The sequence below is a fragment of the Armigeres subalbatus genome, chromosome 2 (genome assembly GCF_024139115.2).
Source record: "Armigeres subalbatus isolate Guangzhou_Male chromosome 2, GZ_Asu_2, whole genome shotgun sequence".
Taxonomy (NCBI): Eukaryota; Metazoa; Arthropoda; class Insecta; order Diptera; family Culicidae; genus Armigeres; species Armigeres subalbatus.
Window position 1 is genome coordinate 344,866,453 of NC_085140.1, and position 288,358 is coordinate 345,154,810.

A 288,358-nucleotide genomic window follows, 5' to 3' on the forward strand; every position below is an offset into this window, starting at 1 on the left:
CCAAAGTTTTTCAACGGTGAAATTCTGACTATCTGCTTAATGATTAAGTCGTATTCAAATGTTGACACAACCAATGTTTAGACAGAATTTGCGAACACACAACTAATTAACATAGAAACAAAAATTAGGAAATACTACGATTTTATTAAGCTCGACATCTTCTCTCTCGGTTCCACACGACTCAGGAACTTGTCAGCAAACAACATCTGACAATGCCCCCGGTTCTGTATTTATTGTATAAAAATGCCTCCCCACTAAACGAACACGTTTTTATTGATGTCACCTAGCAGGCTATCTAGAATCTCAATTATTTAGATGTTGTATTCATGTATAAATCTTAACCGACATTAAAAACGAATTGTTATCCTTATTGATTGATCATGCGCCAACCAGTGGCGTCCAAAATCTTAGATACGGAATTTTCGGGGCTCGACAGCTCGGCAAAAATTCAAATTGGAACTTACCTCGCATAACTTAGTTTCAGTTTATCAACGAGACCTTTTTGGGGGCGAATCCAGTTCAAACATGGGCTGATCGGCTGGAAAAAAAGTTGTCGCATTATTATTTCTTTTAATTTTATTCTGTTTTGTATTTACAATTTATTGCACAAATTTTAAAAATTAAATAGAAAACTGTCTCTTTTGATAATATTTGCCAAATTTTGCATAACTGTGTTTAAAAAAGGCATACACACACAGATAATTCAATACCCAAGACTGCAAAAAGAGTAACGTTTCAAATTAACCGTTCTGTGGTAAATTCATACTCCAAACACAGTCATAAAATAATGCACACCGACTCTTAGGCTGAAAAAAAAACTAATAATTGAAAAATACTGATATGTTTTTTACTTACTCTCTCACGATGTCGAATCTAACATTTGAAACTTCCTCAGTTGTAATACGATTTATTATAGATAATAGATACTAGTCAGCTCAACACACATCTGATTTGTTATGAATTAATGTTTTTATTTTTACATTACAATCCTTCAGCCAACGTTGTGTAAATGTAAATCTTTGTACTCGTTTGAGTTGTAAATATTTGTGTAGGAATATGTCTTATCTTTCGAAAATGTAAAAACTATCCTCAAGTTGTTGTTTTTAATTGTTAGTTTATCGAGCCAGAATAAAAATTTTATAATATTTTATCATCTTGACAGATGTAGTATATTGTTATTGCCTTTGAGCCTTAAGTGTTACTTTTTTGCTTTTACTGAAGATTCTTTCCCAAACAGGGTAAAGGGCAGTCTTTCCAACTGTTTATAGAAATGATTAAAAAGCTTAGCTTTGTGCTCACTTTCTTTAGAATATTAACTAAATTTTATCGAAACTATACACTTCTACGACATTGTCATGGGGGGTAACAATGGGTGTATTTTTCCCATTGTCACCCGCGATGGTGGTACTTTTAACTCAGTCTCACATGATCTTTGCTGATTAGTCATGAACGGTAAATTTGTAAAAACTTTTCAAAAGAAAATTTACAACAACTTACACATGAAATAAACGAATACTCTGACTTTAAAACACATAATCAGGAAGCATCTGAACCAGGAACAAATTACTAACTCGATATATAGTAGAATAAAGCTTAGTGAAGAACTTTACATAACTATTGGAACATAGATTTAAGTAGGTACTGTTCAGCAAAATACAACAAAATATACACCCAAGCGAATATACTTATTAGTTAAATGACACAAGTGAACTGACAATGCTAATAATCCCAGTGTAATGTGAACACAAGTGCCACAATGGCAAACCTATCGATATTTGCTAGCATAAATGAGTAAAATTGAAACGCAACATACAAATTATCTTAACCAACGTAAATACTGTGTTAAATGGAAGTTGTTCATGAATATGTACCGTAATGAAATATGTATCAATAAATGGCTTTAAAATATGTACATTGAATGCGTTTTTCTTCCGATGACAATCACTATTACTAATACTTATTGGAACATCACTGAAAGTACTAAAAGCGAAAGTTATGTGGAGAAGATCTACGTGCGATAACTGATCAGTTATAACAAAATTGATACAGCTTTAAAGAGATTCCTATTTTTTCCGTTCTGGGCACCAATAGTTGCAGAAGTGTTTTTATAGTTGTGGTCCAATCCAATTTTTCGCGAGCGGTAATTGCCGCCAGCTTCCTGCGGGTTAGTCTCTGATTTGATGTTTGTGGAGGTCAACTGCACACACCGTTCGAGCATTTTGTCAAGATCTAGGGTACAATAAGCAGAACAATTTAGAAATAGACCTATGGTGTATTCAACAACAACAAAATATGACTTTCTCTACAACTTTAACCAACAAAGTAAATTTTAAAAATCATGATACAATATTATATGGTGGATTAATCACAAAACAGATACATCCAAAACATCAAGAATATTGAATGGAATCACTTTGCTGTACAACCTATGATTCTAAAATGCTTCTTTATACGCCAAACTAATTCCTTGAAAGGAAACAGTGTGCATAGTGGACGGATGTCGCAGATCGGTTGAATATACTAAGGTAAAACGTCCTATCGTTGTGATATGCCCTTATGTTGCGGTAGTGTTATAATAGTCCATTCTAGATATAATAGCATCGAAAACAAACGCGGATCTACTAAAAACTCTTCTAATTAACCACTAGAACATCTTTTGTTAGGCGAAATTCCATTCAACACCTAGAACGAAATTCCATTCAAAATGATAAAAAATAAAAATTTTCGTTGAAAAATGCGTCTTTTGAGTCTATTATTGCGGTAGTGCTGAAGCCCTATTGTTGTGGAATCGCTCGTCATAATAAAATACACTGGCGATACCGCAACAATAGGACTGACCTTCAGAAAATATCGCAGCGATATGCAACTACGTTTTATATTATTGCGGTTATTGTGATAAAAACAAAACAACATAAGTTAAGCATAATTGACGTAATATTTACGTAACTAAAAGTAAAAGAGCACCCTATTCGACTACTACAAAGTAAAATTATATAAACAGTTCATTTTAAAAGAATTTTTGAAATCAGTTTTGGTTTGACGCGGTTCTTAACTCCTTCATAATCAGTCGTTTTACCCGACCTGCTACCATTATAAATAGTTCAATACGCATGGCTTTATTTATTGCGATTTACAGTTTGAATACAGTCACTTTTGGAATTATAATCAGCACGCGAACAAATGGCACCTGAAACTACGAGTTTTCTGGGTGATGAATTGTTTTCGATTTTTGTTGTTGTAATAACAGAGCCTACTCTGAATTAATGGCCAAAGCGCTTACTGTCAAGTATATAAATAATTTAACATAAATTATTTATATTAATTACATTAAACCTCCTTCAATTTTTTTGATTTCTCCTGAGGTGGACGGATTTCGGTGCTGTACGGTTTTCGGTCCCTCACGGTCATTTGTTTTTATATGCGGCTTACCCACCTTTGAAAACAGTTATCAGTTTTCGCCGCATGACGCACACGCTCATGAATAAATTAGGTTCTTTCGAGTTTTCTGGTGATTTTCACGATCAAATATTATACTCACCTATACTCACTAGTGAACACCCGAGTGAAAAAGACACAAATAGTGAAAAGTCGGAGAAAATTTGTGGTAAAACGGCTGAAAACGGTCAAAACGGTTTTTAGTGCTCCGAGTGCTTCTAGCTACCGATAAAACAAGCCGGCGTTGTCCAGCCGTACGGTCGATTTTATTAAACTTTTCAATTAATTGGTTGCGGTACGCCTATAGGGAGTTTTTTCGGAATAAAATGGATAGGCGAATAGTTTTGATAAATCCGAAAATTATTAGAAATTCAAAATCAACGAGTGACATCAGGAATAAATTGCAGTGCGGTCCGTAAGTGTTTGTGCACAGTGTGGTACAGCATTTTGTGAACACTTGGCTGAAAATATCTTTTTGCTTTTCTCGTACAACAAAGTTGTATCCAAAAGACTATCATTTCACTCCAAAAACGAACTTTTTATAGAAGCCTCGGAGACCCTTAGTGTTATATACCAATCGACTCAGCTCGACGAACATGTCTGTCTGTCCGTTTGTATGTATGTGTGTGTATGTGTGTGCACAAAAGCTAAGTAAAACATTAGACAACTTTTCATATAGTAATCCTTAACCGATTTTCTCGCAACAAGTTGCATTCGAAAGGTGGTAAGGGCTTGTAAATTTGAATTTTGTGACGATCGGCTGTTGCGTTCAAAAATTATTAAGAAAATTGTTTATTGAACCCTTGATTGAACCATATAAGGTTGGTATCTTGGCTAAATGCGAGAAAGGCAGTATCACTTTTCGGTGAATTAGGTTGGGTTTTTTACAGTATTTTGAGATTTTGGGGTAGGTAACGGGAGACCGTAACCAACTATTTGGTATTATTGTAGTGAAAAAGGGTAACCGCTAGTAGCGGTGGCCTGGGAGGGTCTGTACGGCGTAGATTGCTGGTGTTCATATACTATTTTTATTATCAGACTAAGGCCGGAGTGGCCTGTGCTGCACATAAAAGACTTCTCCATTCAGCTCGGTCCGTGGCTGCACTTCGCCAACCACGCAGTCTGCGGAGGGTCCGCAAATCGTCCTCCACCTGATCGATCCACCTTGCCCGCTGTGCACCTCGCCTTCTTGTTCCCGTCGGATCGTTGTCGAGAACCATTTTCACCGGATTACTGTCCGACATTCTGACTACGTGCCCGGCCCACCGCAGTCTTCCGATTTTCGCGGTGTGAACGATGGATGGTTCTCCCAACAGCTGATGCAACTCGTGGTTCATTCGCCTCCTCCACGTACCGTCCGCCATCTGCACCCCATCATAGATGGTACGCAACACTTTCCTTTCAAAAACTGCCAGTGCGCGTTGGTCCTCCACGAGCATCGTCCAGGTCTCGTGTCCGTAGAGAACTACCGGTCTTATAAGTGTTTTGTAGATAGTCAGTTTGGTACGGCGGAGAACTCTATTCGATCGGGGCGTCTTGCGGAGTCCAAAGTACGTACGATTTCCAGCCACTACACTGAGGATACTGGTCGTAATACTATCATACGATTCTCTTTTGAAATTTCGCCACAAGAAAATGTATTGATTTTCATACGATTCACTAATGGAATGCATTTCATACGACAATCTTATGAAAAATTTCAAGTTCTTTAAAAAAAAGTGTAACCTGGTTTCGAACCACGGACGTCGTGATTAGGACACACGCCTCATTAGGACACACATTAGGACATCACACCACACGTCCACCGACGCTTCGAGGAATCGTCTTGTTGGATATCCAATAAAAAGATAGATTTGATCGAAATATGATCTTAAGATTTTCATAGTTCAATTCTTATGAAACATTCTCATAAGCTTTGTCGTATGAAAATCTTAGGATCAGTATCCTCAGTGTATGCGCCTCCGAATTTCTCTGCTGGTATCGTTATCGGCGGTCACCAGTGAGCCCAAGTACACGAATTCTTCAACCAACTCGATTTCGTCACCACCGATAGAAACTCGTGGTGGGTGGCTTACATTGACCTCTCTTGAGCCTCTTCCTATCATGTACTTCGTCTTCGACGTGTTGATGACTAGTCCAATCCGTTTAGCTTCGCTTTTCAGTCTGATGTAGGCTTTCTCCATCCTCTCAAAGTTTTACGTGCCATGATATCAATGTCGTCAGCGAAACCAAATAACTGGACGGACTTCGTGAAAATCGTACCACTCGTGTCAATCCCTGCCCTTCGTATTACTCCCTCCAAAGCGATGTTGAATAGCAGACACGAAAGACCATCACCTTGCCGTAACCCTCTACGCGTTTCGAAGGGACTCGAGAATGCCCCTGAAACTCGAACTACGCACATCACCCGATCCATCGTCGCCTTGATCAACCGTATCAGTTTATCCGGAAATCCGTTTTCGTGCATTAGCTGCCATAGCTGGTCCCGATCGATTGTATCATATGCGGCTTTGAAGTCAATAAATAGATAATGTGTGGGCACGTTGTATTCACGGCATTTCTGCAATACCTGACGTATGCCGAACACCTGGTCTGTGGTAGAGCGTTCACCCATAAATCCCGCCCTGCACGAACTCTCTTGCAATTGGTGTTAGTCGGCGGCATAAAATTTAAGAGAGTACCTTGTAGGCGCCGTTCAGCAATGTGATTGCGCGGTAGTTGCTACAATCCAGCTTATCGCCCTTTTTGTAGATGGGACACACGACACCTTCCACCTTCCACCTTCCACCACTCCTGCGGTAGAACCTCATCCTCCCAAACCTTGGTAATTACCCAATGAAGCGCTCTAGCCAGTGCCTCACCACCATGTTTAAACAGCTCTCATGGTAGTTGGTCAACTCCAGATTCGGAGCCGGAAGTTTTTCGAGTTTTTGACCCCCTCCCTCCCCCTCGTAACAAAATATAACACTTTTCGCCCCCTTCCTCCCTCATATAAGAGCACCTCCACGGGAGTCCCCATCTGGGTCCCTATCGCTATTTCCGGGCCCCTAATAGGGACCTACTTTTACACCGGAGGTATCTAAACGGGAATGTAAAATAAGAACGCAACTCAAAATTAGCCGTGAGTTTCCAAATTTAGCGCTCCATACTGGGTTGCTAAATTTCCATACAGGGTTGCTATTTTCTGAAACGTCACTTTGGTATTGATAAAAAATTGCAGAAAATCTGTTTTTCTTTTTCAGAATAATTTCGACGTAAACTAAAAAACAATGGAAATATTCTTTTTTTTTAAACTACATAGTGCCCCAGTTCAACTCCGCGAAGAAATAATTACAGTAATGGATCAGCTATAATGAGGAACGATGCGCACCGGCGCCCGCTAGAGCCCGAAATATTCATGGATTTTCCGCGAAAGAAAATTCCACTGTTTTATTTTGTTATTATAGGGAACTGTTCCGATCTCAATCTCACTGTACATATATCCATCACATCGCTAAACAAAGAAATACGGCACCAAATTCGTCGCTTCTTTTTGTCAACATGCGTGCTCATTGCTGAAAAAAATCACAAAAATAATAAACAAACCAAATACCTTTCCATTTCTTTGTTTTTGATGGGATGGAAATAGGAGCTATGAGATGAAGTGGCGAACCGTTCCTAGTTATTCCAAGGGAAGGTCTTCCAGGAATGCCTCAGAAGGTTCTTTTAGTAATTGTTCAGTATGTTCTTCAAGTAGTTCCTTCAGCAAAGCTCCCGAAAATTTATCCCTCCGGTCGTTTTTTTTTTTTAAATAATTTGTTTTGGAAATTCATCTTGGATCCCTCCGGGAGCTCCCCAGCAATCTTTGTGTTTTTTTAAGAATCTTTAGCAATTCTCCCAGAATAGTTTTAGGATTTCTTACAGATTCTCCCGGGATTTTTATTATTGGAAATGCCCTATAATTTTTTTGTGGTTTAATTTGAAAACTCTCCGGATTCTTTCGGATGTTGTTACAAATATTTTTCTCCGAGAAATTCTCCAGAGAAAAAACGAACAGTGGGTAATGTCTGTGACATAACCGCTAAGTGGACGTAGGACTTCCCAAGCAACCAGAAGTTCGGATAAGAAGGGCTATTTTGGCTTAATCAGCTCTCATTTTAAGTAATTTTTTGTATGTACCGGAACTTTAAGTGAACTTTAAAGTTCCGTTAAGGATGCTTGGAACTTGATGTGAACCATAATGAACCAATTAGTTCGGTTAAGAGTAAATTTAAGTAAAATCTGAACTTCTGGTTGCTTGGGTTGACTTGACCATGCCTTTAAGATACATAATATGTCCAAATTTCTCACATCAACTATTTTGGATAAATAATCGGCGTTGCATACCATTCCTTGGCAAAATCTTCTCATCAAACCGACACAGAAATCAAATCTACCTCGAACAAGAATTATCAAAAAATTCAGGAAGTATCTGTCCGGTCACGAAATATTAGCCTCGACAGTGGCAACCTTCCCACTGAAGGACTGCCTGAAATAAACCACAAGTTGGCTCAGCAGGGGATGTAGACTGTATCTCAGCCCTTCCACTGAAGAGCCTTCTAATCCGTGCGATAGCGACTGAAGGAGAACATTATTTTTAACTCTTAGAGCCTTGAAAAAGGCTGTTTGCTTCGGCTAAGTGCAAAAAGTAAGAAAACGATCTTTTCAAATAACCGCGAATTTCTAGTGATGGTATAAAAAAGACTGAATGCTCTGCGATGATGGTTTGTTTTTGAGGGATATTAACTCAGGCGGTAAATGCTCTGCGAGCGAATGCACTTTTCTTTTATACCTTATTTTGAATCTTCTCTGCTTCTCAATTGGTGGACCAATCAGCTAGTGTCTTGTATCCCGCTTCTTTGTCAGCCAAAGCGTCATCATCATCAACGCGTTCGAGAAGGGCTTCTTCTTTTTTACGCTTGTTGCTCGCTGCTGGCGTCTATTTCTTAACGGGACTTTTCGCTAGATACAGGCCAATAAGCCGGGCAAGCGAGCTTAGAATTGCAGTTCAGGTGGGAAGTACGTGTTCTTTTCTGAGACAACATTGTTAGTAGTACAAGGAAGGAAACACCCGGACATGGGATTTCGGGTGATAAGATTTAGAATTGGTAACATGGGACGATCATTCAGTCACGTTCGCTTTGTGTGCGGTCAGTATCAAACAATGTTTATCTACATATTTTTTTATCAATGCCAAAAAATCCAACATTTGATGAAAAATCGATTGACAGTTTATTAATGTATGAGCTGTTATCGGTGTTTTTTTTTATCCAAATAAGGGCCGTACACATATTACGTAAGCACTTATGGGGGGAGGGTCTGTCGTTTTCTTACGCACCATATAAATTAAAAATCATTTACATGAAAAAAATCTTACATGGGGGGAGGGGGAGTCGAAAAGCCCAGAAAAAATGCTTACGTAATATGTGTACGACCCCTAAGATTATATGAGAGATTTGGACATCTTATGAATCTTTAAAGGCATGGTCAAGCGAAGTCCTTCGTCCACTTCGCGGTTAAATCAGAAAAATTATCCACTGTTAGTTTTGACGCTATTTATGAAAATCACGCATAAAATTTTATCACTAGAATATTGGATTTGGCACCCAAGTACAATTTCTATCCCGAAGGGTATTGAAATCATTGATATTGATCTCTATTATTGGCTCTCTGAAGAACCGTTTGTTTTTTGGACATACATGCTGCATCACGTGGCTTTGCTTCAGCCTGTCTCGGCTCAGCACCGATGCCGGCCGATCTCGGCTCGACTCTGCTCCTGCTGCCGGTATCTGCTCAGCATTGCTGCTTTGTCGGGTCTGTAGGGTGGACTGCTGATGTACTGGCTAGGTTTCGGCTGATGATGGTCGATTCGATGGTGTCGAGCCGAAAAAGCAGTCGGTGCAGACTTCATTCCCTGCTAAAAGGTGTGAGTGCTGTTCAATCGATGATGCGATTGCTTCGCTTGTCCCGGTCAGAATGAAAGGAAAAAATCGCGTTGCGCTATTTTATGGCTTCTCGGCAGACCTAGCGGCTGCTCATTCGCTGGTGTCTGCACCAATCAGAACGTGGTAATGGAATGATGCAAGAATTATGCGGTACCCATATTTATAGGTTCCCTTGATCTCAATGTTTTTCATTGAAAACAGTTTCATGCCTATTGAAACAAGTTTTTCGGGTCTTATCAAGCATGGACATGGAAGGCATACTTGAAATCTGTCGATTGAGGGGCTTACCGCAGAAATTTTCTTTCTCTGAAGCATGTGGGTTTTGATATTTATTGAACACTGTTAGAATAGGAACGCACATGATTAAAACCAAGGATATCAAGAATGCAGCTCCGGAGACGAGCCAGCTTAGGGCTGAAAGTCTCCTTAATAAAGACAAAAAAAAAAGAATGCAGCTGGTAAAAACCAAAATAGTAAAAAGCTAGTTAAAACCAAAATGCAATATTCGCTTGGTGTTTTGACGCTAACTGTCCCGCTATGTGGTTGATTTCGGTACATAATGACTTACACCAAAACTATAGACAAATCATTTTTAAATTGGACTGTTTATGTGGTTGAAGTGGTTGCGCTAAAATGCAATTGCTAAGAATGAAAACTCTCTAAGTTGCTTCTATTAACTTTGGCTTGTTTTGAAAAATCTAATCATAAAATAAAATACGTCGTTCCATAAATACAGTCAAACCTCCATGAGTCGATGTTCTAATACTCGATATCGACTCATGGAAGCAAATTATGCCATACTAAAAACATATTTCTGGGTTACTGTGATGGTCCCTTCAAACAGCTTTCCAATGATTTTCTATTCCACTCCTCAATATTTCCATGAGTCGATGGTCCCTTCAATATCGAGTCATGGAGGTTTGACTGTAATTTAATCTTTAGAAATCGTGAATATTCATCGCGACAAAAATGCCTCTAAATTTAGCAACAATTATTCGAACTTGTAGTCGTGTAGGATTCCCAAAAAATACATCAAAATAGCCTGCACTGATAAAAAGTAAAAACTACAAAACCTAGCATGGGACAATTATGCGTAGTATGGTAGTGACGAGGAAAGGATACGTATTCATCGTCTTGATTAAGACATATTAGCAAATACTTCAGTCAGTGATTAAAAAAACCTTTAAAATATTTTTGTTTCGCGTCATGGTAGTAACCAACCCCAACCCCCACCGTTTAGTGTAATAAATTATAACGCAAGGTGAATCTCTCCCCTCCCCCCAAAAGCGTTACGTAATTTGTGAACAGACCCTTACTTTCTTAAAAACATAAGAGAGCAGATGCGTGATTTGGTCGAAAGAACATTCAAGATTACCTTTGTATTGGTCCTATCCCATTGCCTTATCTATGGCAATGAGAAGACGGACACGCTAGCAAGGTGGACGCACAGGAAGGTGAAGTTTATGGATAGACACTTCAAAATTGGCAAATGAATTGGTCACACAATGAACTTGGACGGTGGCTATTTTCCATAGTTCCTAAAGTTTCTGCGCGAGCGTGGTTCAGAGGTGCAGACAGAGGTGAGGCTTATGTCCAATTAATTGTCCTCATTAAATGCACATCTCTATAGACTTTTCTTTCTCAGTCTTTTTCTTGTCTTTGTCTTATTGTTCCGTGTACCACTAATCTATGGCCATCCGGAAGATGCTCCCTGATGAACTGAATCATACGAACCATAAAACCATAGTTGGAATCCCTTAAGCAGAGGCGCTGTGCATCGATTGTTTCGAAAAAGGCATCATCACCGCTAGTGGAATTATATGGGTTTTCAACAATAGAAATCAAAAACTTTGAAACAAGAAATATGGATCAACAAAGAAAATAATATAACCTATCACACAATAATTATTATAGGTAGGAGCTTCATTTTTTTGTTATTATAGGGAAATGTTCCGATCTCCATCTCACTGTACATATATCCATCTCATCGCAAAACAAAGTAATACGGCACCTAATTCGTCGCTTCTTTATGTCAACATGCGTGCTCACTGCTAAAAAAAATCACAAAAATAATAAACAAACCAAATTCCTTTCCATTGCTTTGTTTTTGATGGGATGGAAATAGGAGCTATGAGATGAAGTGGCAAACCGTTCCCCTATTTGTTTTGAGTGCGGCCAATTGCTGTGAGTTCAAAAATTTATGTTGATTTTATTTTTCAAATTTTGGCGAAAATAAATGCAAATTCATCCGAAGGTCATATAATTCAGCAGCAAATTTAGTCAAGAATAAGATACCTAACCAATAAGTACTTGTAATAACAGAAAATAATAATTTATTTATTTCTCGAAAATGGTTATACTCATCAATGTTACCCCCAATGGATCACGGTATCCCATAAGTCTATAATTCATCAATGTAAAATTAGCAATCAAACATTCGCAATTTAATTTCGAAGCCGGCATAAAAATCAAAATCAAATAATTCGCTGGTGTTGTATTTTTGAACAAAGCTCGACGATAGGATAAGTCCTGAACAAAAAGTCGAGTAAGAAATGTTTGGTGTGCAAGCAATCCAGAATAACAAGCGACGAACACTCTCCCACTCTCAGTTGCTCAAACCACCCTTCAAGCGAGCCGCGTAGCTGAGCGCTGCGATATCTTCGGAGTGGGTGGCGAATGGGGTTGTATCGCCTGCATCAGCATAAACATCATCGCTGCTTTCCGCACGCTTTCCACCTGCTCGCACAGTGGGCTAGGCAACGCGGCATGTTATCCGTATGCTTTGCAAGCATGGTTATTTTGGCTGGGAGTGGGTGGTTTGTTTCCGTCGTTATGGTTGGTTTCGTGCCATCCTGGGCGAGGGATATTTGCAATATGGTTGCCATGTTGGTAGCGTGCCGTTCTATGTATGGGGTTGGATGGCAGATTATGCGCCGTCGCACAAGGAATCGATACCGTTCCAGGGAAAGAGGAGCGAAAGACGCACTGGCGGCTTGTTGGTCCTTTCTTGAGGAATGGAAAGTCCTGTAACAGTAGTGGTGCGTTTGATTCCGTAGGTCGGGCGCAAGCTGTGCTGAACCCAGGTTCGACTTTTCCGAATCGTCATTTATATCAGAACCAGTGTGCGGGCGACTCCGTGGTCCTCCATATTTGCGTTTTGATATAACATCATAAAGTTTTGTGGCTTTTGAGCCCTTTTTCGAAGTGGTTTCGCCGTGCAAATCGAAACTGTATCTTAGAGCGATCGCTTTTCGCGTAAATAGTGTGGAATTGTGATTGGAGGATTGTCTATTTATGGAACAAAAATCGGACTTCTATATCCTTCAGCAAATGGAAAATCTTTGACAGTGCAGTGAAAAATCGTCCACCCCAGAAGAATAATAACAATTTAGGCTCATTCAAAATAGCAGAAGCAGCAGCCAAGTGGATGATTCATACTGTGGAATGACCCTGAGGATAAATTGATTCGAAGAGCCAAGCGTTTGGGTTTGAAAATTTTCGAATAATAGGCATCCATTCATACCACGAATCGAGGGCACTTCTGGGGACAAAGTTGAAAAGAAAATCGGAAAGTGCGTGCTCCAATAGCAGCACCTCGATCCCAATCGGCGATGGTTGTGTGAGTGTATGTTCCTTATCTCATTGAGTCTTGTTGTGGAAAACTAGGATTACAGTAGCAGTGTGTGCGTGTTTAGTTGCTTGGAGGAAAATTGTGTTCAGCAATTTGCAGCCCACCACCCATTGTGTCCCTGTTTCTGGTCGTTCGCTGTCCAGAAATCTTGATAGCTTTGGGATTTCTATTACTCGCGGGAAAAACTGTTGGCATCGGGCGGAAGGAAGTAAGACACTAACATTTTCTTTTTTAGTTTTCCGCCTCTCATCCTTAGAGGACATCAAACTTCTAGTGTTGTAAGTGAAAAGTGAATAGCCGAAGAAGCTGGCGGATGTTTCAATTATTGAGGAAATTTGCTCCCGAAAGGGATCGCGTTGTGGCATAGATGAAAATTGAGGGTGGTGAGAAGAAGTCAATGTGACAAATACATTAAACAGGAGGTAGATAGTAAGAGCAAGTGCGCACGAAAAAGGATACGTACGTATGCAGCGTGAAAAAAGTTGTCGATTTTTCGTATAGTTACATAAAATTCAGTGGGAAAGGAATATAGGAGAGCAATCCTCTGGGGAAACGTGTATCGTGTTGATTGCATTTTTGTTCGACGTGGTGTGATAAATTATTCATCGCAAAATTCCCTCATCCTCGGCAGTGCTTTTGGTTGCAGAGTTGAGGTTGGCAAAGATGGGTACCGTACTAAGTTTCAGTCCCCGGGAGCGTCGACCCATTTATTCGACGCATCATCACAGCGCTGGAACGCTATCGTCGTCCAATTCGGCAGACTTTCCTCTCAATAACTACTCGTACGAGCAGTTGAACAACGTCAAAAACCGAGAGAACACCAAACCGCCTAATCTGATACAAGCGGTTCCGAACAATAGTAGTATTAACAACAATAATCTCAACATCGGTACCAAGGACGACGGCAAGAACAACAATACAAATAATGCTGGAACACTGATGCTTCTCCAGCAGAATCACCCATCCAACATTAATGGAAACGCCAACATCAACAGCATCAACAACAACATTAACAGCAACAACAATAGTAACAGCATACAGGAACGCAACAACAATAATAATTCTAGTAATACCGACAGTGCTCGCATACTCTCGGAGAAGAATGCTCTCGAAAAGAATCTCAAGAAGCATTCCCTGTTCATCAACGCCCTCTCGTGGAAGCGACTGGCAGCCTCTCATGGCAAGAAAAAGCTGGACAACCAGAAGAACAAGTCGGCCAACCTGGGGTCGGCCACGTTCCGCACTCCGTTAACGGACACCATCCATCCCATGGTGGATAAAAACAAGAACCTCCAGCAGTCGCAATCCTTCACGCAGCCCATCTCCCAGCAGTTGCAGGTTCCGAACCAGCAACCCGCCGCCATTCAACTGCAACAGCAGCAACACTCCCATCCGCAACAAACGGTATACTTTACCCCCGGAGGTCCGAAGGCTCTGCTAGCCCTCGATCTGGTGCGGGCCAACAATACCAATCCGCTATCGCAGCCGGACAAGCTGGCACCAAAGTTGCCACTGCAGTTGCCCTTGCCGCTTCAACCGATCCTCAGCCAACAGCAAGCGGCAGCGGCGGCGGCCGTTGCCCAACAGCAGCAGAGTCAACTGTCGCAGCAGTTGCACCATGCCGGACATGGGCCGCGGAAAACCGTCATTCAGGTGAGTATTAGATTTTAATTTGGCTGTTGAAACTATTTGGAAGATGTGGTAATATCAATGAATGAATAATCCAAAGTTAGAGATCTAATCATCTTCAAAAAACATAATTAAAAAAAACGTTCGAAATCCGTAACTTAAACGGTGCAATGAAAACGTAAAAAAATCATAAAACCTTCAATCAAATTGATTAATTATTATTGAGCGTCTTAGAGGAAATGTTAAAGAGTTAAAAGGCTTCACTATTCTATTTAATTCCATGTAATCACTTTGTTTCAACAGATAGTTTTGTTATCAATAACAAACAATATCAACAATTTGTTATCATCATGTTATCGTATTTCGTTCGTATCACTCCAGGACAACATTTGAATAGTGGCACGAAGCTAGATCCGGCCAAAGAATCGTAGGGCTGCCGTGTTGCTTCAATAGAAGAAGCAGATGTCTCTGTAGACATTTCTCCTTGATGTAGATCTCTCCGTTTACAGTCCCGGTGCACTTTGTTTGCCATATGCGCAGATTGTTTGCCAAATCATGTATTTCTTGGTAAACTTGAAAAGTTACTGTTTCCTTACTTCCTCCGGAATATCAAACTTGTGCTGGACGCTGAAGAACAGTGGCCGCCCGAAGTCGCCTTGGCATAAGTTTCACTTTGGTTGTACAGGGCTGTTATTGCGCATCTCGACTCGAAACTAGGGATCCTATATTAAGAGATGTGCGAATACTTTTCCAGACGATTTAGCAACGCTGGTACTTTTGTAAACAATTGCTGCCAGCACTTGCCGTGGGGCAAAATGTTGGAGCTCGAACATGATTTTGCGTATAATGGCATTTTCAGATTTCGTTATCTAACGTCCAACAGAGCATTATCACTAAAATAAAAGTGCAATACAAATGAACAAAGTACCATTCATAAACTAGACTACTTCAACTTTCCAATGTAAAACAAATTGTTCATTCGACAAAACTTTTCGTAAAATCTTTTTCATTACAATCACAATACCTTTCAATCCGCAATAATAACGATGTTCATTTGGCTCAGATTCTGACAGCTATCAATGCTCGATTGGCTCAAGATGGCCGCTTTCGCATATCTCTGAATGTAGGATCCCTACTCGAAACGAGCAAACCATGCAAACTCTCATATGAAAGAGCTTTCGAAAGGAGATGCGCAATAGGACCCCAGTTCCCGGGACTGTGTTTTCCCATCGTATTTTGCCGTTCGTCACGGTTTGGAGCCTTCTGCGCTTTGTTCGTATGCAGTCCCTCCCGATCCTTTCTGGCTTTCTGAACAAAAAACTTTGATAGATCCAAGTTTTTGACCACATCTCTGACCGAAGCATTGGAATTCCACTTAAACGCTTTCACGACACGCTTGTGATCCTGAACACTAATAGAACATCCATTCCGATCGCATTTCTCTTTCCGTTCGATGCTCAGAGTTTCGTCGTAACGTTTAATCACACGATTTACCGTTGACTGCACGATTCCGAGTTGTTTTCAACGTTGCTTCTCGGGTGACGCCATTTTTTCCAATTTTCAAAAAACTAACAGCGATAAAAATACAGGGTAAACAATATACTGTTTTTAAACAAATTTCGAACAGAAAATACCCAATGGGTAATTTTCTACAGCGTTTTTTTCGTTATGCAGTTTTATGTTGGACACTCTTTATTGCCATTTTTAAAGGGATTTCCGGAGCGTGAAAATCTGCCAGCAATATCGATCGATTCCCATTTTTATAATTTCATTGAACGAATGCAAATTTAATAAGAAATACCTCCTTCTCATTGAGCGTAGCAAAATTCTAAGCTTCTATTCCTAAGTAATTAGTGCAAAGTTCCAAGGAAAGATAATATATCGTGCCTATTCGATCTTCAATTTTAGTACAAACACAAACACAGTACACCCGATTTTGTTTTTACACGGATTTTTTTTACACGGCCGTGTAAAAAAAAATCCCATACAATTTTTTTGCAAAGTTGCTCCATTTTGCATGATTCGTCGAGAAACCATAAAACTTTTTTAACACGGAATTTCAAATTTTGTAAAAAAAAAAGAATCGGCTATAATTATACGGACTAAGTGATTGGCCACATGGCCCTTCGTTTTTGAAATGAATATTTTTTGATTTTTTTTTTCTATTTTAAGTTTAAGATGAAAATCGTACATTGTAGCCAAGTCAAGACTTCATTTGTTTAAAATGACTTAGGACTAAATTTGATAACCTATTTACATATTTACACTACAATTTGATATCCTAATTTGTTATAAGCACCTTAATGGCTGCCTGGTCCGAAGGTAAGCAACGAACACTAAACCTTTCCTTACACTCACGAAAGTGTAGTGTTCTAATACCGGTCAGACGGTGGACCTCAGCATTTTCTGAGCAGGAAAATATAGGAAACAAAACAGAATACTGAAAAAAAATCCTTATTGTCAAAATACACCAAAGGTTCTTCAGCTCAAGTTTTCATTCTATCTAAAACAAAGAAATAAAAAATCAACCTACCTCGTTTATGGTTGCAAACGATAGTGCATCGGTCAAGAATACATGAACTGATGTTATATAAATTCTGATAATTTACTATGCGATAAAAATGATATTTTTTTTCTTTAAGACATTTTAAGATATGTTTTGGGCTGACCAACTTATGTTGCTGAAAAGGCAATATTTCAGAACGAATGAACCATTAGAGTAAAATCAGCAGTGATTCAAAATGTTCGGGGCTGTCTGTTTGAATATGAATCTGAAACATTAATTTTCCCAGCAGTTGTTCTAGTTTCATTTACCAGTCAACTGTCATAAAATTAAAGCTGGTAGAATGCTCAGTTCTATTTTCTGCAGATTTGAACCATGAATGAATTACTAGATTCAAATATTTTTCAATTGTTCTGGTGTATGAACGCGTTATTTTATCTACGGGTCAATCCACTTTGCAATTACGGCTCTTTTCTTGGCATTATGTTGCGATTTCATTTAATTGAAAATTTGATAAAACCGGAATGGAGCACTGCTGATGCTGGGGAAACCAGCTAGTTTATTCTATTTTGCTACACATTAAAACTAGAATAGCGGTTGAAAATTTGGAATGAAACTGAATCACTAATGATTTTACAAAACTGTACGTCAAACAAGACCGAAAATGTCAAGGAAGCATTTTCCATCTATTTTTAAATTTAAAATTAAACAATGTTCCTTTCGACTTGTGAGTAGGAACAATCTGAAGCGTTCAGGATGATTAGCTTCATCGTTCCCTGAAAGAAAATCGAATATCGATTCTTCATTTTAGGACCCAATTGGCGTGTTTCTCATTTCTATGAGATACTAAGATACAAAATTAGTAACAGTAGTGGATTAAAATGTAATCAATAGGATCGTGCAAAATGGAGAATAGACGCACTTCATACTTCATAAACCTCAACTTCGGCAAAAAAAACCGTTTTTTGCTGATTATCAGCAAAATAGTTTCCGAACCTCCAGCAACAGAAACGTCACTTTTACTGAATTCTCAGCAAAAAAAAACAAGTTTGTTGAGACTCGGCGGTGCCCAACTTGGGATAATAAACGAAAAATGCTGAGATCTCGGTGAAGTTTGGAAATCGCTCATATATGAATTAAAGAAGGTGAAAGAAGCTTCCATAAATTCTTGTGTAGTGTATTTTTTCACTTTCCATTCCATCCCAAACGTCGGTAACCTTATTTCCTTTGCTTACTGACGATCAGGGCAAAAAAAACATTTTGTATTCAGTGATTGAAGATAAGGATCTAACTTCCTAGAGAACAGTTTAGGGTGGTTTAGGTTTACGTTTGACAGACCTTTTGAAGGACATGTCCTTCTTTCTTATGCATTGTCCTCCCTACCTTCTTTCATCCAAAAAAATGTCCTCCTTCTGATAAAATAAACTTTTGTAGCAAATATATTTATTATAACCCAACCAGAGATTGCAACATTTCATTGCAATCTCGCATTAGTTTCGCGTACAGTTGTAAACGGCAGGCCCTTGCATTAGGTCTCCGGTCACGAGAAAATAAGAACTGGTTATGTGTTAGTGTCTACATTGAATCTAATTTTACACTCCCCCATCGAGGAGTGAAATGCTGTACACTTCGACAACCTCAGCAACCATAAAAAAAAAATCGGTCAAAGACGGGAATTGAACCCGGACCCTCCACACTTAGCACATCTAGACCGACGTGCTAACCATCTGGACTATTTACCAGAAGAAGAACGAAGCAACCAAAGGCAATCATAATCCACGTTTCATGCTATGCGGATGTGACAAGTGAAAGGGTAACAGGGATAGCATTGAGTGATACGAGTGGAATAAGCACCATTCATATCCAGCTTTCCACGTTAGCCATAATGGCGGCTGCCATAAAGAATTCTGACAGTAACTGCTTCCGACGCTGAACTGCATGCGACGCTTGTAGTAGTAGCCTAGCAACCATTCCACATTGTTTATTTATTCTTACGAAAATGGTAACGAAAAGAAAAAATCTGGAAGAACAATTTCGTAACAAGCATTTTTGAATAAGAGGCTGTTTATTATATCAATAATAATTTAATCTTTCTTTATTATAGGTCGACGTAATTTTCCCTGATAACTTTGCGCTGTCTGGCTGAAACAAGCAATGTTAAGCTTCAATATAAGATGAATGAAACACAATTTTCAAATCTATCTGCTCTGCATAAGAAAATCGCAACGATACTAAAGGAAAAACACTGTGGTTAAAATTAGTTTCAGTAGTATAAGTGTTTCGGTTTGAATAACACGGAGATATGCACCCCGCTGTACATTGTGCTTGTAACCCATACGATATGATTCTTGGTTAAAAGACTCCTAAAAGAGGTTTTTCAAGTACACCAAATTAAATAATGTTTTACAGATTAGTGATACATTCTAGCGCACATCGCATAAGCATGAAAAGTATTCGTGTAAGAGAAATAAATTTGCAATCGATTTAACAATTCGTAGGTGTTTTACTTTACATCTTATTTTTTTTAAATAAAGATTTTTATAAAATGCCTGGTTAGTCATATTTGTCACCTATGCATAGCGTTTCTCTGCTAACTTATGGTCACCATTTTTGTGCTTATGAAAAGTCATCAATGCTAAGCTTAGCTTACAGCACCCGTGGAGTACATAATACCAAGGAATTGATGCAGATAACTGTGCCGCACGTTCTGCCCCTCCATAGCGCATGTTGAGATCCGCTTTCCGAGTCTGATTTTCGGAGAAAGCAACTTGCATTTATTACCTCTCGTAAACGCAGATCAGCGTAGATCCATGTTGTAAAATATAGCTGAAAATATACTGCTGGGTGCATATGTCCGTGTTACTTAAACCGGAGTACCTCAGCCATATTCTTATCCGACTACTGAAACTAATATAAATCACCACACTGTGCTGTACCATTAGTACCTGAGACGTTAGTACCATTGCGTATTAGTTTTCTTTGTGCAGATAGGACATTCCAGTCAAATTGTGCAGTGGAGAATTACGTCTAGCTGAAATACAGAAATAATGAATGTTTTGATCATATCTGAAAATAGTTTTTAATTAAGAAATGCTTGTTACGAATTTTTCCAGATTTTTACGTTTCGTGACAATTTTTTAGGGAATTAATAAACAATGTGAAATGGTTACTTAGCTACAACAAGCATCGGAAGCAGGTCAGCGTCGGAAGCAGTTACTGTCAGATTTCTTTATGGCAGCCGCCATTATGGCGAACGTGGAAAGCTGGATTTGTATCCTTTTCCGTTATCAAGCTAAATGTAATCGGAAAGATTGAGTGGGTGAACATTATATTGCTGTACACGATTCACTTGTTCTAGGAGGAGCCAACGAGATCCAAACGAATGTATTCATCGGAACCAAATAAATCGACTTAATGAAATGAGCTTAGGGTGACCATATGAAAATTTTCCAAAGGAGGACAATTCCTTCAAATCGTGCCAAAAAGGAGGACATTTGGTTGAAAAAGGAGGACATGTGAAAGAAATTACCAAACCGAAAATTTCCTGTATTTGATATTAAATTTACTGATTTTTCGGGGCGTCAAGTGAAATACGACATACAAATTTATTTTAAAAAAAGAAAGAACGAACTCACCATCTTTATAGTGAGATTCTATTAAACAAGCTTCAACCTATCTGAATAAAATATACATAAATGTTTGGTGTATCAATATGCTGGGCATTTATTTTTGGCAGCAATGCACAGAATTTTAGCAAGAAAATCTGAGATATTATTTTCCGAATGACTTAACCATCGCATACATCGCAACGTTGAGCAATAAACAACTGATTGTATATTACTTAAGACACCCAAGAGACCAGCGGTGATTATTCCTTGAATACCAACAAGTTCATGGCATGCGAATGCACCTGATGCACAGCGTACACCATGACCACGATGCTTTCATTTCTAGACCAACATTTGAAAAGGGCGTAACAGCCAAAATTTATTCCTTCTGATTCTTCGTCTACATATATAGCTATATATGTGGACAAAGAATCAGAAAGAATAAATTTTGGCTGTTACGCCCTTTTCAAATGTTGGTCTAGAATTGTTGTTCGTAGAAATTCAAAAATGTTTTCAGGCTGTATACAACTATGGAGATTTTCATGGCGATTTTGAAGATTTGCGGGGTATTATAAATAAATTTTGGAACTTTATGTTTGATTACAGAACATCGTTGACTATGGAATATATTTTTGCATCCATCTTTGCAATGGGGTTATAAGTTTGAGTCCCATGTTTCCTCCAACACATTTTATCAAGCTCTTTTAGTGGAATGTCTTTACCTGTTATGGGACCGTTGCGGTGGAATTAAATGGAATAGTATTTAACTCGACTTATGACAGGTGACCATTTTTAGATTTATTTCGACTTATTTTGAAGACACGTACCATGTGATCGAAATAAGATTCAATCATTCAATGTATGCTTTCTCGCAGCACACCTTGAGAAGCATTTGAATCATTTTATTCATGGCCCATTATTCGCAATTTCGTGAAATTATCAAACTATTATTTCAAAACATTTCAAAACATCTTCTAATACACTCATCTAATGTTTGGTATATTAACATTGATTTGGAAAGGGTTCCAAGTAGGAAAGGAATCAAACGCAAGTGTATATTTACAACCGTATTTTTTACTTGCGAATGGATCTTTGTTGTAATATTTTCTTCAGCGATAACAAGAAAAAACTCTCCAGAAATAAATGTCTAGCATTGTTAATTGTTTCCTCAAAATGTACAAAAAGGAGGACATTTCAGCGCAAAAGGAGGACATCCGATTTTTATCGAAAAAGGAGGACATGTCCTCCTTTAGGATACCATATGGTCACCCTAAATGAGCTGTATTAACAAGTCAAGACAAAATTTTCAAAACGACTTATCTGCTTTTGTAAACAAAGGATCAATCGTCGATTTGACGAATCTGATAGCTCTCCCACGCAAACCAACACTATTGCTACGTTTAGACAAGGCAAGTGAATTGAGCAAGTCGCTTGAATCGAACGCGAACTGAACGTGTAAACACCTTAATTCAATTCACTTGAACGAAAAGAAAGTTGAACATGTTCAACTTTTGGCAAGTCAATTGAATTCAACTGAGTTGTTCAATTCACTTGCCCTGTCAAAACGTAGCATTAATAGGTAGCTGAAGGTTTCTGCTATCTGTTGGCGGTGCTGGTTTGCATGGAGGTGCTATCATATTCGTCAAATCGACGTTTTAATCTTTGTTTACAAAAGCAGATAAGTCGTTTTGAAAATTTTGTCTTGAAGTATGACATTCTCTGATCGGTTTGAATGCGAGATTTGATACAAAATGCTCAATACAAAAAATGTCACACAGCATTGTTTTGGGTATACAAGTCAACGGATTGCTCAGTTGTAAACTAAACTAGGTAAATATTTCACGAAAGCAAGAACGCAGAAAAAAATTGAAAAGAAATATGTTTCAGGTGATTTGGAAATCCGCAGAATTTAGTGAAGTTTGGCACTGCTGATTTTGTTATTTCACTTCGAATTGGTAAGTTCCAAACAATTCGTCAGAAAGAAATTCTTTCAACAAAATGAAACAACATTCAATTTGATCAATTGACCTTTCCCATCAAAATGTTTTATTCGCTCAAACGATTCTTTATTTTACTGTCGGCGTAGCACCGAACTTTCTTCCGAAGTTTTATCTGTCAATTTAATTGATGCGTTGTTTAGCGCATATTTAGCCGAATCCAGCGCACTACTTCCGAAGTTGTTTCTTTGTTCCGGATAGACAATATTTAAGGTTAACTTCTCCAAAGAACCCATATTTTCGACGCATCTAAGTATTTTTGCCTTTCTCGTACAACTTAGTTGTACCGAAAGGCTATCATTTCACTCAAAATCGAACTTTTGATAGAAGTCCCGGAGACCCATAGTGTTATATACCATTCGACTCAGCTCGATGAGCTGAACAAATGTCTGTCTGTCCGTGTGTCCGTGTGTGTGTGTATGTGTGTGCGTGTGTGTGCACAAAATGCCATAAAAACATTAGCCAAATTCTCACATAGAAACTCTTAACCGATTTTCTTGCAACAAGTTGCATACGACAGATACTAAAACGCTGTTGATCACTATTGAATTTCATAATAATTGCAAATTGCAAAAAATAGATAATATTAAAATAGTGATGAGACATAGTCACATAGAACAATAATGTGTTATGAAAAATGCCTTGCATCTATGAATATTTTATCCGTGGCTTCCCATTAAGAGTTTCATCGTACTATAAAGATGCTCGTGTTGCACGCATTTAGGCGTAAGTATGCTCTTCGTTCAGTTTCATAGTACTATGAAATTGTCCGAAAGTCAAAATTCGAACATAGGAAATTCGAGAAACTTTTGGCAGCGCCATCTGTCGTCTACTAGTGTAAATTTTCTATCATAACATTAGACGGTGTAACTGTTTTGCCTTTCTTGTACATCATCGAGGTGTAAGCGTAAAGGCTAAATTTATTACCTTTTGCGCGAGAAAGGCATGGCGCCACCGCTAGGTGGATTAATCTGGGTTTTAAATTTAAAACAAATAGTCAAAAAAGTGCTGTTTTTCAAGATTTGCCTAATGCAACGTACACACCAGTCAAGCAGTTCGACGAACATTGACTCCACCCTCAAGAAAACGTTTCGGTTGCTGCTTTGTTTGAACGTGTGTGAAGTTGTTCGAACAACATTTTGACAGTTGGCGGCTCGGTTGGAAAAAATTAAAACGGTTTGATTTTGGTTTGAGTTGTCGGGGGTGGAGTCAAGGTTCGCCGAACATGTTTGAGCATTTGTAGTGAAGTTGCACAAACCCCCATATATTTGTTGATGGTTGGTGCTCAAGTTGGCGCTTCGGTCGTTCGTGTGTGATATTGTTGGTCGAATAAATTGATTGTTCGTGTCGCTGTTGATAAAACTTGATGGATGTTTGAATAAACGAGAGGTGGAGTCAATGTTGGTCAAACTGCTTGACCGTGTGTACGTTCCATAACATTTACCAGCTTTTGAACGAACATTGGGTTAATCTTTCAGGTCAGTTCAAACGTTCAGCACTTTTTCGGTTTTTGTTTTCGATTTTTAAAATAGTTTCTTTGGGAAAGTTGACCTTAAATAACCAAAAGAATTAATTGAGACCAGTACTGAGATTTTCATTTTCATTGAGAGTAGCCACGCGATATTTACATTTTATTCTCTCCCGCTTTCATAGAAAATATAAACAATGGAATTCCGCTACATTTTCACGGATTTTTACTTCATGAAAGCGCATCAAACTATTGAAAACAAGCTGTTTCTTCTTCAATAACGTTACTTCTAACTCGAAATCCAGGAACAATTTAATCATTTTATCGACTAGTCATCGTTATTTGCACAGATCTATTAAAACTATTCAGAAATTTAGATTTCAAAACAAAGCAATATTCCCATCATGACTGCTTGTAATGTGACAGTTGACCGGGAACCCGCTACATTTTCATTTGGTCTCTTGAAAATAAAAATGCAACTGTTTTCGTTTTCACATGACGATCACGAAAACTACCAGTACTGATTGAGACAATAGAAATGTTTGACGGGGAAGGTCAATTACCTTTTAGGTTGTCAATAATTGAACATCGGAATGGTTCCGACATGTTGCCATTTCTGAATTGACCTTTTCCAAACCTTTGTAGTATTGTTAAAGTAACAACAATGTAGTGCATTGTAGCGCTATGCATAATTCAACTTTAACCCTAGGTTGGCACCCAGCCAATTGGATTTCTCAGAAAGCTGCGAAGGAATGAAAACCCCCTTCCCCAACTTCATCTAAACAGTTTTTTTATTAATTTATTTATTGAAGGGAATTTTTTAACTATAATTATGTTCATTACAAGCCTAATAATTAGTTTAGTTATCAGTAAGCAAAACGATCGCAGTTTTGGTTTACTGCTAATGGGTGGCAAACAAGTATTTTTTCAAATAAAACATGCCTTCTGCATTCGTCGGCAGGAGACAGTTGAACGATGATTCCATACAGTTCGACTGGAAGATGCCACGGTGTCAGCTGAAAATGATTTTTTGACTCCTTCAAGACCTGTTCAAGACTAAAACTAATTTATTTACGTATTATATCAAAACATTTTCATTTCCAACAACACTGGTTGCAATATTTTCAGGCGTTTCTCAACATTTGCTAGCCATATTTCATGCATTTTTACCTTTCTCAATAAACACAATTTAAATCGATAACAAAACATGAAAATCTGCTGCACGTGTCAACCGACCTGAAGAATTGCCTTGATGTAGCTTTAAAACCGGGCGAATGTTAGGCCTGGAAAACAGCACTTTAACGATTTTTGTTTACATTTTTTTAAATAGGGTTTCTTCCCGATTAGGAATGCATAACAAACTTAAAACTCAATTCTATCAATTGTTGTTGTTTAAAACAACGTGTGTTATAATTAGATAATTCGATAAAAATGTGCCTTCGGCCAGTTTTATTTCATATCAAAATTATAACAACATTAGTTATGAATATTTTCACAAAATAATTGCCTACATTTTATGTAGACATTGTAAAAAATCGGAGGTAATCACCTTCACCTAACTTCGCGAGTATTTTGCACTCGCTATTTCTCGTTCCGGGGGCTAGGCTCAGAAGATTTCCATCAGATAGATGATTGATGAGAAGCCAAAGCCGTGATAGAGTGAAAAACGCCAGAGGAGCCAGAGTCAACAATATACTCTGCCTCATTTTCATTTATTTAGTTTACATCTAAATAGATAACACTGAATCAACAATTTGACGCCACAATACACGGTTCGAGGCCGCATCTCTCCATCCTCGGATACGCCCCACGCTCACCAAGTCGTTTTGCACCTGGTCTGCCCATCTCGCTCGCTGCGCTCCACGCCGTCTCGTACCTGCCGGATCGGAAGCGAACACCATCTTTGCAGGGTTGCTTTCCGGCATTCTTGCAACATGTCCTGCCCATCGTACCCTTCCGGATACTGGGTTCGCCGTAGAGTTGGGCGAGCTCGTGGTTCATTCTTCGCCGCCACACACCGTCTTCTTGCACACCGCCAAAGATGGTCCTAAGCACCCGTCTCTCGAATACTCTGAGTGCTTGCAAGTCCTCCTCGAGCATTGTCCATGTTTCATGTCCGTAGAGGACAACCGGTCTTATAAGCGTCTTGTACATGACACATTTGGTGCGGTGGCGAATTCTTTTCGACCGCAGTTTCTTCTGGAGCCCGTAGTAGGCCCGACTTCCACAGATGATGCGCCTTCGTATTTCACGACTAACGTTGTTGTCAGCCGTTAGCAAGGATCCGAGGTAGACGAATTCCTCGACCACCTCGAAGGTATCCCCGTCTATCGTAACACTGCTTCCCAGGCGGGCCCTGTCGCGCTCGGTTCCGCCCACAAGCATGTACTTTGTCTTTGACGCATTCACCACCAGTCTAACTTTTGTTGCTTCACGTTTCAGGCGGGTGTACAGTTCTGCCACCTTTGCAAATGTTCGGCCGACAATGTCCATGTCATCCGCGAAGCAAATAAATTGACTGGATCTGTTGAAAATCGTACCCCGGGTGTTACACCCGGCTCTCCGCATGACACCTTCTAGCGCAATGTTGAACAACAGGCACGAAAGTCCTTACCTTGTCTTAGTCCCCGGCGCGATTCGAACGAACTGGAGTGTTCGCCCGAAATCTTCACACAGTTTTGCACACCATCCACCGTTGCTTTGATCAGTCTGGTAAGCTTCCCAGGGAAGCTGTTCTCGTCCATAATTTTCCATAGCTCTACGCGGTCTATACTGTCGTATGCCGCCTTGATGCGTTGGGATCTGGTATTCACGGCATTTTTGAAGGATTTGCCGTACAGTAAAGATCTGGTCCGTTGTCGAGCGGCCGTCAACGAAACCGGCTTGATAACTTCCCACGAACTCGTTCCCTAATGGTGACAGACGACGGAAGATGATCTGGGATATCACTTTGTAGGCGGCATTAAGGATGGTGATCGCTCGAAAGATCTCACACTCCAGTTTGTCGCCTTTCTTGTAGTTGGGGCATATAACCCCTTCCTTCCACTGCTCCGGTAGCTGTTCGGTTTCCCAGATTCTGACTATCAGTTTGTGCAGGCAAGTGGCCAGCTTTTCCGGGGCCATCTTGATGAGCTTAGCTCCGATACCATCCTTACCAGCTGCTTTATTGATCTTTAGCTGTTGAATGGCATCCTTAACTTCCCTCAAGGTGGGGGCTGGTTGGCTTCCATCGTCCGCTGAACTGACGTAGTCATCTCCTCCGCTGCCTTGACTTTCACTGCCTGTACTCTCAGCGCCATTCAGATGTTCCTCGTAGTGCTGCTTCCATCCTACATAAACGAAGCATCAAATCGAACAAAGCCCCAGGGGTCTGGAACACCGTAACTTTTCCGGTCGACTGGATGCAGGGTGTCTTATTGAAAGTACCCATAAATGGTGACTTGACTTTATTCGATAACTGGCATGACATTATGTTGCTATGTACCGTTCTTAAAGAGACCCTCCGGTTTTGGAGCCGGAAGATCCTATGTGTACCATACTGTCACTCTCCGTATCATTCTGGAGCAGATCAACGGAGTCCAACAGTCCCTTTTATTTGGCTTTCATTGATTACGAAAAAGCTACGAAACCTTCTCAATCGCGAAAATAGATGTGGTGCCGCAATGGAGTTGCTGAAAAATCATCAGCCTTATCGAGGCACAGTACGAGACCTTCTCATGTAGGGTGTTGCACAACAAGGTCTTGGCCGACCCCATCAAATTTGTTGTCATGGCTTGTTATGATTCGGAACAGTTTTTGCCTTTCTTTTATCATTGTTCATTATCTATTGAGAGCGATTTCTGCAAATCCTGGTAAACAAGCATTAAACTGGAATCCAGCTGGACATCGAAATTTACTTGGCCACAGATTAAGGCGAAGGCTGGATATCGCCCAGGATGGAGATGTTTCAAGTCGACCCTTTGCACAACTTGGGGTGCACAGAACTCATAAGTATGTAAAAGCATACGAAGAACCGTTCTCTGGTCAGCTTAAACGGTCATACAGCTGCGGTGTTCACTAAACGTTCACGGATAACTCTAGGAGGCAAGTGATTGATTTTGAAGGTAATCTTCTTAGATGGCTTTCTCACGTCAGAGCCAAAGCTCTGGGGATTTGATGTTTCAGATTTTTTCTCATAAGCTTAAGAAGATAAATAGTTCACCGGGCTGTGTTTAGAAGTGACCACTTCCCTAACTGTTCCGGATCTTTCGAAAACACTCTTGGCACAATTGACCGTTTTGGCGTCTCGTAGAATATTGGCCTTCAATATATTGATTGATATGACATATAAGATCAATACAATTCAGGGATACCTTATATTTTTGATGTTTATTTGATATTTTATCGTCTTTCTTTCATCTCATACTTTTTTTCATATTTTTTTTTCTCTATTTTCGATTATCTTTAGTATTCATTTCATTACTCACACGCTATGTATGCATTAGTAGCACAGCTCGCTTTCGTATATATAAATCCCGACATTCGTGTCCTACCATAATTACTGCCTAGTTCCAAATTTAGGAAAAGTATCAGCAAACACCCTTCAAGACAGTTTATATGCCGCCGTCTATCTAAATGTCTGCCGGCAAGTCAGGACCGAGGCAATAAAGCCGTCATTTATTGCCGCATTGTTCATTTACCCACATCGGGTGACTCCTCACTCAGCTTGTTCGCTGGTTCTATGTCCTCACTTGTAGAACTCTTAGGACTTGTCACTATTTTCTGTACAGTTGACATGTATAGCAACTACCAAGTTCCATTGATCATGATTCGGAACCGTTTTCGGCTTCTCTGTTCGCATTTGTTCAGACGAGAAGCCAAATCAGGGCCAATAACAAAGTTATGACGGTGTGTCAATATAGCCTCGAGATTGGCCCCGGCTGGCTGGAAGACATCCTTCAACGGCTGTGATTGCCTTCGATAGTCTCGTCATGGCACCCGAACGTTCTGAGGAGGAATAAATCAAATCACTAACTGGGGGAAGGTTTCCCATTTTCCACAAACCCAAAACACCTTTCAAGGATTCAGGACGGTAATGGTTGATGGATGGCGCAAGGCCGGGGTGAAGTAATTTTGATTTCGAGAGTTGTTAGAACGTGTTTCGGCAGAGCGGTGGGAACAACTACTGCGCAGGTGTTTATTTTTCTACTTGTTTCCAATCCTTCGAAGACGACAACAAATCACATGCAAATCATATCACTTGGTAGGAAGATGGAAACATTTGCGTTGGCGTATCAACCGATGGTGCCACTAGAGGCTTGATGTATCGATCTTTCGTTCAGTCTATGCTTGATTTGTTTTTATGTGTAGGAGCCCTTTTTCGACGGAAAATATCCATGATATTAAAAGTTCCAATAGGCATTTCGTTATTGATAATATTATTTAGAAATGATCCAATATACTAATTAAGGTTATTCTTAAAATATATTAATTTAGAACAAAGGAAAGCTTGTGAGTGATTTCTTAATTGGACAAAAATTGGTTTAAAAAATCAATCATTTTATCACTTACAATTTGGGAAAATGAATTCAATTTTTAAATAGAATTATTCTTACCGCACTCTGGAAATAAATCATAATTTTATTGTTGTTTTCCAAGAAACTCTAAATGACAGTGGAAGAGAATAAGATTCATTCCATTTAAAAGTAATACGTTTATAATCAGACAATGAAATTTCTCCATCACATTTTGAACGCTTTCTTTGGTGTATGTTATTTCACTTTTTTTTTTTACTGGATGTTAAATTATTTTCCCTCTTATATCTAGTTGTTGAATTTCCATAATCTAAACGAATTGTGTTTCCATCTAACTAAACCGAACCTCTATCGATTCCGCAGCACACTGATTCTAGCCAATAAATTTTCGCACTAATCCTCTTTCGTGGTCGGCTCCTGCACATAGAAGCCTCACTAATTGAATCCATAAATACCAAACTCACTCCAGGACTAATACCCGCCGACTCCGGTCGATCGCTTCAAATAGCCCAATCGAATATTCGCTTTTGAGTTTCCGGCAGTTTGTCGCGTTACATTGCACATGACCGGACTCTGTTGACGGACAGTGCAGCAAAACGTGTTTAGACTGGCAAGCAGCCAACGGCCAAGGTCCTATACCTTCGGCAGTGCACGTGAAACAACAGCAAAAAAAAAACAAACGACGACGATGCCACCACATCACGGCTCTCACATCCTTGCTCATATGACTGTGTATTAATTACTGTGACTAGCGGTCACCATCCGGCCTGGGATGGCGATATGACATCGGTTGTAGGTGCGACGCAATAGGACATGTGCTGTGAGAAAATAGAGGTTCCAGTGCCGTGAACAAAGAGCTCACCAAAAGCTGGTAATACCACGCTAGATGTTTCGGTTGTGCTATCTAATTAATATTTGGCTGTCACGTGGCGGAACGAACAACGTAGTGCCACTTGATGTAATTCGATTTTTTCCTGCATGTGCTATTGGAAAAAGAAAAATGAGCTACAAGAGTTGGACAATGCATCAATTGTTATCAGGAAATTAATTTTTCTTGGATGCGCATGCAAAACAAGCGACAAAATAGAACCAACGACAAAGCTTTGTTTTTGTCGGAGATAATAACGACAAAAATCCGAAAAAAAAATGGCAGCAACAAAAAAGAAAACAATCTTGTAGGTAACTTTTCTCCCCGCTATTTTGCAAAATCTTTACAGTAAATTTCGGTTTTATGCTCTCATAAGTTCTGCTTTCATTGAAATATCCGAGAATCTAACTATGATTACAAAATTAGCATCGTATTCTCGGAAATATCAACGCATAGCAGGTAAATGCTTCTTGTGTTTGGGTTCTTATAAAGGCTTGTTGGGAGGTACGTTTGTCAGTAACAAACTGTTGACGACAAAGGCCTGTTAGGCGTTGCTCGAATATTGATTCCCTGATTGTAATTATGCAATAGATTATGCCATTTTTGCTAGATAGCTACTGGTAAGAAAGGATTTATTTTGTTCAATCGTTAACAGAACAGGGGCTACAAAATGGTGAGTTGACATCCGGGAAGGAGCGCCTTACACAGCTCTGGTCCTGACAAGTTCCGATTCTTACAATTCCACGGGTCTTCCGATGCCAATTGACCGCCAACTAAGGGTTGCGTACTTGCTGGCAGAGCATACAATATTCACTTTCATGAAGCACATTCACTTCGACTTTTGACATTCGTGTTTTGATTATTCAAAACATAGAATGACTTACTCAGTTTACTTCTTCATAAATCCATTCAATTGATTACCACTGAGTATGGTAACTGCGCGCGAAAAAAAAAACAAAGTTAGCCTTGTTGATATTGACATTTGGCGCTGAAAATGCCCTTCAATTGAAAGTCGGGATAGGTCGGGATTAGATCTATGTGTATTTATTTAAATCGTCAAACATGTGTACAGTTTTACGCTTATTTAATAATTTGTGACATTCAAATAAATATCACAAATTCAAAAATTGACGGTGCAGAGGTGAATATGAATATGTTTAGAAGTGAAGTGACAAAGAAGGCCGATGGGCTTCATAAAAAATAATCGAATATTTACAGCTCTGCTTGCTGGTAATGTAGCCTGGACACTGTTGTCCTTCTGACATCAGCCAGAGTGAAAGGGTGCCTAATGTGGGGTCTGCCTAGGATGTGGTGGGGTTCGACAGTGGACTCTAGTAAACTTGTATAAAAAGCTGCATGTGTCCGCAAGCAGGCCCTAACAAAGCGACCGTGTGCCGCTCAAAGCACACTAGCCTAATCCTGATGTTGGGTGGGACTTTAAACAAATTTGACCCGACTGATGTAGCGTTTGTTTACCAAAAAGATGCGGTTCCAAGAGCGTCTGTTATGGCATCCAGCGGCTGAGTATGAAATGGTATTCCCCGGAAGCTATACCTGAGATGGAAGCCTCATCCCGGTGGATAGGGAACCTTAGGCAAACAACCTACTGTTCCCGAAACATCAATTCTTTCGAGAATCCGATAATGAAAGAATACGGACTGATATTACGGCAACGAAGCGCGAAACAATGGACACGAATAGGAACATGAAACGTTTTAACCCTAGCCCAGCAGGGTAAATTGACACAACTTGCCAATGAGGCACGCCGCATTAAGCTTGAGATCCTGGGACTGACTGAAGTCCGTTGGCCAAACTTTGGAGAACACAGAATGCCATCGGGACAAGTTCTGTTATACTTACGAGGTGAACACGCTCCCCGGCATCGCGAAGATGGCTTCCTACTAAGCGCCCAGGCACAATCTGCGCTTATGAAGTGGGAACCTATCAGAGAAAGGATAATCGTTGCCAGATTTAGAACACGGGTCCGAAACCTTACTATAATCCAATGTTATGCGCCAACCGATGCTGCCGATCTGCAAGACAAAGAGAACTTCTACAGCCAACTTAATGCCGTCGTAGATAAAATTCCAATGGGTTATATCAAGATCTGTTTGGGCGACTTCAATGTGAAGATCGGATCCGACAACTCGAACCATGAGGCCATTATAGGACGCCATGATATCGGAGAAATGAGCGAAAACGGAGAGCTGTTCGCAGAATTCTGTGGTAATAATGACATGGTGATCGGGGGATCGCTCTTCCCTCATCAACCGGTTCACAAGGTCGCGTGGGTCTCCCGTGACGGCTTTACAGAAATCAAATCAACAACATCTGCATCAGCCAAAAATGGAAACGGAGCCTTCTTGATGTACGGAATAAACGTAGTGCCGATTTCGCGTCTGATCATCCTCCTCATCGGCGAAATACGCCTGCGCATTGGACGGATTCGTCGGCAGGAGGAGAGAGTTGGAGGACGACGGTTCAACACACGCTGACTGGAAGATGCCACGGTGAAACGGTCCTGTGTAGAAGAACTGAAGACGCGTGTTGCATATATTCCGGAAGGTGGCAGCGTGGAAGAGCATTTAACCGCCTTCAAGAATGCCTTCACCGCCACCAGCGAGAATAATCTGGACGAACTGCACACTCACAGAAAACAATGGATCACCGATGAGTCCTGGAGGAAGATAGAGGAGCGAAGAGAAACCACAGTCGCGATAGAGCGATCAAAAACCAGAGGAGCCAAAGCCTTAGCACGTCAATGATACTCGGCTCTGAAGAAGGAAGTAAAACGCTCATGTCGACCGGACAAGCGAGCTTGGTGGAATATCTGGCTGACGAAGGAGAGAGAGCCGGGAACATTCGCCTCCTCTACGATATCTCACGACGCTTAAGCGTGGCGAAAATGAATGCAACGATGCCTTGAAAGACGCGAATGATCAGTTATTGACCGACCCAGCTGACCAGCTGAAACGCTGGTTCGAGCACTTCGAACAAGAACACTGAAGACGACCTTACTGTTGAGGTCGAAATACGTATCTGTCAAGGTACAATTAAGTGGTGGAATTAAAATGGAATGTACAAACTCGTCTTATGATAAGTGACTTCGAACAAGTTTTTCAAGTGCCAGCCAGGCATGATCTGCCTAGGATCCGACGTTCATTTCATTTATTTAGTTAACATCTAAACAGATAACACTGAATCAACAATTTGACGCCACAATACACGGTTCGAGGCCGCATCTCTCCATCCTCGGATACGCCCCACGCTCGCCAAGTCGTTCTGCACCTGGTCTGCCCATCTCGCTCGCTGCGCTCCACGCCGTCTCGTACCTGCCGGATCGGAAGCGAACACCATCTTTGCAGGGTTGCTGTCCGGTATTCTTGCAACATGTCCTGCCCATCGTACCCTTCCGGCTTTAGCTACCTTCTGGATACTGGGTTCGCCGTAGAGTTGGGCGAGCTCATGGTTCATTCTTCGCCGCCACACACCGTCTTCTTGCACACCGCCAAAGATGGTCCTAAGCACCCGTCTCTCGAATACTCCGAGTGCTTGCAAGTCCTCCTCGAGCATTGTCCATGTTTCATGTCCGTAGAGGACAACCGGTCTTATTAGCGTCTTGTACATGACACATTTGGTGCGGTGGCGAATCTTTTTTGACCGGATCCGACGTATAACACGCGTCAATACCGAAGCTCCATCACTGCTAGAGATTCAAATAGCCATCCAAAGCATGAAATCGAATAAAGCCTCAGAAGTCGATCGCATATCAGCCGAGATGCTCAAAGCTAACCCCATGACATCCGCTCAATTACTGCATCGTTCATTTCGTAATATTTGGGACACCGCAACTTTCCCGGTCGACTTCCCAAAACGGGTGACCTGACTGCACACCTGACATGCGATAACTGGCGAGACATTATATTGATGTGTACCGTTCTCAAAGTTCTATGCAAAGTTATCCTAGCCCGGATTCAGGAGAAGATCGATGCGACTCTCTGGCGGCAGCAGGCTGAACTACGTGCCGAAAGATTCTGTGTGGACCATATTGTCACGCTCCGTATCAATCTGGAGCAGGTCAACGAATTCCAAGAGTCCCTTTACTTGGTATACATTGACTATGAAAAAGCTTTCGACCGTCTCAATCACGAGAATATATGGGGCGCCCTGAGACGCAAGGGGGTTCCTGAGAATATCATCGGCCCCTTCTAGGCACAGTACGAGGCCTTCTCGTGTAGAGTGCTGCACAATGTGGTCTTTTCCGACCCGATCCGGGTCGTAGCTGGTGTGAGGCAAGGATGTATTCTATCACCGTTACTGTTCCTCATCGTAATCGACGAGATTCTGGTAAGTGCGACTGACCGTGAACTAAACCGCGGGCTGCTATGGCAGCCTATAACCAAGGAGCACCTAAACGACTTCGAATTGGCTGATAACGTTGCACTCCTCGCGCAACGGCGCTCTGATATGCAGAGTAGGCTCAAGACCTTGCCGAGCACTCCACTTCGGCTGATTTAGTCATCAACGTCAACAAAACCAAATCGTTGGATGTTAACACGGTGACCCCTTCCAGTTTCACAGTAGCTGGGCAACCAGTGGAGAATGTTGAAAGCTTCCAATATCTTGGTAGCCAAATGGCGTCAGACGGCGGTACCAAGATCGACATAGGCGCACGGATCAAGAAAGCAAGGGCTACCTTTGCGAGTTTAAGAAATATCTGGAAAAACAGACAAATAAGTGAACGCACCAAAATCCGAATTTTTTACTCTAACGTGAAATCTGTGCTGTTATACGAAACATGGTGTGTATCAGTGGAGAACGCTCAACGGCTGCAGGTGTTCATTAACAGATGCCTGCGGTATATAATTTGGGCCTGGTGGCCTCACAACTGTTGTCACCAGAGGCCGATAACAATAAAGAAATAAAAGAAGTCGACCGAAATCTAACCTGGCAACAGGTTAAAACGATAGCTGGACAACGCTCAGGATGGAGATCTTTCAAGTCGGCCCTTTGCACCACCGGAGGTGTACAGGACCCATAAATCATAAATAAATAAACAGGACAATTTAACGAGCTTGATCTGTTCTCCGGACGTGGACTTATGTAAATGCCTTTAACTCTTAGATAGGTATATTTAATTATTTTTTCATCATCATTTATCAGTAAATAGGGCCTTATTCTTTCCATTCATAGAATACCCGTGATCAAAAATAGAACCATTTCTCAAACTGGCACCGGCCCAATATGCTCCATTGACAACACCTGCCATCCGTTGTCATGTCACACTACCACAAAACAATTCAAAAGTTGAAGAAGCACACTACCGGCATGGCTCCAACAGACCGCACTCCAATCGATTTATTGCTATTGTTATTTATTCTCCGGGCCCGATTATTGCTCCTAGCACTACGCCCGTCCATACGAGAGCCCCATCACGCGAGCAACATTCAGCATTTTTATTGGGATTTTATTATTATTCATGTATGCATATATGCCGAAGCCGCCAGCCAACACACCGTTGCCCACATTTCCGATACATCGATCATCGAAGCACATTTTCAGAGCGACGACATTCGAGCTGGCACTGTTCCTGTCACGTCGTAGAGCTTGATTGCAAGTGAGATCCTTATAAAGCTGAACCGAGAGCTTTTCCACTTTTCCGACCCAACACGAGTTTCGTACCTGGGAGAGAAGGGCACAATATGCAACCCAAAGGCACTACAAACATGTTTCATTTTGATTTCTGCAGTTTTCGTTACCGGAATTCAATGGAATACGACAAGTGATTACATTATTCTAATCTAAGGAGCGTTTTGAACCATTTCCCTCCACCTATAAGCACGCGAAGCAAGTGGCACTTACCCATCCGGTATGGGCACCACGGCCACGACCACCTACCTCGGCGTCATCGCAATCAACGAATGCAGTCCAGATCCAGACCAACAAGCAGAGCTCACCGTCAGGCGTCAACCAAGCGGTGCTGCGGTGGTCGTATCCTTGGCTACCAAGTTTTATTTTGAAATTCCTCCACACTCGCCGCTTCACTTGGCAGGATTTTGGTTGCAATCCGCTTGTCTGTGAAAATGGAAGCCAATGCAATGAGTCATCACCGCATAGGAACCATCGCACTATAGTCTATCGGCATTAGAGTGGTACAAAAATCGATTATACTAAAAACAGTTGAATCGTTTCCGATCGTCCCAGGAAATTTAACTAATCTGGATGGGGAAAAAAATGTTCTGCCGGTTTGTCCTAATCTTAATCGAATAACATTTGTGACTAGATTCTCTAAGGTTCTCATAAGAAGATTGTTAAGGATGCAAATGTAGAATTTAAGTCCCCTTTTGATTCTAATAGCGAAATGACGTTTATTCATTTTTTAACAGTTTTCATTATGGCTAAGTAAAGCTGAAACGATCTTTTGAATGTTCGAAATATAAATGTTGATTTATATTTTATTTTAACATTTATGGTACAAGAAAGACAAAACTGGCTTTCGATAAACTAGTGATCTGAAATGGTGCACCTGCCATTATAGTGATTCAAATCGACAGAGGACAAACCAGAAGGTAAGTCAAAGTCCACGTGGGACCAATAAAACGTTAAATCTATTTAGACACTTGTTTTCTTCGGAATGCTCAAGCTCAAAGCTTTTGCAATTGTAAAGAACGGCACATTGTCGTCCTGGGGTGGCATATTCGGGAATAAAGAATTCAGAAAGCCACTGACTGGTGAAGCGATACGAAAAATTTGGGTCACCAGAGAAGGACTTTCGAATGCCGAACGGGGGGACATGAGAGAAAGGAATAATCGTTTGCCGGGAGTGTAAATCATTGAATTGGGTTGGGAAACCCGTTAGTATGTAGTTGATAGAATGACAAGGTATTTTTTGTCACAATGAAGGATTTCACGAATTTGTGCTTCAAACAACTGGTACATTTTAATTAATCCGAAGGGAAAACCAAACTCTGAAGGTATGTTTTTTTATTTTGGATATTTATTGTGTTTATCAATCAACCAAAATTGTTTGATTAGTTTATATTACTGAAATACGACCAAAATTATTCAAATTAACCAAATTAGCTTGAATTGTGCTGCTATGGTTGGCGAAATCCTCTATTTATTGGTTTCGCTATTATCTACTTTCTTGTAAATCAAGGTGTATCATATATACTGTTGTATTTATTTGTCTAATTTTCAGATAACTTTTCACCTGTCTCATATATTTAAAGGCTAAATCGCCTCAAGTACTGTCGTAATGACAAATATTTGTCAAGCCAGCCTGATATCCATGTTGATTTCTGATCGGTTTGATAAAGTCTGGATAAACTTGACAAATATTTGTCACTAGCAGACCCGACAAACATTGTTTCACCTAAAATTGATTTATTCTCTGAGTATTTCTCGAGTTATGCAGAAATTTCAGTTTCATGGGAGCTCCCTTTTCCACCCTTTCAGTTCAACGAATTGAGGTGTTGTTTATTTGTGTGAGTATGTGTTTTTTTATAGAAGGATGAAGGCAAATCTACCAATAGACAACTCAGGATGCGGGGATGGTAAAAGGCCGACCCACTAAACCCACCCAAGTAACAGAAGGTTGCATGGGTTACTCTCTCTTCTTATGCTCTGATCCCCCGGAACTACCTTCCAGTATTACTTCTGGAGGATAAGCAGTACTAAGCGTACTCCTTCCAAAACGGCACGTCTGAGCCCTTTGGCTCCTGTTTGAACTTCCTGAGAGAACTTCCGGTTCAATGGTGCCCCGACGACCCGAAGCCGGTGAATTCGTGCGTCACGGTCTAGTCAGCTGGTCCCCTGCGGTGCGGTGGGCCTATCATACTCCGATTACCTACTTTCGATGCCCTTGAGCCATTCAGCTCCCACCACCTTATTCGTTGAGCCATTTAGCTCCCGCCTCGGTCGCGATCGCGAACGACTCGGATAGTCCCCGATTACCTACTTTCGATGCCCTTGAGCCATTCAGCTCCCACCACCTTATTCGTTGAGCCATTTAGCTCCCGCCTCGGTCGCGATCGCGAACGACTCGGATAGTCCCCGACGGCGGATCTAATCTCCCATCTTATCCGTACTTTTGGTTGCTTGGATTCTGTTTGGCCCTTTGCAAGCCCACGACTTGTGTCCCACTTCGAAGCAGCGGAAGCACTTATCGACTACCGGTGGTTGGTAGAGGTTGACTGGACATACTGACCAGCCAACTTTCAGCTTACCTATCACCATGTTGGCGTCGGTGGCCGGTAACCTCACCGTGGCAATCTGCGTCCCTTCCGATCCTCTTTGCATGCGGATAGATGCCTTTGCCACCACTACTCCACCTTGGTCCTTGTTGACCGAAGTGATCTCCTCCGATGTGGTGACCTCATCAAGCTGCTTACATATGGAGGGTCACTTCGTCATGTAGAGCATTCACATCTATTTTCTCACCTAGGACCTCCTGGCCTAGTGCTCCATATGAGGTACCGCTTGCCTGTGTGCCCTTTCTTAAGATAAGGACCATCTCGCTTTCTTTCGTCCTCTTTATGCTGCGAACCCCTTTACCGAGGTCCACCAGTTTCTCGGCACTGCCCATCGCCTTAAGCACATCGGCGCTCGCTTGTCTGTCCTTTTTTCGGCCGCTCTGTCACTGAGTGGAAAATCTAACGCCTCATGTACCATGGTTGGGGTACTATTAAAGGAGGAAGAAGCAGACTGTGTGCTCTTCTCCGCTTTGTCACAGTCTTCCAGTCTAGCTGCAAGCATTTCCTGTTCCTGCTTTGCAACAAGAGCCTGACGATATAACCGAATTTACACCGTTACCATTATTTACACAATCCCTCACAGTAACCTGGAGAGGGGAAAACAAGCCCTTGAACATAGTCCTTGCTGACCCCTATGTTAAATCAATTAGTATTATTCAAGATATTCCTTACTTCCGGGTCGGGTTCGGGTTTGGAAAATTAGAACAATGTTGGGTTCGGGTCGGGTACGAGTTAAAAAATAAAGTATTGAATATTTTTTATTCGTTTTTGGTAATTTTAAGGCTTGTTCGTTGTTTGGGCATGGTACCCTTTTAGGTGAGAAATATAAATTATCTAGTTTGAGTTTTCCGCCAAAAAACTAGTTCGGGCCCAGGGTTTAAGACTGCAAAAATTCTCTGGTACGGGTCGGGTTCGAGTTTGGTAAGAATTTTCATTCCGGGTTCGGGTCGGGTCCGGGATTGAAAGGAATTTCTAAATCGGGTTCGGGTTAACAAAATGTAAAACCCGACCATCTCTATTCCGAATCCGATGCCATTGGTTTTCATTGCTAAAACTAATGTACGATTTGATCCCGGTAAACGTTACCGTTTCGTTTTTGTCAACTGTTCATTATCATCATCATCACTAAAATCATTACTCCTAACTCGAGCTTTATTTCTGGCCCCGTAACCTTTCCGTTGTCTTTTCAAAGAGAAAGAAATAACGACGTAAGTGGAGACTAATATTGGACACTCATATTGATGACTACCATTACCGACAACAAAGTTATGTTTAGTTTTCTCTTCGCCCATCTCCGACCGGAATACTCCGGATAGTTTATTCCGCATCACCATTCACGTGTTGAAACATTCCTTTGTGAACATTTTATTTTTCTTGACGTATACACCATGAGCGACAGGGAACTTTTCTCAACTAATTTAAATATGATTCACTCCCCGAGCAACTTTCGGTCGTGTTGCTGCTAGTTCATAGTGTGTGAACTAAAACTTTTTTAAGATTGTCGTCCCGTTTTTGGAGGTTTTGGAGAGAGTTAAATACGTACCTATACCTACCATTATGCTGTTACCTTGCACTACTTCTGTTCCACTGAGCATCCCATTCACTGCCAACAGGCAACTTTTGAGGCAAGGTCTTTTGCTTTAATTAGATGAGCGCTGGCTCTGTGGTTTCGTCTAAGTGGTTGATGTTAAGTGGATAGTATGTAGCATAAAATAGTGCAGCTCTTGTGCCACGACAGCATCATCGTCGTTATTGTTTGAGGAAAACTTTTTCTTTTGTCTGTGCCATTGCAGCAACTTGTCATGATGTCACGTTTGCCACTTGTCGTATAGCAAATTGATTTGCATGTGAATTAGCAGGAAACGGAATCTGCGACGAATTGAAATAGGGTATCTGTTCCTATATCAATAACAATAAGGCAATGCGCATATAAAATGCATTGATTTCTTACCCAATAATCAAGAAACATGAGAATAATTATGCTCGGCTCACGTCATTTTTAATTGAAAACAATTTGGTAACTTCAAAAATTATTATCACATTTTAGAAGAATTTAGCTGAAAAACATCATCACCGCCATGCACCTATTTCAATAACATTCAAGAATAGTTAAACCTATGCCTGTACCTATATCAATAATACTGTTTCCAACATAAAATACGCACACTATTACTTGTGTGTATACGTAACGATATGACTGCAGTGATGCCGAATTCTACAATGTTTTGTATTTGAGTTGAAATATAATTACGAAATTGCAGTCTTTGTTGTAGTTTTTCAACTTATCAGTTAAATTTTATGTTTGTCGTAGATTATCTTTTCGTTATGCCTTATTTTACAAACATAAGAGTTGAATTTCAGTAAAAGTTTATTCAAGCATTTTTGAAATAAAAATCTAGGTCGGCAACCCTTGAGAGTACTGCAAGGCATGTAAACAGTTTGGAATACGGGCAAGGATAATTTAGACGTTGTTCGAAATAAACCTATATCAAACTATAGGAAATCGCGTTGGTTTTCAAATATAATTATATGTATAGTGAAAATGTGATGTGCTTTATGTGTTGTGAAGTGAATTTTGAAAGGATACACTTGTGTGAGCTTGAAATTTAGTGGAAAACAACGGCGTGAAAACGGACGAATCTGCTAGTAGCAATCGAGCAGTGCATCAAACCAACAGTTCAGAGGTAGGAAAATGAAAATAAAAGTGCATAATAATTTTATCTTTTAATAATTTGATTCTTGTGCATTAAAACATTGCTTTAAGAAAATCTTGAGTAATATTTGAAACATTCAAGAATGTGTTCCATCCATTATTGTGTACATACGATGTAAGAAATTGTAATTAAATTGATTTTTTATTTGGTTTATCGACGGTTGGGATTAATATACGGGCTGTTATTAATATGGGAACAGATAACCTACTCACCTTGCAATAGGATTTGGAAAATCCATATTTGAAAATTATCAACAGAAGAAACGAAACATTTATAAACTTTGTGTGTTTATATTATTGCATATTATTGTTAAAAAATATTAACTATCAATATTATTATTATTCGGTATAACGCCTTTTCCGATTCCATATTTACAATCACCGACCTTTTTCATATCGCAATCCCGTCACTTCCGACTTTTTGAAAATACAAAATCCGTGGACAATACCAACTTCAAATTGATACAAATTACTCCGAAATAAGGGAAGATCCATTAATTACGTAACGCAAAAATTGGTCATTTTCAAACCCCCCCCCCCCTATGTCACACTTTTTGTATGAAACATCTGAAAATTTTGTATGGACCGTCACACTGCGCTCAACCCCCCCTCTCCCCTCTAAGCGTTACGTAATTTGTGGACGCTCCCTAATTGAGAGAATTTTGATGATGATTTAATCGAACTAAAATTTTGCATTGCTGTACGAGAGCGGTAAACATTAGATGCACATACAAAATTCATTCCAGATATACTCGTACTGGATACCAAACGCCCGGATGATAAACTGAAATTCCCAGATCGCGAATTCTAAGCTCCAGCCATCCTTAAACATTGTAATCTCAACCTCGAGTCACCACGAGTACGTTGGCTTATGTCCCTTTTGTTACTAAATTCGTAATAAGATTATATCGATTGAGCATATAACAAAGAACCGTGGATCCTTCTTCTTCTTCTTATTGGCATTACATCCCCACACTGGGACAGAGCCGCCTCGCAGCTTAGTGTTCATTAATCACTTCCACAGTTATTAACTGCGAGGTTTCTAAGCCAAGTTACCATTTTTGCATTCGTATATCATGAGGCTAACACGATGATACTTTTATTCCCAGGGAAGTCGAGACAATTTCCAATCCGAAAATTTCCTAGACCGGCACCGGGAATCGAACCCAGCCACCCTCAGCATGGTTTTGCTTTGTAGCCGCGCGTCTTACCGCACGGCTAAGGAGGGCCCGTGGATCGTGGATCCGTAAAGTGTTATACACGCCTGAGCCTACCAGATAAACGAACTTGAAAAACAAACTTGATATTTCTCAAGGAATAAATACATTTTGTTAAATCATCGTTCCTAAATAGTTTTATATTAGTATAAGCCTATTTTAAACACATTCTCCTATATCAATCTTTGTTTCTTAATCTGACGCTGTATGGCTGCAAAAAAACTGATAGCTCTCAACGTTTCAAATTATCTGCACATTTACCCATTAGGTTTTGCATGTTCAATACCACTTGCTACTGTTTGGGCAGGTAGTCAAGCTTTCTCCGTCCATAAAAGCACCGTTTAGCCAAAAGAGCACACCAGCTAATTTTAAATCGTCAACGTGTATCACTACGCTCACGTGTTGGTTCATGATGATCTACCATGATGTCGTCGGTTGTAGCATTTGCAATATTTATAATGTTTATATACTTTAACCTTTCTTTCTTCCCAATCCAAATTGCATTTTGGATTTTTTTCGTTGCTATAGATTAGATTATTTGAAGAGTGAGAAAATGCCGATTATAAACTAGTTATTGAACTATGCCGTAGGGTTATAGTTGTTGCAACTCATTCTCGAAGAGAGATGCGTATTGAGCATAAAACACTATGCGAGGGTTGACACATATTGCCTAGTGCCTTTTCCGCTTAGAAATCTATCACATTAAGTCGTATATCCTCCGGGAAGAAGAACCGCACATTAAGAGTGCACTGTCGACGTCTGGTGACACGTGCTGATGGGAACCGCGTGCGTACAGCATATTGTGTCACCGTATATCGTTCCTTTTACCCGGAAACAACGGATGTGCAATGTGCATCCTTTCCTTCGTGCCAGGAAAGACATTTCTTGTATATATAGTACTTGTTTTACAAGACAAGTTTTATTACATTCCCTTCAGCAACTTATACGTTGTCATCTTTGAATTCACGTGTGTGCACTTTCTTTGGAATGAGGTTCGTGATGAACTTTGTGAACTGTATCCGTATATTCAGTATGCCTTGCATAATGTTTGGTAAGTTTTGACATTGTTTTTAATTAATTGTGTGCTAACTGGAAATGTGTTGATAAAATAGCTGGAGTCTGGGATTAAAGGTAACTGGAAGAAGTTTATCAATTATTTGAACACAAAGAATTGCGAGTGTCCTTTCTAATGACTTTCATCATTTAGTGCTAGTCCACGAAAAATCGCGATAGTGCAACCTGCTCATAAAACCCTAATATTTTTTATCAATCCAAAATAATCGATGTCGTGTTGCACGAATATTTCATGATGTAAGTCGTCAGCAAAACGAGGTAAATATGTATCTTCTTATTGATTTTGTTAAGTAGCATTTGTTGTGAAATATCTACTGTAAAGTAAAGACAGAGAGGAATAATTAGCAGTTTCAACATTACCATTACCATTATCGATCATAAAACATAGTTATCATGTTCATTTCTCAAATGAGAATGTCCGGCGGGTAACGATTGCACGGTAACAAAGACGATATGCGTCAGCGTCAGGTGAATTTCTAATCTAACGATCTCCTCCTTCTTGGAATGCCGGCATACTCAACTTTATGAACTCACCCACGCTATTCGGTGTTTTGCGTCTCATGCGCTCCAAGGTATTGCTGCAAACCTAACCACCGCCTTCTGGCTCAACACGTGTAACACAACTCAACACCAGACCAAGGGGGGAAGTGATTTGAAAAATGAGTTCCTTTTTCAAAGCGCACCGTGACTCTTTCCGTTCATTCATGGAAGCAGTTGCTGACACGAGGGGGCTCATTCCACCGTCCGCAATTTAGGGAATGTGGGAGGTGGGTGACACATCCTTTGCCATTACATCGGTACCTTACCAGAGAGAACGATGATGAGGAAGCGTGTCTCGGTTCATTTCACACAACAAGTCATTACGGTGCGCAGCAGTACAGTGCACCCTCTGCCATTTCCCGCCACATTTTAGAACGAGCTGAGGACTAACGAGAGGGGATCAACGTGGAAAACCAGACAGTATTGTTTTGGACTCATTTATTGTTTGTTTGGGCGTCTGGTTGTGTAAAATTGCGACATCGCCGGATGGATAGACTTTTGATTTATGCTTCACTTGCTGGCACTAGAGAAAGGCTTGAGCCGTGCCGCCGCCAGGCATGGCAAGATCTCTGGCGTCAGACTATGTTTACTTGTTGATAACCCTTTTGAGAAGCATCTTGATGTGGTATGTTTAGGTCTTTTGACTGTCTTCTTCTTGACTTATGGTTATACGGTTCTTCTGCAACCCTTAAAATATTTAACATTCAAATAGTTCATAAACATTTTTATGTCATTACTTGGTGCCTTGTGTACCACACACATTGCGGTAAGCACAATGATGCGCTTATTCCAAAGGAGTCAAAAATTTTAACCACTCGATTCCAAAACGGACCGGAAATAAAACAGCTTAGTATTTCTGGAATAGCAATCTAACGTCTTTGTTCGCACGTACGCTCTTTTGACCCGATGATATTTCTTACACGGAATCTTCATATCACAACATCTAACGATTTCTAAACTTATGGTCCATCTGTTGTTTCTGTTATGCGTTGCGTATTATTTTGATAATCATAGAACTCATATTAAACTTATAAAATATTAACAGCTATTAAACCGAGTTACTAAAATGTCATACTGAATTAACTTCAATTTGAAAGCTACTCGTTAGACACAAAAGTATTCAAAAAGTTAAGTTCTCACACTAAATCTTTTAACATTCCAATGAATAAACCAAGTGGCAATTTACTATTGACGATCATGTTAAGGACTCTCGAAGCACATTAAACGTTTTATTTCTCAATTTCACTTTCAAGAATTGAAACAAAAAAACAGTACACTGAGAATAACCATAAAAAAGTCCCTCTAGAATTCAAACAATAATCTCTCCAAATCCAGAATTTGAAAAAGGGAAACTCACAAATTCCCATAGAAATATTTTGTTATCTTCTTATTTTTTGGTATTATAACTCCCAGATTACCGCCTTGAAGCCAGTGCTGTGAGATGTAATCTGCATGATGTTTACAAAATTGTCCGAAACTTTTCTTAGAAGCCTAATACATTTCATAATAATTGATGAAATTTAGCAACAAAATCCCGCAAGTAATCCCTTACGTAAAGATTCCAAAGGGAATCCTGGCAGGATTCCAAAGGGAATCCCGCCAGGATTTCAAAGGGAATCCCACCATGATTTCAAAGGGAATCCTGCCAATATTCCAAAGGGAATCCTGCCAGGATTCCAAAGGGAATCCCGCCAGGATTCCAAAGGGAATCCCGCCAGGATTCAAAAAGGAATCCCGCCAGGATTCAAAAAGGAATCCCACCAGGATTCCGAAGGGAATCCCGTCAGGATTCCGAAGGGAATCCCGTCAGGATTCCGAAGGGAATCCCGTCAGGATTACGAAGGGAATCCCGTCAGGATTCCGAAAGGAATCCCGTCAGGATTCCGAAGGGAAACCCGTCAGGATTCCGAAGGAATCCGTCAGGATTCGAAGAGAATCCGTCAGGATTCGAAGGGAATCCGTCAGGATTCGAAGGGAATCCGTCAGGATTCCGAAGGGAATCCCGTCAGGATTCGAAGGAATCCCGTCAGGATTCCGAAGGAATCCGTCAGGATTCCGAAGGAATCCCGTCAGGATTCGAAGGAATCCCGTCAGGATTCGAAGGAATCCCGTCAGATTCGAAGGGAATCCCGTCAGGATTCCGAAGGAATCCCGTCAGGATTCCGAAGGAATCCCGTCAGGATTCGAAGGAATCCGTCAGGATTCGAAGGAATCCCGTCAGGATTCCGAAGGAATCCCGTCAGGATTCGAAGGAATCCCGTCAGGATTCGAAGGGAATCCGTCAGGATTCGAAGGAATCCGTCAGATTCCGAAGGAATCCCGTCAGGATTCGAAGGAATCCGTCAGGATTCCGAAGGAATCCCGTCAGGATTCGAAGGAATCCGTCAGGATTCGAAGGGAATCCCGTCAGGATTCCGAAGGAATCCCGTCAGGATTCCGAAGGAATCCGTCAGGATTCGAAGGAATCCGTCAGGATTCCGAAGGAATCCCGTCAGGATTCGAAGGGAATCCGTCAGGATTCGAAGGAATCCGTCAGGATTCCGAAGGAATCCCGTCAGGATTCGAAGGAATCCCGTCAGATTCGAAGGAATCCGTCAGGATTCCGAAGGGAATCCCGTCAGGATTCCGAAGGAATCCCGTCAGGATTCGAAGGAATCCGTCAGGATTCGAAGGAATCCGTCAGGATTCGAAGGGAATCCGTCAGATTCGAAGGGAATCCCGTCAGGATTCCAAAGGAATCCCGTCAGGATTCGAAGGAATCCCGTCAGATTCCGAAGGAATCCCGTCAGATTCCGAAGGGAATCCGTCAGGATTCGAAGGGAATCCGTCAGGATTCCGAAGGGAATCCCGTCAGGATTCCGAAGGGAATCCCGTCAGGATTCCGAAGGGAATCCCGTCAGGATTCCGAAGGGAATCCCGTCAGGATTCCGAAGGGAATCCCGTCAGGATTCCAAAGGGAATCCCGTCAGGATTCCGAAGGGAATCCCGTCAGGATTCCGAAGGGAATCCCGTCAGGATTCCGAAGGGAATCCCGCCAGGATTCCTAAGGGAATCCCGCCAGGATTCCAAAGGGAATCCCGCCAGGATTCCAAAGGGAATCCCGCCAGGATTCCAAAGGGAATCCCACCAGGATTCCAAAGGGAATCCCGCCAGGATTCCAAAGGGAATCCCGCCAGGATTCCAAAGGGAATCCCGCCAGGATTCCAAAGGGAATCCCGCCAGGATTCCAAAGGGAATCCCGCCAGGATTCCAAAGGGAATCCCGCCAGGATTCCAAAGGGAATCCCGCCAGGATTCCAAAGGGAATCCCGCCAGGATTCCGAAGGGAATCCCGCCAGGATTCCAAAGGGAATCCGACCAGGATTCCAAAGGGAATCCCACCAGGATTCCAAAGGGAATCCGACCAGGATTCCAAAGGGAATCCGACCAGGATTCCAAAGGGAATCCCACCAGGATTCCAAAAGGAATCCCGCCAGGATTATTGAGTTTTGAGGTTCATGTTTATCATCCGATCAGTTTCCACGACTAATTGCTAAAGGTTTTAATTTGAAGAGGTGATCTGTCGTTCTCTAAATCATTAACAGTCATTTTTTAATGTATAATGCTGTGTATGAATGTGTCATAATTCAACAGAAACTATAAAAGCATTGAAAGATGGTAATGAAAAGATTTTAAATAATGTATTACACTTTCATTTAAATGTCGAGAAAATGAGTTCCACTTCCATATGAAAAACTTTATTGATTCAAGCAGGCAATCACCCGTGTCACTATATTTATCAATGACAATGTGACTTTATCACAATGCTATATCGGGACCCACGGGCCACCCTCTCGAGACACCGGTCGGTTGGCTACCATGCTTTCCCAATGCTGAGAGTGGTGGTACGGTGCGACTATGTGGTGGACTTAGACTACCGATTATGCCCACCTTCCTATGTTTTGAATAAATACACGTTGGGGGCAACGATTTTACCATCTCCCTCGCAGCAGCAGGGGATTTCCTTTCCCACTTGCGTCGGCCGACCGACGACGACGGACGGTAACGACGGGCGAGCGTTTAAATTGGATTTATTGATTTTCCACAACCAAGGCATTGACTTGCGGCTGGATTGGACGGTTCCTGCATGGTACTTTTAACATAGTTCGATATAATGTTGTGATTTTCTTCTTCCTGTGGGACTTAAATGCTCACACATAGCAGAGAACTCAGCCTAATGAACCAGAAGTTCAAGGTGATTTAACTTTGCTTTTGCAAAAAGGAAAACTTTATTTATGACCGGAGAAGCTGTTGGAAATCTAAAAGTGTGGCTCGATGATTATCCTTGATATTGCGTCATTTGAAGAAAATGGTAACCGAATGACGCTTCTTCGTCTGGAAAATTATTTTCGTAGATTCATTAGCAGATTTATTTTTAATGCCTTCATTAATGGAGCGATTCTCTAGAGAACATCGTTTGTCACTCGAAAGGGAGTCTAATTTTGATACCATTGTAACCCCCAGGCAGTGCATAATTTTACAAAACAGTAAAGTGCAATCAACATTCTCACCCTCTTTGGAGGCGATTTCTTCCGATTCCGCTTCAACCTGCCATCAGCCATCCTAAAATTGTGACACCCTTCGCTCAGGGCTAAATGTTGTACGCGCCGCCGTTCGTCCATCCTTCGACGCACTTCGTCCGCTTTTCCATCCGGGTAGCTTGTCACACTTTTCCAAATGTAACGCAATTTTCCCTTCAACTGACTATAATTACTTCTAGCACCCCCAATGCTAGGCAAATGATCCTGTGCCGACGGAGGGTGTGAGGAATTGTACCATTCCGTTACACATCGTGAATGGAACCGAACGCGTTGCCATGAACGTTGGAAGAGTTGTAGACGAAATTATTTACTCGTCCTTGCTTCAATCAGTGGTGACTAAAATTAGACTGAGTAAACCTTGTAGAAGGAATTGATTTTGGTACAAGGACTACTTCCTAGTAACATTGTGAGATTGGTAAACAAATTATTATTAACAGTGTTCATTGCCACCGCTAGGTATTTTTTTAAACCAGGTATTGAGAGAATAGAATTTCAGAACAGACTTATGCCAAATATACTCTATTAATATAATGTATTTGCTTATGCTTTGATGTTTTTATATCTCGAAAAGAGGGAGTGCGATACCAATCTCATCTATCGGTTACGAAGAAAATTTTTATTTTTTCGAAGTTTTAAGCGAAAGCCAGAGATCTACTATGACTTTGTGAGATGAAGACTAGAACCTGGAGTATTTGTTGGTATTGAATTTTGATTTGATTTCCAAATCAATCTCTTCCCGTTTTTGTAATTCCATCTAAGAGATTCTAAGATATTCTCATCAATTCCCATGATATAGACAAAAGCTGGTCTGCAAAATTGATTATGAAAACTGTGTCCTCTGTAATCTTCTTTAGCTATTTTCAGAATGAACCTATACATGTAGTGGATTCCGTCGTTATAATAAATGACCACAAGCCCAAACATTCATCTCTAACGAAGTCCCTTTGTACCATATACTACCATTTTCAACTGTATTCCCTGGAATAACTACTTTGTATTCATGAAGACATAATCAGCTTCGGCCACGTTGTCAACCAACGGCTGTCCGTCCGAGTTTGAGCACTTTGTGCGAAGTGGAATTTCCGCTTTCCCTTCCCCTTTGATTTGCTCTATATTTAGCACCAAAGTAGCTACAATCAGATAGGTACATGGCGAGACACAGATAGCTTAATAGAAAAACTACCCTGCTCGGAAGTTTTTCCCCAGTTGCTACTTCAACAAGAGCTAAAAATTAAATTTACAGTTTTGCGATACAACTATTGTCGCAGTCGCGCTGAACGACAGAGGGCGAACAGGGAACAAAACGAGTTGCCCATCTCAACAAACATCCTTTCAGAATAGTTGCTCCCCGAAGCTGCACGCCGACCTCCACATCTTCGCAGTGCTTCGAGGGTGATGCACCACAGAAAGGAAAAAATCCTTTCAGCAAGCTTTTCATTCCAACTTGTACCAGCAAGAAACCGTTTCAGTGGAATACAGAGAGGACCAGTGCATAATTGCTAAGCAGACCGTAAATCTTTTCCATTTTATACGTCTTCATGCAAGGCGCTCGCCTATATCAAAAGCCCCGTACTCTACATGGGTTATAGGGCTGCAACGAGGCCGAACGATCAGATGGGGGAGACGGTGACAAGGTAAGGCCTTATAATTATTTCCTCCTTGTAAAGGGTATCGTCGTATGTCGGCAGTGCCTTTTCCGGCTATTGGTGGCTATGACAATATCTGGACAGTGTTTTTCAAACAATGGGACACTGCTGGTTCCTGATGTTTTGTCTTGCTTCGAATGGTAGATATAGAAATCAATTGATTGTGCAGTATTAGGAAAGTCATACTCACGTCTAGCACATAGAGCAATAATGAAATAATAAATCAAGTACAACTTTTTAAAACGACTTATGAGATTTCGTAAACAAAGATTCAGACGTCAATTTGTCGAATCTGAAAATTCCGGAATTCCGGAACCTGTTCCGTGGCCATCGCATAACCAGTTTCACCCTAGCAAGAAACTATGGTGTTTTCTAAGTTACTTATGAGATTCTGAGAAATTTGATGTGTCGGAAAACCAATATATTCCGTGATTCTATGTTGGCCTTTTATACCGGATATTCCGGATTTCCGGAACCTGTTCGGTGGTCATCCGGAGGCCAATTTATGTCTATTTGGCTATTGTTGTCAATTATTCACATTGACCATTAATTAATTATACTAAAACACCTGTTGTGACGTTAAAAATTTCAAAATATTGAAACTTTGCTCAAAAAGCGACTCATGCCACACTTCAAAACTCCCCCACTAAAAAAGAGAGGGTCATGCTGAACATTTTACCAATCTACTTTCTGAAACTACTATTCCCCTTGATCACAGTTGATACCGCTTGCATTTTAGTTGAAAATTGACCGAGAACGAGCTGTTTTAAGTTGTCAAGAATCGTCCCGGCAGTTTGAGGGTTAACAACTCTCTATCTGCGTATACACCGGACAGATGAGGATATATAAATGAGTATCCAACTAGATAAAAAACAAAATCTATGCATTCGTTTTATGGTTTTGAGCTCAATACCATAAAACCATGCTGATAAGACAACATGAAGTATGCTTCAGTATAATAACATAATTCTTAAGTAAATAAGGATTTTAACAGAATTTTAATTCAAACACAAAACAATCCCACAATTTCTATATTTTTATATACCTACTGTGATATAAAACTAAACTGATATAAAATTAGGAGGCCCATACTTCACGATGAATGGGGTATTACTTTATCGCCAATGGTATATAAACAGAAATTCGGCAATAACTCTATTGGTCGCAAAGAAGTTATTTGACTTTGAAAAAATGAAATCAGAATTGCGTACATAATGTAAAACCAATGCAATAAAAATTCCGCGGAAAATAAAAAAAAATCGTTTCGTTTCGATGTCTCGGAAGTAAATTTATATTTCGTTTCGTTTTTTTTTTTAACTAATTTTATTTGCTAATTATCTAATACATGCATTCATCTCTTAGACAAGGTGTTCCGTGTTTTCTTAACACTATCATCCTTATTTGCTATGTTACTTTTTAGTTATTATTAATACATTTCAATTGCCTCTGGCAGTTAGAATTTTTCCTCTGGTTGACTTGAACCATGAAGGAATTACAATGTTTTAACTTAAACTAAACATAACCTAATTTATACTAAGGGTACAAGGAGCTAATCGTTGCAATAGAAGATTGCAACGATTTTTGTCTAAAATTGGAAATTATTTTGTTGGACATTTGTTGCAATGTCTTAATATTAGAAATTCTATGAAGTTCATTGGTAAGGTACACCGGGGCACGTTGAAATGCGGGGTAAGTTAAAACGGAAGCTGTAATTTAGATCTGAAATGACCGAATGTCCTGATTATTTTTTTCAACAAACTACTCTCCTAAACGCACCTTCTGACTGCCATTCCCGGAAGATTGCAGCTACTAGAAGCAATCCCTGCCATTGTTTATTTTTCGCCCTTTGCAAAATCCAAACCAACTTTTTGACGTGCCAATGAAACAGGTCTCAAAATTAAGTTTTTTGAATTTTTTTCATCAAAATTGCATGGTAGGCATTCATTCAATATTGAATAAGCATAATGATTATAAAAAATCGATGGAAGACCCGTTTTTATTTTTGGAATATGGTCGTTTGAAATTGCTCTGAATTTTTAACCTATCGGGGCAAATAGAAATGCGTGCTGCGGGGCAAGTTGAAACAACGATTCAAAACGTCACCCTCGCAATCAAAAGTAATTTTTTTCCAGAATTCAACATGGTCGGTAAATACATTCGGAGAACATAAATTTATAAAAAGGTCCAAGCTTCTGAAAATCCCGTGAATGCAACCCTCCTACAATCTTTACTAAAAAATAGGATGAAAAGGGGTCATGATTCAACTGCATGGTCTAGTTTTGAGATTCTTAATCTACTTCTCCTCGTAGTGAAAAGTGTTCCCTAAAAATTACGTTTGTGACTTTGTTATATACTGACCTTATTTGCATAAGAGTCCCATGTCAGTTTTCTTTTATAAAGCCTGTCCACGTTAAATTTCGGACTCTTAGATAATGTTCAATTGATTTATTGCCATTTCATCAATTTGGACGATAGCTAAAACATGTTGAAGGCAGCACGTATAGCGAAGAGATGGAGCTGTCATGAAAATGGATCGTCTCAGTGGTTTTTAAATTTTTTTCCAAAATCCCGCTTTGAGATGGGTGTCCGAAATTTATCGCGGACAGGCTTTATTTGTGAAATAAATTAAAAAACCGAAAATAAAAAAAATCCGATTTGATCACATGTCCTTTTTTATCACCCAAAATTCACAAGGGGGTGATAAAATCGGGATATTACTGTATTCTTTATCTGTATATAGGGGTCGTACACTTATTACGTAAGCAATTTTTCTGGGATTTTCGACCCCCTTCTCCCCATGTAAGATTTTTTTCATACAAATGATTTTTTATTTATATGGTGCGTAAGAGAACGACAGACCCCCCTCCCCCCATAATGCTATTGAGTTCATCAAAGCAAGAATCACCAACACTAATGTCACTGTGTACAATGTTTAAAATAAAAGTGGGTGGTAATCTAGTTGCAGCAAAAACATCACAAACACTTCGAGAGGAATACAGCGGAATCACGCACACTTCTATTTATTTGGAGAACTCAATGGGAAAATTGAATGGACCATATTAAATTGTGTGGGTGTAAAAGCGTATCAAAATCTGGAATGTGACTTTCACGAGAGTAAATATCAAGATGAGAAAACACAATTGGGATTTGATTTCTAAATTTCTAGAACAAAGCCTACTATTTTATAAGTTTTCCTGAAACAGGAGACAATTTTGAGCTAATTTTTGAAAGAAAATCAAAACCGTCAAATATTTACATGGGACTCTTATGCGAATACTGGCAGTATAGTCACCTTTACAACCTCGTGCATCTTAAGTCTCACTGAGTACATATATTTTGTTTTTAATTCGGCAAAATAAGGTTATGTCTGTATAGAGCGCAGTGTTTCAACTTGCCCCGATATGTGGGGCAAGTTGAAACAATGCATATAAAAAATGATTTCAGTATACACAAGATTTATAAAAAAGTTTGGTAAGTTTGCTAATTTTTTATGCATAATCTTTGGCCCGAACTAGCAAACACCGCAAACGGATTCAAAATTTATTAAAAGGTGATTTTTTTACAGCACTTCAAAGTTCAACTTTGAAAAAAACGTTTCAACTTGCCCCGGTGTACCTTACTATATTTCGTTTCGTTTTGTTTCGAATCAACATAGATATTTCAAATATCGTTTCGTTTCGTTTTGTTGAAAAAAAAAGTGTAATCGCATACCCTTATAAATTACCCAACTTTTCGGTCGTGTCTTGTACATACAAATTCTGATTTTTTTTTCATTGAAAAATCGTGTTGTGATCTATAAATGGTTGAGAACCCTTTCCAAAACGGGAAGAACCGCACCATACGAACAGGGAGAAAATGTGGATGGGTTAGCGAAGATTGTCAATACTTTGGACCGCTCAAACAATAGAATGCGGAGCTAGAGCTTTGGCGACAATGCCATGAAAAACATCTACATATAGGGACACAGCAGGTATTTCCGTCCATCGTCATAGGGGCTAAAACCATCGAAAGGAACGTCCTTTAGCTAGAACTCCACTATAGCAGAACGTATCTCCTGAGCTTACGATCTGATACGGATGAGTTTGTCAAAAAAGTTTCTCTTTTATTGGTTTTCGAGACTATGACGAAAAGACGAAAATACCTGCCTGAACCCTACGTACCAAAACGGATGATAGTTCAAAATGCGTTCGTTAGTTGTAAACCGTTTAGCATCCCGGGCAGAAGCCATGAGCAGAATAACAAAACATGATATGGACTTGATTGATATAAGAGATAAAAGAACAGGCAACAATATCAAAAATTTTGCTCCGAAATATCATTTAAATATCAAGATTTGCTATGGATAAGAACAAACTAATGGCACATGATATTGATCACTTATATAATCCATTATATCAAAAATAAACTATATTTGCTGCAATCCTCGCAATCAACTAATGGCAATTAATATCAACTTTCACATTGATTCAGCATAAATCGCTCAAGAAATGAGAGATTCATCTGATGCCATCACCCTGGCACAGAAAATAAATTTTGATGAGGTTGGGATGAAATAAGACGGTAAGGGATTACTTTTTTTTGTTGTTCCCGTGCATCAGAAAAGCTTCCACGGTGTTAGATGCGAGCAGCAAAGAACTATGTTGTGAATAACATACAATGGAAATCCCCATAATCTTGTTCGTTTTCGTCAAAGATAAATGTGGTCAACCAAGCTCATTTGTATTCAGTTGAACTTTGGTGACGATATATTATTTTTTTTTGTCTGGTAAGTTTTTGTGGGATATTAGTTGTAAAGGGTGAATCAATTTAGCAGATCGAGAACATTTTTCTACAAAATTTAGAGTGGCATCAGTCATTAGAAATAATCCAACAGATAATTAATTAATTTGTAGCGTATTTCACTAAGAACCTCAGAGCATTCCGATATATCATTTCATGTCAATAAAAAAAATACTAACATTATGTTCCTCTTTATTTTCAGGTAAAACGACAAACAATACACGCACACATTGATTACCGGATTATGCGTGGTGGTTGAAATAAGCGCTTCCAATTACAATACATACTGAGTAATTATTCGCGGATTCGTAAGTACCATTCAAACAAAATGTTCGACATAACTCTATATTTAAATAAGCAAACCAACTGTTTGTTGAAGACCATTTGAATTGTATTGTCAGTATTTTATTGAAAGCAGTTCCATATCTTCGAGACTCCAGGAGGACTAGAATTTTTGTCATATTCTATTGTGGTAGACAACAAAATACAACAAAATGAGGTAAAATTAATTTTGACTCAATGACAGCTCACGATCACAGAAGTCGAATAAGGACTGTCTGTTTGTTAAAATTTTTAAATTTTTGATACGGAGTTCCTGAATTTTCTTCGATTCCATTACAGAGATATTGAACGCTTTATAAAGAATACAAATTTCCTTGTGAATGCTAGCATTCATGTAATGTTTACTTAATCAAAAGTTTTTTTTTTTCAGTTTTAGAAATGTAAAGTCTGTAATGTCACCATGCGTCTCCATCTGCTTGTATGTGTTTTTCATGGATGCGCATGCGAAACAAGCGATAAAAGAGTACCAAAGACAAATCTTTGTTTCTGTCGGAGATAATAATGACAAATAGGCTGGATGTACCAGTTGTGGCTATAGCACCAGTTGTCGCACTAGTGCTTTATATGTCAAATGGCCAATCAAATCACCACAAACCAAGTTCATATCGATAAAGCATATTCATATGAACCGGTGACAGCGAAAGTGGTACATAAACCATTTTTGTCAATTTTGATTTTTTTACGCCAACGGCTTCTATTTGCAAAGATCTAGTAAGGGAATAACGAAAAAGTGATTTTTGGCAACTAAATCTGGAGATATGCACATTTTATTTTCTGGTATATATCACAATGGCTATTTCGTTGCTAGAAAAAGTGGTACATGTACAGTTCCACCCACTAAAATCAGCTTATTGAAAAGAAAATTCGGCAACATGACTGTTTTCGCAACAGATTTTATTCCTATTTTGAATTTCAAGATAGTTTACTGCCGTTTAGAATGATTTTAAAAATGTACATGTACCACTTTTACTGTCAACGATTTTCGGTTTCTGTTTCATTTTGTTCCCATTAATAGTGGTACATGTGCAATTTGTTCCAATAAACTTGAAATTTGTCAAGAAACTTCGCTTATTTTTCACTAGAATCTTTAGGCACATCAGTCATAACATGTTGGTACAGTTAAGTTGCAGAAAATTGCAAATATGAATTTATTATTCGATGTTTTTGGGAAAATGCGTCCCCTGAAAAATTTACTCAATGTAACATGTACCACTTTCGCTGGCATATTATGATACGATAAAACCTTTGATCTCCTCCAAAACAAGCAAAGCATAATTGTAAGAATTGATTTTGCTTAATTTTTGACGTTGTCGTTGTTTTTGCACTAGTTGTCGCACTAGGGGTCCCTATTTGGCCAGTCCCATAAGAAAACAATGGGATTTGCCAAATAAGGAACCAAAATTAAGAATAGTGCCACAACTGGTGCATGCGTTCCTATTATGGATTAATCAATTTTGAGGATAATAACAAATTTTATTGTGGTTTGCACAGCTGTTCTAAGGAGCAGAAAGTAAAACCTTTCGTTTAATATATAAAGTCGACCCGCATGCCTTTCACTTATTTTTAAAAAAATAGTTGTTCTTATGTATGGCGACAATTGGTACACCCACCCTATCCGAAAAAAAATTAGGCAACAAAAAAGAAAACAATTTTGTTGCTAACTTTTCCTTTAGTTATTTTCCATTATTTCTACAGCGAATTTCGGTTTTATGTTATCGTTGAGTCTGGTTTTATGGGAATATTCAATAATCGAACTCGAAAATAGCATCGTAATAGACTACGAGAAGTCTTGGGAATATCAGAGCAAATAATTCTTGTCATATAAAGGTTCTTATAAAGACAAAGGATATATTGTTGGGCGTTGCTCGATCATTGATCAATTAACATTTTTAAGAACCCTACGTAAACTTAGGACCCCGTCAATTTCTATGGACACCCTGACATTTTTGTTTGTTTTTGACCAGCTTCATTGTTTTCTCCTGAAAGTGTTCTCTTGTAGTTAACAACAACCGTCACATCACTGTTTTCAGATGTTTCTGCATACATTTTTCCATACGAGTTTCTTCTTCTTCTTCTTATTGGCATTACATCCCCACACTGGGAAAGAGCCGCCTCGCAGCTTAGTGTTCATTAAGCGCTTCCACAGTTATTAACTGCGAGGTTTCTAAGCCAAGTTACCATTTTTGCATTTGTATATCATGAGGCTAACATGAAGATACTTTTATGCCCAGGGAAGTCGAGACAATTTCCAATCCGAAAATTGCCTAGACCGGCACCGGGAATCGAACCCAGCCACCCTCAGCATGGCATTGCTTTGTAGCTGCGCGTCTTACCGCACGGCTAAGGAGGGCCCCTCCATACGAGTTTAGCACCGCCCAAACGTTGACCGATTTGGCTGAAATTTTTACCAGAGCACCAGGGCAAATGAAACCGAATAAGAGGATGGTCCATCAAAATATTTGATAAAAAGTTTTTATCATACTAATTTGAGTCACCTCAATTTTCATACATATAGAGGAAGATTCGAAAATGATTACGATAAGCCACATGGGAGGTGCGGGTTTTATGGCTGAATCACGTGGTTTTTATATTTGGAATGTTCTCGACAAGTTCTTGACAAATAATGTTTAATACATGGGGTGGGGGTGCAACCAAATCACACCAAGCGCCAACGAAAAATAACCCATTTTTCTGCTCAAACTTTCGTTTAGCAGATTTAGATTTAGTTAGTCGCAAATCGTACCGCCTCAATCCAACAACTGAGGATACCCTACTGCAAATGTACGCTTAAATTGATGTGAAACTATTTTTGTTGTCCTTGTACGAACAAAATATCACAAGTCAGTCGAAAAGTCGCTTGGTCCGGTTTGGCTGAACCCCGACCATGTGTAAATACACATAATTGAATCACCAATGGCAAACAATCGAGATTCTATGAGAATATTGGTATTAGGTGTATAGGTGTTCGAAAATCATCGGCGACGGCGTTTGTTGTAGTTTTGCTCTGCGGCGCGGCAGCAGCGTTTTCGGCGTCACGTCGGAAGCAAATTTAACAGGAGGTTGCATGAATCGGAAGGTTGATTTTGTTCGGTTCTCTAACTATCACCGGGAATATTTTATAAATCTTCCTGAAATACGCATAGAGATTTCCCCGAAAAATGTAATGAAATTTATCAAATTTTTAAAATTCTTCTCTATCGAATTTTTTTTACCTTTTGCAAAAAAAAAACACTTGGCCACGTTTGAACTTCCAAAGTTTTTTTTTATTTTCAACTGAAATAATTTTGTATTCTCAAAGCATTTTATCGAATTCCCCATGGAAACATCTCCGGGATACTATTGTAAATCTCTTTGAAAAATTCTTCGAAATTTTGAATGATTTTTTTTCGGACTTTTCGAAGGAAATTTCTAATTTCTGAGAAACTTCAGCTCTGAACAAGAAATCTTCTAAATCTCCAAGAGAATTTCTAATGTTTACGTGAAAAGTTTATTGATTTTCTAAATATGTTCTATCGAATTAAGTAAATTTTCATGGGAACTCCTTCTCAATATCTTTGTAAATTCCTCATTGTGGGCTTCGTGGCCGTGGTTAGCGACGTCAATCGTCTAGACGCATGTGCTAGGGAGTGTGGGTTCAATTCCCGCCCCGGTAAGGAGGAAACTGTTCGTGATCGAAAAATTCTCCACTGGTCCACTGGGTGTTATGTGTCCTGTCAGTTGTCTCTAGGTGTTAAGTGTTTAGTCTGTAAGACCTCTGGTCGAAGACAGTGTTTCTGTATTTTATAATTGTTCTTTTATAATAATTATAAAACACTCTTTAAAATTTTTTTGAGCTTTTCTAGGAAATTGTTCCGAATCAATTTCATCAGATATTCAATTATGAAATTGAGACTGCTATATGAAGTGCATTTCTCGAACTACAAGAGATACAAAAGCAATCTGTGAGAATTTGGAGATAATACTGGATCACCGAATCCTGAATCATCAAATATAGGATGAAAGCTCGGGAAATCTTTTGCCAAAAAGTATACGGATATCATGAACAATCAACATAAATCTAATACGGCCTTCTGAGGAAATTCATTTTCAAGATTCATTCACTCCACATAATTTGAATCACTTCTAGTTTTACTGTAAGTGCAGTACCTACAAAACTCCTACATACTTGTACTAGCGTGAAAGGTTATGTGATGCAGGATGCCCAAAACTGTGGGTGGGGCTTCGTGGCGCACACCCCTAGTCAGGAGCTCAGTTCAGGCAAAAGTTTAAAGCTTATACAATTCTTAGATTCCGTGTAAAATTCTTAGATTGGAAAACACAACAAAAAATATGAGGTCAAAACATAAGTCAAGAGTTAAAGAGTCAAACCCCTTTCGAACATTTTTTGCCTTTCTCGTTCAACAAAGTTGTACCGAAAGTATGTGCCGAAAGGGTATATAATTGAACCGTTTGTTTGAGAAACTGCATATGTAACATTTTTGGCCAAAATGAGATTTTTATATATTCTGAATCCTCGTCCAAAAATACGTATTCTGGCAAAAAATACGAAAAAAATTTTTTTGTTCAGGAATGTATGAAATTTTTTTCGTTTGTTTGAGAAACTGCATATGTCCACGTACTTTGAAGAGCAATTGTGGAGTACTGCTAACATTTTTTGCACTTAACATGCCCTAGGGTGTTGAGTTTTGCCAAAAACTATTGATCTGTATCGAAGAAATCGAAAGCTTCACTGCAAGTTTGCTAAAAAACAGTTTTTAATTTTAATTATTGCAAAAAGAACTTTTAAAAGAAGGCCCGGAGACCCATAGTGTTATTTACCGATCGACTCAGCTCGACGAACTGAAGTGATGTCTGTATGTGTACAAATTTTGTAGACACACTTTTTGAAATTTAGCCTTATACAAATTACTCGCATTCAACGGGGAATGTGGTCCCATTGTTTGCTATTGAAAATTGGACCGATCGGACATTGCATTTCAGAATTATTAAAAAAAATCATTGGAAAAAAAATTACAAAAACAAAAAAAATGTGACAATACATTTTAATCAATGCAAAACATGCAAAATAATCGAAAAAATATGATCTATTCCCCTAAAGAGCTTTTTTGACCTTTCTAATGTGATTTTTTCAATATATTTTATAATGCACGAGAAAGGCATCATCACTGCTAGGTGGAATAATCTAGGTTTTTTCCATGAATCCGACGTTATTTCTTTAACAAATTCAAATCGTATAAACCGAATTAGTCCCTAGAAAATCGAAACAGCAAAACATAGCACATAAACTTGTCATAAGACGAGTTTATACAAGTCGAGACAAGTACAAGACAATGAAGACGGCCTTACTGTTGAGGTTGAATTAAGTATCTGTCAAAGGTACTTCGATGAAATGTACTTCCAGGGTGCAGCAGCCGTAAAAGTGTAGACAATAACCTTTCGTGCACCATATTTGGTCGGGGTTCTGCCAAATCACACCAAGCGCCAATGAAAATTTCCATTTTTTCCCTAAAGTTTTCGTGTAACAGATTCAATTAATCACAAATCGCATCGGACATCGTTCAACACCATAACTGAGGATATCGTACAACAAATGTACGCATGATTTGATATAGAATAATTTCCGTTTTCCTTTTGCGAAATAAATATCACAAGTCAATCAAAAAGCCGCTTTGTGCGGTTTGGCTGAACCCCGACCATTTACGGTACACGTCACTGAGTGGCGATACCGGCGTTTCTATTTGTGTTGTTAAACCTGCCACTCTATGTTTTGAAATTTTTACAATTTTCACCATGACCTAATGGAAGAATGGTAGTTGGAGTCGATCAAATGTATGGAAAAATCAGGTGTTTCGCAAATTTATGGAAAATGGGGGTGTTTTAGAAGAAAGTAGTTATAAGGAATGAAGTATGAGGTGGAAAGATAATCTCATGCACTTAGTTTGCACTGATTAGTAGTTTTATAGTGATGAAATTCCGATTTTACTACCACTGAATAAACGCTTTACACGTTTTGACGGCTACCTTATTGTACAAACTCGTCTTATGACAAGTAAAGACATTCCACTAAAAGCTCAAAATAATTTTCTTATCATAACCATAAAGCTCAAATTCCGAATATATAAGATTTTCAAAAGAAATCTTAATTCCGAATTCAACACTAGAACTTTCATTCGAATCTAGTACACAGGATATTATACCCGAAAAATCGATTGCAATTAACGATTTAGCATTATATAGGAGAATTGTTCCGTTTTCCATCTCACTGAACATATATTCATCGCAGAACAAAGAAATGCAGCACCAATCTCGTCGCTTCTTTTTGCTATCATACGTGCTCACTGGTGAAAAAAATCACAAAAATAAGAAACAAACCAAATTCCTTTTCATTGCTTTGTTTTTGATGGGATGGAAATAGGAGCTATGGGATGAAGTGCCGAATCGTTCCCCTACATAACAATGGACTAAACAATTTGTTGACATCAAAACTGTGGTGTTTATTTTGATAATAGTCAAACGGGATTCTCCTGGAAATCTTTTCGCCTTCGATGGTTCAGCACATGGTGACTGACAACTAATTGCCCCGACTACATTAATATTATTAATTCGATTATTAGTATCAGGCCTACTTCGATGGTTTCAAAGCCATGGAACATTTGCTTATATAATAAACGGCAAGTGCTATCTCACTGCCACACATTCCCCCCTTTCTCAGATTTTTTCGTAATGAAAGAATGTTTATCATTACACTTTCCCGATATCTTGAAAATGACTGTGTTCAAAGATCCGTTTTCTGATCAGTCGCTTGTTGAATTTGAGTATCTCGAGCCCTATCAATTTCTATTATTAGTTATTGAAAAGATTCATGGAGCGGGATAGTAGAAACATAAGTACTAGAACGCTAGTGGCGCTGTAGTCATTTAAATTATTTTGCCAAATTATGCTTCAACAAGCTTCAATTGGCCATAATGTATGCATCATGTTGTAGTGCATGTTTGGTTTTATAATCAACATGGGTTTGACAGTAAGTAGTACCGGTACTTTGGCTGCCAGGTCAAAGTAACCTAGATGTTAGTTTCGCGAACGGGAACGACATTAGCAACCTTCTTCTTCTTCTTCTTCTTCTTCTTATTGGCATTACATCCCCACACTGGGACAGAGCCGCCTCGCAGCTTAGTGTTCATTAAGCACTTCCACAGTTATTAACTGCGAGGTTTCTAAGCCAGGTTACCATTTTTGCATTCGTATTATCATGAGGCTAGCACGATGATACTTGTATGCCCAGGGAAGTCGAGACAATTTCCAATCCGAAAATTGTCTAGACCGGCACCGGGAATCGAACCCAGCCACCCTCAGCATGGTCTTGCTTTGTAGCCGCGCGTCTTACCGCACGGCTAAGGAGAGCCCCTTAGCAACCTTATACTTTTGAATCAACTAGTGGGATCGTGCTGAATCCATCTTAAACTTTTTCAATATCTTCAGATGCCACTTTTTTACAAATCAAATATAAGTATTTTATGCGAACACCACTCGCGTTCATTACAAAAATTAGCAACACTTAGTCGCACTGAGTAGGGTAAATCACTACTTGGGCCTATGGACCCGATTCCCGGCTCACTGCACAGAAAACTAAGGATTTATACTTTTTGGAAGTCGTAGGTTTATGATTGATAATTTAAAAAAAGTCTCCCATTTAATTCGCACAATACTCAATATTTTTCAACCATTTCTTTCACTCCTAATTGGTCCAATTATAGAAAATAAAAATGTAGATTCCGAACATTCGCTCGCCGTTGCTACACCACTGAGCCGGAGTGAATCTTTCCACTATTACAAAACGGTATTTTCATATAAACACCTACCTGAAAATCGTCACAGTTCTCGATACAATCATTGCTTGAAGCTGTTAATCACCACATAATAATTCTAAACTCACGCACTTTAATCTTTTCTATTTGTCCGTTTCAGTAGAACTAATATAAACATATTAGAATACATTTAGAAATGTAACCTCGAACCGAACAAAAATTGACCTCGGCCTATAAATTTCTAGCCGCACCGTCCTGCCAAAAGGCCAGGAGTCTTTTTTAGTATGAAAAAAATCCTTCATCGTAATAGGAAAACTATCTAATACGTTGACGCTATCATGTTATTTATAATTCTCTCGATTTTAAAAAGTGAAAAAATATAGCTTTTAAGCGTTTGGAAGTAATTTGGATGAGTGAATATATCTTTTGAACCAAATAAAAATTATTATAAATAATACCACCTGGCATCATGTCGGCGTTGAACGTGCATAATTTTGTTTACGTCGCATTTTCTATGCAGTATTACACGGTCTACAAAATTCTAAAAAAGTTGCTTCCTGACATAAATATCAATTAAATAATGCAGTCGTATGCATGTTAGGCCGGGAATGGGATAAGAAACTACTTTATGCGAGCACCACTCGCGCAAATTACTCTTTCTCAGTGCGTTAAATAGAGTAGGCCATAAAATTGTGTACACTAAGTTCAGAAGGGTGACTCCTCTGTAATTGGCACACTCTAGTCTGTGCCCTTTCTTATAGATTGGGCACATGAGGCCATCCTACCAGCCGGCAGGCAGTTCTTCATCCTCCCATCTAGATAATGTGGTGGATCGATTGATGCACTTGCTCACTCCCGTGTTTGAGAAGCTCGACCTGGATCTCGTCCTTCCCAGCAGCTTTACTGTTTTCAGCTCGTTTAGAGCTCTATTTACCTCCTTGATACACCTTAATTTTCACCGTTCAACAAATCTTCGAAGGGATCCTTCCACCTGGCTGCCACCATAGTCTTGTCTGTCAGCAAATTCCCCTCTTGGTCATTGCACACGGCGGGCACTGGCACAGTCATATGCCGAGCGCCATTGACAGCTGCGTAAAACTTCCGCATATCGTTTCAATCCATGTTCTCCTGCGCTAAAGCTATCACCCTCTCTTCATGCTGCATTTGTTCTGCGTTGGATTCGTTCATTGTTTGCCCTTGCTACACCGCACCACTCTCTATTGCACCGGGTACGAGCCGCGAGGGAAGTGTCACTATTCGCAAAAAGAAGATTCTTTAAGAAATAGTTTAAAAAATGATCATTTCTCAGAACAACTTTCCCAAAATCTGCTACATTCACACATGACAACTCATGAAAAAAATTAGATAGCCGTAGTGAAGTCGAACTATATTTTGTTTTAACTTGAAAAAATCAGAAACGAACTCTTACCCCACAACTACTCTAATCCCTCCATACTTTTTCACTTGAAACAACATTGTTGCAAAAACAAAAATCGAGGATTCCATGAATAGAGCGTTGAATCATAATCCAATGAATAATCCAATAGAGCGTTGAATTATGGAGTTGATCTTTAGAATCGTCGAAAAAATATGTCGAATATTCAAAAGTAATATTAAATTGATTAAGTTGCCGTAGTTGTCGTATCTCTGAATAATGTTAGCCATTTACACTCTCGAATTTCTGTTGATATTGATTTTCGATGGTCAATGGAGCTCAGCATTCGAGATCCAGTTGTGAGGGCCATCATACCCGAATTACAAAACGTAGACATCACATTACATTAAATCGTTTCCATAAGCACAACTGATTCCTCATGACAAATAAACGTTATTTCAACGTAGGCCACATCATCGTCATATATGCCAACGCTTCAATTGCTTCCGCTTCGGATTTCGATTAACAAATTCATATCCCGATGCTCACTTCATCAGATATATTCTCATCATCACCCTCATTTATTCACAACGACTCTCACCATCTGGCAGGGATTCCATTTGTGTACATTCGAATGATGTCGAATAAAAATCCGAGAATATGGATTATTAATTCCTACGAAAATACATAATATGTATGCCTTAAATGAATGAATGCCGAAAAAGAAGAATTGTTTTCGAAAGCAAGTCACGTTCCAGTGAAAGCAATGTTTTCTATACAGTGGTAGGGATATTTTATGAGAATTCCTGAAGGAATGAGATTTACTTATTTAGCAATAGGTATGATTCGGATCATCTTGTATGAAACAGAACTGCGGAATAGATTCGATAATCCAACACTTTGTTTTCGATTCCACTCGTCGTAGGTCTCGAGAGATAAGTAAACTGGAACGTGGTGAAAGACACTAAAATTGAACGCTTCGAGATCGCATCCACTCTATTGAGCAGGTGGCTTATGCTGGGGAAAATGTCTCTTCGCTTTGGCTGGCTTCCTCGCACAATCAGTCACAAAAGTTTCAAAGATAATCTATCGGTTTCATCTATCGATCCAATTCGCAATTCCGACTTTGTGGTTCGTAAATGCCAGTCGGAACAAATCCCTTCGTTTATATCTGCCATCGATTTGTTGGATACTGAATCCTCCGCGCCAATGTCTGCAAACACGAAGCCCAACTTGATTCATATCCCGGTGTGAACGTGAGAACACTACCATTAACATAACACAGCAACAATTTGAATTGCTTGTAACATGTGAATAGTGTAGAAAAAGCGAAGGAATACCTATACAAAGCTTTTCCGGAAGCTTTTTGTAGTCTTTTTATCGTATTCCGTAATTCGTTAGCAAGGCGGTAAAATTGGACAGAATGAACCTATACGCATTATGTCACGTTTTTACAGCTGCTTTATTTTGTTCGAGCTGAAACCTAAACCGAAACTATGCTCACAACGCATTATTTTACGACAGATTTCTGTAACATATAAAAGGTTTTCGGAGATATGTGATCATGCCGAACGTTTAACCCAACAACTTAACTACCAAATTAAGTAGAATCGAAAAAAAAATAACACAAGTATCGCCAAAATCCCGTTCTCGTTGGCTGTCACCTCCATCTAATTGGTTTGAAAGCCTCTATCTCTAGGCGCCCAAGGCAATAACGATTGAAGATTCGCTTTAATCCACAAAGTGGATTTTCCACGAATGATTATACCGGAGTACGCAAATTGAACATCCGGGCTGACCGGTTATCCATCCATTAGTAAAACACTTCGGGCATTCCGGTCGTTCTCTGTCAAAGAGGCGTATACGCTATTTCTCTTATTTTTGGGCAAACGAAAGCCTATAAGTTTTACTCAGCATTGAAATTTAAAATATTGAATATCGGGTAGATTTGCACGATTTGTCGTTTACGTCACTTTAACCAAATACGGCAGGAAAGTGATGGTGCAAAAATGAAAATGCTAAGCTCTGCCACGAGCAGGAAAGCTTTCGTCAACTTATTTTTTTTTCGTTTCGTTCTAAAAGCGACACATTGTATTCAACACTGAGTCTATGAGGTGACATGGCGTTGCAAAAAAAAATAGTCGAGTGAGAATTCATGTTCGTGTCACATTTTTTTGATGACAGATTTTTCTAATGAGTCTTTTTTGCTTTGCTTTAGTTGTGATAAATTTACACCACCACAGAATAAATTATATCATGCGCTAATCTGAGTGTTTTTGGTCTTTCAATTTATCGCATTATATTTTGATTGGAAAAGAAGATTGACATTTCAATCGGATCTTCTGTTCAGCGTAGCAAAGCTTTATGGTGGTTAATTGCCCCCACAGGCAGGAGCCAGTGAACAGCATCGGCCAACAGCCTACCACCACTGACTGGCTGAGGAGCGTAGGTGCATTGCTGTAGGTGTGCTTTCGGACGTAGATTTGATGTAGGTTCACATTCTGCACACTAAGTGGGAGCATTAGCTTTCTAACTCCCGTGTAATATTTGTGGCCAAAAGACGACTTATGATTTTTCGAAGAAATTTACCCCGTGTCAAAACAAATTCCTCTTAGGTAGGGAAACTTTTCCATTTTCTATCTTTACTTTTTATAATTATAGGCATTATACATGCCCCACACCGCAGCTTAGTGTTCATTTAGTGAGGATAACTTTTGATACTTTTATGCCCAGGGAAGTCGAGAGAATTTTCAAAATCGAACCCAGTCACCTTCAACATGGGCTTGCTTTGTAACCTCACCCCAAGTTTTCGAACGCCTTTCTTGTAAAGCTAATTCCGTAGGGTCCCCGGGTTGTGACCGATGTGGCCAGATTGAATCCGAGTAGTCAAGGAAACCTAAAAATAACATTCCCATCATTGCATTTGAAAATCATGAAGTTCGAAATGTCGCACGACCTATTTTGAATCAATTTAGAAAATGACTATTCCGTAGGTCCCCGGATTGTGGTCGATGTGTCCAGATTGAATCCGAGTGGGCCAGGTACTCTTAAAATATCATTCCCATCATTGCAACGTCTAAGGGATATTGGACAAAATGGGACACTGAAGGGACCCTGCAAAAAAGGAATAGCCTTTTGATATGCCAACAATAGTCTTCAAGGATCTTAGTACATTGTTCTTAAATGAAAATTGATTTGATGTTATACTTTTGAAAATATTTTTAAATTATAGGAGGCATCAGACAAAAACAGACACTAAACATATTCCCAGTGAATTGTTCGAGGATAACACTATTTCATCGTCCTGAATTCCATAACTGACAGTAACTCATTTGATGATCTCCTCGAATCTTAAATGTGTATCATCTGAAGCATTTTATAGGGGTATTAGACAAAATGAGACACTTATCCGTGTTCAAAAACATATGGGAGGCCTATTTTGATATTTCCATAACACAAGTCAAGGTTTTCCCTGTCTTTTCGATTGATGTGGACATAAAGGGTGGTACGGTCGAAATTTGGTCAATATCAACTTGATGTATTTCTTTCAATTTTGCATTTAAAAAACCTGAACACCCCTCATTTTGAAGGTGTGTGTGTGTAGAATGTTGCTCCTATTTTGATTTTGGAATTCACTCTTTAGTTGTCAAAATGCCGTCCAAGCAAGAAGAGCAGCGTATCAAAATTATGCACGCGCATCGCGAAAATCCGAGCTACTCGCACGCAAAGTTGGCAAAATCGCTAAAAGTTGTAGTTTCCGGGACAGGAATTTTATACGGCAAAGAGAAGGGGAAAGGTAGCAGATATTTTCAAGCACATGAAACTGTCAAAGTTCGCAAAGAAATATCTGGTTTGGCAAGCCATCTGTACCTGTGGCTTGAAAAGCAGCATTTTCATAGCTTCCGGGACTGTCAACCAAGAAATTTACGTGAAAGAGTGTTTGAATAAACGTCTGCTGCCTTTCCTGAAGAAACACGGTTGTTCCGTACTGTTTTGGCATTTTGCCATTACGGTAAAAAGGCCATGGAGTGGTACGCCGCCAACAACGTGCAGGGTGTTCCCAAGGACAAGAACCCTCCCAACACGCCAGAGCTCCGCCTAATTGAGAAGTACTGGGCTATTGTCAAGCGGAACCTAAAGAAGACTAAAAAAACGGCTAAGGACGAGCAGCAGTTCAAGGCAAACTGGCTTTCTGCGGTGAAGAAGGTGGACAAGGTGGCTGTACAAAATCTGATGGCAGGGGTCAAGCGTAAGGCCCGGCAATTCGGATTTGGAAAAGCGGAAGCCTAACTGAATATTTTTCCAGAATTTTATACTAATTGAATTTGAAAATAAATTGAATTTGATTTTTTAAATAAACGATTTCACCGATTTACACGCGTTTTCCCTTGACCAAATTTTGACCGTATCACCCTTTATGCATTAGCAAAATCATCTATTTGTAGGGGAAATTGGACAAAATAGGACACTTCCAGTATTCTAACGGCAAAGGGGTCGGCACCATCAGATTCTTTGGATTTTTGTGATTTTTTTAAGGTAATCTCCAGATTTGTACATACCGTGGTTGAATTGCGTCCGTTTTTTGGCTCGAATTTGCACACTGTGCATTGCTTTGTGAAATCATGAAGTTTGAGGTGTCGCGCGACCTATTTTGAATCGATTTAGAAAATGGCCATTCCGTGGGCCCCGGATTGTGACCGATTTGACCAGATTGAATCCAAGTAGGCCAGGAACCCTAAAAATATCATTCCCATCATTGCATTGTTAAATCATTGTTAAATCAAGTTTGAAATGTCGCACGACCTATTTTGATTCCATTTAGAAAATGGCCATTCCGTGGGTCCCCGGATTGTGACCGATTTGACCGGATTGAATCCGAGTAAGCCAGGAACCCCAAAAATATTATTCCCATCATTGCATTGAAAAATCACGAAGCTTGAAGTGTCGAAAGTCCTATTTTATCAATTTAAAAAATGGCCATTTCGTAGGTCCACGGATTATGACCGATGAGATTGAATCCGAGTGGGCCAAGAACTTCAAAAATATCCTTCCCATCATTACTTTGCGAAAACATGAAGTTTGAGGTGTCGCACGACCTGTTTTGACTTAAATTTGTAAATGGCTACTTATTCCGGGGACAACTGAACAGACCCTAACGGAATCTGGAATAATTTGCGGAACAGCTTTCCGACAGTTGACCGTCGGACCCCGGTTCGATTGTTTCAATCTTCTCGCAATATCTACAACGTTACCGAAAAGTGAATTTGAATGCAAGCAATGCTAGTAACGCATACAATGGCGCCATCTGGTTGCGGAATAGAGGTAATAAACTAAAAAGGACGATTGTCGCTGCGGTTCCCTTTGTTATCGTTCCCAAACATGTTGGGTACATAACTGTCAAAACGTACTGATTTTTCCTTCGTTGACATTTAGTGCCCTATCCTCGCCAGCAAAAGATGTTTCGCCAGTGACGATAGTGACAATCCTCTATTGGTTGCGGTCACTACCAATCATTGACGTTAAAACATAATAAGAAAAATGTTTTTTTTCTTGTTGGTATATGAAAGCAACCACTGAACATGTTCGTCGGCGATATATTTGTACTAGTCGACCCGGCAGACGTTGTCCTGCATAGTAGGCGAAAATGTGTGTTGTGAACAACCCATGCGAAGTTTCCATACGATGCTTTATTTTAGTTTTTCACGATTACTCAACTTTACAATTGATTTTCGACTACGAAAATATCATATAAACCCGTCGGAAACTATAACGAATGTAGCTGCTGAAGGAATGAATAAAATCCATCCTGCCGTTTATGCGGATACGAACACAGACCATTTCATTTTTATATATATAGAAGATATTTCATTTTAATTCAAACTACTTATTTTATAAATTTATATGCCACATCATATCACTAAATTTACTAAATAATTTGTTCAGTAGGCATATATTTATAAAAATATTGTAACTCTTTGTCCTGGTTATACTTGATGACCTTAAATCATTTTCTTTTGCCATTATCAGCTTTTTGAAGTTTTGAGTTTGAGACAAGTTTGGAACGCTGATCATTTTTCTTAGTTTGTTGTAATTATTTATTATAAAAAGAAAAAGTCAACCAATTTTCTATTTATTTTTAAAATAATAACTTCCCAACAATTAAGTCAATATTTCATCGCCTACATGAACACTTCTTAAGTGTTTTATATTGAATTATCGATCAAAAAGATATTAGAAGATTTTTTTGTGTAAGTTATACTTAATAGCACAGCTATCTCCATCAATGCTTTTACTAATTTTAACATAAAGTGTCCAGATGTCTCGGATTGTACAGGACAGTCCCGGATTCAGCCTGCTTGACCCGAATTGCCCGGAAAATGTCCCGCATTCCCATGGGAATGTCCATTCATGTGCACATGATGAATCTGTAAATTCTGGATAAGCTATGGAATTCGTAAGAAATTGGATTAAAAAAATGGCCCAGATCCGAAAAACCAGAAGAAAAAAGAAATCTTGGACACTCTAGAGGATATACTGAACTTGGAGAATGGAGATTTAAATAATTTTGAGAATCTAGGCCATTTCCGTATATGTACTGAAAAATCAACAAAAGTTGAAATAATTTATCAAACTCTGAATAACGCAGAAATCTAAGGAATCTGAAGTATTTGATTACCCGAGAGGGTTTAAATAATTGTTCGATTTTTGAAATTAATTTGTTTGATTTGCGAAGTTAAACGTGTCTGAATATGTTCTGTAAAGCTTAGATCCTGACAATGATCCAATCGAAGCTCTAGAACAGGGCTGCCCAACGTACGGCCCTTAGCTCCATTTTTTGTGGCTCGTGGCGTTTGAGAAAAAAATACCTCATAACCGGTCCGAGAAGCTGGCTCGAGAAGCTCATTCTTTTTATTTAGCAATAAATGCTAGGTTATTACTAATTAAGGTAAATCCCGTTGGAATCAAATTTGAAAACTACTTAGCACTTTCAGGGGCACATAACTCCAAAAACAAACTACAAGCAAAACCGAAAAACCGATGAAACTACTGAATGTTTAAAACAAAGCACAGGTAGCTGTCTTAATAAGAGAAATTGATGATCATCTTCAAATTACAGAGGAAATAGGAATTAGCGACTTACTTACTTACTTATGGATCCTGTACACCTCCGGTGGTGCAAAGGTCCGACTTGAAAGATCTCCATGCTGAGCGTTGCCCGGCTATCGCTTTCACCTGTTGCCAGGTTAGATTTCGGTCGATTTCTTTTATTTATTTATTGAGGCTTCGCCGTCATGAGCCTCTGGGTCTGCCTCTGCTGCGATGTCCCGCTGGGTTCCAGTCCAATGCTTGTTTACAGATTTCGTTTCCGCCCCTACGTAGAGTGTGGCCGACCCAGCCCCACACAGCAAATAATTTTGAAAATTCAACGACGTGTAAAATTGCAGCTTATCCCATCAAACGAATTAACATTTGATATTATATTAAATTTGATTGAATTTTACAAGCAAGCACCGTTTACATTTATTTCGATTTAAAAGAATAGTCAGATCGATTGAATGTTACGTTTATTTGCATGCTCCAAATATGTGCATGAAAACACATTCAAAATCACAACATATTTTTATCTGTGCACTTCCGATCCTGAATTTCTGTTGCTATCGGCCTCTGGTGACAACGACGATGGAGCTCGTTGTATGAGATCCAGTTGTGAGGCTACCAGGCCCGAATTATATACCGCAGGCATCTGTTAATGAAAACCTGCAGCCGTTGAGTGTTCTCCACTGATACACACCATGTTTCGCTAGCGTATAACAGCACAGATTTCACGTTAGAGTTGAAAATTCGTATTTTGGTGCGTTCACTTATCTGCCTGTTTTTCCAGATATTTCTTAAATTCGCAAAGGCAGCCCTTGATCCGTACGAATATGTTGATCTTGGTGCCGCCGTCTGACGCCATTTGGCTACCAAGATATTGGAAGCTTTCAGCATTATCCACTGGTTGCCCGGCTACCGTGAAACTGGAAGTCACCGTGTTTACATCCAACGATTTGGTTTTGTTGACGTTGATGACTAAACCTGCCGAAGAGGAGCGCTCGTCAAGGTCGTTGAGCTTACTCTGCATATCAGAGCGCCGTTGCGCGAGGAGTGCAACATCTTCCGCCAATTCGAAGTCATTTAGGTGCTCCATGGTTATAGGCTGCCATAACAGCCCGCGGTTTGGTTCACGGTCAATCGCATCTACCAGAATCTCGTCGATTACGATGAGGAACAGTAACGGTGATAGAATACATCCTTACCTCACACCAGCTACGACCTGGATAGGGTCGGACAAGACCCCATTGTGCAGCACTCTACACGAGAAGGCCTCGTACTGTGCCTCGATGAGGCCGATGATTTTCTCAGGAACTCCCTTGCTTCTCAGGGCGCCCCACATATTCTCGTGATTGAGACGGTCGAAAGCTTTTTCGTAGTCAATGAATACCAAGTAAAGGGACTCTTGGAATTCGTTGACCTGCTCCAAAATGATGCGGAGCGTGACAATGTGGTCCACACAGGATCTTCCGGCACGGAATCCGGCTTGCTGCCGCCGGAGAGTCGCATCGATCTTCTCCTGAATCCGGGCTAGGATAATTTTGCACAGAACTTTGAGAACGGTACACAGCAACATAATGCCTCGCCAGTTATCGCATACAGTCAGGTCACCCTTTTTGGGCACCTTCACTAAGATACCTTGCATCCAGTCGACCGGGAAAGTTGCGGTGTCCCAGATATTACGAAATAAACGATGCAGTAGTTGTGCGGATGTCATGGGGTCAACTTTGAGCATCTCGGCTGATATGCGATCGACCCCTGGGGCTTTATTCGATTTCATGCTTTGGATGGCTGTTTGAAACTCTAGCAGTGATGGAGCTTCGGTATTGACGCGTGTTATATGTCGGATCCTAGGCAGATCATGCCGAGGTGGTGATGGCCTGGCTGGCACTTGAAAAAGTTGTTCGAAGTGCTCGAACCAGCGTTTCAGCTGGTCAGTTGGGTCGGTCAATAACTGATCATTCGCGTCTTTCACAGGCATCGTTGCATTCATCTTCGCCCCGCTTAAGCGTCGTGAGATATCGTAGAGGAGGCGAATGTCCCTGGTTGCGGCGGCTCTCTCTCCTTCGTCAGCCAGAGAGTCTGCCCACGCTCGCTTGTCCCGTCGACATGAGCGTTTTACTTCCTTCTCAAGAGCCGCGTATCGTTGACAGGCTAAGACTCTGGCTCCTTTGGATTTCGATCGCTCTATCGCGGCTTTGGCTTCTCTTCGCTCCTCTATCTTCCTCCAGGTCTCATCGGTGATCCATTGTTTTCTCTGGGTGCGCAGTTCGCCCAGATTGTTCTCGCTGGTGGCGATGAAGGCATTCTTGATGGCGGTCCATTGGTCTTCCACGCTGCCACCTTCCGGAATATCTGCAGCACGCGTCTCCAGTTCTTCAACGAAGGACCGTTTCACCGTGGCATCTTCCAGTCGGCGTGTGTTGAATCGTCCTCCAACTCTTTCCTCCTGCCAACGAATCCGCGCAATGCGCAGGCGTATTTCGCCGATGAGGAGGTGATGATCAGACGCGATATCGGCACTACGTTTATTCCGTACATCAAGAAGGCTCCGTTTCTATTTTCGGCTGATGCAGATGTGGTCGATTTGACTTATTAGCGACTACCTCTGGTATAAACCTGAGGAAAGCTGTTCAGACCTGTATGAAAGAGCTTGAACTCCTCTTTGAAAACTTAAGGCCTTAAACTAATGGAGCTCCAGCAATGACGGGAAAGAACACGGGCGTTGTGACACTTGAAGATTAAAGCAATTTGTTTATTTGTTAATCGATTGGTATTCAGCCACAAAAGTTAATTTGTGATATTTCTCAGTAAAAATGTAATTTTTTACCATCTATGTGCAAAAATGATTAATATTCGTGACGCTCGTTATTGAGAAAATCAACTTCACCTAGACGAGGAAACTTAACTAATTCCTAATTATGTTGGGGGAAATGGAAGCAGAATACGGAGATTTGCTGTGTGATAATGCGACGTTCGTAGTCTAACCCGGGGTACCTTGCTTGAGAGATTTTATTCTCTGTGGAACTAGAGTTATTGCCGGGAAGAACCGCTCCACTGCAATACAACCTTGCTTCGCAACAACGCTGTGCGCTTGTAACGGGTTAAGTTTTACTTGCAGTGCTCCCAGTAGCATTAACAGAACACTCACTTAGCACCAATAACCCAACATTTAATTGAAGATTATATTCAACGTCAGGGACACTTTCGGTATCCCACATTTTCTTCGAAAGAAAAACATCATTTTTACAAAATAAAGCAAAACCAATGCCCAGCTGCATGATCCTGAATGGGTGAGCCTTTACAGTAGATGTCCCCAACCTTATTAATGGCTTGATATGTTCAAGGCTGCAGGGATCAAGAAGTCGAACTTTCATTTTTTTATTCTTTATTACCGAGACTTTCAGCCCGAGGCTGGTTCGTCTCGTGACAAGTCGAACTTTTATTATCCAAAATGCAAATAATTGAAACAATTTGGCATAATTGCTGGTCGGAAACTGATACATTTCTCATATTCTGGTAGAAAAAAAGTCGATACCTTTCAACAGATATTTTCAAGCTCATTCGGTAATTTTTGAGAACACAGTTCCTCAACACCTTTTACTGATGTGAATAATGTACTTGGAATGTTCCAAATGGAGATAATTGACCTCCAATGCAGCAACGTGCTCGAATCTAAATTTCAGAAAGACACATCTTTCGTAGATATTTGCTCTCTCCATAAGTACATATCTGTGTAAACAACTGTTTATCAAGAATGAAATCAGTAAAAAGTAATAATTGTTGGCTTGCGAAATTCGATCACCGATTGTGAAATCAATATGCGTCGAGTATGTATTCCATGTACTGTTACGTAAAAAGAAAAGGAAAATAAGCACATAAAAAGGTTGTTCGTACGCAATCAAATCGTGTTTAGTTTTTTCATAAACAATTCTAGCCATTGTGTAAAACTAAATGTCATTCTGGAAAAAAATGTATTTTACTTTGGTCATTTTGAAAATGTTTAAAAAATATGTCCCGAATATTTTCTGGCCCACCAGTAAGTGGCCATTCTGAAAATCAACCCGTGGTTGGGCAGGCCTGCTCTAGAATCTAGGGATATCAAAAAATGTGAGAAATCCTTTTGGAGTATCCTTAAATCTGCAAAGATCTACAAATCTACAAAGTCAGCAAAACGTGATTGTTCAGACTGAACACTTACATATTTTGTAAGACAACGGACAATGCCTGGTAGACTAGTGAAGAATATTTTGCATATCGAAGAGTTTCCACGATTGGAACGGGAATCGAACCCTCACCTCATAACAACACAATACACGCAGACGGCCACTGATAGCACAGCCACATTTCAAAAATATTTGAAAATTCCAAAGATTATATTATGATATTTGTTTATATCGAGTTTATATGTAAATGAGTAGTAATACTGTTGTTGTAGATTGAGGGGAGATCTATTTTCGTTTTAAGAAATTTAGGCGTTTTTATAGGGATTTTTTTGGCGTACATAAGGATTTTGCGTTTTTTTGTCAATCCCAATAATCATAAGAAAGCTGTACATATTGGTAAAATAATTTTTAAACGACAAATTTACTTTGTTAACATTTTTACAGCTAGTATTGTTTCTTTACATCAATCGAAAATTCACCAAGTGTGTTTGAACAACAATAAAAAAGTTTTAAATTAATCAGCAAAAGGTCGGATTTCAACGAAGTATGTATTTACATATTAATAATATATTTACAGGTCATGTGAACATGGAAAATGATTTTTTATTATTTTGTTAGAAAAATCTATTTGTAACGCAGATAATACGATAGTAACGCAGCGAAAGGTAAAAAATATGTGTGTCATCCTGCTGCTGTACGCGTACAACATGGTACGTGTATCACTGTACAGAAATCATATGTCTGTCTATAGTATTTGATAAATAACTTCCACTGTATCCATGATCAGAAGACTGACGAATAATACATTTGAGCATTGCCATGAATTAAACAAAGCTTTGTCACGTAGCTCGTCAAAGCACAGCTATCTCCATTATCCTTCGACGCATACGAATCTATGCACTCAACCGTCTTCTGGACGTACGCATCTTCATTCTCATCCTGTCCGAACTGCACGTACGCCCTATCCAGTAGAAACCCATGCTCGTCGTACCATAAATCAGCATGCAACAGTACACACCGCACCAAGCAGGAACTTTGCTGTGTGCCATTTCCAGAGTAATCTTTCAGTATTTCACTGCACTCGGATTTAAATTGGAGCAATTCCCTGGCCGTTTGGGGCACATACTGAGGCGTTACGGCCAAATTCCCGTACTGATGGTAGTAGCAACAGAACGATTCGTACGCCATCGAAACAACATCTTTCTTAGCCACTTTCTGCAAGGCCCGCTTCAGGCACTGGGTCGTTCGATTCACGTACCCCACGTCGTCGGCATCCGGCAGGAAGAAGTTTTTAATTACGGCCGGCTGCAGCCCGCTATAGTCATCCCAGAAGCGCAGCACCAGTCCGATGCACCGAATCAGTAGTTTGGTTTCGTGGTCTCGCGGGTACTCGTTGGCATCCACGTACTCCGACCAGCGACTGCTGCTGATGTTGAGGTGCTGGAGACACTCGCGCTGAGCTTGCTGAAAACTTTTCTCCAAGCAAAACGCGGGAGTTGCTTTGGCGATTAGAAACAGAAGCGTGGCGAAAGCTGTGATTGACTTCATCGTGTTTCGGTTCTGGCTATGATTTGCGGTGGAATCATTCGTCATCTAACTTATATGCAGTTGGCGGGTTCTGGGTACGTGATTCGGATCACTTATCGTCAAGATCATCAAACTGATAATGTTTGGACTTGAGACACGATGTTTGTCTAGAATCAAATTTGACTCGTAACTAGCATGCTAGAATCAAATGCTAACTTATGGCTCAGACAGAAGCATTCCTATATGAGAATCAAACATAAAATAAATCAGTTTTACTGAAAATATTAAAAAATATTTGTCTTAACGTGTGGTAAGCATATGGTAAAAGAAAAACAATAACTGAAGATGTTATATGTTTGCGCAAGATGCTTCGAAATATTTTATCGAAGTTACCTGACGTGAGGGAGTCGCTCCATACCACGTATACGTTAACACCACAAACTCGCGGAATTTTCTGAAATATTTATTCTTCAATCTTTGATTTTTAAAAGCTTAAATTGAAACTGTGTACGCGCGGTGAGTTAACAATCTATATGTAGGTACCGTTGTTCTGAAACTATAATTCAAAAATGTTTCATATTAATAATATTTATTTCTAATATTTTCCATGACACTTTATTCCATTCGCAATAAGTACATGATCCTTCTGCTTCACGAAAAGTGTATGCTGAAATCGACCAAATTTCTCCAACATCGTATGCTAACTCGAACCCAGTTGTCTTCAGCATTGTCCGCTGTGTAATCTTGCAACTTATCATTGAGCTGCGAAAGGCCTAAACGGGTGTAGCTAGAGAATAGTGGGCCACAGTTTGTGGCTTCATGGAATACAAGAACATGTACGAACGCCTAGCAAAACTCTTACTAGCAATGATATTCTCTGCAGTTGTGCTCCGGTTTATCTTCCATTATCATGCAAAGCGGGTCGCTTATGGTAAGCTTCAGCCCCACAGATTTCAAACTAGAACATCATTCCCGGCACAACTGTTCCTCTCTGGTAGATTGTGTAAGGGAATGTAAACAACAAAATCGGACGGTTTGCGACTACCTCAACCATCCCCTGCAAATAAATAACAACCTCGACCGACAGCTAGGGTTGCATTGCTGCATCAGTCTAAAAATATCCTTTAATGCAATCCTTGACACGATGTACGTATGCATATTTTCACTGCGCATCGGCAACGAAAAGCAGCAACCAAGCCGAGTCGAACGGGTTTATCCTGAAGAAACATTACATATAAATGCAACCGAACGTGGTCTGGTTGATGGTACGTGGTATGCTCTGTCTACACGATGATGCTCGTCTGGAACGTTATCGAAATATGTGAGGAGGTAACTCAAGTAAGCGACAATCAATCTGATATGAAGCACATGCGTTGTAAGTTTCAGTCCCGACTAAAAGTCCCATAAAAAAGAAGCTGACGTTTCACCGCATTCTTGTACATGACTCCAGTGGATGCCATTCCAGTTGCGGATTTCCAAGTACGCTTCCCCATAGGTTCCATGTAGGTATATTTTACATGCATTTTGAAAGTCGCACTCTCGCGTTGTGTTGTTGAGCTCAATGCATTCTTTCGAGGCGAAAAATGTTACCGGTTCCTTGCGTTTCGTAGCAACAAACGGAAAGCGTTACCAGCGTTGATGAATTACTTCGAAAACTCTGACCGGAGAAGCCCACCACCCACACCAACCCAGCAACGATAGCAATTACGTCATGTCTAGAACAACATAAAGAACGTATTCGTTCGTTCGTACGTACGGTGAATGCTAATTATTTACTACTTCCAACTCCCAGCATCGTGTACAAGCCAGGCAAGGCGTAAATCACGAACCCATTCCGTTCACGCAATTAGTCTTACGGCAGCTAAATACACGGTCGACTTCATGTCGCTACCATGAAGTGAACCATTTCGTTTCGTCTCTTCTCCGGTGGGTAAGTGGTTCCGCTTTTTTAAGCAATTTAGTCAGACTCGAGTCACCGACGACACAGCCAGCATGAAGGGAACCGAACGGCTGGATTCGTTGCTGATTCGGAGTGGAATTTCCGTTTCATCGTTGTGAAGTGAGATGCATTTGTGCTGCTCAGCTCAAGTGCCGGAGAGCAGACATTTGCATTTGGGAAATAGACATTCTAACGTTTTGCGAAACACTTTCACTAAGGATTGTAAAAATAAAAACTTCATTACCTAGGTAATAGCGCACAAAGTCGAAAATAGTAATAGGAAAATTTGAAATTTTGAGAAGCTTTCACTACTGATGAATTCGTATTATGCGTACTAAATGGATTGTGTAAAAGTCTCGAAGACAAGTGAACCGTTTGTTTGAGAAGGTGTATATTCTGGCAAAAAAAATTAACAGCACTCACTTTGAAGAGTAATTATGGAGTACTGCTAGCAGCTTCCGAACTGGAAGTGTCCCAGGGGGTTGAGTTTTGCCTAAAACTATTGATCTGTATCGAAGAATTCGATAAAACCGGGGCCAATTTGTTCAAAAACAGTTTTTTTGTAAAATGAATATATGCAGTTTCTCAAACAAATGATTTTTTTGTACGAAGGTGTGACTGACGACGCATCTTTGCATCTTGAAAGGAGGCTTCCGAGCCTCTTGAAAGGAGGCTTCCGAGCCTCTTGAAAGGAGGCTTCCGAGCCTCTTGAAAGGAGGCTTCCGAGCCTCTTGAAAGGAGGCTTCCGAGCCTCTTGAAAGGAGGCTTCCGAGCCTCTTGAAAGGAGGCTTCCGAGCCTCTTGAAAGGAGGCTTCCGTGCTTCTTGAAAGGAGGCTTCCGAGCCTCTTGAAAGGAGGCTTCTGAGCCTCTTGAAAGGAGGCTTCTGAGCCTCTTGAAAGGAGGCTTCTGAGCCTCTTGAAAGGAGGCTTCTGAGCCTCTTGAAAGGAGGCTTCTGAGCCTCTTGAAAGGAGGCTTCTGAGCCTCTTGAAAGGAGGCTTCTGAGCCTCTTGAAAGGAGGCTTGAGGCCTCTTGAAAGGAGGCTGAGCCTCTTGAAAGGAGGCTTGAGCCTCTTGAAAGGAGGCTTCTGAGCCTCTTGAAAGGAGGCTGAGCCTCTTGAAAGGAGGCTTCCTGAGCCTCTTGAAAGGAGGCTTCTGAGCCTCTTGAAAGGAGGCTGAGCCTCTTGAAAGGAGGCCTGAGCCTCTTGAAAGGAGGCTTCTGAGCCTCTTGAAAGGAGGCTTCTGAGGCCTCTTGAAAGGAGGCTTCTGAGCCTCTTGAAAGGAGGCTTCCTGAGCCTCTTGAAAGGAGGCTTCTGAGCCTCTTGAAAGGAGGCCTGAGCTCTTGAAAGGAGGCCTGAGCCTCTTGAAAGGAGGCTTCTGAGCCTTCTTGAAAGGAGGCTCTGAGCCTCTTGAAAGGAGGCTTCTGAGCCTCTTGAAAGGAGGCTTCGGAGCCTCTTGAAAGGAGGCTTCCGAGCCTCTTGAAAGGAGGCTTCCGAGCCTCTTGAAAGGAGGCTTCCGAGCCTCTTGAAAGGAGGCTTCCGAGCCTCTTGAAAGGAGGCTTCCGAGCCTCTTGAAAGGAGGCTTCCGAGCCTCTTCCCAGTCAACACAAAATCGTATATGATGCAACATAAGATGCCAAAGTGGAGTCGATATACGTACATATTGCATGGGGAAGTACCTATATGGCCTCCACTTTAGCATCTTATGTGACATCATATACGATTTTGTGTTGATTGGGTTGAAAGGAGGCTTCCGAGCCTCTTGAAAGGAGGATTCCAAGCTTCTTGAAAGAAAAATTCAAGGATGAATAATAATAATTAATTTTAAAATGAAAAAAAAATCTAAAAACGCCTTGAATTTGTTAAAGAAAGTTTTGAAAACCGTTAAAATTTTTTGAAAATTTGATCGTTGCCCCCTCAATTTATTACTTTCGGGAAAAATAATCCGAGGAGGGGCATATTTTTTTTAAATATTTGTATAGGATTTATTTAATTTTTACTTTAAATATAGAACGCACAGATGAGAAATGGAATTTTTGAAAGAATTCTTGAAGGAAATCGTGACGTAATTCTCAAAGAAATTTGTGGAGAAATCTAGGCATTTTAAAGGAAATTTCATAGAACATTCCATCGCAATTTACAATGTTGTGAAAACTCATACGTGAATATGTACATTATGTGGAAGATATTGATTTGAAAAATGTATTGGAGGTAACCAATTTCCCTTTGATGGGACTCGAACCTACGACCCTCGGTACGCTAAACTGGTGCTTTAACCAACTAAGCTACGAAGGACCTCTGTCGGCCTTCGCAGCCTAGCGGCTACTGAATGAGCTTGAAATTCCCAAATTGGACTGAAAAATAAGAAGTGCATCATATTAAACTGATTCCATGTTGAATCAATGAAAGTTCAATAAATAAAATGCGAAAATGTTGAAAACGTTCACTGTCAAAAATTGACGTTGGAAACAGTAAATGTCAAAAATATTTATAGTAACTGCCATTATGACGAGCGTGTATACATAGGACATTGTGCCTATGAATCTCTTCTTTTTGGATTTTCATAAAAGTCAGGATATAACAAGACAAGAAATTTTGGCGGTTAGTGGTCTTATTGTTATCTAATTTCTATGCATTGAGAAAAGTTAGAGATGTGTCGTGTAATTTCCTGTAATCTTGGTTGTGGATGAGCGCCAAAATATGCACTAAACTTTTGAGTGAATCTACAAAATTGATGTTGAAACAATCTTTCATCGCTGCTCCCATGCGTCTTGAAACAAAGCTACTGAGCTTTTTGGGAAAAAAAAGCCTTCATGTCTCTTAAATGGAGGTTTCTTAACTTTTAGATTTTAGCTCGAAAGCATATGCTTAACATCTTATTCAACATTTTGTCTTAATCAAGTAGATTCCATTGAACATTTTATTAAATTTGTTGAAAATCCTTTTTTTTTCTTTTTTTTCCTACAGTTGGGGAGGTCAGGATTCAAAACTCTTTGTTTACTAATAGTAATGCATATTATGTATAAGAATTTTTTTTTTTTTTAAATTATCGGAACTTTATTTACTATGTCTGAAACTCATTCCACGTCGAGCATCCGTGCGAGACGGTTGTAAGTCCGCGTACGGTCTGCTTCTCATTCGGTTTTTTCCTGAAGTACAGGTAGTGGTCTTTTTTTCCGAAAGTGTTTTGAAGCATAGTGCTTGAGTGGAAGTGGTGCTTAGCTGTAGCAGTTAAGTAGCCATTTCGTTGGTTTTGCAACTACGCAAAACTTTGCAGTTTATTCGGCGTCCATCGCAGGCGCAGGCATCATCGTCCCACGCCGACAGTCATCATCCATCGTGCGTCTCCACCAACACAGACGCCGCCGTCCTGCCACCATCCATCCACCCAGTTGCAGTGTTGGGTGCGGCGAGAACACCAACAATAGCGTGGTTCGCTTCGACCGCACCACCGGCGAGTGTCCATCGAGCTAGTGTGTGCTGCCAGAACTGTTAGCCGGCAACACAGCAGTGTGAACGCAAGTATTTAATTGAGCTCCCTCTCATTGTTCCCCTCTCTTCTCCATCTTATTGGAATAGTTTTTTTTCTTTCTTTTTTGCTCGTCTTCCCCTCTGTCCCAAATCATTATTTTGTTTGTGTGTGCGTGTTTTTTTTTTCTGCCCTTGTGATAATTGTTTAGTTTTAAAAGAGATTGTGCCTCGCAGCGGCGCATTTCGTGTCCGCAATGCGCGAAGGCGAAGTTGGCGGGGGTACTTCGTATTCCATGTCAGATGTTTCGTTGCATTCGGGTGTTCCAAACCAAAACGAAATGGACACCAGCAACGCTAAAATTTCCTCTACGAGCCCCCGTCCCAAGGTCTACCCTCACGACTCTAGTGGGCCGTATGTTGTTTTCTTTCGACCCAAAGGCAAACGTTTGAATATCAGCCAGATTAGCAAAGATCTGGAAAAGCGATTTTCTTCTGTCACGACCATTGACATGGTTGGGTCCAGTAAACTCCGTGTCACGGTCAGTGATCGCAAACAGGCCAACGAGATTGTCACCTGTGAGCTTTTCACTCTCGAATATAGGGTGTATTTACCGTCAGCAGTGTGTGAGATCGCGGGGTGGTGACGGAGGAAGTATGACATGCGACGATTTGAAACAAGGTTTCGGTCGTTTCAAGAACGTTTCTTTGCCTCCTGTTGCGATACTGGATTGCAAACAAATGTATTCGGTGTCGCAGGAGGGAGAGAAGCGGAGTTATTCCCCGTCTGACTCTTTCTGCGTCACTTTTTCCGGGTCCGCACTACATGACTACGTAGTGATTGGCAAACTTCGTCTACCAGTTCGGCTGTATGTACCGAAGGTGATGAATTGTGTTAATTGCAAGCAGCTGGGCCACACCGCTCAGTACTGTTGCAATAAACCTCGCTGTGCATCATGCGGAGAGAAGCATGTGGAGGGAGCGTGCAAGACGGCACCGAAATGTGTCTATTGTAACGAAAGCCCTCCACATGCTCTTGAAGCTTGCCCAACGTACATACAGCAGCGAATCCACCAGAAGCGGTCTCTTCAGCAACGTTCTCGGCGAAGTTACGCCGAAATGTTGAGGAAGGCCGCTCCTCCACTCGTTTCTGACACCATCTACTCGTCTCTTCCTTTGGACGATCAAGGTAGCTCTGACTCCGAGGTTGGAAATGGGGTTCCCTTTGTTTTCAATGGCTCAACGAGGAAGAGAATAAAACAGAGCCAGCGACCCTCGAAAAAGCCTAGAAAACAGCCTCAAAGTGAGCCCCAATCCAACATGGTCAAATTCAAAGCGGGAGGAAATACTCAAAAACGATCAACTTTTGTGGTTTCACATCGGGATGATCGAGAGTTTCCACCGCTTCCGGGAACATCTAAAATCCCAGATACCCCATTTTTTGCGATTTCTCAGCCAGAAAGAGAGCATACAGAGCGAGCAGAAGAACTCCCGAGCGCTCCAATGTTCACACTTTCTGGCATCGTGGAGCTCATCCTCAACTTCTTTGATGCTTCCGACCCCGTGAAGAACATGGTCAAAACTGTTCTTCCTATTCTGACTCCTCTCCTGAAGCAGCTGGCTTCGAAACTGCCCCTCCTCGAGTCATTTGTATCCTTCGATGGCTAACTTAGTCAATAAGGGTAACAAGATTTCGATTCTACAGTGGAACTGTCGAAGTATTCTTCCAAAATTAGATATTTTTAAATTTTTAGTTAACAAATTACAATGCGATGCTTTTGCTTTATGTGAAACATGGCTAACACCAGATGTGAACCTTCATTTTCCTGATTTCAACATAATCCGCCGCGATCGGGCAAATCGATATGGAGGAGTGCTTTAAGGATCAAAAACAGCACTCCTTCTATAGAGTCGATCTTGCGCCGATGTCTGGCACCGAAGCTGTCGCATGTCAGGTGACTATTCGAGGAAAAGACCTCAGTATCGCCTCGATATATCTTCCTCCAAACACCGCGATATCTCGAAGAGATCTCTCGCACATCTGCTCGGTTATGCCCGAGCCACGGTTGCTCCTGGGAGATTTTAACTCCCACGGAACAGGCTGGGGGGAACTGTACGACGACAACCGTTCATCAATGATATACGACCTCTGCGACGACTTCAATATGTCAATTTTGAATACAGGAGAAGTTACACGAGTGGCAAGCAAGAGATAGCCGTCTAGATCTTTCCATTTGTTCGAGCTCATTATCGTTGGACTGTACTTGGAAGGTGGTCCAAGATCCCCATGGTAGTGATCATTTGCCGATCGAAGTTTCGATTTCCAATGGACACAAGCAATCTGCTTCCATCGATCTTTCATATGACCTCACGAAGCACATCGATTGGGGCAAATATGCGGACGCCATCAGCGATGGCATACAGTCGATAGAAGCACTTCCCCGCGGGAAGAGTACAAGTTTCTATCGCAGTTGATTCTTGAAAGCGCTCTTCAGGCACAACGTCGGCCGGTGCCAGGAGCTTCGGTTCGTAGGAAACCCTACAGTCCGTGGTGGGACATCGAGTGTACGCAACTTTATCGCGAGAAATCCGCCGCGTTCAAAGAATTTCGAAACACGGGGCGATCGTTCTTCACAAACGATACACCGCGCTCGAAATCCAGTTCAAGAAACTGGTCAAAGTGAAGAAGCGCGAATATTGGCGCACTTTTGTTGAAGGTTTATCGCGCGAGACTTCAATGAAAACTCTGTGGACCGTCGGGAGAAGAATGCGCAACGCGTCGTCCGTAAACGAAGATCGTGAAAGCTCGTCGCGGTGGATACTTGACTTCGCAAAGAAAGTTTGTCCGGATTCGGTACCGGTGAGGCAAGAGCTACGTGATGCTTTTGCAGACAGGGATGATATGGATCGTCCCTTTTCGATGATTGAATTCTCACTTGCTCTCCTTTCATGTAACAATTCCGCTCCAGGGATGGATAGAATCAGGTTCAATTTGCTCAAAAACCTCCCAGACGTCCCAAAGAGGCGCTTATTTAGCTTATTCAATCAGTTACTGGAGTGCAATATTGTTCCGGATGATTGGAGGCAAGTGAGGGTGAAAGCCATCCAGAAGCATGGAATACCCGCGTTGGATTGTAATTGTAATTGTAATTCGTATCACCTCATCGCGATACTATCGTGTCTTCGGAAGCTGTTAAAAAAGATGATTCTCTTTCGGCTAGACAAATGGGTTGAATCGAATAGTTTGTTGTCAGATACACAATTTGGTTTCCGCAGGGCAAGGGAACGAACGACTGTCTTGCGTTGCTTTCTTCAGAAATTCAGCTTACATTCGCTAAAAAGAGCAAATGGGCTCAGTGTTTTGGACATTAAGGGGCTTTTGATTCAGTTTGCGTCGATGTCTTATCTGACAAACTCCACGAGTGTGGACTTTCACCAATTTTGAACAACTATTTGTACAATTTGTTGTCAGAGAAGCGTATGAGTTTTTCTCATGGTGACTCGGCAACTTCACGAATTAGCTACATGGGTCTCCCCAGGGCTCATGTTTGAGCCCCTTGCTTTGCATTTTTAAGGTCAGAGACATTGACGAATGTCTCATGCCAAATTGCTCATTGAGACAGCTTGCAGATGATTGTGTTGTATCCGTTTCGGGGCCAACATCGGTTGATCTGCAAGGACCGTTGCAAGATACTCTGGACAATTTGTCCACTTGGGCTACGAAGCTGGGTATCGAATTCTCTCCGGAGAAAACTGAGATGGTTGTCTTTTCAAAAAAACATAAGCCGGCAAAGTTCCCGCTCCAACTGATGGGTAAGACAATCACTCATAGGATATCTTCTAAATACCTCGGGGTCTGGTTCGACTCGTAATGTACCTTCAGGAAGCACATTGTGTATCTGACACAAAATGCCAGAAACGGATCAACTTCATGCGATCAATAACCGGAACATGGTGGGGAGCGCATCCCGAAGATCTTATGACGTTGTATAGAACAACCATTTTGTCGGTCCTCGAATACGGTAGTTTCTGCTTCCAGTCCGCGGCTAAAACACACATGCTGAAGCTTCAAAGGATTCAGTACCGCTGTCTCCGTATCGCGTTAGGATGTATGAATTCGACACATACAATGAGCTTGGAAGTACTTGCGGGAGTACTGCCACTAACAGATCGTTTCGCGGAATTATCGCTCCGGTTCCTCATCCGCTGTGAGGTTCTCAATCCATTGGTCATTGATAACTTCGAGAAGCTGCTCGAACAAAACCCTCAATCTCGATTCATGAGTATTTACCACTGGTACATAACGCTGGAGGTAAGCCCTTCTTCGGTAGATACCAATCGTGCTAACTTCTTAGACTCTTACAGTTCCTCTGTTACTTTTGATCTGTCCATGAAGCAGGAGGTTCATGGAATACCAGACTTTCTGTGTGCGGAGGTCATACCTCCATTATTTGCAAGCAAATACGGGCACGCCAGTGAGGAGAGAAGCTTTTTACAGACGGGTCAAAAATTGATGACTCCACTGGTTTCGGTGTTTTCAACGTTTTCATAGCGCCTACTTTAAGCTCAAAGAGCCTTGTTCCGTGTATACTGCTGAGCTAGCAGCTATACACTATTCACTCGAGCAAATCGCATCCCTACCTCCTGACCACTTTTTCATCTTCACCGACAGTCTAAGTTCCTTGGAGGCTGTTCGGTCAATGAAACCGGTTAAGCACTCAGCGTATCTTCTAAATGGGATACGGAAAGCTTTGAGTGCCTTATCACAACGGTCTTACACAATCACCATGGCTTGGGTCCCTTCTCATTGCTCGATCCCGGGAAATGAGAAAGCGGACTCTTTGGCTAAGGTGGGCGCTATGGAAGGTGATATTTACGATCGGAAAATCACCTTCGATGAATTTTCAACATTAGTTCGTCAGGAAACCTTGAACAGCTGGCAACAGAAATGGACAAATGGGGAGTTGGGTAGATGGCTGTATTCAATTCGCCCGCAGGTGTCGAAGCGTCCATGGTTCAAAAATTGAATATGGGACGAGACTTCATTCGAACCATGTGTCGTCTAATGTCCAATCACTACACTCTAAATGCACATCTTTTCAGAGTGGGGCTCTCGGAAGGAAATCTCTGTGTTTGCGGCGAGGATTATCAGGACATCGATCATGTCGTGTGGGCGTGCGAGGAGCATCGTGGCCCCAGATCTGCGCTAACTGAACATCTCCGGGTCCGAGGAAAACAACCAAAGCCTATTAGGGAAGTGTTGTCGGGCCTTGATCTCGAGTACATGTCCCTGGTCCACCAATTTTGAAAGTTGCTGATGTAAAACTGTAATCATTGTCTGCCCATTCCCTTGTCTGTCGTACCCCATATCGAATGTCTTCCTCTTGTTGTACATTTCCATGTCTGTCGTTAATCCCTTCCGTATGTCTTCCTCTCGTCGTTGTCTCCCAAAAAAGTTTGTTTGTCCCGTTACAGATGTAAAAATGCGAGGAATGTCAACTTTGTGAACATCAGCATAGTAATTACTTAAGCACCCTAAAATCCTTTCCTTTCCTACTGTATTATTGTATTCCCTAACCTCGACTAAACCGCGAGTCTTTCGGTTCCCCAAAACTAACACTATGTATAAGAATCAAGAAATGTATTATTTAACTTGATTTCGGCTCCGTAACGCTTCACGGCAAATGAGCCTTCCAAATAAACGAAAGATAAAAAAAAAAAAATGTCTGAAACTCAATTTGTGCAATTGCACAACTTGCGGATAATTTAGTTCGGACAATGTATTGGAGGGTAACCACTTCCTTCAGTGGGGTTTGAACCCACGAAGGCACGAAACCAGTACGCTAGACAGGTGCTTTCCCTATAAGCTTCTAAGGACCTTCATCGTCCTCCGCAGTTTAGAAGGCTACTGATGGATTCAAATTTTCAACACCAGGCACATAGCCGAACTTTCGCAATCTATTTTTAAAACCAACTCTTTTACACGCATTGTTTTGTGCAACTTACGTGAACCTTAAATAGAAGCACTACGATGGCTTGAAGTCAATTTAGTGGAAAACAATCGGATTTTGTAATTTTTTTGACATTGAAAATCAGGATGAAAAAATCTCTATTTAAAAGTATGCGGGTGAAATGGACATAGTGTGTGGGTAAAACGGACATGTTATGGAATTAAGCTTGAAACAGTGAATTTAGTTGATGAATTGTATGCATAGGCTAAGCATCTCTAAAATGGGCCTCTGGAAATAAAAAGGATGGATAATAATTGATATATTACTTACAATGATTTTACTAAATAAAAGCATGTTACATCAATAAAAATCACTTAAAAATACGTTTTACGTTTTATCGTTACATGAGAGGGGGGGGGGGTTACTTGCGGTTTAGCTGCTGTGTGGTGGTCTGGATGGCCGGATTGATGGCCTTTAACGTCGACGAGCGGTTGATCAGGCCGCCCATCGGATCGCGTTATGATTCGTCATTGCGTCTTGAGCACACCGGCTTTGGCCGGAGGATTGGATGGAAGATGGCGTCGTTGATGACAACCGTCGATTGGATTAAACCGGCTCTGGCCGGCAGATGGTTGCAAATGGCGTAGTCGTTGACACCGAACGAGGGCCTGGGTTGGAGTGCACTCAGGCTTCTTCTTGCTGTGTCTGGTTCATTGCGCGTCCGGAAGTTCCGGCAATAGTATTCTGCCAAAGAAAGGCCTCAAACAAAAGAAAAAGGCCCGCTGGACCTAACCACAACAAATTAGACCCCTTGTGACGTCCTTTCACTCAGCCTCTATCTTTTTTACATTTTCACAAATCATTTATCTTTTTCTTGTTGGTATTTCTGTTTGTTTTGTTTGTTCACTTGTTTTTTTTTGTTGGGGTTTAATTAGTTTTTTCCAACAAAGCCCTCCAATTTCCGCAATCCCAAAGTGTACCCCAATATTGAAAAGACAGACGTAGTCCTACGTCAAAAGGGGTTGGGTGTAAGCGCATCCTGCCTTTCTGTTTCCAGCGGAAGAAACGTTAAAGCCCTTGAGTTGACTATCCCTTGCGCTTCGATTAACAACGTCATTCGGGTTTCTGGTAGTTATTATAGACGAGCAGGTGATTTTTATGGGTCTGACGAGTCTCTCCTACGACCCTTCCATGGGGGGGGGGAGCCGATAGTGGATTGAATATCCAATTGGTAGCTGCGTAGGTGAAGACTGTGTACAACTGATGATTCATATCCTGGATTTTCTGCTGCCCCTCCCGTTTGGCGCTGGTGTAGTACGGTTGGTCACCGTGTCTCCCATGCTGGGATCAGGTGGATGAAACGCCAACGCAAAAGTGCACATCGAAAATGGCTGTTAGTCCCAAGCAAACATCTGTTGGATCTCGGTTTAACCCGTTTCGGTCTGAGCTAGAAATCAAAATTGAAATAACCCGTGTGGGCTCATTTTATGTCCGAATGCCATGAAATTTTCAGAAAGAAGCGTCGGCTTTTTTTTTTTTATTTTAATTTTGATTTGATCATGGTATTAATCCAGTCGGATTTATCAAAGGGGGTCCTGGGTCAGGTTCAGTCAAAAACGGTTTTTTATAACCATTGAAAAATGAGCGAAAGTGCCCAGAATGATAATGCAAACATGCTAAATCATTATTGACCAGTATCAGAAGTCAGCTTTGGCACAATTGGATCACCAGAACATCGTTCCGCGTGTTTTGGGAACCCTGTCCCCTAGGATAAAGTGGACACTTTTCTATTGGTGTAAAACCCAGTCTTGCGACATATCAAACTACATGATTTTAAAAGACGAGCCCAATAGATGAGTGTTTTTGGACACAGTGATCATATCCGAAAGTGTTCTCGGGAACCTGGTTCCCTCAGAGAAGTGGACAAATTTTGGTTAACTCTGAAACTTATCTTGGGACATATCAAACTTCATGATTTTGAAAGAAAAGCTCAATAGATGATTTTTTTAGATTTTTTGGACAATTTGGTCACATCAGGAAGTGTTCCCGGGAACCTGACTCCCTCAGGAAAGTGGGCAAATTTCGGTTAGCTCCGAAACCTATCTTGCGACATATCAAACTTCATGATTTTGAAAATCAAACTTAATAGATGATTTTTGAATACATTGGTCACGACTGGGAGTGTTACCAGGTATCGTGTTCACTCAGGGGAGTGGAAAAAATTAGTTTTGCTCCGCAACCCATCTTGCGACACATCAAATTTTAGAAATAAAGCTCAGCTAATCTGGTCGTAATGGTAGTAACTACTAAGCTCAAGCTCGAGCTAGTTTAAATTTCTTGTTGCTCATTTCTAGGCATCTCCACGTCAGAGCTTTTTTGCTGTTTTATTTTTCAAACATTTTCAACTTAATATGTGGTGCTAAAATTAAAAAGCTTCCTAGAAAAATATATAAATAAAAAGAGATAACGTTCAATAGGAAAGGTCTACTGTATTGGATGTGTCTCCAAATTCAAATCAATCAACTTCTGCCTTTATTTCAATGTCGTTCGAATCTCCGTCCTCTAGAAGATGAGATGCCATAATATCAATATACAGCGACACAATAAACAAACCAAACTGGGGAGAAAAGACCGTTCTAGCAACTGTTTGAAACCTCCATCAATGGCTAAAAGGATGTCCTTGAATCGATCCGCTCAGAATGTGTTTCCTGCTAATCCGCGCGGTCGGTCCCATCACCAATGAATAAACGATAAATCAAAAGATGATTGCTTTATAACAAAAACATGAATGGTGATGGTGACGTAACGTGGCACCAGTGAGCGGGAAGTAGAGTGGCGCGTCGCGGAAATCCGGCTCTGTTTTACGAGAAGACATGAAACGTGATGTAGGTGATCACGTGGCTCCTCTGTTGGCTTGGGAAAAACAAACCCATTCTAACGGTTTTGAAAAATTCGCACAGTTCTTCCTGCGAACACTTCAAGGGTTGCGTGCCGTTAGTCCAGGGTATTGTAAATCATTTTGATGCTTCAATTCTGATACCACCCCACTTTATTCGAATAATAGAAGTGTTGATCAGAATTGAATGGAATGGAAACATAATTCGATTACATACCCTCGACAGAAGTAGAGACGACAAAACTAGATCCCATTTAATACATAATACTGTACGACTTCGATTGCCTACTGAGGAACAATCGTAAATTAAAATCATCTTAAATCGAAGATGTTGTAAGCGATTCAATTAAACATTTCCATTTCCTAGAAAATTTTGTTTTCTAATCTCTTCAAAAGCAACTAATCTCTTAGAAAAAGCCGCTTCGCAAAACCCCTTTTTCCTGGGTGACAAGACAAAGAGCAAAAAGCACGCTTCATTCTGTTTGAGCCACGTTTGTTTTCGGGCGTTGTCCCGTCTCTATGCTCAGCAGAAAAATGATTAATTCGCCCTAGACCAACCGTCTGGTTAGTGCCATAAATTTTGTCGGAAAGCTCATATATTTCATTGCCCACCTCTAGATGTCGGATGGTGAGAAACAGAAGGAAACCTCATCTTCGTTTAGAAAAGTTCTCCCTGGTCGTGGTGTGGATTGTTTTCGGAACCACCGGAAATCGTGATTTGATATATGGAGGGTGCCACTCTAGTTGAGTATAGCTCGACCAGATTGGTGATGAATTTGAACATGTGGAAATATTCACATTAAATTGAAATTAAGAAAATTAACCATATTTTTTGTGTGTCTTTATTAGGGAGATTTTCAGCCCGAGGCTGGCTCGTCTCCGAAATTAACCATATTCATGTGGATGTTTATAAAAGATTTTTAAAGAGTGTACTGTTTACCCACTATAAGAAACACATGAGCAGTGGTGGTGACATTTAATGAATTAATGCAAGCCCATGTAAGAACGAAATTGAGTTTGAAAACTAAAAAAAAACTTCTTCCAAATCTTACATTACAATATTCTTTTGAACCAATAAAGATTTTGTGATTATCGAAAGTCAAGTTAATCATTTTCATTGGCATCCCGACTGGATTAATATTTAAAAAGGCATACAAACCTTTAAAAATACATTTATACATTTTTAAATCAAAATATCCATCAAACCGCTCGAAAATAAACTTCTAATCCTCTTCCGAAATCCGACAGCTACAATCCAAATCATTCTTCAACACAAACATCGTTTACTTTACACATTGCGCTTGGACCTGTGCTGATTTTCGAGGAAAACTTCTAACCACCAAATCCCGGTGCATAAAGCAGATAATACCGCCATAAAACCGCACCTTCAACCCATTTATGTCGCCATCATTCAGCCTTAGAAAGCCGAAGAGACAACAACAACATCAAACCCTAGTTGCGTTGGTTTGCCAGGGTATCTGCTCCAAATGGATTTCCATAACAAGCGCTATCAGCCGGGGACGCATAGACTGGAGGCTCAACCGAATCTCTGTTGCTGATAATAGGGCAGCTGCTGCAGGACAACGCACACCATCCCTGGGAACATGCCTATTAGCTTGCGATAAGCTCGACTCTACTGCGCCACATCTTATGCGGGTTGGTTGACATTGGCATGATGTTTTCTTCAAAGCTGATGTGCTGGTGATATGGGGAGAGGCTGGGAGTGACTTTGGGTGGTTTATGTCACATTCAGTGACGTCGCTAAAGATAAGGCAAACTATCTCAAATCAGCCCCGGTATGAAGCGTTAATTTTCATGTCCCTGGGGAGGGTGATTAATTTTCCATCGCTTTCAACCATCTGAATGTGTGGCAAGGTGGTTAGAAAGATAAATTCCGTTGTTGCTAGTGATTTCCATTCCTAATTAAGGCAGTTTGATTGAGTAGGTATCATATTTTCTTGATGACGGCAGCAGGTGATGTTGGTTCAAAAACTTCCACCGAAGACCCGAAGATAAATTACGTAAATTGATCTTTCCCACCGCCATTGATTACTAAAATTTTCCATACCGTTTTATGTTCCTTTCCAGGCCTCTACGTCAGAGCTGCTAAAGTGTCTGGGAATGTTCCTTCACGACCGGTGCCGAAAGTTGCGAGATTTCCAAGCAGGTGACGCCGTGATGTGGCTGCGGGCAGTCGATCGGAGTTTACTGCTTCAAGGGTGGCAGGTGAGTGCAATTAGATTGAACTTGGATAAGTGGAGTTTCATAGACAGATAGCAAAGTATGTGAATTTACCTGAAAACTGATGATGTTTTTAGTTGATCTAATAATAGTATTTTAAAGTTGTTCATGTCCAGTTTGGCAGCCCAACTCCGTTCTGCAATAATGTTCCATGCTATGGAAAATGTATTATTCAAATACAGTTTATGTTTTAAAACAAATTGAAAGAAACTAACGTCACACGTCTTGTACCTTTAGGTTCAATTCCGGATTTTTCCTCGTGTTAGGTTGTTTTCATGTGTAAAAGTGTTAAATGAAAGATTCTCAGTTTACTCATTCTAACTCTTTACACAATGTAACAGCTGATCCTGTTCGTGCAGTTATGGGTAGAGCTTACAATGCTCTAGAAAATCAATTTGGCATTAAATCAGAATAATGTCAACAATATTTTCAGTTTATCTTTGGTTAGCATTCTTATTCAATACACAATACACTGCAGTCATGCAGTCATAGAGCTTATAATTCGGAGATTAAATTTACCTCTATATTAATGTGACCAGCAAGCGTCGAAACGCTGGACGCCTATCTGTATTACGTCACTGGCTTGGAAATTTACATGAAAGAAGTACATTCCGCATAGATTTTGGGCCAAAAAATATTTAAAAATGTTTGTCAGAGCGTTTAAATCAATATAACTTTAGAAAATGAAGTTGAAAATTGCAGCGTCCCGCGAAACGAGGGACGTCTGGACACATTACTCTGTATGATCCACCCGGATCAAACGTCCTCTCAGAGACGTACCAACCCACTCGGAGACTGCGCCATTGTCGAGTTTCCCTTCTTATTTTCTCACTAGTTTCTATTAATTTTCGTCACTAAACTGAATGCGTTGCTTCCAACGCTGATTGAAGTGCGCAAGAGGATCATTTTCTCCACTCTTGGCTCGATTGTGTATCATATTTTGCTCTCCCGACGGGTTTCTACAACCTGAAGCATCGAGAATATTCGCGAACCACAGGTTAAAAGTAAATTACACATCGCACGAATAGTTTTCGCTAGAGGCCTTTATAAGAGAAATGCGGATAGAAAATGTTTTCAATCTTCTTCCTCAAAAAAAAAACAATACATGAAAAGGAAGAAATGGTTCATCCAGGTAAAACTTACATACCGCCATTTAATGTGTTCACATCACATGACAATAGAATTCAATAAACAAAGCAATTGCTTTTCATAATCTGTCATTGATTTGCATATATTATTGATAATAAATGTAAAATGCATTCAAAATGTGTTCATTCATAAATGGTATTATATCGAATTTAGCCGTTTTCAGTATTTGAGCCGAAGTTTTGGCTGCTTGACAAATCTCTTGCTCGATTGGCTGCTGTGTTTTGACTACGGACCCTACATATAGGATCCCTAGTTTTGACTGTTCAATTGACGGCACATGTCAATTTGCTTTTCTCTTATGAAGGCCTCTAGTTTTCCCTACTTCGTTGAGCACTCACCACGTTGGATATCCGACCTCGCTAAAAAAAAGTCTGCCCAGATTCCATTCCAGTCTAGCGAATGCTTTGGTTCACCTCATCTGACAGCAATGGTGTAATGCTTCAGCCCTTTTAGATAGTTGAACCCTCACTCGCTCTTCTTCCATGTAACAGTTCTGCTCCGAAGATGGATTTAATCAGGTTCAATTTCCTGAAAAACCTCCCAGACATCACGAAGATTTGCTTAATATTGAACTTATTCAACCAATTCTTGGAAACGAATTATTATTCCGAATAGTTGAAGTGAGATGCGAGTAATAACCATTCAAAAGCCTAGAGCCTAGATCACCCACGTCCGATTGAAGAGGATACTTCTCCTTCGGCTTGACGGAAGGGCAGAGTCTAATGGTTTGTTGTCGGATACACAGTTTGGTGTCCGAAGAGGCAAATGAACGAACAACTACCATGCGTAGCTTATTTCAGAAACTCATCTTTCCTTCTCTCAAAAAGAGCAATTGGGCTCTGAGTTTTTGAACATTAAAGGGGCTTTTGATTCGGCCTGCGTCGATGTTTTGTCCGACAAATCTTGTCTGTAGATGATTTGTACGTAAGAGCATTTTCGCCAATTTTGAACAGCTATTTGTACAAAGCATAGGAATTTTATCATCGTGACTTGACAACTTCATGAATTAGCTACAGGGGTTTCTCCAGGGCTCATATTTTAGCATGTATCTTTACAATTTTTATCGCTGATGATCAGCAAAGACCATTGCAAGATAATCTTGGCAATTTGTTTACTTGGGCCTTGAAGCTGTGTTCTCCGGAGTCCGAAGAAAACTGAGATGGATGTCTTTTAAAAAAAGGCTAGGACGGCGAATGTCTTCGGCTGGTATTAGAATATCATCAATGAAGACGATCAGCCATGACAGATCCGCAAATACTGTACTGCCCTACACGCTTAAAGTAAATTACACATCGCATGAATAATTTTCACACATGACGACGATGACACGAGAGAATAGCAATCTGTGTGAAAATTATGTGTAAGACATGCACAGTCGCTGTGTAATGTCTTTTATTATTTTAATATGTGTAAGAAACTTTGCTTCGAACTGTCAAGTCCATTTTGACTGCCATGATGGCGGTTGCGTCCGGCATGCACCGCAACGAAAATGACTTTTTCTGTGGATTTTCGTTATGTTTCGATACGATACAACTAAAATGTGACTATAAACATCGCACTTTAGTTTGGTCATATCGAAACAAATGGAAATGTTGCGATAGTTTTCAATTTACATGAAAAAATATAATTGAGGTTAGGTCCGTTTTCCGACCGCTCTCTCACTGTGTGAAATGAACTCATCGGAAATCGTTCACCGTCAATTACACTAAAATGAGTAACATGGCAGTTACTCATAATATGTGTTGTTCCAGGTTAGGCCCGTTTTGTGTGAACGAAACACAAAATTGTGTGAATGACTTTAAGCGTGTAGTATTCACCAACTCTCTGAGAACGCTACTGACATTTCATTACTCAAGTTTGGGTTATGCGAAATCTTCGGAGTCGCCCTAGATTTCACATTCATGTTTAACTTGATCGCAGCCGTATAAAATCAACCTGGTTTTACTCAGCACTCTGAGGATCAACCATGCCATCTTTTTTATTGTGACATAAAAATTCCAGTTTCAATAGTTGCAACAGCTTGTTGTTATGAGTTTTCGTCTTCTTTTTCTGGTACAGTAATTTCCTTCAAATTTCTCTTGACCATCGACGCCATTTATAGAAACGACTCTATGCGTTGGCGGTTGACATAAGAATAATTATGAATTCAAGAAAAAAAATTCAAAACGACTTATCTGTTTTTGTAAACAAAGATTCAAACGACGATTTGGCGAATCTGATAGCTTTCCCGCGTAAACTAACACCATCAACAGGTAGGTGAATGGTGATGGCGTTGGTCGTCGTATGTATCTTTGTTTGTTTACAAAAGCAGATAAGCCGTTTTGAAAATGTTGTCTTGAATTAGACACAATTGAATAATATATATCGACTACTAAGCTCCTGCAGTTGATGAAACGGCCTTTGATTTTCACCTTGCGTCAATTGAGTGCCAATTGAGTATAAGATTGCTAATGGCGCTTCAAATCTTGTGATCAACATGTTTTGTTCAAGACGATACTTTTTGTGTCAGATATGCATGTTTTTCATCACAGTAGCTCAATTTTCATATTTTCAAGTTGCAAACCAGAAAGATAAATTAGGCATTCAAGGTACCGACCAAAACCTTATGCAAATTCTGATTTTTTCTGATTTTTCTGAAACTGTTATGTCTGTTTGTCTGTGCTTCTACTGTGCCACCCAAGTTAACGCGTAGGTGCATCTTGCTCAGCACTATAAAGCCAATTCCCATGTCGTTGGTAGTTCCACGGCTTCAACAGAAGATCCTTTTTAGCAAGTTTCCTGCAGCATCACAATGTCAAAGTCTATCGAAATCTGCGAAGCCCAATGACTTGCAGTTCCATGTTCCGAATGTCGTGTTCGGAGGAAATGGCTGCATCGGAATCAGCAGTCTCCAACTGATACTCGATCCGCAGCAGCTCTGAAGTGTTACTTTTTCCCGTCAGATCATCAAGCCCAAATATGTCCGTCTATAAAGCCTATGGGTATAACTTGCAATTGAATCAAGCCTAAACCATGTGCTCTAAAGAGCTGAGCAGAATGGATACGTTTGCGTGCGTTTTGACAGTTTTGCCATGGGAAAACTGTCAAAACGCACGCAAACCTACCCATTCTGCTCCGCTCTTAAGTCCTCCAAACTGTTGCGGAGTTCAGATCGATTGGTCTACCAGGTCAACTACGCACTGTACTACAACGACGTCAACCCATCTAGCCCACACATGTCCATTGAGCCTTCGGGTGTAACTTGCAATTCAATATCATGCATCAACTATTCCGGAGTTCAGATCAATTGATCTACAAGGTCATCCCAACGGCGGATCTATCCTACTCCAACGGAAAGTCTCCGGCCGATGGAAGCTCCCCCGATTCCGACGACTCGCATCCGTGGAAGGCTTTTACATTACCAATACTACTTTCACCTGGCAGTGAGCCATTCGGCTTCTTGCTCAACCGTTGAGCCATTCAGATCCAGCCTTGGTCGCTGACTACTGAAATAGTCCCCTTCAGTGGATCAATCCTACTTAGAGGAGTTCCCCAACGTCGAACGTGAACGATGACCCGTCTCAACGGGTAACCGGAAGAGTGCTGAGGTCGATCCAATAATTCCGGGTGGAGATAATTTCCGGTTCAACGGTGCCCTAATGACCCGAAGCCGGTGCATTCGCACGCCACGGTCTACTCAGCTGGTCGCCGGCTGTGGGTACTCTGATAACCGATTTTCAATGCCCTTGAGCTATTCAGTTTCCACCTTATTCGTTGAACCATTTACATAGCTCCCGCTTCGATCGTGATCGCGAAGATAGTCCCCGATGGCGGATCTACCCTATTCCGGTGAGAAGTTCCCCGAAAGCGGGAGCACCACCGAAATCGGCTGTGATGCCAAGTTCTGCGGGTACGCGCTCGACACAAGCTGACAACAATTGCGTCGTTGGTAGCTGGCCTTGGCATTCCCATTCATTACCAACATATATCTTCCGCGGCGGCGGTGTACTCATGGTCCGCTATCCGCAATGGTGGCCTGCTGCTTCTTCGTGTGCCAACTTAGTTGTAGGATGTCGGCTATTCTGGGCATCACTCTTGCAACCGCACACCATTCTTCTGACGATATTATAGGTGGTAGTGTCTATTTTGCATGCTTCCAACATCGCACTCCTCTCCGTTTCGAACCTGGGACATGTGAACAGGACGTGCTCAGCCGTTTCTTTCACGTTTGGGATTTGCGAACAGCCGAGGAAAGCCGCATGTCCGAACCTCTACAGGTATCACCTGAAGCATCCATGGACAGTTAAGAACTGGGTGAAGCCAAAGTTATAGCTATAGCTCTACATGAGGTCTGCTAATCCATGCCGACACACTTGGGACTAGGCCACTGCCCTTAGTCGAGTTATCCCACTCCCTCTACCATTTGGCTACCGTTGCTGTCTTGATATGCCTTCGGTCATTACTGGTACACTCCTCGTCTTCCTTCACCACCAGTTTAATAAGTATCGTGTCCACGAGTACATATGCCGCCTTGCGAAATACGGTGCGATATGCGCTGACGAATTTCAGGCACATTAGCTTATGAGTACTCTCCAGCACTCGGGCGTCGCAGTTTGCGCTCAACGCCGACACCCAGACTGGACCTCCGTACCACAGTATTGAAACCGCCAAGCTTGCCAGCAGCCTACACTTGCTGAAGCATACCCTAGAGCTGTTCGCCATCATCCTCGATAGCTCCGCTATCGTTGTCGCCACGCGCTTACAGGCGTATTTGGCATAACTTTTGAAGCTCAACTTATCGTCGAGCATCAACCCCAATTGTTTAAGAGATCTTTTGGAGGTGATGTCACTGACTCTAATTGTCGGCTTCTGCACCGATCTCCGATTGTGAACGATTATCATCTCCGTTTTATGATGCGCCAACAGTAGCTTCTTGCTGCGCAACCATTCCTCAACTAGACTGATCGAATAGGCTGCAGTCAATTCTACCTCCTCGATGGACTCTCCGTACACGATCATGGTTACGTCATCGGCGATTCCACTAACTTGACTCCTGGGCGCGAGCTTCAACCTCAGCACGCCATCACACATCACGTTCCACAGCAATGGATCCAGCAGAATTGATCCCTGTGGGACACGTGCATGATGTCGTCTGTCTCGTAGATCAATACTCGATTCTGTAAGTAAACGTCGTTGTGATGCAGCACGTAGTTGACTCCGCAACAGTTGGGAGAACATAGAACAACTGGTTTAGGTATGATTGAATTGCCAGTTGTACCCAAAGGCTCTATGGACATGTGTGGGCTTGATGGGTATAAATAATGCTCATTGAGTTGCAGGATACTTGACTCGTTTTACTTACTAATCCGCTTAAATGCCACACTACCTTCTGTGAATTGTAGGTATTTCTAACCTATAATTCGAGTTGAGCTATTTTCAATTCAAGTGAATTGCTACAACAGAAACCGGTGGATCGGTAACACGTGAATACTGCTACTTATTTATTCAGGCATTTGCAAATGATGCAACAAAGGACATAGCCTAGACGTAGCTAGAATGACTAAAATGAAATAAAAATCATATACCTAGGTCCTAAAGGAAAGTACGGCTTTGGCGGGTTATGTTCCACATAAGAGCAGTAAGTTTTCTAAAATCTCAGATTATAAAACCAAATTTATTCTGCATATAAATGCAAATTCTTTCAAAATTTCAAAAAGTTAGATGTGTTTAGATCTAAGAAAATAGTACGCCATTTCACTCATATGGTCGCGGGTTTTATTCAGATTGGAAACAATTTCGAATGGAACATATTCGAGAGATGTGACATCCCTTGGCTACGCCTCAAATCAACTCGGATAGACAGATGGATGCATGGTTAGTTGACCACTCTCGAAACGTAACGGACGGAACCACATTTTAACACCGAACTGCCGACGTTGCGTGTTTCTATTTTGATTCTAACAGATTTATGTCGTGAAGCAAAATCAATTCCAATTGATTTAGTTGGCACATTGAATGACTAGGAATTCACATTAAACAATGCTAACAGTTTTTTAAGCTCGTTTGCCAATTCGTCGACGGCGGCGACGCCCAGTTGGAACCAATTTCGATCACACTTCCACGAAATTAAAATGGAAAACTGGAAAATGCAAACCAGAACGAGAGTGGAAAATAAAAAATAGGATGATAAATATCTTTTCATAAAGCACCTCCATGAGACATACGTATCCCGTAATGTCAAGTCGTTCTGCATTCGAATAAAAATGCACTTCTATGCGACAAGCTCGGGCATTCTTTGAAATGTTTATGCATGCATACGGGAAGAACCAAATAGATACCTAGTGCGGCTGTCCGTTCTCCGCCACAAACACGTTAGTGTTGTTATGATCAATTAGCTTTCTGCAGCAGCAAAATGGGAAACCGTAAAACAGCGTACTGTCATGAAAAGGAGTTATGGGTCCGAAATTGAGTCAAGAAGACAAGAAGCAGGATCAGCTTCTTCTAACGCTTGGGCGAGGGATCTTATGTTCACAAGTATCAGTAAATGTATTTATATTTTTCAATTATACTCCATTGTACGGTACCATTTTCTCTGTGACCGCCCAAACGACGAGCAACTACTTGGAAATTCTAATTACGTTCTAGGCTCTGGGATGCCATAACAGTAAATAAAACATTTAAAATATGACATTAAAAATCTCATTTGAATGCTGCAAAGATTGGGAAGCAGAATCAAGAAATTTTGCTTTATTATCACTTCCATATTGTAAGATTTTGACTCATTTGTAAAAGGTAGTCAATAACCAACTTTAACGAGGAACGAGCTTTTTGATCATAACTGCTACGCAGTTTAAATGGTAATTTTTTAAAATGTATTCTGAATCTAGTAGGAGCTTAAAATGTCACTCAGGTTATATTTATCTAATTCGATTCGTCCTGTCTCTCTACCAACGACCAATTAAAATCTGCTGATGCGTTTTGAATGGGCGAAGTTCCAAGGACATATAAATACCAAATGACGCACATTTCAATCGAAAATCAACGGTGCTTTCACCGACCACCCCCAAACCGGACACCCATCAAATGGAGCATATGGGCTGCATGGCCGAAACACTCATCGCCATCGGTGATGAATTATTTATTTTACAAGCTTGTAGCGTCACCACCCATCGCAGCTAAATGTACGAAAATTTCCAGGAACGCTACGTGTAATAGAAGCAGCTTTACCAGACGGTCACACCGACAAGATGAAACCATGAAACACATCAAAAGCTCACATTTCCGGGTAATGTTATAAATAACGAAACCCAAGTTACTGTACGTTGCCAACCCAGAACTTAACCAACCACCCAATTAGGGTAGCCCAACTTGGTCGAGGTCTCTGAAATGTGGACAGGTGGTTAATTATAGGGCAGATCGGAGGACCACTCACACTCATTCTCTCTATTTAGCTGTGGAGCGAAATGTCGAAGTGGATGGATGCAGGAGGACGAAAAAACACCCAATTAAATTACCTATGGTTCAGGTAACATCTTTCCAGCTGTGGTTTTCATTTCACTGACTGGTTGACTGCTGCTGGTGGTGGAACTCTTGGGTGGTGGTAATTTTCATCGTGCGTTTTTCGGGGAAGTAGCAGATGAAATCTGTCTGCGGAGAAGTCAGAGGATTAGTAATATGAATTTCCCATGTCAAACTACAAAAACATATACGATTTTGTGGTCCAGATTGCTACGAGGGATTTTCCAAAACAATGTAGGAGTTGATTCCTTCAAATTTGTGTGAAATGGCTGCTGAAAGATGTGCTCTTGCATTAACATGTTTCCCTAATATATACGATTATAAATATGTTTTAATTAACACATGGTTCATGTGTAGGCTATATTATTCTAAGGCCTAACACATAAAATTAAAAGAATAATAAATAGCTTTTCTATGAGAATGCGAGACGGGGATACCTTCGAGGTGGTCGAGGAATTCGTCTACCTCGGATCCTTGCTAACGGCTGACAACAACGTTAGTCGTGAAATACGAAGGCGCATCATCTGTGGAAGTCGGACCTACTACGGGCTCCAGAAGAAACTGCGGTCGAAAAAGATTCGCCACCGCACCAAATGTGTCATGTACAAGACGCTTATAAGACCGGTTGTCCTCTACGGACATGAAACATGGACAATGCTCGAGGAGGACTTGCAAGCACTCGGAGTATTCGAGAGACGGGTGCTTAGGACCATCTTTGGCGGTGTGCAAGAAGACGGTGTGTGGCGGCGAAGAATGAACCATGAGCTCGCCCAACTCTACGGCGAACCCAGTATCCAGAAAGTAGCTAAAGCCGGAAGGGTACGATGGGCAGGACATGTTGCAAGAATGCCGGACAGCAACCCTGCAAGGATGGTGTTCGCTTCCGATCCGGCAGGTACGAGACGGCGTGGAGCGCAGCGAGCGAGATGGGCAGACCAGGTGCAAAACGACTTGGCGAGCGTGGGGCGTATCCGAGGATGGAGAGATTCGGCCTCGTACCGTGCATTCTGGCGTCGAATTGTTGATTCAGTGTTATCTGTTTAGATGTTAACTAAATAAATGAATGAATGATCAGCTAAATTAAGGAAAAGAAAGAATTTTCTTTTAGTTTTAATTTAGTGAGCGACAACAGCTTGTTGATCCATGCTGACACCTAAAGCAGGATTTTTTGGGATGAATCGCCATGTCCATGGGAACATTCGTTTTTTACTTAGATATTTTTCAAATCTGACGAAAGACTACTTTAGATTGAGATTCCGTCGATTGTACCTTTCGAGAAATGGATTACCCCGACTCTCAATAGCTCGGCCCTTGCTCAGTTTTGGCTTCTTCAACAATAAAGCGAGGTACTGAAGGCCAACTGTTTCGAGTCATAAAGTCCGTATTCTTTTTTGTTCAGAAATCTGATTTTGCCTGTTGGATTTTGGAATTTCGACACAGAGAGCGATCAGATCCACCAAATTCGTACTCAAGGACGGACTGATGAGATGAGACATTTGACTGCTTTTTGGTATCTCTATTTTTGAGTTTTCGTTTCCTTGCACGTTAAATAACACTGCCAATTTATCAGAGTAGGAATTTCTTTGAGCAATCTAGTACAAATCATTTTCAGCCGTATTTAGTTTACAATCAAACGTGCCAACGATCCTTTATCTTATGGGGCTTATGAATCTCAGCCACTCTGAAAGCACAAACTGGCTACATCTTTGATGATCGGGTGCTAGCCAGCTAATGGCATCAGTAGAATCTGTCCAGAAAAATTGTCGAGTAACATGTTTTGACAGGGACTGAGTTATGCTGTACGAAAATCTGACATCGATTACGCTGGCTTGTAACCCTGAACGCGGGATAGAAAGGCATTTGATTGGCGCCACACGAGTATTCCATCCTACGAGTGCTGTGTCGATGGTAACCGCAGCAAATCCTTTCTCGCTAGTATCAACGAAAACGTGCATCTGTACCACCGACGAATCTGTACCTCGTTTGAGTTTTCAACAGACGTACACCCAAAACACAAATCTTACAATTATTGTATACAAGCTTGGCATATACAATTCTGAAGGTTTCAATATAAGAAATGAAAACTTATTATACAGTCGCTGTATTAAAATAATACAAACATGTGGGATTGAAATACAATGGTTGTATTAAAATCTTCCGAAATTTTAAAGCCAAAATTTTATACAGTTTTTGTAAGGTTTTTATGTATAACTGTATTAAAATCAACAATTTCAGCTAAATAAGCCAGTTTTCGAGATGAAGAACACTATTTTCGGTTCTCAGTACTCTGAGAAAATAGCACTTAATTTATTTTCGCTGTCCTGTTAATAGCTCAGGATCATAACTTGGAGAAACTTTTTAAGCGAAATAGTCAGTGATAGGTATCCACAAGATCCCCAATTAGATTTCTGTTTGCACTCCTTCTGCCATTTTAGGCAGTTTGTTATCTAGTTTTTCATTTCAAAACCGGCTTCAGCATGAATGTTTTTACAATCCGTGTGAGATCAACTGCTTGTTGTTCAGATTCTACGCTTGAAAGCTGTCCATTACTAGAGGAGTGTACTATGACGAGAACTGCAAGTAATGATGCCAAGAGGTCGGGGCAAGTAAAACAGAATTTAGGGAAACATTATAGGCAACGGCGGCTGCGTCCCAGAATTATAAGGATGGTTCTGAACCAAAATAAAAAATCAATTTATTGTTAGTTGGACGACAATTGTCGTTGGATTGCTGCCGGTTGTGGAGGAATTCGTTAGTTACGAGTTGTTGTTACGAGAAGCTGCTTCAGCACCTGCAGAATGAGTGCATCTGTGGCCAATGCACAATGGTCCCAGAGTCGAATCTAGCGAGACAAAAAGTTTGCGCCAAAACTATTAGTTTTAGATATATAGTGTCTTTGGGAAAAAAATTAATATTTTTGGACGATTTGGTTTCCGTGTAGTGAAATTAGGGTGGTATCTATATTTCAGAAGTTCATAATATCAACTTTTTAATTTTTCGGTAAAGACTTGAGCAATGTTCCACAAAGTTGTAGAGCAATCAATTTTGAGCAACGAAGAAACCATTTTCTATCACTTATGGTTCACAAGTTATGAGCTTCTTAATAAATACGTTAGGGCGGTCCCTAAAAATCGGTATTCTTCACATAACTTTTATAGATTCATTTCTCACATGAACTTTGTTCTGCGCACTTTTAGGACTTTTGAAGTCGAACATTTTGTTAAAGAACCATGGATCTATCTCTTATAACAACAAAGTTCACATAACTTTTTATAGATTCATTTCTCGCATGAACTTTGTTCTGTGCACTTTTAGGACTTTTGAAGTCGAACATTTTTGTTAAAGAACCATGGATCTATCTCTTATAACAAAAAAGTTATTCGAGTTTTTGTATGAAAAACATGTTTTTTTCATATGCGTATATTTCAAAATGGAGCAAACCGATTTCCAATCTATTGGTTCTATTCGAAAGCTTACACTTTTCTGCGTTTATGGTGGGAAAACTGAGAGAGCGTTTTTTGTTTAAAGCGTTTTATTTCATTTTGAAAAAATATGTTTTTAATCGAAAAACGGCTATAACTTGATAAATAAACGAGATAGGTCCATGGGTCTTCAACAAAAAGATGTGTCTTTAGAAGTTCTAAATGTGGTCCATACAAAGTATCCCTCAAAAGCAATACATAAAAATATATTTAAAAAAACGGTTTTCGTAAGGAAATAAACGTTAGTTAGATCAAAGTAGGCTGAACTAGAGAGCGCATTTTCTCGGTTCACCGGTTCATTCATACTGAATGTTTACATACGCGTTGAGACTGCCATGTCTTTTGTGTCCCATGCTATACATCAAACAGAAAATCAGGCTACTATGCATATTAATGGTAGTAGCTTGGTTTTCTGTTGGATATGTAGCGTTTAAAGTACGTCACTTTTGAAGTATAGCCTTTGTTACAAGCCTATCTTGTTTTGATTAGATTTTTTTCGGTATCGCCAGTGGGAGAAAGCGAAGATGACCAGCTACTGAAATTTTTCTATTACTATTACGTTAAAATCAAATCTTCACATTTGGCCGCCACGTTGTGCATCCTAGCGGTGAATGCTTGGATAGCACGTGCTATTTGTACTGCGGAGATATTTTTCACATCTATGAGAGCTTTGGAAAATTATCACGAAAGTTGTAATTTTTGTTGCAAGGCACAATAACGTAAAAAAAATCATACGCTCTGTCGACCAGCCTACTTTGATCTAACTAACGTTTATTTCCTTACGAAAACCGTTTTTTATAAATATATTTTTATGTATTGATTTTTGAGGGATACTTTGTATGGACCACATTTAGAACTGCGTTCACATCTTTTTGTTGAAGACCCATGGACGTATCTCGTTTATTTATCAAGTTGTAGCCGTTTTTCGATTAAAAACATATTTTTTTCAAAATGAAATAAAACGCTTCAAGCAAAAACGCTCTCTCAGTTTTTCCACCATAAACGCAGAAAAGTGTGAGCTTTCGAATAGAACCAATAGATTGAAAATCGGTTTGCTCCATTATGAAATATACGCTTATGAAAAAAACATGTTTTTCATACAAAAACTCGAATAACTTTTTTGTTACAAGAGATAGATCCATGGTTCTTTAACAAAAATGTGCGTCTTCAAAAGTTCTAAAAGTGCTCGGAACAAAGTTTATGCGAGAAATGAATGTATAAAAAGTTATGTGAAGAATACCGATTTTAAGGGACCGCCCTAACGTATTTATTGAAAAGCTCATAACTTGTGAACTATAAGAGATAGAAAAATGGTTTCTTCGGCAAAGTTGCTCAAAATTAGTTGCTCTACAACTTTGTGGAACATTGCACAAGTCTTTACCGAAAAATTAAAAAGTTGATATTATGAACTTCTGAAATATAGGTACCACCCTAATTTTTTTCCCAAAGACACTATATATCTAAAACTAATAGTTTTGGCGCAAACATTTTTGTCTGTTAGATTCGACTCTGGGACCATTGTGCAATGGTGCCGGAGGATGGTTATCCTCATTTCGCATCGTGAAATCGTCCTGGGCCGGAGATGAAAGCTTGCGCTTTTTCCGCGTGGGAGGTGCGATTTTGAGTTCTTTTTCTGTTCACTCCGCGTAAACAAACGAAACAAAATTCGCGTACCCGAGTCGCCACTGTTAGCTGGGCTCAAACAGACTTGCGGTTATATCGATGACCTAATCGTCGGAGGCGAAAACGAGGAAGAGCATTGGCATAACTTAAACGCGCTTTTTCAACGCCTGCTAGAATTTGGATTTACTGTCCGTTTGGAGAAGTGCTCGTTTGGACGTAAGCAGATCAAGTACCTCGCACACATGCTCGATCAACATGGTATTCGTCCAGATCCGGCGAAAGTAGAGGCCATCAAACTAATGCCAGCAACCTCAAATGTTTCGGAAGTTCGGTCGATTCTCGGAGCCGTAAACTATTGCGGATATCTTGTACCGAATATGCGTGCCCTTCGTAGCCCACTGGATGATCTACTGAAAACATAACCGAAATTTTTGTGTTCGTCTCAGTGTCAGCAAGCTTTCGACGAATTTAAGACTATTTTATCATCCGATTTGCTTTTGACCCATTACAATCCAAAACTGGATATAATAGTTTCGGCTGATGCTTCGTCAGTCGGAATGGGAGCGACAATTAGTCATTGCTTCCCCGATGGATCTATTAAAGTTGTTCAGCATGCCTCAAGAGCCTAGGCAGCCGCCGAACGCAACTACAGCCAGATTGACCGAGAAGGATTAGCCATCATCTATGCGGTAACCAAATTCCACCGCATGATTTCCGGTCGCAAGTTCCTGCTCTAGACTGACCACCAACCGTTACTGCGAATCTTCGGTAGCAAAAAGGGTATCCCAGTATACACTGCCAACGATGGGCCTTAACGCTACTCTCTTACGATTTCAATATGCAATACGTGCCCACCGAAAAATTCGGAAACGCGGATATTTTTTTCCCGTCTCATCAGCCGCCACGTGAAGCTAGACGAAGACTTCGTAATCGCATCTGTTACAGTGGAGTGTGATATTAGGTCAGTAGTATGCAATACTTTTAATGCGTTCACTGCCGCTAACCGCAAGTCGAGCACATCTATATATGGGGCTCCATATACAGATGTGCTCGACTTGCGGTTAGCGGCAGTTCAAATCTACCGGTATATCCAGGATGGCTGGCCGAAATCCCTGGTCAGTGATGCCGATCCAGAACTTCTTCGTTTCCATAACCGTCGTGAGTCGTTATCTACGATGCAAGGCTGCATCCTCTTCGGTGAAAGGTTTGTTATTCCGTCTCCCTTACGCAAGCAATGCCTCGACGAGCTGCACCGGGGATACCCCGAAATTCAGCAGATGAAATCATTGGTTCAAAGTTACGTATATTGGCCGTCACTTGATACAGAGATTGTCGATTTTGTAAAAGCATCCCCCGCTTCAGCTGTACCTGTGCCATAGCCCAAGTCCATTCGTCCTTGGCAACGTGTCCATGTAGACTACGCCGGTCCTATCAACGGTGACTACTATTTGCTCGCCGTGAGTTCTTTCTCGAAATGGCCAGAAATCATCCGAACCTGTTAAATCACAGCGTGTACAACTATCGCATCTCAACCAGCAGCGCAGCGGAATATTTGATCAAGATTCTGGAAATAGCGTCTCGCCTGGATCGAAGCAATGCCAACTGGATTTGCTTCTCAATATTTGTGACCTACAACATTCGATTAGAGTGAGCAACGAAGTATCTGCGTCCAGATCAAATTCAAGCGACGTGATTCGAACTCCATCGTTATCACCACCTGTTAGTCCGGCAATTAGCTCGGACCTGTCTCGTCTTCGTCCTCAACTACCACCTCTTCAAGTTTTGAGTCGGCTGCAGCTAGCACACCGACCGTACAGCCCGCAATACCTCGCCGCTCTTCCCGAACAAGAAGACCACTAGCGAGGTTTTATCCGTATCAGCAGTTCTAAAAGGGGAGATGTTGCGACAACGGAAACTGAAGCGCTGGGAACATGGTCCTCGGGACATAACGCGTTCGTCGCTTGCTCGCTGAGCTGAAGGCTGTCACACGATAGACGTTAAAAGTATAAACCGGATATCAATTAATGTTGTTGTCATTGTTTTAAGAGATTTCAAATGTAACCTTTAATCCGTACAGTCGTGTGTCGCAGTAAAGTCTAGTTAATTACGTTTACGTTCGCGTTTTATTTTGAGATGTGATAGCAATCACATCCAGGCCACTTCCCACTAACGCAGTTCAACTGTACATAATAACTATGTCAATTGAAATCAATTTTCGATTATTTTTCACTCAATTTAATGAACTTTTTTCAAAAGGGCGTAATTGATTTTGACCTTGGGTTTTGGTATGGCCGTTGTGCTCGTCATTCAAACTATTTAGGATGCTATGTATACCCAGTTAGGCATACGAACGTTAGGCATGAAACCAGACCAAATGCATAACATTTTTTTTGAGAAATGAAATCTTATATATAAAAATGAAATGGTCTGTGTTCGTATCCGCATAACTCGAAAACGGCTGGATGGATTTTTGTCATTTCTTCAGCAGAAACATTCGTTATAGTTTCCGACGGGTTTATATGATATTTCCTAATGGGAAAATTACGAGTAAAGTTGAGCAAACCGTGAATAACTAAAATTGTGATTCCTGCGCGAACTTTGCATGGGCAGTTCGAAATGCACATTCTCGCCTACTATGCAGGACAACGTCTGCCGGGTCAACTAGTACATACATACTTTAGGGTGGCTCAAAAAACACTTTTTCAATTTTTTGAGCCCTCTTATTTGGCTCTATTTGATGCCCTGATGCTCTGGACAAAATTTCAGCCAAATCGGTCAACGTTTGGGCGGTGCTAAACTCGTTGGTAGTTTATATGCAAAAATGTATGCAGAAACATCCACAAACAGTGATTTGCAGTTGGACGGCACAATTTACGATCAAAAACAATGATACTCATTCATTTCTTGTAGAATTAAATACAGAATGTTATGCTGAAAACCGCGAGAAGATTAGAGTTTATTAGGCAAAGATATTGGCATTTTACTGGAGTGTTGTAGGAGTGAATTTATTTCTTTTCAAAAGTAAAAGAAATGAAATTTGCTCAAACCCCACTTCAGAGAAATGCAAATAACTTAGCCGGGCAAACTCTAATCTTCTCGCGGTTTGCTGCATAACATTCTGTATCAAATTCTTCAAGATCTGAATGAGTATCATAGTTCTTCATCGTAAGTTGTGCCGTCCAACTGCATTTCACTGTTTTTGGATGTTTCTACATACATTTTTGCATATAAACTTCCAGCGAGTTTAGCACCGCCCAAACGTTGACTTATTTGGCTGAAATTTTGTCCAGAGCATCAGGGCATCAAATAGAACCGAATAAGAGGGCGGCCCATCAAAAAAATTGAAAAAAGTTTTTCCCATACTAATTTGAGCCACCCTAACATACATATTGAGCACTCAACACCAAGCATTTAGAAAACGGATAGAACATTTACATAACACAGCAGATCCGCATGACCGCATGAGCACGAAGCCCACTTGGTTATGACATAAAGTAGGGTATAACAGAAAGCATACACGTCAACTGAACGGAATAGGCTGAATAAAGAGAGCATTAGTTGTTTTCAATTTCAAATACAATTAAGCCTATTCAAAAGCTTTTCTCATGGAAACTCGACAACTTCAAGAATTAGTTACATGGGTCTCCCCCAGGGCTCATGCTTAAGCCCCCTTCTTTACAACTTTTACGTCAGAGATATCGATGGATGTCTCATGGAAAATTGCACGCTTAGACAGCTTGCGGATGACGCCGTCGTCTCCTGTACAGGAACAGCGGCGGACGATCTGCAAGGACCATTGCAAGATACTTTAGACAATTTGTCTACTTGGGCTATTCGGCTAGGTATCGAATTCTCTCCGGAGAAAACTGAGCTGATTGTCTTTTCTAGGAAGCATAAGATGGCAAAATTAGAGCTTCACCTTGAGAGTAAGAAAATCGCTCAATGCATTTCACATAAATATTTAGGGGTCTGGTTCGACTGGAAAGGCACCTGAGGAAAGCACATTAGACATCTGTATCAGAAATGCCAACAACGAATCAACTTCATGCGGACTGTAACCGGAACATGGTTGAGAGCCCACCCGGAAGATCTGATAAAGCTTTATCGTACAACGATTCTGTCGGTTATCGAATATGGTAGTTTTTGTTCCCAATCCGTCGCGCAAACGCACCTGTTAAAACTCCAACGTATCCAGTGTCGTTGTCTCCGTATCGCGTTGGGTTGTATGAACTCGACCCATACAATGAGTCTAGAGGTACTTGCGGGAGTACTTCCTTTATCAGATCGTTTCGTGGAATTGTCGTTCAGGTTCCTCATCCGGTGCACAATGGGGAAATCCGATTTCAAAGGTGGAAAAAATTGATAACTTTCTTCACGAACAACTTACAGAAGAGATCAAGAGCTTATTCGAAAGAGAATTGTCCAGAGAATTCAGTGAGTGCTGTTTCATGGACGTGGAACGCTTCTGTATGTAGTTATTGAGCTCGTTTTACCCTCATGCCCCATATATCGCGAGTTTCCAAACTATTTGTCATTTTATCTTTAAGACATTGTTCTAAAATTGTGTTTATCTCTTCACTGTGGATCCACACAAGGGCACTAAATATATTTTGTTGGTAAAAGTTGGAAATTTAAGGGATTTTGGGGTCAAATAGGCATCAAAGTGCATTTTATGTGCAATTTTCATGTATTCTGTAATGAATAGTAATATTTACAGATAAGTGATGATATTATTGTCTCAAAGTGTTGAACAGATATTGACAAATGTTTGCCGAACAAAAATTAATGAAATAAATCGTGTCACAAATGTTTTATTTGGTTATTTATTGAGTAAAAAACGATTCTTAAAAAGATTCGAATAGCACCGATGCCAAACATTTCCAAACCATACCCGATAGCACAACTAGACAAGAATAGTCATATGTCATGAGTCTTGATGTGACCATAGATAGGAGGTGATGGGAGATACCCTTTTTTCTTACCTTTTTGCCCAAATTCCCCTATGAAATAGTATAGCTCAATGATTCTGAGCAAGGAAATGATGTAGTAATGTTAATTTAATTTATATTTTCCAATGATAATAAAATAATAATAAAAATAACAAATAATCATATAATTCATTAAAAATATGGAATTATAGGGAATTTAGGGGTCATACAACTCATTTAATGTAATTTTTTATTCAAAATAGGATAACATTTTTCACGGACGACGCACATAGAAGATTAAGGGCTTATTCGAAAGGGAATTTTCAAAGAAATTCAGTTAGAGATGTTTTATTTTTTTTGTTTATTTATTTATTTGTTAGGTGCCCTGTGTTACTTGACCGCTACTGTGCCGAGATCTACTGTGGTATTCTGCTCTACAGAATCCACACAGAATCTATTTTTAGATTTCCATTACCATTATTATTGTCGTTGCCAGTCCATCTCATCGTGAGTCCATTGTGTCCGTTTGTCCATGTCGTGTATTCAATGATCGTTGCATTGTTCGGTTGCCATTAATCCGGGTAACGTTGGAGGAATGCCTCCGAGAAGAACAAGTTGTCAGTCGTCATCATGCAGCCGTGACGGTAAGGCGCGTACCCCAAACGCCACCGTATGGGCTGCGGATCTGGCGACTGACGAGGGTTTGGTGGAGGGGCTGGGAATCGAACCCATGACCATTCGCTTGTAAGGCGAACGTGTAGCCAACTACGCTACGGGACCCCCATAAGAGATGTTTTATAGACGTGAGACACTTCTGTATGTAGTTATTAAGCTCGTTTTGCCCTAATGTCCCATACATCACAGTTTATCATATTTTTCGTGCTTTTATCTTCCAAGTATTGTACTAAAGATGTGTTCTCCTCTTCATTATAGATCCATAGAAAAGCACTATACATGCTTTGTTGGTAAAAGATGGAAATTTAAGGGATTTTGGGGTCAAGTAAGTATTAAATTGCACTTTACGTGAATTTTTCATGTATTCTGTAAAAAATAATAAGAATATTACTATTCTCCCAAAATGTTCTACAGATGTTGATAAATGTTTGCGAAACAATTTCTAATGAAGTAAATCATTTCGCAAGTGTTTTGTTTTGTGATTTGTTGGGTAAAACCCGATTTTTTAAACGCTTCTGTATAGTACCGATGACAATCATTCCCAAACCATACCCGTTTGCACAACTAGATAAGTTTCAATATATTGGTCGATGTGATAATAGATAGGAATAGATAGGAAATATTCTTCTCTCATGACGTGAAGTGTCTCATGTCTATAAAACATCACTCGCTGAATTTCTTGGAAAATCCGCTTTTGAATAAGCCCTTAACCTCATCTGTGAGTCGCTCGTGAGAAAAGTTATCCTATTTTGTATAAAAAGTTACATTAAATGAGCTGTATGACCCCTAAATCCTTTATAATTCAATATTTTTAATGAATTATATGATTATTTGTTATTTTCATTATATCATTGGAAAATATCAATTAAATTAACATTACTACATCATTTCCTTGCTGAGAATCATTGAGCTATATTATTTCATAGGGGAATTTTGGCAAAAAGGTAAGAAAAAAGAGTATCTCCCATCACCTCCTATCTATGATCACATCAAGACTCATAACATATGACTATTCTTGTCTAGTTGTGACATCGGGTATGGTTTGGAAATGTTTGACATCGGTGCTATTCAAAAGTTTTTAAAAATCGTTTTTTACTCAATAAATAACCAAATAAAACATTTGTGAAACGATTTATTTTATTAATTTTTGTTCGGCAAACATTTGTCAATTGAGAGAATAATATCATCACTCATCTGTAAATATTACTATTCATTACAGAATACATGAAAATTGCACATAAAATGCACTTTGATGCCTATTTGACCTCACAATCCCTTATATATCCAACTTTTACCAACAAAATATATTTAGTGCCCTTCTGTGGATCCACAGTGAAGAGATAAACACAATTTTAGAACAATGTCTTAAAGATAAAATGACAAATAGTTTGGAAGCTCGCGATATATGGGGCATTAGGGCAAAACGTGCTCAATAACTACATACAGAAGCGTTCCACGTCCATGAAACAGCACTCACTGAATTCTTTGGAAAATTCCCTTTCGAATAAGCTCTTGATCTCTTTTGTAAGTTGTTCGTGAAGAAAGTTATCAATTTTTTCCACCTTTGAAATCGGATTTCCCCATTGTGCGGTGTGAGGTTTTAAACCCATTGGTTATTGAGAATTTTGAGAAGCTAATCGAACGAAACTTCCAATCAAAATTTTTGACAGTGTACTACTGCTACATGAACCTAGAAATTGGTCCTTCTTTGAATGTTTCCAATCGTGGTTGCTTCCTGGACTCTTCCAGTTCTACTGTAGTTTTTGATCTGATCATGAAACAAGAGATCCATGGAATACCAGATCCACACCGATCGGAGTGCATACCACCAATTTTTGCAAGCAAGTACGGTCATGTTAGTTGTAATAAAAGGTTTTTCACCGACGGGTCAAAAACAAATGAATCCACTGGTTTCGGTGTCTTTAACAATCTTCATAGCGCCGCTCATAAACTTCAAAACCCTTGTTCCGTATATATCGCTGAGTTAGCGGCTATATATTATGCATTAAAGCGAATCGCCTCTCTTCCCTCTGATAAATATTTCATTTTTACGGACAGTCTCAGTTCTTTAGAGGCTATTCGTTCAATGAGGCCAGTGCAGCACTCACCGTATTTCCTGAGTGAAATACGAACCATATTGAGTGCTATCTCGAATCGTTTTTACACTATCACCTTAGTATGGGTCCCTTCACATTGCTCGATTCCGGGTAACGAGAAAGCGGACTCACTTGCCAAGGTGGGCGCTATGGAAGGCGATATTTATGAGCGCAAAATCGCCTTTAACGATTTTTTCACAATTGCTCGTCATCACGCTTTGGTCAGTTGGCAACGAAAATGGGATGAAGGAGATTTGGGTAGATGATTACATTCTATTTTCCCACATGTATCGAAGAAACCTTGGTTCAAGGGATTGGCAATTAGTCGAGACTTTATCAAGGTAATGTGTCGCATAATGTCCAATCACTACTCTTTAAACGCACACTCCTATCGAATAGGGCTCGCCGACAGCAATCGATGCGACTGCGGTGCAGGTTACCAAGACATCAACCACGTTGTCTGGAGCTGTCCTAAATACGATGTTGCCAGGTCCGATTTATGTGCATCCCTCCGGGCCCGAGGGAAACCAGAAAAGGAAGACCTCAGAGATGTGTTGGGTAAGCTTGATCTAGACTACATGGTCCTTGTGTATAATTTCTTAAAACGAATCAATGTCTTTGTCTGAACCCCCTGTCTCTTGTAAGGCCATGTCCACCTTGTTCCCACCCGCTTCGCTCGAAAAATCGTTTGTTTGTATCATTACAGTTTATCCCTGTCTCGTCAATCAGCAATGAACGTGCCACAACATCACCACCTAGGCCCCATCCCATCCATATTTTTTTTCTTGTACTCCTTAACCTCGACCAAGCCGCGAGTCTTTCGGCTCCCCAAGACTAATATTATACATTAAGATGACAATCATGATTGTAAAATCAATAAAATAACGGCTCCGTAATGCCTTCTGGCGCTTGAGCCTTGAAATAAAGATAAGTTAAAAAAAATAAGCCTATTCAAAGAATGTTTCTAAAATTAGTATTTTTTGCAATTTTAATGCAAAATCTGCCATTACGCATTTTTGTCTCAGGTACCCCCAGAGACCAGCGAAGGTACCCAGGGGTACATGTACCCCAGGTTGAGAACCGCTGATGTAGAGTAATCACATCGCCTTAACCAACAGCCTTTTCCTAATGTAGTAATATGGTTCTGATGAATCGTACTAGTACCATATTCGGTTTTGTTCTACAAACTTCAAAGGGTTCTATCAACCCTCTGATGAATGACTGTAATCTCTTTTAAAAAATTGCCGGACAATTGCGTAAAAGATGCTCCGAGTCCTTATACTGGGGTGTTAAACCTCAGAGATATCATCTGCTTGTCATTTTTATTTTAAAGGACTCGACAAAGAGAACTCTGTCATATGACTTATTAGTTGTTTTTTTAGATAAAGCTTCAATTGTTCAGTTGAATTGAAAAGTTCGCCTAATAGTCGCTACTAAAATAAAATTGAAAACCTTGCATTTTTTTTGGGCAACTGACTAATATCATATTATTTCCCTTGTTTTGCAGGACGTAGCTTTCATCAACCCGGCCAATGTGGTGTTCGTGTACATGCTGGTCCGGGAGCTGGTGGACGGCGAGGAGACAAAGGAAGTAGAACTGCAGGCAGCGGTACTTACCTGTCTCTATCTGTCCTACTCGTACATGGGCAACGAGATTAGCTACCCACTGAAACCGTTCCTAGTGGAAGATTCGAAGGACAAATTCTGGGATCGGTGAGTAGACTCGATAGGATTTTCAAATAAATTTGGTTGATTTTATTTTACAAAGCCTACGTTGACATTTCTCCTAATATCTAAATACTCTATGATACAACTTATCCATCCTTTTTTCCAGGTGTCTTCTGATCGTGAACCGATTGTCCTCCAACATGCTGCGGATCAACGCGGAGCCGGGCTTCTTCACCGAGATCTTCACCGAACTGAAGGCCTGCGGTATGAACTCGTCCAGTTCGAACTCTAACGGAAACCTACCGTGCGGTGCGGCTTGACGCAGCAACAGCAGCAGTCGTCATCCCCGAGAGGTTGTTGTCCGGCTGTCGATTGCCGGCCAACAGCAGAAGTACCAGCACCAGACGACCCTCCAAGAGCTGACCAGTGTTGTCTGAATGGGAACGGTACGCGAGTGCGGGCCAGCATGGCCGGAGTGTAGCGCCCAGCCGCATGATTCAACGAGAGCGCTCAGCCTACTACAACTGTAACTCATAGCATCACTATACCCACCATAGCGCAGCAGTCATAATGAAACGAACCGATACTCAATTTGGTAAGCGGTTCCAGTGGTCTAAACCGTAGCACCCATCATCACGACAGAAACAATAGTTGAAAAGCAGAACAATACAAACTGGGCTTGGGAGTTCTCGAACCAACGAATGCGAAATAAACGGTCTCATGGGGGTCAGACAGTCAGAGTAGTTCAGTAATTCACATTGAAGTTGAGTAACCAAACACGACACATAACACACACCCACACCACACATGTAGCAAGGGAATAACAGAAACCATTTTTGTTTTGTTAACGATCCTTATAAGAAATACTGTAGTGATTCCCGAATTATAGAGTAGTAAATCCACAAAACAAAACAAAAAAAAAGTTTAGACTCGTTAAAAGTTTTCCCGAGAGCTGTCGAACGGGATCGAATGTGAATTTAAGAGACGAAAGTCCATAATTTCCAGTCCGTATCCTAAACTCCTCCAAAAATTTAAAGTCAAACGTAGGGGCAAAAGAAATGGGTGTTTACCGAAATGTGAAGAGGATGAACCCAGCAAAAAATGTGATTCGAAGTAAATTATATTAATATTAGACGAAATTTATGAAGTTAGGATTACTCAGAAAAATCAATCATCAACTTGAAACAGGCTCTCAAATTGAGATATACTATTTAATGAAGGCCGTGGGTTCGAGAATGTGATTTTTTTCGATTCGGTTTATTTTTAATTTTTTATGTTTTATTGATTAGTTTTACTACTAAACATTTTTGATTATTCACCTGTTTCATCTGACATCTTTGTTAACGACGATGGTTGCCAATTTATTTGAAATACAATTGAAACGAAAATCTGTTGAGTTCATACAAAAACGGTTCTGGAATTCTTAACAATTAGGGCGTGCATGGTTTTGTAATCGAACACTTTGATGAACGATTTCCTAAACCCAAGCATTGTTGCAAACCTTTCATATACTTAGCTTAGAGGACTAAAGGTGACTACCCAAGGCTTCGGGTTCAAGAATTTGCTTTCAAAATGTTAGACTGCAAAGTCATGATGCCATAATAACTAAGTACTCCAGATGTTGCTGGACAACCACAATATTTTATTCCACGGTATACAGAAAACAAGGTAGGCTCTTAAGAACAATGACACTTCAAATATGACGCATATTTTATCGCCACATGTTGGAGAACAAAAGTAAGCATGCTGGGACCGTAGAGCATCGTCTCGGTCAAGCATGTGCGAAGATAGCAGTGACGTCACATGTTTACATTCAAACTGAATGTTTACATACGCGATGAACCTGCCTTGTTTTTCGTATGCCGTGATTTTATTCTAGTTTTTTTAGAGTTAAGACTTAGGATCATTGAATCATCAAAATGGCCACTAAAAAAAACATTTCGAACCTAGAACCACTACACAAAACAGATAGGCATCTTGCCGGGAATGTGGTTCATCTTTGATTTTGAAACACTAGCGACCCTAGTGGTAGAAGACGAGCTTTACTAAACAATGAGATTGAGGAAGCGCATGCTTTCGGTTTCTTTCTATTTGGATAAACCGGATTATTCGGCGATTATTAATATCGTTGATACACAATGAGTCCACTTTTAAACTTCTATTATTGTGTGTGGAGAATTCATGTTTATCTCTGCATCTATTTGTTTGTCATCGAGAACAACTGCTAGATATGCTATAGAAAATCAAAACAGCGCCTTAATCTCCAGTATAGTCTCGAACCCTATGAAAATTGAATTTTATGTAGTCGAATTTCGACCATAAGCAATTGTGTAAATTCAAACGATAGCTTTTTATACGTGTTAGCTAATGCGGAACTGCCTACTGTTGAAATAATCCATCTGCTTTTTTAAGCGGCCATTTCAATGATTTCACTTCAGAATAATTAGGCTTTTAGTTCGTACTTATTCATACAAATAAAAAGTACTTTCAATAACATGAAAAACAAAAATCGACCGTACTAAATACAAAACGAAGACGTAAGCTGCTGGCAGGTGAAATGGATGGGTGATGTTTTGAAGGAAACCTACATTAACTGAAAAATGAAATTAACAAACAAACTAGCCGCGGTTTTCAACAACAAACAAAAACTTTGTATAGTGAGTAAGTGAATGTTAATGTTTGATTTTAGTGGTTAGCGAAACAAAAATGACAGAAATTGCATAAGGAAATAAGTTCGATGAAGATGGTGAAAAAAAGCAGAAAACAAAACATGGTTGCGAAAGAAATTAACGTCACCGATAAAAACATGTCATTGAGTAAATGAAAAATGCTAATGAAACAAAAGTGGTGCAATGGTTGAAAACATTTCTATAAGTTATTTTTTTAATTTTTATACTTTGAACTTAGGCAACGTAACAAAAACTTCTCTTCGTGCTGCATAAAGGGCCTCATAATAGAAATCGTCTCAGAATGTTTAGCCAATGCCATTAACGCTCGCGCATTCCTTTAGGTAATATTGATACATATCAGGAATGTACAGATATCAGTATACTCTTTGTCATAATGGCACATGTTTGTCTAATCTTTCCGATATCCATGTTGATATCGCATCAGTCTGCTTGATGTCTGGATATACTTTGCAAATATTTGACGATTAGACAAAGAGTGTACTGCGGGCTTACGGAACGAAGTCATATAACAGCAAAGGATCAGAATTTAATGAGAATAAATTATCGAATCTATTGGACATCTCAGAACTTATAACGGAAACGCAAATCTCTAAATGATTGAGTCAAACTATTATTTTTTTAGACATTTTGCCGGCGCTAATACCTTTTGAACTACACTGATATATACTGACTTATTTGGCGTATTTTGATGACATTATTGAATGTTACATATGGCGCCCAACAGAAAACAGTCATTGGGCTATCTTTAGTTGGCCTACGATTCGAATCGATACCCGCAAGTTAAATAAAAACACAGCTCAACGTCAAATTACGACGTCATGAGTTAGAAAATAATTTTTCTCATAGTTGGCAGCTCTGAATTTCTATTGTATTCGCAGATTGAAATGATGAAATCTTAGCCCAGTTAGCGAAAATCTTTCACTATATAGATCCTAAGCTAAGCTCTAAGCCCAACGAGTGACAGTTGACTGTGTACAGTTAACCGCAATTTGTGAAGCCTGAACAGTTCCTTCCACGACATTTTAGCAAATTGCATTGCTTCTTTCCAACATGGTCGATTATATACGAAAGAAAGCTTAATTCAAATTAGATTTGGGTAACAAATTACTTTATCATTTCAATTAAAATAGTTTTGAACAAAATCCGAATTTGTTGCGGTATTTACTCTGTCTTGCTAGTTAAAATATGAAACTATCCAATTCGTAGCAATTAATGGCAACTTGGTCTACATTATTCAAACAGTTCCGGGATTTCAGCTCATAATTCTAATATCTATCTCTTCGAATACAAAAGAAAGTCTCTTGCTGAGAAGGATTAATGATTCAAAATTTCTTTCTAACTACTGTAAACAAACTTAAGAAACTCAATAGCGCTTGCAAAATTCCTGATAAAACATGGTTACTCGACCATCAGTCTATTAATTCGTTTCCTTTTCCAATAGTCGAAATTTTAGAAAATACCTTATCTCATAATTTATTTACACAGAAGCAAATATGTAAATAAAATGAATCTCCACTCGAAACACTCTACTTGAAAAGTACTTTGCTCCTCATGTCTTGTTTTGGAGCTAAATCACATGTTAAGGAAGAACAGCTAAAACACTCACACACTGACACAAAAATCCATCCATTATTTTAGTTGCAAGTTTTAGCAAAAACCACGTGATTTAAAAACACAATACGCTCACTGTTTTGACTATAGTTTTAACTCTATATCGTGTATATTGTATAACAATTCCCCTACATTGTCGGAAAACGTATGTAAAATGTGTATCAATAGAAACCTCTCAACTTTTCCTCAACCTAATATGATCTCATCAGTTAAGTCGCATTTCACTTGAAACTGAATAAATCTGTAAATAACAACATTTCCACTGTGTTCGCTCTACCGCAAAATATGATGTTTTACTTGTATACAACTTGAGGTTTGATTTGCAAAAATGCACTGAAAATAATGTAGATCAACAAGTATACTTTGTTTCAGTGTATGCAATTTTCAACCGTTGATCACTCGACCGCATAAAAGAGGCCGGAGTACGTGCAATTTAGAAGGGAAGGTCAAACATAAACGTAAAACATAAAATGGAGGAGGTCTGACGAAAATGGACACAATTTAACCGAAAGGAACCACGAGGAAATCGTTCGATTGTGCAATAAAGAAAAAAAATAGATTAGCGTGAGCTGTACACTAAAATAAAGTCTGTAGTTCAGGTGAGACCGTTTTTAATTTTATTTGTAACGAATAAAAGTAAGATCGCATCGCGATCGTTCAAAAAGAAATCTTCCAGAAAACTCCGTACTATCTTTTTCTCGATATAAATTTGTTCAAAAAGTTCCAAAGAAACACCGAACTCTTATTCATTGAGCTATGAGAAAAAAAAACAACTTAGAACTTTAACATCAGTTGCCTTTCGGTGCGACAGATTAGTATAAACCAGAGTTTCGAATAGTTCTCCTCGTGAACAACGGGAACAGTAAAAAATAGTAGTGAAATGGAAAGCATAAACATATTTGAAACATAGTACACTTAACAAATCCATAAGTTCACATAAACCGTGAACCACAAATTAAAACGATCAGATTACTTATGGAAAAAACCTTGAGATAACTCGTACGAATGAAAAAAAAAATGGAACATGACACACATACACAAATAAACCATACAAGAATACTGTTGAATGTTGATTACAAACTAAGAAAATTAAAATAACTGAATTCACTTAAGAGTTATTAACAAATTGGAACGAGGTGCAGCTGTCATTCGTACGGAGAACTGTGAATTTCAAAACGAAATGGATATTATTAGATAAACAGTGGCTAGTTGCTATGTGAAAAGCAGACATTATTTTATAGAGAATGGATACCAATTAATTGGAAAAGACTCAAGACCAAAAATGAAAAACTTTAAACTAGAAACGAACATTGTTAGTAAAATCCTGCTGAACTTGCCAGATAAAAATCACACCCTTCAACCCATCCCTTTTCGATGTACACATCCACGAACAAAATCAATAATTGATTGCCAAACTACGAATCAATATTAACAAAAAAGGGAGCTCCTAATTCAACTAACAATACCGAAAGGAAAAATAAAATAATAAACTCATCAAACCGCAAACCGACACGTTCAGCTATGGATAGTAGATAAGATGACGGTATCCGTGAAACCCGTCTGTAGATCGGTTACCCTACATTCCTCCGTTCGTGAAAAGGATGAATATAAATGATCCAATACTGGTCATCCGTGTTGGCAGATCATTCGAACGAACATTAAGAACAAACAGACATGACCCAGTACCCTACGAAACCCAAAATTTGACGTTGAAACCGCAAAGCTCGACTCAAGGAGTTGAAGAAGAGATATGCATTCACGAGCATACCAGCAAGTGAAACAGAATTTAAAAAAAAAAACAAAATATAATAAAGTAACACACTTATACTGAATTAAAACAAATTATAATTTTTTAAGTAGAATAATAAAAACGAAAAATTACACAAAAAAATGTAAACCAGCTGGTGGATTCGTTCAATTAAAATGCGAAAGAAATTCCTATGAACTAAACTCTGGAAGCCTTCCAGAGCTTCTGGGGAAGCCTTCCAGAGCTCTGGAACGCTTCCCCAGAAGCTCTAGAAGGCTTCACCAGAAGCTCTGAAAGGCTTCCCAGAAGGTCTGAAAGGCTTCCCAGAATCTCAGGAAGGCTTCCCCAGAATCTCAGGAAGGCTTCCCAGAAGCTCTGGAAGGCTTCCCCAGAAGCTATGGAAGGCTTCCCCAGAAGCTCTGGAAGGCTTCCCAGAAGCTCTGGAAGGCTTCCCAGAAGCTCTGGAAGGCTTCCCAGAAGCTCTGGAAGGCTTCCCAGAAGCTCTGGAAGGCTTCCCCAGAAGCTCTGGAAGGCTTCCCAGAAGCTCTGGAAGGCTTCCCAGAAGCTCTGGAAGGCTTCCCCAGAAGCTCTGGAAGGCTTCCCAGAAGCTCTGGAAGGCTTCCCAGAAGCTCTGGAAGGCTTCCCCAGAAGCTCTGGAAGGCTTCCCCAGAAGCTCTGGAAGGCTTCCCCAGAAGCTCTGGAAGGCTACCCAAAAGCTCTGGAAGGCTTCCCCAGAAGCTCTGGAAGGCTTTCTCAGAAGCTCTGGAAGGCTTCCCCAGAAGCTCTGGAAGGCTTCCCAGAAGCTCTGGAAGGCTTCCCCAGAAGCTCTGGAAGGCTTCCCCAGAAGCTCTGGAAGGCTTCCCAGAAGCTCTGGAAGGCTTCCCAGAAGCTCTGGAAGGCTTCCCCAGAAGCTCTGGAAGGCTTCCCCAGAAGCTCTGGAAGGCTTCCCCTGAAGCTCTGGAAGGCTTTCCCAGAAGCTCTGGAAGGCTTCCCCTAAGCTCTGGAAGGCTTCCCCAGAAGCTCTGGAAGGCTTCCCCAGAAGCTCTGGAAGGCTTCCCCAGAAGCTCTGGAAGGCTTCCCCAGAAGCTCTGGAAGGCTTCCCCAGAAGCTCTGGAAGGCTTCCCCAGAAGCTCTGGAAGGCTTCCCCAGAAGCTCTGGAAGGCTTCCCCAGAAGCTCTGGAAGGCTTCCCCAGAAGCTCTGGAAGGCTTCCCCAGAAGCTCTGGAAGGCTTCCCCAGAAGCTCTGGAAGGCTTCCCCAGAAGCTCTGGAAGGCTTTCCCAGAAGCTCTGGAAGGCTTCCGCAGAAGCTCTGGAAGGCTTCCCCAGAAGCTCTGGAAGGCTTCCCCAGAAGCTCTGGAAGGCTTCCCCAGAAGCTCTGGAAGGCTTCCCCAGAAGCTCTGGAAGGCTTCCCCAGAAGCTCTGGAAGGCTTCCCCAGAAGCTCTGGAAGGCTACCCCAGAAGCCCTGGCACGCTTCCCAGAAGCTCTGGAAGGCTTCCCCAGAAGCTCTGGAAGGCTTCCCAGAAGCTCTGGAAGGCTTCCCCACTAGCTCTATAAGGCTTCCCCAGAAACTCTGGAAGGCTTCCCCAGAAGCTCTGGAAGGCTTCCCCAGAAGCTCTGGCAGGCTTCCCCAGAAGCTCTGGCAGGCTTCCCCAGAAGCTCTGGCAGGCTTCCCCAGAAGCTCTGGCAGGCTTCCCCAGAAGCTCTGGAAGGCTTCCCTAGAAGCTCTGGCAGGCTTCCCCAGAAGCTCTGGCAGGCTTCCCCAGAAGCTCTGGAAGGCTTCCCTAGAAGCTCTTGAAGGCTTCCCCAGAAGCTCTGGAAGGCTTCCCAGAAGCTCTGGAAGGCTTCCCAGAAGCTCTGGAAGGCTTCCCAGAAGCTCTGGAAGGCTTCCCAGAAGCTCTGGACGGCCTCCCCACAAGCTTCCCCCTGGCAGGCTTCCCCAGAAGCTCTGGCAGGCTTCCCCAGAAGCTCTGGAAGGCTTCCCTAGAACCTCTGGAAAGCTTCCCCAGAAGCTCTGGAAGGCTTCCCCAGAAGCTTTGGAAGGCTTCCCAGAAGCTCTGGAAGGCTTCCCAGAAGCTCTGGAAGGCTTCCCAGAAGCTCTGGAAGGCTTCCCAGAAGCTCTGGAAGGCTTCCCCAGAAGCTCTGGAAGGCTTCCCAGAAGCTCTGGAAGGCTTCCCAGAAGCTCTGGAAGGCTTCCCCAGAAGCTCTGGAAGGCTTCCCAGAAGCTCTGGAAGGCTTCCCAGAAGCTCTGGAAGGCTTCCCAGAAGCTCTGGAAGGCTTCCCAGAAGCTCTGGAAGGCTTCCCAGAAGCTCTGGAAGGCTTCCCAGAAGCTCTGGAAGGCTTCCCCAGAAGCTCTGGAAGGCTTCCCAGAAGCTCTGGAAGGCTTCCCAGAAGCTCTGGAAGGCTTCCACAGAAGCTCTGGAAGGCTTCCCCAGAAGCTCTGGAAGGCTTCCCCAGAAGCTCTGGAAGGCTTCCCCAGAAGCTCTGGAAGGCTTCCCCAGAAGCTCTGGAAGGCTTCCCCAGAAGCTCTGGAAGGCTTCCCCAGAAGCTCTGGAAGGCTTCCCCAGAAGCTCTGGAAGGCTTCCCCAGAAGCTCTGGAAGGCTTCCCCAGAAGCTCTGGAAGGCTTCCCCAGAAGCTCTGGAAGGCTTCCTCATAAACCAAGAAACCATAGGTAACCAAAGCAAGTGTTTTCTTATCTTGACCTTCAGTGGATTTGATCGTTGTTGATTTGATGGTCGAGATTGAAATGTTCTCAAGCTTTCACCACAGAAAACAGACATGGAAGTTCATACAAAATGTTAACGCAGACTGCCCGACATTCAAACTCAATCTCACCAAGCGATGGCGTTGGCTTACACTACATAAACAAGGTGATGCTGCCACCTAGTGTCAATTCGGAATGAACACTAGTGCTGAAAAGTAAAAAAGCGGCAAATGTTCACCAATATTCTTAGTACACTAGAACTGCGCAACCCCGCAACGACATACTTCAAAATGACCAGTACAAAGTTTTACACAACTTCGCGACATAAGATGAACGTACTTGAATATTTTTGCTACGTACGTATATTTTAAGACGACCAGATCAGAAATAAGACGTCGGCAAAGGTTTTGTTTTTGAGAGATGTCGCCACTACATTTAAAGTAAAATCGTTTTTTGTGCTAGCGCTCTTTTGCTCAAAGGAGTTCTCTAGATGAACATGATTGCAGTTTCCGTGGAATCACAACTAGTAGTCGTTGCTGTATATGCGTTTGTACGTGTATTGGCATACCATCTATGAACTGCTATCATAACATTGCATCGAATATTGAATTCGATGTTGCTTGCAACTTGAACTTGAACGCATGCGATACATAGTGGAAATCTTGTTCAAATTCGACTTATCTGAAGCTAGTTGATTTTTCCAAAAGTTACTTCAAAGAACAAGTTCTGATATTGTTTCAAAATTTTAGAATTATTTTAAAATGCTACACTTCCCGTACGGTGCACGAAAAAGTGGGGTGCAGGGCTAAAAAAAATCGAACAATTACACTGCGGAAAGTGTACACCTGGTGCAGGTACATCTCAAAAACGGAAACAACATTAGTTGTGATTCTAGAGAACTAGTTTGAGCAAAAGAGCGCTAGCACATTTGAAGTAAACGCCATAATTCCAGTATGAACGATGGTTAGAATAAATTTTATTCCGTTGTTCTGTGAAAATCAAAGTGAGTAATCAGAATACTAATATTATTTGCTGTATTTTTCCCAAATTTCGTATGCCAGCGATGTCTGGTTGGCGAGAACCAGCGATTTCCCAACACTAAAAAAAACGATTTTACATTAAAATTTAATGTAGTGGCGACATCTCTTAAGAGCTAAGCAGAATAGATACGTTTGCGCACGTTTTGACAGTTTTCCCATGGGTAAACTGTCAAAACCTTCTCAAAAATATCTATTCAGCTCAGCTCTTCAAAAACAACACCTTTGTCGACGTCCTATTGGGCAGCGTAGAAAATTCAGTCGCAGTCCTACGTCAAAACCTGCAGCATCAACGGTCGAATCAAATCACTCAAAGTATGGGCTCCCTTGATAGGTCCCCCGCTGGCCGATGCGGCTCTGCACTCAGATGGAATTCTCGCTTAACACTTGAAATGCACCATGCAAAAAACAATATATAATTTTCATATTGCCTAGTTTTTATAATACTAATATTTACTATTGACACACTGGTGGTATTCGTACCATGGTACAAGACTCTTGAAATGAGTGCCATACTTATTATTGCCTTCATTAAAGATAGCCTTGGATTTATTTTCTTGTCGGCTTGAAATATGATAGGTATGTCCTTTAGTATAATGACACATTAAATATTTGAAAAGAAATTTTCTGAGATTCATATTAACCAATGTATTAACCATGATACAAGCTTTACAGTTTTGACAGGGCAAGGGAATTTATCAACTCAGGTGAATTCAATTGACTAGCCAAAACCTAATTATGTTCAACTTTCTTTTCGTTTGAGTAAGTTGAATGAAGGTGTTATACAATTGGAAACATACCTGACAAAAGATTTATTTAATAATTGTTTAACATTAATATCACAATAAATAGGGGAACGTTCACAGATTGCGTTACGCGTAAAGGGAGGTCTATTGTGATGTGCGACGATCCATACAAAACTTTTAGATGCTTCATACATGTGGCATTGGGATAAGGGGTTGAAAATGCCCCATTTTTGCGTTACATACTTAATGAATAGTGCATTATACTATGTAACATGTTACAAGGCCCTAGTGCGAACATAGTATAAAACACAATGCTTTAAAAAAGTTTTGACTATTTCTAACGCGTATACATATATTTAAATAGGCATTTTTGTGATGTTGCACGAGGAACTCGCCGTCTGTCAGTGCCTTTTCTCTTTTGTGCAACCAGCAGCTGTCGCTTTTGAGTCGCTCAGCACATGGCTCGCATCTCGCATGCTAGTGGTGAGTGGGTGAGTGAGTGTTGGTATTTTCGGTGTGTGGTGCTGCAAAAATAAAACTCCACAATCGCGATTCGCGTGTGAAATTGGTGCTTTTCTCGTTGTCTTTCTGGCGTAAAAATATAAATTTATCGTTGTAATCTGCTAGTAAAATACCTTCTAAATTGTCCAGTGGTGATGCTTGTTGTTAGAAAATTGTTGCGTTTAGTGTAATACGGAATTCCCAATTTGTTTGATTTTGTTTCCGCTGCTTCTCACAAAATCGAAGACCAGAACGGGGCTGCTGGTTATGTTTTCTTTTTTCGTCATCCGAACCAACGAAAGAGCTGTGAGGCTGAAGAGGCCGAAAGAAGACAACGTTGCGTGTATTGAAAATTTTCATTCAACAACCAATCGACCAAGAGTGTGAAAATAGTGCACAGAAGAAAATTCCCATCACTTGGTGGAAAAAGTGAAACCGTGCACCGTGATTGGAAGTCAGAATACCCAACCAATCCACAGGGGAAGTGCAAGTGAGTAAGGGAATCGTCGGGATTGTGTGTGTTGGGAGGTGTTCCGAAGAGGAGTTCCGACCTCGGTGATCACCGTTCGTCAGTGTGCGTTCAGGTTCGAGTGACCACAGGATGTAACGGGAAGAGAATTATCAGCTTCAGAAGATTTTTTTTTGTTTTGGACACAAGTAAGCACAGTGAGGATCATTTCAGAAGAGGATTAATCGTACTGCTTTTGTTGTCTTCCGTTCGATAAGAACCAAAGGTCCTTTATCATCGTCATAGTCGTCGTAACAATCCAAGGTAAGCAGCATCAGCATTACTTCGAGGGGGTGATTGCATTCTAATGTTACCTACAGATGCTATTATGTCATCGTGCAAAATTGAAGAGTATCGCTATTGACCCGTTTTATATCGTCGCGAATTTTCACCGTTCACTGCCCGTCGAGCAGTGTAAGGTCACCAGTGACGAAGTACATAGCTTGCTGTGGATCGGATTCGGAATCGATCTGAGTCAGTCAGCTGTCAAAGTATGTCCCCAGAAGCGCTCTTGCTTAGTAGCATTAGAGTGTGCGTACGATCATCGTTATTTTTAATTTTTGCTGATTGTTTGGACAGTTCATGAATTTGAGTAGCAAATTAGCTTTCGATGGTTCCTCGGTGTCCACTTTATCCACTAGAAGCGCCGCAGCTGTGGGATTCCGACAATTAGTATGACCCTAACCTTGAGGAATACTTTCGTCTGTCTGATTATTTGCAATCCTACCATCTTTTTGTTTTTCCTAAACAGGGCTGCTAGATATAAAGGTATTTGAATCACAATTTCAACAATTTAGTAATGACAGCTTGAAAGCTTTATTATATAATGAATCTAAATATAACTTACTCAGAAGATAAGCAAACATCGAATAAATAGCATACAATAAGTACAATGTTTATTTTACTCGAATGGAGTAGTAATAATTAATTGATCCTACGCCTACCCACAAAATAAAATGTAGAAAAATTAGATGGTGTTTGGTAAGTTGTAAGTCTATTTACGTATAAAGTTTAATAAAACAAAACCCTGTCGAAGCTCTCATCTCTCATTTACGTTGTTGTACAAATATTTATTGTTTGATTCAAATATGCGCACAGTTGGCCCTAGTAAATTTTCTGTCTCCAATGAAAAATTTGAAAGGATAAACCTGGCATCGCTGTACATAACTATATTGTTGTTATTGTAGAGCCATGACGCTTATACGCTCATCGCACGTTTTGTCTCTTAAATTCGCGATGCCGTGAGAAACCTGTGCCTTGTGTTTTTCTCATATATTACTTGATTAAACTCGCTCGACAATATCCTTGTTTTGCCGTTTAAAAAATTCTCAGGACAGGTGAACTTATTATTTATTACTTTGCACGTATTAAGCACGTCGGCTCCCACTATCGAACCTTTAATTCGAACATTTTTATCTAAACCTCCAGGAAATGGGGACTTGATAAGAAACCCCCCATAAGCAGCCCGGTAATATCCGATCGCTTTTGCGTCAGATTGTCGCAAAGTCTCGCCAAGCGGATGGTGCGAATCAAGCCGTGGATAATACCTGCAAACAAGAAACTAACACACAAATTGCTTACGGTCGGTGAGACAAATGAAAAATGATACTCTTCAGCAGTGGGACCGCTATCCGGTCGCACGTAGATATCTTCTTAATAGAGACGCATCGCTACGCTGTGTCTTCTCCATTAGATGCAGAAAAGTGTCGGAGGAAATCTGTAACTAAAACACCCGCGACACTGACCACGGACAAGAGTCAGACTGGTTTGTTTGTTTGCTAGATTAGGGGCTCGCCAGATTACCTGTATAGTGTGGGAATGCTTTGGCTGAGATGAATGAAATTCAGTAAAGTGTGACAATGAAATTTCAACCCGTCTCATTATGACTTATTTAGACGACAGGTTAATTAGATTCTGAGTGAGGCAAAATGTTTTTTTTTGCAATTCCTCATCATAATATCTGGTTTACAGTTCGTGTTTCTGTGATAAAACGGTCTACTTTTCCATACCAATGAAATTAATGCTGAACATTTTGCAACTCAAATGAGTTACATAAAATCTATTATAGCATGGGTGGGTATGTGTTCAAAGATTCTATGATACTGCCCCGAATGTCACTAATCCCAACGCTAATGCCCCGAAAACCTTACTTGATACTAGATGGGCTACAGCTCTTTGATGAACCTACGCCGAATGGAGTATCCTTCTCGACTGGACTCGATCCTGGGCTAATCGCTTCCAGTCGCCCTGAACATTGAGCGCCCTCGGATCCTCTACAACTGCAAAAAGCCATCGTGCACGCGGCCTTCCACGGAGCCTGCGGCCTTTTCCGGGTTATCTACTGCATATTATCATCGCTTGACGTTCTTCCGGCATACGAACAACGTGTCCAGCCCACCGTAATCTGCCGTGTTGTATAAGCTTAACAATATCCAGCCCTTTATACACCTGGTACAACTCGTGATTCATGCGACGCCGCCAGATACCGTTCTCCTGTTTACCGCCGAGTTTTGTCCGCAGCACCTTACGCTAAAACACTCCGAAAGCAAACGTCCATGTTTTATGACCGTATAAAGCCACCGGAAGAAACAGAGTAGTATACAGCGCGAATTTTCAGGGTGGCAACTGAACCGGGAAAACCGGGGGAACCGGGAATTAACCGGGAATCCGATAGAACCTGCAAAAACCGGGAAATAACCGGGAATTTTATTGACGCTCAACAAATTTCATGTTTTGTTTCGACCGAATAAATAAAAAGCTAAATAACTGCTTGTATTTTTGTAAATCTTCCTGCTAATTATTTGCAATCTATTCAAATCCTAGGATTCATGAAATGCCGTTTGAATAAGTTTTCTTATTGTGGATTTATTCAATATCAAGATTTTCCTGATTACTTTTATGGCTACTGAGGAGAAGCGCAAAAAATCTAGGAAATGCAAATTGTATAATGCAATGTTGTATAAAACTAAATTTTAATGATTACAAATATTTAGTTGAATTAAATCAATTCTAATCTGTCGCGGAGCTTTATGAAATTATTTCGATATTTTTGTGCTGTTGTTGTTTGTGAAAATATTAAACATTTTATATCTCAAGATCAGATAAACACTTGGCTACTCTAACCGACCGTGTCCACCTCGCAAGGTTTTTTTTTAAGATGTATATTTTTGTAATGAATTTTATGTTACATCAAGGTCTTAGGAGTCGTCTTGATTTAATAATTATTTTTACAAAAAATTATCAATGTCTTCCAAAGGAATGGAATTTCTGGAAATTCAAAATTACAATCTTAAAATATATTCCGGGGGAAAAGATTATGATTAAAGATCAAATCAAACCTTTTTTTCTAAAGATCCTTTTATGAATTCCAGCTTTTTTTTTTGATGGGGCGAAGAACCACTGCGTCCATTGAGTTGAACTTTTGTGGTATGAATTCCAGCTTACTTGTCGAAATACAAATACATAAGCGGAGAAATGCTTAGTTTCTTTTGTTTCTTTGCCAAAATTTTAAATTGTTTCTATTCAAGGAAACACACAGAAATCTGATTGATATTTTTTGAAGATTCTATCGGCATTTCAGATTTTGCAAAATATCAAAAATCATTCTAAGACTTAGATATTTAACTGGAATCTTAGAAGCTGAGAAGAGACCTGCAAAGACGGCTTTCTTTTTCCTTGTTTTGACACTTGTTCTTCTTTTCATCACAGTTGATCATCAATTCTCAACTGTTTCCTTGAGTGTTTCACCTAAATCCCGGGTAGAATCTTCTGAGCACAATAAACGTGTTTGCAATTTACGAATTTGTAAACTTATTTTTATAAAGATTTTCCTATCGGAAATAAAACATGTATTTATAACTGTTCAATAATAATCTGTCCGGCTATTGTAGAATACTTTTCAAAGTGAAAAAGTACTCGTAAAATAAGGTCATTCGGAATACTTTTCGAGGGATACCAATACTTTCACACAAAAAGGTGCTGGTTGCATCTGACCATTCGTGACAGCGCTTGCTGGTTGCAGATGAAGATACATTTGTTCCTCTTTGCAAGTCCCGTCCCAGCTTAGAAGTATATCTGAATTTTAGAATGTATTTCGGACACATGATGTTTTATGAAACCATTAGCAATACACCATTTCTTGAGAATTCCATTACTAGAAACACCAAACATCTTAAAACCCTCTTCGAAGTTTTCCAAGAAATCTAATGAAAAGATTTTTAATATTGGTATTTTAAAATTGATATTAGGAGCTATATTCATTGTACTTTACAATTATTTCGTTCCCAAGAAGCAAGAATGACCGAGAAGCAGGGCTCTCACTTAGTGGACTCGAGTCCGATGTTGAACTTTTAATTTTTTACATTTTTGTTTTCCTTACAATTAAATCGTAACGCATTGAATGCGTTACATGAAAATAATATGTGAAATCATAAACTAAATTCATGAAATCACGAAATTGGTTCATGGTGTATGTTCATAGTCATACATGTGCTATATTCTCATTTAGGGGAACAGCTTTTTACTCGTATATAGTAGCGAACACCTTCCTACATAACTGGTACCACATACTTTTACGTGAAAAGTTGATTCACGTTTTTTTAGAAAACCCGCATTAGATGTCTTTCGCCATACAAATTTCTTACGGTTAACTTCTTGCTGCTGTTCGAGCATATGCTGGCACCAACCACTATTTGTGATAACTTCTAACAGTTACTGCTAGAATGATGAAAACGGTCTGGAATTGAACCCATGGCCTTCTGTGTACAGAGCAGGAGCGGTAGCCTTATGACCGCGAAGCCTGTTACTTGAAAAAAAAAGTCTCAACGGAATTTGATTATAAATTGCTTTATTTACACTTTACCATATTGTTTTTCTTTAATCATATAATTTTCATACCCAATTTGGAAGAAAGGTTACTTGCTTATTAATCACTATGCAAATCATTAAATTATTCATAATCATTAATCATTAATCATATCGATCGTTACACATATTGTGTCAACATTTAATCACGATCGGTAATCGTTAATCACACTCCAAACGTTTTATTTATTAATCATAATCGTTAATCATTGTCAAAACCGAATAAATCATTATTCATAATCTGATCTAATTTATAATTTAATCATTCATTGGAAGCTTTATTCATTAACGCTCTACGACAAGGTGATGGTCTTTCGTGCCTCCTCCTCCTCCTATTTAACATAGCTTTGGAGAGAGTAATACGAAGGGCACGGATTGACACAAGTGGTCCGTTCAGCTATCTGGTTTCGCGGACGACATTGATATTATGGCACACAACTTTGAGAAGATGGAGGAAGCCTACATCAGTCTAAAAAGGGAAGCTAAACGGATTGGACTTGTCATCAACACGTCGAAACGAAGTACATGATAGGAAGAGGCTCGAGAAAGGATAATGCAATGTAATGTTAGCCATCCACCACGAGTTTGTATCGGTGGTGACAAAATCGATGTAGTTAAAGAATTTGTGTACTTGGGCTCACTAATGACCTCCGATAACGATACCAGCAAAGAAATTCGAAGACGCATCAAGACAGGAAATCGTACGTACGTTGGACTCTAATCTAATAGAATTCGCCACCGTACCAAACTGACTATCAACAAAACGCTTATTAGTCCGGTAGTTTTCTACGGACATGAGACCTGGACGATGCTCGTGAAGGACCAACGCGTACTTGGAGTTTTCGAAAGGAAAGTGCTGCGTACCATCTATGGTGGGGTGCAGACGGCGGACGGTACGTAGAGGAGGCGAATGAACCACGAGCTGCATCAGCTGTTGGGAGAACCATCCATCGTTACAACGAGAAAATCGGAGGGCATGGAGATTTTCCTCTTGTTTCGATGACGAAACAAAAAAAAAGTGTGAATATGATCACGGCAATTTAATTTGTTGATCGAAACAGTTGGACAAGCCTCTGAATAAGTATGAAAAGAAAACTTTTAATTGAGGTTATGTCCGATTGTCGAATACTCTCTCACTGTGTGAAATGAACTCATCGAAAATCATCCGCCGTCGGTTATACTAAAATGTGTAACACAGCAGTTACTCATAATATGTATGGTTAAAGGAGAACCCCATTTTGTGTGAATGGAACATGAAACACAAATTTGGGTAAATCATTATATGAATTGCTTGTAAGCAACTTGTGTTACGATCTGTTAGATTGACATACACCTTGAAAGTCAAACTCAGGCATACTGGATAAGAGCACAGTGCGTCATGCTCGTTTGTTACAAAATGTGCAATCAAATTGCGGTATCGTGAATAATGATCATGGAACCATGAATCATATAACAACGACACCATATAATTGATAAACATCCTTAGTTCGTGATTCAGGGCAATGATTTTTTGTTAGCATTGCTTTTAATTTCCATTATCATTATAAATATTTAAATAACACTGCTAAAAATCCTGACTTTTTTGAATCAATCCAAACCAGATTTTTTATGGAAGGCGCACATTGTTTAATATACCTTTAGATCATCACAAATTGAGTGATGCTAAAACTCGCTTCTGGTGGAAGGTCAACTATAAAGGCTGCCATGTATTAAAATCCCAACCATGAAATCACGACTGTAAATTTATTCGCCATATCCTCAAACTTGAATATTGTTTTCTGAGAGGCTGATTTCTACATCCCCGCTTAGTAGTCGTTAAAATCATTTATAGCGTATACGGTAGGTAAGCACCGTTTAACAGTTTAGCGAAGGCAATAACATCAATCCTAAATATGTTTCAAAGTTTTTCTGATAGTTCTATACCTACTTAATACAACTTCTGTTTTTCAATTTTTTTTTCAGATTGTGTGTTCCAAGTGGTACAATCATGTAATGTGACAAAGCGTGTGCACCGTCGTGCTAAATTGTTCGTTTCGATACCTTTCTGTTCTAAAGTGTACAACACGCAATTCCGATTATCAAACCGTCACCCCTGCCGCTTCCGCTACAATCACATGCACCCAGTTATTTTAAGGAAGCTCCATAAAATTAGTTATACCGATTTCCCTGTACAGCGGCTTACAATCCCTAAAGTTATCGCAACAAAAGTGCTTGAAGCCATTCCTGCCCAAAGTTACAGCAACCTGAACTATAGCGCAATACGTTAAAATAACTCATCAAAGGTGCGAGCCAACAAACCCGTCAAAACGGCGCGACAAATCTCATCCAATCAGGTAAGTTGTCAAGCTGAGCCACAACAGTATAAGTGTGTACAAATGATTTAATTCAAACCGAGAAAGATGTTGCCGGCCGGGGTCGCCATCGCGTCTGATTGCAAATTGTTTGCCACTATTTAGTCATGAGAGCGAAAACGAATGATGTCATCTCCATGTGATAAGGCATCTTAATCTTAGTTTTATATTTAACAGAAGGGCTCGGCACTGGGGTCCAGGTGATAAGGCATTATTTCTTCCTCAATATTTTTCAATATTCAACAATGTAATCTAGTTGCAAAATACTTTCCGTACATAAAATTGTATAATTGCTTACGTAACTGAACCGATTCGGTTTCCCTTCTGCAAGCAGCAAATAAAATCCGTAGGCGACACGGGAGCAAATTTCTTGGCGCGCAACTCTCTAACTATACTGAACTAACGACCGGCGACACGACGGGCGGTAATATGCTTCTCCAAATGCATTGCAAGCATGCCTCTTTTGAGAACACAACAGTTTCAACTGGTTGGCACCGTTCGTTTGTGTTCATCAGCTTCTGAAAATAGATCGATACCGGCGTTGCTGGACCAAAATAAAACGTGATGCACACCGACAAATAGGCACGTTTGATGGGAGAAATAGAATGAAAAATGCTTCTTTTGACGACCAATTATGCAGCGAGAATCTTTTTCTTCGCAATGAGCGTGGCTAGTGGATCAATATTGTTATGCTAAACAAATTTTTAGAAGTATCTATTTGAAAGTGTTCTAAAGATTTTTCGTTCAATATTTTTCCTAACCTTTAATACGAATAAACACTTAAACTGAGAAAAAATATTTAAGCTCTTTTAGTGGAATGTCTTGATGAACTTGACCGAAGTCTAGTCAAATACGAGACACTAAAGACGGCCTCACAGTTGAGGTCGAAATGAGTATCTCTAAAGATAACAAAACGTAGTGGAATTAAATGGAAAGTACTAAACTCGTCTTAGACAGTTGATGAAAACTGGAATAGTCCCAAAATTGTTAGTTTAAAAGTTTCAGAAAGCTGCATGCAAAATCTCAAAAATCAATCAATATTGGGTTTCTGATGTTCTTCATGTTTTATTTAAGACGGCATCGCTATTCTGATTGAGGCTTTACATTAAGCTTATGCCGCATGGACGAAGAGCAGAAAATAAGCGTGGCTCATCAAACTGTTCGGGGTGACTACCCAAGGTTACACTTACTGTGTTTGCCAATCGAAGTTGCCTCGAATGTGTTGCTATTTGGTAAACTAAGATCATTCAAAGTTCTTTCCTACCAATCAGTAGGTAAATGAATTATTTAGATGATAACAATTTGAATTTCGTAAATCTTGATGCGGATATCACGCTTGGCTTTTAGAATCTTCAATTGGCAAAAAATACATTGAAACCACTCATTGAGGGCCTGTCTCGGATTTCAACCAATTGCATCAGTAAATTGATTTAGTCATCTGACTTTACACGACATCGATCATATTGCGTTAATTTGCTGTGAAATGATAAACGACAGTTGGAAGTGTGAGAAGCATATCGTTATCAGCAGCTGCAGCATGACATCAGCTTAAAATATACAAATGTGCCTATGTACGTAAATTCTGCGAAATCACGTCTAGCGTTTCCTTCAGAAGGACGCTGACGAAGTATAGACCCTCGATTGGAATTGGAGGCCTGATTAAGTATATACACTTTTTCATTTGTATTGTATAAACTTTGCACCGCGTAAAAACGTAGATAAAGGTTCCGTGGAGGTACTTCACTGACCACACTCGTCAATAATTTACTATCATATGGGAGGACTATGTCTGGGTATGCCATTTGTGCGCGTGTCTCGAATGTCACCTCTTATCTACAAATAGAATATGTATCCAAGAACAAGAAGCTATAATCGTATAGAATTACAAGACATGAAGCTCCGATTACTCTGAATGTTTGTCAAGGAACAAACATGTATAAACCAACTCCAGGATTTCGATATCCATCGATACCCAAAATTAGTTAATTGGAATGTACTCTCTTTCACTTATGGCGATACACCATTTTCCAAATTTCCACATGATTGGACAATGTGTAAAACTATCCGTTGTAATGCCTTCTCATACTCTGTATACAAAAGGCAGAATCTCCAGAAAACTCGATAATAATACACATTAACCACGCTAGCCATATTGTGGTGAAGTGATGCATGAACAAAAGAGGGAAATCCCATGCATTAAATAATAGCAATTCGTAACTCTTGGGCTGATTTATGCAAAAGCGAACTGCAAAACAGCACGCTAGTGTGGAGTCGCAAATTGATTCGAACACGAATTACCGTCATCATCTGCGATGATAATCACTTTTATTGGATATCCTGCTTGGATGAGACCTTCTCTTCGATCCGCTCTGCTCGGCAGTCGGAAAGGTTGTGATAGCATTGGATCGGCTGGAAGTTTTTCGTCTCTTATAAACGTTATCAGCCATGATGACGATGTTTTGCTATCATCATCTTCTTTTTTTTTTGTTTTAATCTCCAAACTACGACTCTGTGAGGGTTTAGCTCAGCTGTGGGTACTTCTACAATTATTCAATGTGATCTCTCTAGGTAAATTTTACGATGATTCAATTCTGTTGGTATGAGACACGTTCCACGCTATAGAACGTCAAGAAGATTTTGAACATAAAATTTGTGCTGAGCTGTGATCGTCCCAGTAGTTCCGTTCCATACCGATGCGCTCACCTGTGGAGGATATCGCGAGCAAATCAAGACAAGATATAATCGACAACTAGAAGAACTTGTTTGTCGCTTCAACTTCCCGTATAGTTCTCACCATCTGTTTTCCAGAGATTGATGATGACCAGTTGACCCAAATTTCACGATGTAAAAGCTCGATGGGAAGCGACAAAAGTGAAAGGGGTGTGCGTTCGTACTAAGTCCACATTAAAGTCTACCGAGTACATTGCGTGTTGTGTCTGACGTGAATAGGACGCTTGTTGCTGTTATTATCGTTGACATTGAACGACACATGTGATAAGAAAAGTAATTGGTTGCAAGCGGCGTTTGCTCTGGTGGAGTGTTTAGCCAAAAATTCGAAATTATGTTTTTATAAACAATTTTTTTTCTAAATTGAATTGCAAATTTTTGTTTTTTTAAGGTTTCATAACCAATGAAGTAGTTATATTTGTTTTGCGAACATGGATACCTAGATACCTGGTTGGCTACAGCGTCAATACACCTATGCCTGGCGTATTGTAGTGCTCCATAATCGTTGGTCTTGGGCGATGTTCCTCCAGTTTCCCCGAACGTTCTGGGACCCCAGGTCCGATTCCACCGCGTGCAGCCAGCGTGTTCGTGGCCTTCCACGAAGTCACCGGCCCTTATCGGTTCTCTGTTGAATATTGTTTTCGCTATTCTTTCTTCCGACATTCGCACTAAGTGACCAGCCCACTGAAGTCTGCCGTATTTCATACGATTCACAATATTTTCTTCTTTGTATACTTGATACAGCTCATGATTCATGCGTCTGCCCCACACACCATTTTCTAGTTTCCCTCCGAGTATTGTACGCAGCACTTTTCGCTCGAAAACCCCGATAGCTCTCCGGTCCGCCTCTTTTAATGTCCATGCTTCATGTCCATAAAGGGCCACTGGTAGAATCAGAGTTTTGTATAGAGAAAATTTCGTTTCCGTCTGCATGTTGCGGGACCTAAGCTAGTTACGTAATCCGTAAAAGGCCCTATTCGCAGCAGCAATACGTCTTTTCACTTCACGGGAAACGTCAGTGTCACATGTCACAAGCGTTCCAAGGTAAACAAATTCTTCAACAACATCAAACACATCCCCATCAAGCACTATCTCTGCACCAATGCCACTAGGTCTTCCACTCTATCTACCTGCCACCATGTACTTGGTCTTGGTAGAGGTAATGGTTAAGCCTATACTTGCCGTCTCCCTCTTCAGTGGGACAAAAGCCTCTACTACTGCTCTGCGATCGATTCCAATAAGGTCGATGTCGTCCGCAAAGCCCAGGAGCATATGCGACCGTGTGATGATAAGGCCGTTCCTCTGCACGCAAGATCTCCTAATAGCGCCTTCGAGTGCAATATCCAACAATAAATTCGAAAGTGCATCACCCTGCTTCAACCCGTCCAAGGTCACAAACGAAGTTGACACTTCGTCTGCAATCCGAATACTTGATTTCGAGCCATTCGGCGTAACACGTATCAATCTAATCAGTTTCGCCGGAAAACCATGTTCGGACCTTATCTGTGCCATAGCTCATTTCTCTTCACTGAATCGGACAGGATTTTGTACGCCGAGTTCAGAAGGGTGATTCCTCTGTAATTGGCACACTCTAGTCTGTGCCCTTTCTTATAGATTGGGCATATGAGGCCATCCAACCAGCCGGCAGGCAGTTCTTCATCCTCCCATATTTTCTGGATAATGTGGTGGATTGATTGATGCAGCTGCTCACTTCCGTGTTTGAGAAGCTCGACCGGGATCTCGTCCTTCCCAGCAGCTTTACTGTTTTCAGCTCGTTTAGAGCCTTCTTAACCTCGTCCAGCGTTGGTGGTTCCACAGCTTGACCGTCGCCGACTATGTCCATCCTGCTCCTTAATACACCTTCATTTTCACCGTTCAACAAATCTTCAAAGTGCTCCTTCCACCTGGCTGCCACCATAGTCTTGTCTGTCAGCAAATTCTCCTCTCGGTCATTCCATATGGCGGGCACTGGCGCAGTCTTAGGCCGCGCGCCTTTGACAGTTGCGTAAAACCTCCGAATATCGTTTCTATCCATGTTCTCCTGCGCTTCAGCTATCACACTCTCTTCGTGTTGCCTTTTTTTCTGCGGGGATTCGTTTCTCTTCTGCCCTTGCTACACTGTGCCGCTCTCTGTTGGAACGGGTACGAGCCACTAGCATTCGACTCCTAGCAACATTTTTCTCGTTCGTCACTCGCTGGCACTCCTCATTAAACCAATCATTTCGTTGGCATCGCTGTGCAGTGCTCAACACTTCATGCGCTGTTGTAGTCACAGCTTCGTGGATATTTTCCCACAATCTGTTGACGTCGCCAGATCCGGTGGCATCTCCTATCCGCTCGTCCAGCTTCTGGTGGTACTGTTCAACAACTTCTTCAACTGACAAGCGTTGGATATTGAAACGCATCGTTCTGTTGTTTCGTGAATTCGTGACGCTCGAAAGCCGCGCCCAAATTTTTGCAACTACAAGCTAGTGATCCGAGTCAATGTTCGGACCTTCGAAGGACCTTACATCTATAACACCCGAGAAATGTTGTCCGTCGATTAGCACGTGGTATATCTGTGAGCTAGTCTCTCCACTCGGATGTTGCCAGGTGTGTTCGCGGATATTATTACGTGCGAAGTAGGTACTGCTGGTAGCCATCCCTCTAGCAGCAGCAAAGTTTACAAGTCGCAGACCATTATCGTTGGAAGCGAAATGAAGGCTTTCCATACCAATGACAGGGCAAAAGAAACTTTCTCTTCCGATCTGCGCATTTGACAATTTTTATATCGTGTGTTGGGCACTCTCCGTAAGCCTTATCAAGGCTCTCATAGAACTCACCCTTCACGTCATTAGGCTTATCGTTCGTTGGGATATAGATGCTGATCAGGCTATAGTTGAAGAATTTGCCCTTCATTCTCAACACGCAATTGCGGTCGCTTATCGGCTTCCACCGGATAACATGCTTCATCTGCTTCCCGATCATCATGAAGCCAACTCCTCGTTCTGCTCTGTCACCGCCGCTATAGTAGATGTGGACTCAGGCTTGGTTACCCGATCTTCCCTAAAGTTCCTCGTATCCCGGCCAGTGCCACGAGGAGGTAGGGATAGGAGTTGCTGTGTAAGAGGCTAAGGACCGCAAAATGGGTTCTATTTTATTTCCTCAGGTACGCGAACTACCAAATGGTACGCTTTACCCAGCATTCGCCGTGCCAACATGATCTCATCTATATACATGTAATTAGGGATGAATCGATACTAGTAAATACGAGTAAATACTCGATACTTTTGATTCGATACCAAGTACTTTTGGAATCGATACTTTGACACCCGATACCAAGTAAGTATCGAATCGAAGTACTTGAATCAATCGAGTACCCGATTTAAAGTCTTTTAAATTTAATAAACCTTAATAGAAACATTCGTATTTTCTTCGTAATAATCTTCTTAGTATTTAATTCGAATTAAATAACCACGGAGACGAGCCAGCATCGGGCTGAAAGTCTCTTTAATAAAGACACAAAAAAAAAATTAAATAACCAATTATTCATTTTCTGCAGCTCAACACTTATTTGTGCTAACGCGGTAATTTATTAGTGAAATTCACAAAAGTGAAGTATGCTTTATTACATAGAGTTCTTATTATTCATTTAAAACTGAGGATCGTAAATGTGGGCTTTCCTGAATCCTAATGTGACCAGACGTCTCGTATTATGCGGGACAGTCCCAGACAGTAAATTCGAGAGCCTATGGAATCCGTAGAAAATAAGGGTCTGGAGAACAAAAACAAACAGCTTCACTGTCTTCATTCAACGGTTTTCCAGACTGAACACTTACGTTAAATGAACGACAACGGATAAGATTGAAGAATTTCCACGACTGAAGCAGGAATCGAACCCTCAGCTAATAATACACAATATACATACACATACTATACCATACGCTCAGACGACAGGCGCCGCAAACCGCACGTCCACGAGTTCAAGTTTGCAAAACATTTCTTTCAAAAATATTAAGAAAATCCAAAGTAATCGTTTCTATGAAATCGAGTAGTTGATATCATACTGGGTGTTGAAGGTTGATAAGACACAAACATCTTTTGAAAAGATTTGATTTAAATTTTAGTAAATTATTATTAATACTAAAATATTTACTAATAACATAACTCAATAAATAAAGCATTCATAATAAATAATGCATAAAGTGTCCCGGATTGATCCAAGAAAAACTGGTCACTCTACTCAATCCCATATCGGTTTGAAATTTCCTTAAACTCGGTAGTAAATGGCTCATAGTGTTGCATAGTGTTCCATCCCATTGGAAAATCATCAGAGAGATTCGCATCATTAGGCTAGGAATGAATGATCAAAAGATGCAATTGGTTCACGTTAAATGTTTCACGTGAAATAAAGCTTAACAGCCTTAAATACACTCTCAAGATAAACGAATTAAAGTATCGAAGTACTAATAGTAATGAAATGTGCTTAATTCTTCAGTGCTCCATTGTTTTTGAATTTTACTTCAAATATATGAGTACTCATATGATACGGGTAGGTATCGATACTTTTAATTCGATATTTTGTGGTATCGATACTTTTATACGATACTACTTTAAAGTAAAGGTATCGATACCACAGTGGTATCGTTTCATCCCTACATATAATAGACCTCTTCATGTTTTCAAAAAGTATCAAAAATTCAACCGGTCAGCCCTGCGCCCTGAGACGCAAGGCGGTTCCTGAGGAAATCATCGGCATCATCTAGGCATAGTACGAGGCCTTCTCGTGTAGAATGCTGCACAACGTGGTCTTGACCAACCCTATCTGGGTCGTAGCTGGTGTGAGGCAAGGATGTATTGTATCACCGTTACTGTTCCTCATCGTAATCGACGAGATTCTGGTAGGTGCGATTGATCGTGAACCAAACCGCGGGCTGCTATGGCAGCCTATAACCATGGAGCACATAAACGACTTCGAATTGGCTGATGACGTTGCACTCCTCGCTCAACGGCGCTCTGATATGCAGAGTAAGCTCAACGACCTTGCCGAGCGCTCCTCTTCGGCAGGTTTAGTAATCAACGTCAACAAAACCAAATCGTTGGATGTAAACACGGTAACCCCTTCCAGTTTCACAGTAGCCGGGCACACAGTGGAGAATGTTGAAAGCTTCCAATATCTTGATAGGCAAATGGCGTCAGACGGCGGTACACAGATCGACATAGGCGCACGGATCAAGAAAGCAAGGGCTGCCTTTGCGAGTTTAAGAAATTTCTGGAAAAACAGGCAGATAAGTGAACGCACCAAAAAACAAATTTTTCAACTCTAACGTGTAATCTGTGCTGTTATACGCTAGCGAAACATGGTGTGTATCAGTGGAGAACATTCAACGGCTGCCGTTGTTCATCAACAGATGCCTGCGATATATAATTCGGACCTAGTGGCCTCACAACTGGATCTCAAACAACGAGCTCCATCGTCGTTGTCACCAAAGGCCGATAGCAACAGAAATTCGGGATCGGAAGTGGGGCTGGGTCGGCCACACTCTACGTAGGGGCGGAAACGAAATCTGTAAACAAGCATTGGACTGGACATCGCAGCAGAGGCAGACCCGGAGCCTCATGGCGGCGAAGCCTCAATAAAGAAATAAAAGAAGTCGACCGAAATCTAACCTGGCAACAGGTTAGAGCGATAGCTGGACATCGTTCAGGATGGAGATCTTTCAAGTCGGCCCATTGCACCACCGGAGGTGTTGTGTACATGATCCATAAGTAAGTGAGTAAGCAAGTGAAATACCGTAAACTTTTTTTACTGTGCTTTTATTGGTTTAAAATCGTATTTTTTGAATAGATATTCTTTCAATCTTTAATTTTTGTGGTTGGTACAATCGACGCTCAGCGGAAATCAGAACAAACGATTTCATCAGTACAGCTTATTTGAATTTCTATTTCAAATAAATTTTGCTTTATACAATTAAGTACTTCATTGTAAAATAAAACAGCCATACCAAATTCAACCGGATAATATTTTTTTCCAATACATTCCTTCATTGTCACGCCGATGCAGAGTACACACCGTTGCATGTCGTCAGTGGTGAGTACGTGATTTTCTGCACAACCATCATGCAGGCCTCTGCCACCATTCACCGTTCGTACGCGGGCTAACCTTTCAACGGATTGATATTTTTGCAAACAAATCCAGCTGGTACATTTGGATGAATCTCCTCATAGATCTCTACTGAATTCGCGGGCTCAGCACCAGATCCGTTCAATATTGACCATTTACAACCTTGTTGCAAATTTTGTTTTGTTTTTTTTTCTTCATCACGTCAAGCTAACATCGCTTACACTATGGGAAACTTGCGTACAAACAGGAGGCAAAAAGTCTGTAAGAAGTAAATCCATCCAGACGTTATCGAGTTATGCAGATACGAACACAGACTCATCGATTATTTTTATACAAACAATATTGGGTAAATTAGTTTGTTGCTATTTGTTTCAATTTACGTTATCTTCAATTTAGTTTAAATAATGACTACACATAGAATATTACTAAATGCATGGGAAACTTAATTCGTTTATTTTTTAATAATAATTTAAATTTACGACATTACCAAACATTAAAATATAAATTGAGGGGATCAAACGGAAAGAAGTGTTAGTTGATAATACTTAGTTTTGAGAAAATTTTGCAACTAATTTGAAAATGTTTTTCAATATTTTTCATTTCATACATTTTGTAGGAATTTAAGAAATATACAATTTTTTCTGCAAATTTTCCTATTTATTACAAGCAACGTACAAACTATAACTACATATTGCCGCAAGCAAGACTCTAAGACCAAAGCATTTTTTTAACTCAAATTTGACCAAATTGTCACTTATACCCCTCTGCTTCTAACCCCCTCAATTATAATCTATCTTTGGATTCGAACTTCGTATTTTGGTCCGTGTAATTCCCCATAGTCAACGCTGCTTTAGCTGAGCTCTGCTCGAGACAGATTTTCGTTTCTTACGTCTGTTGCCGGTTCACCGGCCATTCGAGTTTGCAGTGAACAAATCCGGCAGAGGTTGGTGGGTAGGTTGTCCACCTTAACAGATCAATTCTTGCATGGGCCTTTACACTTCCTTCCAACTTCCTTCGTTGCATCAATCAAACGAAGCGGCAAAAAGTCGCAACCTGGAGGCAAGGTTGAGGGAGGGTAGCGCTGGACGCGAAGCCTGGTGCATGAGCCCGCAACGAAGTGCGGCTGTATCATTTGGCTATGTGGTTCACGGGGAACGAAGTCAGTCGTTTGTGTATCGGCTTGCAATATAGGTGTTGTTGGAAATCTACTCAAATTTGACCCCGTTGTAATTATTTTTTCCGTTCTTCCGTGCAACGAGTGAATCAACGGGATGTGCATCACCAAGAACGACCGTGCTGTGGTAAGTCACCGGCATCACATGGCACTCAGCGTTTATTGTTATCATTTTTGAAGTAGACCGTCAGTTGGTTTCTAATCAGTGCGGGAGATTACATACGCAAATGGGACCTTAACCTCTAAAGAAATAAAAGTCCAATGCGGGAAAGTCCGCAGCAGCGTTGTCGGTTAATACTAGTAACATTTTTCAAAGCTTATCTTTATGTCTTTTTTCGAACGAAGCAGAGGCTTAGTGCCAGTTGAAAGTAGCCTCAAGCATCATATATGTGTGAAATACAAACAAATTGGGCAAATATTGCCGCTGCACAAAAAATAGACTTCAGGGAGAAATCTCGTCTTTCAGCAAAAGTTTTCTTCATCATTTGATAGTTTCTTTACATTTTGGTGAATGTTGAAAAGTAAGGTAAACTGTGGTGAAAAGGCTACAAACACAGTGTTGGTCTTTTTGGGAAGATGAAATATTTACGTAACGCAAAAATTGCCCCTTTTCAACCTCCCCTCCCCCTATATGTACTTTTTGTATAAATCATTGCAATTTTTTGTATTAATTGTCACACTTCGGGCAACCCCCTACCCACTCTGAGCGTTACGTAATTTATGGATGCTCCCTTTCATTTCTTTTGCTGGAGAATCCATCTTTTAAAATAAGATAGTAGAAACATATGTGACGATAAACTCTCGCATTTTTGTACAAAGGAATAAAAAAAACATTCGAAAATCGTGCCTAATCCTAATATAAGCCTCAGTCTACCCTTCCAGCACAAGACTTTGACTGTGTTCGAATGTTTATTGGTTGGAAAGATTACCGTCGCATTGGAAGTCGAGAACGATTTGCGATACAACACAACTTGGCTAAAGCGGCAGACGTAATTAATTTTCACGTGATGGAATATGGTGATTTTTTTTATGTGTTCCATCACCAGCTGGAGGACATAGGGTAACTGACAGTTTTGGCAGGTTTATTTATGTTTTTATCAGGGTTATGATAATCACATCAACGGTCAAATTGTTACTTGTCATAAGACGAATTCATACAATTCCATTTAGAAAAAATAATAACTTAAAATAACTTAAATATTGTTCTACTATGTACTTTATGAGCGAATATTTTTTTTTTAAATGAGGTCCAGCTATCACTGTGAAACAGCTTCTCTAGTGAACAACCCCCAAACTTGTTCGTCATTAAGAAAAATTAATTTTCTTATTTATTATCTGTAAAAAGTACATGAAATAGCATGTGAACACAGGGCTTGCTTCTCATAACACTGTTTGCATGAGCATTCATAAATAGTGTATCTGCGATCACTAGCGAAGTTAAACGATAGGGCACGTGACTCACCAACTTGAATATATTCACATATGTTTAATTATAAACGCCAACATTCTTACAGAAAACTGATATCCCCCAATTTTAATAAATCCTGGGGAAACTTCTGGAAGAATTCCTTGAGAAATTCCTGAAGGAATTTCCGGAGATATAAGGGTTTTTTTAAGATTCTTTTCCGGTTTTCCTTCGGAGATTCCTTCAGTAAAACCATACAAAATAATTCAAATTTTTCAGGAAATTTACTGTACTGAAGAATGGAATAGTTTCTGATGGGATTCCTGAAGAAATTTCCAAAGTAGTGATTGAGGGACTTTTCGAACGAATTTTTGAAGCAATTCCCGAGGGAATTTCCATCAAACGGAATAATCAAAGAATTCTCAAAGGAATTTCTGAAGAAATTCCGATAGGAATTTTCAAAAAATCAGTTGTAGAAATTTTCAAAGGAACTTCTAAAGGAATTCTCAAAGGAATTTCCGAATTAGTTCCTAGGGAGATTAAAAAATCGATAGAATTCTCAAAGGAATTTTCTAAGCATTTTCCGATGGTGAATTTCGATAGGAATTTTCTATGGAAAAGAAGAAATTCCTGGAAAAGTTGCTGAAAAAATGAGGAATATCCTAAGTAATTCCTAAATGGATTTCCTGAAGAAAGATTTGCTGGAAAATATTCTGAAAAAAATCTTAGAGGATTTTTTCAGTAATTCCTGAAATATTTTCTTACGAAATTCTTCAGGATATTTTGATGAGTTCCTATAGGAATTTTCGGTGGAATTTTGTAAGGTTTCAAATGAATTTAAATGAATCCCCCAAAAAAAGTCTTACGAATTTTCTAAACCAATTTATGAAGAAATTCCTACGCGAATATTCCAAACCTAAAAAAAAAATTCCGCAAAGAAATTTTAAATTAGAATTTCCGAAGGAATTCCCGAAATATTTTCCGTAGGTATTTCCGAAGGAATTCCAAGAGGAAGTTCTATATTCAGAAGGAATTTCTGAAGTGAATTGTAGAGTAATTGTTAGAATTTCCCGAGTAATTTAAAAAGTAATTTTTAGATTAATTTCCGAAGTTATTTCCGGAGGATTTTTCGAGAGAATCACTGAAATAGTTTTTGTAGGAAGTCTTAAAGGAATGTTGTTGGAAGTTTTCCCAAATGGAATTCTTGTAGGATTTTCTGGCGGCCCTAAGGTTTCCTTAGGAGATCGCTGGGAAAGTTTTGAACTTATTTCTAAGGGAGGGAGTGCCTGGAAGGATTTTCAAAGGAATTATTGGTTTCATTTCATGAAGATCTTTTTAAGGAATCCTCCAGGAAATGAGATTTCTGTCGCTGTTCGGCCATATTGAGAGTTGGCGTAAAGTCATTGTCAACTTCTCTCTACGAACAGCCTAGATAGCCGTGTGATGCCGGCAGCCGATTGTCTGGCTAAGAATAATGCTACGGATTGCCTGTTCCAGTGGTAAAAGTCCACCATACATGTGCCTATGAATGAATGGTTAGGGGAGTCTAATAAAAACCTAACCGCTAACGGAGCCTGTGTAACACCAGAGCACTCTTCACATTATTAAGCCCTTACTGCGCTAACCGGAGCTGTGACGTAATTGACATTTTGCTTCTCCGAAATAATCGGCTACTCTTATTCAATCTCAACTCGAGGTTAAATGGACGGGGTTCTGCCAAATCGCACCAAGCGCCATCAAAAAATGTCCCAATTTTTCTGCCAAAGATTTCGTTTAACAGATTTAATTGATCATAAATCGTATCGGATATCCCTAAACAGAATAACTGATGCTATCCTACAACAAATGTAAGTATCAATTAATATGAAATGATTTCTGTTCACTGTTTACAAACAAAACTTCACAAGTCAGTCAAAAAGCCGCTTGGTTGCAGTTCGGCTGAACCCCGACCAAATAAGGGTGGGATTATGAGTATGTTTTTATTTAGTTTTTCATCAAATTGTCACCTATATGGAATCGCTTTATGCGTTTTTCACAGTGTACTCTGTGTTTCGTAATTGACGTTCTTAATACGATACCGACTTGGTTTCATTGTTGTTGTTCACATAAATGTTGAAGTTGTGTAGTGTATTGTCTTAATTCGCAATGGCTACAGATAATATAGCTCAAATCAATCTTCAGCATAAAAGAACAGCTACGATTAATCTTTGTAGACTTATGCAAAATGGCAAATCCCAAGTGGCTTTGGTGCAGGAACTCTATTTTTGCAAGGGTAGCAAAGGTAACCTACCCGGGTAGAAAAAAACAGCAAAATAATATCAAATTTTACTATTAATATATGAATAACTGAATAGCAAAATCTGATATTAGTTTGTTTGATATAGTTGCTAAAATAGCAAAAATAATAACAGACATTGCTCTAGCGAATAACTCATAAATAACTCATTTTGCTATTATAATAACAAACCAATAGCAAAAAATTTGAAGAAAAGAAAATATCAAAATCAGTTATTATTGATATTCTGAAAATGCAAATGATGAATAAATAACAAACTTTGCTATGATTGCAAAATGTGTTCTTCATTTGTTATTCTGCGCTTTCTTACAAAAACATATAAATAACTAATTTTACTATTATAACAAAACTTGTAGTTGGGATGCTATTTTATGCTATTTATGAATAACATAAGAATAACTAAATCTGATATCATAGCAAAATTTGTTATTATTATGTTATTTGTTTGTTATTCACCTCTACCCGGGTAGTGAACCCGGTTTTTGCTGCTTTCAGTAAAGGAATGGCAAACTCTCGATCAATGCCGCGTGCATGTGTACTTGTTAACAACGCTATCGTTGCTACACACATCTCTGAACTAACAGCCAGAGATGTAGGTGCTGTCACAATTGATGCAACTGGTGGAACCCCCCATCAGGAAATACGTCTATAGTTCGGTTTCGTGATCACATGATGAACCATTTCCTACGGATGCTTTCAAACAAGTTGTCATTTATTGCACTTCAAAATGCCTTCCGCTAATTGTCGGCAGCGATGCTAATGCTCATCACATCATCTGGGGTAGCTCGGATATCAATCTGAGAGGCTCTAGCTTGATGGAATACTAAAGTAATACCGAACTTGGGTTACTTTACATAGGTAATTGCCCAACCTTTATGGTATCTAATAGAGCAGAAGTATTAGACATAACTCTCTGCTCGTATAGAATCAGTCAAGAGTTGACGAATTGGCATGTGTCAGATGAGGAATCCATATCTGACCATCACTACATTTACTTCATTCATTTGAATGTTACTTCGCAGACCTTGCGTTTTAGAAATCCTCGTTGAACCAACTGGGATCTCTATACAGAGTTACTCTCGACAAAATTTGACAACGTTGCATATCGTGTAAGCTTTCCAAGAAGCTTGCCCTTTGCGTTTTGTGAAAACCTCAAGAGGTACCCCATGGTGGAATTCCGAGTTGGCTAAACTCAAGAAGCAGTGCATTCAGCAAGGACGGAGTCTTTCAAGTTGGCTCGGAAAGCCTACAAGAAGGCTCTTCGATCTGCTGAATGATTTGGCTGGAAAAACCTTTGTACAAATGTTTCCAATTTGAGTGAAGCCAGTAGGTTAAATCAAATTCTTGCGAGATCCAAGGATTTCCAAGTTGGCAAAATTCGCAAGCCAAGTGGCAACTAAACTTCTTCTGACGAAGCATTAGAGCACTTATTTGATACACACTTCCCTGGATGTGTCAATATAGCATCTTCGGATGTTCCTGATGTCTTTTCATTCATGGGTTTTGGGCTCAGGCTCGTAGGATCATAACTACTAGGGTGCCAATGAGAATGACATTTTCGAATTTCGAAAGACGACATTGAAAATTCTCGCTTAACTTTTCAAAAGGTCCTAAGTAACATTTTTTCATGAATTATTTTGAATACAGCAATCAATAGCTTTCATGTTGTTCTGCTGATTGCGCTATTCAAATTAATTCATGAAAAAAATGTTACTTAGGTCCTTTTGAAAAGTTAAGCGAGAATTGTTCAAAGGGGGGACCAAAGGAAAAGTCGAAAATCGATGTTTTTTATGCAAAATGACTTAAAAATGCAATAAACGTCGAGATCTGACGTCATTTAAAAAACAAAAAAAAAATTAGAAAAATCGATTTTTTTTCTCTTAGAACATTTTTGGGACTTTTTCCAGATGATGAAAATTTTTTCATCGAATTTCAACACCGGACGATGCACAAACGTTTTCGTAGTCAAAGATATCCCCCTTTGCAAAATTTAAGCTAAATCGGACATGATTAGGGTTACTCAAAATTAATCAAAACTTTTTTTTCTCACAAGGGGGTAATATTTTTTTGTTTTTTGATGCCAAAGGACTCAAAATGCATGAAACTTTGGAAATTAATTTTTTGAAAAAAAAACCAACTGTTTTGGGACTTTGAAAAAAATTGGTATTTGTTTGTTACACTGACGGTTCCTTCCTCAAAAGTAGAGTGGGTGCAGGTGTCTACTCGCGAGATTGGAGCAGTTCCACTCACTGGGTAGACACTGCACTGTCTTTTAAGCGGTAATATTTGCCATTATGTCTGGAGTACAATCCGCACTGCAGCAACCAGGGTAGAAATATTTCACAGTCAATGCAGTGAAAAACATGGATCTCAGTATAATCTGCAGTCGCCTTCTTCGCCGCCGTGGTGAGTGCGACTGGGTGCAGCCGAAAAATCATTTCCAACACCGACCGTTCAATTTCGCATTCAGCCACTCACAAGTCGCACTGACATGCTGCTCAGTTCGCGCCTTACCGTATGACTGTCAATGGCCCATTTAAACGCGTGGTGAATTTTTTCAATTTGCTGGGTGAATGTGTACATTTTGCTGTGGTAAATTTCATCTTCGCGGCGCAGTGGGTGATGTGAGTTCTGTTGTTTACTTTTCTGCCTCTCCGGGAATGTGAGGTTGATTTCAAAGCAAGAAGAAAATAAAAACATGATATAAAAAAACATCACCTTCATCCAGTGCTGCCGAAAATTTACAACCCTGGCAGCAACACATTATGGGCAAAGTTATATACCTCTGTTCAGATAACGTTTGATTAGCTCTTGGGCTTCCACTAAGCATGCTTTAAACCTTATCAACTCAATATTTTCCAATTTCTCGTGAGAATTCTGAGGATATGCGATTTGAAGAAAACAGTAACAATAATGTCTCTAGGTGATAAAATAAGATTCCATAAGATGATGTGCGGCCCTCCTTAGCCGTGCGGTAAGACGCGCAGCTTTAAAGCAAGACCATGCTGAGGGTGGTTGGGTTCGATTCCCGGTGCCGGTCTAGGCAATTTTCGGATTGGAAATTGTCTTGACTTCCCTGGGCATAATAGTATCATCGTGTTAGCCTCATGGTATACGAATGCAAAAATGTTAAATCTAGCTTAGAAACCTCGCAGTTTATAACTGTGGAAGTGCTTAATAAACACTAAGCTGTGAGGCGTCTCTGTCCCAATGTGGGGATGTAATGCCAATAAGAAGAAGCAGAAGATGATGTGATACAAATTATGGATTTGTACAAACAAAAATTCAAAAGATACGGCTTCCTTATGCTTACGGCGCATGAGCCTTTCAAATAAACGCTAATTTAAAAAAAATATGTGGACCCTACATGAATTCTCATGACCATTTAAGTTACCATTTTTTTTGGATAACTAGCCAAATTTAAATTATTTTCAAAGAGTACATATCGAGGAAAAATGTTCGCTACGTCCAGTGACCTTATATCGATGATTACCTGTACGTATCTGTCAAAGGTACAATCAAGTGGTCGAATTAAATTGAATTGTATGATACCATTAGAACCTCCAGTGTTGGAATATTTTAGCTCATTGATAGCCAATCAATGTTGCATGACTATGGGCTAGCGAGCTACAAACATTTTAGATATTTTTCACATGAATATCTTTTCGATAGGGTCTGCACTATTTCCTAAAATTCATTAAAATATTAGACGCCTTGCGATGGTCCGCTTGTGGTTTAATTTAAATCGTGATTGGGATCATTTATTAGATTTACTACAAAAACATCATTTTATTCTTATGAATGAGCATCTCGGTTTGAGTTTTTAAGGATCACGTTTCATATTGCAGCAGCAATTTCAGAAGAAAATTTCAAATCGCAAAATGGTCAAGACAATTAGATGTAAATGCAAACCTATCGTGTCCCACATCCCTGACATGCATTCTCAACTACTTTCCTAAACGATCGATTGTTATCATTATGTACAATAATGTACCTTCAGCAATTTTCGCTTGCAACCACAAACCCAGTTGTAATCGAATTCGAGTCTGCGATATAATCGGCCTAGCGCGCCAGCAGCGCCTACATTTTTCACCCACAAACACCGTCCAAAAGGAAAGCGCCGTAAATTGAGTAAAATTGAGAAAAACAACCGGTTAGTCAGTCACCGCATTGCCGATTGATGTTTGATTGTGGGTTTTCGTGTTTTCATTCAGCAGTGAGCCGCACACGCCTGTTGCATTCAAAACCCAAACTATCGCGGTCCATCGAGCCGAGGGGGTCTTTGGTCGCATCAATTTCAAGCCCACCCTACACCATTTGGCGCCGGGTGTCAGGAGATAAAATTTTCTCTGCACGTGCGGTTTTGTTTTTGTTTCTTGCTTCTTGTGTCTCATTTTACGTTTGTGAATGGGAAATTTTATGTCGCTTCTTATGTAAACGTCGACAAATCATTTGACCGCGTGGTCCGACGACGACGATCAGACGAGCTACATAGGCGATTGTACTCGCTCATTCGACTCGTTTCTGGCCGAGATGCATTCCTCGATGGTGGGCGGAACCGTGTCAAATGGTTTTGGTTCTGATCTATTTTTGGGAGGATTTGGAAAATTTATATAGTTTCTGTTTGAATTGATAGCATGCAGCATTCATGATGGGTTCGTTAATCTTTATTTCTGGTTTTAATATTGCGATCGGAATTGTTACAAAATATCTTGGTATTCGTTGAGACTTCAGGCTTACGGCATTACCAAAACTGATTCCTGGATTGTGCATGCCACACTATATTTAAAGTTATGCATTTATTGATATCTAACGCTCTCAATAACTGTGGAAGTGCATCTAGGATACTAAGTTGAGAATCGATCCAGAAGCTGCCGAAGCCTAGAAGAAGAAAATTGAAAACAAAAAAAAACATTGAAAATTATCTCATCCGGCACAAATCCATCTGATTTTTAGCTCAAATGACGAATACTGAAGTCACATGATACCGTTTTTAGGTAATTTGACAGCAAACGCATTTCGTAATTATTTAGAAATAATCTTTGCGTCCCTCAGCTGTTCATAATTTTCAACTCAGTTTACCGCTCCTTGAAGTTCGTCATTACTAGAAATAGTCTTCCTTTGCTATGACAGCTACATATTATGTTGACTTACACTCTACCAACCCTCCACCACCACGGGCTTTATATATCGCTCCCACGGCTCGCGTTGTAACGAGACAGGAAAGATAACTAGCTAATAACTATGCATTGGATATGCTTTCAGTTAGACGCACGTATACAGAAGTATTGTATTACAATCGCGCATATCAAGTGGAAATCGAACGGTTATGCAGCTACTCGCGATGCAGTTATTGTATTGTCATTCGCGGAATCGATGCACTCCTAGACAGGGAAAAGGAAATTCTATCCATTTGTGAATTCACCATATGAAGGAGAGGTAGAGGCCGTTGAACCTCCCAACAGAATGCGACATGTGTTCCTCGCTGTTCGAAAAATAATCCGTTTTGTAGAATCGTTATGAGTGGGTGATTGCTTTCATCACCGATAGTCAACGTCGTTGTTGTTTGTGCTGTCATCCTCGCATTAAGTGATGCATGAACATGAAATTAAGAAATCCAGGGATGATACAACAGTCGCTAATTCCGCGATTTTAAAGGTCATATTTTTAGTTTGTCGTAGTTTTGTTTTTGCAATCGCTGAATTCGTTTTGTTAGTCGCGGATTTCACGGATTGATATTTGTTCAGTTTGTAACAGCCCTGCAAATGACATCTTCAGCTTTTACGATCAGACAGATTTTTTTAAGAGATGTGGAATGCAATTACATATTGTTTGTATTATCCCAGAAAAATATAAAAAAAGTAATCTGGAAAAACTGCTTTATTTTCCTGCTCAATGACACTCGATTAAAGAGGATCCCAAATTCATTCTGCCGTATATCACCAACGGGGGGCGGTATCACCATGGGGCAGTATCAGGCGGGATTCTCAGGCAAACGTGCTAGAGCATAGTTTCCCAAAGTGGTGGGTCGCGACCCCCTGCTTGTGTAAATCTTCTGGGAAGCTATGTTCTAGAGTCCATGTGTATGTCATTGGCCAGATACAGCACTGCCCATGATAGCATATTTGTAACATTTGCATTTGGTTGATTTTGTAAATCGTTTGCCAATCCCAGAGTTGTTACGACTACGCGGATTTCGCGGATTTGGCGAAGATTTACATAACGATTTTAGGGATTCGCGAGGATTTGGCGCTGATTTAGTTTTGAGTGAAAGTTTAACAAATAAAGTACTAGATCTAGAGAAGTTTATTTGAAAATTTATTTTCATGGCTTTATTTTTGTTAGCAAATGCTGTTGAGAACAAAATTTACGTTCAACGTCAATTACACACTTTATTTTTCGAATTTTTACAAACCCTCATTAAATGCCATGATTACACTCTTGAGGCATTCAAAACAAATGTTATGAGGAGAGGGGAGCTGCCGCCGGATAGTCGCATCGATCTTTTCCTGAATCCGAGCTAGGATAACTTTGCATAGAACTTTGAGAACAGTACACAGCAACAAAATGCCTCGCCAGTTATCGCATACAGCCAGGACATCCTTTTTGGGCACCTTCACTACGATACCTTGCCTTGCATCCAGTCGACCAATTGCGGTGTTCCAGATATTACGAAATAAACGATGCAGTAGGATGTCAGCAGATGCGGATGTCATGGGGTCAGCTTTAAGCATCTTGGCTGATATGCGATCGACCCCTGGGGCTTTATTCGATTTCATGCTTTGGATGGCTGTTTTAATCTCTTAGAGGGGTCCTATAGCGTAGTTGGCTACACGTTCGCCTTACAAGCGGATGTTCATGGGTTCAATTCTCAGCCCCTCCACCAAACCCACGTCGGTCGGTGGCGTTTTAGGGTACGCGCCTTACCGTCACGGCCGGCTGCCTGATAACGACTGACAACTTGTTCTTCTCGGAGGCATTCCTCCTGTCCTCCAACGTTACCCGGATAAATGGCAACCGAACAGGGATTGAATTCTAAAGAGAATAAGTCTCTCACTTATCATCTCTGTATACAAATACGATATGTAGCAAACCGCGAGAGACTTTTTTCGCAAGCTGTCATGATAGAGAACTGATTCGGGATGCTATACTCCATGATAAATTTCTTTTAGAAAGCTCCAAATGCAGGGAGGACTAGCTCTGATGATGCATTTCAACTTATTCTACACAGCTGTGCAGTAACCAACACGAAATGAGCAAAAACAAAGCGAGAATCACCATTTTTCTGTGCGGGCTTCCTATCCGATACTGTTTTTTCGCACTTGTATACAAGTTTGATAAATTTGTTATCATGGCTTGTTATGATTCGGAACAGTTTTTGTCTTTATTTTACCGTTGTTCGTTATCTATTGAGAGCGATTTCTGCAAACCCTGTAACCGAAAAATGTAACGATCATTAGATACACGACATGAACACACACGGACACAATGGACTCACGATGAGATAGACTATGGTCAACAATAATGGTAATGGAAATCTACTAAAAAAAGATTATGTGTGGATTCTGTACAGCAGAATATCACAGTAGATCTCGGCACAGTAGCGGTTAAGTAACACAGAGTGTCTATCAAATAAATAAAGGAATAAAAAAAATCATATCTACATTCTTCTAATTAGTTTTTAGTTTTTGTAGAATAGGTCCCACTCACCCCGTTTAAAAGAGTAAATGGGTTCTGCAGGTAAATTTATTTCTGTCACTATAGATACTTTTTGTAATTGAGTAAATAGCTTCCAACACGTCTACACCTACACTTCAACAACGGAAGCATATTACCATGTATCTGTGATTAATGTTCTGAAATACCCTGTTTTATAAGTAACAATTTGGCTGAACTAGCGTTTTTTAGGTCCCACTTGCCCGGGGTGCCTTACATGATAATTTTCGCGAGAATTCCTGGAGGATTCACCGCAGGAATTTCTGGGATTAATCTTCGCACGAATGATGAATCTCTGTATTTTTTTTGCAGATTTTCTCGGAGGTTTCAACTGAAATTTTAGTAAAAACGATACAGAAATTTGTACCGTGAAATTGCTGATAAATTGGCATTGAAAATGTCAATTGGCGGAATTTCCTGCATGAACTCCTGGCGAAACTTTTCACAAGAATCGATGGAGGACTTTCCGCACAAATCCCGAACTATTTTTGCTGGAGTTTACGCAAATTATTCTACAAAACTCTTAAAGCTCAGAACTCTGACATGCAATGCAGAGTGCTTCAGCCATACTCTCCGCGGCAATCGAGCCGCATTCTTCATCGTCCTTGGCTTTTCGAGCCACCAACGCCGGCCACACCCGTTGCCCGCAAGCACCTGTTGAGAAGCCCTCGCCGCTCGCCTTCGTCGGCCACCCTCGTGGCACTCGCAAGCCTAACTGCATCCCCATTTGCTGATCGTAATCGCCAACCGCTCTCGCCACCCGCCTTGGTCTGCCGCTCTCCCCGCGCCACGCGCGCCGCATTCTTCATCGTCCTTGGCTTTTCGAGCCACCAACGCCAGCCACACCGTTGCCCGCAAGCACCTGTTGAGAAGCACTCGCCGCTCGCCTTCGTCAGCCACCCTCGTGGCACTCGCAAGCCTAACCGCACCCCCTTTTGCTGATCGTAATCGCCAGTCGCTCTCTCCACCGGCATTAGTCAGCCGCCCTCGCCGTGGCAATCGTGCCGCATTCATCATTGGCCCGCCATCGCCGGCCACATTGGATCGGTATTGGCTAGCTGTCACAGTCACTATCGCCCGCCACCCTCGTCCGCAGCATTCGTGAGCCACCCTCGTCCGCAGCATTCGTGAGCCACACTCGGTCCGCCTTTACCGGCTCCATCGCTGGTGGTACTCGCCCGCCACACTCAAGCCGCATTTGCCGGCCGCCATCAACAGTTGCCATCGGATGTGGCCTTCGTCGGCCGCAATCAACAGCCGCCATCGTCATCCACAATTCAACGGTACTCATCGGCCGCACCCGCTAGCCGTATATGCCGACCACCCTGTGAACCATCCATTTCGGAATAATAAAAAGGTAATTTCAAATAATTCTCGTTCGATAGGGTTCTCACGCTCCGAAAGCTCCTTTACGCCAGATCGCCCTGAGACCCGGAGCTAAAAGAGGCCTTCTGTGCCCGGCCCCGCTTAGCTGCCGTGGCTAGACCAGCGGCTTGGGGTTAAGGACAGTGCCCTTCCGGCACTGAGCAGTTCCGGGGCCAAATAATTGAGTCTTATACTGGCGCCCAACGTAAATATCCTTTTGAGGATCTCAGGAGGGGAAATATATCATTAGATATATTTCCCTTGTGAGCGTTAAAGGAGTTTTCTTATAATAGAATATTAAAAATATATATAGATTTACTCTGGCTGCATTGTTCTCTCGGAACCAATGTTATTTTGTTGAAATTTACGCGAAGGTTCAATTAAACCATATAATAAAACAAATTGTTAATTGTTTTGTTACACAAGTGATCGGCGAATTTGTCATCTTCAATTGTTTGCTGATTATTCCAGAAACACGGAAGAGTTCCGGGCGAGACCGCAGTTAATAGAGCAAGAATTTCGATTAGTTTTGAGTGAATTGAACACTTTGTTTCTTCCGTAACACAATTTTCATCATGCCACGCTTATCTATTTCTGGACCGGATTTCGGAACACTCTATCGCAGCATGCGAGTAGATCATCTTGATTCCGGAGAACTTGATTACGAGCTGCTTCTGCGTAACGTGGTGATTGGGGACGATGAGACGCGCGCCAAACGACGTCGTAGGCTGCGGCAAATTTTGAAGGATGAGTTAGAGGGACATGAGTTCATAATTCATTATGACCAAGACCCTGAAATGGATCTTGATTTTTGTAAGAGGATTTTTTCTGAACTTCATCGTATTTTGTCTTCAGAACCACGAACGCGCGTTCAATTTTGCAGAGCCAGATTATTACATCTAGGCCACCGACTGGCAGTAATCAAGAACCATGCAATAGGTGATCTCAAAACTCAAAGCAGCGAGTACTTCGCAAAAGTGCTCCAATTGTTTTCCGATTACTTTTGGTCTGAAGACGAGTTTTTCAATACTGACGAAGATCAACGCTCTGAATCAGTTTTCCTATTAGATGAAGCAGCGGGAGGTTCAGAGGACTTTATGGGTAATCGAGCTTCAGCTAATCCAGCCCCAGTTACCACTGGAGCCATTCCCAAACACCCAAATACTTCACAATTTGTCACCAAATCGGATTTTACCAGCGCGATGACTGACATCGGTAGTCTCATAAAGTCGCTAGCCAAGCAGGTGAATGGATTGAAGGAGGAATTGCGTAAGCAACGCACCCCACCTCCGATCCCGCCCAGACCCTCATCAGCTCCCTTGAACAGCACGAATCCTTTTCTTAAGGACGTGTATCCGAATACTATTACCACGACAAACCATCGAAGCAGTAGATTAGTCGATACAAGACAAACAGGGTTAACTACCATCCCCACTTCCACGATCCCTGGCAACATTCCATGTCCTCCACTAACCTCCCTGCAACAGGGAGCGAATGCTAATGAGTCTTTCCATCAACAGATAGATGGATTTACTTTCAGCCCATTTGGGGTAGGAATTTGCAACCAATCTCCTAATCCACAGAGCAATGCTGTCAACAATCAGCAATTCAACCTGGGGTCGATGTTCGTTCCACCGGTAGCGACACAGCGTAAAATGATTCCAATTTCCCAGTGGAAGGTTAGTAAATACTCAGGGAATGATCATGGAGTGGGTCTTAATGAGTTTCTGTCCCATGTAGAACAACTTGCGATATCAGAACATGCTACCGAAATTGACTTGTTCGATTCAGCAATACATTTTTTCGAAGGCTCAGCTTTGAGCTGGTACACTACTAGTCGGCATCAACGAATGCTACAAAGCTGGCCACAGTTGGTACAAGAACTGAAACGAGAATTCAGACATCCTGATCTGGATTCAGTTCTCCGCACCAAATTATACCAGACTCGCCAACAAAAAGGGGAGTCATTTCAACAGTACTACTTACAAATGAATAAATTGTTCCAAGCTATGAACCACCCCATGTCAGAGAATGAGAAGGTAGAGGTCTTGAAAACAAACATGAGGTATGATGGACGTAAAGCACTAATTGGCAGGAATATCACTGCACTAAAAGACTTACTTGACATTGGCAAGGATCTTGATGCCACAGACTTTTCGGCTTTCACTAAAGTATTTGGCATCACAAGACGTGAGACTTGTGCAATTGAATCAGGTAACAAAAACTCGTCGAGTGGTAGGACATTCTTCAACCAAAATCGGCCGAATCCTGCGCCGCATCCCTTAAAACCATCCAAGCCAAATTCGAACTACGCGAAACTGGATTTCAAGTCATCTGCTAACGCGAAACGTATCCCGACCGAGAAAAGTGATATGTCAGAGGGTCAATTCAAGGAATCAAAACCGGGGACTAGCAAACCCAGCGCACTTTTAAAATTAGTTTCTAACTACTCTCCCCCAGAAGAAGGCCAGTGTTTCAATTGCAGGGATTATCATAGTCTTTCCGAATGTCAGGTTCCACGAAGGGTGTTCTGTAAGCGGTGTGCATTGTTAGGGTTCACAACCGACAACTGTCCCTACTGTTTAAAAAACGGTTTGGGGAAGCCTTAAAGCCGCAAGGACTTCCCCATGCGCAGGCAGTACATGCGTCGGACTCTTGGTTACCGGATCTTTTCCAGCTCTATGAGCAAAGGTCCGATAACGAAGATGACGAAGGAATACCGCCTCAAATACACAAGATAACTTTAAACCATATCACGGATGACAGACCCCACGTGAAACTGCAAATTTTCGATGTTTCAGTCAATGCCCTTCTAGATTGTGGAAGTAACCTGTCTTTCATTAATTCGTCCGTTTTACAAGAATTAGGAAATGTGCATATCAGAAAACCCGCTCAGCTGGTGGAATTACGAACAGCTGATGGATCTCCGTTGGAAGTACTCGGAGAAGTCATCATTCCGTTTACATTCAATGGTAAGACAAGGGTTTTACTTATCCTGGTAGCACACAATCTTACCAAAGAATGTATTTGCGGAACGGATTTCTGGAGAATGGCTATTTCCACAATCACAGCCAGCAGCTCAGAAGAGACGTCTAATCGGGGGACTTCTGAACCGAACCTCACTGAGAGTCAAACGAAGCAGCTAGAAGAAGTGAAACAACTTTTCAAAGTTGCAAACTCAAACGCGCTTGATACTACCAACCTTTGCGAACACAAAATCCTTCTGAAAGACGAGTGTGTGTCCAGCAAACCAATTCGGCTCTACCCGTACCCCATCGCCCCGAAAATTCAAACGGGATTGTTTGCTGAAGTTGAGCGATTACTTGAACGTGGGACAATAGAAGAATCTAATTCTGAATGGTCCTTGAATATAGTACCAATACGGAAGACTTCAGGCGCGATCCGCCTTTGCCTTGACGCTCGCAAACTCAACGAGAGGACCGTACGTGACGCCTATCCCCTTCCCCACCCTGGCCGAATACTTGGTAGACTACCGCGCGCAAATTATTTGTCTACGATTGATCTTACTGAGGCATTCCTTCAGATTCCCTTGGCCAGGGTATCGCGGAAATATTGCGCATTTAGTGTGCAAGGGAAGGGGATGTTCCAGTTCACCCGCCTACCATTTGGTTTAATCTACAGCCCAGCAACACTGGCGAGATTGATGAACCGAGTGCTAGGTCATGGTATGCTGGAACCAAATGTCTTCGTTTACTTGGACGATATTGTCATAGTAACGGAGACATTCGAGGAACACTTACGGCTTCTCGAAGAGGTGGCGAGGCGCCTGAGGGAGGCTAATCTCTCGATTAAGCTCGAGAAATCTCACTTCTGCCTGAAAGAAATACCATTTTGGGTTACGTACTTTCTTCGCATGGTTTGAGAATTAACCCGAGAAGATAAGGCCCATTGTGGAGTACGAACGTCCTACGACTATAACAAAACTCCGCCGATTTATTGAATGTCTAATTACTACCGGAGGTTTATCCCCGAATACAGCAAGACTACCGCAGCCCTCTCCGAGCTTCTAAAAACCAAATCGAAGGCAGTGAGATGGACTGTAGAAGCGGAGGAAGCATTCCAGGCAATAAAAGTGAAGTTGATTACGGCTCCGGTACTTTCCAACCCTGATTTTGATCAGGAGTTTATAATTCATAGCGACGCGAGTGATCACGCCGTCGCCGGTGTTCTCACACAGAGAATAGATGACCACGAAAGGGTTATCGAATACTTTTCAAAAAAGCTAACAACCCAGGAGCGTGCCTATCATGCTACCGAAAAGGAGGGCCTCGCAGCCTTGCTTTCTATAGAACACTTCCGTGGGTACGTCGAAGGCAGTCATTTTGTCCTTGTCACCGACTCATCAGCATTGACGTTCATCATGCGTACGAAGTGGAAGATTTCGTCGCGACTCAGTCGGTGGAGCCTTTCGCTACAAGTATACGACATGACGATGGTGCATCGACGAGGCAAGGACAATATTGTGCCCGACGCGCTGTCACGGAGTGTGATGGCAGTGTCTGCACAATCCTCGTCCTCATGGTACAGCGACATGAAATTGTCTGTTTTGAATCGACCCGATGACTATCCCGATTTTCGAGTAGAGGGAGATTTGCTAAAAAAATACGTGTTTAATGACGATCTTTCCGATCACCGCTACGACTGGAAGATCATTTTAAGTCCCGAGTCTCGCGTTGCGATCATTAAAACTTGCCACGATGACTTCATGCACGTCGGTGCCGACAAAACGTGGACCAAAGTACGCCAGCAGTACTGTTGGCCCAAAACGGTGAGTCAAATTCGGTCATATATACAAAAATGCATGGATTGTAAAGAAATAAAACCCCCAAATGCGTCCACTTCACCCCTATGGGCGACATGCGAACTCCGACCCGACCCTGGCAAACAATCGCGATTGATTATATTGGCCCATTACCGCGTTCGAAATCAGGTAATCAGTACGTTCTAGTAACAATGGATTTGTTACTAGAACGTACTGATTACCTGATTTCGAACGCGGTAATGGGCCAATATAATCAATTTTAGAAGCTCGGAGAGGGCTGCGGTAGTCTTGCTGTATTCGGGGATAAACCTCCGGTAGTAATTAGACATTCCAATAAATCGGCGGAGTTTTGTTATAGTCGTAGGACGTTCGTACTCCACAATGGGCCTTATCTTCTCGGGGTTAATTCTCAAACCATGCGAAGAAAGTACGTAACCCAAAAATGGTATTTCTTTCAGGCAGAAGTGAGATTTCTCGAGCTTAATCGAGAGATTAGCCTCCTCAGGCGCCTCGCCACCTCTTCGAGAAGCCGTAAGTGTTCCTCGAATGTCTCCGTTACTATGACAATATCGTCCAAGTAAACGAAGACATTTGGTTCCAGCATACCATGACCTAGCACTCGGTTCATCAATCTCGCCAGTGTTGCTGGGCTGTTGATTAAACCAAATGGTAGGCGGGTGAACTGGAACATCCCCTTCCCTTGCACACTAAATGCGCAATATTTCCGCGATACCCTGGCCAAGGGAATCTGAAGGAATGCCTCAGTAAGATCAATCGTAGACAAATAATTTGCGCGCGGTAGTCTACCAAGTATTCGGCCAGGGTGGGGAAGGGGATAGGCGTCACGTACGGTCCTCTCGTTGAGTTTGCGAGCGTCAAGGCAAAGGCGGATCGCGCCTGAAGTCTTCCGTATTGGTACTATATTCAAGGACCATTCAGAATTAGATTCTTCTATTATCCCACGTTCAAGTAACCGATCAACTTCAGCAAACAATCCCGTTTGAATTTTCGGGGCGATGGGGTACGGGTAGAGCCGAATTGGTTTGTTAGACACACACTCGTCTTTCAGAACGATTTTGTGTTCGCAAAGGTTGGTAGTATCAAGTGCGTTTAAGTTTGCAACTTTAAAAGCTGCTTCACGTCTTCTAAACGCTTCGTTTGACTCTCAGTGAGATTCGGTTCAGAAGTCTCCCAATTAGATTTCTCTTCTGAGCTACTGGCTGTGATCGTGGAAATAGCCGGATAAATATTGAAAACTCTCCAGAAATCCATTCCGCAAATACATTCTTTGGTAAGATTGGGCGCTACCATGATAGGTAAAACCCTTGTCTTACCATTGAATGTAAACGGAATGATGATTTCTCCGAGTACTTCCAACGGAGATCCATCAGCTGTTCGTAATTCCACCAGCTGAGCGGGTTTTCTGATATGCACATTTCCTAATTCTTGTAAAACGGACGAATTAATGAAAGACAGGTTACTTCCACAATCTAGAAGGGCATTGACTGAAACATCGAAAATTTGCAGTTTCACGTGGGGTCTGTCATCCGTGATATGGTTTAAAGTTATCTTGTGTATTTGAGGCGGTATTCCTTCGTCATCTTCGTTATCGGACCTTTGCTCATAGAGCTGGAAAAGATCCGGTAGCCAAGAGTCCGACGCATGTACTGCCTGCGCATGGGGAAGTCCTTGCGGCTTTAAGGCTTCCCAAACCGTTTTTTAAACAGTAGGGACAGTTGTCGGTTGTGAACCCTAACAATGCACACCGCTTACAGAACACCCTTCGTGGAACCTGACATTCGGAAAGACTATGATAATCCCTGCAGTTGAAACACTGGCCTTCTTCTGGGGGAGAGTAGTTAGAAACTAATTTTAAAAGTGCGCTGGGTTTGCTAGTCCCCGGTTTTGATTCCTTGAATTGACCCTCTGACATATCACTTTTCTCGGTCGGGATACGTTTCGCGTTAGCAGATGACTTGAAATCCAGTTTCGCGTAGTTCGAATTTGGCTTGGATGGTTTTAAGGGATGCGGCGCAGGATTCGGCCGATTTTGGTTGAAGAATGTCCTACCACTCGACGAGTTTTTGTTACCTGATTCAATTGCACAAGTCTCACGTCTTGTGATGCCAAATACTTTAGTGAAAGCCGAAAAGTCTGTGGCATCAAGATCCTTGCCAATGTCAAGTAAGTCTTTTAGTGCAGTGATATTCCTGCCAATTAGTGCTTTACGTCCATCATACCTCATGTTTGTTTTCAAGACCTCTACCTTCTCATTCTCTGACATGGGGTGGTTCATAGCTTGGAACAATTTATTCATTTGTAAGTAGTACTGTTGAAATGACTCTTTTGTTGGCGAGTCTGGTATAATTTGGTGCGGAGAACTGAATCCAGATCAGGATGTCTGAATTCTCGTTTCAGTTCTTGTACCAACTGTGGCCAGCTTTGTAGCATTCGTTGATGCCGACTAGTAGTGTACCAGCTCAAAGCTGAGCCTTCGAAAATGTATTGCTGAATCGAACAAGTCAATTTCGGTAGCATGTTCTGATATCGCAAGTTGTTCTACATGGGACAGAAACTCATTAAGACCCACTCCATGATCATTCCCTGAGTATTTACTAACCTTCCACTGGGAAATTGGAATCATTTTACGCTGTGTCGCTACCGGTGGAACGAACATCGACCCCGGGTTGAATTGCTGATTGTTGACAGCATTGCTCTGTGGATTAGGAGATTGGTTGCAAATTCCTACCCCAAATGGGCTGAAAGTAAATCCATCTATCTGTCGATGGAAATACTCATTAGCATTCGCTCCCTGTTGCAGGGAGGTTAGTGGAGGACATGGAATGTTGCCAGGGATCGTGGAAGTGGGGATGGTAGTTAACCCTGTTTGTCTTGTATCGACTAATCTACTGCTTCGATGGTTTGTCGTGGTAATAGTATTCGGATACACGTCCTTAAGAAAAGGATTCGTGCTGTTCAAGGGAGCTGATGAGGGTCTGGGCGGGATCGGAGGTGGGGTGCGTTGCTTACGCAATTCCTCCTTCAATCCATTCACCTGCTTGGCTAGCGACTTTATGAGACTACCGATGTCAGTCATCGCGCTGGTAAAATCCGATTTGGTGACAAATTGTGAAGTATTTGGGTGTTTGGGAATGGCTCCAGTGGTAACTGGGGCTGGATTAGTTGAAGCTCGATTACCCATAAAGTCCTCTGAACCTCCCGCTGCTTCATCTAATAAGAAAACTGATTCAGAGCGTTGATCTTCATCAGTATTGAAAACTCGTCTTCAGACCAAAAGTAATCGGAAAACAATTGGAGCACTTTTGCGAAGTACTCGCTGCTTTGAGTTTTGAGATCACCTATTGCATGGTTCTTGATTACTGCCAGTCGGTGGCCTAGATGTAATAATCTGGCTCTGCAAAATTGAACGCGCGTTCGTGGTTCTGAAGACAAAATACGATGAAGTTCAGAAAAATCCTCTTACAAAATCAAGATCCATTTCAGGGTCTTGGTCATAATGATGATAATGGTCATAACATAACTCATGTCCCTCTAACTCATCCTTCAAAATTTGCCGCAGCCTACGACGTCGTTTGGCGCGCGTCTCATCGTCCCCAATCACCACGTTACGCAGAAGCAGCTCGTAATCAAGTTCTCCGGAATCAAGATGATCTACTCGCATGCTGCGATAGAGTGTTCCGAAATCCGGTCCAGAAATAGATAAGCGTGGCATGATGAAAATTGTGTTACGGAAGAAACAAAGTGTTCAATTCACTCAAAACTAATCGAAATTCTTGCTCTATTAACTGCGGTCTCGCCCGGAACTCTTCCGTGTTTCTGGAATAATCAGCAAACAATTGAAGATGACAAATTCGCCGATCACTTGTGTAACAAAACAATTAACAATTTGTTTTATTATATGGTTTAATTGAACCTTCGCGTAAATTTCAACAAAATAACATTGGTTTCGAGAGAACAATGCAGCCAGAGTAAATCTATATATATTTTTAATATTCTATTATAAGAAAACTCCTTTAACGCTCACAAGGGAAATATATCTAATGATATATTTCCCCTCCTGAGATCCTCAAAAGGATATTTACGATGGGCGCCAGTATAAGACTCAATTATTTGGCCCCAGAACTGCTCAGTGCCGGAAGGGCACTGTCCTTAACAAGCCGCTGGTCTAGCCACGGCAGCTAAGCGGGCCGGGCACAGAAGGCCTCTTTTAGCTCCGGGTCTCAGGGCGATCTGGCGTAAAGGAGCTTTCGGAGCGTGAGAACCCTATCGAACGAGAATTATTTGAAATTACCTTTTTATTATTCCGAAATGGATGGTTCACAGGGTGGTCGGCATATACGGCTAGCGGGTGCGGCCGATGAGTACCGTTGAATTGTGGATGACGATGGCGGCTGTTGATTGCGGCCGACGAAGGCCACATCCGATGGCAACTGTTGATGGCGGCCGGCAAATGCGGCTTGAGTGTGGCGGGCGAGTACCACCAGCGATGGAGCCGGTAAAGGCGGACCGAGTGTGGCTCACGAATGCTGCGGACGAGGGTGGCTCACGAATGCTGCGGACGAGGGTGGCGGGCGATAGTGACCGCGACAGCTAGCCAATACCGATCCAATGTGGCCGGCGATGGCGGGCCAATGATGAATGCGGCACGATTGCCACGGCGAGGGCGGCTGACTAATGCCGGTGGAGAGAGCGGCTGGCGATTACGATCAGCAAATGGGGATGCGGTTAGGCTTGCGAGTGCCACGAGGGTGGCCGACGAAGGCGAGCGGCGAGTGCTTCTCAACAGGTGCTTGCGGGCAACGGGTGTGGCCGGCGTTGGTGGCTCGAAAAGCCAAGGACGATGAAGAATGCGGCTCGATTGCCACGGCGAGGCCGGCTGACAAATGCCGGTGGAGAGCGGTTGGCGATTACGATCAGCAAATGGGGATGCAGTTAGGCTTGCGAGTGCCACGAGGGTGGCCGACGAAGGCGAGCGGCGAGGGCTTCTCAACAGGTGCTTGCGGGCAACGGGTGTGGCCGGCGTTGGTGGCTCGAAAAGCCAAGGACGATGAAGAATGCGGCTCGATTGCCGCGGAGAGTATGGCTGACAAATGCCGCTGGAGAAAGCGGCTGGCGGTGGCGACCGGCCAATGCTGACGGAGTGCGACTCGCGGGTTCCGTGAACGAAGGTGTCTGACGAAGACAAGCGGTGGGTGCTGCTCGACAAGTAGTTGCTGGTCGCGAATGTGACCACGAGTCCGGCACAAAATCACTCTGGCGATGGCGGTTGTTGATCGCAACCACAGAAACTTTCACACGCGATCTCACCGTACAAAAATTCACAAAAAACGTCTCGCCTCTACTACAGTTAGTCACCAACTGCCTTCACCTCCAACTTTTCCCGAGACCGGTGGGTGACCACGGTTACTTTTCGGCTTTAAACGCACGTTCCTCATTTCCGATGCTCTCTCCGATATCACCCATTGAAGATGAGTGTCCGTCCGACACTGCGTTTTCTAATGTCGACCACCCCATTCAAACTGACCGTTTATCTACTTGTCCCTAATATAATAATAATTAAACTAATTTCTCACGCTCGGTATCAAACAAATCATAACAAATGTTACCTTGTGATAACAAAATCAACAGTGCTTCAGCAACTATGGTAGTTTTGTATTATTTGTTTTTTGATACAAATCAAAATAATAGTTATGCAGAAGTTTTGTCTAAAAAACGAAGTTGTATGGTCTATTTCTTTAATCTCTACGCAAGTTTGTCTTGTGATCGGTAATTACGACAAAGTTGCATAATTTATTACATCAGAAAAAGTTGCGGTTTCAACAGATTTTTAATAATTTGCCAAGTCTACAATCAACTATGGTTAAATCTGACCTGAACATTCTTTGTATATCAATTAGGGTGGTCTAACCGGTAGTACCGAAACCGGTAATACCGGTATTACCGGCCAATTTTGGGTACCGAAAATACCGGTATTAGAGACGGAAAATACCGGTATTTTCGGTATTGAAAGTTTTGCTGTCAGTTTAAAAAATCAGACTTTTTTCTTCAATGAACATTGTTGATATCGTCCAGAATTTTCTCGCAATGTATGAAATTTTGAAAACGGTACGAGAAGTAGTTTTTCTCTTCCGTAGATCACCTATGGAAAACGTTTTTCTGCAAAAATATGTCCGTCCTGAATTCGGAAAAGAATTGAATTAGTGGCTGATGCCAAGGCACGCTGAAATAATTCAAGCCTCGAACATGTTCAAGCTGTTGTGGAACTACTGCTCTGTGAGTTTTGCACTCTATATGAAGCCGACGTGGCGTTCCAATTTACGTTGGAACTATTATCAAATCAAGCCACAGATATTTCCGCCACTATTTCGATGCTTTTATATAATTAATCCAAGAGAAACGATGCAAATACGCCGATCTTTTTATTTTTTTGAATAATTCTTCCGTAAAGCAATTAATCAGAAACGATTTTGGAATTTTCTTCAAGGCATCCAGAGCTACTTTGATTAACCATGCGTATGGGATCTTGAAGCGTCTAATCATTCCTGATGCGATCGTTGAAACTGAGACAACGATCATACCTGGCGATCGGTACGAAGAAGATGCCTCTATGAATATTTTTCTGGTTTTAGAACAACTTGTGAAGAGACTGTAGCAAAGCAAAACACTTGCGTTGCTGGTGGCAAATACGTTGACGCCGTGATCCTTGCATACAATCCGTAAGGAATCCTCCTATTATGAATCGGAAGGGATTACGGGCAAGTATTTAACACTGATTTTCGAAGGTCTTGGAACCATTCGTCCTACTTCGGTTGAACCAGAGAGGGCATTCTCAGTAGTTGGCAACATTGCTAACAAAATCCAATACGGATTGGGAGATGAGTCGCTAAGTATGTAATGTCTACTTAAGTTTCGCTTTGCCCAGCTCAACAAGCAATGATTTTAACATTTGAAGTTTGTCAACAAATATTGTTTTTCATCCAGAAGTCCAAATCAAAAGTTTTTCTTTTACTACCTGAAATTTTCACAAAAACCGGTATTCTACCGGTTTTACCGGTATTGACTCCATCAAATACCGAAAACCGGTATTTGACAAAAATGGCCAATACCGACCACCCTAATATCAATGCATCTCATAAAGTAAAAATTCCTTTGACAATAACGGAACAACACATGCCAAATCATCTCAGCTAAAAAGCGGTGCTTATTGCTCTTTGGCTCTTTCCTCCCACGACTTTTTTCAAAGATTTCAATAATAAATAATCATCTTTTAGAAAAATGCTAGAACAAAAGTTGTTTGACATAGTCGAAATTAGTCGATAGCTACTTGATTGTTTTCAATAGTTTCGTTTCGTTTTCAATAGATATGCTAAATATTGCTTTTTGTTGTTATAACAATTCGATAAAAGTTGGAAGGTGCAAAATTTAATGGAGCTCTACAGCTACCATGGGAAAGAAAGGTTTTTCGTAGTCCTGTTTTCAGTTTCCTACAAACATAGGATGCTTTTCAATACTGGCTGTGCATGTGCAAAGACAAGACAAGACAACATAGGAGTAACGGCTCAAACCTTGGCCCATTATGCTACGGTTGAGCATATTTATCGTTATAAATCTTCATATATTGCATTTCCAACCAGAATTATTCCACCAGCCGGCTTGCTTACATTTGGTTTTGACGCCAAATAGCAAAAAAGGACGATGAATGTCCGCAATATCTTATTTAAACCAGCTAAAGTCTCGAGAGTAATGGACAAAATAGAGTAAATCGAATCATCTTATTCAGCGTGAATTCTAATTGGTTGCATGTAAAATACTACCACACTGATTGTGAGAGTGCTTTTTAGATTCCCCCAATAGCACGCTCACCAAGGACATGGTAACGAAAATACTATTATATGAATTAATTATTTCCCAAATATTTACCCTAATTGGCAGGTGAGGAAGTTAAGAAAATGGAAACTGTTATAAAAACCGCCGGTGGAAAAAGGCTACATGTTCTAGCCCTCATGTTGTGCCTTCAAACAAATTGCATACGTTAATTATTGGCTGCCGCATAATTTTGAGATTTACTGCTAGTTGAAACCATGGCAGTTGTGTTGCTCTCGCTCTCGCGATACTCTCAAAGAAACTTTTTTCCAAAACGTAAACAATGCTTTAGGTGGGGATGATGCATAACGCACTACTGAAGAAAGCCAATTGTAAAACTTATTCTAGGCAATTCCTTGCTTTGTACTGTGCATAAACAGTTATAACTGTGCCAACTACCTGATATTATTACACAATTATTCATAAATACAATTATTGGATGCTTGTTTTAACTCTGCCTGCATTGAAGTTTCATGATTGGTACGTGCGTTTGATTCCACTCCTCTCTATATCGATCAGCTGTTGTGAATCCTCTCAAAACTCTCACGTGTTTCAACTTCCCGAGTTGAAAGAATACTTTGTCGGTATCATATTACAGATCAAAATACTTTTGCAAGTAATAATAGATCTAAATTATGATGAAGGTATTTGTCAAGTAATTTGACTTGAAATTATTCACATGAAATGACGTTGAATGTTTATCTAATGAAACATGTGATCCATTGTATCCTTCCATTATGATTTGAGAAAAGGTTTGTATGATCCGTGCGGAAGAAGATAAAACTAAATATTCATACACTAATTGAATCATTTATTTGAGAAATTATGAAGAAAATGGTGATGCTTGAATCGCTTTCGCTTAAATCGTGTTTGGAAGCCGTAAGGTAGGCAATTATTTTTGATATGTTCTGCGAATGAAAGCGATTATATCGTGATTCGAAAAAGGCCCATTCACAAACTACATGACGTTTTAAGTTGTGGGAGGTACTTGTCTGAGCGTTACGGACTTTATAAATTCAGAACCCTACCATACATGAAGCATTACTACACTATTAAAAATCCACACATTTTCATTGGCAAAATCCATAGATTTAACTTATGATGTATATCAGCCCACACATAACCATTCTCCACGCGAACTGCTAATAAAATATATATCCAAAGAAACTTTATATGTGGTCTAGAATTAACAATTATTTATTTTATGTGTGGTTCGATATCGATTATATTATAAATTTATAACGGCAACACATATCTTATATATAAAAATGAAATGGTCTGTGTTCGTATCCGCATAACTCGAAAACGGCTGGATGGATTTTTTTCATTTCTTCAGCAGAAACATTCGTTATAGTTTCCGACGGGTTTATATGATATTTCCTAATGGGAAAATCATAAGTAAAGTTAAGTAAATCGTGAAAAATTGAAATAAAGTTTCGTATGGGAAATTTGCATGGGCATTTACGCCTACTATGCAGGACAACGTCTGCCGGGTCGACTAGTATCTTATATAGATATTTTTGGCAGTGTAGAGGCTTGGTGTGGGTTGAGTTTAGCGTTATGTAATTTGTGAATGAAACTTAACCGCTGAGTGGAGTAACCTGTTTTTACAAAAAATCTCAGCAACCCAATCGCAAGCATCGAATATTCTATCTGCAGCTTTCGGTTATTTTCTGCAGTACGGGTTACTGGTGAGAATATTTTGATTTTAGAGTTTCACCTATACTAACGTAGTGCTACAAATCGATAGCACATGCCACCATTGGGCTACGGGTGCCCCCAGCATTGTCCAAAAAAATTTTGGTTAATTATGTCGCTATACTGATGGAAATTGTGAAATAAAAATGATAGCTGACATAGTGTGGTTGTTATCCATTCATGTGATGTGCGAAAGCAGGTATGTTCATTCAGAAAACTCTTTAATTGGGCAAAAGAAAAACTCTAGCACATCCGAACTGCATAAGTCAACGATACATGGCTGCTAAAAACCGAGTCAAAGTGATTTTTACGCAAGATACTTGCTTTTAATAGTTCAAGAAGTGTATAAATCTAGAGTTATGAAGCAAATATATGTTTGATACACCTTCTAAAGAAGCAGTAGTTAATATCTCCCTACAAATCTACGTATTATCGCTGAAATATTGAATAATTTGTGTAATGGGCCAACGTTACATCCAGGGCCTACATTAACGCCGGTTACCCTACGTAAGGAAAAAGTTTAAAATCAATCTATATACATAAAAATAAATTTCTGTCTGTCTGACCCTTATAGACTCGGAAACTACTGAACCGATTGGCGTGGAAATTTGTATTCATGGGTTTTTGGTGCCGGGGAAGGTTCTTAAGATGGTTAAATACCCCTGTCCTTCTTCTATATAACTCGAGAACTAATCAAGAAAATGGAACCAAATTTGACAAGTGGAGGTTTTTGAAGACAAGAAATGTTTCTATGTTGGTTCGAGACCCCTCCCCCTCATTAAGTTCTTAAAGAAATGAAATCGAATCCCAGATCAGTCGTCAAACCTTAAATCTCTCTATATAGAATGACGGCTTTGGCATGTTTTGTTCTATTATTGGCAGGGGGGTTTTTTATGTCTGACTTGGCTCAAATTTGGCCTAAACATTCTTTGCATATCAAAGAATATTGTGGCCAAATTTCATAAAATTTGGTCGACAAAAACCCCCCCTTCCAATAATAGAACAAAACCTGCCGAAGCCGTCTACTAAGATTTGATTAATTTGACGGGGAAAGTTGAAAAATTGTTCAAATGCAACGGTCTGAAGCATGCCATCAAGCTCGAACTGAAATCGATCTAAGAGTGCGACACACTAAATGATTGACATATCTAGACCAACATTTGAAAAGGCCGTAACAGCCAAAATTTATTCCTTCTGATTATTCTTCTACATATACAGCTATATATATAGACGAGGAATCAGAAGAAATAAATTTTGGATGTTACGCCCTTTTGAAATGTTGGTCTAGATATCAAAAATAAAACCCGAGTGAGATCGGGCAGGTTCGCCTAGTTGTGAATATAGAAATGTTTGTACTACCTAATTAATTTTGGGTGAGGCAAAGCTAGTATTATTATAAAAAACAGAATTATCCACCGGCTATGATGCTTTTCTCATGCATCGTAAAATGTGTTGAAAAATTCACATAAGAAACGTAAAAAGGCACTTAAGGGAATAGATCGCATTTTTATGTTTTTGCATTGTTTACTATGCATTGCCACAATTTTGAATTTTTTTTCAAGGTGGACCCATGGGAAAAATAATGATTTTTCAATAATTCAGAAATACAATGTCCGATCGGGCTAATAGCAAACAATGGGACCGCACTCGTCGAAAGCATATTGTTGCGAGTAAATCGGGTAATGCTAAGTTCCAAAAAGTGTGTCTACAAAATGTGTACACATACACACACACGCATACTCACACATACAGACATCACCTCGGTTCGTCGAGCTGAGTCGATCGGTATATAACACAATGCAATGGGTCTCCGGACCTTCTATCAAAATTTCTTGTTTTTAGTAATCCTATTCCCTTTCGGTACAACTTTGTTGTACGAGAAAGGCAAAAAGAATTTGAAGAGAAGACGTTCAGTAAATTGTGTTAACCAAAATTGACATTTCCCGTGTATTTGCTTAAAATTTAGTTCTGGGTTGCCCGGAATGGATTTCATGTCGCGTGAAAATGGCGCGGAAAATATTTCAAGATCTCCAACTTACCACAGATACGCAAGATAGTGAAGCTCACTGTTGTGGGATTAGATCCAGTAAATTGATCTTACTGAACGTCTCACAGGCTTTTTACAAAATGAACTAAAATGCGAGTGTACAAATATGCGATCATGGGCAGAGCAGTAATGCCCTGAAAACTTATAATTTCGCTTGCAACTAATTTGTCGAAAACTTTTTCTTTACCATTTATGGGCAATATAATGTATTTTTTCATAGATGCTACTCCATCATTTTTGACGTAGGACTTACGTCTTTCTTTACTATACTGGGTGTCATTTAGATTTTCGGAAATCGAGAGCGTTACGCTGGAAGGGAAGATTTCGAACGTTACTAGCGTTTTTATCTTTGGATGGATTTTTAAGATGTATATATCAATCGACTCGGACACACTCCAGCAATTTGCCAACTTCGTTGAAAAAGATTCAAGGACAATAAAAATTTCATATGTAATCAATCTCGTGCATTCCTAACACGGACATCAGAATGCATTGCCATGTGCCTTCGGATTCACCGGAAGATTTTCTTTGTGTATAAAAGAAGCTGTGCCTCCCGTGTGCGAGTCATTTCAGTTTGTGACAGAAGCGCGTACGGACGTGCTTTTTGCTTGCGCATATTTTTCTCGTTCGTTTGCGTGCTTACGTACACAGCATGCAGTCGCCAGCGGGAGAGCTGCCGGTGGGTCTGCGAGTATGCATGAAAGAAGAGGACGCATTTTTTGTCATTCTATGCTTGATGATGGTCGGATGCAGTGGTGTCGGTTGCGATCGATGCAATCGCCCATCGCATCGCTCGGAGTTCACGGCTAAAGGCCGATGATGGCTGAGGCTGCGATGGCAGCGGTGGTGGATGAAAAAGAATAAAATTAGCTCAGAGATATTTGGTCTGTTCATCCAGGAAAAGTCATTGGTTTCATAATCCACATCATCCCGGGATGGGAACGAGTCAATTTAATGTTTAAAGAAAAGTCCGCACGAAATAAATTCCAGAAGAATATTTTAATAAACATTATTTTATACTTTGGTTTTCTTTTTCTGAAAAATTATATCATTAAACTTGACTTAGACTCGGAGTTTGAAGCCACAACATTGAATAATTTTTCGTTGACGTATTAGCAGAACCTCCTCTATTTTAGTAAAGTTACTTTTTTTATTTTTTATAATCTTCAATTTTTGATTTTTTTATTATTTTATAAGTTTATCACGCAGTAGGGTTACTGCTCCTTGACGTGTTTTTTTTGTGATTTAGTAAGCACGCATGTTTGTTAACTATCAAAGCAACCATTTGAAGATGTGGCATAATCATAGTAAGCGAGTACATTGTACATAGCAGCCAGCCAGCCCGTACATAGAATCCACGAGGTTGCCGTCACTCGCATCACAAGCATCAGCATCGTTGTCATGGTCACCGCAGAATTGTTGAATTCCCCTCAATTTTGGAATGTTCCAAACTTATATTAAAGCAGTATTCGAGACTGTGAAATTCATTCAGAATTGTACTATCAGGCTTTTGGTTGCCAGTTAAGTAAAATAAATTAGTGCTAAAAGGAAACCAGTCTTCTTTCTTGAGTGGAAAGACCAACACCCAACCGGAGGCAACCACGCGCCTCAACAATGTTAGCAATTAGAAGCAACGAAATGTGTGCTTAATTTCTTTGTTTGAGGTTAAGAATATATGTTCAATGATATGGGAAACGGGACAGTTACCATTAAAAAGCACATTTAACCCAAGCCTGAAAATTTTAATAATAGAATTTTTAAACTTCAAATACTATCATCAATACGAAATCTATAAATGCCCTACATTTGCTAGAGTGAATTAGGGCTGAATGCTAGAGTGAATTAGGACAATTCCGATGATGTATTTAAAAGTTTTGAATAAACAAATTGCTAATAATTCTACACAGCATGGAAGTTGTCATTACCAATATCAATCTTCTTCTTATTGGCATTACATCCCCACACTGGGACAGAGCCGCCTCGCAGCTTAGTGTTCATTAAGCACTTCCACAGTTATTAACTGCGAGGTTTCTAAGCCAGGTTACCATTTTTGCATTCGTATATCATGAGGCTAGCACGATGATACTTTTATGCCCAAGGAAGTCGAGACAATTTCCAATCCAAAAATTGCCTAGACCGGCACCGGGAATCGAACCCAGCCACCCTCAGCATGGTCTTGCTTTGTAGCCGCGCGTCTTACCGCACGGCTAAGGAGGGCCCCTATCAATATCAATACCTATAATTCCAATATCAATACCTATAATCAAACCCCATAGATTCAAAAGTTAAATATAAATATATTACGTTTATACAAGTCCTACGTCTTCTCGCGGTTATGTTTCAAACATTACCCATTGTTCGTTTTTTTTTGAGTATGATGCATGAATGCACTTAAATCACACTTCAATTATTTTCTCAGAAGTGTCCCAACTGTAATCAGTCAAGTGCCTAAATAAGTACCGCTTCAACTGCTACTAAAAGTTCAGCTTGCTATTCGTCTATGAAATCACATCACACCTCTTACATTTCTCTTGTGTTGGATGAAAATATCGTTATTCGTTCGTTGACGATTTTAGAACTGTTGACAGGGCAGACTACAAACAGTGCGTAGAATATGTGTGCTACTTTCCGACACACGTATGACAAGTAAACTCTACTACGCACGTAGCCAACCACATCGCACGCAAGTACTCTTTGCATTCCTTACAAGCTTCGAATGAATGATTCATTCGAATTACTCGCTACCAAAGCTAAATCGTACGAACCGACAGACAGCGGCTTCCTGATGTTTTTCTTTTCAAGTGCAAATCGCTTTGCATCGTACCTACAAATCTCTCAACAACGGTTACACTTTGCCAGCGCACACACAGCCAGTGTTGGGAAATGTACATTAAAACACTTTGATTATGCGAATGTTTATCTTTTTTTCAGTCAAATTTCATGCGCCAAACAAGCCGAAACAGTTTGCCAAAAAAAATGTACGCGACATCGTGACATTTATTTTTCCGATGAAGCAAACTGTTTGCTTGCTGCTACGTTAGAGTCGTGGCGGCGCGCGGTCAACATTTGTGTGAGATTTTTGTTTCGGCTCGTGCGCAGCGTAAACAGCACAGAATCGAGTTTAATTACCTGTGGCGCAATGCCTAGAAGAAGTGCTGGCCGAAGGTACTGATTTATTAGTTCTTGTCTCTAAATCAAGCAAGAAGTAATGAAATGAATTTTTAACACCAAAAACGGTTATACGTTGTGAAATTATTGTACGAAAACATTAATTGTGGGGAGAGAAAATAATAAAAGGCATGTGCTGACTGTCGTCTGCTTGGTGTGGCTGCTGCTGCGGCTGCCATGGTTTTGTTTTTATTTTTTGCATGGAAGAATAAATGGTAAAAAGAAATGTCAACCATTCCCGGCCCTGCACACAGCAACGATCTTGATCGGCGGCAGCCGATGATGATGTTGTCTCGCCGTAATGCAACCCTTAGCACCTCGCGCTTTGTCGTAAAAGAAAGCAATTCAAATCGCGCACGACAAAATGCACACGCCTGCCGTTGAACCGCATCCAAACGTTCGAAAGACTGAGGTTTTATGGTTCAATGGGATGGGGATTTTAGTCTTCTTGAAGTTGTAAAGCAACGACGAGTGCGGTTTAAGTTTGATTACCTCAGTGATAAGGAAAAGTTTGATGATTAAAATCTTGGTCGGTTCTTAGGAAACCGCTGACTGGCTCTTTACGAAGAAATGTCTGAACCTGTGTCCTGTGATAATTGAGAATGGATGATAATGATGAATAATTGACACATTGTGCTTGGCATATGTATAATAGTTATAATGATGCCATAATAAGTGTTCAAATTATGATATTAACTGTATTTGGTCATGATTTTATATTCGAGTTGCATAAGACACTTCATTGTCATCAACATCGGTATCCATAACCAGTTTTCACTGGTTAAATCCGTTCAACATGTAAGTATATGAAAAATTGTCGTTGTTGTGTTGTTTCTTGTTTGATAGCTTCATTCAATTCAACCGAGATTTTGTTTGCGAATTAGAAATGTAGTCTACGTATATCAAATTACGCACTCTCATGCGGTAATAAATTGGCTTTAATATTAGCAGAAGGTGACGGAATCAAATTATTTTACTGTGACTGTTTTTTGTGAGTCTTGTTGAAAAGAATCATGAACGACGTTGCCGAAGAATATTTACACTTGGATAAAAGCAAGCATGGGCCTTTACTTTACTCAATTAGCATTACTCCTCACGCGCAGTTCAGTTTTACTTTCATCAACTCTTGCTTCTAGAGGTTGGCTACACACTAAGGTGACACACTGAATTTTAGAGCAATTCCAGTTTATGACCATAATCAGCACACCCTTGTGTATATTTAGAAAAGAGGAAATGTTTATAATGCACACGCATGTTTTTATAACATTTTTATCATATTTGGTGATGGAGAACTCGATTTGTACCGATTCGATTTGGCTTAAATTTTACTAAGCATCTTATTTTTTGTGATTTTTTTCAGCAGTGCATGTTAGCAAAAGGAAGCGACGAAATTGGTGCCGTATTTCTTTGTTTCGCGTTGAGAGCAGTTCCCCTACATAAAATTGAATTTCTGTCTGTCTGACCCTTATGGACCTGGAAACTACTAAACCGATCGGCGTAAAATTTTGTATGCAGAGGTTCTTGGGGCCGGGGAAGGTTCTTAAGATGGTTTGAGACCCCTCCCCCTTTGGAAAGGTGGGCTCCCATACAAATGAAACACTAATTTCTTCATAGCTCGAGAATTTATCAAGCTAATGGAACCAAATCTGGCATGTAGAAGTTTTGGAAGGGAAGATACGTTTCTGTGATGGTTCGAACCCCTCCTCCCGCCTCATTCTGTAAAGGTGGGCTCTCATGCAAATGAAACAAAAATTTCTGCATAGCTCACTAATCAGAGAATAAAACAATTTTAGGCGAAACGAAGTTCGTCAGGTCTGCTAGTGTAAAATATTATTACTGGAGGAACTTCCGAAGGAATTCCTGGAAGAACGTCCGAAGGGATTCCTGGAAGACCGTCCGAAGGGATTCCTGGAGGAATTCGTGGAGGAACTTCCGAAAGAAATTCCTAGGGGAACTTCCGAAGGAATTCTTTAAGCAATTTCCGGATCAATTCGTGGAGGAACTTCCGGAGGATTTCCTGGAGGAACTTCCGGAGGAATTCCTGGAGGAACTTTCTTAGAAACTTCCGGAGGAGTTCCTGGAGGAACTTCCGGAGGAAATCCTGGAGAATCTTCCGGAGGAATTTCTGGAGGAAATGTAAAAATCAATCCGGAACGACATCCGCGGTTTTCTCTCGAGGAAATCTTTCAGAGTTTCCACTTGAGATTTTTTCGAATTTTCATTTTTGGAATTTCTTCATGAAGAATTCTTCGGAATTTTCATGCGAAATTCTGCAGAAATGTCACGAAAATTTTCAATCCAACCAGATATTAAACAACGGCGAGCCTTTGACTGACTTGACTGTATACGATAACTGGCGAGACATTATGGTGCTGTGTGCGTTCTCAAAATCACTTTGCGTTGCCTAACTCGGATTCAGGAGAAAATCGATGCAACACTCCGGCGGTGCGTGGCTTGCTTTAAAATTATTCATACAATATCTTCCGTGCTGGAAGATCCTGTGTGGACCATATTGTCACGCTCCGTATCATTCTAGAGCATTTCAACTAATTCTAAGAGTCCTTTTATTTGGTTTTCATGGTCTACAAAAACGTTTCGACCATCTAACGGCGCTCTAATATGCAGAGTAAGCTTATAACGACCTTGCCGAATGCTACTCATCGGCATGTTTAACCATCAACATCAGCAAAACCAATACGTAGCCGGGCAATAAGTGGAAGATGATGAAAGCACCCAATACCTATCTTGGTAGCCAAATGGCATCAAACGGCGGTATCCAGATCGACAAAGTCGCACGGGTCAAGAAAGCAAGAACCGCCTTTGCAAGTTTGAGAAAGATCATAACAACAGGCAGATAAATGAACGCACCAAAATCCGAATTTTTAATGCCGTAATACTAACCAGATTTTCAGATCATCATCAATTATTGATAGAAAACAGTTTTTTTTATTTAAGAATAATTTATTTCGTTATTAGTCACAGTAAACATCTAAGATTGTTTGCCACTTTTGTACATTTGGTACAGTACAATTAAATATGGAGCTGCGAATCCGACTGTGCTTATCAAGAAAAACTTGGCCGTGAACGCGTACGGATTCTTCAGATTAAACGGTAGAGGTCTCTATACGGGAGAAAAGATCGCTCGATTAAATAGAAAACAACCAAAAATATTATACTTACTCGATACTTTCCCGGATCGATAAAGGCTGGTTTCTCGGCCATCTTATCCACGGCCTCACGGCAGAAACTTCTAGAGACGTCTTCGGCACACATTTTGGTAATTTTTACGTTGCTCTCCAACAATGCTCTTTTCTATATGAGTGACAGGAAAAAAGTGAAATTACTTTCAAAGCATCGACTACTACGATTGCTTTGAAATCACCGTTTCCTTTGATTATACACTAGAATAAAATTACCGCGAGGATCGATTGACTATAATACAGTAGACGTTCGATAACTGCAAGTCATTTAACTGTAATGCTTTTTAACTGCAATTCGATAGTTGCAACAGTTTTGCAGTTATCGGACCGCTAAACTTCAAACTGATGTCAAACTCAATGACAGCTGCATTGCGCTGCACATTTAGATGCACTTTTATTGTATCTGACGTCGATTGACAACCGTTTGACGTCTAGAATGCGTTGCAGTTATCGAACGGCATTCGTTAACTGAAAAGTAAACATTTTGCAGTTATCGAACGGCTACTGTATTATCAATTTCCCACCTTATCGGCCGCGACGATTTGAAATCGTCGCCACCAAAAATGGCCATAAGATCTGTCAGATCAACTGTGAACAAAATTGTTTGATTTCAATAATCACATTATTTCCCAAAATTGAGTACAATTTTCATGCATATTTTTATGCCCTGTCCATGGATAAGGGGCTTGACGTTGATATTTCAAGTGTCTTAAAAAGATTTTAATTTTATTTTAATTTTTGTTGTTTAATAGAGTGCTTTTTTCAAACAAAGGTTAAGTTCAACACTAAATTAAAAAATTAAGATATTTTTCCATTTTTTATATCTTTATATTTTTATTTTTTCACAAGCATATCGTTATTTTAATGGTAATGGTTTGAAAATAAGCTCCGTAGAGAAACTTTTATCACATCTTACTTAAATAAGGTCAACAGTTATACCAAACACTTGAGGTACCATGCCTCCAAGTTAACTAATGGTTAGTGTCGCACGATCTAACAACAACTGCCTATTGGTAAATTTGGAGGTGCCGGCAGGGCTCAGTAAGGGTCTAACTAACATAACTCTAATACTAACAAGACCCTGAAACAAACGCTTATCCAAATAGCATACATCTATTTATACTTGTAGTAGTAGCTAACAATAATTCATTTTGTACCCGTATAGCTGAAGTAGAATTTTAGTAGTGAAAAGTAGAATTTGTAGATTTACTAATTTGGCATTGGAGATGAATGTATCTATTATATCTTCTCGATAATCTTTTTATTTTAGTCTCTCTAGCTGCATGGATCAACGCAAAAAAACTGTTTCTCTCTTCCTTCTATTAGGTTAGTTAGAAAAATTAGCGGATATATAGGGGACATGACTTAGTGTTTCTCGTATTAAGACAAATTCGCTGACCTTTACCTTATAATAGAATAAATGACCGATAGTAAAATAAATGACTGAAATTTAATGATATCAAATAAATAATAAAAACGAAAATAAATACATGACCATCGGTGGACAGAAAGACAAGAGACAGAGTTAGAATAGTTAATTGAGACCATTGCACTCACAAGATAGAGAATAACTAGTACCACTATTATTGCTACAAGACTAATAACTTGACCACTTACGGAAATGAGGATAGACCATATGATGCGTTCATCCACTATTATATTGAATATTGTATACCCTGAATCTGAATAACTGAATTTTAGACCTCATTATTTTAATAAATAATAAAGGTTTGAATATTAGAAAAGGGAATAGAACTTGACCAAAAAAAAAGCAATTACGGAACAACTGGACAGAAATTTTGTATAATGATCACTACTGAAACTTTAACATATGACATTACTGTGACTGATAGGATACAATTAACTCGACGACGTATTGACAAACATCCGATACTCAACCGTGTTAAAATAAGGGAAGCTCTTCAATGTGTCCATTTATTACAATAGTACTTAAATTAATCTATTTTGAAACTACCCTACCAGAATGATATCATTACATCTTTATTCGAAATTGTTACTTGGAAATGGCAACAGTACCACCCGTTGTCAACATAGACTACTATTAGGTATTGAATGTCGGCTCCAAGTAACTAATAATTAAATTTACATGTTAACTACTTATTCAGAAAACATCTATGTACATGTTGAGCTTCCATTATTTGTTCGGTTTATAATTGACAGACTGTAGATAGAAAGAATAATGTATCGGTATGATCACAATACAAACCCAGGCCGCAGTGACCTAGTGAGCAACATAGCTTGAGTCGTCTGCTAGTATTGTGTATCACATGGAGAGCTCAGCCGAGATACCAGTCTATTAAGACTACAACTGGTCAACTCTCGAAAAAAAAAAAAAAAAAATTTTCATGCATATTTTTATGACTTGGATTTTATTGAATTAACACAGATTCAAATTAAATATAATAGCGACGATTGTTAAGGTGATTAAAAAGTGATCGGCGCGTTTTGTTACCAGCAAAACTGACAATATTTTGGTACAAAATACATTTCATAGTGTGTGCCGTTGGTATTTGTGTAACGAAACGATCTAAACTAGACCTGCTTTCGCGCAACCCACATAGGACTCCGTTGTTTTGGCGCATTGCCAACCGTGAATGATGAGGCGAGCAAAGTGCGGGCTGCAATTGCTCGAACGAGTCCCAATTAGATTTCGCCGCACTTTAGTTGGAACGATTACAAGTGTAGCGACCAAGCATTTTAGGCGTGTTCAGTTATGTTCTGTTTCAAATTCTGAATATGATTTAATACGTCTGTTGCCATATTTATAACCCTTCTTCTAAATTAGTATCTATCATGAAGTATGTCAATTAATTCTGTAACAGAACGCGCCATCGAAATTATCTCGCACTGTCCCATTTTGCTGTCGATGCCATTGCCAAGTATTATATAATAGTACAAGCTCCTGTTCGATGATACAAGTAGTAAGCAGTGTGGATGAAGGCTGATTCTCGAACTCGATTCACTTACGAAGTGACGGCAGTTTACGCTCTTCTTTTCGATCCCATTTGACCGTCTGGTCTATATGTACCTACTGTACGTGAGCTTCGTGCCGCCGGTTAACAGCATGCCAAATATTCGCGTCAAACAATAGCATTGAATTTTAAATAAAACGAAAGCGCCGGTTCCACACGTAGACACGCAAAGGCAGCCAGTATAATATAACCATTAGTATCAAATTTGATGAATCACTAAACAATTTTGTATACTTTGAAAAAATAATTATAAAAAATCATTGGTGCTTCAAAGAGGTTTTCAAAATTTGTAACAGTTTTGATTTAGTTTTCATTGTTTTTTATATGTCAGTAATAGCATAAATCCTAAAGGAATATGTGAATTTAATAAGAAGTTTAGATCAAATTATACCAGAGTAATCGGTCTTAAAAAACCGATACATTTATTCTACAAATATGTATCAATAGAATGCATAGATAGATTTCTTTGGTTCTTATTTAACATCGATTATATCACCATATTTTTAGCACTCTTTAAACGTGAGAAATACGACGAGAAAAATTAAAACACCATCCAACCCTTTCCGCACCTCTCCAACGGATGAAAATGAAAAGCTATTTTTATTCCCACGCCAGCGATGATACTGTCCATCCAACTAGTTTTAAATGCCAGAATGAACCGGTGACCGACAACTTTAATATACATGCCTTAGATTACATTCATTTCGGTCGAGGTCGCACGTACCTTGACATTGACAATGGTGATGAACAAAAGAATAACGCAACTTTTTTCTTCTCTGTTTCTCCCCACCCGGCTTTTCCCCAGGAACATTACCAGTCCAAGCTGGCTGCTGCCTCACAATGTGGGGCCAGGACCCCCCTGAGTCCTGTAACGCAGGCTACAATCCAGAAGCATCTTCCAGGGCTACCGACCAAGCGGCTGTTGATGCAGCAGGCCTACCGAAATGCTGCCGCCACCGACCAGATCCAGTGCACCAAAGTGGTCGAGAAGCGAGACGTGGGCTGTTGTACCGGTAAGTGTTCGTGCTGCAGCAGCAGCAGCACTCGTCCGCTGTTTTTGGGGTATTTGAAAGTCACATTTCTCATCTCGTGTTACTCAAATTGACGGGTTGGTATAAATTAACAGCGAAGGAGAGTGGTGAGCGGTTGTAAACAAAATCGGCCTTGATTAAGGGAATCAAAAAGTAAAACAAGCAGCGAATGAAAAAACGTGCGAAGACGTTATTTAAGAGTAGGTTAAGGTGGAAAAATCAGCTTAGGTATCTTTTTCTTTAATTTCGATTCTTATTGCATGAGTTTCAATTTCAAAAGAACAATCCAAATCTAAGTTAAATTAGAATGAAGGACCACACTTAGGGGTGGTACACTAATTACGTAAGCACTTATGGGGGAAGGGGAGTCTGTTCTTTTCTGTCAAATCTTACATGGGGAGGAAGGGTTGAAAAACCCAGAAAAATTGCTTACGTAATCAGTGTACGGCCCCTTAGTTGATTTCGTGCTTACATTTGATCTTATGAAATGCAGCATACTTCAGAGCCAGAACCTTAATGTCCATCTTACTAGACGCGTTCTCGACAATAATTAACACCAGATTGTGTGCAGAAGCTGTTGCCCCGAACATATTAGGGCGGGCTGAATATAAATTTCTAATGATATAAACATAGGATATTGCTTTGATGTTATCAACCAAATGCTATATACAACAAGAATTATTCTAGAAAGCCATATCAACCCATAGAAAAGTTGATTTTCTCACAGAAAAACTAAACACGTCGGGAGTTACTACAACAGTAGCTTTTTCAAAAAATTGAAAAAAAAATCGCGAAAGGTCATTCAATGTTTTAAAAATAATATACTAAAGGATGAAAGGCGGGAGGAATTTCTGAATTTCTTATTCAGCCACAAGACCGCAAAACATATTCTCGGAGCGCATTGAAAACTTCAAATGTATTTTTCTTGAAACAACTTGATCTGACCGGAAACATAACCATTCTTTACCGATCCAATGGACATTTGTACAGCAAGTATTATTACGTATTTGGGTATTTATACGTATTGTTACAATCAAGTGTTGAAATTAAATGGGATAGTACGAACTCGTCTTATGAGAAGTTTGTGCCTTGTCAGTGTGTCATATCACAATGAATTTGAGTGATTTTTACTTGCTGATTGTAGGCATTATCCCAGTAAGATATAGCTTATCTTATGAAATGTATTGCCTTACTGGGAGAAGTCATCTATACATCTGATGGTTATATCAATCTTTTATTGAAAAATTTGCGCATTTTTGAAAAGTACTTCACATGTACAAAATACCTGTTCGGAATCTTCCTTGTCCCTTTCACAGAAACGACAGGTATCATCTTGAGCTTTACATAGTTGTTTCAAATAATATTTACATTTTTTACTGATTACGGACTGACCACTTAAAATGTAAGATGTTCTGAATGGCAGAAAAATCTGTGAAATAGTTTCTATAAGTTTCATGTGTCCGATCCGAGAAATGATATTTATTTAAATATTTAGGACATATGACAGGTATAGGAAAAATGACCATCTGAGCTTGGTTCACTCGAAGGCTGCTTACTTACTCTTTGTACGTGCCTTGATGTACCGATATTTGGAATGCTTTTTAGCTCCGCGTTCTTTTGAACATTTAAACAGTTTAGAAATCTCTTTGTGATAGTCGTTGAGTATAACCTTTTCATAAGGGTCTCTAAGAAATCTCTAAGATTTTAGAATGTTTTATGATAACATTGGAATATTGTGATTATGATTATTATTTTTAATAATGAAATTTCAATTAAGCTTTTGATCAAGATTACTTAAATAAAATGTTTAGATATGGAACTTTGAAACTCTTTCTTATGAATTTTGGCGTTCTAGATCAGTTCTTCGTCATAGAGGCGTTCTGGCTTAAGAAGAGGGGCCGCAAGGGCCACCCTAGGACCCAACCAGGATACTCTTTTTATGTACTACTTATCCTAAACATTGAACAATGATTAAAAAGGGAAAAATTAGGTCCTCTCCTGGGATACCACGATACCTGAGATTCCGGGTTCTAAACCAATAAACCCGTGCCACTGTGGGAGACGTCATCGGCAACCATTTGCTGGATCCGGTTCCTTTTGACGAGTACGCCCTGGTGTGTCTCTACCTATAATTAAGAATTGTCAAAAGCTTAGATGAAAAACGTATGTGCTTGGATGGAAGTGGCGGAAAACACCGTCCATGGCGGTCAAGAATAGCGTCACCGCGAGACTTCTTGGACACCCCTGTGTCTTCTGCTTCCCCTTTTACGGCATCCGATGAAGATCCAACCTTTCATATAATGCTAGACAACTGCACTACTTCAAACAAATCCTCAAGCTGTCGGTTCCTTTCCATCAATTTCTTCCGTACTCCAGGTTTGATAATTCATTCCCGATGCATGAATACTTTCACAATTACCTAATGAAAAGATTCTATAACACAAACTTTATTTTGAATAGAATACTAATTACCCAAGGTTTTGCTCATGTTCAGAATGTTCTTGCCTTTGTTGGCATTGAACAATTTAGCTTCACTTAAATTCTAGAAAGGTTCTGGACGGTTTTGGTGGTATCATTCTTGAAGATAGACAGCTTCAAGCCATACAGAACAACATATTTAAGTCAGTTCGGTAAGTTAAATCAGCTGTAAATATTTTTAATTGTATAGGCTACAAATACAAAATGGGGTAAAACTACTTGGCCCACTTTTTGGACGTTTTTGTTTGTATTTTATATGATATTGTTAAAGTCGAATGATACTTTTGAAATTTCTTAAAAAATCAAGATTTCTCGAGATTCCTCCTAGGGATTTTTAAAAAAGTTGTCCAGAGGTGCAGAATTACCAAAAGAATCGAGCACTGTACTTGGTTTTGATGGGCATTTTTATTTTAGAGTAACGGTCTATCTGGACAACATGAAAGTAGGTACTCGTTCCGTATCCTGATCGGACAGCTTATTGCCGGAAGTCCAGTGTCAATATTCGAGCAACGCCTAACAATATACCCTTTGTCATCAACAGAGCTGACAAACACACCTTGCAACAAGACCTTTATCAGAACTCAAACACAATATGACAAGAATCAATTGGCTTGTATGCTCCTATATTTCCCAGAATACGATGCTTGTAATCAGAGTTAGATTCTCGAATATTTTTATAAAAGCAGAAACTACGATAGCATAAAACCGGAATTTTCTGTAGAGATAATGCTAAATAACGGGATGAAAAGTTAGTAACAAAATTATCTTCTTTTTTGTTGTTGACATTTTTTTCCGGATCTTTGTCATTATTACCACCGACAAAAACAAAGCTTTGTCGTTGGTTGTTTTTTGTTGATTCCCTGGTCCTTAATATGTCCTCAAAGATCTGTGTCAAAGATGAGTCTAACCTGAATTCAGGTGTGAATCTACTGCGACAGCAACCTACATAGGTTTATATCTTTTATAGGGCGTCCAAGAAAGCTTCATTAATTGTATGAGAAAATATAAGCACAACATCATGTTTTCGGACCATTGGTAACAAACGGCGATTCAAGCACTTCCGGATGTACGTATCTTCCTTCATAGTCTCCGATGTAACAAATGGTTCCGATCACATTCCGCATTCGCAAATAGCTTGTCAAACCATAGCCTATTTTACCGATTTTTTCCGTAAAAATCGATTTATCGGCATCATCGACATCCTGACCTTCACGCACAGTGTAATATTGATTTCCTGGAAGCGTCTTGTAGTCGAATTTTCATCGTCCGAAATAATGCACACTGATTTTCCACACAGCATACCCTCATACAGCTTCCTAGCCCGCGCCCTAACGGATGCGGCCTGCTTTTCACTCCGTTTTGGTTGCTTCTGCTTCTTCAAGGTCCTCGGATGTATTCTTGCCTTGGCACGTTGAACGTCGCTCTTACAAGTACCCAGTTTTTTGGCTACATCTCGAACTAAACTCCCGCTTTTATTTTCAAAAGCCATCATGATCTTCCGGTCCAGGTCCCGGTTTCCGACATATCGGGGTGTATTCTAAACTGAACTCGTCAAAAAACCTCCGAATAGCATTTCCGAATAGCTCCGATATTCACACTTTCCATTTTTGCAAGTTCACTCGAGAATATGTTGGGAATAGAGTACTATCGAACAATTCTCTTAAGGACAAGCATCTCGGAATCCAAAACTTATTTCATTCGCGTATTCAAGAGCACCCTATTCAATACGGAAGCAACGCACAACTGTGATTTTTATTATTCCACGCATGCTGCGATGGAGCAAAGCTGAAATAATAAAAATGACAGTTGTGCGTTGCTTCCGTACTGAATGGCGTGCGCTTAAAAACTAGTGAAATCAGTTTTTAATTCCGAGAGACTTGTCATTAACATGATTTCATGCCTGTGAATTATTTCTAACGTAAAAAGGGTCATCTTTACATGACACCTATCAGTAACCCAAATCTTTTTCCTTTTTTTCAAATCCTAAACATTATTTTGTATTTTATTGCATACTAGCTGACCCGGCGAACTTTGTATCGCCAAAAATTGATCAATTTTCTGATACAATTTTATTGCGTCCACAATTTATTTAGAAAACACATCGGTTCTTCATAATGATGTCTCATTTTTTACATTCTTTGTTTTATATATAGATGATCAAAATTTTAATATTCCATGCAGATTTTAGAAAAAAACATTTCATCGAAAAGATTGAGTTTTGATTTGCAAAGCATTCCAACTTCATCAGAACATTGTTCCTCGTAAGAATAAGAAAACGAATATGGATTAGCAAAAAATGATCTGTCTATTTTTTATTGATGCGCGGTCGTATAAATACCAACTTTGTTTTATATATATAGAAGAAGAAGATGATCAAAATTTTAAAACTCCACGCAGATTGTAGGAAAAACCATTTCATTGATTGAGTTTTGATTTTCAAGACATTCCAATTTCATCAAAACGTTTTTTCTCGTAAAAAGAAGAAGAAAACGAATATGGATTAGCAAAAATTGGGCTGTAGTAAAAACTAGTTTTTGGCAGTAGCAGTTCTTAGGATAACAAGAAAACGGTTAAAATGTGAATAATGAACAGGTAGAACAGGTAGACACTCAGAAATTGAACGAACTGTATTCGTTCGAAAGTTTCGTTCGTCCGTAAACAAGAATAGGGGTAAATATCTAAATCAAATCCAAGTCAAACATAATTCAACTACACTCCAAATAAATTCTATCATAATCCAATCCACATTCAACCCAAATCCATTCTTAATACAATCCAAATCCAATTCAAATCAAAATCTAATTTAAATCCAAACCAAATCCAATTCAAACCCAAATTGAATCAAATTTCAATCTACATCCATTCCAAATACAATCCAAATCTAATACAAATATAATTTAAATCGAATTTAAATCCATTCCAAAATGAATAAAAAATGCTGAGATTTTGGCAAATACAATGAAGGGGTAACGTAACGTAACCTCATTTTTATCCACTTTCTGAAAAAGGTATTTGGCACCTGGTGGGTCGCAAGCAATATGAGATTCTGCTAGGTGACCCGCATATCTAAAAAGTTTAGGAACCTCCGTAAGCTATTATAAGCAAAAAAGGTTTCTTCTGATAGGGGAACTGCTCCGTTTTCCATCTCACTGAACATATATTCATCTCATCGCGAAACAAAGAAATACGGCACCAAATTCGTCGCTTCTTTTTGCTAACATGCATGCTCACTTCTGAAGAAAAATCACAAAAAATAAGAAACAATTCAAATACCTACCTACCTTTTCATTGCTTTGTTTTTCGTGGGATGAATATCGAAGAGGCTATGAGATAAAGTCCAGGAGCAGTAACCCTATCTTATTTACGAGTGGAAGTTTTTACACTTGACAAAGCAAACTTTTTTTATTCTTTATTAAAGAGTGTTGCAGTCTTACCTCTAGGCCTTACATCTGAAAAAACAAACTCACTGAATCGTACCAACTCTTCTTCGTTGTCTCTTATTTCGAGGTGGGTGACGATGACCATAACATAGGGAACATCCATAAATTACGTAACGTTTGGAGGGGGTCGTGTGAAGTGTGACAGCCCATACAAAAAGTTTTGATGGTTCAAACAAAAAGTGAGACATAGGGGGAGGGGGGTTGAACATGGTCGATTTTTGCGTTACGTAATTAATGGATCTTCCCATACATGAATTGAAAAACATTTCAATATTATTAGCTATATCCATACTTCCATCACACGTTCATCATTCAACAACCCCAGCTAGTGCATGTTCACAACCAAACTTGCGTCATTTGTTTTGTTTACTGAAAGAATGGCTACTGCTTGCGACGAATGCAACCCAAGTAGATAAAGAAAGTCTCACCGAGTGGGGTTGAGATTTGTTACGTCAACTCAACAAATTGCTGCTGGCATTGCATGTTCAAATTTTTCATTGTCAATCAATATGTGCCTCCTACTGGCCATGCAACTGAAATGGTATTTTTTGAGAATTTTCGTCTCAATGAAATCGTATCCATTGAGCGAGCCATTTCACCAACTAGCGGTAAAATACAAACAGATCCACCAACAGCTATTTAGCGAATTCCACCGACTCGTGAAAACGTAACCTTCACTAATCGATGTTTACATGCCTAGTTGAATGAAAAAAAGAGTATCCTTGACTAGTATACGTTTGCTCGCATTTTGTTCGTAGATATCGGCAAGCAAAATCATGTTGAACAAAACTACGTAGACACCTTATGGCGAATCAATTCACAGCACCTGCACTGCATATTAACGTTATTTCTACGTATGTCCGTTATCCAAGGTATTATTAGCACGAAAACCAAAATAATAATAGCAAGCAAAACTCAAAGGTTTTGTTTTCCTTTAGTTGATCATCCAGAAAGTATGTGCTTTTAGTGGGGGGTTTTAAAATCGTTAATTTAATCGCGTGGTTCACGGTTGGCTTTTTAGACATGTATCGAATTGATATCATAATTGAATCTGATTCAGCCGACTAACTAATTATTAATCCTTCTTTCTCTTCTACTCCACCCAACAGAGGTATGCAGCTCGGACAACCTTCCGGAAGTGGAGATTTTTTCGCTCCTGGAAGAGCAAATACCACGCTACAAGATCCGCGCGGACACGACCACCACCTTCGGTGGCTACGAAAACCAAGACTGGTTCGTCAACTATCCGGCGCTTCCGATCCCGCAGGAGGGCCTGGGCCTGACCACCGAACAAACGCGCGAGGCTCTCAACTATTTTCGTAAGTACCATTCCATATTATGATCATTTGTAAATAAATTGTTCTATATTTAACTTACGGTCGGAAATCGTTCCTCCTACATTCGACCGAAATGCTCGGTCTCTCTCGTCCGACGCGCATGCATCCGGTGGAGAATGAAGGAACCATGAGCTGTTCATGTTTAGACTACTGGAAGCCAGGTGGCGCATCGAGCACCTGCTGTACATTTTTTTGTACATTTTTATTTATCTCTTTTCTGAGTATCTTCGTTCGCTGATGGAATCATGCCAGCCGGCTGATTTCGGTAACGTGGTATTGAGACGGCCGAGTGCTAAATTTCACGGTCGGTTGTGGCGATGGAATGGAGAACGTTTTTGTACATTTTCCGATTCGTATCAAATCGAAGCATGTGTTTGTACAAAATGTGTTTCGATTGTCGGGCTCGTGTTTACGTTTTCGAAGACGTACGTAGATTGTTTATCTTATCTATTTTCGCAAGGAACGAAATTTTTATGAGATTTTATTTCCTCAAAGTAAGTACAGCAGAACGATTGCGAATAAGTGTTTCAAGTCGATGCAAAGCTTGGAATTAAATATTGCAAAATTGGTGATTTTTAAGCTACCGTTTATAATTAGGTAAAAGCTATGATGAATAATGATGATGACTAGTAACATCTATATAGTCGAATCGAGTACGAGTCTCTGGCGACGATCTTACTATTAAGGTCAAAATACGTATTTGTAGAGCTCGTCTTACTAGCGATTAGGTCTACTCTACAATCTATCGAGAATAGCAACAAAAATACTGATTCACCTTATCCCATTATAATTTTCACAACAAACAAATTTTTAATTTGAATGTACTCACATAAAAACTAGCATAAGAGAAAAGAATCAAGACTATAAAAATGGGTTGAGAAAATGGAGGAACACGAAATAGGAGAATTAATTTCTTTATCCGATGTGAAATTCTAAATTGGAATTTTAATTGAAAGATTGGGTTTAGGATTTGAACTTAAATGAATGTAATAAATAAATAAATTAAGAAATGGAGTTGGATTGGAATAAATCAAATTGGTTTCAAATTCCATTTGGATTTGAGTGGTATTGGCAGTGTTGCAAACTGTGCTTTATTGGATTTGAAATGGATTTGGATTTGAATTGAATTGGGTTTGGATTTGAATCGAATTGGGTTTGGATTTGGATTGGGTTTGGATTCGGTTTTGATTAGATTTGGATTGAATTTCTATTGGATTTGAATTGGATTCAGATGGGTTTGTATTAGAACCGGATTGAAAATGATTTGAATTGGATTATGATTTTAATTTAAATTGGATTATATCTGTACTTGATTTTGGTTAGACTCAGATTGGATTTAATTCAATTAGGGTTGAGTTTGGATTGAATTTAAATTAAGTTTTGATTGGATTAACTTTTTTATTAAGTTTCAAATTGGATTAACTTTTTTATTGGGTTCAAATTGAATTGGATTTGGATTTGATTTGGACTACCAATTTTTGTTTTGATCAATTTCTCATAAAGTTTGGCATACGTTCTGATGATTCCAACAAATAACTCAAAATCAGTGAAAAATCGAATGGGACAATTATGACGGCAGTATAGTAGAATTGCATTTGTATCGTATTGTTTAATATCTTAGCCGGATAAACTCTAATCTTCTCGCGACTTTTAACAACATGACATTTTGTATTCAATTCTGAAGGATCAGAATGAGTATCATAGTTCTTCATCGTAAATGAACTTCCGATGAATATAGCACCAACCAACCTTTGACCGATTTGCTTAAAGTTTTGTTCAGAGCATGAAAGCACCAAACAGAATGGAACAAGAGGATGGCCAATCACACAAGTTGAAATAAGTTTGCTACATACTAATTGTAGGCACTCTAAAATACTCTCTTGAAAATTGCTGTAACAAATTGCCTTATAACGCGATACGTTCATGACATTTAGGAAAAGCGACGACATTTCACTAGATGTTCTTCATCCTGTAAACAGCAATGAAATCAATTTCTTCTTTCTCTTATTGACCCGGAGTTGCAAGCTCTCTGCAGCCCTTTCCCAACGGAATGTTAACATTTTTCCACATCAAATAAAAATCAATTAAAAATAAATAATTTTAGCATAACTTCTTGTCCACAACGCTTAATGCGAAAGAATTTAGTGGAGCTTTATCGTTTAATTTACGTGTTTAAGTTTGTTATTTTATAATTCCAATGAATTGTAGCAACTGTAAGTAACTATTTTGCAGTCCACTGTTCTGCTGTCCCAAGCACAGTTGTCTCTTTCGGGCTGTTCAAATTCAAAAATGTTCGAAAATCTCAGCTTCCATACCTCTGTTAGCAATCTGTCATCCTTAGTTAGGAATCGTAAATTTGTTAAAATTTCAAGCGATTTTGTTTTGATTGAAGAGTGGGCATAAAGACGATTTATATATTTACCATTGAAAAATACTGAACAAGAAGCATCTACATCATTAGAATTCAGTGAATGTGACTATGTGCAACATCTGGGCATGCACCGAAGAGGTATGCCCAACCTTTATTTTCTTCAAACCTATTTCAATCGAACCCCACTTCCTGTCACGCATAAATCGAGAAGTCACATATCTGGCGCTGGCCCCGTAAACATTCATTCATATCTGAGACATGGCAGTCTTATTGTATTTAAAAACTCCCGCACCGCGCCCTCTTCACACTATTGGTCGTTCTTCCACATTCGACATCACAGCAACGTTTAACGGCATGGGGCGCCAAAGTTGGAAGCGCAATCTTCCTTGAAATTGTATCCATCCGGCATTTACCTATTTTTTGTGCACGATTAACTGAAACCTGAAGCTGAGGCACGGTGACTTGTTTCCCATGATTTAAATTACGGGTACCATTCCTTTCGACGCAACGCTACGACGATGAGGTGCAATTAGTTAATTCAATTAGTTTAATTTGGTGAGTCTCCTGTGGGGCGAAGTGCCATGTTTCGTTTAATTTCAATTAGCGTGATAGTTTACGGAAAATAATTGTTGCGCCGTTTGGCACTGCTTCATTTCGGACTAAAGCTTAACTTGTGTAACTTTATCGAAGCCGAAAAAAATATCATTCATTTTTTAAACATAAATAGAAAATAATGCAACCCTATATGAGCGCGCAAGTGCATATTCAATTGCTCCAGTCTGCGCGTGTGCCAGCCACTGTTAATGGTGAAAATTGAACGATTTGCAACTTTTACATTTGATTATGGTTTTTCATCAAGCGGAAGATGGAAAACAATTGCAAGCTTTGATGGTTGTCGTAAACTTAGATTCGTTTAATGCGAAATTGAGTGACAGAGAAATGTGTGAATTATCGCAGTCATGCAGCCATGCATGCATGCATAATATCCGTTGCATTTAGGTAATGCAAGTAGCTGCATGTCTTCGAATCTACCGCAAGTCAAGTTACTTATTGCCATCGATTACCTCATACGAGCCCAAGTTGGGTGCTAATCTTTGGAACAAACAATGACAAACGAGAGTTGCAGATTTCCAATTGCAGCACCACTCCGGTGGCACGCATGACGATCCACGAAAATGGGCACCTTGCATTGAGGCAGTTGAAATTGTCGCAAAATTCCTCGAGCAGCGCGACGGATAGGCCGCCGGTTCTCCTCCGGGGAACTAATCCAAGCGGAACACATCAAAATCCATCAGGTGGCTCTCTATGCAAAAATTTCAATCAGCCTTGGGCGCGACGCGGTCTAGTTCCTAGCGATGAGTTTTGTTGAATTGATGAGGACAGTTCGTTGTCGTTGAAGATGGGTGGAAATGCAACTGCCTCTTAGATACATTTCCTAAACAATTTTCCGCCTCATTTGTTTAGTGGATTAAGTAATACGGTTACATCTGAATTATTGCTATGATATGATTCAACGAACAAAAGTTGATATTAGCAAAGCAAATACCTTGTATTTGGGCATTGGCGATTAATGAAAGTGTAATGAACCGCATGTTCAATTTCGTTGATGCATTGCGATTTAGGCTCTTTTGTTAAAACCTGTTCAAAACATTTTATTTAATTTATATCAGTATTCGATTGGAATAACATGTTCAAGAAAAAATAATTTTTAAATTCGTTATGTTTCGTTCAATATAGAATACGAACTACCCTTCTTATCTCAGATTGGGGATGATCGACTTAATAATCTTTTCAAAGAAAGGTAGTTCACGAGTAACATCCAACTGTCCTTAGTCACATCCGAGCAAAAAGTATGGCAAACGCCCAATTTTCAAAAAAAAATATCAAAAGGGAATCCTTTTATTCCGAAGACGAATTTGTTTTCGTGACTTTATTATTTTATGTACTGACTTAGTAACACATGTTTTGATAGTACTCAGATAATCCCCGGCGATGGCGATGGATTTATACTGCTACGACAGGAATTTTCCCGGTGGTGGAAGGCTACCATTAAGGAAGGTTGGTGGAAGGTGGAAGGAAGGTGGAAGGTTAGCATATTCTCAGATCGAGGTAGATATGAAACACCTTCTCACATCAACGGGTGACTGGGCGAGTGCCGAAGCCACAGTGGCAGTGGATCTAGCCTTCTCGAACGAAACGAAAAAGTTTGCGGCAAAGAAAACACCGAACATGTTTTATCTAGTTCTCGAGTCATTCACCCGATAAAAAGTGGAAAAACGCAAAGTATTACTTTAATATAGTTCATTTTTTCCATTAATGTTTTGAACATGCTAACTACACTACGATCTACTAATTACTTAGAAAGAATTTGAATACCGAAAATACCATTTTCTTGGCCTTCGTAAAACCGGTGTTTCGGTATCCAAAAATGGGCTGGTAATTCCGGTATTACCGGCAGACCACCCCAATTCGGATAGTCACCGACGGTGAATTTGTGCTAATCCAACAAGGAGTTCTTCGACAACGAGAACTTCTGAAAAACTCCGGTGGATGTCCTTTCACCTTGCCGCACTCTGATGCTCGCGTCACGTGTGTTGCAACCTTGATATTTTTATAATGTTAATTAACTTATGGGGCCCTCCTTAGCCGTGCGGTAAGACGCGCGGCTACAAAGCAAAACCTGAGGGTGGCTGGGTTCGATTCCCGGTGCCGGTTTTCGGATTGCAAATTGTCTTGACTTCCCAGGGCATAAAAAGTATCATCGTGCTAGCCTCATGATATACGAATGCAAAAATGGTAACTTGGCTTAGAAACCTCGCAGTTAATAACTGTGAAAGTGCTTAATGAACACTAAGCTGCGAGGCGGCTCTGTCCCAGTGTGGGGATGTAATGCCAATAAGAAGAAGAAGAAGAAGAAGTTAATTAACTTAACTTGGCTTAAGACACTGTTGACAGCGATTCAGACATTTTCATCACATATTATCTACGTTTTATGGTCCATACTGACATCAAGCCTCTCATTTCAAACCACCCTGAATCTGGGCCAGTCGAAATTTACTTGCTCCGATATTTCTTCAGTATCTGTGTACTTCGAGCAGAGGACAGACTTCTCAGATGATTTTGCTCACGTTCAACCAGTCTTTTCAATTTGTTGATGTCATCTGTTCCTCTATCCTTCTTCAGCCCAAAACCCTTCAATGGGCCTTATTTACGAGCAATTCTGAGGATTCATTGGACCTATCTGTACTCTGTATGCTTTCGGATAAGTGACAGAGTTCGTTTCTAAAGACATTTACTCAAAACGTCGTCGTACAGCTCCTCCGCCCAAGTTTTCACGGCATCTGCCTCAATTAAGCTGCGTTTCAGACACTTTTGTTTTCGAAAATTCTTTAGGAAATTATGTTCCTTAGCGCGTTTGATCATTGATTGATTTCCACATTTTTGTGCACAATCTCTGATTGAAATCTCATGTTTTCCTTTAAACACTTTTTAAATTTTCTTGTCCAAATCTGGCTTAAATGCACATTTTATACGACTAAGGCCGGGTTAATCCTTTAAAGTGTTATGCTAAACCGTTTGATGGCATTTTGGACTGCACAAATACTAATTCTTTGCCCAGCGAAAACTCTTTCTCAGTGCAGAACTGGGTCACTATTGATTTTCGCTTTTCTTCTGTAAGCCCACACACTTGATAAATATTACGGTATGTAGCTTTTCGTTGATGACTTGGTTGAGGGCCTTCGATGATGGATTCCATGTTTTGTGGACGCCTTTCGGGACGGAAACCTGGGCTTCTTATGGGCCTCGAAACCCAATCTTGCTCCGTACAAGCTTCATGATTTTGCGAATCAAGTACACCGAAGGGCATTCAGATGTTTTTTCATCAAATTGGGCATTCTCGGGACATAATTCGTCTGGAGAAGTGGTCATTTGTTTATTGGCTTTGAAACCCATCTTGGTAATAGAAGGTTTTCAATTGCATTGACAGATAGAACAGTTTTTAGAATTCTCCCTGTACGGGTCTACCGAAAATTCTCTGAGAGTTTTAAAAAACAAAAGAATATTTGAGGAACACGTAAGAGAATTATTTGCGAATATGTAATACCCAGTTCCAATAGGAATTCCTTCGGGAGTTCCTCCTAGTATTCTATCAGAAGTTCCTCCAAAAATTCCTCCGGAAGTTCCTACAGGAATTCTTCAGGGAGTTCCACCAGAAATTCCTCCGTAATTTTCTTCAGAAATTCCTCCGGAAGTTCCTCTAGGAATTCCATCGAAAGTGTCTCCAGAAATTCCTCCCAAATGTTCCACTAGGAATTGCTCCGGAAGGTCTTCTAGGAATTCATATTAAAGTTTCTCCGTAAGTTCCTCCAAGAATTCATCCGGAAGTTCCTCCTGGAATCCGTCCGGAGGATACTCCGGGATTGCCACCAGAAGTTTTTCCTAGAAATTCCTTCGAAAGTTTCTACAGGAATTCATCAGGAAGTTATGAAGTTTCTAGAGAATCTTTCGTATGTATTCCTGAAGGAATTTCAGGAGAAATTCCTGAAGGAATTTCAGGATAAATTCCTGAAGGATCTTGCAAACGATTTTCTGAAGGAACTTCTGGGGAAATTCCTCATTCAAGTTCCACACTTCTGGAGGGACCCCTGAAGGAACTTAGGAGGGAATTCATGGAGAAACTGGAATGGATTTTTTAAAAGGATTTTTTTAAGAAACTTTCGCAGAAATTGCTGAAGGAACTTTCTGAGGTATTGCTGGAGGAATTTCCAAAAGACTTTTTGGAGGAAATACCAGAAGAATTCCAGAGTATAATCCGGGGGCATTCTTGGTGATGAGTCCGGAGTAATTCCTGGAGGAACTTCTGGAGGAATTTTCGGATGAACTTTCGGATAAACTCCGGGAGGAACTTCCCGAGGAATTATTAGAGGAACTTCCGAGAAAATTCCTGAAGGAACTTCCAGAGTAATTACTAAAAGAAAATCCCGAGAAGATCCGGATAAAATCTTGTAAGGAGGAAACAGCTAGATGAATTACTAAAAGAACTTCCGTAAAAACTTTTGCAAAAAAAATGCGGAAAAAATCCGGGAAGCATTTTCGAAGGAAAACCGCAAGAATTCTTGGCGGAGTTTCCGAGGAATTTTAGGAAGATCTTCTGGACAAAATCAAAAAAATACTGGAGAACTTTTGAAAGATTTGTTGGTTGGAATATTCGGAGGCATTTCTGTAGAAGGTTTGGGATTAACTTTGGGGCAATCTTCAAGAGGAACTGCTTTTGGAGCATTGAAGAAACTGAAAATGTTTTTTTATTCAAGGTTAGGTTTCGCACTACCCCAGGTTAAAAAACGAATTTGATATTAGTTGGGGTGCGTTGGGGAGGCTTCGTACCACTCCAGGACTACATTTGAATAGTGGCTCGATGCTAGATCTGGCCAGAAAATTGTAGGTCCCTCGTATTTCTTCAGTAGAGGAAGCAGACGCTCCTGTAGGCACTCTTTGCGGTTTCCCCGTTTACAGTCACAGTCAGTTTACAGTCACGAACGGCACATTCCATTTGCCTTGCCTTGTATTTCTTGGCAAACTTTGAAATTTTCTGCTTCCAGAATTCCTTCGGAACGTCAAACTTGTGCTAAGCGCTGAAGCTGCCGAAAGTCCACATTTACGTAAGTCTCATCATCCATGATGAGGCAATTATAAGACTTCGTTAACTTCTGGGTATACAATTTCTGGTCCCGTAACTTTCCTACTGTATTTTGCCGTTTGTCGCGATGTGGAGCCCTCCGCACTTTGTACGTATGCAGTCCATACTCGGCTCTCCGAACAAAAGACTTAGACAGAATCATTTTTTTCCACATCCCTGGTCGAAATTAAAAGCATTTGTTGTTGTTGGTTGTCCAATTTGTCCAAATAAATATGTTTTGCATTCCTTTTCTTTTTTTTAATTTAGGATTTGGAACATTTCTAAAGCCATTAAAAAGGCTGAAAAATACCTTCGTTCTTAACAATAATCTTGTTTTAGACGATTAGGGTATTCAAGAAAAAAAACAAATTTGTCTTTCACAATCCTCGGGATGCAGCAAAGAGTTGTGGTGGTGGAAATTTGAAATTCAATTCACAATTACACACCGTTATTTGTGACGTCATTATGAGGTTTCGGTAAAGAAGTTTTTTTTATGTTATCTGTATTCTTATTATGGACGAACTATTGGCAACTAAAGGTTACATGAAGAAGAAGAAGTCGATATTTAAAAAAAAAATGTACGGTGAGGCATACGGGATTTTTTTTAAAACTCTTCTAAAAAAGTCCGACCTTGTATTGCTAACCGTTTATAATTAAATTGCTCCTAGAATTTTTGAGAAGAGTTTTAAAAAACTTCCCGTATGCTTCCCCGTGCATTTTTTTTTTCTCAAATATCTTCCTTCGACTTATTCTTCTTCATGCAACCTCATTCGCCAATACTTTAAACGTAACTATACTCAAACGTAAGCGAGAATAAGGATGTTTGACTTATAGAACATTACTCATATATTAGACAATTATTTTTAATATCATAATAACACTGGCGAATGGTTTGAATAAATGCGATACAGAGATGTTCAATAATCGTACCTTTGTCATACGTAATAAATGAACGCTATTACACCTTTGCAAGGTCTTGTTTGCAATTCCATCCGAAAATTTTGCAATGAGAAATAAATTTCGGATTGAATTATGTTCACAAGTTATATAGCAAACTTAGTCTAGAAAGGTCTTGTTTCTGATAGTGGTTTGATGGATACATTCAAATATGAATAAATATAATTATTATTAGGAGTATGCATGGTAAGTTTTCTGAAGTAATCGGACAATAAGCTTTGTTGCTATTTGAAAAAGTTTATAAAATTCTATCAAAATGTATAAAACCAATTTATAGAAATACACTGGATTCTGTTTTTACGCGATTTACATTTTCTCAATTTTCCACTCAATCTAAATGTTAATCGTATATTAATTATCATGTGATTTTTCTTTGATTTATTCTGGATTTTTTGAAACATGTTGCCAAGAGTTTGGTGGCAAATTGAAGTCACACGATCAAAAATACGAGCGAAAAAAAATCGTGTAAAAACAAAATCCTGTGTATTATCTATATTTCAGTTATTAAATTTTCAACCAACATAATTTGGAAAAACTCAAAATCTTAGAGCTTATGCACGATATCAACCAAATTTTATGTAAATTCAATCAACCTTTTGCACGATTTGTGTTATTCGTTGCAGGGATTGTATTTGATTTTAGTTTCTTCACATAGAATAATCCTAATAATCTTAAACTTGTAAAAAAATAAATTGCACATTTAGCAATTCTAGCCAGCATGAATCTACTTTTCTTTCTCTACTTTCTTTTATTTTGCAGTTGCAGTATATTTGCTTACATGAAAATTCTAAAATTTTCAGTTTAATTTTTTGTATTTTTTGTATTTATTGTATTTATTGTATTTATTTATTATTTTTTTTTAAATATCGGGAGAAAACCGGGAAAAAACCGAGAACTTGAAATCCAATATGCACTGGCCATCCTGCCATCGTGTCCATCCAGTCGGGAAAAACGGGAATTGGATCAAACCGGGAAAATGCGGGAAATCATGCGGGAAATTGAATTATTCATCAAATCATAAGCATTTATTACCAAAGTTTACTTTTTTTAATCTTTATTAAAGTGTTTTTGCCTTTCTCGTACAACAAAGTTGTACCGAAAAGCTATCATTTCACTCCGCAAACGAACTTTTTATAGAAGCCTCTGAGACCCATAGTATTATATACCAATCGACTCAGCTCGACGAGCTGAGCACATGTCTGTCTGTCCGTGTGTATGTATGTGTGTATGTGTGTGCACAAAAGCTATAAAAAACATTAGACAATTTTTCGTATAGTAAACCTTAACCGATTTTCTCGCAACAAGTTTCAGGGGACAAAACCTTGTTGATCACTATTGAATTTTATAACGATCGGTCATTGCGTTTAAAAGTTATGAAGAACACGGTACATCGGACCATTTAAACCCCGCATAAGGTTGGTGTCTTAACTAAATGCGAGAAAGGCACCACCAACCCTAGGTGGATTAATCTGGGTTTTTTAACCAAAGTTTACTATTTTTTTATAAAGTCTTAAAAAAGTATTATTTGAAAATAATATGTCTGGCAATAGTGTGAGCCACTCAAAAAAATTGATGATGACACAAAATGTATAAAACATAGTTTCTCAAAGCTATAGGTCGCGACCTGTGAAAATCTTATGGATTTCGGCGGTCTATGAAAAGTTATGATTTAAAAAGTACTGAATTTTTTAAGCATCATGAGTATTTCATGGTTTCTGAAGTTGTTACTATTATTCATTACTATGTTATTTATATTGAAATCTATTTTCTTTAATCATTTTCCGCATTGCATTTCTGAAAGTTTCTGTGCCTTTTTTTACAAATTAAGCTCAAAATAATAAAGATTGCTAAAAAGGAAGTACGAATAGTTCTCCTGACCTGTAAGGTCAAACGTATTTTGGTCGTATCTTATTGCGTCTGTGGATTCATTAAAAACAAGAACTTTTTTTTTAAATAACCGAAATTTTAGTTTTGATCGTTTTCTAAGCTAAGCATTATTTGTAAATCATGTCGATGTTTTATGATTCGATTAGGTGGATTATATTGCTCTAACATTATTTCATTTCCTTTGAGTTGTTTGTCGTAAATTTTTGAACGCCCAATCCACTACTAAAACACATGTGAATCACACCATAAATTGAAAGGTCTTTATCCTGGGCCTGGACTAGTTGTAAGAAATAAAAGAGGAAATTGCTCGAGGAACTCGAAGAGCAATATATTCTCAAGAGTTTTTAATTGAACTAATTCATGAAAATCATTAAAAGTTTCAAATTTTGATAAACAATTTCAGATAATTTTTTCATGAAAACCGATTAATCTAAGAGAAATTAGAAAGATTCAAGAGAAGACTGTGGATAATTAATTTTACTCAAAAAATAATCTGGAGTTCTGAAAGAATGTTTGATGATTGATTATTTTATATTGAAAAATTATATTCTAAAAATTAAAATTTTTAAATTTTAAGATCGATTTAAGAAAGTGTTTTTGAGCAGTAAAAACAAAAATTTGGGTCTTAGAGGGTTAACGGATATCATCAATAAAATTCTGAAGCAATTCCAATGGATTTTAAAGTTATTTTTAGAAGTTTATTTGAGATTATCCCTGTCTTGAGGAATTGAGAGGAAAATCTAAGCCTAGGTCACTTCAAGAAGAAATTAGGTTTTTGTTTTTTCAATTCTATCAAAAGTTATATAGGAATTTCTTGAATGAATTGATAGAGATTTGCAGCTGCAGCCCTAGGCTGGCTCATCTTTGGAGATTCTCTGTTCTAGAATTAGAATCCACAAGAAATTATTGTGGATTCATTCCTTCTATTCCACGTGTGACAAAACTGATTGATTGATTTAAATTGAATGAATCTAAGAGCTTGATAGTCCCCCTCTAATAAAACAAACATAAAAATTAGCTAATTTCTTGATTAGATCCGCTGTTATGATATTTTAGTATCATTTCCTCCAACCGGGAAAAAAAACCGGGAATCTGAAAATCGATTTTGAATGGACACTCTGCAATCAGCCGTTGAGTCGTTTTCTCCACTGATATACGCCATGTTTCACTAGTGCAAAGATTTCACATCAAAATGAATAATTCGGATTTTTGTGCGTTGACTTATCTGATTCCAAATATTTCTCACCCGCGCAAATCCAGCCTTGGTACCGTCATTTGGCTAACAAGAACTTTCGGAAGCTATCGGAAGTTTCCAACATTATCCACTGATTTCACGTCTTCTGTGAAGCTCGAAGGGGCCGCCATGTTCACATCCCATAATTTAATTAAGCGTTATTTATTACATTTCTCAAGGGAATGATGAAAAACCAAACCAAACCGATGAAATAACATAACAACAACAAAAACTAGCTTACAGTTGTGCCATGCATCATTATCAATGGGTAATTCTTGATAATGTTATATAATTACCGTCATATAAATAACAAAATTGCATAAACAACTGCTCAAGGTCTGCAACCGTACTGGAATCCAGCCAGATACTCCTCATATCACAATCCAAAACAATTAATGGCATTGAACCAACGTACGATGCAACGACCCAGCAAAAACCCAAAAATTTCTCCCGTCGATCTCTCACGTGTCATTCGGAACAGAAAATTTCCCAATCTGCGTCGCTTCTCAATTAAATGTATTTTTTTATTTTTCTCAGCCCCAAGCGCGAACATTTTCGGGTGTGACGCAAATGTGGTTCAATGTTCTGAAGTGTGAAGCTCTTATGACATCAGCTATGAGAGGGAAAATCGCCTGCACAGAGACTCATAATGCGATGCAACTGCAAGCAGGTTTGGGTCACACGCGGACCGTTTAGGGGACATGTAGCACAAACTCCTGTAATTATCTGGCGAAATAAAAGTTTCCCATAACTGCGCCTGGCGTATGATTTCCAAATTTGAGACTTGTTTCGTCCGTAGCCCAGTGCAATCATTATCATTATGTTGTCATTTCGATGGTGCTCGTCATTTTTTCATTAAGTTAGGACTGTTAATTATTTCACAAAGGCTTGGCAGACTTGTCAACTTTGTTTACCCAAGCCATTTTTCACAGATCGTTTGCTGATGCCACCCCTCATTGTCATTTTAACGAGTCCATTAACGTTTCGCCGCCTGCAGCTCCCACAATCCAATTGATGAAAATATCATCGAACTATGCAAGCGGACGATTCGCTATCTGGCGGTACCTAGCGTTTATGATTGAAGCGATTAACGGCCACTAAAAATTACACCCAAGGCTTGGTCGAATATTTATGACTTACCATTAGCAATCAGCATGGCTCGATTGAAGAAAAATGATTTGTTCCTAGCCAATATTGTCATCTAGTTATCATCAATGTGTAAATTGAATTGCTTTGTCTATTGATGAGCTGATCTATTCGAAGTGGAAATATTTAACACGGTAAATGATTGCACGGGTTTTCAAACTAATAACAGATTAACTTAAATTTCTAAACATGAGGTTTATAGTCTATTTCTTTTTATTGTTCGAAGTTGTTTGGGGAAACAGTTCGTTTTTAAGTATCATAACATTCAAACTTGCCAGCCTCTTAACATGTCTATAATTATCTGACAGATTGCCTGTTACCGTTTATGGTATCAACACGATAACATTATATTATCTATATTTCTCGGGACATCGTCTTTCAAACACCACTGTTACCAAGTTACGAAGCCAAAACAATTCGTTTTCATTTTCATCAATTTCAAGAATTTCGGTTTCATAGCCACGCTCACTGACCACAGGTAACTACGAGATCGGATGCGGGTTTTCCCATCATCTTTATTGAATAATCGCTTTTTTTCCGCCGATCATTGTTCCCGACAACAGACCGCGCCGCGGGGCTGCGTACTGTATACTTAAATTGCGCGCAAATTTGAACAAAATCGAAAATTTGTTGGCGCGAGCGTTCACTTTCACGGTTGCACATTCTTTTCCCATTCCATTAACTTATTCCTCTTGGTGTCTATCTTTAAGTCTACCGTTCGATTTTTTTTGTTCTGTTATTTTTGAGGCTTGTGAACTAGCGTAACGAAATTGAAAGTGAAACATAATTGTAGATGGTTGCTTCTGTTTGCCTTTTGAACAAAATTAATCGAATGTTATGCCAGATCCAACCTCGGTTATGTGTTGAATTATCTGATGGGTTTTAAATTGTATGATTTATCTACTTCGCAATATAATACTTCATCATCTAGAACCCATTTACCACTTTCGTTAATTAACTGCTACATTGGTTTCTTTCATACTCGATATTGAGTATTCCCTTTCTTGAATTAGGCAGGAAATAATTAGAAAATGGTTTGAAGAAACTGTTGAATGCAGCAAGAATTTGAATTGACTTACACTAGGAGCCACATAGGTTTACACAATTGTCTAATAATTTATTCCGAAATCTGAGGTTCTAGCGTGAATCTTTTTAAAATTATTTATTACTAATGTATTTATTTATGTATATAAGCAGGTATCAATTACAAAATTATAAAATTCAGCCATAAATGAAGTAAGTAAATGGAAGAATTTTATAATCATGTAATTGTCATTACATTGAGTTAGTACTGTTTCTTTTAATTTAATTCCATCACTTTGTAATCGGCAAGTGACAGGACAAATCAGTACAAATAACAAAACCCTAATGCGATGTCCTATGATAAACAATCACTTTCATTTTCCCGAATTCTCGGAACCTCTCATATTCTTAGGAATTTACCGCTGTTATAATTTCGTAAATACTTATACCAAATAAAACAAATTTCTCAACACCTTTCCACTACCTACTTCAGTGTGACTATTTGCATGTCTCCATTGAATGAGGTTATGCAATAATAATCGATAGCCAGATCGGCATCGGGCTGGCTCTGGTCTGGATGGCACCAAACATTCCTTTTTATTCGGGCCAACGACTTTTGGTTCGGTGAAGGTCACCGTCACAAAGGTGGTTATTGCTCGAGTAAAATTAAAGCTTTCATTCCATCATAGTCCCTGGTTCGTTTTCAGTCAACGATGGAATGGAAACTATGATTAGCCTTTATGAAAATGTGTTTTTTTTTTCTACTTAGACGAGGCGCCCACCAATTGTCTTGGATTATGATGGAATAACGAGCCGTTGATGGGGGTGGTTGGATTTACCAATAATGTTGACCACAATGTCGTTGGCCATTGGACTAATCCGGTTGTGGGATTGTTCACGGATTGGTACACTGCTGGTCCATTGAAACATTTTATGTTCTTCGTCAAGCGGCTTTCGCAAGAATATTGACAGTCTAGCTGTAAAATAGTGTCAAAACAGTTGTTTCTTCATTGAAGACTGCCCCAAAAGTTCGCAGAGTTGGAGAAGAATGCGATTTTGTGTAGCTGCAACCATGAATCTAGCGCACAGTAGCATAGAAAACTGTGCAAGGTAGCTCTTCTGGAAACGTTGGAAATTGTATCGATTTACCTGGGCATTAATCATCGTGTTAGCCTCATAATATACGAATGCAAAAATGATAACTTGCCTTTAAAACCTCGCAGTTAATAACTGTGGAAGTGCTGCAAGCCGGCAATGTCCCAGTGGGGACGCGGAAGATTTCTAATTTGAAAAATGCATAGGTCTTGGGAATAGTCTATATCACTAGGGAGCGTGTAGAAGCTGACCGTAAACATTAAAACCATGCAATGGAATTATTTTTGGTTTCCCAAGTCCCTTAGTTTACTCAACCCAAAATATCACATTCAACATTCTAATGCCATTATTCCAAAATTCCACTCTGCGTTCAAAAGTGGTATCATTTTTACAGTGCATTGATATGTTCTGTAAGCACCTTATGGAAGGTTTCAGATAGTTCTTCCTTTATACGATCGAGAATAACATACAGTGACGGAAAAAAGTATTTGCGGTCAACAGGATTATGAACAAAACGCGTGGCTTAAGCGCCACTCCACAAGAGAGACCACGGCCCACACGCTTAAAGTCATTCACACAATTTTGTGTTTCGTTCACACAATTTTGTGTTTCGTTCACACAAAACGGGCCTAACCTGGAACAACACATATTATGAGTAACTGCCATGTTACTCATTTTAGTGTAATTGACGGTGAACAATTTCCGATGAGTTCATTTCACACAGTGAGAGAGCGGTCGGAAAACGGACCTAACCTCAATTATATTTTTTCATGTAAATTGAAAATTACCGCAACATTTTTATACTATTTCAGAGGAGTCCCCATTTGTTTCGATATGACCAAACTAAAGTGCGATGTTTATAGTCGCACATTTTAGTTGTATCGTATCGAAACAAAACGAAAATCCACAGGAAAAGTCATTTTCGTTGCGGTGCATGCCGGACGCAACCGCCATCACGGCAGTCAAAATGGACTTGACAGTTCGAAGCAAAGTTTCTTACACATATTAAAATAATAAAAGACATTACACAGCGACTGTGCATGTCTTACACATAATTTTCACACAGATTGCTATTCTCTCGTGTCATCGTCGTCATGTGTGAAAATTATTCATGCGATGTGTAATTTACTTTAAGCGTGCAATTTAATTTGGCCGGATGAGACTCTCTCAAGGCGAGTCCATTTAAATTTTCCCGATAAGGATTTATGGATCGGTCCAGCCAGCAACAACGAAACGTGCCAAATTGGGTCCACCCTATCTTCCCTCTATACCGTACAGCCACACCATACACTCAAAGAGTCGGTGAGAGCCCACCAGAACCTAATACACTCTAAGGGGGAGTGCGCCTCTCATCATCGGCAGACTCTCTCCTCTCACCAACAACCATCAATGAGCTGGAAGAAACATAAACAACCCACAGTCAAACTCAACATTTGGAGGACGGGACTCGAAAACTAATAAACAATATCGCGCTGTGACGTTAAACACAACTCAATCAAATGGCTAGAGGGACTACAGAGAAACATTTTATCGAGGCAAACACATAGCATATTTATTAACTTAATACTTACAATATTGGTTCGGGGTTTGTGGTTTGTTCGTTTTAGTGTTTGTGTTCGTTCATAATTTCTGTCTCCTATATTGTGTGCGGTTTCTCTTCCCTAGCTCTCTCTTTCGTTTGTGCTCTGTGCTGTATGTCTTAATGTGACGTCACTCCTCCACGCAGCGCAGCTGCTGACCAGGGTTGTAAATTTTCGGCAGCACTGGATGAAGGTGATGTTTTTTTATATCATGTTTTTATTTTCTTCCTGCTTTGAAATCAACCTCACATTCCCGGAGAGGCAGAAAAGTAAACAACAGAACTCACATCACTCACTGCGCCGCGAAGATGAAATTTACCACAGCAAAATGTACACATTCACCCAGCAAATTGAAAGAAATCACCACGCATTTAAATGGGCCACTCACAGTCATACGGTAAGACGCGAACTGAGCAGCCTGTCAGAGCGACTTGTGAGTGGCTGAATGCGAAATTGAACAGACGCTGTTGGAAATGATTTTTCGGCTGCACCCAGTCGCACTCACCACGGCGGCGATGAAGGCGACTGCAGATTATACTGAGATCCATGTTTTTCACTGCATTGACTGTGAAATATTTCTACCCTGCTGCTGACTAGTCTGCGCTCCTACTACTCGACAGGATTTTTCGGTGGTGGCAAAACGGGCTCACGCACGCATTTTCACGGGTCCGTGATGGCGGACCCAAGCGTTGGTCGGCAGGCTTTCCGACTCGCGAAAAAATGTTTGGCTGTCAGTCTACGACTGGCACAAAAAACGTTTCGTCCACGGCGACCTCCTCGGACGCCGCACTCCAATCAAAAAAAGGGTTTGATGACTCACCGGTTTGTTTGGGCTTACTGACCCAGTCGATGACCTGCCGGTGGGGTCGACGCTCCCGGCTTGTTGGCGGCCGGTAATTGCTTCTTAAAGAAGCGCTGCACGATGGCGGTTGCTTGCCGGCAGTTTGACGGACGGGCTGGTGGATCTCGTCCACGTGGAGGTCCCCTGGCCTTCCCTCGGACTAATATGTTGACGGATCGGTCCGCTTCCGACCAATTGACGGTTGTTGGGGATTTTCCGTCCGTTGGGGAGAAGTGTCGCGCTTGGGTGCGAAAAGAATCTGCGGGCGGGAAAATCAAGCCAATTTGGCTACACAAAACATATGAGCACAAACACATTTATCACACTTTATAGCAACAAACTTTACCTTCACAAGGTTTTCTTCGCCTACTCTCGCACACAAAATCTTTACGCATACTTTCTGCCTAATTGCTAAGGAATGAACAATTATTAAAACTAATTACATTTAAAGTCACAGTCACACATACTTCCGAACAATTGAAATAATTACTAGAAAACGCGGACACTCATTAGCTGATCACGGACGAAATGATCGAGTCCGTGAATCCTCAGATCAAGGATGGTGGGCTCGGACACAACCGGAAACACGTCATTTCCCGACCCCCTTCGTGTACGATCGTGACCTTATTGGCACGATGGATAATTGACACGAAAGTTGTGCTGCTTTCCCTCTCCCACCTTATCCGAAAAACAAATGGCCTTGACCTTGGAGAGCTTGGCTGATTGATAGTGCCCGTTTGCCTACGTCAAGGGACAATTATGTACATTAATTGGCGATTGAAAGATGTAACTGCTTACAATCTACCTTATTTACAAAAACTATATACAAATTTATACACAATATTCCTGACTGCTACAAAACATATATTTTTCTTCCTCAGTTCAAAGTTCGCAATGTATTATTGATGCACAAAAACTATTAAGTTATTTGTTTATGTTTACAAAAAAACAGCAATAAGCATAAAATGTGTCAAAAATGCTGGAAAAAAGTATTCATGGATTAGCTCATTACTCTAAAGCAGCGATTCTCAACGTTTTTCTTAAAAGGTAACCCTTCAAACTTTTGTATATACTGAGGTACCCCCTATTTTTATCGCCGTAAAGAAAATAAGCGCAACTAAACAGGTACATGAAAAACGGACTTGAAAAATAACGGAATACATGGCTTTCCATTATTCATATGGTTTCTATCCAAGAGGTTGTTTCAAATTTTCGTTATTGCGTGAAAAATTCCTTGATATATTAAATTTGTCAAGTTTCCGAGCCTCTTGAAAGAAGACTTCCGAATCTACTGAAAGAAGCCTTCATTCAAACGGCTTCCGAGCCTCTTGAATAAAAGCTTCTGAGACTCTTGGCCTCTGAGACTCTCAAAGGAAATCCTCTAAAAGTCTTCTAAGGCCTCTTGAAAGGGGGTTCCCGAGCTTCTAAAAAGCAGTCTTCTGAGCCTCTTAAAAGGAACTTTCTTGAAAGGTGGCCTCTGAACTTCTTAGAAGGTGGTTTTCGAACAGCTTGAAAGGAGGCTTACGAGCCTCTTGAAAGAAGGCTTCCGAGTCCCTTGGAAGGAGGTTTATGATCCTCATGAAATGAGGCCTATGATTCTCATGAAAGGAGGATTACGAGCCTCTTGAGACAAGACTTTCGACCCTCTCGAAAGGAGGCTTCCGATCCTCATGAAAAGAGACTTATGATCCTCTTGAAAGAATTATTTCTAGCCACTTGAAAGAAGGCCTACGAGCCTCTTGAAATAAGGCTTTCAAGCCTCTCAAATGGAGGCTTCCTAGTCTCTTGAAAGGAAGCTTGCGATCCCCATGAAAGGAAGCTTACGATCCTCACGAAAGGAAGCTTCCGAGCCTCTTGGAAGGAGTCTTCCAAGCTTCTTGTAAAGAGGCTTCTGCACCGCTCAAAAAGAGACTTTCGAGCCTCTTGAAAGAAGGTTTCCGAACTTCTTGAAAGGAGGCTTCCGCGCTTCTTGAAAGGAGGCTTCCAAGTCTCTTTGAAAGAAGCTTCTGAGTCTCTTGAAATTAGGCTTACGAGGCTCTCGAAAGGAGGCTTTCTAGTCTCTTGATAAGATACTTTCGAGCCTCGAACTGCTTGAAAAGAGGCTTCCGATCCACTTGAAAGGAGGCTTCCGAGCCTCTTGAAAGGAGGCTTTCGATCATCTTGAAGGAAGACTTCCGAGTCTCTTTAAAGGCCTTTTGAAAGAAGGCTTAGAGTCGATTTGAAGGGGGCTTGCAAGCCTCTTGCCAGGTTGAGAACCGCTTTTCTAGAGAAAGTTTCATAAACTGCTCTATAGTAATCCGTATGCAGTTCTTTGGCATTAACAACATCTTTCAAATAATTGGGAATTAAATATGCCAACTGTTATGTATATTTGGATGACATTTTCAATAAGGCAAAGACAAAGGTGCTGTTTGAAAGAGATGGCGCCACAACATTTAAAGTAAAACGAATTTCCTTGTATGGACAAATCATCCGTTCTCATCAACTACGCATCGCATCAATGTGAAAGCAGCAGGCAGGGGCAGCAGGGACTTTGTCCAAGGGCGACGATCCCTCCCCATGCCATCTGCGAGTTGTGGCGCCTGCCTAGGATGTGGTGGGGTTTGACAGTGTGCCCTCCTGTTAAACCTCTATAAAAAGCTGCATGTATCCGCAAGTAGGCTCCGCCAAAGCGATCGTGTGCCGCTCAAAGCGCACAAGCCCAAGTCCTGGTGTTAGGTGGGACGCTAAACAGCCCTGACACGACGGCCCTCCGGCGAGACAGGAGGTTTGCGCAGGCCCAATAAGCCGCCTGGAAAACCAATAATTACGAACAATATAAGAGATAATGCGACTCGATATAATCGGCAAAGACCTAGGCGACGAATAAAGGATCACGATTGGAAGCTTGGAACATGGAACTGCAAGTCGCTAGGTTTCGCAGGTTGCGACAGGATGATCTACGATGAATTACATCCCCGCAACTTCGACGTCGTGGCGCTGCAGGAGATTTGCTGGACAGGACAGAAAGTGTGGAAAAGCGGGCATCGGGCGGCTACCTTCTACCAAAGCTGTGGCACCACCAACGAGCTGGGAACCGGCTTCATAGTGCTGGGAAAGATGCGCCAACGCGTGATTGGGTGGCAGCCAATCAACGCAAGGATGTGCAAGCTGAGGATTAAAGGCCGTTTCTTCAACTATAGCATCATCAACGTGCACTGCCCACACGAAGAGAGCCCGACGACGAGAAAGAAGCGTTTTACGCACAGCTGGAACAGACATACGATGGATGCCCACTGCGGGACGTCAAAATCGTCATCGGTGACATGAACGCGCAGGTAGGAAGGGAGGAAATGTATAGACCGGTCATCGGACCGGATAGTCTGCACACCGTATCGAATGACAACGACCAACGATGCATAAACTTCGCAGCCTCCCGCGGAATGGTAGTCCAAGCACCTTCTTTCCCCGCAAGAATATCCACAAGGCCACATGGAGATCACCTAACCAAGAAACGGAAAACCAAATCGACCACGTTCTAATCGACGGTAAATTCTTCTCCGACATCACGAACGTCCGCACTTACCGCAGTGCGAATATTGAATCCGACCACTACCTCGTTGCGGTTTGCCTCCGCTCAAAACTCTCGACGGTGTACAACACGCGTCGAAGTCGGACGCCGCGGCTTAATATTGGGCGGCTACAAGACGGTAGGCTAGCAAATATACGCGCAGCAGCTGGAAGTGGCACTCCCAACGGAAGAGCAGCTAGGCGCAGCGTCTCTTGAAGATGGCTGGAGAGATATTCGATCCGCCATTGGTAGCACCGCAACCGCTGCACTTGGCACGGTGCCCCCGGATCGGAGAAACGACTGGTATGACGGCGAATGTGAGCAGTTAGTAGAAGAGAAGAATGCAGCATGGGCGAGATTGCTGCAACACCGCACGAGGGCGAATGAGGCACGATATAAACAGGCGCGGAACAGACAAAACTCGATTTTCCGGAGGAAAAAGCGTCAGCAGGAAGATCGAGACCGTGAAGAGACGGAGCAACACACGAAAGTTCTATGAGAAGTTGAACCGTTCACGTAAGGGCCACGTGCCACAGCCTGATATGTGCAAGGACATAAACGGGAACCTTCTTACGAACGAGCGTGAGGTGATCCAAAGGTGGCGGCAGCACTACGAAGAGCACCTGAATGGCGATGTGGCAGACGAAGATGGCGGTATGGTGATGGACCTGGGGAACGCGCGCAGGACATGAATTCTACCGGCCCCGGATCTCCAGGAAATCCAGGAGGAGATTGGCCGGCTGAAGAACAACAAAGCCCTGAGATCGACCAACTACCAGGAGAGCTATTTGAACACGGTGGTGAGGCTCTGGCTAGAGCGCTGTACTGGGTCATTACCAAGGTTTGGGAGGAGGAAGTTTTGCCACAGGAGTGGATGGAAAGTGTCGTGTGTCCCATCTACAAAAAGGGCGATAAGCTGGATTGTAGCAACTACCACGCAATCACATTGCTGAACGCCGCCTACAAGGTACTCTCCCAAATTGTAAGCCGTCGACCACCGTCGAGCACCAATTGCAAGAGAGTTCGTGGGGGGCAGTACCAGGCGGGTTTTATGGGCGAACGCTCCACCACGGACCAGGTGTTCGCCATTCGCCAAGTACTGCAGAAGTGCCGCGAATACAACGTGCCCACACATCATCTATTCATCGACTTCAAAGCCGCATATGATACAATCGATCGGGACCAGCTATGGCAGCTAATGCACGAAAACGGATTTCCGGATAAACTGACACGGTTGATCAAAGCGACGATGGATCGGGTGATGTGCGTAGTTCGAGTTTCAGGGGCATTCTCGAGTCCCTTCGAAACCCGCAGAGGGTTACGGCAAGGTGATGGTCTTTCGTGTCTGCTATTCAACATCGCTTTGGAAGGGTAATACGAAGAGCAGGGATTAACACGAGTGGCACAATTTTCAATAAGTCCGTCCAGCTATTTGGCTTCGCCGACGACATAGATATTATGGCACGTAACTTTGAGAAGATGGAGAAGCCTACATCAGACTGAAGAGGAAGCCAAGCGGATCGGACTAGTCATCAACACGTCGAAGACGAAGTACATGATAGGAAGAGGTTCAAGAGAAGACAATGTGAGCCACCCACCGCGAGTTGGCATCGGTGGTGATGAAATCGAGGTGGTAGAAGAATTTGTGTACTTGGGCTCACTGGTGACTGCCGAAAATGATACCAGCAGAGAAATTCGGAGGCATATAGTGGCTGGAAATCGTGCATACTTTGGACTCCGCAAGACGCTTCGATCGAATAGAGTTCGCCGCCGTACCAAACTGACCATCTACAAAACGCTCATTAGACCAGTAGTTCTCTAAGGACACAAGACCCGGACGATGCTCGTGGAGTTTTCGAAAGAAAAGTCCTGCGTACCATCTATGTTGGGGTGCACATATTGGACGGTACGTGGGAGAGGCGAATGAACCACGAGTTGCATCAGCTGTTGGGAGAACCATCCATCGATCACATCGCGAAAATCGAACGACTTCAGTGGGCCGGGCACGTAACTAGAATGTCGGACAATAACTCAGAATGGTTCTCGACAGCGATCCGACGGGCACAAGAAGGCGACGTGCGCAGCGAGCAAGGTGGATCGATCAGGTGGAAGATGACTTGCGGACCCTCCGTAGACTGCGTGGCTGGCGACGTGTTGCCATGGACCGAGCCGAATGGAGAAGACTCTTACATACCACTGAGCCACTTCGGCCTTAGTCTGAATAAATAAATAATAAAATCAATATGAAAGCTAGGTAAAAAAGCAACAAATAATTTTTAGATGTTTTGTACCTACGACTTGTTTTGCAGTTCTAAACAATAAAAGAGATTTCATTGTATCTCCATACTAAATTCTAGCTGTTTTTTTTTCGATTTCTACAAGACTGTTCTCCCCCTCGTGTGTGTGGAAGGAACATTAAAAACTTACGATATCGAACAGCAGATGTCACTAGTGTATATGCAATATTACATTGATACAAATACGCAGCAACACCACATGTCGCCTGATAATGGAAATATTGCAATTATACCATCAGGTGTAGTGGCTGTTGTTAAAATGTTTTGAAAGGGCCTCCAGCGGAATTTTTGCTAAAATGCAACTGACGACCTCCTATTGCTGTGTTTTTGCAAACATAAATAAATAGTTTCATAGTTTTTGTGCTATCTATAATTGTAAACTTTAAACCGCAGGAAAATGTACATTTGTGTTTTAGTAAAATAAATTGAGATATCTTCGGTTTTGTTCATAAACCGCAGAACCGCGAATACTTCGCCACTGTATGCTTGTCTTGTGTGGTGGCCAAAAAACAAGGCTCAGAAAAAGCTAGGAAAACTACTGCGACTTGTGGCCATTGCTACAACGGGTGCGATGCGAAATAGTTTGAAGCTATGCTAAATCTGTTGCTTTTGCATTAATTTGTCCAATTAAAAACGGGAAATTGTATCATCCTTAAACTAAGGTAGTGAATTATAAAGGGTGGAAAATATCAAATTGCATCACGGAAAAAAGCCGTAGAAAATTATACTACCGATCCTTTTCAAATTTCTAGGCAATAAAATATAACCCAGTAGTAAGCTTTTGTTTGTTTGTTATGTATTTTATCATTCAACTTGAATACCATAACCGTACGCTCGCTCCTTACGCTTCACTCATTAGGTTCTGTGCAGCTTCTTCTGTACGGAAACCTACTTTTCCTTCATGTCTTACTCAGATTTGACCTCCTTGGGATGCTGTCATAGTGCCGGCTTCATAATAGCTCAGTAGTTTTCTTAGTTCTGGTGCGTTAGGGGTTTGTACCACTCCAGGGCAACATTAGAATAGTGGCACAAAGCCAGAAATTTGAAGTGCCTCCGTGTTGCTTGAATAGAGGAACTAGACGCTTCCGAAGACACTTGTTGAGGTAGATCTCCCCGTGTACAGTCCTGGTAGTTACGAACGACGCACTCCGTTTGCCACATGAGCAGATTGCTTGTATTTTTCATGTATGTAAATCATGTATTTTTTAGCAAACTTTGAAAGTATCTGTTTCCTTACTTCCACCGGAATATTAAACTTGTGCTGGGTGGTGAGGAACAGTAAGTCCGGAAGCTGGTGAAAGTTGGTCTTGGCGTAAATCTCATCATCCATGATGAGACAATCAGGCATCTTCAGTCTCGTGATCTTCGTGACTTTTCCATCGTATTTTGCTGTTCGTCATGATTTGGAGTCTTCTGCACTTTGTATGTGTGCAGCAACTCCCGGTCCTTGCCTTTCTGAACGAAAAAAATTGACAGATTCAACTTTTTGGCCAGATCCCAGACCGAAGCATTGGAATTCCACTTAAAGGATTGTGACTCTGATCACTAATAGAACATCCATTCTAGCTGAATGCCTTCCGTTCGATGTTCAGAGTGGACTGCGCGATTCCGAGTTGTTACCAGATGCCCCGAGGAGAGGGTTGATGATTTTCCAGGTGCTTGCCCAAAACCAATTTGGGACGGTGCTTCTCGGATTTCGCTATTTTTTCCAATTTTCGAAAAACTGACAACGGTAAAAAGTACAGTGTAAACAATACACTCTAAACTACTTCTGCCCTAATGTTGAAGAAGAAAATACCAAATGAGTAATTTTCTGCGTTTTTTTTTTTGTTTTATGCAGGGGGTAATATGCGGTGCATCGCGCTTCCTCTGCATGTAGTAATGTAGTATGAAGCAAATGTATATTCCCACATTTTTTTTGTTCATCAGCAGTAGTGTATATTAACCGGGAGCTACAGGACATCTCGTGCTGCTTCTTGGACCACCGACGTTTGGCATGTTCCTCGCCACTGCAACTTTAGCTTTCGGCGACTTTTCACAAATTTAATCGGTCGTCGATCATCACTTCCAGTGATTGTTTCGATCCAATCACATGTAAGGGAAATCACTACTTGGGCCTATGGACCCGATTCCCGGCTCACTGCACAGAAAACTAATCACCTCGGCCCAATAACTTCTTGCCGTACAGTGCTGCCAAAAGGCCAGGAGTCTTATTTTAGTATGAAGATAATCCTTCATCGTTAATAGGAAAACTGTCTAATACGTTGACGCTTTCATGTTATTTATAATTATCTTGATTTCAAAAAGTAAAACAAAATATTTTTTCAAGTCACTTGTCATAAGACGAGTTTGTACCTTACTATTTAATTCCACCACTTGATTGTAACTTGATAGATACGTATTTCGACCTTCTGTCCCTTTCGACTTCTTGTTCTTTTCGATCTAGTGTCCCTTTTGATCTTTTGTCCTGTGCGACGTTTTGTCCTTTCAACCTTTTGTCCCTTTCGACCTTTTGTCCTTTTCGACCATTTGTCCTTTCGACCTTTTGTCCCTAACCTTTCTTCAAGTGTCTCGCCCATCACAGTTTGTGACACGTCGTTAACAAAACCCACGACTTCAACATTCCTGGGCAGCCGCAACGCAATGTCAAGACTTTACAATTCATTCTTTCGGGCTGGCGCTGTTGAATGCGTTCGTCACGTCTATCGTGACCACTGCGCATATCGTCGCTTCTGTTTGGACGCCTTCTCAGTACTGTTTGAATAACATCCATCGTTTATAATCCTTTGCAGAATTCAAACTTCTGATCTTCTGATCTTTGACTGTTAGTGATCTCACTCTCTGCATTACGTCAGTTTATTTAAGATGATTCGCGCCAGGAGCGTCCCAAATATGTCTAACAGGCATATACTTCCGTGAATCGCTTCTTCCGGTCACTTTTTCAGCACCGACCTGAGCATGTCCGAGTATTCGCAGCTATTGGTGCCACGTTCGGTATTCTATCCGGACCGGGGGGGGGCCGTTAAGCTGAAGTGCCCCAATCAATTTCTTTGAATTTTCGTTGATTAAATTTTCACGGAAAATAATCCGAAGTTTCCCAGAGAATTCTACAAAATTCATTCAAGAAATACCTCTGAATTTCCACTATAAATTCTTCTTAACTTAACTGGAAAATCCTTTGAAGTTGGAAAATATATCTGAATTTCTAAAATATTTTCTCACGGAACGTTCCTCCCAATTTCCTCGGAAATTTCTTCTCCTTTTTTAAGGAAAAGTTGTCTGAATTTCCCTGGAAAAAATTGTAGGATTTCAATGAGAGATTCTACAGTGAATTCTCCTTTACTCGATATTGAAGGAACCATCTTGTTAGGATATAGGGAACACATTTTTATGGCCGAATTCCGTTTGGCTGAATAGTTTAAATTTGTTTCGTTATTAAGTGAAATGGGATGTTCGAAGTGAATAGTGAACATCGAGAAGCGAGAGAAGGGAGACATGAGATGTTCGAAATGAGTACATAGTACTGAGAAATGAGTACTGAGAAACGGAAATGAATATTGAGTAGTGCGATGTGTGCAGTAACATGTTAGTAGTGGAAAGTGAGACATGAGAAATCAGGAATGAGAAGTGAGATGCGATATTTGCAAAGTGAGAAGTAGGATATGAGTAGTGATATCAGAAGCAACAGAAGCAAGTGGTGAGCCATGAAAGATGATAATTGGGTAGTGAGAAGCGATGTTTAGTGGCGAGAAGTGAGTGGAGGGATATTAGACATAAAGAAAAAGTAAGACACAAGAAGAAGAAGATTATAAAGAAGAAAACAGAAAAAAATCTCGTTTCTTACTTCCCGCTCCTTGGCTGTCACATTTTACTTCTTACAACTTTATTTTACTGTTCGGATATGCCACTGTAATCAGTTATTTGATCTATTGTGCCATTACCTAAGGACACGGGTGTATAAGTGCATGTCGAATTACTCCAGTGCTATTGAGATCCAATGCAGTATCGGTTTCGATACAGATTTGTTTTGTTTTTCTCATAAGCTTTAGAAGGAATAAAGTATTGTGACAAGGTACCGCTATTGAGACCTTTCGCTGAGAGTTATTTTATCAATCAATACTTACTCCTGTTATGAAAAAAACCAAAACAGTAATACTGTTATTTGGCCGAGCATCGGAGCCCTAGCCATAGCCGTGTTTTGCTTCTTGAATATCACCAGTAAAACACCAAACCCGGGATTAAGCTCTATCTACAAAACTATTTCACTACTTACTTGTTACTTCTCTCTTCTCACTTCCATTTTCCACTATTCCCTTTTCTCTTCTCACTATTTATTTCCCACTTCTCACTTCGCACATCTGACTTCTCACTACTACTTTGCACTACAAATTTCGGACTTCTTACTTCTCACTTCTCATTTCTCACTTCCTTACATCGAATTGCTCACTGCTTACTTTTAACTTTTCACCTCTCACTATTCATTTTTCAATTCTTACTTCACACATCTAACTTCTCACTTCATATTTTAGACTTCTCATTTCTCACTTTTCACTTCAAAATTTTCCCTTCTTACTTTTCACTTCTCACTTTTTACTTCGTCCTTCGAATTTCTGACTTCTAACTTCTCACTTCTCATTTCTCAATTGCCACAACTCTCTTCTTACTTTCTACTTCGCACTTATCACTCCTCATTTCCCACTTTTAACTTCTCATTTCTCATTTTCCACTGCTCACTTCTCACTTCTTACTTCGAATTTTTCACTGCTGATTTTAAATCTTTCACTTCTCATTTCTCACTATTCATTTCACACATCCCACTTCTTACTTCGTATTACTTACTTCTCATTTTTCACTTTTCACTTCTCACTTTTCACTTATACCTTCTTTCATACCACTTCAAACTCCTCATTTCTCTTCTAACTTCTCCCTTCTTACGTTTCACTTTTCATTTTTCATTTTGGATTTCTCATTTCTCAATTTTAACTACTCACTTCTCATTTCTACATTCTAACTTCTTATTTCTCACTTCTCTCTTCTCATTTCTCACTTCTTTACTTATCACTTTTTACTTCTCACTTCTTAATATATCGTGCATGTAAGTTGCTGACAATTCGGATCCTCGGTAGCAAACCAGATTTTTCCTCTGAAGTTAGCTCGAAGCTGTAAATTGTATATTTTTAATTTTATTTATTAATAAATTGTATATTTTAATTTTTAGTTTCCACGTTTTACACTTTTCAGCAACAAATTCGCTTTAGACACATAGTTTAAGAACGTATCCTAGTTTAAGAACAAATTAGGTGTAGGTAGTAATAAATTATAATATTAATTAGCAATCAATTCTTACGTTTTAAGTTTAACAATATTTTAATTCTTCACTGTCTTGTGTTTTGCTCAGTAACAGATTACGAATAAAGAATAGATAATGAAGGGAAAATTATTGATACAGCGTTTGGTTGCGTGTTGTGTGTATTGGTAAATTATTAGTTTAGTCTAGGGTGAAGTTGTTGGCGATGCTTCGCCTGATCAAGGGGTATACTCCGACAAATATTCCTAACATTCCCCCCTTCGTGTCACCAGAACTGTTGCTTCGGTGTCACAATTTGCATCAACATCTAGCACAGCAAGTTTGACGACTGGTCGTCGCAGTATTCCACAAGATGTCTGGACATCCGCCCTTCGTACTGTACCATCTTTACCCGGATATGTCCGTACCACTCGTCCCCTTTGCCACCGGTTCCTAACATTTCCGTCAACTATGATTACTAGCGCACCCTCTTGTAGAGGCTTAACGTCTTCGAACCACTTTGTTCTTCGAGTAATGGTCGGAAGGTATTCGTAGACCCATCGCCGCCAGAATTCGTCCAATGTGTTCTGAATCAGGTTCCAGCTGCTACGGATTGCGGCTTTTTCATCGACAGGTTTTTTGACTGGTTGGCGTACCCCGGTAGAACTGAGAAGAAGGAAGTGGTTTGGCGTCAGTGATTCGTGTTCAGCAGTCTCTAGCGGAATGAAAGTCAGTGGCCTAGAGTTAATCATGGATTCCGCCTCAACTAGTGTAGTGGTGAACGCTTCTTCATCCAATATGTGCACGGTCGGAACGGCTCCTATGGCGGTTTTTACAGGACGCACCATCCTTTCCAAACACTTCCCATGTGCGGTCCCGACGGAGGGTTGAACTGTCATTGTGTCTGGGCATCGATGAACTTACTGCTCAAATCTTTGTTGACCATCTGGATTTCAGCGGCCAACTCTCTACTTGCCCTTCAAAATTGGTGCCGTTGTCTGAGAAGATTTCTCGCTGAGCACCTCTCCGACCTATGAACCGTCGAACTGCTTTCGTACAGGAATCTGTGGATAAGTTGGCTGCAATCTAAACGTGCACCGCTCTAATGGTGAAACATGTGAATAAGATCGCCCACCACTTTAACGTACTTCTTCCTGTCGGTGATCGTATAGCGAAAGGTCCAAAATAGTCAATACCAACCATGGTGAATGGACGACAGAACGGCATCAATCTGGCTTTCGGAAGTGGTTCCATTCTACACACACGGCACCACATACACTGTTTTCTCACCAAACGTATTTGTACCCCTTAGTCTCGCTATGTGAAAATGCTGTCTAACCTCATTCACTATCGTTTCGTCGTTTGCGTGTTGGAACTTTCGGTGGAACCAGTCCAACAGAAGATTAGTCACTCGATGACCTTTTGGCAGGATGATTGGATTCTTGGCGTCATAATCAACGAAGTCGGCTTCCTGGATTCGACCGTCAACACGAAGTACACCAAACTCGTCAATCGCTGGAGTGAGCTTGATAAGAGGGCTATTCCGTTCCAGATTACGACGGCGTGCTGAACTCGACTGTAGATTGTATTTGAACACTGCCACTTCGTCAGGAAATCCATCACTCTGTGCAATACGCCACAAGCAACGCTCGGCCTTTTGTAATTCCTCTCTTGTGAACGTACCCAGTTGAAGAGGCCTTTTCTTGTGTAGCCACAACCTGTTGTCAACAAACCGCACAACGTATGCCATGCTTCGCAGCAACCGCTCCCACCGTGAAAACCGCTCCAATTTTACTGCCGGCTCGATAATATGATGACTGTACACAAAGGCTGGTCGAAGTTCTTCCACTGTGGTACTGATTTCACCTCGACAGTCCTTCGGCCATTCTTCCTCGTTGTCGTACAGGAACCCTGGTCCGTGGTACCATCGACTTTCTGGGTCAAATGAAGGGCCTTTTCCCCATTTTGTGGCTTCGTCAGCCACATTGAGTTTTGTGGGCACCCATCGCCACTCTTGAATTGACGAAAGACTAAGAATTTCATTCACCTGAAATGCTACGAATTGTCGATAGCGGCGTGCATCCGACTTAATCCAAGCGATGACTGTGGATGAATCGCTCCAGAAAATATATTCGATGTACCTTTAGCGAGTGTTTTCTTCAATAATTTTACGCAAACGAACTCCGAGTACCGCTGCCAACAGCTCCAATCGCGGTATGGACAGAAGTTGAAGTGGAGCTACCTTCGTCTTTGAAGATACCAAGGAACACCGAACACGGCCACTTTCGATGACGCGGCAATAAGCGACTGTTGAGTAGGCTTTTTCGCTGGCGTCCACGAAGATCTGCAAATCTAGGAGTTGAAGCATTCGGTATTGTATCCAGGAAATAACATCGAGCGACTTTTACTGTATTCATCTTCTGGAGTATTGCAAGCTATTCTTTTCAACGACAGTAAATTTCCCATGGAATCTTTTCGTCCCAATCGATTTGGCCCTATAGACGTCCTGGACAAGAATTTTCTCATGGATTACGAAGGCTGCCACGATACCCAGAGGGTCATAGATGCTCATAGTGACTTTCAACATTTCTCTTTTGGTCGGAATTATGTCTCCTGCTATTAGCTGCTGCAGATCGTCTCGAAAGCTCAATGAAAACGAAAAGACATCTTCGTCTGGCTTCCAAATCATCCCAAGTAGTCTCTCCGTTCCATTTTCCTTGTCTGCTTCGAAACATTTAACGGACCCAGGGTTTACTTCACCGATTTGATCAAGAACCTTTCTTCTGTTTGAGAGCCAATTCCTTATTTCAAACCCGGCTTTTGAATGGACTTCCGCTACCTCCAACGCCAATTCAGCAGCCTCATCTTCTGTATCGACACTATCTAAATAGTCATCTACATAGTGCCGATGTTTTATCGCGGCGGCTGCCTTCGGGTACGACACCTCGTGTTCTGTAGCATTCAAGTTCATTACAAACAGCGATTGCGCAGGAGAGCACGATGCACCGAAGATTGCAACATTCATAATCATGACATCTATTGGCATGTCCGGAGTGTTTCTCCATAAGAAAAGTAGCGCGCAACGATCTTCTTCACGGATCAAGAGTTGATGGAACATTTCTTTAATGTCTCCTGAAATGGCCACCTCTCGTTCGCGATAATGGAACAGCACGGATAAAAGGGAAGTCAACTGATCTGGACCTTTCAACAGCATAGAGTTTAACGAGACACCTCCGATCTTTGCTGCAGCGTCCCAGATTACCCTCACTTTACCTGGTTTTCTGGGGTGAAGAACTATGCCAATAGGGAGATACCATGTGCGACGTGGATCGAAATGACGCAGTTCCTCGATGGTGGCTTTATGCGCATATTCTTTTTCCAGATAGCCCAGCATTTGTTGACGGACGTTGTTGTATAGTTCAGGTTCTTTCGATAGCCGCTTCTCTAAACACCTCAATCGCTTTTCTGCCAATGGGCGGCTATTAGGAAATTCTAACGCGTCGTGTTTCCATAGGAGTCCTGTCTGGAATCTACCGCTACTCGTTCGCTTAGTCGTTTGTACCAAAATTCTACGGGCTCGTTGGTCATCGGCTCCCTCCAACTGCGGAACCAGCGCTATCCCAAGGCTTTCAATAGAGAAGAAACTCTGCACGTAGTGATGTAAATCATCGACATCTGGTTTTGCGCAAATGTGAAGCTGCCGGTGCTCCATTACATCCACATTTCTGCGTTGACATCCGTAAACAGTCCAACCGATACGTGTTTTCGTCGCTATGGGCTCGTGTAGTCGACCTTCACGAAGTTTGAGTGTGGCCAACAAGTGTGTGTTGGTAAGACCGATTAGCACACCTGGCACTGCAGCGTCATAGCTTTTTACTGGCAAGCCTTCCAAATGTCTGAACCGTGTCATCATCTCGTCGAATTCTAACGATTGTTCTGGTAGTCCAAGGTTTTCAACAGTGTAGACTTCGTTGAGTTTGAAACGCTGGTTACTCCCTACTGCCGATATCTGAAGTTGCACTAGATTTGTATCCGTAATCTGTTTTTTCATGCCTCCTGTCCAGTGAATGCATAAAGATTCTGTTCGACCATCCACTCCTAGTCCGCTAATCAACGACTGTTCGATCATTGTGACTGACGAGCCGTCATCCAGAAACACTAATGTATCCACTTGACCGTTCTTCCCGTATAGAGTCACCGGAAGTACTCGGAATAAGGTAGATGAACTGATTTGACGATGAACCGCGACAGTTGCATCCGTTTGATTGTGGGTTTGTTGATACTCCACCGGATTGTTGGAATGTAGCAGACGATTGTGCTTCCTTTGACAGCCTCCGATCCCACAAATTTCTCCTTTGCAGGGCCACCGCGTGTGCGGAGTAAGACAGCGACGACAGAGTTTATTTTGCTTCACTACTTTCCAGCGATCGTCCATCGAAAGTCTCTTGAAGGTTGCACATCCTGTTGCCTGATGATTTCTCGCTCCACATGCAGGACACACCTTGCTGATGACGACCTGCTTGTCGAAGGGCTGTGCAGGTTTGGATGAAGTTCTCCATTCACTGGATGTGTTTTCACCGTACTCGCCTACGCCTTCGTGCGAGGTTGTGTGTGCGTTCACGTATGCTGCCTTCTCTTTAATTCTGGTCTCCTTCAATGGTTTCTGTTGGAATGTGTTGAAGTAAGTCACGCTGCTGGTTGCGGACACAATCTTGCCCATGTAGTCTCCAAACTCACTAAGGCTCACTACCGGTATCTGTTCCTGGTGAAGTGCCCAACTAAGTTTGACGTTAGCTGGTAACTTATCGACTAGTTCTTGCAGTAGCATGGGGTTTGACAAATGCTGCTCCAGTCCGATTGCCTTTAAATGTCCGCAAAGATTCTGCACTGCAAGACCAAAATTCACGAGTGTTTCCAATCTGTCCGCTCTTGGCGCAGAAATTTCGCGTACCTTGGAAATCATGTTGTTGATGATATGTTCAGGCCTCCCAAACAGCGTTTGTAGGGTAGACATCACCTGCGGTACTGTGGAGGGGTGAAGTAGAAAGCTGCTAACCGCTTCCCGGGCACGACCCTTGAGGCTTCGTTGCAAGCGAAGCATATTCTCTGAGTTGGAATAACCGCACGCCTGGGTTGAATGCTGATAGCTACTGAAGAAGATTGGCCAGTCCACTGGATCGCCAGCAAAAACGGGTAACTCTTTCGATACAACTTGCCTAGTAGCCAGCTGTTGGGATGATGGGCCATGCTCCACTGGTTGGAATCCACTGCTCGATACTGCTGCGTTCATCACAAACGAATTTGGATCGAAATGATGACTATGTAGACCAGACGCAACATGGGGGGATAAAATCGGCGGACATTCTGACACATTGTGATAACTCCGACCACCCACAGGGGTCGGTAGCGACGATGGAGGGTAGTTTTCATTGAAAGAGTGGTACGGATACGAGGGCTAGTATTTATTGATGCGTTTTTAGGTTTGTTAGGATTTATGTTCTGGGAACTTACCGGTGGCGTGATGGTACAATACGGCATAGAGTTGTTACTCACTTTCCCGCCATGTCGCAACGTTGGTTGTTCGCTGACCATCGGGGCGGGCTGTTGGTGAATTTCTGGACGGATGCCAACTGGAACGGATTCAAGTACACCAACGTATCCGTTGGTTTGCTGCTGCTGCTGGGGTTTGAACGATTTCTGCTTCAGGAACTGTTGCTCGATTTCTCGCAGCCGCTGCAATTCGTCCTGCATTGCGGCAAACTCTCGGAGTTTCTGTTCCTCGATATGCACTTGGTTGCGTTCCCGCTGCTTCAGCTGTGCTTTTAATTCCGCCTCACGTACTCGCTGAATCTGCTGATCCTCTCGTGTCTGAATTTCCAGCTGTTTCAGTTTGTTTGCCAAGTCCAATTCTCGTCTGCGTCGTAGGTCGTTCTCCTTTTTATGCTCCGTCTCCAACTCCTTGTACTTCCGAAGATTTTCAGTTTCTAAGTGCCACTTTTCATACGATGTTGGATTCCTTACCAACTTTGGTACCGCACCTGTGATCGACCCGATAGTGTTCGGCTTTTCCAAGATCTGGTTGAATATTTGAATATCAACAGGTGATATCGGACGATAGCCTGTTCGCTGAGATGGTATTGCTTCGCTGCTAATCACGCCTTGTTCTTCATCATCAACCGTATCTCCAACCGTTATGCTACCAATAGTCTCGACATCTATGGCCGCTGCAAGCTGGTCCGCTATGCTTGGTATGAGATTAGTGTTACCACCAGTTGCCCTCTTTGGCGTCAGCGGTGTCGATTGCAAATTTGCATCTGGGAGGTTTTCCGCAAACGTAACTGACGGTCGATGCACAGACCCCGTTCCAGAGAAATTGGTCCGCTTAATCGCGGCATTGGATGGACCGGCACCAGTAGACACACGGTGTTCTCTTACCCAACTTTCGACTCTTTCGACTCTACCATTTGGAGTCTCACTGCCAGTATTGCTCACATCGTCATCTTCTACGTCCCCTTGATTGAGAAGTTCGTATTTTCGAGCGATGAATTGTCGTTGACGTTCAAGCTTTTCTCTTCCACACCTTTCTTGGATCATTTTTTCTTGTTCCACCTGTTCCCGGTGTACTTCTTCTTCTAGTTGTCTCTCCTCCTCCAGTCGCTGTAGCTCACGGGCTATTCGTGCTTGTCGTACACTAGACGTACTTGTACGACCAGACATGGAACGCGTTGGAGGTAAAAGATGTAGCCGGACACACGACGAACAAACGAATGAACCGTTTCGGACGTTACATTCGCGCATGAATAGTGGTAGCAACACTGACAATCCCGACACAGCACCAACGGCTCGGCAACATTTTGCCGTTCACATCCACCGCAGTCCAAAGCATTTGTCTGTTCGTTGGCTACCACCACATTGTGATTGCCCGCCTATTTGGAGGTTAGCTTGCTGCTCCCGCAAAGCTCTTGCCTGGGATCTCGTCTGGCGAACGTCGTGTCCTTGTGACATGATTCCTTCAGGGTAAATCTTTGAGATTTGTTGCTGACAATTCGGATCCTCGGAAGCAAACCAGATTTTTCCCCTGAAGTTAGCTCGAAGCTGTAAATTGTATATTTTAATTTGCATGCTATAGATGATGTTTTCATATAACTCACATTTAGTTTCCACGTTTTACACTTTTCAGCAACAAATTCGCTTTAGACACATAGTTTAAGAACGTATCCTAGTTTAAGAACAAATTAGGTGTAGGTAGTAATAAATTATAATATTAATTAGCAATCAATTCTTACGTTTTAAGTTTAACAATATTTTAATTCTTCACTGTCTTGTGTTTTGTTCAGTAACAGATTACGAATAAAGAATAGATAATGAAGGAAAAATTATTGATACAGCGTTTGGTTGCGTGTTGTGTGTATTGGTAAATTATTAGTTTAGTCTAGGGTGAAGTTGTTGGCGATGCTTTGCCTGATCAAGGGGTATACTCCGACAAATATTCCTAACAATGTACTTGTTACATGTTACATGTTACTTCGACTTGAAGGATATAGTAAAGGAGATATCGACTTATGGAGAGAACGCAATGTGCTAGATTCAAAGGACTTTGAATTTCATCGAGTAAGGGAAAATATCGAGTTACAGAACAAAGAGTTAGGGAGAGTTCACTATTTCACTAAATTTCGACAGGAAGTTCTTCTGTAAATTTTTTTTTAATTTCCAGTGTTCATTAAGTACTTCCACAGTTATTAACTGCGAGGTTTCTAAGGCAAGTTACCATTTTTGCACGATGATACTTTTATGCCCAGAAAAGCCGAGAAAATTATCTAGACCAGGCCGGGAATCGAACCCAGCCACCTTCAGCATGATCTTGCTTTGTAGCCGCACATCTTACCACATGGCTAAGGAAGGCCCTAAATTTTCACAATCTGCAATAAAATCGGGAGATTTTTACGATCTCTCACGTGCTCTCATTTTTTTCCAAACTCAACTTCCTACGGAAAATCCAATGTTCACGGGAAATGCTCATAAATGCCCATGAAAAACTGTTCTGAATTTTCACAGTAAATTTATTTCTCTAATTTTTCACTGGGAATTCTTCAGTTCTGAATTTCCACGAGAAATACCCGACTGGTTTATGTAATGTATGTCATGTCATGTAATGCATATCGACGGTCCGCATGTAGAATTTTTTTCGAAACCTTTGCAGGCGATGGAAAACGTGAATGAAGGCTGAACTTTGATTATCACTGTTTGTTTAAGTCGCCCATGAAACATTGTGCCCATTTCCACTACATCATGATCAGAAATCTTTGAAAATAAAACCTTACATTCATCCTTTCATAAAAAAATCGTCTCACTAGCTTACTAGAACAAGCTATCCGTCCTTGTTGTCCAGCTCTAATAGCATCCCATCTTCTCTCAATGAATCATTTACCACCCAACAATTACGGGCGTGTCCGCTCATCAAGCTACCGTTTATGGCGCAGAAACCCCATTTGCATAATACTTTACCATCAATATAAGATCGCTTTTTTCGCGCATGCTTTTTTTCTCACCTGCTGTAACACAAGCACGTGCTGCGCAAGGTGAAACAAATGTATGTTACTACTCAGAGCGAACGGATGGGGGCATTAATGGTTAATCACCCCATTGGCGGCGGTGGCTGGTCAGCTTGCAATGTCCGGGGAGGACGATAGATTGGAAATGCACTCGAATAAGATGGGCCCGGAGGCGGTCATCACTTCCCTCCGGTTCGTTTATTTTATCTAGACGGCCGTCCCGTAGAACTAAATCGGCTGGAATGACCTTAATTAGGCTGCTGTGACTAGAAATGCTTTGCGCTGTTGATCCAACGGGATTAGTACGTAGCTATTGTTCAACTTTTTATGGAACGAAGATATTGCGTTTAATTTTGTAGCACATTGGAATTCATTATCTTATTCTTATTGCTTACTGATTGAGTCCGTACACACACTTTAGACGACAAACTGCACGTCTTGTTGATATTTAGCAAAATACTGATAGCATTGATAATGCAGTCACGTACGCCCAATGATAATTACTAATCGGGTTTGTTTTCCTGATAAATCGATTTATGGTGATTTAAGCACAAGAAAACCGATGTTCGGAAGTACACAGCTCAGCAATTTCGTTAATACTGCTCTTGCCAAAATCTAACATCAGAGGATTTCAAAACACTTAGTCATTATTATGACACATATGCCGCACAAAACAGACAATAAATGAAAATTTACTTCACCAAATAAAACCCAGATCAATTTTGTTGATCATCTAACCAAAAATCTGTCCTTCGTGGGCTAATAATTTTGCTCATAATATCCGTTTAATAATTCCCAAAAACAATTTATTAGTTGCTGTCGGTGGTGTTGACGAAATTGCACTCTTCGGCTGCATCACAAAAACCGCAACATTTTCCCTCATATGAGTAGCACCTTGCGCGAGGTAAACCATACTGAAAACCAATCATTTTGTCTGTCTCGATCATCGTCCCATACCTTCACTGCAGAGGAAATTCGATGCTGATGTCTGGATACTAGGCCTGCAGCAGACACAATCTTCCGGACACATGCAATTTCACGGCAAGCGCAACTGACACGTTCCATGTGACACCTACGTTAAATTCGTATGAATCATAACGAGAGTGAAAGATCGGTTTGGTGTAGAGGTTATGTCAATGCGTCAAACCAACTAGAGGACATGCTTCAGGAATTCCAATAATGAATGATTTTGAAGGGACTTGATGAGGTCATGCAACACGCATGCACCGAGAGAGCTTATGTTTATGTCATTCCACTAAGAAGATGGTTCGATTAAAATATGTCGAAAATTTTATTAAAAACAAAATAACAAATTCAATTATTGTAAATTATAGGACAATCATCATGGCCCTCCTAAGCCAGCGGTAAGATGCGCGGCTATAAAGCAAGACCTTGTTGAGGGTGGCTGGGTTCGATTTCCGAGTCCGATGCTCAATCAGGATGAAGAGATTCTTGACTCTACTCGCTTGTCAAGCAATGTCTGTGTCTTTCTTGTACACTAAGTCAGGGTGGCCACTGAACCGGGAAATAACCAGGGAATAATTTGTTTAATGTTTTGTTTCGACAGACTTAAAAGAAAGCTATCTAACTGAATTCTGGTCTAATTCTTAAAACAATCTTACTGGTAATTATTTGCATTTTGTTTAAATCCTAGGATTCATGATTGTGTGAAAATCGCGTTTCCTTTAAATATTGTCGCGGAAATCGTGGATTTACATTTACGCTCTCCAAAATCGCGGTTTTCGAATTTGTTAAATTTGATTGAAATTGGTATTTGGCCGACGGCTTGTTGACCTGGACCTGGACCTGGACTGCTGGAACGCCGAACTGTGTTTAGAGCTCAGTCTTTTATTCCGACGCTTTCACTCTCTTAAATGTTGGATTATCATTAACGCCACTTTGCCTATTTTGCTCTCCAAAAGTCCAACTAAGCTACGAAAGACCTCCGTCGGCCTTCGCAACCTAGCGGCTACTGAATGAGCTTGAGATTCCCAAATCGTAGCTTAGTTGGTTAAAGCACCAGTCTAGCGTACTGAGGGTCGTGGGCTCGATTTCCATCGAAGGGATAGTGGTTACCTCCATTACATTTTTCAAATCATTATCTTCCACATAATGTACATATTCACATATGAGTTTTCAGAACATTGTCAATTCTCCGGTTGAGGGATACGGAGGTTCGAAATTTCTCATTTATTCGTTTACTTGTGCCTGCTAGGTCAAACATTCCATGGAAAAACACTGAGTGAATTATTTTTTGTTTCTTAAAAGAGCAGATTCGTGCAATTCCTGCATACCCCTGCTCCAACATGATCCGGGTGATAATGACGTCATTCTTCACATCATGGATAGAACACCATATTGCCCAATTTGTCCGACAATCCGCATACCTTACAGTAGTTTTTGTCCGCCCTGCAACCTTTTGTCAGAGAGTTCTTCAAACTTTGTTGCGTATAACTTAAGTCTTATCTGGAGAATTGGTTTAGAAGTTCCGAGTTATTGAAGAATCTGGTCTTCTTGGTTTCTAGATAGCCAACAGTTTTAAATTCTAAATATCCCAGCTGTTGAAGAACAAGTTCCACTCGGAGTCGCTAACAGTGTTTGCCACACTACACAAAAATTCATACCATGGCACTTACAGAAACCCTTCAATTAATTCTTAAATAGCAATAAGAATTATCAACTAAATTTGAAAGCCAGTTTTGTAAAATAATCACCTACATGGACCTACAATCTCTGGAAGCATAAAATGGATTATTTCGTTGAAAATAAGCTTCTTCAGCTAAACAAAACTAGCTTGTTCGCCATAAATTGTTTGACAGGTATTCAGACTACGAGTTTTACCACTTGATAAAATAATGTATCCTGATATAAAACGTCATATACTTTAGTCCCGATGAAATTTAGATCTAAGAATTTGATTATGCAGTAAAGGGTACTCCGGCAAAAAATATTTAATTTTTTCTATTGATCAATGTGTCAATAGATTAAAAACAAAAGTATTAAAATGCGTTTTTTTGCGGTCGTGGATTTCATTTGGCTAGTCGCGGATTTCGCGGATTGGAATTTGCTCAGTTTGTAACACCCCTGTAAATATAAGTGTGAAAAATTTCCCAAAACATATTTTTTGGGAAAAAAAAATGTAATGTCAGAGATTTCTGGAATTTTGAATGAATTGTCCAGAAGTTCCTCTGGGGTTTCCTCCAGAAGTTCCTCCAACATATATTTACGGACCAAACGTTTCGGCGAAATTGAGCTTCCAGTTTTTTATTTAGGGATTTCGCGCCAACTGGAAGTTCCTCCGGGAATTCCTCCGGAAGTTCCTCCGGGAATTCCTCCAGAAGTTCCTCCGGGAATTCCTCCGGAAGTTCCTCCGGAAGTTCCTCCGGAAGTTCCTCCGGGAATTCCTCCGGAAGTTCCTCCGGGAGTTTCTTCTGGAAGTTTCTCCGGGAGTTTCTTCCAGAAGTTCCTCCGAGAATTCCTCCGGAAGTTCCTCCGGGAATTCCTCCGGAAGTTCCTTCGGGAATTCCTCCGGAAGTTCCGGAAGTTTCTCCGGGAATTCCTCCGGAAGTTCCTCCGGAAGTTCCTCCGGGAATTTCTTCCAGAAGTTCCTCCGGAAGTTCCTCCGAGAATTCTTACGGAAGTTCCACCGGAAATTCCTCCGAAAGTTCCTCCTGGAAGTTCCTCCGGGAATTCCTCCGGAAGTTCCTTCGGAAATTCACCCGGAAGTTCCTTCGGGAATTCCTCCGGAAATTCTGGAAGTTCCTCCGAGAATTTCTCCGGAGATTCCTCCGCAAGTTCCTCCGGGAATTCCTCCGGAAGTTCCTCCGGGAATTCCTCCGGAAGTTCCTCCGGGAATTTCTTCCGGAAGTTCCTCCGGGAATTCCTCCGGAAGTTGCTCCGGAAATTCCTACGGAAGTTCCTCCGGAAATTCCTCCGGAAGTTCCTCCGAGAATTCCTCCGGAAGTTCCTTCGGGAATTCCTCCGGAAGTTCCTCTAAGAATTCCTCCGGAAGTTCCTCCGAGAATTCCTCCAGGAAATCCTCCGAAAGTTCCTCCTGCAATTCCTCCGGAAGCTCCTCCAGGTACTCCCCAGGAAGTTCTCCCAGGAAATCCTCGGGAATTTCCTTCATGAATTTCTCCGTAAACTCCCCCAATAAATGCCTCAGAAGTTCCTCCAGGAGTTTCTCCAAGAGTTCCACTAGTAGCTCCTCTGGAAGTTCCTCCGGAACATCCTCCAGAAGTTCCTCCGGAAGATCCACCAGGAGTCCCTCTGGAATTTATCCAGGAATTCCATCAGAACTTCCTCCAGGAATTCAGCCGGAATTTCCTCCTGGAATTCGTTTTCGTTTCGAATTCGTTTCCTCCAGGTAATTCTTTCAAAAACTCTTCGGGAATTCCACCGAAAGTTTCTACATGAATGCTTCAGGATGTTTACTCAGTAAATCCCCGAGAAGTCCTGTAATTTTTTAAATATTTACTCATTGAATTTCTCCCAAAAAATCTCTCTGGAATTCATCCTAGAACACTTAAAATGACTTCGCATTCTCTATAGAAATTACCACGAGGGCTCTTGAGATATTTCTTCTCCCTTCTTCCTCCCAATTTTCATATGAAATTCCACTACACCCACCTCCTGAGAATGTTCTGGAAAATTGTCCAGCAATTCTTGGAAAACTTCATAATTAACATTATGTCCTACTGGTCTATTAAAATGAAAAAAATAAAAAATAAACTCATCGGATTTGTTAAAGAATGTTTTGAAAATCCTCAAAATTATTCGAATTTTATTTTGTTGCCCCCTCAAAATATAATTTTGTGGAAAAAAAATCCGAGGGGGGCAGACAAAATTGTTTTTTAAATATTTGTATCTGCCTTATGCAAATTAAATAGCAAAATCTAGATCTAGAAAATCTTCCGCGCATTCCTTTGGGAATTCTTCCAGAAATTCCTGCCCTAAAATGCCTCCAAGGATTCTCCCGGAAAGACGTTCACAAATAAATTATCCTGGAAATTAATTCTCCGGAAATTTGTTTTCAAGAACTTCTTCACAATGTTTGCCAAGAATCTTCCAGCAATTCCCACGGAAACTTCTAAAGAATTTCTCCAAGAATTCGCCCAGAAAATCCTACAGGATTTTTCCGGAAATTTCCTAGAAAAGTCTTCTCACATGTCATAAATAAATTACTTCGAAAATTCTCCTGCTTTTTTCTGCAGAGACTTCTTCAGAAATTGCCAAGAAATCTCTCAAAAATACCTACAAGAATATCTGTGAAACATCTTTCAAGGACTCTTCCAGAAATATCTCTGTATGTTCCCTTGGAAATTTCTCTATTAAACTCCTCAAGGAACTGCTCTGGGAAATGCCTTCTTCATAAACAATTCACGACGAAATTTTTGTTAGAATATCCGAAGGAGTTCATAAAAGATTTTGATGATCAATGAATGAAGTATTTCTTGAAGAAATTCGCAAAGGAATTCCTGGTTTTTTTTATAAAGGATGGAATTCCTGGAAGAGTTTCTGTAGAAATTCTAGAAGTAGACGTTTTAGTTCATGAATTATTTCAAAAAAAGATTGTCGAGTTTTCAAATAATTTTTAAATGAAACTCTGAAATATTTTCAGACCGAATCAATTTAGTACGTACTGCCGAAGAAGTTCTAGGTGCAATTCTTTGAATTTCTCAAGAACAATTCCCTTATTTTCTGAATAATTAAATGTCAAGTGCATTTTGTTTGAACAAATATTGTTTTGATTGATCGAGCATACGTTATACAACAAGTGGTTCCTCGACAAACAATTTAGTCTGAATAAGCTATTTTTTTAAGTCGGAAAAGCCTGTTTTAAATTATATAAGCCCTTCATCAGCTTTTAATTTTGTTGGGTCTAGAATTTATTGGACATGAGAATAAATGCTGCATAATTGTAAAGAAGATAAATTGTCATATGAACTTGGCTGAAATAATTCAATTCAGATAACATCTAGATAAATCTAGACTTACAGGGAAAATGCCATCGGCGTGGTAAAAATATTCGGCGGCGTTGGTTATTTTCATACGGCGGCGGCGTGGCGCGGCAGCGCACAAATCTCATGCTTAGTTGCTAATATAAGCGAAATCCCATTACAAATTAAGTTTTATGAAAAAAAAATCAATTCGAATCAAAGGGGTTTTTTTTTTTGTAAATCGACTTATAATTTTAAAAATCGATTTTTTTTTCAATGTGATGCCAACATTTGTTCGAGTTGGCGCGAAATCCCTGTTTAGCCCCCAACTCCCATAATCACGCTATGATTTTTTTTTAATTTCTTCATCAGTGAGCACGCATGTCAGCAATAAGAAGCGACGGAATTATTGCTTTGTTCTTTTCTGGGCATATACGTTAATTATTGTTGTGATTTATTAAGGAACCCTTCAGTTGATAATTTGATTTAAAACTAATTTCGAATCTATCAATATGTAGCGAAGTTCCATATAATTACTTGATTATATAATTAACTACACCTCATTTGCATCTTGAAACCAAATATTTTCGAAGTTGCCTTTCTATTCGTATTCAAATGAACGTAATTATCCAGCAAAATATGTGCTCAACACGCTCTCGAGTACTGCAATGCTATAAATCAAGAGCGGACACCGCTACCTACCCAAAACAATCCCTAATAGAATGTGTGCCGGGTCCATAAAACAACTCTATCCCCCTCGTCCTGGTTTTACGTACCGCAGCTTGGACCTCGTTTCTTCAAGTTCCACATGCAAAATCCAATCCTCCTACTGCCCCATCCCAAGCCCCGACTGCAATCCAACTTGGTCAACGTCAAGGAAAAACAAGCAGCTTGCTAGCCTATGGTACCAATCAGACGTTATTTTCTGATTAATGCTCATCGCTTTTCCGCACGTTATCCGACCATGGAAACAGCCGACGCGACGGAACGATCGCCCGGGGGCTATCATCTATCTAGCCCAACTAACGGACCCGGCTGCAGCTAGTGCAAGTGATGCAAATCCAAACTTGCAGCAGGTGACCGGTGCCGCTCACTACTGCACTGCTGGCTACTCCTACTACTGCCTGGTGTGATAAGAAAATCGATTAGAAGGCAGAGGTAGGTACCGCACTACAACATCCCATTAGCAGTGCAATTTCCGCCTGTTAGATGATGCAATGAACTACATCACCAGATCCGATCAAGAAGATGAGTGAGTAAAACTAATTTTTAAACGTACGACCGTTCAAAATCTGAAATTGCGCGTTCACTGAACGAGGTTAATTCGGAAGACACGTTGGGCGGCATCTTTTTCATCGTTTGCTGATTTTTCGGACTTTCTGATGCAACTGCCATATAGAAGCTGCAGCAAGAAGCCAAACAACTTCCACATGCTCCATTGGTGTTTCGCAGTCTTCATAAATGAATCAATCATTTATTGTTTTTTTAATGATTAGCGCCAATCTAATAATTGCTGCACATGAGCTAAACTGGATTGAAATTTTATTAAACAACACAACCAAAACAATGAATTATTGCAACTAATGGAGACGCGCCCATCATCACAAAGAAGAAAAAAAGTTGCACAAAGTTTTTTTTTCATATTATTTGCCTATTTTACAAAAACAAATTTAAAGTTACGAAGTCATCATAATTTGATTGAACGTCAATATCCACTTGGTTTTTGCAGCTCATATTATATTTCAGACACTTCATAGACATCGTCACGCTGACGCAAATGGCGTTGAGTTGATGAAAAAGTTATTAGCTAGTCCCTACTTAGCTAGTCGGCAGGCATTGCACTAGCTTTCATTTTTGTTTTAGCGCTACCAAATTGCTATTTTTTCCCATCCTTTTGCAAAATTTTCTGTGTGAGAAAGAAGGCCTTCAAATTGAATTTCAATAATGGTGCTGGACGAATTGCATTCAAAGTACGCTGGTCTAACACTAGGTCTATTATGCCATTCCGCATAACCTTCATCGTTAATTAACTTAATAATATTTTTTCTTAAATATCCATCCTCTCATTGGTGAAACCCTATCACACTTGAATGCATTTCCTTCCTTCCTTGAATGACGTTGTCTCGCTGTAGCAGCAGCTGCTGCTGCACTTAATTGCAGTAGCCTTACCAGCATTGCATTGCGTGTTTTCGAGAAAATCGCACATTGCTGAGCAATGTTCTTTTGCCAGTCTCGAAAACTTGTAGCACCAAGACACAGTCGTCATATATGCTATCGAATATCTTCGAGCCAACACTCGAAGCAACTGCACAGCTCTCCGGTTTCCTTTTTGGAATTATTGTCGAGAGTCAAGTACACTGCGTACACGCCCCGATAATGGAACGTGTTCGTTTCGTGGCTGGCAAGTACTCGCTGTAGTCGAGCCAGCGAGCGGCAAAAATGCTCTCTGTTTACACAATATAGTTACTGAGGGTACTGGTGAGATTCGCGTCGACTGAGCTCTCTTGGATTTCATTAGTCTAGAGCAGTACCATGTGGTCGAATCAATTTGGGGATGTTCAATTTGTGAACTGTATGTGTCACAAGGTTATAAAAACTTGAAAAGGTTCTAAATTGTAATAGAAACCAAAATTAAGTTAATCATCAAGTTGTTGATGTCTAAACAAATTGGTGAAGTTCAATCAAAGATAATTGCCTATTTCCGGGGATTAAACCGCCCGACTTGGACGTTAGTTTACAATGTTATGAAAAGTCATATGTGAATATGTACGTTATGTGGAATATATTGATTTGGAAAATGTATTGGAGGTAACCACTTTCCCTTCGATGGGACTCGAACCCTTGACCCTACAGTACGCTAGACTGGTGCTTTAACCAACTAAGCTACGAAGGACGACTGAACGAGCTCGAGATTCCCAGATTGGACGCATAGTCAAATCACTCGCAATCCATTTCTCAAGCCAATACTTCCACATGTGTATAGTACACGTCCACATTAGAGGAGCGTGAGTATTTAGAATGTCTGGCGGCTATACACATTCTTCATCAGCAACTGTACTGATCAAGTTAAGTTGTGTAAGCTATTTGCCAGTCGGTCGTCAAGCTCAGACCCGACCGCATTGCGTAGGCAAGAGGACGCAACTCAGGTTCAGTTCCGTCGTGCGGGGCTTCTTCCGACTTCAGGGCCTACTTTGGATTTTGGATTTTCTGAAAAAATTAAACGAAAAAAATATCAAATTTAAAACAGAAAGTTCCAACTATCAACAAGATACCCGATTGGTAATAATAGTTTTTTTTTTTTTTTTTTTTAACTAATTTTATTTGCTAATGATCTAATACATGCATTCATCTTTGAGACTAGGTGTTCCGTGTTTTCTTAACACTATCACACTATTTGCTATAATACATTTTTAGTTATTGTTAATACATTTCGAGTGCCTCTGGCAGTTAGGATTTTTCCTCTGGTTGAATTGAACCATGTAGGAATTACAATGTTTTCAACTTAAACTTAACTAAATTTATACTAAGGGTACAAGGAGCTAATCGTTGCAATAGAAGATTGCAACGATTTTTGTCTAAAATTGGAAATTATTTTGTTGGACATTTGTTGCAATGTCTCAATATTAGAAATTCTATGAAGTTCATTGGTACTATACCACGGAGGTAACTTCAGAATCATTTTCAAAATTTTATTTTGAATCCTCTGAAGTGCATTCTTTCTGGTATTGCAGCAACTAGTCCATATTGGCACAGCATACAACATGGCTGGTCTAAAAATTTGTTTGTAAATCAAAAGTTTGTTCTTAAGACAAAGTTTTGATTTTCTGTTTATAAGTGGATATAGACACTTAATATATTTGTTACATTTGGCTTGAAGGCCTTCAATGTGATTTTTAAAAGTTAATTTTTGATCTAGCAGAAGTCCTAAATATTTAGCTTCGCTAGACCAATTAATTGGAACCCCATTCATAGTGACGATATGTCTGCTAGAAGGTTTCAAATAAGAAGCTCTCGGCTTATGTGGAAAAATTATAAGCTGAGTTTTGGAAGCATTCGGGGAAATTTTCCATTTTTGCAAGTAAGTGGAGAAAATATCCAAACTTTTTTTGCAATCTACTACAAATGACACGAAGGCTTCGCCCTTTGGCTGAGAGACCTGTGTCATCTGCAAACAAAGATTTTTGACACCCTGGTGGTAAATCAGGTAAGTCAGAAGTAAAAATGTTATACAATATGGGCCCCAGTATGCTGCCTTGGGGAACACCAGCTCTAACAGGTAATCTATCAGATTTAGAATTCAGATAGTTTACCTGCAGTGAGCGATCTGATAAATAATTTTGGATCAGTTTAATAATGTACAGAGGAAAATTAAAATTCATCAATTTTACAATCAAACCTTCATGCCAAACACTATCAAATGCTTTCTCTATATCAAGAAGAGCAACTCCAGTCGAATATCCTTCAGATTTGTTGAGCCGAATTAAGTTCGTAACTCTTAATAACTGATGAGTGGTTGAATGCCCATGGCGAAAACCAAATTGCTCATCAGCAAAATAGAATTGTCATTAATATGAACCATCATTCTATTTAAAATAATCTTTTCAAACAGTTTGCTTATTGAAGAAAGCAAACTGATAGGGCGATAACTAGAAGCATCAGCTGGATTTTTGTCCGGCTTCAAAATAGGAACGACTTTGGCGTTTTTCCATTTATCTGGGAAGTATGCCAATTGAAAACATTTGATTTGATTGATTAACCAAAAAGGATAAAGAGCTCTCAGGAAGTTTTTTTTATAAGTATGTAGAAAATACCATCATCACCTGGGGCTTTCATATTTTTAAATTTTCTAGTAATAGATCTCACTTCATCCAAATTAGTTCCCAACGAAGGGTCAAAAACATTATCTTGATCGAGAATGTCTTCGAAGCTTCGTGTAACCTGATCCTCAATTGGACTAGTGAGACCTAGACTAAAATTATGGGCACTCTCGAACTGCCTCTTTAAGCGCTGGAATTGGCTTTTGAGGTTTTTTAAGAATTTTCGTTAATTTCCAAAAGGGTTTCGAACTGGGATCCAACTTCGAGACATTATTCTCAAAGTTGGAATTTCTCAGAATAGCGAAACGTTTTTTAATTTCATTTTGCAAATCTCGCCAAATAACTTTCAACGCGGGATCGCGAGTTCTTTAGTATTGCCTTCGCCTCACATTTTTAAGACGGATCAGTAGCTGAAGATCGTCGTCAATAATAATGGAGTTGAATTTAATTTCACATTTAGGAATTGCAATGCCTCTGGCTTCGACAATTAAATTTGTCAAAGATACGAGAGCATTATCAATATCACTTTTGGTATCAAGAGGAATATCAACATCAAAATTCCTATCGATATACGTTTTATATAAATCCCAATCAGCCCTATGATAATTGAAAGTAGAGCTGATTGGATTATGAATGGCTTCTTGTGAGATTTCAAATGTCACAGGAAGGTGATCAGAGTCAAAGTCAGCATGAGTTACCAATTGGCCACACAGTTGACTTGAATCCGTTAAAACTAAATCAATTGTGGAAGGATTTCGACTGGAAGAAAAACAAGTAGGGCCATTGGGATATTGAATAGTATAATATCCCGCAGAACAATCTTCAAATAAAATTTTACCATTGGAATTGTTTTGAGCATTATTCCATGAACGGTGTTTGGCATTGAAGTCACCAATTACGAAGAATTTTGATTTGTTGCGAGTCAGAATTTGAAGATCAGCTTTCAACAAATTCTTTTGCTGCCCGTTGCATTGAAAAGGCAAGTAAGCTGCAATGAAGGAAAATTTTCCAAAATTTGTTTCAACAGAAACTCCCAAGGTTTCAAAAACTTTGGTTTCGAATGAAGAAAATAATTTATGTTTGATACGTCTATTGATGACAATGGCGACCCCACCACAGGCGCTGTCAAGACGATCATTTCTGTAGATAAAATAATTTGGATCTCTTTTAATGGAGAGTCCTGGTTTTAAATAGGTTTCTGTTATAATGGCAATATGCACATTATGAACTGTTAGGAAGTTGAATAATTCATCTTCCTTACCCTTTAGAGAGCGGGCATTCCAATTTAGAACTTTCACACAATTATTTGGATCCATTGAAACGGAGTCCGATAACAATTTTTGTGTGTACTTTATACCAACCTGGACAGCTTCAGGAATGGTATTTGCTTTGAACATTGCATCAATCATGTGATGCAATTGTTCAGTTAAAAAATCAAAATCGGAAGCAGTCATGCTACCTGAATCGGCAACATGACCGTTATTTTCCGTTGGGACATGGGTATAAACCTCATTTTGAGAAGAGAAATTTTGTCTACCAGCAGCGATGTTTGCATACGTAGGTACATTGGAAAAATTGGAATTTACTGAAGTGCTTGCTACCCGTTGACGAGCAGCAAAATTTGTTTGTGAATTGTGGTGGGTATGAATTGCTCGACCGGTAACTGGTTTCGAAATTTGAGCGTTTGAAAAATTTCTACCCGTCGAATCTGGGATCCGATTGGAATTTCCTGTCATCAATTTTGCACGGAATTCAAAACTTTTTGCGTGAAGGGCATTCCCAGAAATTGGATTTATGATTACCCCACAATTTGCACACTTAAATTTATTGGAATCTTCTCTCACAGGACAAGCGTCCTTGGCGTGAGAGGTTCCACCACAAATCATGCATTTAGCATCCATGTGGCAATGTTTGGTTCCGTGACCCCACTTTTGGCACTTACGGCACTGAGTGGGGTTTTGGAAATTTCCCCAGGCCTGCGGAAATGTTCCATGTAACACGGACATGGGACATAATACAGGCCTTTTCAAAACTTTTCATATTATTTAGTTCACTTTTGTTAAAATGAACTAAATAAAATTCTTGAGAAATGCCCTTTGGGAAGTACCAGAGTGGATTTCTTTTTCATCTTAATTACTTGGACTGGTGAAAATCCAAGTAATTCAGAAATTTCAATTTTAATCTCATCCAGTGATTTGTCATCACTGGGCAGACCTTTCAAGACGACTTTGAACAATCGCTCAGTTTTGTCGTCGTATGTGAAGAATTTATGGCGCTTCTCAGTTAAATAGTGAAGAAGACGTTTGCGATCGTCAAAGGATCCCGGCAAAACGCGGCAGTCACCCTTCCTAGCAATCTGAAATGAAACCTTGATCCCCCGAAGGTTACTCAAGATTTCATTCCGAAAGCCAGAAAACTCGGCAACAGATACCACAATTGGCGGAATCCGTTGTTTCTTCGCATGAATCGAATCACCTGGGCTAGAGGTAGATTCGATTTCCTCAAATTCGTTATTAATCAAATCGAACTGATTGCTCAGTTCGATAGGAGAAGAAATAATGTCAACGTTAGATTTAGAAGGAATATCTGAAGTCTCCAGCTTCCTTCTTGGGCAGGACGGTCTTGAAACCTTGTTTCTTTGAAGGAAGTGGAGAATTCAGAGACTCCCCTTCCTTTTGTTTTTATTAATGCTCATTGCTGAGCGTGGAGACTTGACCTTCTAAGAGGATTTTCCCAGAACGGTGTCCCTGCATCATTACCACCGCTTGTCGGAATTTTACTTCCGCAAACGGGTCCAACGTAAAACGAAGGCACGGGTCCTTGCAAAGATCGTAACAGGATCAGTGGGTAGAAATAGCGCTAAGAAGCACCGTTGAACTTAAAATAGCTTCGGGTAGTATTAAAAACTTCCTTCCGCAAAGAGAGAAAGAACCGCACAGCACGAAAGCACGATGCGGTCTGCGGTAATAATAGTGATTCATAGTAATTTACGTTACAATTCTAGTTTCAAAATGTCCAAAGTAGCCCCGATTTGTCAAAAGAAGCCCCGCACGACGGTACTATGAGACTTGTAGCCTAATCTAATAGAACATCCAACGTGTTCTTACCATCAAATGGGGCGATCCATATACCACGTGGACTATTTTGGTTGGAGGAGGGGTATGTCAAATGTCCATGGTTCATATAAATTTTTAAAATTATATATGAGCAATTTAGCACGAGGGGAGGGGGACCAAAACCTGCACCGGGAGTTTTTCCGCAGAAAGTTATTACGGGGAAAAAGAAAAATTTGGATAGCTTCGCAGAAATGACGCGCAGAGGGCAATCCCCGCATAGAACAATTCATACATAGTATGCGTTGGATTGAACATGATAACAAAACAACTGTCATGAAGCTCAAAAAGTTGAATAGCGTGCTTACACGAGTACAAAACACGTAAGGATTAATTATCAGCACCCTGTCGGTGTCAACTTACTCGAAATGTATAAGATTGGTCCATAATATTTATGTAGTGGCTCAGTGCTCAAGCCATTGAGAAATATTCATAAAATTTAGAAGAATGTCATGTAGTTTCATGCGAGGTTTCATGTCCTAGAACATTTTGTTCGTAATGATTGGTTTTATCGGCGGCTAACTGAATTTGGACAGAATTTCTTTATCGCTGGAAGGCTGTGTCGGGCCTATAAGGAGTTCCACCCAAACATAATGTGACCATTTGCATTTTTGCCTTTCTCGTACAACAAAGTTGTACCGAAAGGCTATCATTTCACTCCAAAAACGAACTTTTTATAGAAGCTTCGGAGACCCATAGTGTTATATACCATTCGACTCAGCTCGACGAGCTGAACAAATGTCCGTCTGTCCGTGTGTATGTATGTGTGTATGTGTGTGTGTATGTGTGTGCACAAAAGCTAAGAAAAACATTAGACAACTTTTCATATAGTAATCTTTAACCGATTTCCTCGCAACAAGTTTCATTCGACAGGGGGCAAAGGCTAGTTGATCACTATTGAATTTTAAAACGATCGACCGTTGCGTTTGAAAGTTATAAAGAAAATGGTACATCGAACCATATTCACCATATAAGGTTGGTGTCTTGGCTAAATGCGAGAAAGGCAGTATCACTACTCGGTGAATTAAGTTGGGTTTTTTAAGTTCGTTTTACAAATTTATTGCAATTCATACAGCCTTACAAATATTCTTCCAATTTTTTTGGACCAAAATCTATGCGAAATGCACTTGAGTATCCATTTGCAAGCCAGTAACGCAATTCGGATAGGCGTCCCGCGTTTCGCATAACGCTTGCTGGTCACATTACCCAAACACCATGAGGCTAGTGCGCTAGGAGTGGCGAACGATCGTTCTGGTAGGCTGATAGTGCAGCTTTTCAGCAAAGTTCACCAGAGCTCGCTGATAAAAACCCCACCACATTCTAAGCAAGTTCGACAACTCCCAATGACTGAAGGAAGGGCATAACTAGGGCCCTAGACTGCCTCTAGGGCATAATCTTTCGTCCTTGTTTTTTTTAGATTATACTTACATGCCAATGTCATAAATATAAATATAAACAAAACATCACAAATTAACATTAGCCGCCTTTGATCAATAACCCGGAAAATATTAATAATGATATATTGGAGGCGCTTTGAATTTTCCAGGATTCTCAATTTTTCTTGCAATGCGTAATACCAATCAATTTCTAAAGCGATTTCCGATTTCCGCGAATTCCTGCAGAGATTTCCACAAGTAGGCTCTGAAGATTTTCCGCAAGTTGATTTCGAAGAATTTACTTTAATTTACGACAAAATTCCCAAATAAATTTCCTCATATTATAACTGAGGAATTTTTATAAGAATACCGTCGTCGTGGGTGACAATGGGTCAAATGGGGGTGAGAATGGGTCACTGTTTCAACTACATAAAATGCTTGTAGAATAGATTTAATGTATCTGAGGGGCAGAATACTAAATTATAAGAGACCTTTTTGAACGATTTTGTCATCCGACCTCCATACTGTCGGTGAAAGCGCTGACACATTCTCACCCCTAGACCCATTGTCACCCCCGACGGCGGTACTCAAAAGTATTTCCTCAGACAATTTTGGAGCGACTTCTGCAGCAGATCCAAAAGTAGTTGGATTTCTGCAACATTTCCTGGAAAATTTCAGCAAAAATTCCCGGAGGACTAGCCGCAGAAATTTCTGGGATAAATCTGGGCGCACGAATGATGAATTTCTGCAGGAATTGTCGGAGGAACTTTCGCAGATATTCTCGGAATAACGGACTATTTTTTCCTAGTCTAGTTTACGCAAATTATTTTCCAAGAAATATCTGCTGAAATTTCTGAAAATATTCCTCTGGAATTTCCAAAGCAATTTATGCTTGAAATTCAAGATTCTGACTGATTAATCAACGTAGCTTAAGGAACTATGTTAGATTTTGTATTATTTGTTTCTTGATACGGATTCAAATTGTTTAACAGAAGTTTTGTTCAAAAGCGGAGCTGCATTGTCTAATTCCTTAATCTCTACGCAAGTTTGTCTTGTTTGTTTGTCATCAAAGTTGCATAATTTATTACTTTAGACAAAAATGCAGTTTTGGCAGATTTTTTATTATTTGTCAAGTTTATCAATAATCAATTATGATCAAATGCGGCCTGAACATTCTTTGTTTATCAATGAACCTTTTGTCGAATTTTATAAAGTTCGATCAACAAAAAATCCACTGATAATAACGGAACAAAACATGTCAAAACCATCATCGGTGCTTATTAAAATAGTTTTGGCTATTTAGCTCTTGTTCACTAAGTTTCTATACTTCTAGTGGTGCATAAAGCCATCTAGAAAGATTGTAATACTAATTGCTTTTTTCTTAGTCCTATTTTCAGCTTGGTAAAAACATATGTAAAGTTGCATTTAAAAATTATACATGTTCGAAATCAGTAATACTATAAACATAAAACTTAAAAAGAAGACGTTCAGTAAATTGTTTTAAAAAAATTATATTCCACGTATATTTGCTAAGAATTGTGTTCTGGGTCACGCGAATTTGGCGCGGAATGGATTTCATGTCGCGCGGAAACGGCGCGAATTTGATTTCAGCCGGCGCGGATTTGGCGCGAAAATATTTCAAAATCTCCGTAACAACCCTGGTATTAGTTTATCCGGAAATCCGTCTTCGTGCATTAGCTGCCATAGCTGATCTCGATCGATTGTATCATACGCGGCATGGAAGTCGATGAATAGTGATATGTGGGCATGTTCGCGAAATTTCTGCAATATCTCGCGTTCAGCTAACACCTGGTTCGCATTTTTTTTTGTTTGGCGTTTGGCGAAAATCGTGAATTTTATTTTTACCACTTTTATTTTTGCATCAGTGCCTTAGAGAATATTTTTTTCAAAAACATGGCACATCGAATGACAAATAGTTGTAGTTCCAATATTTGCAACAGGTGGCGCTGCAAAATGTAACTTCTTTAATAAACCGTTTTTAATATGGTGTGTTTGGCAAAGCTGTAGTGTAATTCATTATATATAATTTTTTTTGCTGAAGACACCGAGTGTCCATCTATCATCGTCAGGGATTGCAGAAATCGCTCTCAAATTGAGATAACGAACAACGATAAAAAAAGGTAAAAACTTCCGAATCATAACAAGCCAGGATAACAAATTTATCAAACTTGTATACAAGTGCGAAAATACAGAATCGGATAGGCAGCCCCACAGAGAATTTATGATTTTCGCTCATTTTGTGTTGAAGACTGCACAGCTGTGTAGAACAAGTTGAAATGCATCATCAGAACCAGTGCTACCCGCGTTTGGAGCTTTTAAAAAAAATATCATCGGGTATAGGCATCCGAATCAGTGTTTTATTATGACAGCTTGCAAAAAAAGTTTCTCACGATATGCTCCGTATATGTAGGTGATAAGTGAGAGACTTTTTTATTCTTTTTGAATTCAATCCCTGATCATAGTTTTTGAAATACGAGCGTTTTTTATGGACAAACCCCAAAAAACAGTTTTTGAAATGATATTTATATAATAATTTATATTTCATCACACTGCATACCACACTGTTGAATGTTAATGTTAAAAGAATATCTTCAAAAATTGTTTTTCAGGGTCTGTCCATAAAAAACGCTCGTATTATTAAATTCACGGGAGAAGGGGAATTGAAATGTTCTAGAGGAAGCTTAGACCCCTAGCTCCTCCTTATTATTATGAATCCGAATCTGTTTCGATTGGAAATACTTTCGACAGTTGATTCTCTTCATTTTCTCTAGTCATGTATGTGGAAATGCTTTATACACTCTAGAATCCATCATAATCATTAAAAGCTATTCGTCGAAAGGAAGATTAATATGAAAGGACAAATGAACATCACTATTGATTATAACATTATCATCGCCACAACACACCACCAACTATCAGCTGATGGATAAACAGAGTAAAACGTGTTTCGCTCCCCACAAGAGCTTAGCTCTTCGAAGCAATTGCTTCGCTCTCTTTGCAGTCATATCACTAACCAGTCCGTGACCAGGACCAGATCGCCTCAGACTCCTGTACATGATAAATCGTTTGTTACACGTCATCGCCGTTGATCGAGGTCCGTCCTACATTATTGGTAGAGAAGGACTGGTGGGACGGGTGGTTACTGCAGCACTCTGACTAATCTGCGATTCTGTATATCGAAGTCCAGTCAGTCGGCCTTTGAAGTAGAAATTCCCTCGCTCCATTCACACATCCGTGCGGGCCATATCGCCACCACCGCCGAGAGATTACTTTCGTTTATACCGTTTTCTCAGCGTTTTCTCGCGAGCTTCTCCATTGATTCTCTTCCCACGGAACGCGAAGCTGCTGAGGGCGGCCGGCCACGACTATCTCACGCGAACGAGAGCCCACGTCGGAATCCGTTGGTTTGAATCCGGCCGATAGTGCTGGCTCAACTGCCATTCCGTACGGTTCGTATTGTGTGTATATTTTTTACTTTGGATTCCACTGCTAGTCGACGCGTCTAAGTGGCCCATTCGATTTGGAAGTGTGTGAGAGTTGAAAGGACTCCTCGCAAGAAAAATCCGGTTTGTTGGTTGTTGCCGAGTGCGTTTGGAATCTTGGTAACTCGCGTCAGCACCGTGTGTTAGTTTTTATACAATTTGGGTAACATAGTTTTCAATCCTTTGATGAGTAATATTTGGGATGGTGTGACCCGTATCGATTACAGTCACGTAAGCTCGCGGAATTCTATGGAGTTTTCGATGTGTGTAATCTACGGTCAATGAGACAACTCACAGTCGAATGTGCAGCGCAGCAAAAGTCAGTGTTGACGCGGATCGTCATGTGATGTATTTATAGAAATTCTCGGTTCTTACCCGGCATGTGCTCTCCGCAATCCACATTGGTAACTGGCTAAAGACGACAACGGAGCGTGCTCGAAGACTACGCTTGTGGATAGATTTGTGGTGCGTGAAGAAGCTTAGCCGGCGGCCGAGAAAGAAGCAGGAGAGGTTATCGTTTGCATGGCCTATTTGAATTCGGAACGCAGTTTTGGGGCTGGCCCTCCCGTATTCGGTAGTGTTTAGAACCGACTTCACAGCGTGATGTAGGGAGGAAAGTAGTTTGCTACGACTAGAAGTGGTCAGCTGAAGTGTTGATGATGATGTATTAATTGCCGCACCGGACGTGCGAGAAGTGTTTACGTAGTGTGTGAACGAAACCTAAGAGTGTGTGCGCGGTTTGTTTGGGTAAATCTGTTATGTGTTGAACGGAAGAACCCGAGAGTAGTTTTATCGTTTGGATGTCTGGTATGCTACTTCTAGATGAGTTCGTCATGTTGTGTCCGGCAGAGGAAGAGTGCGAATTGGTTCTTCCTCACGAAGTGAAATTGCACCAAATGAGTGAAGAAGATTAATTTTAGACCTGTGAAATAGCGAGCGTGGATGAATTCAACAAAGCGTTCGGACAGCTCGCAACGTATCAGCTGTCGAGAAGAAAATGAAGACCACTGAAAAGTGGAAAAAAAGGATTGCAAGTGCGTTTTCTTTTCTTCATCCCAAACCGCGACAGCGAAGAAAATGTTTCGCGGCGTTTTTGTGTTGTTGTGTAATAGGAACGAATGGCAAAATAGCGCTTTTGCCTGTTCCATTCAGAGGCGAAGCGGATTTATGAGTGTAGTGTGGCGTCGGCGAGGGTTCGAAATTTCAAGGACACCGTCGTTTGAGTTGCTACTGCACGAACTGAGCTATATGAAATTGAGTTCAACTACTGAGCATAGGATACAGAGCAACGAGCAAACGAATATACAGCTGATATCAATCTACCAGAAACGTAGCGCGTTGTTGAATCCATGCAAGGAGAGGAGAGATGATCAAATGATTAGAACTGACTTAGATCGGACGATTGAATGTTGTTTATTGCAGAGGGGATCGTTTGTGATGATGCAAAAACGGAAGTTTTCATTTAAACGTTCAGTAACTTTTTGAACAGAAAGCTTAAATTTTGTAAACGGACGGGACATAGAGAAGCCTTTGACCAGGAGGAGCATATTTCACCTTGAAATTAAAGTTCCTCATCAATAGTTTGACGAACGGATGACATAAGTGTCGTTTTCACATTCATGACTGATGCTTGTTTTATATATTCTTGCTTTCTAAAATATGATCTCATACCACCACCGATACAAGGGACCATCCATAAAGTAGCCAATTCATCGTGACGAACTTAATATTTGTGAAAGAATATGAAAAGTTTCGCGTGGGTTTAGTTTTAGGTGAAAGTTTAATGAATAAAATGTTAAATCTAATGAAGCCTATAATTTAAATCTCACAACATGGGGCTTTATTGTTGATATTATTGACTGCTATTTAGAATAAAATTTTCGATTGAAATCCATACTTATTCAATTTTTCAAACATTTCCATGCCCTGATTGAATGACATTCTTTATTCTCTTGACCATTCATTAAATAAGTGGGAGACCGCCAGTTGTTATCATTTTGACTCATGCAAAACATGTTTAATATTGATTTACTTAACTAAGAGTGGTATAAAACCATCCAACATGAAACCAAAATGTTAGTAAGGATGTCTTCACTATTTGATGTCTTCGATATTTGTCAGTTTCTGTTTGATTATCCATTTTACAACAACAATCAAGCAGCATGATAAATCACATAATTTTTCAAAAGTTTCCCCGTCGAAGGTTTTATATTGCTTTCATCTACAGCTAAGGTCTAGGGTTCAGGGTCTAATACAATTGAAGCACAAAAATGTTCCATGTTTTGATGCAGGTGCATCAATTCGATAATTTTATTTCGGGATCATGAAAAATTATAAATCAAAGGATGAATTTCCATAATTTTTTCCGGAAAAAATCCACATGAATTTTGTGAAGAATTTTTGTGATATTCCCGGATGGTTTTCCGCAGGAATTCCAAAATAGATTTCCACATAATTTCCTGAAGCAATGACCGCAGGAATTTCTGTTAAAAAAAATCAATCGAATTTGAATTGCAGGTATCAACCCGAGAATGTCTGCAGGATTTTTCGAAGCGACTTCCGTTTGAACTTATGAAAACAATTGTACTCTCCGATGTTTTTTCGCAGATTATTTTAGAGGAATTAATTTGAATGTACGAAAAAAATACCGAAAATAAATTCCTACTGGCAATTTTGCAAGAATTCTTGGAGTATTTATTGAACGAAAGTCTGAAAAAAATCCACTGGAAATCTGGGAGGAATTTACCCGGGAATGACAAATTTATGCGGGAATTTTTGGTGGATTCCCGGAAATTTCTGCTGAGATCAGACGTCGCGAAGAGGCGCTTATTGAACTTGTTCAATTAGTTACTGGAGTGCAACATTGTTCCGGATGATTGGAGGCAAGTGATGGTGATAGCCTTCTGGGTGGCCGGGAAACCCGCGTCAGATTGTAATTCATATCGCCTAATCGTGATGCTATCCTGTCTTCGGTACCTATTGGAGAAGATGATTCTTTTTTGACTAGACAAATGGGTTGAATCGAATGGTTTATTGTCAGATACACAATTAGGTTTCCGCAGGGACAAGGGAACGATCGCTTTACTTTCTTCAGAAATTCAACTAACTTTTGCTAAAAGAAGAGCAAATGGGCTCAGTGTTTTTGGACATAAAGGGGGCTTTTGATTCAGTTTGCGTCGATGTCTTATCCGACAAACTCCATGCGTGTGGACTTTCACCAGTGTTAAACAATTGTTTGTACAATTTGTTATCAGAGAAGTGTATGAGTTTTTCTCATGGTGACTCGACAACTTCACCAATTTGTTGTATGGGTCTCCTCCAGGGCTCATGTTTAAGTCCCCTTCTTTACAAATTATACGTCAGAGACATTGATGGATATTTCATGCCAAATTGCTCGTTAAAATAGCTTGCAGATGATTGTATTGAATCTGTTTCGGGGCCAACGGCAGTTGATCTGCAAGGACCGTTGTAAGATACTCTGAACAATTCGCCCACTTGAGCTTTAGAGCTGGGTATCGAGTTCTTTCGGAGAAAACTGACGTGGTTGTCCCTTCAAAAAACATAAGCCAGCAAAGTTCTCGCTCCAACTGATGGGTAAAGCAATCAATCATAGCATGTCTTCGAAATACCTCAAGGTCTGGTTCGACTCGAAATGCAGCTTTGGGAAGCACATTGTGTATCTGACACAAAAATCCCAGAAAAGAATCAACTTCATGCGAACGATAACGAGAACATGGTGGGGAGCGCTCCCCGAAGATCTTATCATGTTGTACCGAACAGGCGATCAACCATTCTGTCGGTTCTCGATTACGGTAGTTTCTGCTTCCAGTCCACGGCTAAATTCGTATCGCCACACATGCCAACGCTTCAACGGATTAAGTACCGCTGTCTCCGTATCGCGTTAGGTTGTATGAATTCGACTCATACGATGAGTCTGGAAACTGGAAGTACTAGCGGGAGTACTGCCTCTGACAGATCGTTTCGCGGAATTATCGCTCCGATTCTACACCCGTTAACTTCGAGAAGCTGTTCGAACAAAACCCTCAATCTTGATTTATGAGTATCTTTATTCATTCATTCATTTATTCAGTCTATGTCTAAACAGATAACACTGAATCAACAATTTGACGCCACAATACACGGATCGAGGCCGCATCTCTCCATCTTCGAATACGCCCTACGTTCTCCAAGTCGTTTTGCACCTGGTCTGCCCATCTCGCTCGCTGCGCTCCACGCCGTCTCGTACCTGCCGGATCGGAAGCGAACACCATCTTTGCAGGGTTGCTGTCCGGCATTCTTGCAACATGTCCTGCCCATCGTACCCTTCCGGCTTTAGCTACCTTCTGGATACTGGGTTCGCCGTAGAGTTGGGCGAGCTCATGGTTCATTCTTCGCCGCCACACACCGCACCCGTCTCTCGAATACTCCCTAGTGCTTGTAAGTCCTCCTCGAGTATTGTCCATGCTTCATGTCCGTAGAGAACAACCGGTCTTATTAGCGTCTTGTACATAACACATTTGGTGCGGTGGCGAATCTTTTTTGACCGCAGTTTCTTCTGGAGCCCGTAGTAGGCCCGACTTCCTCAGATGATGCGCCTTCGTATTTCACGACTAACATTGTTATCAGCCGTTAGCAAGGATCCAAGGTAGACGAATTCCTCGACTACTTCGAAGGTATCACAGTCTATCGTAACACTGCTTCCCAGGCGGGCCCTGTCGCGCTCGGTTCCGCCCACAAGCATGTAATTTGTCTTTGACGCATTCACCACCAGTCCAACTTTTGTTGCTTCACGTTTCAGGCGGGTGTACAGTTCTGCCACCTTTGCAAATGTTCGGCCAAATGTCCATGTCATCCGCGAAACAAATAAATTGACTGGATCTGTTAAAAAAATTACACCCGGCAATGTTGAACAACAGGCACGAAAGTCCATCACCTTGTCTTAGTCCCCGGCGCGATTCGAACGAACTGGAGTGTTCGCCCAAAATCTTCACACAGTTTTGCACACCATCCACTCTTGCTTTGATCAGTCTGGTAAGCTTCCCAGGGAAGCTGTTCTCGTCCATAATTTTCCATAGCTCTACGCGGTCTATACTGCCGTATGGTGCCTTGAAATCAACGAACAGATGGTGCGTATTCACGGCATTCACGGCATTTTTGAAGGATTTGCCGTCCAGTAATCTGGTCCGTTGTCGAGCGGCCGTCAACGAAGCCGGTTTGATAATCTCTTACGAACTCATTGACTATTGGTGACAGACGACGGTAGATGATCTGGGATATCACTTTGTAGGCAACATTAAGGAACGAACGAACTGGAGCGTTCGCCCAAAATCTTCACACAGTTTTGCACACTCTCCACTATTTCTCTGATCAGTCTAGTAAGCTGCCCAGGAAAGATGTTCTCGTCCAAACCTTTCCATAGCTCTACGCGGTCTATACTGCCGTATGGCGCCTTGAAATCAACGAACAGATGGTGCGTATTCACGGCATTCACGGCATTTTGAAGGATTTGCCGTCCAGTAATCTGGTCCGTTGTCGAGCGGCCGTCAACGAAGCCGGCTTGATAACTTTTCACGAACTCATTCACTATTAGTGACAGACGACGGTAGATGATCTGTGATATCACTTTGTAGGCAACATTAAGGATGGTGAACGCTCGAAAGTTCTCACACTCCAGCTTGTCGCCTTTCTTGTAGATGGGGCATATAACCAGTACTGTTATTTCTCATTTTCAATGAGAGATGTCACGCGATATTTACATATCTGCTTCTTTCAATATCTATAGAAACGCGAAGGATTCCATCTCTTCGCACTCCGCTTCTTCCAGGCGGCGTTTCTTTTCCTGAAAAAGGCGGGTCTGCTGTCTCCGCTTCCGTCTATAACGTTCCACGTTCTGCCAGGTACCTTGCTGCAGCGCGGCCGCCCGCGCTGCGTCCTTCACCGCCAGAATCTGTCTGCACTCTTCGTCGAACCAATCGTTCCGTCAACTTCGTCCCATATACCCGACGTTGTTCTCCGCTGCGTCGTTAATGGCTGCTTTGACTGTATTCCAGCAGTCCTCAAGAGGGCTCCATCGAGCTCACCCTCTTCCGTCAACGCTGCCTCGAGATACTGCGCGTATGCAGTGGCGACATCAGGTTGCTTCAGTCGCGCTAGGTCGTACCGCGGCGGTCGTCGGTACCGAACATTGTTGATGACGGATAGTTTTGGGCGCAGTTTCACCATCACCAGATAGTGGTCAGAGTCGATGTTAGCGCCACGATATGTCCTGATGTCGATAATGTCGGAGAAGTGCCATCCATCAATCAGAACGTTAGCGGTTTGTGATTCTGTCTGAAGTCAATCGAATTGCGAAATCAATTAGTCGTAGGCCGTTTTCGTTCGTCAGCCGGTGAGCGCTGAACTTCTCAATAGTCAGTCTAAACTCCTCTTGGCCAATCTGAGCGTTCAAATATCCTATGAGGATTTTGACGTCGTGGCTTGTAGTGGCTTGTGGCGCGTAGAATGCGTCCTAATCATCATCAGTGCTATCAGAGTGTGGGCTATGGACGTTTATTATGCTGAAGTTCAAGAACCGGCCTTGGATCTTCAACCTGCACATTCTTTCATTGATCAGCCACCACCCGATCACGCACCTTTGCATATCGCCCATCACTATGAAAGCTGTTCCCAGCTCGTGTGTGTTGCCGCAGCTCTGGTAGATGGTATGATTACCTCTAAACGTTCGCACCATTGATCCCTTCCAACAAACCTCCTGCAGCGCTACGAGGCCGAATCCACGGTCCTTGAGCACATCGGCGAGTATGCGTGTGCCCCCGATGAAGTTGAGAGATTGGCAGTTCCACGAACCGAGTTTCCAATCGCTAGTCCCTTTTCGTCGCAGTGGTCTTCGCCGATGGTTCCGATCCGTACTCCCTTTTTTTCTTGTTCGTTGCTTATGATTTTTTAAAGGCTGGCTTGCAGGGCCTGACACGAAACCCCCCAAATTTCCGGAGGAATTCCTCCTTATTCCCGGTGGCCCATGGTGCACAGTTTCACTTAGAGTCCCTCGCTGGCACTCGGACGATGATCAGCCGCCCCTAACATAGGGAGCAGACGCTGTTGTGTGCCGATCCTGGCGTGGAGAACAGACGCTCAATAAGATTTGCACCTCCGGAGAGGAGCAAACCCCCCCTTCTCTGTCAGCATACGACCATAGTTCCCACCGGGGTTGGTTACCCGATATTCCCTAAGATTGCTCGTATCCCGGCCAGCACCACGGGGAGGTAGGGATAGGAGTTGCTGGGTAAGAGGCTAAGGACCGCGAGATAGGGTCTTTTTATTCCTTCAAGTACGCAAAGTACCAATGGTACGCTTTACCCAGCATTTGCCATGCCAGTGTTAGCATCATTAAGGTACACTGGGGGAAGTGGAAAAAATACACTGAGGGAAGTGTAAAAATCGACTCGAAAAATTGGAATTGTACATACTTTACAGTTTTTACCACACCATAACATTGTGCAAGAATATACTTTGATGCCCACACTAATACTATATTGAAATTTGTATAATACATACATTAACACGGTTAACGTTTAAACTCTCATTCTAGGTTTCGCGAGAAGTTAATTTTTGCATTCATAAAATCAATTCTTATTTGCACACATTGTCCCTTTTTCCAGTGAATTTGATTCACAGGTGACAACTACAATACAATTAAACTAATCACATTAAATTTGTAGTGGTTTGTACCATGAAAGCAAAACTTTTAAAGATTTTACACTTACTCCAGGTATCAAACACTGCGGAGTAAGTGGAAAATGTTCTGATCACGCAAATATTTTCCTCCCTCCAAAGTTTATTTTGATAGCTGTGAATCTTAATATGTTCCTTCTTTGTTCTTATTATGATTTCAGTGGTGATTGGACTAATGTACATAAGAAAACGCCTGATTAATCCACCTATCGGTATTGCTAAAAATGTAAGAGAATGCAGAAAAGGACCGACAGGTGAATATATTCCATAATTCACGTTCATTCATATTTGTAGCAAGTTTTGCCGTTGAATGCATTTTTTTGCGCATTTTTTCCTATAAAAAGTTCAGCTTTGGGGCGAACATATAGATTTTTCGTACACTTAATGTTCGAGAAGGCAAACCAGCCCTTCGCTAGCTATGATGAGAATTCCTTGGGGACCTATTCCGTTAAGCCAATGAAATTATCCAACAAAAGATACTCCGAGCAATTACCGTTATGATTGTAGTTATATGTAACTACTCATCACAATTGAAGGTCAAGGTAACATGGGTTTTTCACTTACCCCATCCCAATGGGTTAAGTGGAAAAGCAACTCCTAATTTTCAAATCTTTTTCCATAAATTTCAAGCAACCAAAATGGTATTAATAACCGCACAGTTGGTGCAGAATTGTCTGTTTTTGATCGAATGCATTTAGATCATTTAAACTAGTTTTATACTAATTCAAACATGCACTATCGATTTTTCCTTTTCCACTTCCCCCAGTGTAACTTATATACGAATGTTCTTAATGAACACTAAGTTGCGATGCGGCAATACCCCAGTGGGGGATTAAATGCCCACAAAGAAGAATATATTTGTCACAAGAAGCACATTATTGGCTTCGTAACAATTTAACACTTTCCTAGCATGATGGTATGATACAAGATCAGGTCGAAATAGACTCGATCCTCGAATTTTTAGGGTGCCTTTTTTGAAAAATCACCTAGTATAAGATGATCAGTCGAATTTTTATTGAAAGTGTATAGGAATGCTGGTCTTATCGTCGAGAAGTGGCTGCAAATATGTTTCGAAGGTTAGAAAACCTCGAAAATCTGTAAAACCTTATCTAGGTTAATAATAATAAATTGATACCGGCATAAACATCAAATGACTTTGGCGTTTGATTTACGTTGGGGTTCGTCAAGAATCCTAGTCATAAGCCAACACTGATTAAATAAAGCAAAAAACATGTTAAATAAATGAAAACGAGGGCTCGACATTTATTTGACGTTTTTCAGAGCGGCACCCTGTGAATTTCAAAAGCCTCTAATTCTTCTTTGGTTACAATATTTTCTGTTTTTAAACCTGTAATGCTTGGTAAATGAGTATAATGACCATATGCAATGGATTTGGTTTGGACATAGATGAGAAATTTGAATAAACTACTTGAAACTGCGTTGTGCAAACACCTCAAAACCGTGTGAAGAAAATCATAAAACATGACTTATATTCCATAAAATCTTCCAAACTTGACACTAGAAGAAAGTAGACAAGATAATAAACTATACATAGCCAAAAACTTGTGAAAAAATTAGAAAAATTCGAAATAGGGGGAATGACGGCTTTGGCAGGTTTTGCTCTATTATTGTCAGGGGGTTTTTCTATGGTCGATTATGCTCAAATTTGGCCTAAACATTCTTTGCATATCAAAGAATATTGTGGCCGAATGTCATAAAATTTGGCCGACAAAAACCCACCTGACAATAATAGAACAAAACCTGCCAAAGTCGTCTTTTCCCCTATTGAAAAAAAGTGTGCCTATAATTTCTGGAACAGTCAATATTTCAAATAGTGCAAAAAAGTATCAAATATGTATAGGCTTCTTTATTTGCAATAAAATGAATGGTGTAACGAAACCACAAACACATTATTATTTTATTTACAATCATCAGCCAGAAAAATGTGTATTAATGTTCCGAAACTGATGCACGTAGCATGGAACTCTCCATCTTCGAATTAAAAACACAAATGTAAGCCATTCTAAGAAGCAGAACTTTCCCACGATGCTTTGTGTTTGAACATAAATTTGAACCACATTCTTGCCACAACTTGTCCCTGTGATGAGATGGATTGACAGAACAACAAACATTCAAAGAGAAAGGAAACTAAAACAAAATAAACAACATAAAAGCAGTGTCCGCCTTCCGCGCCGTTGAATTTATCGAATTATGTTACTCGTCTGCTTCAGAGCAAAAATGTCTGGTTGTGAGTTGCGTCTTGTTAAATAGCTAATGTAGTAGAAATCTGTCTAGAATTTCGATCATGAAAATAAATCTAAATAGGACATAATTCCGAATAATACTGCACAGCAATAACCATCGTAACGTTATTCGATAAAAAAACGTAATTGTTTTCATTTTATTTATTTCTACATAAAAAAAAATCTAGTCTCAAGGGAAATTTGCCTAACGAAACATTAAGACATTGTTGTCATCTTGCAATACATCTGTCATTGAATTGCAATGACCGGTTCGCGTGATCCTCGAGCACTCAGTCAAATTAATGTTTGCAATTTGTTAAAATACTTGTCTCCCATGAGTATAATGTTCATTTTGGACAATCCTCCGAACAAGCGACAGCACCTGATTCATTCATCCTATTGGCCAGGAAAAACACATTTCCTTTTTTGATCCGGCAATTCAGTTCCGTTGCTGAATTGATAAGTTGGTACAATTTTTATACTGCTCATCACCTGATATGAACCGTGCGCCGCGGTAATATCTCAAAGCAAAATAGAAAATTTTGTTAGCCAATTGTAAAATCGAAATCATATTTTAAAATTAATCAAATGGTTCGGTGGCACAGAAAGAAAAGCAATTTTCAATCCCACTGTTCAATTTAAAACATTGAAACCATTTGTAGGGCGATTGTTGTCACACATTATCGGTGCAAAAGCGCCCACGTACGTGGTTGCTGTTTTCACTAGAAAGCATATATGATGCCGACATATATTAAATTATTAGTTGTATGTATATTTTCAACGGGCACGTGTTGAACACGCGAACGTGAAGTGTTCGCTCATAGTGAGGTTGTCCAGCAGACCGCAATGAGCATGGTGCAGCAATTTGACATGAACAGCTGTTTGACAGGCTTTGCAATGCATTTTTCGATGCATTGGGCAATTATTTTAGTTATTAACATCTTTGTCGAAAGCAATGCAGCTCACGGTTGAATAATGCGATTGGTTCTCGGTGCAAATTCTCCACGAGAGATCAAATAAATTCTTTTCTAGTATGCATGTCCATTGCACACGGATGAAAATTCACAAACACCAAAAATATAAAATAATTCACGCTTCAATTTTTAGTTTTTGATTGCTGCATGAAAATATTCAAATTCATTTTTTCGAGACAGACCCCCCTAAAAGTAAAGTTTTTTGCTCCCAGAAGCTATTGTAAAAATTTCAAGCAAGTCCGCCAATTCTAAGGGGGTGCTCAACAAGCATGAAGTTTATATGGGAAAATCGACTGAATGTATGAGAAAATGCATATCTCCACACTTTTTTACCTCTAGGTGGCGCATTAGTCCTTGTATTCCGCTTATTAGTGACATTTTACAATCTTTTCATTATTATAAAGACATTTATTGTTAGTGACATTTTACAATCTTTTCATTATTATAAAGAGGCTCCTGAAACCGCGAGTGATTTTGTTATGTTATGTTATGTTACGTCTTATGACAGGTAAAGACATTCCACTAAAAGAGCTTAACCTAATTTTCTTAGCTTTATAAAGTTTAAAAAAATCATATGTACATATTGGCTTCAATTGAAAGCATTGCTTCAATGTAAGCCCTATTTCTCCCAGACATAATTTTAATAGTTAACATCAGTTCTCGACCTTGGCACTGAATGACAGAATTGGAGGACGACGAACGCATCCGTCGACTCGTCGGTCGTTTATATATAAATTGAACATTGTCCGTCTGCCGCCCGGTCTAAATTACATTATTGTTCATTAAATATTAAATAAATTTCGGTTAGCTCGCGTTTCATTAACCCTCGACTGCCGTCAGCTGATACTTCGTGACCACAATAGTCGCGGAAGCGAAACTAGGGAAAACGCTATCGCTGTACACTCTTCGATTTATGGTCACTTGACTTGTATGAGTGTGAGTTTATACTTTTATCGCTCTTCTGTGTACACCAATCGAATTGAATTTCAATTTTAATTTGTTGACGTCCAAGCCGAAGTGGCGTTTGCTGATGAAGGTTTACTCTAATCGATAAGTGAGCTTATACCTTATCACAAATGAAGTCACCAGACAGTCAATAAACAGTAATGAGAGCGACTCTTGCTGAATGCAATCTGCCTTAATATTAAGACGAAGAAGCTCATGGAGAATGAGGCTTGAATTCTGTTCAAGTAAATTGATTTGCATTGCATCGTATCCTTCCTACGAAAGTAAGTCTATTAAGAGACTTATTACTATTCCATTTAATTCACTACATGAAGCGTAACCTCACTTTTTAACTGTGCACTGATACAAAAAATGAAAATGTAATAAAATTATCAGAGTCGTTTAAGCTTATTACGGTGTCTTTGTCCGAAGAGTTTCTTTAAAACACCCACTACACGAAAGTATAGATAAGTTTTCCTCTTTCACGTAGGTGCATTTTTAGGGGGTCATTTTTCCATACATTTTTGGCGGGTTAAATAGGCTATCATTTGATATTTCTATGGAGTTTGCACCAAAAATAGTGAAAAAAATAAAAATTGTTTTAGATCCCTCGATAGAACATTTTAATTTACCCAATATATGAAAGAGGAAAGCACATACTTTCGTGTGGTGGGTGTTTCAGAGATACTAATTTTTGAAAAATTATATCTCCCCATAGAGGCAACGTGCTAATCACAATCTAGCTATTCTATGCATTCCCGCACATTAATTAATTAAATATAAATCTAGTACACAGAAATGTTGAATTCAAAATTGTCACTTGCACTTCATTGCTTCTACACGTAAAGAAATCCATTATTGTTTATCTTCTCTATATATAAAAATGAGTTGGCATTACCTTTGAGGCATTATAACTCACGAACGGAGGGACCAATTTGAACGGTTTTCTCAGTAGTTGATTCGTCTTGGGATTCGAAGTGTTTACGTATATTGAAAAGCGAAAAATTTTATTGGGAAGGTTGAATAATCTTGCAACGGTCTGGTGAGTTATGGGGAGAATAATCATTCTCGCACTGAATTCGATCTACACGGAAGAAATAAACTACCCAATAGTGAGTTTAATTCACCCTACCTCGAACATCAGTACGAGAAGCCAAAATTGAGTAAGTAGGGTCGAAGTAGTTTGCCTTTACTACCATGTTAAAAAAGTACCCAACGGAAAATTTATTTACCCAAATGTAAGTTTAATTCACTCAATTTCGACCTCAGATAATAAAACTCAAAATTGGCTTCCCGTATTGAAGTGGCGTCGTTGGATTGTTTGGCTCTTTTGTTTTTGACAACAAAAGAAAGAGTGGATGAAAGAGAAAAGAAAAAATAACTCAAAAGTAAGTTTAAAAATACTCAATTTTGGGTACTTTTTTTCTTCCGTGTAGAGTGCGGCGCTGCAATGAACTGAACTATTGACAGTTTGAACGCAAAAAATACAAACCCGAGCAAGGTTGGGTGGGTTCAACTAGTTATTATTATTTCTAATATTTTTGCCAAAGCACCGACCTTATGATATGTATAAGGAAAAACTTATATATTGCATTCGCCAGATACATTCTCAAACTTAAACTTTTACTTAGCTTATCTTTATTAACTGTATGAGACCATTCAGTGGCATAATGAATAGGATTAGTATTGTTGAATGGATTTTTGCCAAGGTTTTTTATTTACGTGTAGCTTCTTCAATGTACACGGAAAAGCTAAACTACCCAAAAGTGAGTTCAATCCACCCAACTTCGCACTTCCGTACGAGAAGCCAAATTTGAGTAAACAGCGTCGAAGTAGTTTTCCTTTACTCCCATGTTAAAAAAAAGTACCTAGCGTTAATTCTATTTATTCAACTGGAGGTTTAATTCCCTCAATTTTGACCTCAGGCAGCAAATTCAAGGTTGGCTTCCCATATCGAACTAGCGTCGATGCATTGTTTTGCTTCTTTCTTTTTGACAACAGCAGAAAAAGTGGATAAAAAGGAAATGAAAAAATAACTCAAAAGTAAGTTTAAAAAAATCAACACGTACTTTTTTTTCTTCCGTCTAGGTTTTCCATTGAATCCGCATGAAACACGGAGTAGCAACTTCGAAATGCACGGTCATCATGCGCATGCTCATGAATCCGCATCCGCATGAAACAATAGATCATCAAAAATGTAAACAAAAACCACACCTTTGCGAAGCGAGCGAACCAACGTGTTTTCGTTTTGTACAGTCACTTGCTAATTTTGCACATTTCACATGAGGGCTTAATGATAGAAACTTGGGCAGGTTTTTACCAATGTTTCTTATAGTAAAGTTGCGTAAAGAGGATCTGCTTACACCACGGGGATGACAAGCTACGCCATCTTTGTCACATCTTAAGTCACCAATAGTAGTGCACTGCGAATGCAACATAAACAATTCCGAGGGTGAAAATGATATAAAACGAACAAAGGCATAGACAGTACCTTGTGCAAGTAGCATTCAGAAGAATTGAGCAAATAAGTTGAACATTCTTAAGTTAAGTTAAGTTCTAAAGCATGATTGTTAATTTTTTTCTCTATTTTCTCATGATTGTATCATATTGCATTATTGAGTGATATGTGCGTTTTGCATCATATTCTCCTGTAAAAATGTAAACATTCAAAATTCGCGCACATACCTAGGGGAACGGTTCGCCACTTCATCTCATAGCTCCTATTTCCATCCCATCAAAACAAAGCAATGGAAAGGAATTTGGTTTGTTTCTTATTTTTTGTGATTTTTTTTCAGCAGTGAACACGCATGTTGACAAAAAGAAGCGACTAATTTGGTGCCGTATTTTTTTTAGCGATGAGATGGATATATGTACAGTGAGATGGAGATCGGAACAGTTCCCCTACTATTGCAAAATAAATCAGTATTGGGGTAATTTGACACTGGGGAATAAATTTATCACTCAAAAAAGAACGAACAGGCAAACCTGTCAAGATCCATAGTGAAAAAATTGGGTGTCGGTGCCTTGGCTTACACTGATTCAGAATGATGCTCATGTTATTATGTCATCAACTTTTATTTTTGCTCAACCCTTCAAGTGACTTCACGGGAGTGTTCACTTCCAAAGCTAGTTACAGACTGCTAACAAGTCAAGACAAAATTTTCAAAACGACTTATCTGCTTTTGTAAACAAAGATTCAAACGACGATTTGACGAATCTGAAAGCTCTCCCACGCAAACCAACACCATCAACAGGTAGCGGAAACCTTCATCTACCTATTGTTTACAAAAGCAGATAAGTCGTTTTGAAAATTTTGTCTTGAAGTCTTCTTCTTCTTCTTATTGGCATTACATCCCCACACTGGGACAGAGCCGCCTCGCAGCTTAGTGTTCATTAAGCACTTTCACAGTTATTAACTGCGAGGTTTCTAAGCCAAGTTACCATTTTTGCATTCGTTTATCATGAGGCTAACACGATGATACTTTTATGCCCAGGGAAGTCGAGACAATTTCCAATCCGAAAATTGCCTAGACCGGCACCGGGAATCGAACCTAGCCACCCTCAGCATGGTCTTTAGTGTGATTCAAATTCTGACTTTTTTGCTCCCCGATGCTTAAAGGATTGCATCTGCCATTTTATTAATCCTCCTAAATTTTTAGCTAATTTGGATGTAATTTGAGTGGAGCACGCGCGGTTTAAATTTTGTATGAAAATTACTATTATAACAGTATCTTTTATGGAAAATCGTTCCCCAACGCTTCCCAATAAGGTCTTAAAACATATGCCGATTTACAACATAAGAAATTTTACAACGAAACAGGTCGTCTTTGTTGCGAAACGATTTGATGCTCGCAAGGAAAGTTAATAAAGAAACACTCAATCGTGAGAAATTTAATTTAACACGTAAAAGAATAACATCAATATCAATAACGAGCATTTTTGTTTTCTTCATAACTTCTTCATGCTTCCGAACGACAAATCGCTTCGCAACAACAACTGCCTTTTAGCTTGAGAAGTATTCTGTGTGGTCAATTTATTGATTATATTTGAATAGTTCATGGGCCACCTCACGGAACGGTCTTTCACATAAGGGTCAGTTTTCATAGTAATTTCCATACAAACTCTAAATGATGTGTGCACAATCAAATTACATCCAAATTTACTAAAAATTTAGCAGGATTATTAAAATGGTAAATGCAATCGTTTAAGCATAGGGGGGGCAAAAAAGTCAAAATTTGAATCACTCTAATGGTCTTGCTTTGTAGCCGCGCGTCTTACCGCACGGCTAAGGAGGGCCCCTACTGCTAACAAGTATTGAAGTGTTTTAAGTTGTTTCTAAAATAAATCTAATATAGGGAAAATGACGGCTTTGGCAGGTTTTGTTCTATTATTGTCAGGGGGGTTTTTGTTGACCAAATATTATGAAATTCTGCCACAATATTCTTTGATATGCAAAGAATGATTAGGTCGAATTTGAGCATAATTGGTTTTGAAAAAAACCCTGAAAATAATAGAACAAAACCTGCCAAAGCCGTAATTTCCCCTATTTTAGTTCTTACGTTTAAATTCATCATAATAATCACCATAATGTTGGTCATATGATCCATAATTTTGATAATGTGATCTTTGGAAAAAAAGGCCAATGAAACTATATTAATTGATCCAAACATTTTTTTTAATCTATAGATCATTTAGCAAAATTTATGGATCTTATCGTCAAAACTATGGATCATTTGAACAAAGTTATGGAAATTATAGATCATCATCACGATAAAAAATGCCCAAATTCGAAATTTTGTTGGATCAAAATATAGGTTTTTATGGATCATTTTCCAATTTATTTATCATTTGTCATACGTTCATGGGAAAAAAACAAGAATTGTGTTGTTTTCTTGGACATGTTAATGGAACATATTTCCCTATTAATTGTTAAATTTTAGCTTAGTTATGGATCAAAAAATTATTCATTATGGAATCTCCTGAACTATTTTATGGATTTATGGTAGCGTTTTATGGAACATTCAGTTTTTAATTTTTCTATGGACCGTTTTTGCTCACTGAACGGTGAGTAAGGGCTGCCGAAAGTGAGTGCTATCATGCCAGTGTAGTTTCAGAACATACATACCACTGGAAATTCGTTTTGAGTTTTGTCATCATCGTATAGAAGTTATTCTATATCATTTTCACAGACTATTTTACTTACAATTAGCATAGAATTTATCCAAAGTTCTTGTGTTGCATCAGTTCAAAATCTGTACTTTGCAATACTGTATTAGAAATGACATGGGAAGATTGTTACCTCACCATCGCTTCATTATTTTGTACGCTCAGTTGATTCATACCTAATCTGTGCTGTGAACTTTATCAAACCTGGACTGGCTACAAAGGTTATTGTTTTTTTTTAAATCGAATAAGCTTCTTGTTTATCTTGAGTTCTCCGATAAATGCTTACTCGCTTTTTCATTGATTTCAATAAAATATTTTGATCCTTTAATTTCAGTCAAATCTCTGCTCTGGTTTAAACTGCTCCACAGTTATCGAAGCAAATCATCATTCATATATTTTTTTTGCTGTTCATACTTTATTGATGATGCACCAGATGCAATAATTTGGATAGTAACCCAGCTACCATTTGTTTAGTGTTATTTCAATAATCAACGAGCTATAAAGAAGAGTCGCAACTTTCTCGATAGTCACCTTCTTATTTGCCTTCTGACATAGCGTGCGGACATCTTTCTCGATTTCAAACAAACCGCGAGTGCGGAGTCTACCAGGACCCGACGTTTTTTCAGGTTTTCTGCTAAATATGACTTTTGCTGATATCTTTTCCGGCATATGCATACATGTCCAGCCCACTGCAATATGCCGTATTTTTGTCAAGCTGCAGACGTCGGCATTTTTGTACACTTGTTACAACTCGTGATTCATGCGCCAAATATTGTACGCAGTATTTTCCGCTCAAACACGATCATGCTCCATGACCGCATTGGGTGACTAGACGAATCGACGATGTGTACAGAGACAGTTTTGTCCGTGCATGTAAGCAATGAGACTTTAGCTGGCTACACAAATCGTCGGCAATCTCAAATCGCATCCCGACCATTTCCACCTGGGACCAACGTCATTAGGACTGCTTCATTCTCTGCCACCCACCAGACCCTCAGTTTTGACAGAGTTTCAGATCAGCCATATTCATTTAGTCTCCCGTTTAAAAGACACAAGAGCCTTGATGATGTGGATGTCGCCCGCAAAACCAAGGACTGTAAGACTTGTTGATGATGCTTCTACTACCATGAACACCCGATCATCAAATTGCAGCTTCCACAGATTAGAGAGCGTATCGCCCTGTTTCAATCTATCTATAATGTTATATTATATTCTCAAGTTATATTCTCGGAATTTGTCGCAGATTAAACATCGTCGTTGATCATCCTTCTCAAAAACCGCTTTGGTGTTTGCCGGAAAAGATCTTCGCAAACGGACGCAATCTACTAAACATAATTTAAGAGAGCACCTTGTAGTTTTGGTTTTGAGGAGTGTTATAGCTCGATAATTACCTCAATCGAGTATGTGATGATCCGGACAGCTAACGCAGTTCTGGGTATGTACACGTTGCATAGGTGTTGCTAACAACAAAACCTGTGAAAAACTGTTTCTCCATGGCGAACATTGCACTCTGTTTACTGAGCAGAAGGATAACTGAGATTTTATCAGATTATTATCATTTTATCAGTATCTTTGCTCAAAATATCTTTGCTCAGAAGTTAGTAAGGCTAAGAGGGAAACTAATAAGGGATCAAATTATGAGTTTTGACATTTTTAACATGATAAGTGCCAGTTTCATTTCCAAGATTTATGTAGGCTGCACTGTAGGCTAATTTGATGAAATAAAATTCACTTTCGCAACCGAAAGTCACTATTGGGTTGCTCAATATTTTGAGCACCGCGATTACTTTTTTAGGCTACTAGCCATGGTGTAGACTTTTTCATTGGATGTTTTAAATAGTTCGTTTTGAATAGTTTCAACTCTTCCCGGGCAGAAACCAGGAACAGAATAACAAAACATGATATGGACTTGATTGATATAAGAAATAAAAGAACAAGCAACAATATCAGAAATTTCCACCGAAAATCATTTCAATATCAATATATGCTATGGGGCCCTCCTTAGCCGTGCGGTAAAATGCGCGGCTACAAAGTGGCTGGGTTCGATTCCCGGTGCCGGTCTAGGCAATTTTCGGATTGGAAATTGACTCGACTTCCCTGGGCATAAAAGTATCATCGTGATAGCCTCATGATATACGAATGCAGAAATGGTAACTTGGCTTAGAAACCTCGCAGCTAATAACTGTGGAATTGCTTAATGAACACTAAGCTGCGAGGCGGCTCTGTCCCAGTGTGGGGATGTAATGCCAATAAGAAGAAGAAGAAGATATGCTATGGATAAGAACAAACTAATGGCACATAATATTGATCACTTATTACAAATAGCATAACTTGTTCTTCCCATGATATTTTAGTGCAAAATTTTGATATTATCGTCTGATCTTTTATCTCTTGAATCAATCATGTCCATATCTCATTTTGCTATCTTATCAACATCTGATATTATTGAGCTATTTTCGTCTACTCGGGTTTACACATTATTCCTTTCCTCTATAATTTCCTGTCTCGATTCAACCAGTCGGGAAAATGTGACCTGGCACCCGAAAAATAACCGAGAATTCTGAAATGAATTATTGGACTGCGAATTGGATGAGCGAACGAAAGCCTGTTTGTCATACGACGGCTTAAATATTAAATGTTACGCTAGAATCAAAATGGATTCTAGAAACATTGATTTTTAAAATGTTGGAAAAATCTAAGAATACAAAAAAGAATCTACCATCGAATGTATACGATATTTTAAAAATGAAAACGAGTAAAAAAACTCGAATTTTCATAAGCTAAGTAATAGAAAGCAATAGAAAAACAGGAGAATAGAACAAATATGAAAAAAATTAGTAAAAAAAGTGAATAGCAGTCATGTACAAAAAAAAATCTGTTTTATTACTTTTTATGAAAAACTGGACGATTTATTCAACTGATATGTTTCATCAGATCTGTTGTTTGACAAGTGATAACATTTGAGTAACATTAAATTTTGATATTAGTTACTTGATGTATGTGTTTTTGTAGAGGTTTTATTATTTTAGCGTTCTCAATCCTTCTTTTTTTCAAGGGAAAAAAACTCAATAACTATAAATATTTATAACCAAATCATATTAAATTTTTACTGGACATAGTATAGTAGGATTGAATGAACCCATTCAAATGATCATTACCTACTTGTTTTACTTTGAAATCCAAGATGAATACTCAATACGGGCACACTTGACCCCGATATTGTACATAATGGCTATAATATTCTCAGGTAACCAATAAGTATTAAAGTAAGCACTATATTAGCATTATACTGGCATTGCATATGCTCCATGCTGTAAATAAGCATTTCGAAAACCTGGCTGTTCTAAATAAGCATTCTCAAAGCAATCATGAGAGGCATTGTCTTATAATAGCATTTTGAATGCACAATGTTGTTTTTCGTTAAGTGCAATGGAACAGCTACATTAGTGCCACTTTAAGGCCTATAGTGTTCATACGTCAAACGTTTTCCAATATGGAACCATATAGCGGGGACTATTTGTCCAATGAACTTATATTTGAGAATAGAACTCGGTACGTGCACAATGTTTTTTCCATTACGACCATTGACAGGAGTACTTGTCGTTAACCTAACCCTATCACTAATTACATAGTTTAGCTACATTTTATTATTCCACTGCACTATTTTCGATGGATGCATCAAAGCAGCACTACTGTACCTGTTTCATTGCAACTGGGTATAACGTTTGTGACGGTTGCATTCTGAGATGAGTTAGACTAAGTTTCAATGTTCCTGAAAGGGGGTTTTGTTTATGTTGGGCAAAATTATTCCCACTACCATCTCTCTCTTATGGGCCACCTGGTAAGGGCGATGGCAACTACAGTGTCGGGTGGCAAGAGCGCGAGTTCGAATCCTGCTCGAAGAAAGTAAAAAATTATGTTCCATTTCAAATATGAAAATACAATAACGATATAATATGAAAAAAAATATGTAAAAAAATAATTAGAAAAAATGCCAATAAAAAAAACTTTTTTTTCTTGTTTTACAAATAAGGCATTTATTCAGCATTTCGGATGCTGAATAAATGCTACTCAGCAATATTTCTACTTTATCGATAAAGTAGGATAGAGCATTTAAGCAGTTATATATTGGGCCAAAACCTACATTAAAATAGCATTAAAGGCGACTATAGGGCTTATTGGCATTTAATGTTTTGCAGTAAAGGCGCATATAATGCTTACTGGTTACCTGGGTTGTATCCAATGGATAATAACACTAACGTCAACATTTTCGATTATTTGACTAATTTCAGATCAACTTCCTAAAAACCAATTTCAAAACCAAAAATTTTCTTTTGAATAATCAATAATTCCCCAAAACCCCAGTCATGTAGGTCCAGTTTCACCCATATATTTTTTTGAGGGACACATTCCAATTCATTTTGTATTTCTATTTTTTTTTTATTTTCTTCTTAGCGTCAAATGTATTTTATTTCTTAATTTTATCAATTTATCATTATTTCACATTTATTATAAATTCACTATTCTGCTACACTTAACCAGCATTTTTTAGATTTCCTTATAATTTGAGAACCTACCTTAATCTGTATGGTCATCTGCAAAATTGCTATGATTCTTATACATATATTGTATTAAACCATACAATTTTGCAATCTTGTCTTACAATGTCTGTACTGCCCGAAATCGCATATATGTCACATATGAATAGGAAACCCAGCAAAGATGGGATTGATATGCGATCATAGGCAGTGTATTACACAGGATTTTGTTTTTACACGATTTTTCTTCGCTCGTATTTTTGATCGTGTGACTTCAATTTGCCACCAAACTCTTCGCAACATATTTCAAAAAATCCAGAATAAATCAAAGAAAAATCACATGGTAATTAATATACGTTAAACATTTAGGATGAGTGGAAAATTGAGAAAATGTAAATCACGTAAAAACAAAATCCAGTGTATATCTAATATTGTTTCTAGAAGAATCTAGCATTTTTGCATATGACCAGTTCTAATACAGATTTTGATTGTAAGAAAATCTAACATTCACTGTTTGGGAATATCTTTTTCGTTCTTCGATATCTCTAACACGTGTATGGACATATATTTTGTAATAACTTTCATCCTGATTAATCGATTTCAAGCCAATCAGCGATATGACTCGATTAATGACGCACAACTACACGACGACATCCTCACTATTTCAGTATTCTCCTGTGAGAAACTGTCCCAAAAACAATCGGCCTTGTGGACGACCTGACATACGCAATCCCCCAGGGTACTGCGCCTGCTGACCCAAATAAAGTAGATCATGGCGAGTGCGCGAGGCTCGTGTTTCTGTTCAAACCCATCAATTTTACTGTCATCAAAATTGAACGCTCACACGTGGGCTGATGAAACACGCTTCACACTAGCCGGGTCCTCGTCGCATCCGTTTGCCTTTACGCAGCCATCGTATACCGGTGTTGCTGGCTCCAAGTTGATTTTGGTTCCACAGCATACAAATAAGGCGTGCTGTTTACTGTCTCTGAAGTTTGCAAACCTTGGGGGTAGAATTGTGTGCACTGTACTACACCTACCGCTTGGTATCTAAGGGTATGCGCAATAGAGTGGACCAGAAAAGATTTGTTTGGAGTGACTTGTTGGAATAAGCGTATAATTGAAGTATAAATTCTATTTAAAATTTTAAGGTAGACTTGATCTTTTATATAAGAGACTAGATTAAGATTTGTTCTAGCGCACTTTTACAATTATCATTATGTGGTGACTCATTTTTTGAATTGATAAGTGTGTTTGGACCCCCACGTATTTTTTTTTGCGGTCATGAAAAAATTTAATAATTTTTCGAAACATTCACCAAATGATAAAAATATCAACATTGAAAAATCTAAATTTGTTCCTAGATGTTTCATTTTTGGTTTTCACATTTAATAAAAATTTCATGTGAAATTGTTACAACGACTATCACTCTGATTTCTCCAAACTCCAAATCGTTTTGGTATCACCCTGCTCATAGCACCTGAAACACATTTACCGGTCAGTGTTGGTGTTGCGCACTACATATATCTATGTGCACTGTGCAGCCTTCGTGTACAGAAAGACAGACGGACGAACGGTGGTGCGTTCCAAGCAAACAGTACAAAAGTCAACTCATCGATGAGTTGCATCTTTGGCACGATTAGCGTATTAAGCCGCCACCTTTGAGGATGTGTTGAACGAAGTATTTGGTTGGGGTGGGAAGGTCTGAGTGAAAAAAAGAGATGAAACTATGTTATCGCTAGGTCATCGCAGTAATTCATTACAGTGGTCGATAAGTTTTTCCACGCAACTATAAAATAAATGGCATGTGTTAGGATCATGTTGTATGGTTGTCGAGGGTGTTGATAGGAAGTGCCGGTGGTTAGATTGATAGCGCCGATGTAGGCAAGAAGTGGGGCGCATATTGAACATGGCATACATATATCCGCGATAATGGACTCAGTGGGATGAAAAATATTTGTTAAATATTGTAGATAAGATGTTTTAATGGAACGAATTAACGGTGTAGGGTTAAGGCGATCAAGTGCGTCAATTTAGATAAGGGGCTGTCCAGGGGAGTTCCATATGTTCAAATTGTCTCCCTTTGCACCGAGGATTGCGCTCACATTTTGCATAATAACCTTCTGAGGTAGCAATTGTAAAATTGTCAATTTTTTATCTGAAACAATGGTCACTTTTTTCCGACATACATTGGTACAGTAAGACAGTCAAAATACTTTCATTCCGAGAGTTATCTGTCATTGTTTAGTTTCTTTTTGCAAATAGATTTTATCCGACTTCAAACGGCAATGGCACACCCGTCTTTGCATACAAATCAGACAAGCCAAATTCCCTCAAGATGAACAGCGTGTATCACTCGCTTGATTAATTCAAACACCGCACCGGGTCAGTTGTCAAATAAATAATTTCGCTTGATGAATGTAATCAACTATGCAAAAATAACTAATTTCAAGTGATGAGCTACTTACTTGTTATGATGCGATTTTCATAGGTCAAAAAGAAGCAGCTAAGCTTATCAGACTGGGCAATCATTCACTTCTTAAGGTGAGAAAATGCCTAATTTCAACCTTCCGCTATTGTTATACCGGGTGCTGAATGTGAAATCACTTTCACACCGCATTTTGATGGTCCATTGCTAATTCAAATCCCATTTCAGGGTTGTGTTTTCTGGTCGGCTGTCGCTTGTTTGCATCAGACAAATTTATTAATCTATACAATCGGTAAATCAAATTTTATGGGCAAGTTAACCCTCTAATGACCAAGACCGTCTTTAGACGGGGTATTTTGATTATTTTTTTTTTGTAATTTTCAATTGATCAGATTTTGAAAAGTTTTTGATGTTAATCAATAAAATAAGCTTCAATGCATGTTTAATTGTGGTTTAAAGAATATTTTCAAAATTCTACACATTTATAAAAAAATATTGAAAATTGAGTAATATTTTGTTCCTCCTTGTTTACGCTCGTTTACCTTTGAATATGTAGTTTAGTATTTTTCTACAACTAACCCTATTTAATAGAAAGTTATAGTGGTGAATGTTACACTCTACAAAACATTATCCAAATCGTTACACGGAAAATGAAATATTGACTCTGAAAAATCAAAAAAGTTTAATAGATTCAAGTAATCATTGGATTGGATAAAAAACTTGAAAAACAAAATTCGAAAAATTCAAAGTGTGAAATTGATAAAATCGTAAATTAAAAACATTTAATGCCCAAACCGTGTTTGGATCGATTTTAGAAAGCAAAATATTGATTTTGAGCGAAAACAAAAATTTGGGTTGTTAATAAAATTTGAAGATAAAACGTTCCATATATGAGTATCTCACTCAGACTGTAGTTAGAAGTGACTTTATGTACATCCTAAAATATAAAAGAAATAAATGATGTCTTCTCCATTTTCTGAAAATCATAATGACTCATCAATCACCGACCGATGATCTCTGCTCTATGAATAACTCAAGCTCTCCGGTCAATTACTCACCCGTTTCTGGATTGATATTAAGCTGTTGAAAATCCTATAGTCAAAATAAATCAGTGGTTTAACGATCCTCTTGATGTCCCATTAGCCGTGAACCAAGGTCTGCATCGATCCAATCTGGCAAAGCGAACACAGTGAAACCATAGCCAGCCCCGTCATGCAAACATAACATAACAAGTGTACAGTCAGTGGTATCCCCGGATAAATAAAAAAAACGACCAATTCAACGTTTAGCGTAGATCACCTTGCGAGCGAACGTGTAGGAATAATTGCAATAATTGAAGACTGCTACCGAACGTGGTGTGGTGCGATCCACCACATTACCGTTCAACATGTGACGCGAATCGTCATAGCGTTGTACGTGTAAGTGCAAAAGTGAAACATCGCAAAAAACTGCACTGGGTCCCAACCAGTCAAACCAAAGCATGACTTCAACGACATCGACCTTCAGCCTCAGCAGTCCCAGAGTGTCAGTTTGCACAAACAGCAATGATTCCTCGTCATCGGTACTGGCAAGCGACGATGAAAATGCATCCGAGTACTCAATCGATTCAATGAATGAACGACGCCGTCGTCGGAAATCATCCCCAAATGAAGCCGAAGATGCCTATAATACTCTTTTCGTTGGGAGGTCCACCACCTCGCCGGTGGATCTTCTCAACAGCACGCCGATCGATTCTTTGGAACTCAACGGGGGACCCTCCGAGTATATCGGAGGTCTACTGAGATCGCCTTCCTTCGTAACTTCACCACCGCCGTCCATTTCATGCCACCCGAGCGACTCCAGCTATGGATTCCAGAACACCTACTCCGTGCTAGAACGACAGTTAGCGAGCAAAGCTTCAACCGCACAACAGCTCCGCGAGTTCCTCAAGCTGAGCGACTTCAATAAAACTCCAGTATTTAGCAGCGATGCCTCGCCATTATCGTTGGCGGCGCGTGACCATAGTGCAAATAATTTAGAAATTATTAACGAGGAGAGCGAATCGTTATCCTCGAGGCGTACGTCCGCCACTAACTATCCGGTGGACGATGTTGACGCTGGACCTCCAAGTTTCTTGGAACTGGAACTGGAAGCTTCCAGTCGATTGAAGAAGCTCAAAGAACGCCTGGGCGGTAGTTTGCTATCCATCGATGGAGCTTCTGGTGGAGAGGAGAAAATGGCTGTAGAGTCTCCAATGGTGGAAGCGCTGTATGGAATTAGTGCAGAATGTCTAGCCAAAGCAGCGATTGATCGTATACATCCCAATCCGGATGTATTCCTAGCTGGTGGAACGGTGGCAGCGGAAAACGATAAAACCGGTCAATCCGGAGAATACCCGGAGTATATCTACCACGTGGCGAAGGGAAACGACGGTCGGATGTACTTAAAAGTAGTTCGGAGTCTTCTTCTGGATAAAGGTAATATTGCGCTAACCTGTTTTCAATATATGAACAATATTTATACTGTATGATCGCTTGAAAGAGAAAGCTCTTCTACAAAAGAAGGAACAACAACGTTCACTTAATGAGCGCAGAAAATTCCAATCAATAATTATTATCCCATCTGCGTCAACTATGCTGTCTAGTCAGGAACTGGTTCCCAGCAGAAAAGGTACCCACTACTCGGGTGGAGCGCAACATCGGGAATTTCTTGTACGGCACCACACAACGATTATCTGTTTTTACATCCTACCACGTTGGGTCTAATTTATTGAGGTCGAGATTTCAGTCCCTTCGGAATCGGATGCCTTCTTAAACGTAGGAAATGTCTATTTAGTTTAGATTTGTGACCGTTTGGTAACGTGCGTGGAGCTGTTAGTTGCATTTAGTAGCATGCGTCGGTGATATTTTCACTAGGGAATCATGCGTGATAAATGGGAAAAAATGCTTTCCATAGTTCCATCTCCACCGGATGAGAATTTTAATTAGCGAGACTTATTTTGAGAAGTATGTCATTTATTTATATTATACTAATTTATGTTTCTTTTCTTTTTAGGTGAGTATCCAAAACAATTTTTCGTCTCGTCGTAAATTGAAGAACACGTAAGTTGAAAATACAAATGAACTATTAAGTTCTAGCATGATTTTTTTTAACGTCGTATGTCCAAATGAGAGACTTTATTTCGTTACGCTATCGTTCGCTAGTTAGTTTTGCTTTTGTGGCAATATTCTGCAAACATTTTCTTCAAATTTCTTCCGTTCTCAGCGAATGGAAAACGGAATCATTGCCATTGACATTGTAACCCTTCCCAATCTTAAATGAACCCTGAACCGTTTTGAGAAAACGAAAAACCTGTTACTGCAAGAAATATTTATAAGATCGAGACGAGCCAGCCTAGGACTGAAAGTCTCGTAATTTAAAGATATAAAAAATATATAATTTCTTACGGTAATACTCTTGCTATTGATCTGAGAATTGGAATAAAATTATATTATTCTACAGAACATCTGTTACGAAGTCAACATTTCATATTCGATTTTTTTTATATTCTTTATTCATGTGAATTTTATTTTAGAAAACTAGTCAATAATTATTGCTGTTCCAAAAAATCCTGAAATATTAAAAAACATGTTTCAGGGTGTCGACTACCTGAAAAAAACCTGGAAAACCTGGAATTATCCGGATATTATCAGGGAACCCTAGAAGTAACCAGGGGAATTAACAAACATGTTGTATTCATATCGTTTTTTTCTAAGGTAAGGTTCAAATAAGGAGTCATAGGGTAATGATCAACAGACAAGCTGTCAAATAACTTGCCTCACAACTGAGGATAGGCAGATCGTAAAACTTTAATGTCGTATCCCTGAAAAAAAATTTCGCCGGTGTAACAAATTTCTGGCATTCCTGGAGGCATTAATGAATTTATTCGGAAATTCTAATAGGAATTGCTTCGGGAAACCTTTAAACATTTTTTTTTGAAAATTTGTTCAGGTTCTGCTTCTGCAACGTCTTTAAAAACTCTTCCACAAATATTTTAAGCCATCCTCCAGGATATCTTTTTTCATTTGGAAGTTTTTCCTCTAGGTTTTCTTTTAGAATTTCCTCACGGTTTTTTTAGGAATTCAGTGGAAAATACTTAGGTTGGAAGGAAATTCATTCTTAAATTCCTTTAAAACCGTTTTATCTTAAATTCCGAACATGACTCATATTTCTAACACTGGCGTTTTTGCGCCCTAAAACATAAATTTCCATAGGTTTTAGATACGGAAGATATGGATTACAAACGAATTCAATATCCTACGAAAAGAATTACGGTAAAAATGTTGAAATGACCATTTAAAAGCGAGTGTTCGTAATATGAGTCATGTTCGGAATTTGAGTCAAAACGGTAATTCCTTCGGATATTAATTTCGAATTTCCTTCAAAAATTTCTTCTAAAATGATTTTTGAAAAAATTCCAAAGGAACTCCGAAAGTAATTATTAAAATTTCTGAAGGAATTCTTGGTAAAATTTAGGAATTTCCAAAGGAGTTTCTAAAGGAATTTACGAAGGAGTTTCTAAATGGAGCTTTTGAAGGGATTCCGAAGACATTCTTGATCTTGACTGGGGAAATTTAAGAATGTCAGAAATTTCCTCAGGAATTTTTTTCTGAAATTTCTTTAGAAATTTATTCGATAGTTCTTAGAATTTTTGAAGTAATTTCTGGAGGAAATTTCGTACAAATTACTGCAGATGTTTCCGAAAGAATGGAATATCCGAAGGAATTGCTATAAATATTTCCAGAGGAATAGATGGAAATTATTTCTGAAAGAATATCTAAAGGAGTTTCAGAAGGATTTCCACGAAAGGAATTTCCAAAGGCATCGCATAAGGTTTTTTCGAAGGAATTTCTGAAGAAATTATGGAGAGTTTTCGAAGAAACTTGTAGGTTCATTTCCGAAGAAATTTCCGGAGGCATGAGATCTTGGAATTAGAATAAGTTCTTGGAGAAACTTCCAATAAAATTCTTGAAATAATTTTCTAAAGAATTCCTGAAAGAATTTCTGAACGTACTCCCTAATGAATTCCCTGAAGTAGTTATTCACGACAAAATAAAAATTTGAAAATGTTTTGATGATTTTTTCAAAAAAAAAAAAAATCCCGAATATCCGAGGATGTTTCTAGAGAGACATTTCAAAGAATTCCCGAAGAATTTTTCAATTTACTAGGAAATTTAAAACAATTTCCAGACGATATATGATGGGGGGAAACGCACACACACACAAAAAATCGTTGGTAAAATTAAGAAAACGTTGGTAAAAGTTTAAAAAAATGGTTAGTGATTTTCAGTAGAAAGTATAAGATTGTTAAATCTACAATTGTAAAAATGTCGCTTCAGTGAAAACTTCGACAAGAGTCGAATCTTCAAAATAACATTTTCCTCTTAAAATTAAATGTGTAATTTTTATTTAAATTAACTAGTGATATTTTTAAAATAACAAATGGTATGCGCTTTCAATTTCACAAGAAAGTTAACACATTTTAAATATAAATAAAACATTACGCATTTGTTTTTTTTTCTTCATTTTATTTCTCATTCATACCATTTTATATTTATATTATAAGGTACACCGGGGTAAGTTGAAACGGTTTTTCAAAGTTGAAATTCGAAGTGCTGTAAAAAAATCACCCTTTGATATATTTTGAATCCGTTTGCGGTGTTTGCTAGTTTGGGCCAAAGATTATATATAAAAAATAAGCAACCTTAATAAACTTTTTTATAAATATTTTGTATATTTAAATTATTTTTTTATATGCTTCGTTTCAACTTGCCCCGCGTATCGGGGCAAGTTGAAACTACTGATTATATCCAGTCATAAGCTAATTTTGCCGTAATTATAACAAAATATATGTACTGATGAGAATCAAGAAGCACGAGGTTGTAAAGGTGACTATAATACTTCCAGGATTCGCATAAGAGTCCCATGTAATTTTTTTACTATTTTGATTTTCTTTCAGAAATTAGTTTAAAATTGTCTGATGTTCAAGAGAAACCGATAAAATAGTAGGCTTTGTTCTAGAAATTTAAAACAAATCCCACTTTTGTTGTCTCATCTTGATATTTACTCGCATAAAAATCATATTCTAAATTTTGATAAGTACTCTTTACACAAAAATTAACTTAAATGTTGGTCCATTTAATTTGTCCCACAGCAATAACAGCAATAAATGGAGATAAATAACTTTATGTCAAATTTTTGGAAAGATAGATTTTTTTTCAATTTATTAGATTTTTTTGTATTTCTGTAAAACAAGTTTGAAAATTTCAACGGCAAATTACTCAAGTTGGAGAAAATGACATGGGACTTTTATGTGAATAAGGGCAGTGTTCAACAAAGTCACAAGCGTATTTTCAGAGGCCAAATTCTGGAGAACGCACTACGCTGAAAACTTATCAAATTTCTCCTACTGGTGGCCACTCGAATTACTATTCAGGATGGTTCATTATTTGGTTCACTTGTATTTTGTGCACTTGATTAATTCGGTTGTGGCTTCTTCATAAATGCACATTAATTAACCAGCCAGCACATCTTCTTCGATTGTAGAAGTAAGCGGCTGGGGTAGTGAAAAGGTGAAGTTAACAGAAATGTTTACGTACTCTATGTTTCATTTTTATGAGAGTCAGTGTTCAGTAGATTAAGAATCTTTAAACTGCAGTTTAAACTTGGCCTTTTTATTCTAGTGGAGATTGAAGGAGGATTGCATTTATGACGGAATGGGCGGGAATTTATTAAATTTATTCTCAGAAGTTTGCATGTTTTTATAAACTTATGTTTGGGAAAAAATATTACTTTTAATTGCGAGGGTGACGTTTCGAATCGTTGCTTCAACTTGCCCCGCACCAAGTATTTCTATTTGCCCCGATGAGTTGAACATGCGGAGAAATATCAAACAACCAAAATACAAAAATTAAAACGGGTCTTTCATCGATTTTTCATAATCATTTTGCTTATTCAACATTGAATATTCACCTACCGTGAAAATTTGATGAAAAAACTTCGTTTTGAGACCTGATTCATTGGCACTTCAAATAGTTGGTTTGGATTTTGCAAAGGGCGGAAAATAAACAATGACAGGGATTGCTTTTGAAAGCTGCAATCTTCCAGGAATTGCAGTCAGAAGGTGTGTTTAGGGGAGCAGATTGTTGAAAAAAATAATCAGAGCATTTGGTCATTTCCTAACTAAATTACAGCTTCCGTCTCAACTTACCCCGCATTTCAACTTGCCCCGGTGTACCTTAACAAACAAACAGTAATCTTATGACCCCGTCCCAAAGCTGCTCCTGCTGATTTATCAGCTGATGAAATGAGATTCTGATGTGCATTGTTTGGTATCAGATGGATTAAGACATGGTTTATGATGCCGACTTCACTTTTGTCCGGGTACATGCCATCGATGTCCTCGTTGTAGCGCAGGAAAGACGATGACACTTAGTTCTACTATCGGAACCATCGCAGTGGGACGCCTTTGGAAAGGTCAATGTTTTACCAGCAGACCTGCATGACATACCGCAGAGATGTAATGAGCTTTTCCTTTTGCATTTGATAATACAATACCAACCTTAATTATGCAACTTAGCCGAATAATTATATCTGCCGTGATGAAGCCCGGATCAAGAAGCTCAGGTTGTGATGTCGAGAATGTCCGCAATGCGGTCCTTGGTGCGATCGTTTTCGGCAAGGTTCCTTATTCTGCTGGAACAGTTACTGCAGAAGTTACTGGAGCACCAACGGGAAGAGCGGAACTTGCTGCTCGTTGTCGATGTACTTGAAGATGTCGGGCAGTTTTTAATTCCAGCACCGACCGCGACAGTAAATAACGATCTCTCAAAAGATTGTCTTTATTTCGCGCTTATTGGTTGCCAGTTTGATTATTCTTCCTGTCAGTGTTGCCAAAAACGTGAAATTTTAATGTTTGATTGAGAAATTACAAATTTTATATCAAGTTTTTTCACTGTTAAAATCAGAATATTAAATTAAGAAAAAAACTTTCGACTCAATTAATTTAGCACTCGATATAACAATTTTAGTCATAAAAAACAAAAAAAGGGGGTCCCGTAGCGTAGTTGGCTACACGTTCGCCTTACAAGCGGATGGTCATGGGTTCGATTTCCAGCCCTCCACCAAGCCCTCGTCAGGTTGTCAGATCCGCAGCCCATATGGAGGCGTTTTGGGGTGCGCGCCTTACCGTCACGGCTGCCTGATGACGACTGGCAACTTGTTTTTCTCGGAGGCATTCCTCCAACGTTACCCGGATAAATGGCAACCAAACAATGCAACGATCATTAGATACACGACATGGACAAATGGACACAATGGACTCACGGTGAGATGGACTGGCAACGACAACAATAAAGGGGTAATGGAAAATCTAAAAATAGATTCTGTGTGGATTCTGTACAGCAGAATACCACAGTAGATATCGGCACAGTAGCGGTTAAGTAACACAGAGTGCCTATCAAATAAATAAAAGAATAAAAAAAATTTAAAAAAAACAAATTTTCGATATTTTTAAAATAAAATTTAAAAAAAATGTTGGAATTCCCACTTTTTTGGCTCTGTCTAGAGGTGTAAGTGACAAAAAGTTAGTTTTGAGAAAAATGGGTGCACAGTTTTTCAATATTGTTTTGCTTCATACAAATTGTTAGAAAGTTAAAAATAGGGAACAGATTTGACTATAGCAGGTTTTGTTCTATTATTGGCAGGGGGTTTTGTCGACCGAATTTTATGAAATTTGGCCACAATATTCTTTGATATGCAAAAGAATGTTTGGGCCAAATTTGAGCATAATCAGTCATAAAAAACCCCTGCCAATAATAGAACAAAACCTGCCAAAATCGTCATTACTAAATAATTTTCTGAGAATTTTCCTAATTTGTATAAACATCGTACAAACTTTATCAGCATATTGCCACAAAGCACAAGAATCAAAGCATTTTTTGCTGTAGTCAACTCAATTTTGACCAAAATGTTACTTACACCTCTCTGCTTCTAACCCCCTCATATGTAATGCAATTAAAAATAAAACTTGCCCAAGGTAATCCAGCAGTGAATTTAAGCATTCAATGTTATTAAATCTTCACAGTTTCTACTGATTATTCGCTTAACTTACCCTCCAATTTAAGTTCTGACTGTTGACGCCAAATTATTAATGAACCGACTGTGGCCAAAATTGCTTGTGGCGCACCCCTACGAGTCATTAGTTGTCTCTTTTACTATCACGTGGAAGTCGTCCGCTACCGCACTTCTTTAATCACTGATTTAGAATCATAAAGTTTGTCGGTAAAGTATGCTCAATCTAAATTTGCTATTGTAATGACAACTACTTCTATAATTATCAATTCCTTATTATTTTTCAGAAACAAGATATTTATACATGAGATATAACGAATTTGTGCGCCAAAATGTGTCTATTACTTTGTCTAACAACTAACAGGACATTGCTGTAAAACAGCGGTTCTCAACCTGGGGTGCATGTACCCCTGGGGGTACCTTCGCTAGGCCCAGGGGGTACTTATTTGATACTTGATGGGCTACAGCTCTTCGATGAACCTACGCCGAATGGATCCTTCTCCACTGGACTCGATCCTGGGCCAATCGCTTCCAGTCGCCCTGAACATTGAGCGCCCTCAGGTCCTCTTCAACTGCAAAAAGCCATCGTGTACGCGGCCTTCCACGAAGCCTGCGGCCTCTTCCGGGTTCTCTACTAAATATTATCTTCGCCCAGGGGTACCTCGGACCAAAAAAAATTGCCCAGGGAGTACCTCGAACAAAAATGCGTAATGGCGGACGTAGTACAATTCCAACCAAAACATTGATAATGTTTGGATACTTTTGTATTTCTATCATTTCAAAAATTTAAAACTGTCTTGTACATAATAGCACTTCCACAGTTATTAACTGCGAAATTTCTAAGCCAAGTTACCATTTTTGCATTCGTATATCATGAGGTTAACACGATGATACTTCTAGTCGGAAGCCTCCAGAGAAGTCGAGACTATTTCTAATCCGAAAATTGTCTAGACCGGCACCGGGAATCCAACCCAGCCACCGTCAGCATGGTTTTGCTTTGTATCCGCGCGTCTTACCGCACGGGTAAGTAGGGCCCCATAATACGTATAGTGATCAGTAAATCAAAGCCAATTGAATCCTGCCCTCCACAACCAAGGGATACGGAACAAAAAATCGAACGAATGGACACATTTAAAAGAAAAATCTTCTATGCAATCTACCGGATCGAAACAAAATAGTGAAGAATATGTTCAGAATCTAGAATACAAATGTTCGGAAGCCTTCGTTTGAGAGGCATGAAGGCTTATTTCCGAAAAAGCTCAGTTGTTTCGTTGCAAGAGGATTTGAAGCATCTTTTAAAAGCTTCTCGGAAGCGTTCTTTCAAGCTGCTCGAAGCCCGTCTTTTAAGAGGTTTGGAAGTCTGTTTTCAAGAGGCTTGGACGACTTCTTTCAAGAGGCCTGGAGGACTCCTTTCAGTAGGACTGGAAGCCTCGTTATAAGAGTCCCGGAAGCCTTTTTTCAAGAGGTTCGGAAGGTTCCTTTCAAAAGGCTCAGAAGGCTCCTTCAACGAGGCCCGGAAGCCTGATCCTTTCAAGAGGCCTGAAAGCGTCCTTTCAAAAGGCCGAAAACCTCCTTTAGAGGGGCCAGGAAGCCTCCTTTCAAGAGGCCAGGCCTCCTTTCAAGAGGCCGGAGGCCTCCTTTCAAGAGGCCGGAAGCCTTCTTTCAAGAGGCCAGAAGCCTCCTTTCAAGAGGCCCAGAAGCCTCCTTTCAAGAGGCCCAGGCCCTCCTTTCAAGAGGCCCGGAAGCCTCCTTTCAAGAGGCCCAGGAAGCCTCCTTTCAAGAGGCCCAGGAAGCCTCCTTTCAAGAGGCCAGAAGCCTCCTTTCAAGAGGCCAGGAAGCCTCCTTTCAAGAGGCCCAGAAGCCTCCTTTTTAAGAGGCCCGGAAGCCTCCTTTCAAGAGGCTCAAAGCCTCCTTTTCAAAGAGGCCAGAAGCCTCCTTTCAAGAGGCCAGGCCTCCTTTCAAGAGGCCAGGAAGCCTCCTTTCAAGAAGCCCAAAGCCTGCTTTCAAGATGCCCGGAAGTCTCACTTTCAATAGGCTTGGAAGCCTTGTTTCAAGAAGCTCGGAAGCCTCCTGTCAAAAAGATTGGCAGGCTCTTTTCAAAAGGCTCGAAAGCCTCCTCTCAAGTGGCTCAAGAGCCTTTTTTCAAGATGTTCGGAAGCCTCCTTTCAAGAAGCCCGAACGCCTCGTTTTAAGTGGCCTGGACTACTGCTTTAAAGAGTCTTGGAAGCCGCCTTCCAAGAAGCACGGAAGGCTACCTTTAAGAGGCTCAGAAGCCTCCTTTCAAGAGGCCCGGAAGCCTTCTTTCAAGAGTCTTGGAAGCCTCCTTTCAAGAGGCCAGGAGCTACCTCCTTTCAAGAGGCTCGGAAGCAGTGTTGGGAAATGTACATTAAAACACATTGATTATGCGAATGTTTATCTTTTTTCAGTCAAATTTCTTGCGCCAAACAAGCCGAAACAGTTTGCCAAAAAAATGTACGCGGCATCGTGACATTTATTTTTCCGATGAAGCAAACTGTTTGCTTGCTGCTACGTTAGAGTCGTGCCAGCGCGCGGTCAACATTTGCGTGAGATTTTTTTGTTTCGGCTCGTGCGCAGCGCAAACAGCACAGAATCGAGTTTAATTACCTGTGGCGCAAAGCCTAGAAGGAGTGCTATCCGTAGATACTGATTAATTCGTTCTAATCTCTAAAATTAGCAAGTAGTAATGAAATGAATATTTCCCACCAAAAACGGTTATACGTTGTGAAATTAATATACGAAAGCATTAATTGTGGTGAGAGAAAATAGTAAAACCATGTGCTGACTGTCGTCTGCTTGGCGTGGCTGCTGCTGTGGCTGCTGTGGTTTCGTTTTTATTTTTTGCATAGAAGAAGGAATGGTAAAAGAAATGTCAACCATTCCGTCCCTGCTCGAAGCCTCCTTTCAAGAGGCTCAGAAGCCTCCTTTCAAGAGGCCCGGAAGCCTCCTTTCAAGAAGCCCAGAAGCCTGCTTTCAAGATGCCCGGAAGTCTCCTTTCAATAGGCTTGGAAGCCTTCTTTCAAGAAGCTCGGAAGCCTCCTGTCCAAAAGATTGGCAGGCTCTTTTCAAAAGGCTCGAAAGTCTCCTCTCAAGTGGCTCAGGAGCCTTTTTTCAAGATGTTCGGAAGCCTCCTTTCAAGAGGCCCGGAAGCCTCGTTTTAAAGGGCCTGGACTACTGCTTTAAAGAGTCTTGGAAGCCGCCTTCCAAGAAGCTCGGAAGGCTACCTTTAAGAGGCTCGGAAGCCTCCTTTCAAGAGGCCAGGAAGCCTTCTTTCAAGAGGCCAGAAGCCTCCTTTCAAGATGCCCAGAAGCCTGCTTTCAATAGACTTGGAAGCCTTCTTTCAAGAAGCTCCGGAAGCCTTTTGTCAAAAAGATTGGCAGGCTCTTTTCAAAAGGCTCGAAAGCCTCCTCTCAAGTGGCTCAGGAGCCTTTTTTCAAGATGTTCGGAAGCCTCCTTTCAAGAAGCCCGGAAGCCTCGTTTTAAGTGGCCTGGACTACTGCTTTAAAGAGTCTTGGAAGCCGCCTTCCAAGAAGCTCGGAAGGCTACCTTTAAGAGGCTCGGAAGCCTCCTTCCAATAATCTTGGAAGCCTCCTTCCAAGAATCTTGGAAGCCTTTTTCCAAAAGGCTCGGAAGCCTCCTTTCATGGGGTCCAGAAGCATCCTTTCAAGAAGCCCGGAAGTCTTCTTTTAAAAGGCCCGGAAGCTTCCTTTCAAATGGCCCGGAAGCTTTTAAGTGGTCTGGACCGCTCCTTTCAAGAGGCTTGGGAGCTTTCTTTTAAAAGGTCGAAAGCCTTTTTGCAAAAATCTTAAAAGGCTCTATTCAAGAGGCTCGGGAGGTTCCTTCTAAAAGGCTTGGAAGCATCCTTTCAAGAGGCTCGGAAGCCTCTGTTCTAGGGGGTACCTCAGTTAGTAACCTCTCATGAAAAAAGTTGAGAACCGCTGCTGTAAAAGATGTTGCGGTGTCCCAGACAGTACAGAATAGATGATGCAACATTTTCGTGCATAGCATGTGGTCAGCTTTGAGCACCTCTGCTGATATGAGAACGACCCCGGGATCTTTGCAGGATTTCAAGCCATGGATGGCTGCTTTAATATCACGCAGTGATGAGGCTTCGGAGTTGACCGGGGTAATGCGTAACCCTTGGGTACCCTTGGCAGCTCATACTGCGTACAAGGTGTGATTTAAAGTGTCAAACAATTTTTTGTTAAATATCTTGGCTGTGCATATATATGCACAGCATATTTTTCGAAATGGACAAATTGATATGAAATTTGCGAAAAAGAATCCACGTGTCTTGGAGGACTCAGAACCCTCAACCTCCTACTCTAGAATGGGCGTGATAGAAAAGCCATCAGAATCCGAGTACCAACCTCCACCGCGGTTAGCTCTCTGTTTTACCAAATTGAATATCTTTCGGATGCTTGATTTGTCCAATCTCCACATGTGCTTTACTGTTGTATATCCACAGTCAAGCGAGTGCACAGTCCGCCCAGCCCGTTGTTGGGGCATGGGTGCGATCCCTCTCTTTTAATAAAAGTGCCTACTACGTTAACGTTCAGATCATATACATACATAATTGTATATCATATAGGTGTGCTCTTCCATTGCATGGATCAATACTAAATAACAGCAAAGGATGGCCCTTTTTATAACCGATAATTTCACGAACCGACAGTCGCCATCATCTGGTGCTATGTTCGACACCCAGGCGCATGGTCAATCGTCACCATTTAATTCACTGCCCATCTATCATGACCGGACGATTTGTCGAATTCAACCATTCAATAGTTCAATTGAGGCCGTCGTTTAACACCGAATGGTGATGATCATCATTTCTTTCGAATCAAAGTCGATAATTATTGTTGAGTTTTGGCGATTCAACAATCAGCGGTGTGTAATGCGAATCGTTCTGGTGAGATGAAAACGATTAGAGAACCAATATGACATGAATGTTGGGCTGAATTGCTGATGACATTATAACCTGATCGACTTTTTTTTGCATTTGTGTCAAATTTTGCTAAGGTTGATTGAGAACGGATTTAGAAAGACATCTCATTGTGTTAGTACCACCACCAAGCAAAATGGAGACACGAAACACAGCATCAAAACTGCGACTTTGAAGAATGGCCAAGATACGTGCTCTTGATACTGTGAATTTAGAACCAGCGATAGATGAACTATCATTGAAATAAAGCAAATTGAAATGGAAGTAAGAAGAACATGCAAATTGGATCCGATCTCAATCCCTCCTGGCAATTGAAGGGTAATTTTCCGAAACATCTCATGAGCTATTATAAATGAGTACTTCCCTTTTCTCTGTTGATTTTTTAAGAAAAATCGTTACAATATTTTCTTTGCATTAATCACTTTTCGTTACACTTATTTGTAGCGTATATTTGTAGGTATGAAATTCAATATTCGGTCCAATTATCACAAATGCGCTTACCTCACAACTGCAGCTATAGTGATTCGGACAGGTTTGACGTCATGGATGAATGATGTTTAGCCCGAAATGCTGACGAGCGAAACTGATGAAGTTGCATCCGACGCGCACCTATTTGAGTACAGCTTTCCTCCACAGCGCACAGTGGGACGGATTGAAAAAAAGACGGTCAAAAGTATTGTTCAAATATGGGTTTAAAATTAGAACAACTGGGTTCATTATACTTACTGTGATGAAATTTTATCATTTCAACTCACATTCATAACTATTGTTGTGAGATTGTAGGCATTCAGTACTATATACGTACATTTTCATGTATTTTACGTCATTTTAAATGCTATCGGAAGAAACCTGCGGGCCCTTGCAGGGCCCTAAATTTAATTTAGTTTGCAAATATATAATGTAGCAAACTAGTAGCCAGCATGTGATTTTCAATGCACTGGGTAATGATGTTAGGTAAAATTGTTTTCTGACCACATGAAAACACCACGAAATGAGTAAATTTCGAAAAAAGCCTTCAAAAATCAACTCCATAAGCCAAAGGTGAACATTTCATGAGATTCGTGATACAATGTATACAATTGATAGTTGATTTATGTTATC

At 40.1% G+C, this 288,358-nt stretch overlaps 3 protein-coding genes across 7 annotated transcripts in view; 2 read left to right on the top strand and 1 right to left on the bottom strand.

Moving 5' to 3' along the window:
• Positions 1-3,476: 3,476 nt before the first annotated feature.
• Positions 3,477-123,419, top strand: LOC134212879 (cyclin-dependent kinase 5 activator 1). Of its 2 annotated transcripts, none has more exons than XM_062691148.1 (5): positions 3,477-3,508; positions 13,265-14,682; positions 94,063-94,200; positions 117,173-117,378; positions 117,500-123,419. In XM_062691148.1, the coding sequence occupies exons 2-5, from the start codon at positions 13,693-13,695 to the stop codon at positions 117,651-117,653; spliced, it is 1,488 nt and encodes a 495-aa protein (XP_062547132.1). In that variant the 5' UTR covers positions 3,477-3,508; positions 13,265-13,692; the 3' UTR covers positions 117,654-123,419. The 2 variants fall into 2 exon arrangements, with proteins under 2 accessions (XP_062547132.1, XP_062547131.1); XM_062691147.1 differs by lacking the exon at positions 3,477-3,508 and adding an exon at positions 3,736-3,850.
• LOC134216353 (general odorant-binding protein 45-like) lies at positions 76,872-77,746 on the bottom strand. The gene has a single exon (XM_062695261.1). It carries the CDS (start codon positions 77,744-77,746, stop codon positions 76,982-76,984), a length of 765 nt encoding a protein of 254 aa, XP_062551245.1. The 3' UTR covers positions 76,872-76,981.
• A 4,955-nt stretch (positions 123,420-128,374) lies between the features above and the next one.
• LOC134212885 (trafficking kinesin-binding protein milt) overlaps positions 128,375-288,358 on the top strand; it is a 341,223-nt gene continuing 181,239 nt past the window's right edge. Inside the window, exons 1-4 of one of the 4 annotated variants that reach the window (XM_062691159.1) lie at positions 128,375-129,139; positions 135,701-136,071; positions 185,454-185,661; positions 192,707-192,916. In XM_062691159.1, the coding sequence (XP_062547143.1) occupies positions 185,574-185,661; positions 192,707-192,916 (298 nt within the window). In that variant the 5' untranslated portion in view covers positions 128,375-129,139; positions 135,701-136,071; positions 185,454-185,573. Of the gene's footprint in view, positions 129,140-135,700; positions 136,072-179,008; positions 179,254-185,453; positions 185,662-192,706; positions 192,917-249,171; positions 249,343-274,347; positions 275,661-288,358 lie in introns of those variants that run through there. The other 3 variants (XM_062691157.1, XM_062691156.1, XM_062691155.1) reach the window with 3 other exon arrangements.

Excerpts from the sequence above, each read along its gene's own strand:
- LOC134216353 (XM_062695261.1), bottom strand. The coding sequence starts at position 77,746 with ATGAAGTCAATCACAGCTTTCGCCACGCTTCTGTTTCTAATCGCCAAA.
- LOC134212879 (XM_062691148.1), top strand. The coding sequence starts at position 13,693 with ATGGGTACCGTACTAAGTTTCAGTCCCCGGGAGCGTCGACCCATTTAT. Across the intron at positions 14,683-94,062 it reads CGCGGAAAACCGTCATTCAG|GCCTCTACGTCAGAGCTGCT; the intron begins GTGAGTATTAGA and ends GTTCCTTTCCAG. Across the intron at positions 94,201-117,172 it reads TACTGCTTCAAGGGTGGCAG|GACGTAGCTTTCATCAACCC; the intron begins GTGAGTGCAATT and ends CTTGTTTTGCAG.